Source organism: Lithobates pipiens, unplaced genomic scaffold (genome assembly GCF_037356315.1).
Source record: "Lithobates pipiens isolate NorthernLeopardFrog02 unplaced genomic scaffold, aLitPip1_a1.2 Scaffold_25, whole genome shotgun sequence".
NCBI lineage: Eukaryota > Metazoa > Chordata > Amphibia > Anura > Ranidae > Lithobates > Lithobates pipiens.
In genome coordinates, this window is record NW_027507787.1 from 44670351 (window position 1) to 44914143 (window position 243793).

Here is a 243793-nt window from a genome sequence, read left to right on the forward strand (position 1 = left end):
TGAGTGATCGTGGGCACTTGCATCCGCTCGGGGAGCAAGCAGGGGGCGCACGCACATGCAAGCGCCCCCTAGTGGCCGTTTATGCTCCCGACGTAGCATAACGTTGATTCGCACAGCCGAGCCATGCTACCACAATACAGCTGCTAGCCAACCAACCCCTTTCACACCAAGGGCGTTTTGCAGGCGCTATAGCGTTAGAAATAGCACCTGCAATCCGCCCTAAAAAAGCTGCACCATTGTCTGTAGTGCGAAAGCCCGAGGGCTTTCACACTACAGCGGTGCGCTGGCAGGACGTCAGGAAAAGTCCTGCCAGCAGCTTCTTTGGAGCGGTGTGTTTACCGCTCCTCCACCGCTGCTCCCCATTGAAATCAATGGGGCAGCGCTGTAATACCGCCGGCAAAACGCTGTTACTGGAGCCAGAAGACGTCACTCTGACGAAACGCGCAGGGCGTGGCCATACGACGTGCACCTTCCATACAGACAGCGGTGGCTGGCGGCAATTTTAAAACAATAGTGATTTTAATTCAGCTACATGTGAGTAGTTTTTTATTCTAATAAAGCACATTACAATTGCGTACTACACCATGGAAATGTCCTTTTTTTCATCATATTCATAACCGAGGACACAACACCATTGGATGAACAAGCATCTCCCAGGATAACACCAGCTAACGCCAGAGAGCAGCACAGTGGCTCATACTGTGGAGGCTTATCCACCCCAACTGGGGTAAGATTTCTGGTGAGGGCAATCATATTACTAAGCACTGAGAAGCGCACCGGGAGAACTTTGTTCTACTGAGAAAAATTAAGGATTTCTGCACTAGTCACTTTTCTTCATTTCCTTTTTCTATGTGGGACTTTTATCAATTGCCACTTTTTATTAATTGCCACTTTTTATATATATATATTTATTTGTTTATTTAGGCATCTGCACTGGATTATAATTTTGGTTATATATTTTCACATGGATTTTTTGTATGAACTTTATATACACTGGTGTTTTAGACATGTCACTGCTGTCCCCTGTAGTCCGGAGCATCCATCTTCTTCTGGGTATCGCTGCTCCGGCCACTCACAGCGCCGGAGCAGCGATGACGTTGCTCCCGCGCATGCGCATGGGAGCCGCCACTAACGGCATATCGTACTGCATGCACCGGAGACAGCTGTCACTGTCTTTTAGTAAATATCTCCTAAACCGTTGTAGGGGATCAGGGGGTGAAGAGCTGGCTCAGAGGCAGTAAAATAAAATTGGCTTTTATTCAGCAAAGCAGCAAAACAAAACATAAGATCAGACACAGTTCGTCAGCCCACAGGCTTAGAGGTAACAATTCATAGCTCCAAACCCAGCTAAAGTCTTTTTTTGTGGTTTAAGCTCACCCAGCAGGTCCACCTTCCAGCAATGCTGCTGTATCTCTCTCTCCTAGTCAACAACTCCCCACTAACACTTTCAGCACACCTGATCAGTGGAGGCCCGTCCATAGGGGGCGCCCGGGCGCGGCCCCCCGCCCCATGGAGTAAAAAAAAATAAAAAAAAAAATTTTTTTTTTTAAACATGTCCCTTTAAGAATTTTTTTTTCTTTCAAATTCCCCTTCCTATGTGCACTGGCGTCGGGCGCAGTGCAATATAGGAAGCATCACGTCTATGCAATCACAAGATCGCAGACGAGGCGCTTCATTTGCCAAAAAAAAGCGCTCTGTGGCGCAGCCAGTCACGCCACAGCTTCCGGCGCGATCGACTGGCCGAGCTTGCACTTGAGTGAGACGTGGGTGGTGCTTCCGACGTCACTCAAGGAAGTGACGTTGGCACGGCACTTCTCTATTCTGCCCACCTGAGAGGATCAGGTAAGGGGCTGCTGCATGGCAGCTTAAACAATCTTGATCGTTTATTCCACCCAGCCACCGGTACCCCCTCCACATCGATCTATCTTATGGTGGTCGCACTCGGCAGCATACCCTAACCCCCCCACCCCCTGCTAAACAAGATTTAAAGAAATAGTGTTATCAGTGACCGGCAGCATACACCCCACCCCAAGAAGCTTTAAAAAAAAGGGTTATTAATAATAGGGGGGGGTATGCTGCCGACCACCGATAATAACCCTTTTTTTAAATCTTGTTTAGGGGGGCAGGTATGGAGGTTAATGCTGCCGACCACCGATAATAACCCTTTTTTTTAAATTTTGTTTGGGGGGTATGCTGCCGACCACCGCAGCATACCCCCCCCAAACAAGATAAAAAAAAGGGTTATTATCGGTGGTCGGCAGCATTAACCTCCATACCTGCCCCCTAAACAAGATTTACAGGTTGTAGATATGTGTGATTTGCATGTTGTAGATATGTGCAATTTACAGGTGTAGATATGTGCGATTTACAGGTTGTTGATATGTGCGATTTACAGGTTGTAGATATGTGCGATTTGCATGTTGTAGATATGTGCAATTTACAGATTGTAGATATGTGCGATTTGCAGGTTGTAGATATGTGCGATTTACAGGTTGTAGATATGTGCAATTTACAGGTTGTAGATATGGGCAATTTGCATGTTGTAGATATGGGCAATTTGCATGTTGTAGATATGTGCGATTTACAGGTTGTAGATATGGGCAATTTACAGGTTGTAGATATGTGCGATTTACAGGTTGTAGATATGGGCAATTTACAGGTTGTAGATATGGGCAATTTGCATCTTGTAGATATGTGCGATTTACAGGTTGTAGATATGTGCGATTTGCATGTTGTAGATATGTGTGATTTACATGTTGTAGATATGCGCTATTCACAGGTTGTAGATATGTGCGATTTGCAGGTTGTAGATATGTGCGATTTATAGGTTGTAGATATGTGCAATTTACAGGTTGTAGATATGTGTGATTTGCAGGTTGTAGATATGTATGATTTACAGGTTGTAGATATGTGCAATTTACAGAATGCGATTTACAGAATGCAGATATGTGCTATTTACAGGTTGTAGATATATGCGATTTGCATGTTGTAGATATGTGCAATTTGCATGTTGTAGATACGTGCAATTTACAGAATGCAGATGTGTGATTTACAGAATGCAGATATGTGTGATTTGCATGTTGTAGATATGTGCAATTTACAGAATGCAGATGTGCGATTTACAGAATGCAGATGTGTGATTTACAGAATGCAGATGTGTGCGATTTACATGTTGCAGAATGCAGATATGGGCAATTTACAGGTTGCAGAATGCAGATATGTGCTATTTACAGGTTGTAGATATGTGCTATTTACAGAATGCAGATATGTGCGATTTACAGAATGTGATTTACAGAATGCAAATATGTGCAATTTACAGGTTGCAGAATGCAGTTATGTGCGATTTACAGAATGCAGATATGTGTGATTTACAGGTTGCAGAATGCAAATATGTGCAATTTACAGGTTGCAGAAAAGGTGCCTGATGTGGTTATACACAAGATAAGCATGATTCATCTGCTTGAGTAGAGCCCTGTGTATAATGTGTAGCCTGGTATATGATGTTGATTCGATAAGGGGCGTGGCTTGTGAGAAGTAGGAGGGGGCAAATCGGAGGGGGCGTGGTCTTGCGCCCCCCCATCCTAAAACTTCACCAGCCGCCACTGCACCTGATAATAAGCAGGCCTGAAGGGGAAGTACTTGCCTTCTTCAATTAACCCCCTCTTAACCCTGCCTCAGGCTGACCCTCTACATATCCCCCTCCTCTGTTCCAGGCCAGGGGTCTGGTCACCACGACTCCAGTGGCAGTAGACCCGGGAAAGGGCATCTGCTTTCTGATGTACCTTTCCCGGTCTATGTACCACTACAAACCTGAAGTCCTGAGCAAGGAACCACCGGGTGATTCTGGAGTTTTTATCTTTATTTTGGGCCATCTACTTAAGGGGCGCATGATCTGAAACTAACTTGAAGGGTCAGCCCAACAAGTAGTAGCGGAGTGTCTCCAAAGCCCATTTTATTGTGAGACACTCCCTTTCTACAATGGAATAGTTCCTCTCAGCTGGTGTGAGCTTCCGGCTCAAGTACACAACAAGGTGCTCATCGCCCCCAATCATCTGGGACAGTACTGCACCCAGACTCAATTTTGAGGCATCTGTTTGTACCAGGAATTCTTTTTGGAAGTCAGGAGCTACCAACACTGGTTCCTGGCACAAAGCTTGCTTCAATCGGCAGAACGCTGCTTCTGCACTCCACTGAACAACAGTTGCATTCTTTCCCTTGGTGAGATCAGTCAGAGGTGCTGCTAGACTGGCAAAGTTGGGGACAAACCTCCTGTAATAGCCCACAATGCCAAGGAAAGAATGCACTTGTTTCTTTGTGAGTAGATGGGGCCATTTCTGAATAGCCTCCACCTTGTTTAGTTGGGGCTTAATCACACCCCTGCCTACAACATACCCCAGGTAGCGGGCCTCCTCCAACCCAACCTTACTCTTTTCCGGGTTCACTGTGAACCCCGCCTTTCGGAGGGCATCCAAGACCAACTGGACCTTCGGTAAGTGACTCTCCCAGTCCTTACTAAAGATGACAATGTCATCAAGATAGGCTCCTGAGAAATCCTTATGAGGTCTCAGGACCAAGTCCATGGCCCTCTGGAAAGTGGCTGGGGCCCCATGTAACCCAAATGGCATTCGGGCATACTGCCATAAGCCCTCAGGTGTGGCAAATGCAGTTTTTTCTTTAGCCTCTGGGGACAGTGGGATCTGCCAGTATCCCTTGGTCAAGTCAAGAGTGGTGATGTACCAGGCTGGTCCCAATCTTTCGATTAATTCATCGACCCGGGGCATGGGATACGCGTCTGTCTTGGAGACTTCATTTAACTCACGAAAGTCATTGCAGAACCGCCAGGTTGCATTCGGCTTGGGTACAAGGACTAAAGGGCTAGAAAGGCTACTTTAGTCCTCAAGGTCCAACATGCTTTTAAGCTCTGCCGATACAATATTCTGGCACGCTTCGGGTATGCGGTAGGGTTTGAGGTTTACTCGAACGCCAGGGTCTGTAATGACATTATGTTCAATTAGGTTAGGCCAGGTAGGTTTGAAACAATATCTCGATTCTTCTGCAAAAATTCCCAGGACTCCTGTTTTTGAGAAGGGGAGAGAGCCTCTGCAATCCCTACCTTCCTTATTTGAGCATCAGGGTCTTCCGGGACTTTCAGACTGACTGTCTAAACCTGTCTATCTTTCCATGGTTTGATCAAGTTTACGTGGTAAATCTGGTAGGGTTTACGTTTGGTGGGCTGATGGACTTTATAGTTGACCTTGTCCACCCTCTCAACTATCTCAAAGGGTCCTTGCCACTTGGCGAGAAACTTACTCTCGACGGTAGGCACTAAGACCAGCACCCGATCCCCAGGTTTAAACTCTCTAATCTTGGCAGATCGGTTGTATACCCGACTCTGGGCGTTTTGCGCAGCCTGCAAATGTTCCCGTACTATGGGCATAACTTTTGTTATTCGGTCCTGCATTTGAGACACATGTTAGACCACACTCCGATACGGGGAAGCTTCTTGCTCCCACGTCTCTTTCATTATATCCAGTAGTCCACCCTGTGGAGGCCTGGGGTACCTCTCTTATGGCAAACAACAAGGGAGGCAACAAACAATCCCAATCCCGACCATCCTCCTCAACTACTTTCTTTAGCATTCCCTTTAAGGTTTTGTTGAACTGCTCAACTAACCCATCAGTTTGTAGGTGATACACTGAAGTCCGCAAGTGTTTAATTTTAAACTAGACATGGGCGCCGTCAATAAATTAGTTTTGTTCTGTTCCGTTTCGATTCGTAATAAAATTAATTCGTACTTCGTATTACGTGTCCGAAATTCCGTTCTGTTTCGTACGAAATACGAATTGTCCTTAGGTTCCTTTATTATGGCTTGCAAAAGACTTCTGTAATAGAAGTCAATGTAAGTTGCCTGAAGACTTCAGTGAAGCACTTTCCTCCTCTCTGGGTAGGCTGCCAAGAAAAGATCAAAGTGATACAATGTTTCTTCTTCAATGGGCTGAACTCCATGTGTAGAAGTTCTCAGTTTAACCGTTTAACGACTAAATCTTTTCTGACACTTGTTGCTTACAAGTAAAAATCCAGTATTTTCTGCTAGAAAATCACTCAGAAGCCCCAAAAATTATATATATTTTTTTTAGCAGAGACCCTAGGAAATAAAATAGCGGTTGTTGCAATATTTTATGTGACGCGGTATTTGCGCAGAGGTCTTTCAAACACAAGTTAGCCCTTTTTTTCGGTCGACCTCTAGAGAGCACTGACATTAGCAGCGTGCCATACAGCAATGACACCTGCACCGTGATAGAGTGATCTGACACCAGCACCATGATAGAGAGCACTGACATCAGCAGCGTGACATACAGCAATGACACCAGCACCGTGATAGATAGGCAAAGAAGAGGGTGCAGGAGATGATCACCAGCACCAGCACCGTGATATAGAGCACTGACACCTGCACTGTGATCATGCTCCTTATGAGGGGCTCCCACCATCCCTGTGCTGTGCTGGCATCCTCCTGGGGCTGCTTATTATGAGGGGCTCCCACCATCCCTGTTCTATGCTGACTTCCTCCTGGGGCTGCTTACGGTGCAGGTGTCAGTGCTGTATATCACGCTGCTGATGTCAGTGCTCTCTATCACGGTGCTGGTGTCAGATCACTCTATCACGGTGCAGGTATCAGTGCTCTATATAACGGTGCTGGTGATCATCTCCTGCACCCTCTTCTTTGCCTACCCTGACCTTCCCTTGCCTCCATTATCTCAAGATTCCTGAATTTTCAGAATTTCACATATAAAAAAAGAATGCTTGTAGTTGTCGATCCCAGATTCACCTCATACATGTGTTATGTCACGGTGCTGGTGTCAGATCACTCTATCACGGTGCAGGTGTCAGTGCTCTATATCACGGTGCTGGTGCTGGTGATCATCTCCTGCACCCTCTTCTTTGCCTACCCTGACCTTCCCTCGCCTTCATTGTTTCAAGATTCCTGAATTTTCAGAATTTCACACATAAAAAAAGAATGCTTGTAGTTGTCGATCCCAGATTCAACTCATACATGTGTTATGTCACGGTGCTGGTGTCAGATCACTCTATCACGGTGCAGGTGTCAGTGCTCTATATCATGGTGCTGGTGCTGGTGATCATCTCCTGCACCCTCTTCTTTGCCTACCCTGACCTTCCCTCGCCTTCATTGTTTCAAGATTCCTGAATTTTCAGAATTTCACATATAAAAAAGAATGCTTGTAGTTGTCGATCCCAGATTCACCTCATACATGTGTTATGTCACGGTGCTGGTGTCAGATCACTCTATCACGGTGCAGGTGTCAGTGCTCTATATCACGGTGCTGGTGCTGGTGATCATCTCCTGCACCCTCTTCTTTGCCTACCCTGACCTTCCCTCGCCTCCATTATCTCAAGATTCCTGAATTTTCAGAATTTCACATATATAAAAAGAATTCTTGTAGTTGTCGATTCCCAGATTCACCTCATACATGTGTTATGTCACGGTGCTGGTGTCAGATCACTCTATCACGGTGCAGGTGTCAGTGATCTATATCACGGTGCTGGTGATCATCTCCTGTACCCTCTTCTTTGCCTACCCTGACCTTCCCTCGCCTCCATTATCTCAAGATTCCTGAATTTTCAGAATTTCACATATAAAAAAGAATGCTTGTAGTTGTCGATCCCAGATTCACCTCATACATGTGTTATGTTAGGGTGCTGGTGTCAGATCACTCTATCACGGTGCAGGTGTCAGTGCTCTATATCACGGTGCTGGTGATCATCTCCTGCACCCTCTTCTTTGCCTTCCCTGACCTTCCCTCGCCTCCATTATCTCAAGATTCCGGAATTCTCAGAATTTCACATATAAAAAAAGAATGCTTGTAGTTGTCGATCCCAGATTCACCTCATACATGTGTTATGTCACGGTGCTGGTGTCAGATCACTCTATCACGGTGCAGGTGTCAGTGATCTATATCACGGTGCTGGTGCTGGTGATCATCTCCTGCACCCTCTTCTTTGCCTACCCTGACCTTCCCTCGCCTCCATTATCTCAAGATTCCTGAATTTTCAGAATTTCACATATAAAAAAGAATGCTTGTAGTTGTCGATCCCAGATTCACCTCATACATGTGTTATGTTAGGGTGCTGGTGTCAGATCACTCTATCACGGTGCAGGTGTCAGTGCTCTATATCACGGTGCTGGTGATCATCTCCTGCACCCTCTTCTTTGCCTTCCCTGACCTTCCCTCGCCTCCATTATCTCAAGATTCCGGAATTCTCAGAATTTCACATATAAAAAAAGAATGCTTGTAGTTGTCGATCCCAGATTCACCTCATACATGTGTTATGTCACGGTGCTGGTGTCAGATCACTCTATCATGGTGCAGGTGTCAGTGCTCTATATCACGGTGCTGGTGCTGGTGATCATCTCCTGCACCCTCTTCTTTGCCTACCCTGACCTTCCCTCGCCTCCATTGTCTCAAGATTCCGGAATTTTCAGAATTTCACATATAAAAAAAGAATTCTTGTAGTTGTCGATCCCAGATTCACCTCATACATGTGTTATGTCATTGGCCATGTGGTGGGACTATGTGTGCACAGCTAGTAATTATTTTGTGGCTGCAAATATGACCTGTAGGTTTGTAAAGTTCACCATCCCTGTGCTGTGCTGACTTCCTCCTGGGGCTGCTTATTATGAGGGGCTCCCACCATCCCTGTGCTATGCTGACTTCCTTCTGGGGCTGCTTACGGTGCAGGTGTCAGTGCTGTATATCACGGTGCAGGTGTCATTGCTTTATGTCACGCTGCTGATGTCAGTGCTCTCTATCACGGTGCTGGTGTCAGATCACTCTATCATGGTGCAGGTGTCATTGCTGTATGTCACGCTGCTGATGTCAGTGCTCTCTATCACAGTGCTGGTGTCAGATCACTCTATCACGGTGCAGGTGTCATTGCTGTATGTCAGTGCTCTCTAGAGGTCGACCGTAAAAAAAGGGCTAACTTGCGTTTGAAAGACCTCTGCGCAAATACCGCGTCACATAAAATATTGCAACAACTATTTTATTCCCTAGGGTCTCTGCTAAAAAAATATATAATTTTTGGGGCTTCTGAGTGATTTTCTAGCAGAAAATACTGGATTTTTACTTGTAAGCAACAAGTGTCAGAAAAGATTTAGTCTTTAAATGGTTAAACTGAGAACTTCTACACACGGAGTTCAGCCCATTGAAGAAGAAACATTGTATCACTTTGATCTTTTCTTGGCAGCCTACCCAGAGAGGAGGAAAGTGCTTCACTGATGTTTTCAGGCAACTTACATTGACTTCTATCACAGAAGTCTTTTACAAGTCATAATAAGCATAATGACTGAGTCGTCGTCCGAAATCGCACGGCAATTCGTATTTCTGATCTTCCCGAATGTACGAATTTTTGGAAATTCGGATGAATTTGAGATTCGTACGAAACGAATCGCACATGTCTACGCGTCACCACATCAGGGGACTGCCCCTCATTCTGCCTCCCTCAGCGGCACTTGACGGGGGCTTTTGCCACCAAAACAACCATCGCCATCCCTGCCACATGCTTGGCCCCTAGCAGTGGTGTATAATCCATGCACAGGCCGCCGAGGGGGGGCCCACTGTGACCTACCTGCACCCATGGGTTATTGTCCCTTGACAGTCAGGGATGATCTGTGCGGCAGGGGGGACAGCTGCTAGTACTGATCTCCCTATATAGCTTTTCAGCTGACAGCAGCTTCACCTCCTCTCCCCCCCACAGCTATAGTTATAGTTATAGTAGATGAGGTTGAAAAAAGACACAAGTCCATCAAGTCCAACCTATGTATGTGATTATATGTCAGTATTATATCGTGTATCCCTGTTTGTTGTGGTCGTTCATGTGCTTATCTAATAGTTTTTTTAAACTATCGATGCTCCTGCTGAGGCCACTGCCTGTGGAAGGGAATTCCACATCCTTGCTGCTTTTACAGTAAAGAACCTTCTACGTAGTTAAACCTCTTTTCTTCTAATTTTAATGAGTGGCCACATGTCTTGTTAAACGCCCTTCCTCAAAAAAGTTTTATCCCTATTGTGGGGTCACCAGTACGGTATTTATAATTTGAAATCATATCCCCTCTCAAGAGTCTCTTCTCCAGAGAGAATAAGTTCAGTGCTCGCAACCTTTCATCATAACTGATATCCTCCAGACCCTTTATTAACTTTGTTGCCCTTCTTTGTACTCGCTCCATTTCCAGCACATTCTTCCGGAGCACTGGTGCCCAGAACTGGACAGCATACTCCAGGTGCGGCCGGACCAGAGTCTTGTAGAGTGGGAGAATTATCGTTTTATCTCTGGAGTTAATCCCCTTACTAATGCATGCCAATATTCTGCTTTGTTAGCAACAGCTTGGCATTGCATGCCATTGCAGAGTTTATCATCTATCAGGTCCTTTTCCAGCCTAGATTCTCCCAGAGGTTCTCCCCCCGGTGTATAGATTTCATTCATATTTTTGCCACTCAAATGCATTATTTTACATTTTTCTACATTCAGCTGAAAAGCGATACAGGGAGATCGGATGCTAACAACTGTCCCCCCCGCAGCACTGATCATCCCCGACTGTTCCCCGTGTCCTCCTCCCATGTTCTCTTCTGCCCCCGTGTTCTCCTCCAGCCCGCTGTTTGCTCCTTCTCTGCCCCCATCGCCCCCTCACCCCCCTTGTAGACGGCTTCACTCCTTCTCCCACCAGCTGCTGTGGGGGATGTCAGGATGGACAGCAGAAGAAGGGGTCGGTAAATATATAATTTACCAGCCCCTTCCTTGTCTGAATTGGACACAGTGGATGATCGCTACAATCACTCCTGTGTCCCTTGATAACTGGGCAGAGTAAACTGGGGGTTTATGCTGCTTCAGTTTATGAATGAACAGGAGCCACTGTCTCCTGTTCATTCATTTTCAATGCTGAGGCTGCTCAGAAAGGGGCTTGGGAATTTTTGTCCTCAGTCCCTTTCTCTACCTCAAAAGGGAGATGTCAGGGGTTTGTTTACAAAATAAAATTGTAAATAATAAATAAAATAGAAAACTTCTACTGACACCACCACTATACCGACACTGTCCACAACCCCAAGCCTCTCCCCCCAAAAAGCACTGTAAAAAAAAGAAAAACAAATGAAATTGTAAAAAAATAAATACATAAAAAAAAAAAAAAACTATTGACACCATCCACTGCTCTACTGACACTGCCCACTATATATACACACACACACACACACACACACACACACACACACACACACACACACACACACACACACACACACACACACACACACGTATGTGTTTGAGCTTTGGAGTGCACACCCTAATGCAATAGGCTGCGCACATCTATGGGGGTTACAGAGATCTTAGCCAGGGGTGCACACATTGCCCATAGTTGGTAGTATAATGTGTGTGTGGGGGGGGAGGGGTATAGTGGTTCTGGTGTTTTGCAAGAGTGGGGGGTATAGGGGGGTCCATTGTTACCTAATTCTGGGAGGTATAATGGTTCTGTTGTTATCTAGGAGTAGGGGGTACAGCACGGCTCCCAACTGTCCCTGATTTGGAGCAATGTCCCTCTGTCCCTCTTTTCTCCTCATTTGTCCCTCATTTTGGTCTGATGTATATAGTTGTATATAAAATGCCATTTTAATCTTTCAAAAAGTGTTTCCCGGCGCTAAACCTTTCATCTGATTTCTAAATTGCTGCGTTTGTAATTTTCAAAAGCCAATATAAAGGAATAGTAGTGGTAAAAAAAGCACTTGTGGGTTTAACCAATCTTGTTTTTTTGTACAATTCTCCTTTAAGGGGGCGTTGTAATGGGTGTGTCTTATCCCTACATACTTTTGCTGATAGGTGTCCCTCACTCCCATCTCAAAAAGTTGGGAGATATGGATACAGTCATAGCTCCTAACTGTCCCTGATTTTGAGGGACTGTCCCTGATTTGGAGCAATGTCCCTCTTTCCTCCTCATTTATCCCTCATTTTGGTCTGATCTATATAGTTGTATATAAAATGTACTTTTTATCTTTCAAAAAGTGTTTCTCAGTGCTAAACCTTCCATCCAAATTATAAATTGCTGCATTTATAATGTTTAAAAGCCAATATAAAGGAATAATAGTGGTAAAAAAAACCCTTGAGGATTTAATTAAACTTTTTTTGGTTAATTCTCCTTTAAAGCGGAGTTCCGCCCAAAAGTGAAACTTCCGCTCATCTGATTCCCCCCCCCCTCCGGTGCCACAGTTGGCACCTTTCAGGGGGGAAGGGGGTGCAGCTACCTGTATAATACAGGTAGCTGCACCCACTTCCGGGAATAGACTCCCGCAGGAGTCACGCCCCTTCCCGCACCCCCGCTGTCTCCTGGGAAACACACAGGTCCCAGGAGATAGCGGGACCATTTAGGATGCGCAGCTCGACTCGCACATGTGCAGTAGGGAACTGGGAAGTGAAAACGTAATGTAGCGCTTCACTTCCTGATTCCCTCACCGAGAATGGCGGTGGAAGCAGCCGAGTGGTTGATCGGCTTCGGCTGCTGACTTCACTGGACTCCAGGAAAGCTAAGTGTTCATTTATTAAAAGTCAGCAGCTGCAGTATTTGTAGCTGCTGGCTTTTAATATTTTTTTTTTAGGTTCACTCCTGCTTTAAAGAGGTATGACAGGGGGGGCGTGGCCTGGACGGCGATGGAGTAGGTCGCACATGAGTTGAGCTCTGCTCCTGGTATATATCCTGTGTACCTATGCTGTATATCGGTGACAGCTAAAACTGCCGTGAACCGACGGATTAAGACCCTGACATTCTTCCCGTCATGTCTCCTACAAAGAAAAGCAGCGCGGCGGTGTCCTCCCTTGACAAGTACTGGAGGCAGGATAAGGACGATGCTCAAGATGGCGCCTCCTCGCCCTCATCGGCCCAACAAGCGGCAAATGATACCGTGAAAGTACTGGAGGCTATTTCCACCTGCCAATCCTCCCTTACCACGAAAATAGAGGAGGTTAGAGTGGACATATCCCTTATTAGACAGGATATGTCTAAACTTAAAGATCGCGTGAAGGAGACGGAGGATAGGATCAGCCAGGCGGAGGATGTGCTGCACCCGCTGCAGCACTCCCACGAGGAGGTGAGGCGCCAACTTCATCTCCTGGCCCAGAAGCAAGATGATCTTGAAAATAGATCCCGGAGGTCGAATCTCCGTTTCATAGGCCTGCCGGAGGGTTCAGAAGGCCCTGATCCACCTACTTTCCTTGAAAACCTACTGAGCAAGACCTATGGTAGGGAGGCTTTCTCTACTACATTTATTGTGGAGCTTGCACATCATATGCCCGCGAGGCGTCCGCCGGAAGGCGCGCCGCCCCGCACACTCATCGCCAAGCTGTTGAACTATCGGGACCGGGACACCGTTTTGCGTCTGAGCAGAGAGAAGGGCAATATCCCGTACCAGGCGGGTCATGTCTTGGTTTTCCCGGACTTCTCTGCGGAAGTCCAGAAACAACGGGCGCGGTTTGTGGAGATTAAGAGAAGACTGCGGATCAACAACCTCAAATATGCCATGATGTACCCAGCGAAACTTCGGGTCCTGGGAGAGGATTGCGCACACTTTTTTGATGACCCGGTGCAGGCAGTGGAGTGGCTGGATCGGAGGGAAGCTGACAGGAATCGTCGGGCCTAGCGGGAGGATCTGTTTGAACGCCCTGTAGTGGTAAGACGATTTACTTTATGTCCCCGCTGTTGGGGCTGCCCCTTCCCCACGTGCGTGCCTACCACCCGGGGAGTGTTTACATCGGTTGTTGACTGCGGGACCTTGTGCTTGCCCACTGTCGGACGGTGTCTGCTGACCCATTACACTGGAAAGCCCTTTCTGCGAGTATATCCTGTGGGAACTGTCGCTACCCTGCACCGACTCAGTGGCGATTGGCAGGCCACTGTCTGAATTTATCCCTCTGCAGACTCATGACTTGGATCCCGGCTGCTCTTTTCCTTTTGTGACTGTCTGAGTTGCCCCACTGATTGCTATGTTGTTAATTCAGGCCTCTACATAGCTTGTGGATCTCACATTATGGGTATACCTTGCTCAGATGCCTGTTCCTCCTATATTTCTCCATTTTTGTTTTCTTTTCCTTGTCCCCTTCTTTTATTTAACACTATAACTTTAATTCTGATGCTAAGCATTTTTTTTTTTATATATAGCAAAATTGACTATTGTTGTTGCTGTCAACCTTTTCTCCTTTATGATTATAATATTGCCTCTACTGTTCACCGGGGGCGGAGGCTGCGCCTCTTATGCGTGACCTTGCCCGGAGGGCTACTCTCTGGGCCTAAAGCAGCGAGTGACCGCCCCGTGTACAGTTCACTGCCTTGTCGGCCCCCCTGTGGAGTTGGATGGTTTGAGCGGCGGGGGGAGGCCGCTCTGGCCGCCTTCCTTACAGGGGGTGCAGGCAATAGTTCAGCCAGTTGGGGATGAATGCTCCAGCCCTGTTGGGGTGGCTGAGAGCTGGGTAGGGGGAGGGGGGTGCAGGTTGGGGTTCGGGTTTTTATTTGTTTTATTGTTATTAGTTTCCGGGTTTATGGTACATCGAATTAGATCCCTACTTCTTATGTCGAGATTGCGATTGGTGGTTGGGGGGTGGAGGGTAGATATCACAATGGGGATCGGTACGCTCCTATGGGTGCTTGGCATGTCTACTACTGACCTATGGCTGCTTTTAAATTTTTGACGTGGAACGTCAGGGGCATCAGAAATAAGCTCAAGCGCACGGCAATCTTCACTTGCCTTAAGTCATATAAGGCGGATATTATAGTGCTGGTAGAGACGCATGTTACGGGCCAGCTTCAGTTAGCACTTAGACGGCCATGGGTTGGTTGGGCTTATCACGCAACCCACACCCCTTACTCTCGGGGTGTGTCTCTGCTGATAGCCAAAACTCTGCAATTTCACCTACTTACCTTGCGGACGGATCCCCAGGGCCGATTTATTTTTATGCACTGCACTATCCATGGTAGACGCTACCTTATCTTGGCTCTGTACATACCGCCCCCATACTCTGCTGGCCTTGTATCTGAGGAGCTTTCTTTTATGACTCAACACCCTGGAACCCCTGCCATATGGCTTGGGGATTTTAACCACTTGCCGCCCGCCCTATTACAAATAGACGGCGGCAAAGTGGTTTGATAATCCTGAGCGGACGTCATATGACGTCCTCAGGATTATGAGCCGCTGCGCGCCCCGGGGGGCGCGCATCACGGCGATCGTTGTTGCGGGGTGTCAGTCTGACACCCGGCAACTACAATCTCGGTAAAGAGTCTCCGACGGAGACTCTTTACCACGTGATCAGCCGTGTCCAATCACGGCTGATCACAGTGTAAATGGGAAGAGCCGCTGATCGGCTTTTCCTCACTCGCGTCTGTCAGACGCGAGTAGAGGAGAGCGATCGGCTGCTCCTCTGACGGGGGGGTCTGTGCTGATCGATTATCAGCACAGCCCCCCCCGAGGATGCCCACACTGGACCACCAGGGACACCACCAGGGAAAAGGTAATCCTCCCTAGACCACCAGGGATGCCCATGGTCAGCACAATGGATGCCAATCAGTGCCCATAATGGATGCCAATCAGTGCCCACAATGGGCATCACTGATTGGCATGCATTATTGTTTGGCACTGATTGGCACCCATTAGTACAGTATAAAACCAATGCCGCCTATGAGTGCCCACCCGTGCCGCCTATGAGTGCCCACCTGTTATGAGTGCCCACCTGTGCCGCCTATGAGTGCCCACCTGTGCCGCCTATGAGTGCCCACCTGTGCCGCCTATCAGTGCCCACCCATGCCCATCTGTGCCGCCTATCCATGCCCATCTGTGCCGCCTATCCATGCCAATCCGTGCCAGCTATCAGTGCCAATTTGTGCCACCTATCAGTGTCCATCCGTGTCGCCCATCCGTGTCGCCCATCCGTGTCGCCCATCCGTGCCGCCTATCAGTGCCGCCTATCAGTGTCCATCAATGCCACCTCATGAGTGCCACTTCATTGGTGCCCATCAGTGCCGCCTTATCAGTGCCCATCAGTGTAGCCCCATCAGTGCCCATCAGTGAAGGAGAAAACATACTTATTTACAAAGTTTTGAAACTGAAACAAAAAAAAAAAACTTTTTTTCAAAATTTTCGGTATTTTTTTATTTGTAGCGCAAAAAATAAAAACCGTAGAGGTGATCAAATACCACCAAAAGAAAGCTCTATTTGTGGGAAAAAAATGGTAAAAATTTCATTTGGGTACAGTGTAGCATGACCGCGCAATTGTCATTCAAAGTGCGACAGCGCTGAAAGCTCAAAATTGGTCTGGGCAGGAAGGTGTTTAAGTGCCCTGTATTGAAGTGGTTAACATTGCCCTCAATCCCAGTATAGATAGGCTCTGTGGTGGCTCCAACTCAGCGACTCAGACGGGAACTAGACTGTGTCGTACCCTTAGGGACTTTTCATTGACTGACGTGTGGCGTTACAAGTATCCCACCACCTAGGCTTTTTCATGTTTCTCGGCCACACACTCTACCATGTCCCGCATAGACTATATTTTGGCGTCGGGTGTCCTCCTCCCCCAGCTGGTGGATGCGGGGTTCCATGCGAGGTCCCTGTCAGATCACGCTCCCTGCTGGGCTACATTCAGGTTGGCACAGCAGGCAGGACCCCGTGTCTGGCGCCTTAACCCCTTTTGGCTGAGGGCGCTGGGGGAGCAGGATGACCTGTCGGAGGAGTGGCGGCATTTTTTCGAGGTTAATAAGGGGACAGCTACGGGTGGCAGTGTGTGGGAGGCGTTTAAAATTCATGCACGTTCCATTTTAGTGCGGCGGATCAATAGACTGAAAAGTTCCTCTCGACTGCTAGCCAGTCAGGCGGTGGAGCAGCTGGAGGCTGTCACCCGCGAGTTTGTATTAAGCCCCACGGCGGCGAACGCCTCGGCTCTCAGGCTCCAAACCCGTGTCCTAGACCAATTTCAATTTGAACAAGCCAGGCGCAAACATTTTTTTACGCAGCAGTGGATTTTTGAACAAGGCGAGAGGGCGGGTAAACTGCTGGCGTACCTCGCTCATCAGGATGCGAGGCCACCTGTAGTGGTGTCCCTGGCGGACGGGAGCGGGGCTCTTATCTCAGACCCGGCGACAGTTGCCGAGATGTTCCGATCCTACTATGAAGACCTTTACGCCTCTCGCGTGGAAGTCACGCCTCAGGAAACCCGGACATTCCTGCAGGATGTTACATTCCCACAACTCTCCATGGCCCAGATGGCCGAATTGGAGGTACCGATCAAACTAGAGGAGATTGAGCTAGCGCTCTCGTTCTTAGCCGCATCCAAGGCACCTGGGCAGGATGGTTTGCCACTAGATTTCTACGCCGCATATCCTGACGTGCTAGCCCCCGAGCTGCTAAATTTGTATACTTACCTTTTTGAATCTGACTCCCTTCCTCCCACTTTACGTCAAGCAACGATTATAGTAATTCCGAAACCAAATAAAGACCCACACCGCCCCGACTTGTATCGCCCCATTTCATTGCTGCAGGTGGATATCAAAATATTGGCCAAAATACTTGTGTCCCGACTGAACCCCCATATTTTGTCCATTATCCACCCCGATCAAACGGGTTTCATGCCTGGTAAGAACACAGCGATGAACATCCGTGGACTTCATATGAATCTTCAGGCTTCCCATGAGAATGTGGGTACTAGGGCTGTGATAGCGTTGGATGCGGCTAAGGCGTTTGACTCGGTGGAATGGGAGTATTTGTGGGAGTGCCTTAGACGATTTGGGTTCGGGCCTAACTTCATAAAGTGGGTCAAAATGTTATACTTCTCTCCAGAGGCGCGCGTGGCGGTGAACGGTTGGCTGTCTGGGCCCCTACCTCTACGGCGAGGGACTAGACAGGGATGTCCGTTATCCCCGATCCTATACGCCCTGGTGGTGGAGCCTCTGGCCATCTCTCTCAGATCCAATCCACACATAAGAGGCCTTAGGGTGGGACCCTTAGTAGAGACCGTGAGCATGTACGCAGACGACATGCTCCTATATCTTGAGGATGAGGGGCCCTCCTTGCGGGCTGCTCTCTGTACTATCGAGGATTTTGGTAAACACTCGGGACTCAGTATTAACTGGGCGAAGTCACAAATTATTCCCATTGATATGTCCCTGCCAGCGATTGATGCGGCCTCCCTCCCGCTATGTAGGGTATCTTCTATTTAGTATCTGGGAATCCAGATCACTAGAGAACCCCTTGACTTTATATTGCATAATATTGAACCCCTGATCTCATACTTAAAATGCAAAACTCAATCCTGGGCTAGACTCCCCCTTGGCGTAATGGGAAGGATAAACTTGGTTAAAATGATTCTGCTACCCAAGTTCCTTTATAAATTCTGGCATGCCTCAATTCTTATCCCCCTTAAATATTTTAAAACTATAGATACTATCCTCAACTCCTTTATCTGGGGCTCTGGGCGTCACAAATTGGCATGGAATACGCTCAAGAATCCTACTAACCTGGGGGGGCGGCGCTTCCTGACTTTCACGCTTATTACATTGCCGCCCAGCTCTCTCACTTCTTTCACCTACATAAAACGGATGCCCTCAGGTACCAAGCATTAATATGCAGAGCACCACACAGCTCCGCTTACTCTCTCCTTCAGGTTTTGTTTAGGGGGAAGGAAACTAGCAGGAGTGAGAAGGGTCGCCCCCCATTGCTGTCTCAACATAGGCGGGTGTGGGGGATTGCCCAAAAGATGGTGGGGGCGGACTGGGTGCACTCCCACACGCCCTTGTGGTACAACTCCCAGCTGGGGAGCTTCGGGAGCTGCCGGGCGCGGGCCTCTGGGCCTCCAGGGGGGTGGTATACCTGTACCAGGTCGTCACCCCCCTGGGGGTGCGCAGCTTCCGGGCGCTGCAGGGGGAGTTTGACATCCCCTCGCATATGATTTTCCGCTATGTGCAGTTATCCCATGCCCTCCAAGCTCAATTTGGGGAGGGATTTCCTGATCCTCAAGAACTGTCACTGATGGGGGTTGTGGTTGGTGAGGAGCCCTCGAAACTGATATCCACTATCTATAGCTCCCTCAGACGGCGCTCTGAAGCCAGGATTGCTGAGGTGGCCAGGCATAGATGGGAGGAAGAGGTGGGCCCGCTGGAGAATGAGGACTGGGAGGAGATCCTAGATAACGTTAAACTGGTTTCCCCTAGGCTAACCGACAGGCTGACGCAATTGTACATCTTGCATAAATCTTATCTCACTCCCGCAAGAATTTGCAGATACAAGCCCTCCCAGGAGCCGGGGTGCCCACGTTGTAGGGGTCTTCCGTGCTCCTTCTACCATTTGATCTGGTCCTGTCCGGACATCCAGACTTTCTGGATACAGATTGTTCGCTTCCTACATGACCGCATGGGCTCCCCCCTTCAGGTGGATCCCAAGACCTGCATACTAGGACTAGTGCTAAATGCTCCGACGGACCCCTCACAGGCCGTCTTCATGCAGGAGGCGCTATTTAGTGCTAGGAAACTGATTGCCAGGCTATGGATGCGTTCTGAAACCCAGACATTCAGAGCCTTGGTGGCTGAGGTGAACCTAACTTTGCCAATGAAGAAAGTTATATATGCACACAGGGGCTGCCCAAATAAATTTAACAAGATCTGGGACCATTGGCTCAATAACCCGGACACTTGTGCGGACTAGTTTTGTTGGTCCGCTTCAGGTTCCCCGGATGGGCAAGCGGGGAGGGCCACTTTGTATTTGCTTCCTGTTGGGGGAACCAGGGGGGGGTGACTATGTGGTAACCAAGGGAAGGGAATGTACAGGCGGCTAAGGGTTGGGGTGGATTGTAATACTTTCCATACACTAAACATATGGGAGGTTTGGTAGTCTCCTTCCTACACTACCAAGGATGGGCGAGCGCTGTTGACATGCTTTCCTGGCATTATGTTTTTTCCTTCTTTTTTTTATCTGCTTCTTATGTTTTGCATTGTAAAGTACTGTTATGAGTATGATGTCAGTATCCCAATGCATTTGGCCTGTGTTCTTCTATGATACGGAGCTGTTTGTGCTTGTTATTTCCCTCCACTGTTCGATGTGCCCAAACTGTAATTCTTTATTGTGTCAATTATCAATAAACTCGTTGTTGTTTAAAAAAAAAAAGAATGAAGCAGACAGCTAGTCCTTCCTCCTAGGTTAGATATCTCTATTATAAAATGATATAAGAACTGTAAAATACAAAACTGTAAAAAACTAAAATAAAACCGGTCACTGACAAAAAAAAGAGGTATGACAGGGGGCGTGTTCTCTGCCTTCATACCTTTGCTAGTAGGTGTACCTCATTCCCATCTCAAAATGTTGGGAGGTATGGGTATAGTGGTTATGATGTTATCTAGGAGTAGGGGGTATAGAGGGATCTGGTGTTTCTTAAGAGTGTGGGGGGGGGGGGGGGGGCATAGAAATCACAGGGACCTGCATGACAGGGCCTCCATCCACCGAGTTCAAATTTTTGCTCCCCAGTCCTGTTGCCAAAATCTCATCCCACCCCAATTCCCCCTCCTAGCAAAAATCTACTTCCTCAAATTTCTCATCACAGCACAAATCCCCCTAGTGCCTCCTCCCAGCACATATCCTTCCCCATTTCTCCTTTTATGAAATACACCCCCCCATCCAAATCACACTTCTCAGCACAGATAGCTGCCCATCCCCCTTCTCCAAAAACATCCAAAGCACATACTACAATAATCCCCCCGCCCCCCATTGTGTACAATTTCCCTGTAGCCTTACAACCTTTACCCTCTCCTGTCACTACAGCGCTCCACCAGCACATGAGACAGGATCGCTCTTAGATTGCATCGTGTGATTACCGCCCCCAATCAACATTTCCTGCTGGCCGGAGATGAGCAGCCCTTGGAGGAGATGGGGGCGCTAATCAAACTGTGTGTGTGTGTATGTGTACAGTCCGATGCCATCTCTCCACTCTGCCACTTCTCTCACTGCTCCAGCTCTGAGTGCGGGCGATGGTGGGGGGAGATCAACAGCCAATCAAGCATCACATCAAAGGGAGGGCTGGTGTGGAGAGGGGGGACCACTAAAATCTGGGTGGAAATCAGCCCCCACCCCTGGATTCAGCCATGTCTGTGTCTCTCCCTCCAGCAGCTGAAATCTGGTGGCTAGGAGAGGAAAGAAACCGGCTTTAAAGTGGTTGTAAACCCTTACAGACCACTTTTACCTACAGGTAAGCCTAGATTAAGGCTTACCTGTAGGTGCAAGAAATATCTCCTAAACCTACACGGGTTAGGAGATATTTGCAAAAGACAGGCACCGATGTCTGAACTGAGCGTGCCGTTTCTAATGGCGATCGTGCCATTAGTGGTGGCTCCCGCACGCATGCAATGTGACATCATTGCGGCTCCGGCCAGTCACAGAGCCACGATACCTGGAAGTCACTCCAGGAGATATGGCGGTGACGGAGGAGGAGAACGAGGACCGCTGCGGGGGCTTCAATCTCAGGTAAGTAATTTATGAGCTAGTATGCTATGCGTACTAGCTCATTATGCCTTTGTCTTGCAGAGTGTTTATTTTTTCCAGAGGGTTTACTTCCTCTTTAAGTACTTAAGACCGGGCCTATTGTTTGGACTTGGTGTTTAGAAGTTAAAATTATTATTTTTTGCTGGAAAATTACTTAGTTCCCCCAGAGAACGCCCTAGACACCCTAGAGAACAAAATGGCGGTAGTTGCAATCCTTTATAACACATCGTATTTGCGCAGAGGTCTAACAATTTATTTGTAAAAAATACACTTTTTTGAATAAAAAAAAGTAAAAGTAAAGTTAGCCCAATTTCTTTATGATCTGAAAGATAATGTTATGCTGACTAAATTGATACCCAACATGTCACTGTTCAAAATTGCGCCCGCTTGTGGAACGACGACAAACTTTAACCCTTAAAAATCTCCATAGGCGACATTTAAACATTTCTACAGGTTACCAGTTTTGAGTTAGAGGAGGTCTACTTCTAGAACTGTTGCTCTCGCCTTAACGATCGTAGCGATACCTCACATGTGTGGTTTAAACACCTATTTCATATGCGGTTGCGACTTACGTTTTTAGGTGAGCTTGGCGAGGCAGGGCACTTAAAAAAAATGTTCTTATCTATTTTTTTTTTTTTTACACTGTCCTTTTAAAAAGAAATTTTGGGTTACTTTTATTTCTATTACAAGGAATGTAAACATCCCTTGTAATAGAAAAAAGCATAACAGGACCTCTTAAATGTGAGATGGGCTGAAGTCCACTCTCTGCTAATGTCACAGAAGTCGGAGCCTGAGTTGGCCGCTCCGCCCCCTCCACAGCACAGCGCTCCAGTGAGTGAGGAGGGGGCGGAGCAGAGAGCTGTGACTGACAGTCTTCAGCTCTCTGCTCACGGATCGGCAGTGTTTGGTCGATTGGTTCTCAGTGTAGAGGTGCCGAGGGGCAGCATCCACCTAGGTAAGTATGATACTGAAAAAAACACCCAGCATACAGGACAAGAGAAGTGGTACTGTGGAGAGTCCATGCATACAGAATAAGAACAGATACTGAGAATTATGACCAGTATACCCAGTCACTAAAATGACAATAGTATCGTTTAATTAAATATAAAATCTATCAGTTTCCAAGCCTGAAATGTGGAGGCTGGAATGAGGTGTGTGATGTCACAATGAGCTGCAAATCGGTTCAAACCGGACTTCAGTTGGTTGAAAACATTACTGTATTGGGAGCTGACCGAGTGACATTGTCAGATTGTGGGTCCTGCGAATATCAGTGTTTTTTATTAAAATATTTTGCTATCATACTATTATTGTTTATATTGCTATTATTATTATCTCTATTAAACATTTTTATTTTTTTCAGGTACACCAACATCAGTCACCACCACCATGCCATCATGACGTCGGTCCCGTGGAAGACAATCCCGTCAGGAAGGCGGTGAGGCTCAAATTGCTCACAGAACAACTTCGGAGGAGACAGGAGGAGGCAGAAAACCGGAGCCGCTCTCCCCCGAAGACAGGTATGCTGGACAACACCCACCATAGTGTAACACCCTTCTTTCCAGGTGCTCTGAAAACATCATGGGGTATGCATACCAGTATCTATATTTTTTGTTATTTTCTGCTAAAAGTAGAAAATGCTGAGAAAAAAATATACTTCAGACCATTACTACTGAAAAGGAGTCGCTTCATCCTGATTGAGCCACCACCTCTCAGGTGAGCGCTCCAGACCATTACTACCCTAAAGGAGTTGCTTTATCCTGATTGAACCACCACCTCTCAGGTGAGCACTCAAGACCACTACTACCGAAAAGGAGTCGCTTCATCCTGATTGGACCACCACCTCTCAGGTGAGCACTCCAGACCATTACTACCGAAAAGGAGTCGCTTTATCCTGATTGAGCCACCATCTCTCAGGTGAGCACTCCAGAGCATTGCTCCAGAAAAGGAGTCGCTGAGTGATCGGCAGTGTTTGATCGATTGGTTCTCAGTGTAGAGGCGCCGAGGAGCAGATACAACATCCACCTAGGTATTTATGGTACTGAAAAAAACACCCAGCATACAGGACAAGAGAAGTGGTACTGTGGAGAGTCCATGCATACAGAATAAGAACAGATACTGAGAATTATGCCCAGTATACCCAGTCACTAAAATGACCATAGTATCGTTTAATTAAATATAAAATCTATCAGTTTCCAAGCCTGAAATGTGGCGGCTGGTATGAGGTGTGTGATGTCACAGTGAGCTGCAAATCGGTTCAAACCGGACTTCAGTTGTTTGAAAACATTACTGTATTGGGAGCTGACCGAATCACATTGTCAGATTGTGTCTCCTGTGATTATCACGTTTTTTTATTCAAATATTTTGCTATCGTACTATTATTGTATATATTGCTATTATTATTATCTCTATTAAACATTTTTATTTTTTTCAGGTACACTGGCATCAATCACCACCACCATGCCATCATGACATCGGTCCCGTGGAAGACAATCCCGTCAGGAAGGCGGTGAGGCTCAAATTGCTCACAGAACAACTTCGGAGGAGACAGGAGGAGGCAGAAAACTGGAGCCGCTCTCCCCCGAAGACAGGTATGCTGGACAACACCCACCATAGTGTAACACCCTTCTTTCCAGGTGCCCTGAAAACATCATGGGGTATGCATACCAGTATCTATATTTTTTGTTATTTTCTGCTAAAAGTAGAAAATGCTTAGAAAAAAATATACTTCAGACCATTACTACTGAAAAGGAGTCGCTTCATCCTGATTGAGCCACCACCTCTCAGGTGAGCACTCCAGACCATTACTACCCTAAAGGAGTTGCTTTATCCTGATTGAACCACCACCTCTCAGGTGAGCACTCCAGACCACTACTACCGAAAAGGAGTCGCTTCATCCTAAATTGGACCACCACCTCTAAGGTGAGCACTCCAGACCATCACTACTGAAAAGGAGTCGCTTCATCCTGATTGAGCCACCACCTCTCAGGTGAGCGCTCCAGACCATTGCTACCCTAAAGGAGTTGCTTTATCCTGATTGAACCACACCTCTCAGGTGAGCACTCCAGACCACTACTACCGAAAAGGAGTCGCTTCATCCTGACTGAATCACCACCTCTCAGGTGAGCACTCTTGACCACTACTTCCGAAAAGGAGTCGTTTTATCCTGATTGAACCACCACCTCTGAGGTGAGCACTCCAGAGCATTACTCCAGAAAAGGAGTCGCTGAGCGATCGGCAGTGTTTGATCGGTTGGTTCTCAGTGTAGAGGCGCCGAGGGGCAGATACAACATCCAACTAAGTAAGTATGGTACTGAAAAAAACGCCCAGCATACAGGACAAGAGAAGCGGTACTGTGGAGAGTCCATGCATACAGAATAAGAACAGATACTGAGAATTATGCCCAGTATACCCAGTCACTAAAATGACCATAGTATCGTTTAATTAAATATAAAATCTATCAGTTTCCAAGCCTGAAATGTGGCGGCTGGTATGAGGTGTGTGATGTCACAGTGAGCTGCAAATCGGTTCAAACCGGACTTCAGTTGTTTGAAAACATTACTGTATTGGGAGCTGACCGAATCACACTGTCAGATTGTGTCTCCTGTGATTATCACGTTTTTTATTCAAATATTTTGCTATCGTACTATTATTGTATATATTGCTATTATTATTATCTCTATTAAACATTTTTATTTTTTTCAGGTACACCGGCATCAGTCACCACCACCATGCCATCATGACGTCGGTCCCGTGGAAGACAATCCAGTCAGGAAGGCGTTGAGGCTCAAATTGCTCACAGAACAACTTCGGAGAAGACAGGAGGAGGCAGAAAACTGGAGCCGCTCTCCCCCGAAGACAGGTATGCTGAACAACACCCACCATAGTGTAACACCCTTCTTTCCAGGTGCCCTGAAAACATCATGGGGTATGCATACCAGTATCTATATTTTTTGTTATTTTCTGCTAAAAGTAGAAAATGCTTAGAAAAAAATATACTTCAGACCATTACCACTGAAAAGGAGTCGCTTCATCCTGATTGAGCCACCACCTCTCAGATGAGCGCTCCAGACCATTACTACCCTAAAGGAGTTGCTTTATCCTGATTGAACCACCACCTCTTAGGTGAGCACTCCAGACCACTACTACCGAAAAGGAGTCGCTTCATCCTGATTGAACCACCACCTCTCAGGTGAGCACTCCAGACCACTACTACCGAAAAGGAGTCGCTTCATCCTGATTGAATCACCACCTCTCAGGTGAGCACTCCAGACCACTACTTCCGAAAAGGAGTCGCTTTATCCTGATTGAACCACCACCTCTCAGGTGAGCACTCCAGACCATTACTACCGAAAAGGAGTCGCTTTATCCTGATTGAACCACCATCTCTCAGGTGAGCACTCCAGAGCATTACTCCAGAAAAGGAGTCGCTGAGCGATCGGCAGTGTTTGATCCATTGGTTCTCAGTGTAGAGGCGCCGAGGGGCAGATACAACATCCACCTAGGTAAGTATGGTACTGAAAAAAACACCCAGTATACAGGTCAAGAGAAGTGGTACTGTGGAGAGTACATGCATACAGAATAAGAACAGATACTGAGAATTATGCCCAGTATACCCAGTCACTAAAATGACCATAGTATCGTTTAAATATAAATCTATCAGTTTCCAAGCCTGAAATGTGGCAGCTGGTATGAGGTGTGTGATGTCACAGTGAGCTGCAAATCGGTTCAAACCGGACTTCAGTTGTTTGAAAACATTACTGTATTGGGAGCTGACCGAATCACACTGTCAGATTGTGTCTCCTGTGATTATCACGTTTTATATTCAAATATTTTGCTATCGTACTATTATTGTATATATTGCTATTATTATTATCTCTATTAAACATTTTTATTTTTTTCAGGTACACCGGCATCAGTCACCACCACCATGCCATCATGACGTCGGTCCTGTGGAAGACAATCCCGTCAGGAAGGCGGTGAGGCTCAAATTGCTCACAGAACAACTTCGGAGAAGACAGGAGGAGGCAGAAAACTGGAGCCGCTCTCCCCCGAAGACAGGTATGCTGCACAACACCCACCATAGTGTAACACCCTTCTTTCCAGGTGCCCTGAAAACATCATGGGGTATGCATACCAGTATCTATATTTTTTGTTATTTTCTGCTAAAAGTAGAAAATGCTTAGAAAAAAATATACTTCAAACCATTACCACTGAAAAGGAGTCGCTTCATCCTGATTGAGCCACCACCTTTCAGATGAGCGCTCCAGACCATTACTACCCTAAAGGAGTTGCTTTATCCTGATTGAACCACCACCTCTTAGGTGAGCACTCTAGACCACTACTACCGAAAAGGAGTCGCTTCATCCTGATTGAACCACCACCTCTCAGGTGAGCACTCCAGACCACTACTACCGAAAAGGAGTCGCTTCATCCTGATTGAATCACCACCTCTAAGGTGAGCACTCCAGACCACTACTTCCGAAAAGGAGTCGCTTCATCCTGATTGAACCACCACCTCTTAGGTGAGCACTCTAGATCACTACTACCGAAAAGGAGTCGCTTCATCCTGATTGAACCACCACCTCTCAGGTGAGCACTCCAGACCACTACTACGGAAAAGGAGTCGCTTCATCCTGATTGAATCACCACCTCTCAGGTGAGCACTCCAGACCACTACTTCCGAAAAGGAGTCGCTTCATCCTGATTGAACCACCACCTCTCAGGTGAGCACTCCAGACCACTACTACCGAAAAGGAGTCGTTTCATCCTGATTGAATCACCACCTCTCAGGTGAGCACTCCAGACCACTACTTCTGAAAAGGAGTTGCTTTATCCTGATTGAACCACCATCTCTCAGGTGAGCACTCCAGAGCATTACTCCAGAAAAGGAGTCGCTGAGCGATCGGCAGTGTTTGATCGATTGGTTCTCAGTGTAGAGGCGCAGAGGGGCAGATACAACATCCACCTAGGTAAGTATGGTACTGAAAAAAACACCCAGCATACAGGTCAAGAGAAGTGGTACTGTGGAGAGTCCATGCATACAGAATAGGAACAGATACTGAGAATAATGCTTGGTATACCCAGTCACTAAAATGACCATAGTATCGTTTAATTAAATATAAAATCTATCAGTTTCCAAGCCTGAAATGTGGCAGCTGGTATGAGGTGTGTGATGTCACAGTGAGCTGCAAATCGGTTCAAACCGGACTTCAGTTGTTTGAAAACATTACTGTATTGGGAGCTGACCGAATCACACTGTCAGATTGTGTCTCCTGTGATTATCACGTTTTATATTCAAATATTTTGCTATCGTACTATTATTGTATATATTGCTATTATTATTATCTCTATTAAACATTTTTATTTTTTTCAGGTACACCGGCATCAGTCACCACCACCATGCCATCATGACGTCGGTCCCGTGGAAGACAATCCCGTCAGGAAGGCGGTGAGGCTCAAATTGCTCACAGAACAACTTCGGAGAAGACAGGAGGAGGCAGAAAACTGGAGCCGCTCTCCCCCAAAGACAGGTATGCTGCACAACACCCACCATAGTGCAACACCCTTCTTTCCAGGTGCCCTGAAAACATCATGGGGTATGCATACCAGTATCTATATTTTTTGTTATTTTCTGCTAAAAGTAGAAAATGCTTAGAAAAAAATATACTTCAAACCATTACCACTGAAAAGGAGTCGCTTCATCCTGATTGAGCCACCACCTTTCAGATGAGCGCTCAGGACCATTACTACCCTAAAGGAGTTGCTTTATCCTGATTGAACCACCACCTCTTAGGTGAGCACTCTAGACCACTACTACCGAAAAGGAGTCGCTTCATCCTGATTGAACCACCACCTCTCAGGTGAGCACTCCAGACCACTACTACCGAAAAGGAGTCGCTTCATCCTGATTGAATCACCACCTCTCAGGTGAGCACTCCAGACCACTACTTCCGAAAAGGAGTCGCTTCATCCTGATTGAACCACCACCTCTTAGGTGAGCACTCTAGATCACTACTACCGAAAAGGAGTCGCTTCATCCTGATTGAACCACCACCTCTCAGGTGAGCACTCCAGACCACTACTACGGAAAAGGAGTCGCTTCATCCTGATTGAATCACCACCTCTCAGGTGAGCACTCCAGACCACTACTTCCGAAAAGGAGTCGCTTCATCCTGATTGAACCACCACCTCTCAGGTGAGCACTCCAGACCACTACTACCGAAAAGGAGTCGCTTCATCCTGATTGAATCACCACCTCTCAGGTGAGCACTCCAGACCACTACTTCCGAAAAGGAGTTGCTTTATCCTGATTGAACCACCATCTCTCAGGTGAGCACTCCAGAGCATTACTCCAGAAAAGGAGTCGCTGAGCGATCGGCAGTGTTTGATCGATTGGTTCTCAGTGTAGAGGCGCAGAGGGGCAGATACAACATCCACCTAGGTAAGTATGGTACTGAAAAAAACACCCAGCATACAGGTCAAGAGAAGTGGTACTGTGGAGAGTCCATGCATACAGAATAGGAACAGATACTGAGAATAATGCTCGGTATACCCAGTCACTAAAATGACCATAGTATCGTTTAATTAAATATAAAATCTATCAGTTTCCAAGCCTGAAATGTGGCAGCTGGTATGAGGTGTGTGATGTCACAGTGAGCTGCAAATCGGTTCAAACCGGACTTCAGTTGTTTGAAAACATTACTGTATTGGGAGCTGACCGAATCACACTGTCAGATTGTGTCTCCTGTGATTATCACGTTTTATATTCAAATATTTTGCTATCGTACTATTATTGTATATATTGCTATTATTATTATCTCTATTAAACATTTTTATTTTTTTCAGGTACACCGGCATCAGTCACCACCACCATGCCATCATGACGTCGGTCCCGTGGAAGACAATCCAGTCAGGAAGGCGTTGAGGCTCAAATTGCTCACAGAACAACTTCGGAGGAGACAGGAGGAGGCAGAATACCGGAGCCGCTCTCCCCCGAAGACAGGTATGCTGAACAACACCCACCATAGTGTAACACCCTTCTTTCCAGGTGCCCTGAAAACATCATGGGGTATGCATACCAGTATCTATATTTTTTGTTATTTTCTGCTAAAAGTAGAAAATGCTTAGAAAAAAATATACTTCAGACCACTACCACTGAAAAGGAGTCGCTTCATCCTGATTGAGCCACCACCTCTCAGATGAGCGCTCCAGACCATTACTACCCTAAAGGAGTTGCTTTATCCTGATTGAACCACCACCTCTCAGGTGAGCACTCCAGACCACTACTACCGAAAAGGAGTCGCTTTATCCTGATTGAACCACCACCTCTCAGGTGAGCACTCCAGACCATTACTACCCTAAAGGAGTCGCTTCATCCTGATTGAATCACCACCTCTCAGGTGAGCACTCTTGACCACTACTTCCAAAAAGGAGTCGCTTTATCCTGATTGAACCACCACCTCTCAGGTGAGCACTCCAGACCATTACTACCGAAAAGGAGTCGCTTTATCCTCATTGAACCACCATCTCTCAGGTGAGCACTCCAGACCATTACTACCCTAAACGAGTTGCTTTATCCTGATTGAACCACCACCTCTCAGGTGAGCACTCCACACCACTACTACCGAAAAGGAGTCGCTTCATCCTGATTGAATCACCACCTCTCAGGTGAGCACTCCAGACCACTACTTCCGAAAAGGAGTCGCTTTATCCTGATTGAACCACCATCTCTCAGGTGAGCACTCCAGAGCATTACTCCAGAAAAGGAGTCGCTGAGTGATCGGCTGTGTTTGATCGTTTGGTTCTCAGTGTAGAGGCGCCGAGGGGCAGATACAACATCCACCTAGGTATTTATGGTACTGAAAAAAACACCCAGCATACAGGACAAGAGAAGTGGTACTGTGGAGAGTCCATGCATACAGAATAAGAACAGATTCTTAGAATTATGCCCAGTATTCCCCGTCACTAAAATGACCATAGTATCGTTTAATTAAATATAAAATCTATCAGTTTCCAAGCCTGAAAAGGGGCGGCTGGTATGAGGTGTGTGATGTCACAGTGAGCTGCAAATCGGTTCAAACCGGACTTCAGTTGTTTGAAAACATTACTATATTGGGAGCTGACCGAATCACATTGTCAGATTGTGTCTCCTGTGATTATCAGGTTTTTTATTCAAATATTTTGCTATCGTACTATTATTGTATATATTGCTATTATTATTATCTCTATTAAACATTTTTATTTTTTTCAGTTACACCGGCATCAGTCAACACCACCATGCCATCATGACGTCGGTCCCGTGGAAGACAATCCAGTCAGGAAGGCGTTGAGGCTCAAATTGCTCACAGAACAACTTCGGAGGAGACAGGAGGAGGCAGAAAACCGGAGCCTCTCTCCCCCGAAGACAGGTATGCTGAACAACACCCACCATAGTGTAACACCCTTCTTTCCAGGTGCCCTGAAAACATCATGGGGTATGCATACCAGTATCTATATTTTTTGTTATTTTCTGCTCAAAGTAGAAAATGCTTAGAAAAAAATATACTTCAGACCATTACCACTGAAAAGGAGTCGCTTCATCCTGATTGAGCCACCACCTCTCAGATGAGCGCTCCAGACCATTACTACCCTAAAGGAGTTGCTTTATCCTGATTGAACCACCACCTCTCAGGTGAGCACTCCAGACCACTACTACCGAAAAGGAGTCGCTTTATCCTGATTGAACCACCACCTCTCAGGTGAGCACTCCAGACCATTACTACCCTAAAGGAGTCGCTTCATCCTGATTGAATCACCACCTCTCAGGTGAGCACTCTTGACCACTACTTCCAAAAAGGAGTCGCTTTATCCTGATTGAACCACCACCTCTCAGGTGAGCACTCCAGACCATTACTACCGAAAAGGAGTCGCTTTATCCTCATTGAACCACCATCTCTCAGGTGAGCACTCCAGACGATTACTACCCTAAACGAGTTGCTTTATCCTGATTGAACCACCACCTCTCAGGTGAGCACTCCACACCACTACTACCGAAAAGGAGTCGCTTCATCCTGATTGAATCACCACCTCTCAGGTGAGCACTCTTGACCACTACTTCCGAAAAGGAGTCGCTTTATCCTGATTGAACCACCATCTCTCAGGTGAGCACTCCAGAGCATTACTCCAGAAAAGGAGTCGCTGAGTGATCGGCTGTGTTTGATCATTTGGTTCTCAGTGTAGAGGCGCCGAGGGGCAGATACAACATCCACCTAGGTATTTATGGTACTGAAAAAAACACCCAGCATACAGGACAAGAGAAGTGGTACTGTGGAGAGTCCATGCATACAGAATAAGAACAGATTCTGAGAATTATGCCCAGTATACCCCGTCACTAAAATGACCATAGTATTGTTTAATTAAATATAAAATCTATCAGTTTCCAAGCCTGAAAAGGGGAGGCTGGTATGAGGTGTGTGATGTCACAGTGAGCTGCAAATCGGTTCAAACCGGACTTCAGTTGTTTGAAAACATTACTATATTGGGAGCTGACCGAATCACATTGTCAGATTGTGTCTCCTGTGATTATCAGGTTTTTTATTCAAATATTTTGCTATCGTACTATTATTGTATATATTGCTATTATTATTATCTCTATTAAACATTTTTATTTTTTTCAGGTACACCGGCATCAATCACCACCACCATGCCATCATGACGTCGGTCCCGTGGAAGACAATCCCGTCAGGAAGGCGGTGAGGCTCAAATTCCTCACAGAGCAACTTCGGAGGAGACAGGAGGAGGCAGAATACCGGAGCCGCTCTCCTCCGGAGACAGGTATGCTGGACAACACCCACCATAGTGTAACACCCTTCTTTCCAGGTGCCCTGAAAACATCATGGGGTATGCATACCAGTATCTATATTTTTTGTTATTTTCTGCTAAATGTAGAAAATGCTTAGAAAAAAATATACTTCAGACCATTACTACTGAAAAGGAGTCGCTTCATCCTGATTGAGCCACCACCTCTCAGGTGAGCACTCCAGACCATTACTACCCTAAAGGAGTTGCTTTATCCTGATTGAACCACCACCTCTCAGGTGAGCACTCCAGACCACTACTACCGAAAAGGAGTCGCTTCATCCTGATTGAATCACCACCACTCAGGTGAGCACTCCAGACCACTACTTCCGAAAACGAGTCGCTTTATCCTGATTGAACCACCACCTCTCAGGTGAGCACTCCAGACCATTACTACCGAAAAGGAGTCACTTTATCCTGATTGAACCATCATCTCTCAGGTGAGCACTCCAGAGCATTACTCCAGAAAAGGAGTCGCTGAGCGATCGGCAGTGTTTGATCGATTGGTTCTCAGTGTAGAGGCGCCGAGGGGCAGATACAACATCCACCTAGGTAAGTATGGTACTGAAAAAAACACCCAGCATACAGGTCAAGAGAAGTGGTACTGTGGAGAGTCCATGCATACAGAATAAGAACAGATACTGAGAATTATGTCCAGTATACCCAGTCACTAAAATGACCATAGTATCGTTTAATTAAATATAAAATCTATCAGTTTCCAAGCCTGAAATGTGGCAGCTGGTATGAGGTGTGTGATGTCACAGTGAGCTGCAAATAGGTTCCAACCGGACTTCAGTTGTTTGAAAACATTACTGTATTGGGAGCTGATCGAATCACATTGGCAGACTGTGTCTCCTGCGATTATCAGTGTTTTTTATTCAAATATTTTGCTATCGTTCTATTATTGTATATATTGCTGTTATTATTATTATCTCTATTATTCATTTTTATTTTTTTCAGGTACACCGGCATCAGTCACCACCACCATGCCATCATGACGTCGGTCCCGTGGAAGACAATCCCATCAGGAAGGCGGTTAGGCTCAAATTGCTCACAGAACAACTTCAGAGGAGACAGGAGGAGGCAGAAAACCGGAGCCGCTCTCCCCCGAAGACAGGTATGCTGGACAACACCCACGATAGTGTAACACCCTTCTTTCCAGGTTCCCTGAAAACATCATGGGGTATGCATACCAGTATCTATATTTTTTGTTATTTTCTGCTAAAAGTAGAAAATGCTTAGAAAAAAATATACTTCAGACCATTACTACTGAAAAGGAGTCGCTTCATCCTGATTGAGACACCACCTCTCAGGTGAGCGCTCCAGACCATTACTACCCTAAAGGAGTTGCTTTATCCTGATTGAACCACCAGCTCTCAGGTGAGCACTCCAGGCCACTACTACCGAAAAGGAGTCGCTTCATTCTGATTGAATCACCACCTCTCAGGTGAGCACTCTTGACCACTACTTCCGAAAAGGAGTCGCTTTATCCTGATTGAACCACCACCTCTCAGGTGAGCACTGCAGACCAATACTACCGAAAAGGAGTCGCTTTATCCTGATTGAACCACCACCTCTCAGGTGAGCACTCCAGACCATTACTACCGAAAAGGAGTCGCTTTATCCTGATTGAACCACCACCTCTCAGGTGAGCACTCCAGACCACTACTACCGAAAAGGAGTCGCTTCATCCTGATTGAATCACCACTTCTCAGGTGAGCACTCCAGACCACTACTTCCGAAAAGGAGTCGCTTTATCCTGATTGAACCACCACCTCTCAGGTGAGCACTCCAGACCATTACTACCGAAAAGGAGTCGCTTTATCCTGATTGAACCACCATCTCTCAGGTGAGCACTCCAGAGCATTACTCCAGAAAAGGAGTCGCTGAGCGATCGGCAGTGTTTGATCGGTTGGTTCTCAGTGTAGAGGCGCCGAGGGGCAGATACAACATCCACCTAGGTAAGTATGGTACTGAAAAAAACACCCAGCGTACAGGACAAGAGAAGTGGTACTGTGGAGAGTCCATGCATACAGAATAGGAACAGATACTGAGAATTATGCTCAGTATACCCAGTCACTAAAATGACCATAGTATCGTTTAATTAAATATAAAATCTATCAGTTTCCAAGCCTGAAATGTGGCGGCTGGTATGAGGTGTGTGATGTCACAGTGAGCTGCAAATCGGTTCAAACCGGACTTCAGTTGTTTGAAAACATTACTGTATTGGGAGCTAACCGAATCACATTGTCAGACTGTGTCTCCTGCGATCATCAGTGTTTTTTATTAAAATATTTTGCTATCGTGCTATTATTGTATATATTGCTATTATTATTATCTCTATTAAACATTTTTATTTTTTTCAGGTACACCGGCATCAGTCACCACCACCATGCCATCATGACGTCGGTCCCGTGGAAGACAATCCCGTCAGGAAGGCGGTGAGGCTCAAATTGCTCACAGAACAACTTCGGAGGAGACAGGAGGAGGCAGAAAACTGGAGCCGCTCTCCCCGAAGACAGGTATGCTGAACAACACCCACCATAGTGTAACACCATTCTTTCGATGTGCCCTGAAAACATCATGGGGTATGCATACCAGTATCTATATTTTTTGTTATTTTCTGCTAAAAGTAGAAAATGCTTAGAAAAAAATATACTTCAGACCATTACTACTGAAAAGGAGTCGCTTCATCCTGATTGAGCCACCACCTCTCAGGTGAGCACTCCAGACCATTACTACCCTAAAGGAGTTGCTTTATCCTGATTGAACCACCACCTCTCAGGTGAGCACTCCAGACCACTACTACCGAAAAGGAGTCGCTTCATCCTGATTGAATCACCACCTCTCAGGTGAGCACTCCAGACCACTACTTCCGAAAAGGAGTCGCTTTATCCTGATTGAACCATCATCTCTCAGGTGAGCACTCCAGAGCATTACTCCAGAAAAGGAGTCGCTGAGCGATCGGCAGTGTTTGATCGATTGGTTCTCAGTGTAGAGGCGCCGAGGGGCAGATACAACATGCACCTAGGTAAGTATGGTACTGAAAAAAACACCCAGCATACAGGTCAAGAGAAGTGGTACTGTGGAGAGTCCATGCATACAGAATAAGAACAGATACTGAGAATTATGCCCAGTATACCCAGTCACTAAAATGACCATAGTATCGTTTAATTAAATATAAAATCTATCAGTTTCCAAGCCTGAACTGTGGCAGCTGGTATGAGGTGTGTGATGTCACAGTGAGCTGCAAATCGGTTCAAACCGGACTTCAGTTGTTTGAAAACATTACTGTATTGGGAGCTGACCGAATCACATTGTCAGATTGTGTCTCCTGTGATTATCACGTTTTTTATTCAAATATTTTGCTATCGTACTATTATTGTATATATTGCTATTATTATTATCTCTATTAAACATTTTTATTTTTTTCAGGTACACCGGCATCAGTCACCACCACCATGCCATCATAACATAGGTCCCGTCGAAAACAATCCCATCAGGAAGGCAGTGAGGCTCAAATTGCTCACAGAACAACTTCAGAGGAGACAGGAGGAGGTAGAAAACCGGAGCCGCTCTCTCCCGGAGACAGGTATGCTGGACAACACCCACCATAATGTAACACCCTTCTTTCCAGGTGCCCTGAAAACATCATGGGGTATGCATACCAGTATCTATATTTTTTATTATTTTCTGCTAAAAGTAGAAAAAGCTTAGAAAAAAATATACTTCAGACCATTACTACTGAAAAGGAGTCGCTTCATTCTGATTGAGCCACCACCTCTCAGGTGAGCACTCCAGACCATTACTACCCTAAAGGAGTTGCTTTATCCTGATTGAACCACCACCTCTTAGGTGAGCGCTCCAGACCATTACTACCCTAAAGGAGTTGCTTCATCCTGATTGAACCACCAACTCTCAGGTGAGCACTCCAGACCACTACTACCGAAAAGGAGTTGCTTCATCCTGATTTAATCACCACCTCTCAGGTGAGCACTCCAGACCACTACTTCCGAAAAGGAGTCGCTTTATCCTGATTGAACCACCACCTCTCAGGTGAGCACTCCAGACCATTACTACCGAAAAGGAGTCGCTTTATCCTGATTGAACCACCATCTCTCAGGTGAGCACTCCAGAGCATTACTCCAGAAAAGGAGTCGCTGAGCGATCGGCAGTGTTTGATCGGTTGGTTCTCAGTGTAGAAGCGCCGAGGGGCAGATACAACATCCACCTAGGTAAGTATGGTACTGAAAAAAACACCCAGCGTACAGGACAAGAGAAGTGGTACTGTGGAGAGTCCATGCATACAGAATAGGAACAGATACTGAGAATTATGCTCAGTATACCCAGTCACTAAAATGACCATAGTATTGTTTAATTAAATATAAAATCTATCAGTTTCCAAGCCTGAAATGTGGTGGCTGGTATGAGGTGTGTGATGTCACAGTGAGCTGCAAATCGGGTCAAACCGGACTTCAGTTGTTTGAAAACATTACTGTATTGGGAGCTGACCGAGTGACATTGTCAGATTGTGTCTCCTGCTAATATAAGTGTTTTTTATTAAAATATTTTGCTGTCGTATTATTATTGTATATATTGCTGTTATTATTATTATCTCTATTAAACATTTTTATTTTTTTCAGGTACACCGGCATCAGTCACCACCACCATGCCATCATGACGTCGGTACCGTGGAAGACAATCCCATCAGGAAGGCGGTGAGGCTCAGATTGCTCACAGAACAACTTCGGAGGAGACAGGAGGAGGCAGAAAACAGGAGCCGCTCCCCCCCGAAGACAGGTATGCTGGACAACACCCACCATAGTGTAACACCCTTCTTTCCAGGTGCCCTGAAAACATCATGGGGTATGCATACCAGTATCTATATTTTTTGTTATTTTCTGCTAAAAGTAGAAAATGCTTAGAAAAAAATATACTTCAGACCATTACTACTGTAAAGGAGTCGCTTCATCCTGATTGAGCCACCACCTCTCAGGTGAGCACTCCAGACCATTACTACCCTAAAGGAGTCGCTTCATCCTGATTGAATCACCACCTCTCAGGTGAGCACTCTTGACCACTACTTCCAAAAAGGAGTCGCTTTATCCTGATTGAACCACCACCTCTCAGGTGAGCACTCCAGACCATTACTACCCTAAAGGAGTCGCTTCATCCTGATTGAATCACCACCTCTCAGGTGAGCACTCTTGACCACTACTTCCAAAAAGGAGTCGCTTTATCCTGATTGAACCACCACCTCTCAGGTGAGCACTCCAGACCACTACTACCGAAAAGGAGTTGCTTCATCCTGATTGAATCACCACCTCTCAGGTGAGCACTCTTGACCACTACTTCCGAAAAGGAGTCGCTTTATCCTGATTGAACCACCACCTCTCAGGTGAGCACTCCAGACGATTACTACCGAAAAGGAGTCGCTTTATCCTGATTGAACCACCATCTCTCAGGTGAGCACTCCAGAGCATTACTCCAGAAAAGGAGTCGCTGAGCGATCGGCAGTGTTTGATCGGTTGGTTCTCAGTGTAGAGGCGCTGAGGGGCAGATACAACATCCACCTAGGTAAGTATGGTACTGAAAAAAACACCCAGCGTACAGGACAAGAGAAGTGGTACTGTGGAGAGTCCATGCATACAGAATAGGAACAGATACTGAGAATTATGCTCAGTATACCCAGTCACTAAAATGACCATAGTATCGTTTAATTAAATATAAAATCTATCAGTTTCCAAGCCTGAAATGTGGCGGCTGGTATGAGGTGTGTGATGTCACAGTGAGCTGCAAATCGGTTCAAACTGGACTTCAGTTGTTTGAAAACATTACTGTATTGGGAGCTGATCGAATCACATTGTCAGACTGTGTCTCCTGCGATTATCAGTGTTTTTTATTAAAATATTTTGCTATCGTTCTATTATTGTATATATTGCTATTATTATTATCTCTATTAAACATTTTTATTTTTTTCAGGTACACCGGCATCAGTCACCACCACCATGCCATCATGACGTTGGTCCCGTGGAAGACAATGCCGTCAGGAAGGCGGAGAGGCTCAAATTGCTCACAGAACAACTTCGGAGGAGACAGGAGGAGGCAGAAAACCGGAGCCGCTCTCCCCCGGAGACAGGTATGCTGGACAACACCCACCATAGTGTAACACCCTTCTTTCCAGGTGCCCTGAAAACATCATGGGGTATGCATACCAGTATCTATATTTTTTGTTATTTTCTGCTAAAAGTAGAAAATGCTTAGAAAAAAATATACTTCAGACCATTACTACTGAAAAGGAGTTGCTTCATCCTGATTGAGCCACCACCTCTTAGGCCGCGTACACACGCGCGGACTGTTCGCCCAACCTTGTCCGCTGAACAGTGTTTGGGCGGACAGTCCGCTCGTGTGTGGGGCTTCAGCGGACAGTTTCAGCGGACAGTTGGCTGAACAAGGTCTTACGGAAATTCCGAAAAACTGTCCGCTGAAACAAGGTTTCAGCGGACTGTTCGCTCGTGTGTAGGCTTGTTCGGCCAACTAAGTCTCGCGCATGCTCAGAAAGGATTTCCACGTCGGAAGGTTGCATTGCAGTGTATAGGACGTCGTATTTTTCATCCCGTCGTACGTGCCGTTCACGTCATCGCGCACGGTTTCAGCAAACTGTTCGTCCGTCGTGTGTGGCCATGTCCGTCCATGCTAAGTTTGAGCGGACTGTTCGCTCAAACTGTTGGACGGACAAAGTTGGGCCAACAGTCCGCGCGTGTGTACGCGGCCTCAGGTGAGCGCTCCTGACCATTACTACCCTAAAGGAGTTGCTTTATCCTGATTGAACCACCACCTCTCAGGTGAGCACTCCAGACCACTACTACCGAAAAGAAGTCGCTTCATCCTGATTGGACCACCACCTCTCAGATGAGCACTCCAGAGCATTACTCCAGAAAAGGAGTCGCTTTATCCTGATTGAACCACCATCTCTCAGATGAGCACTCCAGAGCATTACTCCAGAAAAGGAGTCGCTGAGCGATCGGCAGTGTTTGATCGATTGGTTCTCAGTGTAGAGGCGCCGAAGGGCAGATACAACATCCACTTAGGTAAGTATGGTACTGAAAAAAACACCCAGCATACAGGTCAAGAGAAGTGGTACTGTGGAGAGTCCATGCATACAGAATAAGAACAGATACTGAGAATTATGCCCAGTATACCCAGTCACTAAAATGACCATAGTATCGTTTAATTAAATATAAAATCTATCAGTTTCCAAGCCTGAAATGTGGCAGCTGGTATAGTTACATAGTTACATAGTTAGTCAGGTTGAAAAAAGACACAAGTCCATCCAGTTCAACCAAAAAAAATAAAATAAAAATAAATAAAATAAAATATACTATACATACATATACACATATACATACACACATATATACATATATATATATATACACACATACATACACACATACATATACCAGCCCATATACCCAATTCTATACCCACAGTTGATCCAGAGGAAGGCAAAAAACCCCAGCAGAGCATGATCCAATTTGCTAAAGCAGGGGAAAAAATTCCTTCCTGATCCCCCGAGAGGCAATCGGATTTTCCCCGGATCAACTTTACCTATAAATTTTAGTACCCAGTTATATTACGTACACTTAGGAAATAATCCAGGCCTTTCTTAAAGCAATCCACTGAGCTGGCCATAACCACCTCTGCAGGGAGTCTATTCCACATTTTCACAGCTCTTACTGTGAAGAAACCTTTCCGTATTTGGAGATGAAATCTCTTCTCCTCTAGACGTAAAGAGTGCCCCCTTGTCCTCTTTGTTGACTTTAAAGTGAATAACTCGACACCAAGTTCCCTATATGGACCCCTTATATATTTGTACATGTTGATCAAATCCCCCCTTAATCTCCTCTTATCAAGAGTGAATAAATTCAGTTCCTCTAATCTTTCCTCATAGCTGAGTTGCTCCATGCCTCTTATCAGTTTGGTTGCCCTTCTCTGCACTTTCTCCAGTTCCCCGATATCCTTTTTGAGAACTGGTGCCCAAAACTGAACGGCATATTCCAGATGAGGTCTTACTAATGATTTGAACAGGGGCAAAATGATATCTCTCTCTCTGGAGTACATACCTCTCTTAATACAGGAAAGGACTTTGCTCGCTTTGGAAACCGCAGCTTGGCATTGCATGCTATTATTGAGCTTATGATCTACCAAATCCCCCAGATCCTTCTCCACTATGGATTCCCCCAGTTGTACTCCCCCTAGCGTGTATGATGCATGCATATTCTTATGAGGTGTGTGATGTCACAGTGAGCTGCAAATCGGGTCAAACCGGACTTCAGTTGTTTGAAAACATTACTGTATTGGGAGCTGACCGAGTGACATTGTCAGATTGTGTCTCCTGCTAATATAAGTGTTTTTTATTAAAATATTTTGCCGTCGTATTATTATTGTATATATTGCTGTTATTATTATTATCTCTATTAAACATTTTTATTTTTTTCAGGTACACCGGCATCAGTCACCACCACCATACCATCATGACGTCGGTACCGTGGAAGACAATCCCGTCAGGAAGGCGGTGAGGCTCAGATTGCTCACAGAACAACTTCGGAGGAGACAGGAGGAGGCAGAAAACAGGAGCCGCTCTCCCCCGAAGACAGGTATGCTGGACAACACCCACCATAGTGTAACACCCTTCTTTCCAGGTGCCCTGAAAACATCATGGGGTATGCATACCAGTATCTATATTTTTTGTTATTTTCTGCTAAAAGTAGAAAATGCTTAGAAAAAAATATACTTCAGACCATTACTACTGTAAAGGAGTCGCTTCATCCTGATTGAGCCACCACCTCTCAGGTGAGTGCTCCAGACCATTACTACCCTAAAGGAGTTGCTTCATCCTGATTGAACCACCACCTCTCAGGTGAGCACTCCAGACCACTACTACCGAAAAGGAGTTGCTTCATCCTGATTGAATCACCACCTCTCAGGTGAGCACTCTTGACCACTACTTCCGAAAAGGAGTTGCTTCATCCTGATTGAACCACCACCTCTCAGGTGAGCACTCCAGACCACTACTACCGAAAAGGAGTCGCTTTATCCTGATTGAACCACCACCTCTCAGGTGAGCACTCCAGACCATTACTACCCTAAAGGAGTCGCTTCATCCTGATTGAATCACCACCTCTCAGGTGAGCACTCTTGACCTCTACTTCCAAAAAGGAGTCGCTTTATCCTGATTGAACCACCACCTCTCAGGTGAGCACTCCGGACCATTACTACCGAAAAGGAGTCGCTTTATCCTCATTGAACCACCATCTCTCAGGTGAGCACTCCAGACCATTACTACCCTAAAGGAGTTGCTTTATCCTGATTGAACCACCACCTCTCAGGTGAGCACTCCAGACCACTACTACCGAAAAGGAGTCGCTTCATCCTGATTGAATCACCACTTCTCAGGTGAGCACTCCAGACCACTACTTCCGAAAAGGAGTCGCTTTATCCTGATTGAACCACCACCTCTCAGGTGAGCACTCCAGACCATTACTACCGAAAAGGAGTCGCTTTATCCTGATTGAACCACCATCTCTCAGGTGAGCACTCCAGAGCATTACTCCAGAAAAGGAGTCGCTGAGCGATCGGCAGTGTTTGATCGGTTGGTTCTCAGTGTAGAGGCGCCGAGGGGCAGATACAACATCCACCTAGGTAAGTATGGTACTGAAAAAAACACCCAGCATACAGGTCAAGAGAAGTGGTACTGTGGAGAGTCCATGCATACAGAATAAGAACAGATATTGAGAATTATGCCCAGTATACCCCGTTACTAAAATGACCATAGTATCGTTTAATTAAATATAAAATCTATCAGTTTCCAAGCCTGAACTGTGGCAGCTGGTATGAGGTGTGTGATGTCACAGTAAGCTGCAAATCGGTTCAAACCGGACTTCAGTTGTTTGAAAACATTACTGTATTGGGAGCTGACCGAATCACATTGTCAGATTGTGTCTCCTGTGATTATCACGTTTTTTATTCAAATATTTTGCTATCGTACTATTATTGTATATATTGCTATTATTATTATCTCTATTAAACATTTTTATTTTTTTCAGGTACACCGGCATCAGTCACCACCACCATGCCATCATAACATAGGTCCCGTCGAAAACAATCCCGTCAGGAAGGCAGTGAGGCTCAAATTGCTCACAGAACAACTTCAGAGGAGACAGGAGGAGGCAGAAAACCGGAGCCGCTCTCTCCCGGAGACAGGTATGCTGGACAACACCCACCATAATGTAACACCCTTCTTTCCAGGTGCCCTGAAAACATCATGGGGTATGCATACCAGTATCTATATTTTTTATTATTTTCTGCTAAAAGTAGAAAAAGCTTAGAAAAAAATATACTTCAGACCATTACTACTGAAAAGGAGTCGCTTCATCCTGATTGAGCCACCACCTCTCAGGTGAGCGCTCCATACCATAACTACCCTAAAGGAGTTGCTTTATCCTGATTGAACCACCACCTCTCAGGTGAGCACTCCAGACCACTACTACCGTAAAGGAGTCGCTTTCTCCTGATTGAACCACCACCTCTCAGGTGAGCACTCCAGACCATTACTACCGAAAAGGAGTCGCTTTATCCTGATTGAACCACCATCTCTCAGGTGAGCACTCCAGAGCATTACTCCAGAAAAGGAGTCGCTGAGCGATCGGCAGTGTTTGATCGGTTGGTTCTCAGTGTAGAGGCGCCGAGGGGCAGATACAACATCCACCTAGGTAAGTATGGTACTGAAAAAAACACCCAGCGTACAGGACAAAAGAAATGGTACTGTGGAGAGTCCATGCATACAGAATAGGAACAGATACTGAGAATTATGCTCAGTATACCCAGTCACTAAAATGACCATAGTATTGTTTAATTAAATATAAAATCTATCAGTTTCCAAGCCTGAAATGTGGTGGCTGGTATGAGGTGTGTGATGTCACAGTGCGCTGCAAATCGGTTTAAACCGGACTTCAGTTGTTTGAAAACATTACTGTATTGGGAGCTGACCGAGTGACATTGTCAGATTGTGTCTCCTGCTAATATAAGTGTTTTTTATTAAAATATTTTGCTGTCGTATTATTATTGTATATATTGCTGTTATTATTATTATCTCTATTAAACATTTTTATTTTTTTCAGGTACACCGGCATCAGTCACCACCACCATGCCATCATGACGTCGGTACCGTGGAAGACAATCCCGTATGGAAGGCGGTGAGGCTCAAATTGCTCACAGAACAACTTCGGAGGAGACAGGAGGAGGCAGAAAACAGGAGCCGCTCTCCCCCGAAGACAGGTATGCTGTACAACACCCACCATAGTGTAACACCCTTCTTTCCAGGTGCCCTGAAAACATCATGGGGTATGCATACCAGTATCTATATTTTTTGTTATTTTCTGCTAAAAGTAGAAAATGCTTAGAAAAAAATATACTTCAGACCATTACTACTGTAAAGGAGTCGCTTCATCCTGATTGAGCCACCACCTCTCAGGTGAGCGCTCCAGACCATTACTACCCTAAAGGAGTTGCTTCATCCTGATTGAACCACCACCTCTCAGGTGAGCACTCCAGACCACTACTACCGAAAAGGAGTCGCTTCATCCTGATTGGACCACCACCTCTCAGGTGAGCACTCCAGACCATTACTACCGAAAAGGAGTCGCTTTATCCTGATTGAACCACCATCTCTCAGGTGAGCACTCCAGAGCATTACTCCAGAAAAGGAGTCGCTGAGTGATCGGCAGTGTTTGATCGATTGGTTCTCAGTGTAGAGGCGCCGAGGGGCAGATACAACATCCACCTAGGTATTTATGGTACTGAAAAAAACACCCAGCATACAGGACAAGAGAAGTGGTACTGTGGAGAGTCCATGCATACAGAATAAGAATAGATACTGAGAATTATGCCCAGTATACCCAGTCACTAAAATGACCATACAAAAAAAAGGAAAACACTGCGCTATAGTTTGTAAAAAGATGGCCACAACGGCCACAACAGCAGCCAACACCAAAAACAAACGAAGTTCAACAGATAAAATAATAAAAACAGTGTAGCGCTTCGATAATAATAAATGTAAACAACATAAATTATAAAAATAAATATAACAAAAATCACATAGATGTAAGTGCCTGAAAATGAAAGTCCAACATTAGGCGTTCAATCCACTATGTTGATGGCATAAGAGTGACCAAACTGTCACAGAGAAGAGAAATGATGTACTAGACGAATGTATTCATGCTGGTATACTTGATTGTAAAACATCAGAGAAAAGTAGATAAATACTTCTTACCGGAACAGTTGGACTCACACAGTCATATGACGGTTGAGTCTAGAAGGCTTAAGGTCACAATCTGGGACCAAAGAGTGTAAGGAGAGAGGTCAGTTGAGCTGATGGAGGAGCTCCGGGCGGTTGTAGGCTCAATGATGGATCCCTCCAGATGGAACTTCAAGGTGTTCAAGCTCAAACGCAGCCCGCTGTACCAGTACTCCAACCTCCCCCAAATGAGAAGGGGGGGTGTTTGTGAGGTTTTAAACCAAAGCAATGAAAGAAAAGAAAAAGAGGCTCCACATGGTGCGGGTCAAAAATAAAATTAGAAGCAATGTGGGGTGCCAACAGCTCGCCCACTTTTGGGCGAGCTGTTGGCACCCCACATTGCTTCTAATTTTATTTTTGCTTTTTTATGTGATCACCAAGTCATTTATTAACTTTTGACTTCAATAAATCAACGTCTTTTTATCGTTTGACCCGCACCATGTGGAGCCTCTTTTTCTTTTCTTTCATTGCTTTGGTTTAAAACCTCACAAACACCCCCCCTTCTCATTTGGGGGAGGTTGGAGTACTGGTACAGCGGGCTGCGTTTGAGCTTGAACACCTTGAAGTTCCATCTGGAGGGATCCATCATTGAGCCTACAACCGCCCGGAGCTCCTCCATCAGCTCAACTGACCTCTCTCCTTACACTCTTTGGTCCCAGATTGTGACCTTAAGCCTTCTAGACTCAACCGTCATATGACTGTGTGAGTCCAACTGTTCCGGTAAGAAGTATTTATCTACTTTTCTCTGATGTTTTACAATCAAGTATACCAGCATGAATACATTCGTCTAGTACATCATTTCTCTTCTCTGTGACAGTTTGGTCACTCTTATGCCATCAACATAGTGGATTGAACGCCTAATGTTGGACTTTCATTTTCAGGCACTTACATCTATGTGATTTTTGTTATATTTATTTTTATAATTTATGTTGTTTACATTTATTATTATCGAAGCGCTACACTGTTTTTATTATTTTAACTAAAATGACCATAGTTTCGTTTAATTAAATATAAAATCTATCAGTTTCCAAGTCTGAAATGTGGCCGCTGGTATGAGGTGTGTGATGTCACAGTGAGCTGCAAATCGGTTCAAACCAGACTTAAGTTGTTTGAAAACATTACTGTATTGGGAGCTGACCGAATCACATTGTCAGATTGTGTCTCCTGTGATTATCATGTTTTTTATTCAAATATTTTGCTATCGTACTATTATTGTATATATTGCTATTATTATTATCTCTATTAAACATTTTTATTTTTTTCAGGTACACCGGCATCAGTCACCACCACCATGCCATCATGACATCGGTCCCGTGGAAAACAATCCCGTCAGGAAGGCAGTGAGGCTCAAATTGCTCACAGAACAACTTCAGAGGAGACAGGAGGAGGCACAAAACAGGAGCCGCTCTCCCCCGGAGACAGGTATGCTGGACAAAACCCACCATAGTGTAACACCCTTCTTTCCAGGTGCCCTGAAAACATCATGGGGTATCTATATTTTTTATTATTTTCTGCTAAAAGTAGAAAATGCTTAGAAATAAATATACTTCAGACCATTACTACTGAAAAGGAGTCGCTTCATCCTGATTGAGCCACCACCTCTCAGGTGAGCACTCCAGACCATTACTACCCTAAAGGAGTCGCTTCATCCTGATTGAATCACCACCTCTCAGGTGAGCACTCCAGACCACTACTTCCGAAAAGGAGTCGATTTATCCTGATTGAACCACCACCTCTCAGGTGAGCACTCCAGACCATTACTACCGAAAAGGAGTCGCTTTATCCTGATTGAACCACCATCTCTCAGTTAAGCACTCCAGAGCATTACTCCAACAAAGGAGTCGCTGAGCGATCGGCAGTGTTTGATCGATTGGTTCTCAGTGTAGAGGGGCAGATACAACATCCACTTAGGTAAGTATGGTACTGAAAAAAACACCCAGCGTACAGGACAAGAGAAGTGGTACTGTGGAGAGTCCATGCATACAGAATAAGAACAGATACTGAGAATTATGCTCAGTATACCCAGTCACTAAAATGACCATAGTATCGTTTAATTAAATATAAAATCTATCAGTTTCCAAGCCTGAACTGTGGCAGCTGGTATGAGGTGTGTGATGTCACAGTGAGCTGCAAATCGGTTAAAACCGGACTTCAGTTGTTTGAAAACATTACTGTATTGGGAGCTGACCGAGTGACATTGTCAGATTGTGTCTCCTGTGATTATCACGTTTTTTATTCAAATATTTTGCTATCGTACTATTATTGTATATATTGCTATTATTATTATCTCTATTAAACATTTTTTTTTTTAAGGTACACCGGCATCAGTCACCACCACCATGCCATCATGACATCGGTCCCGTGGAAAACAATCCCGTCAGGAAGGCGGTGAGGCTCAAATTGCTCACAGAACCACTTCAGAGGAGACAGGAGGAGGCAGAAAACCGGAGCCGCTCTCCCCCGGAGACAGGTATGCTGGACAACACCCACCATAGTGTAACACCCTTCTTTCCAGGTGCCCTGAAAACATCATGGGGTATGCATACCAGTATCTATATTTTTTATTATTTTCTGCTAAAAGTAGAAAATGCTTAGAAAAAAAATATACTTCAGACCATTACTTCTGAAAAGGAGTCGCTTCATCCTGATTGAGCCACCACCTCTCAGGTGAGCGCTCCAGACCATTACTACCCTAAAGGAGTTGCTTTATCTTGATTGAACCACCACCTCTCAGGTGAGCACTCCAGACCACTACTACCGAAAAGGAGTCGCTTCATCCTGATTGAATCACCACCTCTCAGGTGAGCACTCCAGACCACTACTTCCGAAAAGGAGTCGCTTTATCCTGATTGAACCACCACCTCTCAGGTGAGCACTCCAGACCATTACTACCGAAAAGGAGTCGCTTTATCCTGATTGAACCACCATCTCTCAGGTGAGCACTCCAGAGCATTACTCCAGAAAAGGGGTCGCTGAGCGATCGGCAGTGGTTGATCGATTGGTTCTCAGTGTAGAGGGGCAGATACAACATCCACTTAGGTAAGTATGGTACTGAAAAAAACACCCAGCATACAGGTCAAGAGAAGTGGTACTGTGGAGAGTCCATGCATACAGAATAAGAACAGGTACTGAGAATTATGGCCAGTATACCCAGTCACTAAAATGACCATAGTATTGTTTAATTAAATATAAAATCTATCAGTTTCCAAGCCTGAAATGTGGCAGCTAGTATGAGGTCTGTGATGTCACAGTGAGCTGCAAATCGGTTCAAACCGGACTTCAGTTGTTTGAAAACATTACTGTATTGGGAGCTGACCGAGTGACATTGTCAGATTGTGTCTCTTGTGATTATCACGTTTTTTATTCAAATATTTTGCTATCGTACTATTATTGTATATATTGCTATTATTATTATCTCTATTAAACATTTTTATTTTTTTCAGGTACACCGGCATCAGTCACCACCACCATGCCATCATGACATCGGTCCAGTGAAAGACAATCCCATCAGGAAAGCGGTGAGGCTCAAATTGCTCACAGAACAACTTCAGAGGAGACAGGAGGAGGCAGAACACCGGCGCCGCTCTCCCCCGGAGACAGGTATGCTGGACAACACCCACCATAGTGTAACACCCTTCTTTCCAGGTGCCCTGAAAACATCATGTGGTATGCATACCAGTATCTATATTTTTTATTATTTTCTGCTAAAAGTAGAAAATGCTTAGAAAAAAATATACTTCAGACCATTACTACTGAAAAGGAGTCGCTTCATCCTGATTGAGCCACCACCTCTCAGGTGAGCACTCCAGACCATTACTACCCTAAAGGAGTTGGTTTATCCTGATTGAACCACCACCTCTCAGGTGAGCACTCCAGACCACTACTACCGAAAAGGAGTCGCTTCATCCGGATTGAATCACCACCTCTCAGGTGAACACTCCAGACCACTACTTCCGAAAAGGAGTCGCTTTATCCTGATTGAACCACCACCTCTCAGGTGAGCACTCCAGACCATTACTACCGAAAAGGAGTCGCTTTATCCTGATTGAACCACCATCTCTCAGGTGAGCACTCCAGAGCATTACTCCAGAAAAGGAGTCGCTGAGCGATCGGCAGTGTTTGATCGATTGGATCTCAGTGTAGAGGGGCAGATACAACATCCACTTAGGTAAGTATGGTACTGAAAAAAACACCCAGCATACAGGTCAAGAGAAGTGGTACTGTGGAGAGTCCATACATACAGAATAAGAACAGATACTGAGAATTATGCCCAGTATACCCAGTCACTAAAATTACCATAGTATCGTTTAATTAAATATAAAATCTATCAGTTTCCAAGCCTGAACTGTGGCAGCTGGTATGAGGTGTGTGATGTCACAGTGAGCTGCAAATCGGTTCAAACCGGACTTCAGTTGTTTGAAAACATTACTGTATTGGGAGCTGACCGAGTGGCATTGTCAGATTGTGTCTCCTGTGATTATCACGTTTTTTATCCAAATATTTTGCTATCGTACTATTATTGTATATATTGCTATTATTATTATTTCTATTAAACATTTTTATTTTTTTCAGGTACACCGGCATCAGTCACCACCACCATGCCATCATATCATCGGTCCCGTGGAAGACAATCCCGTCAGGAAGGCAGTGAGGCTCAAATTGCTCACAGAAAAACTTCAGAGGAGACAGGAGGAGGCAGAAAACCGGAGCCGCTCTCCCCCGGAGACAGGTATGCTGGACAACACCCACCATAGTGTAACACCCTTCTTTCCAGGTGCCCTGAAAACATCATGGGGTATGCATACCAGTATCTATATTTTTTGTTATTTTCTGCTAAAAGTAGAAAATGCTTAGAAAAAATATACTTCAGACCATTACTACTGAAAAGGAGTCGCTTCATCCTGATTGAGCCAACACCTCTCAGGTGAACGCTCCAGACCATTACTACCCTAAAGGAGTTGCTTCATCCTGATTGAACCACCACCTCTCAGGTGAGCACTCCAGACCACTACTACCGAAAAGGAGTCGATTCATCCTGATTGGACCACCACCTCTCAGGTGAGCACTCCAGACCATTACTACCGAAAAGGAGTCGCTTTATCATGATTGAACCACCATCTCTCAGGTGAGCACTCCAGAGCATTACTCCAGAAAAGGAGTCGCTGAGTGATCGGCAGTGTTTGATCGATTGGTTCTCAGTGTAGAGGCGCCGAGGGGCAGATACAACATCCACCTAGGTATTTATGGTACTGAAAAAAACACCCAGCATACAGGACAAGAGAAGTGGTACTGTGGAGAGTCCATGCATACAGAATAAGAACAGACACTGAGAATTATGCCCAGTATACCCAGTCACTAAAATGACCATAGTATCGTTTAATTAAATATAAAATCTATCAGTTTCCAAGCCTGAAATGTGGCGGCTGGTATGAGGTGTGTGATGTCACAGTGAGCTGCAAATCGGTTCAAACCAGACTTCAGTTGTTTGAAAACATTACTGTATTAGGAGCTGACCGAAACACATTGTCAGATTGTGTCTCCTGTGATTATCACGTTTTTTATTCAAATATTTTGCTATCGTACTATTATTGTATATATTGCTATTATTATTATCTCTATTAAACATTTTTATTTTTTTAAGGTACACCGGCATCAGTCACCACCACCATGCCATCATGACATCGGTCCCGAGGAAAACAATCCCGTCAGGAAGGCGGTGAGGCTCAAATTGCTCACAGAACAACTTCAGAGGAGACAGGAGGAGGCAGAAAACCGGAGCCGCTCTCCCCCGGAGACAGGTATGCTGGACAACACCCACCATAGTGTAACACCCTTCTTTCCAGGTGCCCTGAAAACATCATGGGGTATGCATACCAGTATCTATATTTTTTATTATTTTCTGCTAAAAGTAGAAAATGCTTAGAAAAAAATATACTTCAGACCATTACTACTGAAAAGGAGGCGCTTCATCCTGATTGAGCTACCACCTCTCAGGTGAGCGCTCCAGACCATTACTACCCTAAAGGAGTTGCTTCATCCTGATTGAACCACCACCTCTCAGGTGAGCACTCCAGACCACTACTACCGAAAAGGAGTCGCTTCATCCTGATTGAATCACCACCTCTCAGGTGAGCACTCTTGACCACTACTTCCGAAAAGGAGTCGCTTTATCCTGTTTGAACCACCACCTCTCAGGTGAGCACTCCAGACCATTACTACCGAAAAGGAGTCCCTTTATCCTGATTGAACCACCATCTCTCAGGTGAGCACTCCAGAGCATTACTCCAGAAAAGGAGTCGCTGAGCGATCGGCAGTGTTTGATCGATTGATTCTCAGTGTAGAGGCGCCGAGGGGCAGATACAACATCCACCTAGGTAAGTATGGTACTGAAAAAAACACCCAGCATACAGGTCAAGAGAAGTGGTACTTTGGAGAGTCCATGCATACAGAATAAGAACAGATACTGAGAATTATGCCCAGTATACCCAGTCACTAAAATTACCATAGTATCGTTTAATTAAATATAACATCTATCAGTTTCCAAGCCTGAAATGTGGCGGCTGGTATGAGGTGTGTGATGTCACAGTGAGCTGCAAATCGGTTCAAACCGGACTTCAGTTGTTTGAAAACATTCCTTTATTGGGAGCTGACCGAGTGACATTGTCAGATTGTGTCTCCTGTGATTATCACGTTTTTTATTCAAATATTTTGCTATCGTACTATTATTGTATATATTGCTATTATTATTATCTCTATTAAACATTTTTATTTTTTTCATGTACACCGGCATCAGTCACCACCACCATGCCATCATGACATCGGTCCCGTGGAAAGCAATCCCGTCAGGAAGGCGGTGAGGCTCAAATTGCTCACAGAACAACTTCAGAGGAGACAGGAGGAGGCAGAAAACCGGAGCCGCTCTCCCCCGGAGACAGGTATGCTGGACAACACCCACCATAGTGTAACACCCTTCTTTCCAGGTGCCCTGAAAACATCATGGGGTATGCATACCAGTATCTATATTTTTTATTATTTTCTGCTAAAAGTAGAAAATGCTTAGAAAAAAATATACTTCAGACCATTACTACTGAAAAGGAGTCGCTTCATCCTGATTGAGCCACCACCTCTCAGGTGAGCGCTCCAGACCATTACTACCCTAAAGGAGTTGCTTTATCCTGATTGAACCACGACCTCTCAGGTGAGCACTCCAGACCACTACTACCGAAAAGGAGTCGCTTCATCCTGATTGGACCACCACCTCTCAGGTGAGCACTCCAGAGCATTACTCCAGAAAAGGAGTCGCTGAGTGATCGGCAGTGTTTGATCGATTGGTTCTCAGTGTAGAGGCGCCGAAGAGCAGATACAACATCCACCTAGGTATTTATGGTACTGAAAAAAACACCCAGCATACAGGACAAGAGAAGTGGTACTGTGGAGAGTCCATGCATACAGAATAAGAACAGATACTGAGAATTATGCCCAGTATACCCAGTCACTAAAATGACCATAGTATCGTTTAATTAAATATAAAATCTATCAGTTTCCAAGCCTGAAATGTGGCGGCTGGTATGAGGTGTGTGATGTCACAGTTAGCTGCAAATCGGTTCAAACCAGACTTCAGTTGTTTGAAAACATTACTGTATTGGGAGCTGACCGAATCACATTGTCAGATTGTGTCTCCTGTGATTATCATGTTTTTTATTCAAATATTTTACTATCGTACTATTATTGTATATATTGCTATTTTTATTATCTCTATTAAACATTTTTATTTTTTTCAGGTACACCGGCATCAGTCACCACCACCATGCCATCATGACATCGGTCCCGTGGAAAACAATCCCGTCAGGAAGGCGGTGAGGCTCAAATTGCTCACAGAACAACTTCAGAGGAGACAGGAGGAGGCAGAAAACCGGAGCCGCTCTCCCCCGGAGACAGGTATGCTGGACAACACCCACCATAGTGTAACACCCTTCTTTCCAGGTGCCCTGAAAACATCATGGGGTATGCATACCAGTATCTATATTTTTTATTATTTTCTGCTAAAAGTAGAAAATGCTTAGAAAAAAATATACTTCAGACCATTACTACTGAAAAGGAGTCGCTTCATCCTGATTGAGCCACCACCTCTCAGGTGAGCGCTCCAGACCATTACTACCCTAAAGGAGTTGCTTCATCCTGATTGAACCACCACCTCTCAGGTGAGCACTCCAGACCACTAATACCGAAAAGGAGTCGCTTCATCCTGATTGAATCACCACCTCTCAGGTGAGCACTCTTGACCACTACTTTTCGAAAAGGAGTCGCTTCATCCTGATTGAACCACCACCTCTCAGGTGAGCACTCCAGACCACTACTACCGAAAAGGAGTCGCTTCATCCTGATTGGACCACCACCTCTCAGGTGAGCACTCCAGAGCATTACTCCAGAAAAGGAGTCGCTGAGTGATCGGCAGTGTTTGATCGATTGGTTCTCAGTGTAGAGGCGCCGAAGGGCAGATACAACATCCACCTAGGTATTTATGGTACTGAAAAAAACACCCAGCATACAGGACAAGAGAAGTGGTACTGTGGAGAGTCCATACATACAGAATAAGAACAGATACTGAGAATTATGCCCAGTATACCCAGTCACTAAAATGACCATAGTATCGTTTAATTAAATATAAAATCTATCAATTTCCAAGCCTGAAATGTGGCGGCTGGTATGAGGTGTGTGATGTCACAGTTAGCTGCAAATCGGTTCAAACCAGACTTCAGTTGTTTGAAAACATTACTGTATTGGGAGCTGACCGAATCACATTGTCAGATTGTGTCTCCTGTGATTATCATGTTTTTTATTCAAATATTTTACTATCGTACTATTATTGTATATATTGCTATTATTATTATCTCTATTAAACATTTTTATTTTTTTCAGGTACACCGGCATCAGTCACCACCACCATGCCATCATGACATCGGTCCCGTGGAAAACAATCCCGTCAGGAAGGCGGTGAGGCTCAAATTGCTCACAGAACAACTTCAGAGGAGACAAGAGGAGGCAGAAAACCGGAGCCGCTCTCCCCCGGAGACAGGTATGCTGGACAACACCCACCATAGTGTAACACCCTTCTTTCCAGGTGCCCTGAAAACATCATGGGGTATGCATACCAGTATCTATATTTTTTTTATTATTTTCTGCTAAAAGTAGAAAATGCTTAGAAAAAAATATACTTCAGACCATTACTACTGAAAAGGAGTCGCTTCATCCTGATTGAGCCACCACCTCTCAGGTGAGCACTCCAGACCATTACTACCCTAAAGGAGTTGCTTTATCCTGATTGAACCACCACCTCTCAGGTGAGCACTCCAGACCACTACTACCGAAAAGGAGTCGCTTCATCCTGATTGAATCACCACCTCTCAGGTGAGCACTCCAGACCACTACTTCCGAAAAGGAGTCGCTTTATCCTGATTGAACCACCACCTCTCAGGTGAGCACTCCAGACCATTACTACCGAAAAGGAGTCGCTTTATCCTGATTGAACCACCATCTCTCAGGTGAGCACTCCAGAGCATTACTCCAGAAAAGGGGTCGCTGAGCGATCGGCAGTGTTTGATCGATTGGTTCTCAGTGTAGAGGGGCAGATACAACATCCACTTAGGTAAGTATGGTACTGAAAAAAACACCCAGCATACAGGTCAAGAGAAGTGGTACTGTGGAGAGTCCATGCATACAGAATAAGAACAGATACTGAGAATTATGCCCAGTATACCCAGTCACTAAAATGACCATAGTATCTTTTAATTAAATATAAAATCTATCAGTTTCCAAGCCTGAAATGTGGCAGCTGGTATGAGGTGTGTGATGTCACAGTGAGCTGCAAATCGGTTCAAACCGGACTTCAGTTGTTTGAAAACATTACTGTGTTGGGAGCTGACCGAGTGACATTGTCAGATTGTGTCTCTTGTGATTATCACGTTTTTTATTCAAATATTTTGCTATCGTACTATTATTGTATATATTGCTATTATTATTATCTCTATTACACATTTTTATTTTTTTAAGGTACACCGGCATCAGTCACCACCACCATGCCATCATGACATCGGTCCCGTGGAAAACAATCCCATCAGGAAGGCGGTGAGGCTCAAATTGCTCACAGAACAACTTCAGAGGAGACAGGAGGAGGCAGAAAACCTGAGCCGCTCTCCTCCGGAGACAGGTATGCTGGACAACACCCACCATAGTGTAACACCCGTCTTTCCAGGTGCCCTGAAAACATCATGGGGTATGCATACCAGTATCTATATTTTTTATTATTTTCTGCTAAAAGTAGAAAATGCTTAGAAAAAAATATACTTCATACCATTACTACTGAAAAGGAGTTGCTTCATCCTGATTGAGCCACCACCTCTCAGGTGAGCACTCCAGACCACTACTACGGAAAAGGAGTCGCTTCATCCTGATTGAATCACCACCTCTCAGGTGAGCACTCTTGACCACTACTTCCGAAAAGGAGTCGCTTTATCCTGATTGAACCACCACCTCTCAGGTGAGCACTCCAGACCATTACTACCGAAAAGGAGTCGCTTTATCCTGATTGAACCACCATCTCTCAGGTGAGCACTCCAGAGCATTACTCCAGAAAAGGGGTCGCTGAGCGATCGGCAGTGTTTGATCGATTGGTTCTCAGTGTAGAGGGGCAGATACAACATCCACCTAGGTAAGTATGGTACTGAAAAAAACACCCAGCATACAGGTCAAGAGAAGTGGTACTGTGGAGAGTCCATGCATACAGAATAAGAACAGATACTGAGAATTATGCCCAGTATACCCAGTCACTAAAATGATCATAGTATCTTTTAATTAAATATAAAATCTATCAGTTTCCAAGCCTGAAATGTGGCAGCTGGTATGAGGTGTGTGATGTCACAGTGAGCTGCAAATCGGTTCAAACCGGACTTCAGTTGTTTGAAAACATTACTGTGTTGGGAGCTGACCGAGTGACATTGTCAGATTGTGTCTCCTGTGATTATCACGTTTTTTATTCAAATATTTTGCTATCGTACTATTATTGTATATATTGCTATTATTATTATCTCTATTAAACATTTTTATTTTTTTCAGGTACACCGGCATCAGTCACCACCACCATGCCATCATGACATCGGTCCCGTGGAAAACAATCCCGTCAGGAAGGCGGTGAGGCTCAAATTGCTCACAGAACAACTTCAGAGGAGACAGGAGGAGGCAGAAAACCGGAGCCGCTCTCCCCCGGAGACAGGTATGCTGGACAACACCCACCATAGTGTAACACCCTTCTTTCCAGGTGCCCTGAAAACATCATTGGGTATGCATACCAGTATCTATATTTTTTATTATTTTCTGCTAAAAGTAGAAAATGCTTAGAAAAAAATATACTTCAGACCATTACTACTGAAAAGGAGTCGCTTCATCCTGATTGAGCCACCACCTCTCAGGTGAGCACTCCAGACCATTACTACCCTAAAGGAGTTGCTTTATCCTGATTGAACCACCACCTCTCAGGTGAGCACTCCAGACCACTACTACCGAAAAGGAGTCGCTTCATCCTGATTGAATCACCACCTCTCAGGTGAGCACTCCAGACCACTACTTCCGAAAAGGAGTCGCTTTATCCTGATTGAACCACCACCTCTCAGGTGAGCACTCCAGACCATTACTACCGAAAAGGAGTCGCTTTATCCTGATTGAACCACCATCTCTCAGGTGAGCACTCCAGAGCATTACTCCAGAAAAGGGGTCGCTGAGCGATCGGCAGTGTTTGATCGATTGGTTCTCAGTGTAGAGGGGCAGATACAACATCCACTTAGGTAAGTATGGTACTGAAAAAAACACCCAGCATACAGGTCAAGAGAAGTGGTACTGTGGAGAGTCCATGCATACAGAATAAGAACAGATACTGAGAATTATGCCCAGTATACCCAGTCACTAAAATGACCATAGTATCTTTTAATTAAATATAAAATCTATCAGTTTCCAAGCCTGAAATGTGGCAGCTGGTATGAGGTGTGTGATGTCACAGTGAGCTGCAAATCGGTTCAAACCGGACTTCAGTTGTTTGAAAACATTACTGTGTTGGGAGCTGACCGAGTGACATTGTCAGATTGTGTCTCCTGTGATTATCACGTTTTTTATTCAAATATTTTGCTATCGTACTATTATTGTATATATTGCTATTATTATTATCTCTATTACACATTTTTATTTTTTTAAGGTACACCGGCATCAGTCACCACCACCATGCCATCATGACATCGGTCCCGTGGAAAACAATCCCATCAGGAAGGCGGTGAGGCTCAAATTGCTCACAGAACAACTTCAGAGGAGACAGGAGGAGGCAGAAAACCTGAGCCGCTCTCCTCCGGAGACAGGTATGCTGGACAACACCCACCATAGTGTAACACCTGTCTTTCCAGGTTCCCTGAAAACATCATGGGGTATGCATACCAGTATCTATATTTTTTATTATTTTCTGCTAAAAGTAGAAAATGCTTAGAAAAAAATATACTTCAGACCATTACTACTGAAAAGGAGTTGCTTCATCCTGATTGAGCCACCACCTCTCAGGTGAGCACTCCAGACCACTACTACGGAAAAGGAGTCGCTTCATCCTGATTGAATCACCACCTCTCAGGTGAGCACTCTTGACCACTACTTCCGAAAAGGAGTCGCTTTATCCTGATTGAACCACCACCTCTCAGGTGAGCACTCCAGACCATTACTACCGAAAAGGAGTCGCTTTATCCTGATTGAACCACCATCTCTCAGGTGAGCACTCCAGAGCATTACTCCAGAAAAGGAGTCGCTGAGCGATCGGCAGCATTTGATCAATTGGTTCTCAGTGTAGAGGCGCCGAGGGGCAGATACAACATCCACCTAGGTAAGAATGGTACTGAAAAAAACACCCAGCATACAGGTCAAGAGAAGTGGTACTGTGGAGAGTCCATGCATACAGAATAAGAACAGATACTGAGAATTATGCCCAGTATACCCAGTCACTAAAATGACCATAGTATCGTTTAATTAAATATAACATCTATCAGTTTCCAAGCCTGAAATGTGGCGGCTGGTATGAGGTGTGTGATGTCACAGTGAGCTGCAAATCGGTTCAAACCGGACTTCAGTTGTTTGAAAACATTACTGTATTGGGAGCTGACCGAATCACATTGTCAGATTGTGTCTCTTGTGATTATCACGTTTTTTATTCAAATATTTTGCTATCGTACTATTATTGTATATATTGCTATTATTATTATCTCTATTAAACATTTTTATTTTTTTCAGGTACACCGACATCAGTCACCACCACCATGCCATCATGACATCGGTCCCGTGGAAGACAATCCCGTCAGGAAAGCGGTGAGGCTCAAATTGCTCACAGAACAACTTCAGAGGAGACAGGAGGAGGCAGAACACCGGAGCCGCTCTCCCCCGGAGACAGGTATGTTGGACAACACCCACCATAGTGTAACACCCTTCTTTCCAGGTGCCCTGAAAACATCATGGGGTAAGCATACCAGTATCTATATTTTTTGTTATTTTCTGCTAAAAGTAGAAAATGCTTAGAAAAAATATACTTCAGACCATTACTACTGAAAAGGAGTCGCTTCATCCTGATTGAGCCACCACCTCTCAGGTGAACGCTCCAGACCATTACTACCCTAAAGGAGTTGCTTCATCCTGATTGAACCACCACCTCTCAGGTGAGCACTCCAGACCACTACTACCGAAAAGGAGTCGCTTCATTCTGATTGAATCACCACCTCTCAGGTGAGCACTCTTGACCACTACTTTTCGAAAAGGAGTAGCTTTATCCTGTTTGAACCACCACCTCTCAGGTGAGCACTCCAGACCATTACTAGCGAAAAGGAGTCCCTTTATCCTGATTGAACCACCATCTCTCAGGTGAGCACTCCAGAGCATTACTCCAGAAAAGGAGTCGCTGAGCGATCGGCAGTGTTTGATCGATTGGTTCTCAGTGTAGAGGCGCCGAGGGGCAGATACAACATCCACCTATGTAAGTATGGTACTGAAAAAAACACCCAACATACAGGTCAAGAGAAGTGGTACTTTGGAGAGTCCATGCATACAGAATAAGAACAGATACTGAGAATTATGCCCAGTATACCCAGTCACTAAAATTACCATAGTATCGTTTAATTAAATATAACATCTATCAGTTTCCAAGCCTGAAATGTGGCGGCTGGTATGAGGTGTGTGATGTCACAGTGAGCTGCAAATCGGTTCAAACTGGACTTCAGTTGTTTGAAAACATTCCTTTATTGGGAGCTGACCGAGTGACATTGTCAGATTGTGTCTCCTGTGATTATCACGTTTTTTATTCAAATATTTTGCTATCGTACTATTATTGTATATATTGCTATTATTATTATCTCTATTAAACATTTTTATTTTTTTCAGGTACACCGGCATCAGTCACCACCACCATGCCATCATGACATCGGTCCAGTGGAAAACAATCCCGTCAGGAAGGCGGTGAGGCTCAAATTGCTCACAGAACAACTTCAGAGGAGACAGGAGGAGGCAGAAAACCGGAGCCGCTCTCCCCCGGAGACAGGTATGCTGGACAACACCCACCATAGTGTAACACCCTTCTTTCCAGGTGCCCTGAAAACATCATGGGGTATGCATACCAGTATCTATATTTTTTATTATTTTCTGCTAAAAGTAGAAAATGCTTAGAAAAAAATATACTTCAGACCATTACTACTGAAAAGGAGTCGCTTCATCCTGATTGAGCCACCACCTCTCAGGTGAGCGCTCCAGACCATTACTACCCTAAAGGAGTTGCTTTATCCTGATTGAACCACCACCTCTCAGGTGAGCACTCCAGACCACTACTACCGAAAAGGAGTCGCTTCATCCTGATTGGACCACCACCTCTCAGGTGAGCACTCCAGAGCATTACTCCAGAAAAGGAGTCGCTGAGTGATCGGCAGTGTTTGATCGATTGGTTCTCAGTGTAGAGGCGCCGAAGGGCAGATACAACATCCACCTAGGTATTTATGGTACTGAAAAAAACACCCAGCATACAGGACAAGAGAAGTGGTACTGTGGAGAGTCCATGCATACAGAATAAGAACAGATACTGAGAATTATGCCCAGTATACCCAGTCACTAAAATGACCATAGTATTGTTTAATTAAATATAAAATCTATCAGTTTCCAAGCCTGAAATGTGGCGGCTGGTATGAGGTGTGTGATGTCACAGTTAGCTGCAAATCGGTTCAAACCAGACTTCAGTTGTTTGAAAACATTACTGTATTGGGAGCTGACCGAATCACATTGTCAGATTGTGTCTCCTGTGATTATCATGTTTTTTATTCAAATATTTTACTATCGTACTATTATTGTATATATTGCTATTATTATTATCTCTATTAAACATTTTTATTTTTTTCAGGTACACCGGCATCAGTCACCACCACCATGCCATCATGACATCGGTCCCGTGGAAAACAATCCCGTCAGGAAGGCGGTGAGGCTCAAATTGCTCACAGAACAACTTCAGAGGAGACAAGAGGAGGCAGAAAACCGGAGCCGCTCTCCCCCGGAGACAGGTATGCTGGACAACACCCACCATAGTGTAACACCCTTCTTTCCAGGTGCCCTGAAAACATCATGGGGTATGCATACCAGTATCTATATTTTTTTTATTATTTTCTGCTAAAAGTAGAAAATGCTTAGAAAAAAATATACTTCAGACCATTACTACTGAAAAGGAGTCGCTTCATCCTGATTGAGCCACCACCTCTCAGGTGAGCACTCCAGACCATTACTACCCTAAAGGAGTTGCTTTATCCTGATTGAACCACCACCTCTCAGGTGAGCACTCCAGACCACTACTACCGAAAAGGAGTCGCTTCATCCTGATTGAATCACCACCTCTCAGATGAGCACTCCAGACCACTACTTCCGAAAAGGAGTCGCTTTATCCTGATTGAACCACCACCTCTCAGGTGAGCACTCCAGACCATTACTACCGAAAAGGAGTCGCTTTATCCTGATTGAACCACCATCTCTCAGGTGAGCACTCCAGAGCATTACTCCAGAAAAGGGGTCGCTGAGCGATCGGCAGTGTTTGATCGATTGGTTCTCAGTGTAGAGGGGCAGATACAACATCCACTTAGGTAAGTATGGTACTGAAAAAAACACCCAGCATACAGGTCAAGAGAAGTGGTACTGTGGAGAGTCCATGCATACAGAATAAGAACAGATACTGAGAATTATGCCCAGTATACCCAGTCACTAAAATGACCATAGTATCTTTTAATTAAATATAAAATCTATCAGTTTCCAAGCCTGAAATGTGGCAGCTGGTATGAGGTGTGTGATGTCACAGTGAGCTGCAAATCGGTTCAAACCGGACTTCAGTTGTTTGAAAACATTACTGTGTTGGGAGCTGACCGAGTGACATTGTCAGATTGTGTCTCCTGTGATTATCACGTTTTTTATTCAAATATTTTGCTATCGTACTATTATTGTATATATTGCTATTATTATTATCTCTATTACACATTTTTATTTTTTTAAGGTACACCGGCATCAGTCACCACCACCATGCCATCATGACATCGGTCCCGTGGAAAACAATCCCATCAGGAAGGCGGTGAGGCTCAAATTGCTCACAGAACAACTTCAGAGGAGACAGGAGGAGGCAGAAAACCTGAGCCGCTCTCCTACGGAGACAGGTATGCTGGACAACACCCACCATAGTGTAACACCCGTCTTTCCAGGTTCCCTGAAAACATCATGGGGTATGCATACCAGTATCTATATTTTTTATTATTTTCTGCTAAAAGTAGAAAATGCTTAGAAAAAAATATATTCAGACCATTACTACTGAAAAGGAGTTGCTTCATCCTGATTGAGCCACCACCTCTCAGGTGAGCACTCCAGACCACTACTACGGAAAAGGAGTCGCTTCATCCTGATTGAATCACCACCTCTCAGGTGAGCACTCTTGACCACTACTACGGAAAAGGAGTCGCTTTATCCTGATTAAACCACCACCTCTCAGGTGAGCACTCCAGACCATTACTACCGAAAAGGAGTCGCTTTATCCTGATTGAACCACCATCTCTCAGGTGAGCACTCCAGAGCATTACTCCAGAAAAGGAGTCGCTGAGTGATCGGCAGTGTTTGATCGATTGGTTCTCAGTGTAGAGGCGCCGAAGGGCAGATACAACATCCACCTAGGTATTTATGGTACTGAAAAAAACACCCAGCATACAGGACAAGAGAAGTGGTACTGTGGAGAGTCATTGCATACAGAATAAGAACAGATACTGAGAATTATGCCCAGTATACCCAGTCACTAAAATGACCATAGTATCGTTTAATTAAATATAAAATCTATCAGTTTCCAAGCCTGAAATGTGGCGGCTGGTATGAGGTGTGTGATGCCACAGTTAGCTGCAAATTGGTTCAAACCAGACTTCAGTTGTTTGAAAACATTACTGTATTGGGAGCTGACCGAATCACATTGTCAGATTGTGTCTCCTGTGATTATCATGTTTTTTATTCAAATATTTTACTATCGTACTATTATTGTATATATTGCTATTATTATTATCTCTATTAAACATTTTTATTTTTTTCAGGTACACCGGCATCAGTCACCACCACCATGCCATCATGACATCGGTCCCGTGGAAAACAATCCCGTCAGGAAGGCGGTGAGGCTCAAATTGCTCACAGAACAACTTCAGAGGAGACAAGAGGAGGCAGAAAACCGGAGCCGCTCTCCCCCGGAGACAGGTATGCTGGACAACACCCACCATAGTGTAACACCCTTCTTTCCAGGTGCCCTGAAAACATCATGGGGTATGCATACCAGTATCTATATTTTTTTTATTATTTTCTGCTAAAAGTAGAAAATGCTTAGAAAAAAATATACTTCAGACCATTACTACTGAAAAGGAGTCGCTTCATCCTGATTGAGCCACCACCTCTCAGGTGAGCACTCCAGACCATTACTACCCTAAAGGAGTTGCTTTATCCTGATTGAACCACCAACTCTCAGGTGAGCACTCCAGACCACTACTACCGAAAAGGAGTCGCTTCATCCTGATTGAATCACCACCTCTCAGATGAGCACTCCAGACCACTACTTCCGAAAAGGAGTCGCTTTATCCTGATTGAACCACCACCTCTCAGGTGAGCACTCCAGACCATTACTACCGAAAAGGAGTCGCTTTATCCTGATTGAACCACCATCTCTCAGGTGAGCACTCCAGAGCATTACTCCAGAAAAGGGGTCGCTGAGCGATCGGCAGTGTTTGATCGATTGGTTCTCAGTGTAGAGGGGCAGATACAACATCCACTTAGGTAAGTATGGTACTGAAAAAAACACCCAGCATACAGGTCAAGAGAAGTGGTACTGTGGAGAGTCCATGCATACAGAATAAGAACAGATACTGAGAATTATGCCCAGTATACCCAGTCACTAAAATGACCATAGTATCTTTTAATTAAATATAAAATCTATCAGTTTCCAAGCCTGAAATGTGGCAGCTGGTATGAGGTGTGTGATGTCACAGTGAGCTGCAAATCGGTTCAAACCGGACTTCAGTTGTTTGAAAACATTACTGTGTTGGGAGCTGACCGAGTGACATTGTCAGATTGTGTCTCCTGTGATTATCACGTTTTTTATTCAAATATTTTGCTATCGTACTATTATTGTATATATTGCTATTATTATTATCTCTATTACACATTTTTATTTTTTTAAGGTACACCGGCATCAGTCACCACCACCATGCCATCATGACATCGGTCCCGTGGAAAACAATCCCATCAGGAAGGCGGTGAGGCTCAAATTGCTCACAGAACAACTTCAGAGGAGACAGGAGGAGGCAGAAAACCTGAGCCGCTCTCCTCCGGAGACAGGTATGCTGGACAACACCCACCATAGTGTAACACCCGTCTTTCCAGGTGCCCTGAAAACATCATGGGGTATGCATACCAGTATCTATATTTTTTATTATTTTCTGCTAAAAGTAGAAAATGCTTAGAAAAAAATATACTTCAGACCATTACTACTGAAAAGGAGTTGCTTCATCCTGATTGAGCCACCACCTCTCAGGTGAGCACTCCAGACCACTACTACGGAAAAGGAGTCGCTTCATCCTGATTGAATCACCACCTCTCAGGTGAGCACTCTTGACCACTACTACGGAAAAGGAGTCGCTTTATCCTGATTGAACCACCACCTCTCAGGTGAGCACTCCAGACCATTACTACCGAAAAGGAGTCGCTTTATCCTGATTGAACCACCATCTCTCAGGTGAGCACTCCAGAGCATTACTCCAGAAAAGGAGTCGCTGAGCGATCGGCAGTGTTTGATCAATTGGTTCTCAGTGTAGAGGCACCGAGGGGCAGATACAACATCCACCTAGGTAAGTATGGTACTGAAAAAAACACCCAGCATACAGGTCAAGAGAAGTGGTACTGTGGAGAGTCCATGCATACAGAATAAGAACAGATACTGAGAATTATGCCCAGTATACCCAGTCACTAAAATGACCATAGTATCGTTTAATTAAATATAACATCTATCAGTTTCCAAGCCTGAAATGTGGCGGCTGGTATGAGGTGTGTGATGTCACAGTGAGCTGCAAATCGGTTCAAACCGGACTTCAGTTGTTTGAAAACATTACTGTATTGGGAGCTGACCGAATCACATTGTCAGATTGTGTCTCTTGTGATTATCACGTTTTTTATTCAAATATTTTGCTATCGTACTATTATTGTATATATTGCTATTATTATTATCTCTATTAAACATTTTTATTTTTTTCAGGTACACCGACATCAGTCACCACCACCATGCCATCATGACATCGGTCCCGTGGAAGACAATCCCGTCAGGAAAGCGGTGAGGCTCAAATTGCTCAGAACAACTTCAGAGGAGACAGGAGGAGGCAGAACACCGGAGCCGCTCTCCCCCGGAGACAGGTATGCTGGACAACACCCACCATAGTGTAACACCCTTCTTTCCAGGTGCCCTGAAAACATCATGGGGTAAGCATACCAGTATCTATATTTTTTGTTATTTTCTGCTAAAAGTAGAAAATGCTTAGAAAAAATATACTTCAGACCATTACTACTGAAAAGGAGTCGCTTCATCCTGATTGAGCCACCACCTCTCAGGTGAACGCTCCAGACCATTACTACCCTAAAGGAGTTGTTTCATCCTGATTGAACCACCACCTCTCAGGTGAGCACTCCAGACCACTACTACCGAAAAGGAGTCGCTTCATCCTGATTGGACCACCACCTCTCAGGTGAGCACTCCATAGCATTACTCCAGAAAAGGAGTCGCTGAGTGATCGGCAGTGTTTGATCGATTGGTTCTCAGTGTAGAGGCGCCGAAGGGCAGATACAACATCCACCTAGGTATTTATGGTACTGAAAAAAACACCCAGCATACAGGACAAGAGAAGTGGTACTGTGGAGAGTCCATGCATACAGAATAAGAACAGATACTGAGAATTATGCCCAGTATACCCAGTCACTAAAAGGACCATAGTATCGTTTAATTAAATATAAAATCTATCAGTTTCCAAGCCTGAAATGTGGCGGCTGGTATGAGGTGTGTGATGTCACAGTTAGCTGCAAATCGGTTCAAACCAGACTTCAGTTGTTTGAAAACATTACTGTATTGGGAGCTGACCGAATCTTATTGTCAGATTGTGTCTCCTGTGATTATCATGTTTTTTATTTAAATATTTTACTATCGTACTATTATTGTATATATTGCTATTATTATTATCTCTATTAAACATTTTTATTTTTTTCAGGTACACCGGCATCAGTCACCACCACCATGCCATCATGACATCGGTCCCGTGGAAAACAATCCCGTCAGGAAGGCGGTGAGGCTCAAATTGCTCACAGAACAACTTCAGAGGAGACAGGAGGAGGCAGAAAACCGGAGCCGCTCTCCCCCGGAGATAGGTATGCTGGACAACACCCACCATAGTGTAACACCCTTCTTTCCAGGTGCCCTGAAAACATCATGGGGTATGCATACCAGTATCTATATTTTTTATTATTTTCTGCTAAAAGTAGAAAATGCTTAGAAAAAAATATACTTCAGACCATTACTACTGAAAAGGAGTCGCTTCATCCTGATTGAGCCACCACCTCTCAGGTGAGCGCTCCAGACCATTACTACCCTAAAGGAGTTGCTTCATCCTGATTGAACCACCACCTCTCAGGTGAGCACTCCAGACCACTAATACCGAAAAGGAGTTGCTTCATCCTGATTGAATCACCACCTCTCAGGTGAGCACTCTTGACCACTACTTCCGAAAAGGAGTCGCTTTATCCTGATTGAACCACCACCTCTCAGGTGAGCACTCCAGAGCATTTCTCCAGAAAAGGAGTCGCTGAGCGATCGGCAGTGTTTGATCGATTGGTTCTCAGTGTAGAGGGGCAGATACAACATCCACTTAGGTAAGTATGGTACTGAAAAAAACACCCAGAGTACAGGACAAGAGAAGTGGTACTGTGGAGAGTCCATGCATACAGAATAAGAACAGATACTGAGAATTATGCTCAGTATACCCAGTCACTAAAATGACCATAGTATCGTTTAATTAAATATAAAATCTATCAGTTTCCAAGCCTGAAATGTGGCGGCTGGTATGAGGTGTGTGATGTCACAGTGAGCTGCAAATCTGTTCAATCCGGACTTCAGTTGTTTGAAAACATTACTGTATTGGGAGCTGACCGAATCACATTGTCAGATTGTGTCTCTTGTGATTATCACGTTTTTTATTCAAATATTTTGCTATCGTACTATTATTGTATATATTGCTATTATTATTATCTCTATTAAACATTTTTATTTTTTTCAGGTACACCGACATCAGTCACCACCACCATGCCATCATGACATCGGTCCCGTGGAAGACAATCCCGTCAGGAAAGCGGTGAGGCTCAAATTGCTCACAGAACAACTTCAGAGGAGACAGGAGGAGGCAGAACACCGGAGCCGCTCTCCCCCAGAGACAGGTATGCTGGACAACACCCACCATAGTGTAACACCCTTCTTTCCAGGTGCCCTGAAAACATCATGGGGTAAGCATACCAGTATCTATATTTTTTGTTATTTTCTGCTAAAAGTAGAAAATGCTTAGAAAAAATATACTTCAGACCATTACTACTGAAAAGGAGTCGCTTCATCCTGATTGAGCCACCACCTCTCAGGTGAACGCTCCAGACCATTACTACCCTTAAGGAGTTGCTTCATCCTGATTGAACCACCACCTCTCAGGTGAGCACTCCAGACCACTACTACGGAAAAGGAGTCGCTTCATCCTGATTGAATCACCACCTCTCAGGTGAGCACTCTTGACCACTACTTCGGAAAAGGAGTCGCTTTATCCTGATTGAACCACCACCTCTCAGGTGAGCACTCCAGACCATTACTACCGAAAAGGAGTCGCTTTATCCTGATTGAACCACCATCTCTCAGGTGAGCCCTCCAGAGCATTACTCCAGAAAAGGAGTCGCTGAGTGATCGGCAGTGTTTGATCGATTGGTTCTCAGTGTAGAGGCGCCGAGGGGCAGATACAACATCCACCTAGGTATTTATGGTACTGAAAAAAACACCCAGCATACAAGACAAGAGAAGTGGTACTGTGGAGAGTCCATGCATACAGAATAAGAACAGATACTGAGAATTATGCCCAGTATACCCAGTCACTAAAATGACCATAGTATCGTTTAATTAAATATAAAATCTATCAGTTTCCAAGCCTGAAATGTGGCGGCTGGTATGAGGTGTGTGATGTCACAGTGAGCTGCAAATCGGTTCAAACCGGACTTCAGTTGTTTGAAAACATTACTGTATTGGGAGCTGACCGCATAACATTGTCAGATTGTGTCTCCTGTGATAATCATGTTTTTTATTCAAATATTTTGCTATCGTACTATTATTGTATATATTGCTATTATTATTATCTCTATTAAACATTTTTATTTTTTTCAGGTAGACCGGCATCAGTCACCACCACCATGCCATCATGACGTCGGTCCCGTGGAAAACAATCCCGTCAGGAAGGCGGTGAGGCTCAAATTGCTCACAGAACAACTTCAGAGGAGACAGGAGGAGGCAGAAAACCGGAGCCGCTCTCCCCCGGAGACAGGTATGCTGGACAACACCCACCATAGTGTAACACCCTTCTTTCCAGGTGCCCTGAAAACATCATGGGGTATGCATACCAGTATCTATATTTTTTATTATTTTCTGCTAAAAGTAGAAAATGCTTAGAAAAAAATATACTTCAGACCATTACTACTGAAAAGGAGTCGCTTAATCCTGATTGAGCCACCACCTCTCAGGTGAGCACTCCAGACCACTACTACCGAAAAGGAGTCGCTTCATCCTGATTGGACCACCACCTCTCAGGTGAGCACTCCAGACCATTACTACCGAAAAGGAGTCGCTTTATCATGATTGAACCACCATCTCTCAGGTGAGCACTCCAGAGCATTACTCCAGAAAAGGAGTCGCTGAGTGATCGGCAGTGTTTGATCGATTGGTTCTCAGTGTAGAGGCGCCGAGGGGCAGATACAACATCCACCTAGGTATTTATGGTACTGAAAAAAACACCCAGCATACAGGACAAGAGAAGTAGTACTGTGGAGAGTCCATGCATACAGAATAAGAACAGATACTGAGAATTATGCCCAGTATACCCAGTCACTAAAATGACCATAGTATTGTTTAATTAAATATAAAATCTATCAGTTTCCAAGCCTGAAATGGGGCGGCTGGAATGAGGTGTGTGATGTCACAGTGAGCTGCAAACCGGTTCAAACCGGACTTCAGTTGTTTGAAAACATTACTGTATTGGGAGCTGACCGAATCACATTGTCAGATTGTGTCTCTTGTGATTATCACGTTTTTTATTCAAATATTTTGCTATCGTACTATTATTGTATATATTGCTATTATTATTATCTCTATTAAACATTTTTATTTTTTTCAGGTACACCGACATCAGTCACCACCACCATGCCATCATGACATCGGTCCCGTGGAAGACAATCCCGTCAGGAAAGCGGTGAGGCTCAAATTGCTCAGAACAACTTCAGAGGAGACAGGAGGAGGCAGAACACCGGAGCCGCTCTCCCCCGGAGACAGGTATGCTGGACAACACCCACCATAGTGTAACACCCTTCTTTCCAGGTGCCCTGAAAACATCATGGGGTAAGCATACCAGTATCTATATTTTTTGTTATTTTCTGCTAAAAGTAGAAAATGCTTAGAAAAAATATACTTCAGACCATTACTACTGAAAAGGAGTCGCTTCATCCTGATTGAGCCACCACCTCTCAGGTGAACGCTCCAGACCATTACTACCCTAAAGGAGTTGTTTCATCCTGATTGAACCACCACCTCTCAGGTGAGCACTCCAGACCACTACTACCGAAAAGGAGTCGCTTCATCCTGATTGGACCACCACCTCTCAGGTGAGCACTCCATAGCATTACTCCAGAAAAGGAGTCGCTGAGTGATCGGCAGTGTTTGATCGATTGGTTCTCAGTGTAGAGGCGCCGAAGGGCAGATACAACATCCACCTAGGTATTTATGGTACTGAAAAAAACACCCAGCATACAGGACAAGAGAAGTGGTACTGTGGAGAGTCCATGCATACAGAATAAGAACAGATACTGAGAATTATGCCCAGTATACCCAGTCACTAAAAGGACCATAGTATCGTTTAATTAAATATAAAATCTATCAGTTTCCAAGCCTGAAATGTGGCGGCTGGTATGAGGTGTGTGATGTCACAGTTAGCTGCAAATCGGTTCAAACCAGACTTCAGTTGTTTGAAAACATTACTGTATTGGGAGCTGACCGAATCTTATTGTCAGATTGTGTCTCCTGTGATTATCATGTTTTTTATTTAAATATTTTACTATCGTACTATTATTGTATATATTGCTATTATTATTATCTCTATTAAACATTTTTATTTTTTTCAGGTACACCGGCATCAGTCACCACCACCATGCCATCATGACATCGGTCCCGTGGAAAACAATCCCGTCAGGAAGGCGGTGAGGCTCAAATTGCTCACAGAACAACTTCAGAGGAGACAGGAGGAGGCAGAAAACCGGAGCCGCTCTCCCCCGGAGATAGGTATGCTGGACAACACCCACCATAGTGTAACACCCTTCTTTCCAGGTGCCCTGAAAACATCATGGGGTATGCATACCAGTATCTATATTTTTTATTATTTTCTGCTAAAAGTAGAAAATGCTTAGAAAAAAATATACTTCAGACCATTACTACTGAAAAGGAGTCGCTTCATCCTGATTGAGCCACCACCTCTCAGGTGAGCGCTCCAGACCATTACTACCCTAAAGGAGTTGCTTCATCCTGATTGAACCACCACCTCTCAGGTGAGCACTCCAGACCACTAATACCGAAAAGGAGTTGCTTCATCCTGATTGAATCACCACCTCTCAGGTGAGCACTCTTGACCACTACTTCCGAAAAGGAGTCGCTTTATCCTGATTGAACCACCACCTCTCAGGTGAGCACTCCAGAGCATTTCTCCAGAAAAGGAGTCGCTGAGCGATCGGCAGTGTTTGATCGATTGGTTCTCAGTGTAGAGGGGCAGATACAACATCCACTTAGGTAAGTATGGTACTGAAAAAAACACCCAGAGTACAGGACAAGAGAAGTGGTACTGTGGAGAGTCCATGCATACAGAATAAGAACAGATACTGAGAATTATGCTCAGTATACCCAGTCACTAAAATGACCATAGTATCGTTTAATTAAATATAAAATCTATCAGTTTCCAAGCCTGAAATGTGGCGGCTGGTATGAGGTGTGTGATGTCACAGTGAGCTGCAAATCTGTTCAATCCGGACTTCAGTTGTTTGAAAACATTACTGTATTGGGAGCTGACCGAATCACATTGTCAGATTGTGTCTCTTGTGATTATCACGTTTTTTATTCAAATATTTTGCTATCGTACTATTATTGTATATATTGCTATTATTATTATCTCTATTAAACATTTTTATTTTTTTCAGGTACACCGACATCAGTCACCACCACCATGCCATCATGACATCGGTCCCGTGGAAGACAATCCCGTCAGGAAAGCGGTGAGGCTCAAATTGCTCACAGAACAACTTCAGAGGAGACAGGAGGAGGCAGAACACCGGAGCCGCTCTCCCCCAGAGACAGGTATGCTGGACAACACCCACCATAGTGTAACACCCTTCTTTCCAGGTGCCCTGAAAACATCATGGGGTAAGCATACCAGTATCTATATTTTTTGTTATTTTCTGCTAAAAGTAGAAAATGCTTAGAAAAAATATACTTCAGACCATTACTACTGAAAAGGAGTCGCTTCATCCTGATTGAGCCACCACCTCTCAGGTGAACGCTCCAGACCATTACTACCCTTAAGGAGTTGCTTCATCCTGATTGAACCACCACCTCTCAGGTGAGCACTCCAGACCACTACTACGGAAAAGGAGTCGCTTCATCCTGATTGAATCACCACCTCTCAGGTGAGCACTCTTGACCACTACTTCGGAAAAGGAGTCGCTTTATCCTGATTGAACCACCACCTCTCAGGTGAGCACTCCAGACCATTACTACCGAAAAGGAGTCGCTTTATCCTGATTGAACCACCATCTCTCAGGTGAGCCCTCCAGAGCATTACTCCAGAAAAGGAGTCGCTGAGTGATCGGCAGTGTTTGATCGATTGGTTCTCAGTGTAGAGGCGCCGAGGGGCAGATACAACATCCACCTAGGTATTTATGGTACTGAAAAAAACACCCAGCATACAAGACAAGAGAAGTGGTACTGTGGAGAGTCCATGCATACAGAATAAGAACAGATACTGAGAATTATGCCCAGTATACCCAGTCACTAAAATGACCATAGTATCGTTTAATTAAATATAAAATCTATCAGTTTCCAAGCCTGAAATGTGGCGGCTGGTATGAGGTGTGTGATGTCACAGTGAGCTGCAAATCGGTTCAAACCGGACTTCAGTTGTTTGAAAACATTACTGTATTGGGAGCTGACCGCATAACATTGTCAGATTGTGTCTCCTGTGATAATCATGTTTTTTATTCAAATATTTTGCTATCGTACTATTATTGTATATATTGCTATTATTATTATCTCTATTAAACATTTTTATTTTTTTCAGGTAGACCGGCATCAGTCACCACCACCATGCCATCATGACGTCGGTCCCGTGGAAAACAATCCCGTCAGGAAGGCGGTGAGGCTCAAATTGCTCACAGAACAACTTCAGAGGAGACAGGAGGAGGCAGAAAACCGGAGCCGCTCTCCCCCGGAGACAGGTATGCTGGACAACACCCACCATAGTGTAACACCCTTCTTTCCAGGTGCCCTGAAAATATCATGGGGTATGCATACCAGTATCTATATTTTTTATTATTTTCTGCTAAAAGTAGAAAATGCTTAGAAAAAAATATACTTCAGACCATTACTACTGAAAAGGAGTCGCTTAATCCTGATTGAGCCACCACCTCTCAGGTGAGCACTCCAGACCACTACTACCGAAAAGGAGTCGCTTCATCCTGATTGGACCACCACCTCTCAGGTGAGCACTCCAGACCATTACTACCGAAAAGGAGTCGCTTTATCATGATTGAACCACCATCTCTCAGGTGAGCACTCCAGAGCATTACTCCAGAAAAGGAGTCGCTGAGTGATCGGCAGTGTTTGATCGATTGGTTCTCAGTGTAGAGGCGCCGAGGGGCAGATACAACATCCACCTAGGTATTTATGGTACTGAAAAAAACACCCAGCATACAGGACAAGAGAAGTAGTACTGTGGAGAGTCCATGCATACAGAATAAGAACAGATACTGAGAATTATGCCCAGTATACCCAGTCACTAAAATGACCATAGTATTGTTTAATTAAATATAAAATCTATCAGTTTCCAAGCCTGAAATGGGGCGGCTGGAATGAGGTGTGTGATGTCACAGTGAGCTGCAAACCGGTTCAAACCAGACTTCAGTTGTTTGAAAACATTACTGTATTGGGAGCTGACCGAATCACATTGTCAGATTGTGTCTCCTGTGATTATCATGTTTTTTATTCAAATATTTTGCTATCGTACTATTATTTTATATATTGCTATTATTATTATCTCTATTAAACATTTTTATTTTTATCAGGTACACCGGCATCAGTCACCACCACCATGCCATCATGACATCGGTCCCGTGGAAAACAATCCCGTCAGGAAGGCGGTGAGGCTCAAATTGCTCACAGAACAACTTCAGAGGAGACAGGAGGAGGCAGAAAACCGGAGCCGCTCTCCCCCGGAGATAGGTATGCTGGACAACACCCACCATAGTGTAACACCCTTCTTTCCAGGTGCCCTGAAAACATCATGGGGTATGCATACCAGTATCTATATTTTTTATTATTTTCTGCTAAAAGTAGAAAATGCTTAGAAAAAAATATACTTCAGACCATTACTACTGAAAAGGAGTCGCTTCATCCTGATTGAGCCACCACCTCTCAGATGAGCACTCCAGACCATTACTACCCTAAAGGAGTTGCTTTATCCTGATTGAACCACCACCTCTCAGGTGAGCACTCCAGACCACTACTACCGAAAAGGAGTCGCTTCATCCTGATTGAATCACCACCTCTCAGGTGAGCACTCCAGACCACTACTTCCGAAAAGCAGTCGCTTTATCCTGATTGAACCACCACCTCTCAGGTGAGCACTCCAGAGCATTACTCCAGAAAAGGAGTCGCTGAGCGATCGGCAGTGTTTGATCGATTGGTTCTCAGTGTAGAGGGGCAGATACAACATCCACTTAGGTAAGTATGGTACTGAAAAAAACACCCAGCATACAGGTCAAGAGAAGTGGTACTGTGGAGAGTCCATGCATACAGAATAAGAACAGATACTGAGAATTATGCCCAGTATACCCAGTCACTAAAATGACCATAGTATCGTTTAATTAAATATAAAATCTATCAGTTTCCAAGCCTGAACTGTGGCAGCTGGAATGAGGTGTGTGATGTCACAGTGAGCTGCAAATCGGTTTAAACCGGACTTCAGTTGTTTGAAAACATTACTGTATTGGGAGCTGACCGAGTGGCATTGTCAGATTATGTCTCCTGTGATTATCACGTTTTTTATTCAAATATTTTGCTATCGTACTATTATTGCATATATTGCTATTATTATTATCTCTATTAAACATTTTTATTTTTTTAAGGTACACCGGCATCAGTCACCACCACCATGCCATCATGACATCGGTCCCGTGGAAAACAATCCCGTCAGGAAGGCGGTGAGGCTCAAATTGCTCACAGAACAACTTCAGAGGAGACAGGAGGAGGCAGAAAACCGGAGCCGCTCTCCCCCGGAGACAGGTATGCTGGACAACACCCACCATAGTGTAACACCCTTCTTTCCAGGTGCCCTGAAAACATCATGGGGTATGCATACCAGTATCTATATTTTTTATTATTTTCTGCTAAAAGTAGAAAATGCTTAGAAAAAAATATACTTCAGACCATTACTACTGAAAAGGAGTCGCTTCATCCTGATTGAGCCACCACCTCTCAGGTGAGCGCTCCAGACCATTACTACCCTAAAGGAGTTGCTTCATCCTGATTGAACCACCACCTCTCAGGTGAGCACTCCAGACCACTAATACCGAAAAGGAGTCGCTTCATCCTGATTGAATCACCACCTCTCAGGTGAGCACTCTTGACCACTACTTCCGAAAAGGAGTCGCTTTATCCTGATTGAACCACCACCTCTAAGGTGAGCACTCCAGACCATTACTACCGAAAAGGAGTCGCTTCATCCTGATTGAGCCACCACCTCTCAGATGAGCACTCCAGACCATTACTACCCTAAAGGAGTTGCTTTATCCTGATTGAACCACCACCTCTCAGGTGAGCACTCCAGACCACTACTACCGAAAAGGAGTCGCTTCATCCTGATTGAATCACCACCTCTCAGGTGAGCACTCCAGACCACTACTTCCGAAAAGCAGTCGCTTTATCCTGATTGAACCACCACCTCTCAGGTGAGCACTCCAGAGCATTACTCCAGAAAAGGAGTCGCTGAGCGATCGGCAGTGTTTGATCGATTGGTTCTCAGTGTAGAGGGGCAGATACAACATCCACTTAGGTAAGTATGGTACTGAAAAAAACACCCAGCATACAGGTCAAGAGAAGTGGTACTGTGGAGAGTCCATGCATACAGAATAAGAACAGATACTGAGAATTATGCCCAGTATACCCAGTCACTAAAATGACCATAGTATCGTTTAATTAAATATAAAATCTATCAGTTTCCAAGCCTGAACTGTGGCAGCTGGAATGAGGTGTGTGATGTCACAGTGAGCTGCAAATCGGTTTAAACCGGACTTCAGTTGTTTGAAAACATTACTGTATTGGGAGCTGACCGAGTGGCATTGTCAGATTATGTCTCCTGTGATTATCACGTTTTTTATTCAAATATTTTGCTATCGTACTATTATTGTATATATTGCTATTATTATTATCTCTATTAAACATTTTTATTTTTTTAAGGTACACCGGCATCAGTCACCACCACCATGCCATCATGACATCGGTCCCGTGGAAAACAATCCCGTCAGGAAGGCGGTGAGGCTCAAATTGCTCACAGAACAACTTCAGAGGAGACAGGAGGAGGCAGAAAACCGGAGCCGCTCTCCCCCGGAGACAGGTATGCTGGACAACACCCACCATAGTGTAACACCCTTCTTTCCAGGTGCCCTGAAAACATCATGGGGTATGCATACCAGTATCTATATTTTTTATTATTTTCTGCTAAAAGTAGAAAATGCTTAGAAAAAAATATACTTCAGACCATTACTACTGAAAAGGAGTCGCTTCATCCTGATTGAGCCACCACCTCTCAGGTGAGCGCTCCAGACCATTACTACCCTAAAGGAGTTGCTTCATCCTGATTGAACCACCACCTCTCAGGTGAGCACTCCAGACCACTAATACCGAAAAGGAGTCGCTTCATCCTGATTGAATCACCACCTCTCAGGTGAGCACTCTTGACCACTACTTCCGAAAAGGAGTCGCTTTATCCTGATTGAACCACCACCTCTAAGGTGAGCACTCCAGACCATTACTACCGAAAAGGAGTCCCTTTATCCTGATTGAACCACCATCTCTCAGGTGAGCACTCCAGAGCATTACTCCAGAAAAGGAGTCGCTGAGCGATCGGCAGTGTTTGATCGATTGGTTCTCAGTGTAGAGGCGCCGAGGGGCAGATACAACATCCACCTAGGTAAGTATGGTACTGAAAAAAACACCCAGCATACAGGTCAAGAGAAGTGGTACTGTGGAGAGTCCATGCATACAGAAAAAGAACAGATACTGAGAATTATGCCCAGTATACCCAGTCACTAAAATGACCATAGTATCTTTTAATTAAATATAACATCTATCAGTTTCCAAGCCTGAAATGTGGCGGCTGGTATGAGGTGTGTGATGTCACAGTGAGCTGCAAATCGGTTCAAACCGGACTTCAGTTGTTTGAAAACATTCCTTTATTGGGAGCTGACCGAGTGACATTGTCAGATTGTGTCTCCTGTGATTATCACGTTTTTTATTCAAATATTTTGCTATCGTACTATTATTGTATATATTGCTATTATTATTATCTCTATTAAACTTTTTTATTTTTTTCAGGTACACCGGCATCAGTCACCACCACCATGCCATCATGACATCGGTCCCGTGGAAAACAATCCCATCAGGAAGGCGGTGAGGCTCAAACTGCTCACAGAACAACTTCAGAGGAGACAGGAGGAGGCAGAAAACCGGAGCCGCTCTCCCCCGGAGACAGGTATGCTGGACAACACCCACCATAGTGTAACACCCTTCTTTCCAGGTGCCCTGAAAACATCATGGGGTATGCATACCAGTATCCATATTTTTTTATTATTTTCTGCTAAAAGTAGAAAATGCTTAGAAAAAAATATACTTCAGACCATTACTACTGAAAAGGAGTCGCTTCATCCTGATTGAGCCACCACCTCTCAGGTGAGCACTCCAGACCATTACTACCCTAAAGGAGTTGCTTTATCCTGATTGAACCACCACCTCTCAGGTGAGCAATCCAGACCACTACTACCGAAAAGGAGTCGCTTCATCCTGATTGAATCACCACCTCTCAGGTGAGCACTCCAGACCACTACTTCCGAAAAGGAGTCGCTTTATCCTGATTGAACCACCACCTCTCAGGTGAGCACTCCAGACCATTACTACCGAAAAGGAGTCGCTTTATCCTGATTGAACCACCATCTCTCAGGTGAGCACTCCAGAGCCTTACTCCAGAAAAGGGGTCGCTGAGCGATCGGCAGTGTTTGATCGATTGGTTCTCAGTGTAGAGGGGCAGATACAACATCCACTTAGGTAAGTATGGTACTGAAAAAAACACCCAGCATACAGGTCAAGAGAAGTGGTACTGTGGAGAGTCCATGCATAAAGAATAAGAACAGATACTGAGAATTATGCCCAGTATACCCAGTCACTAAAATGACCATAGTATCTTTTAATTAAATATAAAATCTATCAGTTTCCAAGCCTGAAATGTGGCAGCTGGTATGAGGTGTGTGATGTCACAGTGAGCTGCAAATCGGTTCAAACCGGACTTCAGTTCTTTGAAAACATTACTGTGTTGGGAGCTGACCGAGTGACATTGTCAGATTGTGTTTCCTGTGATTATCACGTTTTTTATTCAAATATTTTGCTATCGTACTATTATTGTATATATTGCTATTATTATTATCTCTATTAAACATTTTTATTTTTTTAAGGTACAGCGGCATCAGTCACCACCACCATGCCATCATGACATCGGTCCCGTGGAAAACCATCCCATCAGGAAGGCGGTGAGGCTCAAATTGCTCACAGAACAACTTCAGAGGAGACAGGAGGAGGCAGAAAACCGGAGCCGCTCTCCCCCGGAGACAGGTATGCTGGACAACACCCACCATAGTGTAACACCCTTCTTTCCAGGTGCCCTGAAAACATCATGGGGTATGCATACCAGTATCTATATTTTTTATTATTTTCTGCTAAAAGTAGAAAATGCTTAGAAAAAAATATACTTCAGACCATTACTACTGAAAAGGAGTCGCTTCATCCTGATTGAGCCACCACCTCTCAGGTGAGCGCTCCAGACCATTACTACCCTAAAGGAGTTGCTTCATCCTGATTGAACCACCACCTCTCAGGTGAGCACTCCAGACCACTATTACCGAAAAGGAGTCGCTTCATCCTGATTGAATCACCACCTCTCAGGTGAGCACTCTTGACCACTACTTCCGAAAAGGAGTCACTTTATCCTGATTGAACCACCACCTCTAAGTTGAGCACTCCAGACCATTACTACCGAAAAGGAGTCCCTTTATCCTGATTGAACCACCATCTCTCAGGTGAGCACTCCAGAGCATTACTCCAGAAAAGGAGTCGCTGAGCGATCGGCAGTGTTTGATCGATTGGTTCTCAGTGTAGAGGCGCCGAGGGGCAGATACAACATCCACCTAGGTAAGTATGGTACTGAAAAAAACACCCAGCATACAGGTCAAGAGAAGTGGTACTGTGGAGAGTCCATGCATACAGAATAAGAACAGATACTGAGAATTATGCCCAGTATACCCAGTCACTAAAATGACCATAGTATCGTTTAATTAAATATAACATCTATCAGTTTCCAAGCCTGAAATGTGGCGGCTGGTATGAGGTGTGTGATGTCACAGTGAGCTGCAAATCGGTTCAAACCGGACTTCAGTTGTTTGAAAACATTCCTTTATTGGGAGCTGACCGAGTGACATTGTCAGATTGTGTCTCCTGTGATTATCACGTTTTTTATTCAAATATTTTGCTATCGTACTATTATTGTATATATTGCTATTATTATTATCTCTATTAAACATTTTTATTTTTTTCAGGTACACCGGCATCAGTCACCACCACCATGCCATCATGACATCGGTCCCGTGGAAAACAATCCCGTCAGGAAAGCGGTGAGGCTCAAATTGCTCACAGAACAACTTCAGAGGAGACAGGAGGAGGCAGAAAACCGGAGCCGCTCTCCCCCGGAGACAGGTATGCTGGACAACACCCACCATAGTGTAACACCCTTCTTTCCAGGTGCCCTGAAAACATCATGGGGTATGCATACCAGTATCCATATTTTTTTATTATTTTCTGCTAAAAGTAGAAAATGCTTAGAAAAAAATATACTTCAGACCATTACTACTGAAAAGGAGTCGCTTCATCCTGATTGAGCCACCACCTCTCAGGTGAGCACTCCAGACCATTACTACCCTAAAGGAGTTGCTTTATCCTGATTGAACCACCACCTCTCAGGTGAGCAATCCAGACCACTACTACCGAAAAGGAGTCGCTTCATCCTGATTGAATCACCACCTCTCAGGTGAGCACTCCAGACCACTACTTCCGAAAAGGAGTCGCTTTATCCTGATTGAACCACCACCTCTCAGTTGAGCACTCCAGACCATTACTACCGAAAAGGAGTCGCTTTATCCTGATTGAACCACCATCTCTCAGGTGAGCACTCCAGAGCCTTACTCCAGAAAAGGGGTCGCTGAGCGATCGGCAGTGTTTGATCGATTGGTTCTCAGTGTAGAGGGGCAGATACAACATCCACTTAGGTAAGTATGGTACTGAAAAAAACACCCAGCATACAGGTCAAGAGAAGTGGTACTGTGGAGAGTCCATGCATACAGAATAAGAACAGATACTGAGAATTATGCCCAGTATACCCAGTCACTAAAATGACCATAGTATCTTTTAATTAAATATAAAATCTATCAGTTTCCAAGCCTGAAATGTGGCAGCTGGTATGAGGTGTGTGATGTCACAGTGAGCTGCAAATCGGTTCAAACCGGACTTCAGTTGTTTGAAAACATTACTGTGTTGGGAGCTGACCGAGTGACATTGTCAGATTGTGTTTCCTGTGATTATCACGTTTTTTATTCAAATATTTTGCTATCGTACTATTATTGTATATATTGCTATTATTATTATCTCTATTAAACATTTTTTTTTTTTTTTAGGGTACAGCGGCATCAGTCACCACCACCATGCCATCATGACATCGGTCCCGTGGAAAACAATCCCATCAGGAAGGCGGTGAGGCTCAAATTGCTCACAGAACAACTTCAGAGGAGACAGGAGGAGGCAGAAAACCGGAGCCGCTCTCCTCCGGAGACAGGTATGCTGGACAACACCCACCATAGTGTAACACCCGTCTTTCCAGGTGCCCTGAAAACATCATGGGGTATGCATACCAGTATCTATATTTTTTATTATTTTCTGCTAAAAGTAGAAAATGCTTAGAAAAAAATATACTTCAGACCATTACTACTGAAAAGGAGTTGCTTCATCCTGATTGAGCCACCACCTCTCAGGTGAGCGCTCCAGACCATTACTACCCTAAAGGAGTTGCTTCATCCTGATTGAACCACCACCTCTTAGGTGAGCACTCCAGACCACTACTACGGAAAAGGAGTCGCTTCATCCTGATTGAATCACCACCTCTCAGGTGAGCACTCTTGACCACTACTTCCGAAAAGGAGTCGCTTTATCCTGATTGAACCACCACCTCTCAGGTGAGCACTCCAGACCATTACTACCGAAAAGGAGTCGCTTTATCCTGATTGAACCACCATCTCTCAGGTGAGCACTCCAGAGCATTACTCCAGAAAAGGAGTCACTGAGCGATCAGCAGTGTTTGATCGATTGGTTCTCAGTGTAGAGGCGCCGAGGGGCAGATACAACATCCACCTAGGTAAGTATGGTACTGAAAAAAACACCCAGCATACAGGTCAAGAGAAGTGGTACTGTGGAGAGTCCATGCATACAGAATAAGAACAGATACTGAGAATTATGCCCAGTATACCCAGTCACTAAAATGACCATAGTATCGTTTAATTAAATATAACATCTATCAGTTTCCAAGCCTGAAATGTGGCGGCTGGTATGAGGTGTGTGATGTCACAGTGAGCTGCAAATCGGTTCAAACCGGACTTCAGTTGTTTGAAAACATTACTGTATTGGGAGCTGACCGAATCACATTGTCAGATTGTGTCTCTTGTGATTATCACGTTTTTTATTCAAATATTTTGCTATCGTACTATTATTGTATATATTGCTATTATTATTATCTCTATTAAACATTTTTATTTTTTTCAGGTACACCGACATCAGTCACCACCACCATGCCATCTGTCCCGTGGAAAACAATCCCGTCAGGAAAGCGGTGAGGCTCAAATTGCTCACAGAACAACTTCAGAGGAGACAGGAGGAGGCAGAACACCGGAGCCGCTCTCCCCCAGAGACAGGTATGCTGGACAACACCCACCATAGTGTAACACCCTTCTTTCCAGGTGCCCTGAAAACATCATGGGGTAAGCATACCAGTATCTATATTTTTTGTTATTTTCTGCTAAAAGTAGAAAATGCTTAGAAAAAATATACTTCAGACCATTACTACTGAAAAGGAGTCGCTTCATCCTGATTGAGCCACCACCTCTCAGGTGAACGCTCCAGACCATTACTACCCTTAAGGAGTTGCTTCATCCTGATTGAACCACCACCTCTCAGGTGAGCACTCCCGACCACTACTACGGAAAAGGAGTCGCTTCATCCTGATTGAATCACCACCTCTCAGGTGAGCACTCTTGACCACTACTTCGGGAAAAGGAGTCGCTTTATCCTGATTGAACCACCACCTCTCAGGTGAGCACTCCAGACCATTACTACCGAAAAGGAGTCGCTTTATCCTGATTGAACCACCATCTCTCAGGTGAGCACTCCAGAGCATTACTCCAGAAAAGGAGTCGCTGAGTGATCGGCAGTGTTTGATCGATTGGTTCTCAGTGTAGAGGCGCCGAGGGGCAGATACAACATCCACCTAGGTATTTATGGTACTGAAAAAAACACCCAGCATACAGGACAAGAGAAGTGGTACTGTGGAGAGTCCATGCATACAGAATAAGAACAGATACTGAGAATTATGCCCAGTATACCCAGTCACTAAAATGACCATAGTATCGTTTAATTAAATATAAAATCTATCAGTTTCCAAGCCTGAAATGTGGCGGCTGGTATGAGGTGTGTGATGTCACAGTGAGCTGCAAATCGGTTCAAACCAGACTTCAGTTGTTTGAAAACATTACTGTATTGGGAGCTGACCGAATAACATTGTCAGATTGTGTCTCCTGTGATAATCATGTTTTTTATTCAAATATTTTGCTATCGTACTATTATTGTATATATTGCTATTATTATTATCTCTATTAAACATTTTTATTTTTTTCAGGTAGACCGGCATCAGTCACCACCACCATGCCATCATGACGTCGGTCCCGTGGAAAACAATCCCGTCAGGAAGGCGGTGAGGCTCAAATTGCTCACAGAACAACTTCAGAGGAGACAGGAGGAGGCAGAAAACCGGAGCCGCTCTCCCCCGGAGACAGGTATGCTGGACAACACCCACCATAGTGTAACACCCTTCTTTCCAGGTGCCCTGAAAACATCATGGGGTATGCATACCAGTATCAATATTTTTTATTATTTTCTGCTAAAAGTAGAAAATGCTTAGAAAAAAATATACTTCAGACCATTACTACTGAAAAGGAGTCGCTTCATCCTGATTGAGCCACCACCTCTCAGGTGAGCGCTCCAGACCATTACTACGCTAAAGGAGTTGCTTTATCCTGATTGAACCACCACCTCTCAGGTGAGCACTTCAGACCACTACTACCGAAAAGGAGTCGCTTCATCCTGATTGGACCACCACCTCTCAGGTGAGCACTCCAGACCATTACTACCGAAAAGGAGTCGCTTTATCATGATTGAACCACCATCTCTCAGGTGAGCACTCCAGAGCATTACTCCAGAAAAGGAGTCGCTGAGTGATCGGCAGTGTTTGATCGATTGGTTCTCAGTGTAGAGGCGCCGAGGGGCAGATACAACATCCACCTAGGTAAGTATGGTACTGAAAAAAACACCCAGCATACAGGTCAAGAGAAGTGGTACTGTGGAGAGTCCATGCATACAGAATAAGAACAGATACTGAGAATTATGCCCAGTATACCCAGTCACTAAAATGACCATAGTATCGTTTAATTAAATATAAAATCTATCAGTTTCCAAGCCTGAACTGTGGCAGCTGGAATGAGGTGTGTGATGTCACAGTGAGCTGCAAATAGGTTTAAACCGGACTTCAGTTGTTTGAAAACATTACTGTATTGGGAGCTGACCGAGTGGCATTGTCAGATTATGTCTCCTGTGATTATCACGTTTTTTATTCAAATATTTTGCTATCGTACTATTATTGTATATATTGCTATTATTATTCTCTATTAAACATTTTTATTTTTTTAAGGTACACCGGCATCAGTCACCACCACCATGCCATCATGACATCGGTCCCGTGGAAAACAATCCCGTCAGGAAGGCGGTGAGGCTCAAATTGCTCACAGAACAACTTCAGAGGAGACAGGAGGAGGCCGAAAACCGGAGCCGCTCTCCCCCGGAGACAGGTATGCTGGACAACACCCACCATAGTGTAACACCCTTCTTTCCAGGTGCCCTGAAACACATCATGGGGTATGCATACCAGTATCTATATTTTTTATTATTTTCTGCTAAAAGTAGAAAATGCTTAGAAAAATATATACTTCAGACCATTACTACTGAAAAGGAGTCGCTTCATCCTGATTGAGCCACCACCTCTCAGGTGAGCGCTCCAGACCATTACTACCCTAAAGGAGTTGCTTCATCCTGATTGAACCACCACCTCTGAGGTGAGCACTCCAGACCACTACTACCGAAAAGGAGTCGCTTCATCCTGATTGAATCACCACCACTCAGGTGAGCACTCTTGACCACTACTTCTGAAAAGGAGTCGCTTTATCCTGATTGAACCACCACCTCTCAGGTGAGCACTCCAGACCATTACTACCGAAAAGGAGTCCCTTTATCCTGATTGAACCACCATCTCTCAGATGAGCACTCCAGAGCATTACTCCAGAAAAGGAGTCGCTGAGTGATCGGCAGTGTTTGATCGATTGGTTCTCAGTGTAGAGGCGCCGAGGGGCAGATACAACATCCACCTAGGTAAGTATGGTACTGAAAAAAACACCCAGCATACAGGTCAAGAGAAGTGGTACTGTGGAGAGTCCATGCATACAGAATAAGAACAGATACTGAGAATTATGCCCAGTATACCCAGTCACTAAAATGACCATAGTATCGTTTAATTAAATATAACATCTATCAGTTTCCAAGCCTGAAATGTGGCGGCTGGTATGAGGTGTGTGATGTCACAGTGAGCTGCAAATCAGTTCAAACCGGACTTCAGTTGTTTGAAAACATTCCTTTATTGGGAGCTGACCGAGTGACATTGTCAGATTGTGTCTCCTGTGATTATCAAATTTTTTATTCAAATATTTTGCTATCGTACTATTATTGTATATATTGCTATTATTATTATCTCTATTAAACATTTTTATTTTTTTCAGGTACACCGGCATCAGTCACCACCACCATGCCATCATGACATCGGTCCCGTGGAAGACAATCCCGTCAGGAAGGCAGTGAGGCTCAAATTGCTCACAGAAAAACTTCAGAGGAGACAGGAGGAGGCAGAAAACCGGAGCCGCTCTCCCCCGGAGACAGGTATGCTGGACAACACCCACCATAGTGTAACACCCTTCTTTCCAGGTGCCCTGAAAACATCATGGGGTATGCATACCAGTATCTATATTTTTTGTTATTTTCTGCTAAAAGTAGAAAATGCTTAGAAAAAATATACTTCAGACCATTACTACTGAAAAGGAGTCGCTTCATCCTGATTGAGCCACCACCTCTCAGGTGAACGCTCCAGACCATTACTACCCTAAAGGAGTTGCTTCATCCTGATTGAACCACCACCTCTCAGGTGAGCACTCCAGACCACTACTACGGAAAAGGAGTCGCTTCATCCTGATTGAATCACCACCTCTCAGGTGAGCACTCTTGACCACTACTTCCGAAAAGGAGTCGCTTTATCCTGATTGAACCACCATCTCTCAGGTGAGCACTCCAGAGCATTACTCCAGAAAAGGAGTCGCTGAGCGATCGGCAGTGTTTGATCGGTTGGTTCTCAGTGTAGAGGCGCTGAGGGGCAGATACAACATCCACCTAGGTAAGTATGGTACTGAAAAAAACACCCACCGTACAGGACAAGAGAAGTGGTACTGTGGAGAGTCCATGCATACAGAATAAGAACAGATACTGAGAATTATGCTCAGTATACCCAGTCACTAAAATGACCATAGTATCGTTTAATTAAATATAAAATCTATCAGTTTCCAAGCCTGAAATGTGGCGGCTGGTATGAGGTGTGTGATGTCACAGTGAGCTGCAAATCGGTTCAAACCGGACTTCAGTTGTTTGAAAACATTACTGTATTGGGAGCTGACCGAGTGGCATTGTCAGATTGTGTCTCCTGTGATTATCACGTTTATCCAAATATTTTGCTATCGTACTATTACTGTATATATTGCTATTATTATTATCTCTATTAAACATTTTTATTTTTTTAAGGTACACCGGCATCAGTCACCACCACCATGCCATCATGACATCGGTCCCGTGGAAAACAATCCCGTCAGGAAGGCGGTGAGGCTCAAATTGCTCACAGAACAACTTCAGAGGAGACAGGAGGAGGCCGAAAACCGGAGCCGCTCTCCCCCGGAGACAGGTATGCTGGACAACACCCACCATAGTGTAACACCCTTCTTTCCAGGTGCCCTGAAACACATCATGGGGTATGCATACCAGTATCTATATTTTTTATTATTTTCTGCTAAAAGTAGAAAATGCTTAGAAAAATATATACTTCAGACCATTACTACTGAAAAGGAGTCGCTTCATCCTGATTGAGCCACCACCTCTCAGGTGAGCGCTCCAGACCATTACTACCCTAAAGGAGTTGCTTCATCCTGATTGAACCACCACCTCTCAGGTGAGCACTCCAGACCACTACTACCGAAAAGGAGTCGCTTCATCCTGATTGAATCACCACCTCTCAGGTGAGCACTCTTGACCACTACTTCTGAAAAGGAGTCGCTTTATCCTGATTGAACCACCACCTCTCAGGTGAGCACTCCAGACCATTACTACCGAAAAGGAGTCCCTTTATCCTGATTGAACCACCATCTCTCAGGTGAGCACTCCAGAGCATTACTCCAGAAAAGGAGTCGCTGAGCGATCGGCAGTGTTTGATCGATTGGTTCTCAGTGTAGAGGCGCCGAGGGGCAGATACAACATCCACCTAGGTAAGTATGGTACTGAAAAAAACACCCAGCATACAGGTCAAGAGAAGTGGTACTGTGGAGAGTCCATGCATACAGAATAAGAACAGATACTGAGAATTATGCCCAGTATACCCAGTCACTAAAATGACCATAGTATCGTTTAATTAAATATAACATCTATCAGTTTCCAAGCCTGAAATGTGGCGGCTGGTATGAGGTGTGTGATGTCACAGTGAGCTGCAAATCGGTTCAAACCGGACTTCAGTTGTTTGAAAACATTCCTTTATTGGGAGCTGACCGAGTGACATTGTCAGATTGTGTCTCCTGTGATTATCACATTTTTTATTCAAATATTTTGCTATCGTACTATTATTGTATATATTGCTATTATTATTATCTCTATTAAACATTTTTATTTTTTTCAGGTACACCGGCATCAGTCACCACCACCATGCCATCATGACATCGGTCCCGTGGAAGACAATCCCGTCAGGAAGGCAGTGAGGCTCAAATTGCTCACAGAAAAACTTCAGAGGAGACAGGAGGAGGCAGAAAACCGGAGCCGCTCTCCCCCGGAGACAGGTATGCTGGACAACACCCACCATAGTGTAACACCCTTCTTTCCAGGTGCCCTGAAAACATCATGGGGTATGCATACCAGTATCTATATTTTTTGTTATTTTCTGCTAAAAGTAGAAAATGCTTAGAAAAAATATACTTCAGACCATTACTACTGAAAAGGAGTCGCTTCATCCTGATTGAGCCACCACCTCTCAGGTGAACGCTCCAGACCATTACTACCCTAAAGGAGTTGCTTCATCCTGATTGAACCACCACCTCTCAGGTGAGCACTCCAGACCACTACTATGGAAAAGGAGTCGCTTCATCCTGATTGAATCACCACCTCTCAGGTGAGCACTCTTGACCACTACTTCCGAAAAGGAGTCGCTTTATCCTGATTGAACCACCACCTCTCAGGTGAGCACTCCAGACCATTACTACCGAAAAGGAGTCGCTTTATCCTGATTGAACCACCATCTCTCAGGTGAACACTCCAGAGCATTACTCCAGAAAAGGAGTCGCTGAGCGATCGGCAGTGTTTGATCGGTTGGTTCTCAGTGTAGAGGCGCTGAGGGGCAGATACAACATCCACCTAGGTAAGTATGGTACTGAAAAAAACACCCAGCGTACAGGACAAGAGAAGTGGTACTGTGGAGAGTCCATGCATACAGAATAAGAACAGATACTGAGAATTATGCTCAGTATACCCAGTCACTAAAATGACCATAGTATCGTTTAATTAAATATAAAATCTATCAGTTTCCAAGCCTGAAATGTGGCGGCTGGTATGAGGTGTGTGATGTCACAGTGAGCTGCAAATCGAGTCAAACCGGACTTCAGTTGTTTGAAAACATTACTGTATTGGGAGCTGATCGAATCACATTGTCAGACTGTGTCTCCTGCGATTATCAGTGTTTTTTATTAAAATATGTTGCTATCGTTCTATTATTGTATATATTGCTATTATTATTGTCTCTATTAAACAATTTTATTTTTTTCAGGTACACCGGCATCAGTCACCACCACCATGCCATCATGACATCGGTCCTGTGGAAGACAATCACGTCAGGAAGGCAGTGAGGCTCAAATTGCTCACAGAAAAACTTCATAGGAGACAGGAGGAGGCAGAAAACCGGAGCCGCTCTCCCCCGGAGACAGGTATGCTGGACAACACCCACCATAGTGTAACACCCTTCTTTCCAGGTGCCCTGAAAACATCATGGGGTATGCATACCAGTATCTATTTTTTTTGTTATTTTCTGCTAAAAGTAGAAAATGTTTAGAAAAAATATACTTCAGACCATTACTACTGAAAAGGAGTCGCTTCATCCTGATTGAGCCACCACCTCTCAGGTGAGCGCTCCAGACCATTACTACCCTAAAGGAGTTGCTTCATCCTGATTGAACCACCACCTCTCAGGTGAGCACTCCAGACCACTACTACCGAAAAGGAGTCGCTTCATCCTGATTGAATCACCACCTCTCAGGTGAGCACTCTTGACCACTACTTCCGAAAAGGAGTCGCTTTATCCTGATTGAACCACCACCTCTCAGGTGAGCACTCCAGACCATTACTACCGAAAAAGAGTCGCTTTATCCTGATTGAACCACCATCTCTCAGGTGAACACTCCAGAGCATTACTCCAGAAAAAGAGTCGCTGAGCGATCGGCAGTGTTTGATCGGTTGGTTCTCAGTGTAGAGGCGCTGAGGGGCAGATACAACATCCACCTAGGTAAGTATGGTACTGAAAAAAACACCCAGCGTACAGGACAAGAGAAGTGGTACTGTGGAGAGTCCATGCATACAGAATAAGAACAGATACTGAGAATTATGCTCAGTATACCCAGTCACTAAATTGACCATAGTATTGTTTAATTAAATATAAAATCTATCAGTTTCCAAGCCTGAAATGTGGCGGCTGGTATGAGGTGTGTGATGTCACAGTGAGCTGCAAATCGGTTCAAACCGGACTTCAGTTGTTTGAAAACATTACTGTATTGGGAGCTGATCGAATCACATTGTCACACTGTGTCTCCTGCGATTATCAGTGTTTTTTTTTTAAATATTTTGCTATCGTTCTATTATTGTATATATTGCTATTATTATTATCTCTATTAAACATTTTTATTTTTTTCAGGTACACCGGCATCAGTGACCACCACCATGCCATCATGACGTCGGTCCCGTGGAAGAAAATCCCGTCAGGAAGGCGGAGATGCTCAAATTGCTCACAGAACAACTTCGGAGGAGACAGGAGGAGGCAGAAAACCGGAGCCGCTCTCCCCCGGAGACAGGTATGCTGGACAACACCCACCATAGTGTAACACCCTTCTTTCCAGGTGCCCTGAAAACATCATGGGGTATGCATACCAGTATCTATATTTTTTGTTATTTTCTGCTAAAAGTAGAAAATGCTTAGAAAAAAATATACTTCAGACCATTACTACTGAAAAGGAGTCGCTTCATCCTGATTGAGCCACCACCTCTCAGGTGAGCGCTCCAGACCATTACTACCCTAAAGGAGTTGCTTTATCCTGATTGAACCACCACCTCTCAGGTGAGCACTCCAGACCACTACTACCAAAAAGGAGTCGCTTCATCCTGATTGGACCACCACCTCTCAGGTGAGCACTCCAGACCATTACTACCGAAAAGGAGTCGCTTTATCCTGATTGAACCACCATCTCTCAGGTGAGCACTCCAGAGCATTACTCCAGAAAAGGAGTCGCTGAGTGATCGGCAGTGTTTGATCGATTGGTTCTCAGTGTAGAGGCGCCGAGGGGCAGATACAACATCCACCTAGGTATTTATGGTACTGAAAAAAACACCCAGCATACAGGTCAAGAGAAGTGGTACTGTGGAGAGTCCATGCATACAGAATAAGAACAGATACTGAGAATTATGCCCAGTATACCCAGTCACTAAAATGACCATAGTATCGTTTAATTAAATATAAAATCTATCAGTTTCCAAGCCTGAAATGTGGCGGCTGGTATGAGGTGTGTGATGTCACAGTGAGCTGCAAATCGGTTCAAACCGGACTTCAGTTGTTTGAAAACATTACTGTATTGGGAGCTGACCGAGTGGCATTGTCAGATTGTGTCTCCTGTGATTATCACGTTTATCCAAATATTTTGCTATCGTACTATTACTGTATATATTGCTATTATTATTATCTCTATTAAACATTTTTATTTTTTTAAGGTACACCGGCATCAGTAACCACCACCATGCCATCATGACATCGGTCCCGTGGAAAACAATCCCGTCAGGAAGGCGGTGAGGCTCAAATTGCTCACAGAACAACTTCAGAGGAGACAGGAGGAGGCCGAAAACCGGAGCCGCTCTCCCCCGGAGACAGGTATGCTGGACAACACCCACCATAGTGTAACACCCTTCTTTCCAGGTGCCCTGAAACACATCATGGGGTATGCATACCAGTATCTATATTTTTTATTATTTTCTGCTAAAAGTAGAAAATGCTTAGAAAAATATATACTTCAGACCATTACTACTGAAAAGGAGTCGCTTTATCCTGATTGAGCCACCATCTCTCAGGTGAGCGCTCCAGACCATTACTACCCTAAAGGAGTTGCTTCATCCTGATTGAACCACCACCTCTCAGGTGAGCACTCCAGACCACTACTACCGAAAAGGAGTCGGTTCATCCTGATTGGACCACCACCTCTCAGGTGAGCACTCCAGAGCATTTCTCCAGAAAAGGAGTCGCTGAGTGATCGGCAGTGTTTGATCGATTGGTTCTCAGTGTAGAGGCGCCGAGGGGCAGATACAACATCCACCTAGGTATTTATGGTACTGAAAAAAACACCCAGCATACAGGACAAGAGAAGTGGTACTGTGGAGAGTCCATGCATACAGAATAAGAAAAGATACTGAGAATTATGCCCAGTATACCCAGTCACTAAAATGACCATAGTATTGTTTAATTAAATATAAAATCTATCAGTTTCCAAGCCTGAAATGTGGCGGCTGGTATGAGGTGTGTGATGTCACAGTGAGCTGCAAATCGATTCAAACCAGACTTCAGTTGTTTGAAAACATTACTGTATTGGGAGCTGACCGAATCACATTGTCAGATTGTGTCTCCTGTGATTATCATGTTTTTTATTCAAATATTTTGCTATCGTACTATTATTGTATATATTGCTATTATTATTATCTCTATTAAACATTTTTATTTTTATCAGGTACACCGGCATCAGTCACCACCACCATGCCATCATGACATCGGTCCTGTGGAAAACAATCCCGTCAGGAAGGCGGTGAGGCTCAAATTGCTCACAGAACAACTTCAGAGGAGACAGGAGGAGGCAGAAAACCGGAGTCGCTCTCTCCCGGAGACAGGTATGCTGGACAACACCCACCATAGTGTAACACCCTTCTTTCCAGGTGCCCTGAAAACATCATGGGGTATGCATACCAGTATCTATATTTTTTATTATTTTCTGCTAAAAGTAGAAAATGCTTAGAAAAAAATATACTTCAGACCATTACTACTGAAAAGGAGTCGCTTCATCCTGATTGAGCCACCACCTCTCAGGTGAGCACTCCAGACCATTACTACCCTAAAGGAGTTGCTTTATCCTGATTGAACCACCACCTCTCAGGTGAGCACTCCAGACCACTACTACCGAAAAGGAGTCGCTTCATCCTGATTGAATCACCACCTCTCAGGTGAGCACTCCAGACCACTACTTCCGAAAAGGAGTCGCTTTATCCTGATTAAACCACCACCTCTCAGGTGAGCACTCCAGACCATTACTACCGAAAAGGAGTCGCTTTATGCTGATTGAACCACCATCTCTCAGGTGAGCACTCTAGAGCATTACTCCAGAAAATGAATCGCTGAGCGATCGGCAGTGTATGATCGATTGGTTCTCAGTGTAGAGGGGCAGATACAACATCCACTTAGGTAAGTATGGTACTGAAAAAAACACCCAGCATACAGGTCAAGAGAAATGGTACTGTGGAGAGTCCATGCATACAGAATAAGAACAGATACTGAGAATTATGCCCAGTATACCCAGTCACTAAAATGACCATAGTATTGTTTAATTTAATATAAAATCTATCAGTTTCCAAGCCTGAAATGTGGCAGCTGGTATGAGGTGTGTGATGTCACAGTGAGCTTCAAATCGGTTCAAACTGGACTTCAGTTGTTTGAAAACATTACTGTATTGGGAGCTGATCGAATCACATTGTCAGACTGTGTCTCCTGCGATTATCAGTGTTTTTTATTAAAATATTTGGCTATCGTTCTATTATTGTATATATTGCTATTATTATTATCTCTATTAAACATTTTTATTTTTTTCAGGTACACCGGCATCAGTCACCACCACCATGCCATCATGACGTCGGTCCCGAGAAAGACAATCCCGTCAGGAAGGCGGTGATGCTCAAATTGCTCACAGAACAACTTCGGAGGAGACAGGAGGAGGCAGAAAACCGGAGCCGCTCTCCCCCGAAGACAGGTATGCTGGACAACACCCTCCATAGTGTAAAACCCTTCTTTCCAGGTGCCCTGAAAACATCATGGGGTATGCATACCAGTATCTATATTTTTTGTTATTTTCTGCTAAAAGTAGAAAATGCTTAGAAAAAAATATACTTCAGACCATTACTACTGAAAAGGAGTCGCTTCATCCTGATTGAGCCACCACCTCTCAGGTGAGCGTTCCAGACCATTACTACCCTAAAGGAGTTGCTTTACCCTGATTGAACCACCACCTCTCAGGTGAGCACTCCAGACCACTACTACCGAAAAGGAGTCGCTTCATCCTGATTGAATCACCACCTCTCAGGTGAGCACTCTTGACCACTACTTCCGAAAACGAGTCGCTTTATCCTGATTGAACCACCACCTCTCAGGTGAGCACTCCAGACCAATACTACCGAAAAAGAGTCGCTGAGCGATCGGCAGTGTTTGATCGGTTGGTTCTCAGTGTAGAGGCGCTGAGGGGCAGATACAACATCCACCTAGGTAAGTATGGTACTGAAAAAAACACCCAGCGTACAGGACAAGAGAAGTGGTACTGTGGAGAGTCCATGCATACAGAATAAGAACAGATACTGAGAATTATGCTCAGTATACCCAGTCACTAAAATGACCATAGTATTGTTTAATTAAATATAAAATCTATCAGTTTCCAAGCCTGAAATGTGGCGGCTGGTATGAGGTGTGTGATGTCACAGTGAGCTGCAAATCGGTTCAAACCGGACTTCAGTTGTTTGAAAACATTACTGTATTGGGAGCTGATCGAATCACATTGTCAGACTGTGTCTCCTGCGATTATCAGTGTTTTTTATTAAAATATTTTGCTATCGTTCTATTATTGTATATATTGCTATTATTATTATCTCTATTAAACATTTTTATTTTTTTCAGGTACACCGGCATCAGTCACCACCACCATGCCATCATGACGTCGGTCCCGTGTAAGAAAATCCCGTCAGGAAGGCGGAGATGCTCAAATTGCTCACAGAACAACTTCGGAGGAGACAGGAGGAGGCAGAAAACCGGAGCCGCTCTCCCCCGGAGACAGGTATGCTGGACAACACCCACCATAGTGTAACACCCTTCTTTCCAGGTGCCCTGAAAACATCATGGGGTATGCATACCAGTATCTATATTTTTTGTTATTTTCTGCTAAAAGTAGAAAATGCTTAGAAAAAAATATACTTCAGACCATTACTACTGAAAAGGAGTCGCTTCATCCTGATTGAGCCACCACCTCTCAGGTGAGCGCTCCAGACCATTACTACCCTAAAGGAGTTGCTTTATCCTGATTGAACCACCACCTCTCAGGTGAGCACTCCAGACCACTACTATCAAAAAGGAGTCGCTTCATCCTGATTGGACCACCACCTCTCAGGTGAGCACTCCAGACCATTACTACCGAAAAGGAGTCGCTTTATCCTGATTGAACCACCATCTCTCAGGTGAGCACTCCAGAGCATTACTCCAGAAAAGGAGTCGCTGAGTGATCGGCAGTGTTTGATCGATTGGTTCTCAGTGTAGAGGCGCCGAGGGGCAGATACAACATCCACCTAGGTATTTATGGTACTGAAAAAAACACCCAGCATACAGGACAAGAGAAGTGGTACTGTGGAGAGTCCATGCATACAGAATAAGAACAGATACTGAGAATTATGCCCAGTATACCCAGTCACTAAAATGACCATAGTATCGTTTAATTAAATATAAAATCTATCAGTTTCCAAGCCTGAAATGTGGCGGCTGGTATGAGGTGTGTGATGTCACAGTGAGCTGCAAATCGGTTCAAACCGGACTTCAGTTGTTTGAAAACATTACTGTATTGGGAGCTGACCGAGTGGCATTGTCAGATTGTGTCTCCTGTGATTATCACGTTTATCCAAATATTTTGCTATCGTACTATTACTGTATATATTGCTATTATTATTATCTCTATTAAACATTTTTATTTTTTTAAGGTACACCGGCATCAGTAACCACCACCATGCCATCATGACATCGGTCCCGTGGAAAACAATCCCGTCAGGAAGGCGGTGAGGCTCAAATTGCTCACAGAACAACTTCAGAGGAGACAGGAGGAGGCCGAAAACCGGAGCCGCTCTCCCCCGGAGACAGGTATGCTGGACAACACCCACCATAGTGTAACACCCTTCTTTCCAGGTGCCCTGAAACACATCATGGGGTATGCATACCAGTATCTATATTTTTTATTATTTTCTGCTAAAAGTAGAAAATGCTTAGAAAAATATATACTTCAGACCATTACTACTGAAAAGGAGTCGCTTTATCCTGATTGAGCCACCATCTCTCAGGTGAGCGCTCCAGACCATTACTACCCTAAAGGAGTTGCTTCATCCTGATTGAACCACCACCTCTCAGGTGAGCACTCCAGACCACTACTACCGAAAAGGAGTCGCTTCATCCTGATTGGACCACCACCTCTCAGGTGAGCACTCCAGAGCATTTCTCCAGAAAAGGAGTCGCTGAGTGATCGGCAGTGTTTGATCGATTGGTTCTCAGTGTAGAGGCGCCGAGGGGCAGATACAACATCCACCTAGGTATTTATGGTACTGAAAAAAACACCCAGCATACAGGACAAGAGAAGTGGTACTGTGGAGAGTCCATGCATACAGAATAAGAACAGATACTGAGAATTATGCCCAGTATACCCAGTCACTAAAATGACCATAGTATTGTTTAATTAAATATAAAATCTATCAGTTTCCAAGCCTGAAATGTGGCGGCTGGTATGAGGTGTGTGATGTCACAGTGAGCTGCAAATCGATTCAAACCAGACTTCAGTTGTTTGAAAACATTACTGTATTGGGAGCTGACCGAATCACATTGTCAGATTGTGTCTCCTGTGATTATCATGTTTTTTATTCAAATATTTTGCTATCGTACTATTATTGTATATATTGCTATTATTATTATCTCTATTAAACATTTTTATTTTTATCAGGTACACCGGCATCAGTCACCACCACCATGCCATCATGACATCGGTCCTGTGGAAAACAATCCCGTCAGGAAGGCGGTGAGGCTCAAATTGCTCACAGAACAACTTCAGAGGAGACAGGAGGAGGCAGAAAACCGGAGCCGCTATCTCCCGGAGACAGGTATGCTGGACAACACCCACCATAGTGTAACACCCTTCTTTCCAGGTGCCCTGAAAACATCATGGGGTATGCATACCAGTATCTATATTTTTTATTATTTTCTGCTAAAAGTAGAAAATGCTTAGAAAAAAATATACTTCAGACCATTACTACTGAAAAGGAGTCGCTTCATCCTGATTGAGCCACCACCTCTCAGGTGAGCACTCCAGACCATTACTACCCTAAAGGAGTTGCTTTATCCTGATTGAACCACCACCTCTCAGGTGAGCACTCCAGACCACTACTACCGAAAAGGAGTCGCTTCATCCTGATTGAATCACCACCTCTCAGGTGAGCACTCCAGACCACTACTTCCGAAAAGGAGTCGCTTTATCCTGATTAAACCACCACCTCTCAGGTGAGCACTCCAGACCATTACTACCGAAAAGGAGTCGCTTTATGCTGATTGAACCACCATCTCTCAGGTGAGCACTCTAGAGCATTACTCCAGAAAATGAATCGCTGAGCGATCGGCAGTGTATGATCGATTGGTTCTCAGTGTAGAGGGGCAGATACAACATCCACTTAGGTAAGTATGGTACTGAAAAAAACACCCAGCATACAGGTCAAGAGAAGTGGTACTGTGGAGAGTCCATGCATACAGAATAAGAACAGATACTGAGAATTATGCCCAGTATACCCAGTCACTAAAATGACCATAGTATTGTTTAATTTAATATAAAATCTATCAGTTTCCAAGCCTGAAATGTGGCAGCTGGTATGAGGTGTGTGATGTCACAGTGAGCTTCAAATCGGTTCAAACTGGACTTCAGTTGTTTGAAAACATTACTGTATTGGGAGCTGATCGAATCACATTGTCAGACTGTGTCTCCTGCGATTATCAGTGTTTTTTATTAAAATATTTGGCTATCGTTCTATTATTGTATATATTGCTATTATTATTATCTCTATTAAACATTTTTATTTTTTTCAGGTACACCGGCATCAGTCACCACCACCATGCCATCATGACGTCGGTCCCGAGAAAGACAATCCCGTCAGGAAGGCGGTGATGCTCAAATTGCTCACAGAACAACTTCGGAGGAGACAGGAGGAGGCAGAAAACCGGAGCCGCTCTCCCCCGAAGACAGGTATGCTGGACAACACCCTCCATAGTGTAAAACCCTTCTTTCCAGGTGCCCTGAAAACATCATGGGGTATGCATAACAGTATCTATATTTTTTGTTATTTTCTGCTAAAAGTAGAAAATGCTTAGAAAAAAATATACTTCAGACCATTACTACTGAAAAGGAGTCGCTTCATCCTGATTGAGCCACCACCTCTCAGGTGAGCGTTCCAGACCATTACTACCCTAAAGGAGTTGCTTTACCCTGATTGAACCACCACCTCTCAGGTGAGCACTCCAGACCACTACTACCGAAAAGGAGTCGCTTCATCCTGATTGAATCACCACCTCTCAGGTGAGCACTCTTGACCACTACTTCCGAAAACGAGTCGCTTTATCCTGATTGAACCACCACCTCTCAGGTGAGCACTCCAGACCAATACTACCGAAAAAGAGTCGCTGAGCGATCGGCAGTGTTTGATCGGTTGGTTCTCAGTGTAGAGGCGCCGAGGGGCAGATACAACATCCACCTAGGTAAGTATGGTACTGAAAAAAACACCCAGCGTACAGGACAAGAGAAGTGGTACTGTGGAGAGTCCATGCATACAGAATAGGAACAGATACTGAGAATTATGCTCAGTATACCCAGTCACTAAAATGACCATAGTATCGTTTAATTAAATATAAAATCTATCAGTTTCCAAGTCTGAAATGTGGCGGCTGGTATGAGGTGTGTGATGTCACAGTGAGCTTCAAATCGGTTCAAACCGGACTTCAGTTGTTTGAAAACATTACTGTATTGGGAGCTAACCGAATCACATTGTCAGACTGTGTCTCCTGCGATTATCAGTGTTTTTTATTAAAATATTTTGCTATAGTACTATTATTGTATATATTGCTATTATTATTATCTCTATTAAACATTTTTATTTTTTTCAGGTACACCGGCATCAGTCACCACCACCATGCCATCATGACGTCGGTCCCGTGGAAGACAATCCTGTCAGGAAGGCGGTGAGGCTCAAATTGCTCACAGAACAACTTCGAAGGAGACAGGAGGAGGCAGAATACCGGAGCCGCTCTCCCCGAAGACAGGTATGCTGAACAACACCCACCATAGTGTAACACCCTTCTTTCCAGGTGCCCTGAAAACATCATGGGGTATGCATACCAGTATCTATGTTTTTTGTTATTTTCTGCTAAAAGTAGAAAATGCTTAGAAAAAAATATACTTCAGACCATTACTACTGAAAAGGAGTCGCTTCATCCTGATTGAGCCACCACCTCTCAGGTGAGCGCTCCAGACCATTACTACCCTAAAGGAGTTGCTTAATCCTGATTGAACCACCACCTCTCAGGTGAGCACTCCAGACCACTACTACCGAAAAGGAGTCGCTTCATCCTGATTGGACCACCACCTCTCAGGTGAGCACTCCAGACCATTACTACCGAAAAGGAGTCGCTTTATCCTGATTGAACCACCATCTCTCAGGTGAGCACTCCAGAGCATTACTCCAGAAAAGGAGTCGCTGAGTGATCGGCAGTGTTTGATCGATTGGTTCTCAGTGTAGAGGCGCCGAAGGGCAGATACAACATCCACCTAGGTATTTATGGTACTGAAAAAAACACCCAGCATACAGGACAAGAGAAGTGGTACTGTGGAGAGTCCATGCATACAGAATAAGAACAGATACTGAGAATTATGCCCAGTATACCCAGTCACTAAAATGACCATAGTATCGTTTAATTAAATATAAAATCTATCAGTTTCCAAGCCTGAATCGTGGCAGCTGGTATGAGGTGTGTGATGTCACAGTGAGCTGCAAATCGGTTCAAACCGGACTTCATTTGTTTGAAAACATTACTGTATTGGGAGCTGACCGAGTGACATTGTCAGATTGTGTCTCCTGTGATTATCAAGTTTTTTATTCAAATATTTTGCTATCGTACTATTATTGTATATATTGCTATTATTATTATCTCTATTAAACATTTTTATTTTTTTAAGGTACACCGGCATCAGTCACCACCACCATGCCATCATGACATTGGTCCCGTGGAAAACAATCCCATCAGGAAGGCGGTGAGGCTCAAATTGCTCACAGAACAACTTCAGAGGAGACAGGAGGAGGCAGAAAACCGGAGCCACTCTCCCCCGGAGACAGGTATGCTGGACAACACCCACCATAGTGTAACACCCGTCTTTCCAGGTGCCCCGAAAACATCATGGGGTATGCATACCAGTATCTATATTTTTTATTATTTTCTGCTAAAAGTAGAAAATGCTTAGAAAAAAATATACTTCAGACCATTACTACTGAAAAGGAGTCGCTTCATCCTGATTGAGCCACCACCTCTCAGGTGAGCGCTCCAGACCATTACTACCCTAAAGGAGTTGCTTCATCCTGATTGAACCACCACCTCTCAGGTGAGCACTCCAGACCACTACTACAGAAAAGGAATCGCTTCATCCTGATTGAATCACCACCTCTCAGATGAGCACTTCAGACCACTACTTCCGAAAAGGAGTCGCTTTATCCTGATTGAACCACCACCTCTCAGGTGAGCACTCCAGACCATTACTACCGAAAAGGAGTCGCTTTATCCTGATTGAACCACCATCTCTCAGGTGAGCACTTCAGAGCATTACTCTAGAAAAGGAGTCGCTGAGCGATCGGCAGTGTTTGATCGATTGGTTCTCAGTGTAGAGGCGCCGAGGGGCAGATACAACATCCACCTAGGTAAGTATGGTACTAAAAAAAACACCCAGCATACAGGTCAAGAGAAGTGGTACTGTGGAGAGTCCATGCATACAGAATAAGAACAGATACTGAGAATTATGCCCAGTATACCCAGTCACTAAAATGACCATAATATCGTTTAATTAAATATAACATCTATCAGTTTCCAAGCCTGAAATGTGGCGGCTGGTATGAGGTGTGTGATGTCACAGTGAGCTGCAAATCGGTTCAAACCGGACTTCAGTTGTTTGAAAACATTACTGTATTGGGAGCTGACCGAATCAGATTGTCAGATTGTGTCTCTTGTGATTATCACGTTTTTTATTCAAATATTTTGCTATCGTACTATTATTGTATATATTGCTATTATTATTATCTCTATTAAACATTTTTATTTTTTTCAGGTACACCGGCATCAGTCACCACCACCATGCCATCATGACATCGGTCCCGTGGAAGACAATCCCGTCAGGAAAGCGGTGAGGCTCAATTTGCTCACAGAACAACTTCAGAGGAGACAGGAGGAGGCAGAACACCGGAGCCGCTCTCCCCCGGAGACAGGTGTGCTGGACAACACCCACCATAGTGTAACACCCTTCTTTCCAGGTGCCCTGAAAACATCATGGGGTATGCATACCAGTATCTATATTTTATGTTATTTTCTGCTAAAAGTAGAAAATGCTTAGAAAAAATATACTTCAGACCATTACTACTGAAAAGGAGTCGCTTCATCCTGATTGAGCCACCACCTCTCAGGTGAACGCTCCAGACCATTACTACCCTAAAGGAGTTGCTTCATCCTGATTGAACCACCACCTCTCAGGTGAACACTATAGACCACTACTACGGAAAAGGAGTCGCTTCATCCTGATTGAATCACCACCTCTCAGGTGAGCACTCTTGACCACTACTTCCGAAAAGGAGTCGCTTTATCCTGATTGAAGCACCACCTCTCAGGTGAGCACTCCAGACCATTACTACCGAAAAGGAGTCGCTTTATCCTGATTGAACCACCATCTCTCAGGTGAGCACTCCAGAGCATTACTCCAGAAAAAGAGTCGCTGAGCGATCGGCAGTGTTTGACCGGTTGGTTCTCAGTGTAGAGGCGCTGAGGGGCAGATACAACATCCACCTAGGTAAGTATGGTACTGAAAAAAACACCCAGCGTACAGGACAAGAGAAGTGGTACTGTGGAGAGTCCATGCATACAGAATAGGAACAGATACTGAGAATTATGCTCAGTATACCCAGTCACTAAAATGACCATAGTATCGTTTAATTAAATATAAAATCTATCAGTTTCCAGCCGGAAATGTGGCGGCTGGTATGAGGTGTGTGATGTCACAGTGAGCTGCAAATCGGTTCAAACCGGACTTCAGTTGTTTGAAAACATTACTGTATTGGGAGCTGATCGAATCACATTGTCAGACTGTGTCTCCTGCGATTATCAGTGTTTTTTATTAAAATATTTTGCTATCGTACTATTATTGTATATATTGCTATTATTATTATCTCTATTAAACATTTTTATTTTTTTCAGGTACACCGGCATCAGTCACCACCACCATGCCATCATGACGTCGGTCCCGTGGAAGACAATCCCGTCAGGAAGGCGGAGAGGCTCAAATTGCTCACAGAACAACTTCGGAGGAGACAGGAGGAGGCAGAATACCGGAGCCGCTCTCCCCCAAAGACAGGTATGCTGGACAACACCTACCATAGTGTAACACCCTTCTTTCCAGGTGCCCTGAAAACATCATGGGGTATGCATACCAGTATCTATATTTTTTGTTATTTTCTGCTAAAAGTAGAAAATGCTTAGAAAAAATATACTTCAGACCATTACTACTGAAAAGGAGTCGCTTCATCCTGATTGAGCCACCACCTCTCAGGTGAACGCTCCAGACCATTACTACCCTAAAGGAGTTGCTTCATCCTGATTGAACCACCACCTCTCAGGTGAGCACTCCAGACCACTACTACGGAAAAGGAGTCGCTTCATCCTGATTGAATCACCACCTCTCAGGTGAGCACTCTTGACCACTACTTCCGAAAAGGAGTCGCTTTATCCTGATTGAACCACCACCTCTCAGGTGAGCACTCCAGACCATTACTACCGAAAAGGAGTCGCTTTATCCTGATTGAACCACCATCTCTCAGGTGAGAACTCCAGAGCATTACTCCAGAAAAAGAGTCGCTGAGCGATCGGCAGTGTTTCACCGGTTGGTTCTCAGTGTAGAGGCGCTGAGGGGCAGATACAACATCCACCTAGGTAAGTATGGTACTGAAAAAAACACCCAGCGTACAGGACAAGAGAAGTGGTACTGTGGTGAGTCCATGCATACAGAATAGGAACAGATACTGAGAATTATGCTCAGTATACCCAGTCACTAAAATGACCATAGTATCGTTTAATTAAATATAAAATCTATCAGTTTCCAAGCCTGAAATGTGGCGGCTGGTATGAGGTGTGTGATGTCACAGTGAGCTGCAAATCGGTTCAAACCGGACTTCAGTTGTTTGAAAACATTACTGTATTGGGAGCTGATCGAATCACATTGTCAGACTGTGTCTCCTGCGATTATCAGTGTTTTTTATTAAAATATTTTGCTATCGTTCTATTTTTGTATATATTGCTATTATTATTATCTCTATTAAACATTTTTATTTTTTCAGGTAGACCGGCATCAGTCACCACCACCATGCCATCATGACGTCGGTCCCGTGGAAAACAATCCCGTCAGGAAGGCGGTGAGGCTCAAATTGCTCACAGAACAACTTCAGAGGAGACAGGAGGAGGCAGAAAACCGGAGCCGCTCTCCCCCGGAGACAGGTATGCTGGACAACACCCACCATAGTGTAACACACTTCTTTCCAGGTGCCCTGAAAACATCATGGGGTATGCATACCAGTATCTATATTTTTTATTATTTTCTGCTAAAAGTAGAAAATGCTTAGAAAAAAATATACTTCAGACCATTACTACTGAAAAGGAGTCGCTTCATCCTGATTGAGCCACCACCTCTCAGGTGAGCACTCCAGACCATTACTACCCTAAAGGAGTTGCTTTATCCTGATTGAACCACCACCTCTCAGGTGAGCACTCCAGACCACTACTACCGAAAAGGAGTCGCTTCATCCTGATTGGACCACCACCTCTCAGGTGAGCACTCCAGACCATTACTACTGAAAAGGAGTCGCTTTATCCTGATTGAACCACCATCTCTCAGGTGAGCACTCCAGAGCATTACTCCAGAAAAGGAGTCGCTGAGTGATCGGCAGTGTTTGATCGATTGGTTCTCAGTGTAGAGGCGCCAAGGGGCAGATACAACATCCACCTAGGTATTTATGGTACTGAAAAAAACACCCAGCATACAGGACAAGAGAAGTGGTACTGTGGAGAGTCCATGCATACAGAATAAGAACAGATACTGAGAATTATGCCCAGTATACCCAGTCACTAAAATGACCATAGTATCGTTTAATTAAATATAAAATCTATCAGTTTCCAAGCCTGAAATGTGGCGGCTGGTATGAGGTGTGTGATGTCACAGTGAGCTGCAAATCGGTTCAAACCGGACTTCAGTTGTTTGAAAGCATTACTGTATTGGGAGCTGACCGAATCACATTGTCAGATTGTGTCTCCTGTGATTATCATGTTTTTTATTCAAATATTTAGCTGTCGTACTATTATTGTATATATTGCTATTATTATTATCTCTAATAAACATTTTTATTTTTTTCAGGTACACCGGCATCAGTCACCACCACCATGCCATCATGACATCGGACCCATGGAAAACAATCCCGTCAGGAAGGCGGTGAGGCTCAAATTGCTCACAGAACAACTTCAGAGGAGACAGGAGGAGGCAGAAAACCGGAGCCGCTCTCCCCCAAAGACAGGTATGCTGGACAACACCCACCATAGTGTAACACCCTTCTTTCCAGGTGCCCTGAAAACATCATGGGGTATGCATACCAGTATCTTTATTTTTTGTTATTTTCTGCTAAAAGTAGAAAATGCTTAGAAAAAAATATACTTCAGACCATTACTACTGAAAAGGAGTCGCTTCATCCTGATTGAGCCACCACCTCTCAGGTGAGCGCTCCAGACCATTACTACCCTAAAGGAGTTGCTTTATCCTGATTGAACCACCACCTCTCAGGTGAGCACTCCAGACCACTACTACCGAAAAGGAGTCGCTTCATCCTGATTGGACCACCACCTCTCAGGTGAGCACTCCAGACCATTACTACTGAAAAGGAGTCGCTTTATCCTGATTGAACCACCATCTCTCAGGTAAGCACTCCAGAGCATTACTCCAGAAAAGGAGTCGCTGAGTGATCGGCAGTGTTTGATCGATTGGTTCTCAGTGTAGAGGCGCCAAGGGGCAGATACAACATCCACCTAGGTATTTATGGTACTGAAAAAAACACCCAGCATACAGGACAAGAGAAGTGGTACTGTGGAGAGTCCATGCATACAGAATAAGAACAGATACTGAGAATTATGCCCAGTATACCCAGTCACTAAAATGACCATAGTATCGTTTAATTAAATATAAAATCTATCAGTTTCCAAGCCTGAAATGTGGCGGCTGGTATGAGGTGTGTGATGTCACAGTGAGCTGCAAATCGGTTCAAACCGGACTTCAGTTGTTTGAAAGCATTACTGTATTGGGAGCTGACCGAATCACATTGTCAGATTGTGTCTCCTGTGATTATCATGTTTTTTATTCAAATATTTAGCTGTCGTACTATTATTGTATATATTGCTATTATTATTATCTCTAATAAACATTTTTATTTTTTTCAGGTACACCGGCATCAGTCACCACCACCATGCCATCATGACATCGGTCCCATGGAAAACAATCCCGTCAGGAAGGCGGTGAGGCTCAAATTGCTCACAGAACAACTTCAGAGGAGACAGGAGGAGGCAGAAAACCGGAGCCGCTCTCCCCCGGAGACAGGTATGCTGGACAACACCCACCATAGTGTAACACCCTTCTTTCCAGATGCCCTGAAAACATCATGGGGTATGCATACCAGTATCTATATTTTTTATTATTTTCTGCTAAAAGTAGAAAATGCTTAGAAAAAAATATACTTCAGACCATTACTACTGAAAAGGAGTGGCTTCATCCTAATTGAGCCACCACCTCTCAGGTGAGCGCTCCAGACCATTACTACCCTAAAGGAGTTGCTTTATCCTGATTGAACCACCACCTCTCAGGTGAGCACTCCAGACCACTACTACCGAAAAGGAGTCGCTTCATCCTGATTGGACCACCACCTCTCAGGTGAGCACTCCAGACCATTACTACCGAAAAGGAGTCGCTTTATCCTGATTGAACCACCATCTCTCAGGTGAGCACTCCAGAGCATTACTCCAGAAAAGGAGTCGCTGAGTGATCGGCAGTGTTTGATCGATTGGTTCTCAGTGTAGAGGGGCAGATACAACATACACTTAGGTAAGTATGGTACTGAAAAAAACACCCAGCATACAGGTCAAGAGAAGTGGTACTGTGGAGAGTCAATGCATACAGAATAAGAACAGATACTGAGAATTATGCCCAGTATACCCAGTCACTAAAATGACCATAGTATCGTTTAATTAAATATAAAATCTATCAGTTTCCAAGCCTGAAATGTGGCAGCTGGTATGAGGTGTGTGATGTCACAGTGAGCTGCAAATCGGTTCAAACCGGACTTCAGTTGTTTGAAAACATTACTGTATTGGGAGCTGACCGAGTGACATTGTCAGATTGTGTCTCCTGTGATTATCACGTTTTTTATTCAAATATTTTGCTATCGTACTATTATTGTATATATTGCTATTATTATTATCTCTATTAAACATTTTTATTTTTTTAAGGTACACCGGCATCAGTCACCACCACCATGCCATCATGACATCGGTCCCGTGGAAAACAATCCCGTCAGGAAGGCGGTGAGGCTCAAATTGCTCACAGAACAACTTCGGAGGAGACAGGAGGAGGCAGAAAGCCGCTCTCCCCCGAAGACAGGTATGCTGGACAACACCCACCATAGTGTAACACCCTTCTTTCCAGGTGCCCTGAAAACATCTTGGTGTTATGCATACCAGTATCTATATTTTTTGTTATTTTCTGCTAAAAGTAGAAAATGCTTAGAAAAAAATATACTTCAGACCATTACTACTGAAAAGGAGTCGCTTCATCCTGATTGAGCCACCACCTCTCAGGTGAGCGCTCAATACCATTACTACCCTAAAGGAGTTGCTTTATCCTGATTGAACCACCACCTCTCAGGTGAGCACTCCAGACCACTACTACCGAAAAGGAGTCGATTCGTAGGGCGGCACAGTGGTGTAGTGGTTAGCACTCTCACCTAGCAGTAAGAAGGGTCGCTGGTTCAAATCCCAACCACAACACTACCTGCCTGGAGTTTGCATGTTCTTCCTGTGCCTGCGTGGGTTTCCTCTGGGTACTCCAGTTTCCTCCCACACTCCAAAAACATGCAGGTAGGTTAATTGGCTTCTGTCCAAAATTGGCCCTAGTATATGAATATGAACCTTAGATTGTGGGCTCCTTGAGGGTAGGGACCAATGTGAGTGTGCAATGTACAGGGATAGGGGTAGACACTCACTCAGGTTGAACTGGATGGACTGGTGTCTTTATTCAACCTTACTAACTATGAAACTATGATTCATCCTGATTGAATCAACACCTCTCAGGTGAGAACTCCAGACCATTACTACCGAAAAGGAGTCGCTTTATCCTGATTGAACCACCATCTCTCAGGTGAGCACTCCAGAGCATTACTCCAGAAAAGGAGTCGCTGAGCGATCGGCAGTGTTTGATTGGTTGGTTCTCAGTGTAGAGGCGCAGAGGGGCCGATACAACATCCACCTAGGTAAGTATGGTACTGAAAAAAACACCCAGCGTACAGGACAAGAGAAGTGGTACTGTGGAGAGTCCATGCATACAGAATAGGAACAGATACTGAGAATTATGCTCAGTATACCCAGTCACTAAAATGACCATAGTATTGTTTAATTAAATATAAAATCTATCAGTTTCCAAGCCAGAAATGTGGCGGCTGGTATGAGGTGTGTGATGTCACAGTGAGCTGCAAATCGGTTCAAAACGGACTTCAGTTGTTTGAAAACATTACTGTATTGGGAGCTGATCGAATCACATTGTCAGACTGTCTCCTGCGATTATCAGTGTTTTTTATTAAAATATTTTGCTATCGTACTATTATTGTATATATTGCTATTATTATTATCTCTATTAAACATTTTTATTTTTTTCAGGTACACCGGCATCAGTCACCACCACCATGCCATCATGACGTCGGTCCCGTGGAAGACAATCCCGTCAGGAAGGCGGTGAGGCTCAAATTGCTCACAGAACAACTTCGGAGGAGACAGGAGGAGGCAGAAAACCGGAGCCGCTCTCCCCCGAAGACAGGTATGCTGGACAACACCCACCATAGTGTAACACCCTTCTTTCCAGGTGCCCTGAAAACATCATGGGGTATCCATACCAGTATCTATATTTTTTGTTATTTTCTGCTAAAAGTAGAAAATGCTTAGAAAAAAATATACTTCAGACCATTACTACTGAAAAGGAGTCGCTTCATCCTGATTGAGCCACCACCTCTCAGGTGAGCGCTCCAGACCATTACTACCCTAAAGGAGTCGCTTCATCCTGATTGAATCACCACCTCTCAGATGAGCACTCTTGACCACTACTTCTGAAAAGGAGTCGCTTTATCCTGATTGAACCACCACCTCTCAGGTGAGCACTCCAGACCATTACTACCGAAAAGGAGTCGCTTTATCCTGATTGAACCACCATCCCTCAGGTTAGCACTCCAAAGCATTACTCCAGAAAAGAAGTCGCTGAGCGATCGGCAGTGTTTGATCGGTTGGTTCTCAGTGTAGAGGTGCCGAGGGGCAGATACAACATCCACCTAGGTAAGTATGGTACTGAAAAAAACACCCAGCGTACAGGACAAGAGAAGTGGTACTGTGGAGAGTCCATGCATACAGAATAGGAACAGATACTGAGAATTGTGCTCAGTATATCCAGTCACTAAAATGACCAAAGTATCGTTTAATTAAATATAAAATCTATCAATTTCAAAGCCTGAAATGTGGCAGCTAGTATGAGGTGTCTGATGTCACAGTGAGCTGCAAATCGGTTCAAACGGATTCAGTTGTTTGAAAACATTATTGTATTGGGAGCTGACCGAATCACATTGTCAGACTGTGTCTCCTGCGATTATCAGTGTTTTTTATTAAAAATTTTTGCTATCGTATTATTATTGTATATATTGCTATTATTATTATCTCTATTAAACATTTTTATTTTTTTCAGGTACACCGGGATCAGTCACCACCACCATGCCATCATGACGTCGGTCCCGTGGAAGACAATCCCGTCAGGAAGGCGGTGAGGCTCAAATTGCTCACAGAACAACTTCGGAGGAGACAGGAGGAGGCAGAAAACCGGAGCCGCTCTCCCCCAAAGACAGGTATGCCGGACAACACCCACCATAGTGTAACACCCTTCTTTCCAGGTGCCCTGAAAACATCATGGGGTATGCATACCAGTATCTAAATTTTTTGTTATTTTCTGCTAAAAGTAGAAAATGCTTAGAAAAAAATATACTTCAGACCATTACTACTGAGAAGGAGTCGCTTCATCCTGATTGAGCCACCACCTCTCAGGTGAGCACTCCAGACCATTACTACCCTAAAGGAGTTGCTTTATCCTGATTGAACCACCACCTCTTAGGTGAGCACTCCACACCACTACTACCGAAATGGAGTCGCTTCATCCTGATTGAATCACCACCTCTCAGGTGAGCACTTCAGACCACTACTTCCAAAAAGGAGTCGCTTTATCCTGATTGAACCACCACCTCTCAGGTGAGCACTCCAGACCATTACTACCGAAAAGGAGTCGCTTTACCCTGATTGAACCACCATCTCTCAGGTGAGCACTCCAGAGCATTACTCCAGAAAAGGAGTCGCTGAGCGATCGGCAATGTTTGATCAATTGGTTCTCAGTGTCGAGGTGCCCAGGGGCAGATACAACATCCACCTAGGTAAGTATGGTACTGAAAAAAACACCCAGCATATAGGTCAAGAGAAGTGGTACTGTGGAGAGTCCATGCATACAGAATAAGAACAGATACTGAGAATTATGCCCAGTATACCCAGTCACTAAAATGACCATAGTATCGTTTAATTAAATATAAAATCTATCAGTTTCCAAGCCTGAAATGTGGCAGCTGGTATGAGGTGTCTGATGTCACAGTGAGCTGCAAATCGGTTCAAACGGATTCAGTTGTTTGAAAACATTATTGTATTGGGAGCTGACCGAATCACATTGTCAGACTGTGTCTCCTGCGATTATCAGTGTTTTTTATTAAACATTTTTGCTATTGTATTATTATTGTATATATTGCTATTATTATTATCTCTATTAAACATTTTTATTTTTTTCAGGTACACCGGCATCAGTCACCACCACCATGCCATCATGACGTCGGTCCCGTGGAAGACAATCCCGTCAGGAAGGCGGTGAGGCTCAAATTGCTCACAGAACAACTTCGGAGGAGACAGGAGGAGGCAGAAAACCGGAGCCGCTCTCCCCCGAAGACAGGTATGCTGAACAACACCCACCATAGTGTAACACCCTTCTTTCCAGGTGCCCTGAAAACATCATGGGGTATGCATACCAGTATCTATATTTTTTGTTATTTTCTGCTAAAAGTAGAAAATGCTTAGAAAAAAATATACTTCAGACCATTACTACTGAGAAGGAGTCGCTTCATCCTGATTGAGCCACCACCTCTCAGGTGAGCACTCCAGATCATTACTACCCTAAAGGAGTTGCTTTATCCTGATTGAACCACCACCTCTTAGGTGAGCACTCCACACCACTACTACCGAAAAGGAGTTGCTTCATCACGATTGAATTACCACCTCCCAGGTGAGCACTCCAGACCACTACTTCTGAAAAGGAGTCGCTTTATCCTGATTGAACCACCACCTCTCAGATGAGCACTCCAGACCATTACTACCGAAAAGGAGTCGCTTTATCCTGATTGAACCACCATCTCTCAGGTGAGCACTCCAGAGCATTACTCCGGAAAAGGAGTCGCTGAGCGATCGGCAGTGTTTCATCGATTGGTTCTCAGTGTAGAGGCGCCGAGGGGCAGATACAACATCCACCTAGGTAAGTATGGTACTGAAAAAAACACCCAGCATACAGGACAAGAGAAGTGGTACTGTGGAGAGTCCATGCATACAGAATAGGAACAGACACTGAGAATTATGCCCAGTATACCCAGTCACTAAAAATGACCATAGTATCTTTTAATTAGATATAAAATCTTCAGTTTCCAAGCCTGAAATGTGGCAGCTGGTATGAGGTGTGTGATGTCACAGTGAGCTGCAAATCAGTTCAAACCGGACTTCAGTTGTTTGAAAACATTACTGTATTGGGAGCTGACCGAATTACATTGTCAGACTGTGTCTCCTGCGATTATCAGTGTTTTTTATTAAAATATTTTGCTATCGTACTATTATTGTATATATTGCTATTATTATTATCTCTATTAAATATTTTTATTTTTTTCAGGTACACCGGCATCAGTCACCACCACCATGCCATCATGACGTCGGTCCCGTGGAAGACAATCCCGTCAGGAAGGCGGTGAGGCTCAAATTGCTCACAGAACAACTTCGGAGGAGACAGGAGGAGGCAGAAAACCGGAGCCGCTCTCCCCCAAAGACAGGTATGCTGGACAACACCCACCATAGTGTAACACCCTTCTTTCCAGGTGCCCTGAAAACATTGTGGGGTATGCATACCAGTATCTACATTTTTTGTTATTTTCTGCTAAAAGTAGAAAATGCTTAGAAAAAAATATACTTCAGACCATTACTACTGAGAAGGAGTCGCTTCATCCTGATTGAGCCACCACCTCTCAGGTGAGCACTCCAGACCATTACTACCCTAAAGGAGTTGCTTTATCCTGATTGAACCACCACCTCTCAGGTGAGCACTCCAGACCACTACTACCGAAAAGGAGTCGCTTCATCCTGATTGAATCACCACCTCTCAGATGAGCACTCTTGACCACTACTTCCGAACAGGAGTCGCTTTATCCTGATTGAACCACCACCTCTCAGGGGAGCACTCCAGACCATTACTACCGAAAAGGAGTCGCTTTATCCTGATTGAACCACCATCTCTCAGGTGAGCACTCCAGAGCATTACTCCAGAAAAGAAGTCGCTGAGTGATCGGCAGTGTTTGATCGATTGGTTCTCAGTGTAGAGGCGCCGAGGGGCAGATACAACATCCACCTAGGTAAGTATGGTACTGAAAAAAACACCCAGCATATAGGTCAAGAGAAGTGGTACTGTGGAGAGTCCATGCATACAGAATAAGAACAGATACTGAGAATTATGCCCAGTATACCCAGTCACTAAAATGACCATAGTATCGTTTAATTAAATATAAAATCTATCAGTTTCCAAGCCTGAAATGTGGCGGCTGGTATGAGGTGTGTGATGTCACAGTGAGCTGCAAATCGGTTCAAACCGGACTTCAGTTGTTTGAAAACATTACTGTATTGGGAGCTGACCGAATCACATTGTCAGACTGTGTCTCCTGCGATTATCAGTGTTTTTTATTAAAATATTTTGCTATCGTACTATTATTGTATATATTGCTATTATTATTATCTCTATTAAACATTTTTATTTTTTTCAGGTACACCGGCATCAGTCACCACCACCATGCCATCATGACATCGGTCCCGTGGAAGACAATCCCGTCAGGAAGGCGGTGAGGCTCAAATTGCTCACAGAACAACTTCGGAGGAGACAGGAGGAGGCAGAAAACCGGAGCCGCTCTCCCCCGAAGACAGGTATGCTGGACAACACCCACCATAGTGTAACACCCTTCTTTCCAGATGCCCTGAAAACATCATGGGGTATGCATACCAGTATCTATATTTTTTGTTATTTTCTGCTAAAAGTAGAAAATGCTTAGAAAAAAATATACTTCAGACCATTACTAGTGAAAAGGAGTCGCTTCATCCTGATTGAGCCACCACCTCTCAGGTGAGCGCTCCAGACCATTACTACCCTAAAGGAGTTGCTTTATCCTGATTGAACCACCACCTCTCAGGTGAGCACTCCAGACCACTACTACCGAAAAGGAGTCGCTTCATCCTGATTGGACCACCACCTCTCAGGTGAGCACTCCAGACCATTACTACCGAAAAGGAGTCGCTTTATCCTGATTGAACCACCATCTCTCAGGTGAGCACTCCAGAGCATTACTCCAGAAAAGGAGTCGCTGAGTGATCGGCAGTGTTTGATCGATTGGTTCTCAGTGTAGAGGGGCAGATACAACATACACTTAGGTAAGTATGGTACTGAAAAAAACACCCAGCATACAGGTCAAGAGAAGTGGTACTGTGGAGAGTCAATGCATACAGAATAAGAACAGATACTGAGAATTATGCCCAGTATACCCAGTCACTAAAATGACCATAGTATCGTTTAATTAAATATAAAATCTATCAGTTTCCAAGCCTGAAATGTGGCAGCTGGTATGAGGTGTGTGATGTCACAGTGAGCTGCAAATCGGTTCAAACCGGACTTCAGTTGTTTGAAAACATTACTGTATTGGGAGCTGACCGAGTGACATTGTCAGATTGTGTCTCCTGTGATTATCACGTTTTTTATTCAAATATTTTGCTATCGTACTATTATTGTATATATTGCTATTATTATTATCTCTATTAAATATTTTTATTTTTTTAAGGTACACCGGCATCAGTCACCACCACCATGCCATCATGACATCGGTCCCGTGGAAAACAATCCCGTCAGGAAGGCGGTGAGGCTCAAATTGCTCACAGAACAACTTCGGAGGAGACAGGAGGAGGCAGAAAGCCGCTCTCCCCCGAAGACAGGTATGCTGGACAACACCCACCATAGTGTAACACCCTTCTTTCCAGGTGCCCTGAAAACATCATGGGGTATGCATACCAGTATCTATATTTTTTGTTATTTTCTGCTAAAAGTAGAAAATGCTTAGAAAAAAATATACTTCAGACCATTACTACTGAAAAGGAGTCGCTTCATCCTGATTGAGCCACCACCTCTCAGTTGAGCGCTCAATACCATTACTACCCTAAAGGAGTTGCTTTATCCTGATTGAACCACCACCTCTCAGGTGAGCACTCCAGACCACTACTACCGAAAAAGGAGTCGATTCATCCTGATTGAATCACCACCTCTCAGGTGAGCACTCCAGACCACTACTTCCGAAAAGGAGTCGCTTTATCCTGATTGAACCACCACCTCTCAGGTGAGCACTCCAGACCATTACTACCGAAAAGGAGTCGCTTTATCCTGATTGAACCACCATCCCTCAGGTGAGCACTCCAGAGCATTACTCCAGAAAAGGAGTCACTGAGCGATCGGCAGTGTTTGATTGGTTGGTTCTCAGTGTAGAGGCGCCGAGGGGCCGATACAACATCCACCTAGGTAAGTATGGTACTGAAAAAAACACCCAGCGTACAGGACAAGAGAAGTGGTACTGTGGAGAGTCCATGCATACAGAATAGGAACAGATACTGAGAATTATGCTCAGTATACCCAGTCACTAAAATGACCATAGTATTGTTTAATTAAATATAAAATCTATCAGTTTCCAAGCCAGAAATATGGCGGCTGGTATGAGGTGTGTGATGTCACAGTGAGCTGCAAATCGGTTCAAAACGGACTTCAGTTGTTTGAAAACATTACTGTATTGGGAGCTGATCGAATCACATTGTCAGACTGTGTCTCCTGCGATTATCAGTGTTTTTTATTAAAAATTTTTGCTATCGTATTATTATTGTATATATTGCTATTATTATTATCTCTATTAAACATTTTTATTTTTTTCAGGTACACCGGGATCAGTCACCACCACCATGCCATCATGACGTCGGTCCCGTGGAAGACAATCCCGTCAGGAAGGCGGTGAGGCTCAAATTGCTCACAGAACAACTTCGGAGGAGACAGGAGGAGGCAGAAAACCGGAGCCGCTCTCCCCCAAAGACAGGTATGCCGGACAACACCCACCATAGTGTAACACCCTTCTTTCCAGGTGCCCTGAAAACATCATGGGGTATGCATACCAGTATCTAAATTTTTTGTTATTTTCTGCTAAAAGTAGAAAATGCTTAGAAAAAAATATACTTCAGACCATTACTACTGAGAAGGAGTCGCTTCATCCTGATTGAGCCACCACCTCTCAGGTGAGCACTCCAGACCATTACTACCCTAAAGGAGTTGCTTTATCCTGATTGAACCACCACCTCTTAGGTGAGCACTCCACACCACTACTACCGAAATGGAGTCGCTTCATCCTGATTGAATCACCACCTCTCAGGTGAGCACTTCAGACCACTACTTCCAAAAAGGAGTCGCTTTATCCTGATTGAACCACCACCTCTCAGGTGAGCACTCCAGACCATTACTACCGAAAAGGAGTCGCTTTATCCTGATTGAACCACCATCTCTCAGGTGAGCACTCCAGAGCATTACTCCAGAAAAGGAGTCGCTGAGCGATCGGCAATGTTTGATCAATTGGTTCTCAGTGTCGAGGTGCCCAGGGGCAGATACAACATCCACCTAGGTAAGTATGGTACTGAAAAAAACACCCAGCATATAGGTCAAGAGAAGTGGTACTGTGGAGAGTCCATGCATACAGAATAAGAACAGATACTGAGAATTATGCCCAGTATACCCAGTCACTAAAATGACCATAGTATCGTTTAATTAAATATAAAATCTATCAGTTTCCAAGCCTGAAATGTGGCAGCTGGTATGAGGTGTCTGATGTCACAGTGAGCTGCAAATCGGTTCAAACGGATTCAGTTGTTTGAAAACATTATTGTATTGGGAGCTGACCGAATCACATTGTCAGACTGTGTCTCCTGCGATTATCAGTGTTTTTTATTAAACATTTTTGCTATTGTATTATTATTGTATATATTGCTATTATTATTATCTCTATTAAACATTTTTATTTTTTTCAGGTACACCGGCATCAGTCACCACCACCATGCCATCATGACGTCGGTCCCGTGGAAGACAATCCCGTCAGGAAGGCGGTGAGGCTCAAATTGCTCACAGAACAACTTCGGAGGAGACAGGAGGAGGCAGAAAACCGGAGCCGCTCTCCCCCGAAGACAGGTATGCTGAACAACACCCACCATAGTGTAACACCCTTCTTTCCAGGTGCCCTGAAAACATCATGGGGTATGCATACCAGTATCTATATTTTTTGTTATTTTCTGCTAAAAGTAGAAAATGCTTAGAAAAAAATATACTTCAGACCATTACTACTGAGAAGGAGTCGCTTCATCCTGATTGAGCCACCACCTCTCAGGTGAGCACTCCAGATCATTACTACCCTAAAGGAGTTGCTTTATCCTGATTGAACCACCACCTCTTAGGTGAGCACTCCACACCACTACTACCGAAAAGGAGTTGCTTCATCACGATTGAATTACCACCTCTCAGGTGAGCACTCCAGACCACTACTTCTGAAAAGGAGTCGCTTTATCCTGATTGAACCACCACCTCTCAGATGAGCACTCCAGACCATTACTACCGAAAAGGAGTCGCTTTATCCTGATTGAACCACCATCTCTCAGGTGAGCACTCCAGAGCATTACTCCGGAAAAGGAGTCGCTGAGCGATCGGCAGTGTTTCATCGATTGGTTCTCAGTGTAGAGGCGCCGAGGGGCAGATACAACATCCACCTAGGTAAGTATGGTACTGAAAAAAACACCCAGCATACAGGACAAGAGAAGTGGTACTGTGGAGAGTCCATGCATACAGAATAGGAACAGACACTGAGAATTATGCCCAGTATACCCAGTCACTAAAAATGACCATAGTATCTTTTAATTAGATATAAAATCTTCAGTTTCCAAGCCTGAAATGTGGCAGCTGGTATGAGGTGTGTGATGTCACAGTGAGCTGCAAATCAGTTCAAACCGGACTTCAGTTGTTTGAAAACATTACTGTATTGGGAGCTGACCGAATTACATTGTCAGACTGTGTCTCCTGCGATTATCAGTGTTTTTTATTAAAATATTTTGCTATCGTACTATTATTGTATATATTGCTATTATTATTATCTCTATTAAATATTTTTATTTTTTTCAGGTACACCGGCATCAGTCACCACCACCATGCCATCATGACGTCGGTCCCGTGGAAGACAATCCCGTCAGGAAGGCGGTGAGGCTCAAATTGCTCACAGAACAACTTCGGAGGAGACAGGAGGAGGCAGAAAACTGGAGCCGCTCTCCCCCAAAGACAGGTATGCTGGACAACACCCACCATAGTGTAACACCCTTCTTTCCAGGTGCCCTGAAAACATTGTGGGGTATGCATACCAGTATCTACATTTTTTGTTATTTTCTGCTAAAAGTAGAAAATGCTTAGAAAAAAATATACTTCAGACCATTACTACTGAGAAGGAGTCGCTTCATCCTGATTGAGCCACCACCTCTCAGGTGAGCACTCCAGACCATTACTACCCTAAAGGAGTTGCTTTATCCTGATTGAACCACCACCTCTCAGGTGAGCACTCCACACCACTACTACCGAAAAGGAGTCGCTTCATCCTGATTGAATCACCACCTCTCAGATGAGCACTCTTGACCACTACTTCCGAACAGGAGTCGCTTTATCCTGATTGAACCACCACCTCTCAGGGGAGCACTCCAGACCATTACTACCGAAAAGGAGTCGCTTTATCCTGATTGAACCACCATCTCTCAGGTGAGCACTCCAGAGCATTACTCCAGAAAAGAAGTCGCTGAGTGATCGGCAGTGTTTGATCGATTGGTTCTCAGTGTAGAGGCGCCGAGGGGCAGATACAACATCCACCTAGGTAAGTATGGTACTGAAAAAAACACCCAGCATATAGGTCAAGAGAAGTGGTACTGTGGAGAGTCCATGCATACAGAATAAGAACAGATACTGAGAATTATGCCCAGTATACCCAGTCACTAAAATGACCATAGTATCGTTTAATTAAATATAAAATCTATCAGTTTCCAAGCCTGAAATGTGGCGGCTGGTATGAGGTGTGTGATGTCACAGTGAGCTGCAAATCGGTTCAAACCGGACTTCAGTTGTTTGAAAACATTACTGTATTGGGAGCTGACCGAATCACATTGTCAGACTGTGTCTCCTGCGATTATCAGTGTTTTTTATTAAAATATTTTGCTATCGTACTATTATTGTATATATTGCTATTATTATTATCTCTATTAAACATTTTTATTTTTTTCAGGTACACCGGCATCAGTCACCACCACCATGCCATCATGACATCGGTCCCGTGGAAGACAATCCCGTCAGGAAGGCGGTGAGGCTCAAATTGCTCACAGAACAACTTCGGAGGAGACAGGAGGAGGCAGAAAACCGGAGCCGCTCTCCCCCGAAGACAGGTATGCTGGACAACACCCACCATAGTGTAACACCCTTCTTTCCAGATGCCCTGAAAACATCATGGGGTATGCATACCAGTATCTATATTTTTTGTTATTTTCTGCTAAAAGTAGAAAATGCTTAGAAAAAAATATACTTCAGACCATTACTAGTGAAAAGGAGTCGCTTCATCCTGATTGAGCCACCACCTCTCAGGTGAGCGCTCCAGACCATTACTACCCTAAAGGAGTTGCTTTATCCTGATTGAACCACCACCTCTCAGGTGAGCACTCCAGACCACTACTACCGAAAAGGAGTCACTTCATCCTGATTGGACCACCACCTCTCAGGTGAGCACTCCAGACCATTACTACCGAAAAGGAGTCGCTTTATCCTGATTGAACCACCATCTCTCAGGTGAGCACTCCAGAGCATTACTCCAGAAAAGGAGTCGCTGAGTGATCGGCAGTGTTTGATCGATTGGTTCTCAGTGTAGAGGGGCAGATACAACATACACTTAGGTAAGTATGGTACTGAAAAAAACACCCAGCATACAGGTCAAGAGAAGTGGTACTGTGGAGAGTCAATGCATACAGAATAAGAACAGATACTGAGAATTATGCCCAGTATACCCAGTCACTAAAATGACCATAGTATCGTTTAATTAAATATAAAATCTATCAGTTTCCAAGCCTGAAATGTGGCAGCTGGTATGAGGTGTGTGATGTCACAGTGAGCTGCAAATCGGTTCAAACCGGACTTCAGTTGTTTGAAAACATTACTGTATTGGGAGCTGACCGAGTGACATTGTCAGATTGTGTCTCCTGTGATTATCACGTTTTTTATTCAAATATTTTGCTATCGTACTATTATTGTATATATTGCTATTATTATTATCTCTATTAAATATTTTTATTTTTTTAAGGTACACCGGCATCAGTCACCACCACCATGCCATCATGACATCGGTCCCGTGGAAAACAATCCCGTCAGGAAGGCGGTGAGGCTCAAATTGCTCACAGAACAACTTCGGAGGAGACAGGAGGAGGCAGAAAGCCGCTCTCCCCCGAAGACAGGTATGCTGGACAACACCCACCATAGTGTAACACCCTTCTTTCCAGGTGCCCTGAAAACATCATGGGGTATGCATACCAGTATCTATATTTTTTGTTATTTTCTGCTAAAAGTAGAAAATGCTTAGAAAAAAATATACTTCAGACCATTACTACTGAAAAGGAGTCGCTTCATCCTGATTGAGCCACCACCTCTCAGTTGAGCGCTCAATACCATTACTACCCTAAAGGAGTTGCTTTATCCTGATTGAACCACCACCTCTCAGGTGAGCACTCCAGACCACTACTACCGAAAAAGGAGTCGATTCATCCTGATTGAATCACCACCTCTCAGGTGAGCACTCCAGACCACTACTTCCGAAAAGGAGTCGCTTTATCCTGATTGAACCACCACCTCTCAGGTGAGCACTCCAGACCATTACTACCGAAAAGGAGTCGCTTTATCCTGATTGAACCACCATCTCTCAGGTGAGCACTCCAGAGCATTACTCCAGAAAAGGAGTCACTGAGCGATCGGCAGTGTTTGATTGGTTGGTTCTCAGTGTAGAGGCGCCGAGGGGCCGATACAACATCCACCTAGGTAAGTATGGTACTGAAAAAAACACCCAGCGTACAGGACAAGAGAAGTGGTACTGTGGAGAGTCCATGCATACAGAATAGGAACAGATACTGAGAATTATGCTCAGTATACCCAGTCACTAAAATGACCATAGTATTGTTTAATTAAATATAAAATCTATCAGTTTCCAAGCCAGAAATATGGCGGCTGGTATGAGGTGTGTGATGTCACAGTGAGCTGCAAATCGGTTCAAAACGGACTTCAGTTGTTTGAAAACATTACTGTATTGGGAGCTGATCGAATCACATTGTCAGACTGTGTCTCCTGCGATTATCAGTGTTTTTTATTAAAATATTTTGCTATCGTACTATTATTGTATATATTGCTATTATTATTATCTCTATTAAACATTTTTATTTTTTTCAGGTACACCGGCATCAGTCACCACCACCATGCCATCATGACGTCGGTCCCGTGGAAGACAATCCCGTCAGGAAGGCGGTGAGGCTCAAATTGCTCACAGAACAACTTCGGAGGAGACAGGAGGAGGCAGAAAACCGGAGCCGCTCTCCCCCGAAGACAGGTATGCTGAACAAGACCCACCATAGTGTAACACCCTTCTTTCCAGGTGCCCTGAAAACATCATGGGGTATGCATACCAGTATCTATATTTTTTGTTATTTTCTGCTAAAAGTAGAAAATGCTTAGAAAAAAATATACTTCAGACCATTACTACTGAGAAGGAGTCGCTTCATCCTGATTGAGCCACCACCTCTCAGGTGAGCACTCCAGACCATTACTACCCTAAAGGAGTTGCTTTATCCTGATTGAACCACCACCTCTTAGGTGAGCACTCCACACCACTACTACCGAAAAGGAGTCGCTTCATCATGATTGAATTACCACCTCTCAGGTGAGCACTCCAGACCACTACTTCCGAAAAGGAGTCGCTTTATCCTGATTGAACCACCACCTCTCAGGTGAGCACTCCAGACCATTACTACCGAAAAGGAGTCGCTTTATCCTGATTGAACCACCATCTCTCAGGTGAGCACTCCAGAGCATTACTCCGGAAAAGGAGTCGCTGAGCGATCGGCAGTGTTTCATCGATTGGTTCTCAGTGTAGAGGCGCCGAGGGGCAGATACAACATCCACCTAGGTAAGTATGGTACTGAAAAAAACACCCAGCATACAGGACAAGAGAAGTGGTACTGTGGAGAGTCCATGCATACAGAATAGGAACAGATACTGAGAATTATGCCCAGTATACCCAGTCACTAAAATTACCATAGTATCTTTTAATTAACTATAAAATTTTCAGTTTCCAAGCCTGAAATGTGGCAGCTGGTATGAGGTGTGTGATGTCACAGTGAGCTGCAAATCGGTTCAAACCGGACTTCAGTTGTTTGAAAACATTACTGTATTGGGAGCTGACCTAGTGACATTGTCAGATTGTGTCTCCTGCTAATATAAATGTTTTTTAATCAAATATTTGCTGTCGTATTATTATTGTATATATTGCTGCTGTTATTATTATTATCTCTCTTAAACATTTGTATTTTTTTCAGGTACACCGGCATCAGTCACCACCACCATGCCATCATGACGTCGGTCCCGTGGAAGACAATCCCATCAGGAAGGCAGTGAGGCTCAAATTGCTCACAGAACAACTTCGGAGGAGACAGGAGGAGGCAGAAAACCGGAGCCGCTCTCCCCCAAAGACAGGTATGCTGGACAACACCCACCATAGTGTAACACCCTTCTTTCCAGGTGCCCTGAAAACATCATGGGGTATGCATACCAGTATCTAAATTTTTTGTTATTTTCTGCTAAAAGTAGAAAATGCTTAGAAAAAAATATACTTCAGACCATTACTACTGAGAAGGAGTCGCTTCATCCTGATTGAGCCACCACCTCTCAGGTGAGCACTCCAGACCATTACTACCCTAAAGGAGTTGCTTTATCCTGATTGAACCACCACCTCTCAGGTGAGCACTCCACACCACTACTACCGAAAAGGAGTCGCTTCATCCTGATTGAATCACCACCTCTCAGATGAGCACTCTTGACCACTACTTCCGAACAGGAGTCGCTTTATCCTGATTGAACCACCACCTCTCAGGTGAGCACTCCAGACCATTACTACCGAAAAGGAGTCGCTTTATCCTGATTGAACCACCATCTCTCAGGTGAGCACTCCAGAGCATTACTCCAGAAAAGAAGTCGCTGAGTGATCGGCAGTGTTTGATCGATTGGTTCTCAGTGTAGAGGCGCCGAGGGGCAGATACAACATCCACCTAGGTAAGTATGGTACTGAAAAAAACACCCAGCATACAGGACAAGAGAAGTGGTACTGTGGAGAGTCCATGCATACAGAATAAGAACAGATACTGAGAATTATGCCCAGTATACCCAGTCACTAAAATGACCATAGTATCGTTTAATTAAATATAAAATCTATCAGTTTCCAAGCCTGAAATGTGGCGGCTGGTATGAGGTGTGTGATGTCACAGTGAGCTGCAAATCGGTTCAAACCGGACTTCAGTTGTTTGAAAACATTACTGTATTGGGAGCTGACCGAATCACATTGTCAGACTGTGTCTCCTGCGATTATCAGTGTTTTTTATTAAAATATTTTGCTATCGTACTATTATTGTATATATTGCTATTATTATTGAGTCGCTTCATCCTGATCCATCACAGCATACCTCTCAACCATTTCCACTAGTTCATCTGCTGTCTTGGGGTCCCCGTGACTCACCCAGCGCCGAAGGTCATTTGGCAGTGAGCTTAGGGACGGTCTAACACGACCTGCTCCACTATCTGAGGACCCGTTAACTTCTCGGGCTGCAGCCATTTTTTTACCAGCTGACTTAGGTCATGCATCTGAGCCCATGGCGTACGGTCCAGGCGGTACCTCCAATGGTGTACCCTTTGGGCCTGCATAGCAGTAGTAACTCCAAGGCGGGCCAAGATTTCAGCCTTCAGCCGTTGGTAATCCTTGGCATCAGCAGCTGGCAAATCAAAATATGCCTTCTGGGGATCTCCAGTGAGAAAAGAAGCAACAATACCAGCCCACTGATCTGTAGGCCACCCATCTCTTTCTGCTGTTCTCTCAAAAGTATCCATGAATGCCTCTACATCATCACTAAGCGTTAACTTTTGCACGTAGTGACTGGCCCTTATGGCTGCCTGGTTGCAAGCGTCACCCACACTTTGTTCTTGTCCTTGTACAAGACGCTGCATTGCTTCCTGTAAAGCAGTTACCTGTGCTTGAGTAGTTTCTTGCTGGACTGTGAACTGGGCGACCAGCAAGGGAGTGGTTTCCTATTGCTTGGCCATTGCCTCCTCATGGCGACAGTTGGCTTCTGCGGCGGCCTGCTGCTGGCCTATCATGCGTTGAGCTAGGGCTTTTATCACCTCCTCCATGTCGCCTTGTGAGGTTTTCAGAGCTTGTGCTGTCCTAACCCAGAACATGAAAATGTGGTACTGTCCTTTTAAACGCTTTCAAATGGCTTTTGTGGCTATGCTCTGCTCCACCAAATGTAACCTGGGGTAGCCAGCCAGTTTATTGAAAGAAAAGAGTTCATTTATTTCAATCAAAACTAAACAAAACAACAGCTTACTTCAGCCATAGTAAATAACAGTCCAAAATCCTGGTATTGGTAATTTAAGCAGGCTCATCGCTAGTTTTTCTTTGGTCCCATACAGGGGTTAGGCTTCTCCAGAGCATGGGTGCCAGGTAGGTCAGCCAGAGGGGGTCAGCAGCCTCTGTCTCCGTAGGTCAAGAAGCTCACACTGGCTGCACAGCTTGTGTGACACTCTCTCTCTTTCACTTCCTTGACACAGGTGCATATTTCCCTCTGCTGCCTTTCAAGCCTCCCTCCCTTGGGACTTAAAGTGGTTGTAAACCCTTACAAACCACTTTGACCTACAGGTAAGCCTAGATTAAGGCTTACCTGTAGGTCCAAGAAATATCTCCTAAACCTGCACGGTTTAGGAGATATTTACTAAAATACAGCGACAGCTGTCTATGGCGCATGCACTGTAGACAGCGGCGCGCAGGCACACTATCGCCGTTAGCAGCATGCCGCTGCTTACTGCGATATGCCGTTAGTGGTGGCTCCCATGCGCATGCGTGGGAGTGATCTCATCGCCGCTCCGCCGCTGTGAGTGGCCGGAGTAGCGATACCCGGAAGAAGATGGATGCTCTGGACTATGCGATGCATAGTAGCCCATTATGCTTTACCTTTGCAGGGAGACAAAGAGGAAGTAAACCCATCAGGGTTTTTCTTCCTCTTTAACTTCTTCAGTACCAAAGTCCTAGTGATCAGGGTTTGAAGACTCTGCAACTGTCCCCCTTAAAGGGACCATGACTCAAATTTTGAGGGAATGTACCTGCCATCCAGGACACATTCTCAATGTCCTGTACAACAGCAATGCATAGGCACAAAAATCCTGCAGCCAGCTCCCAACAATACAAGGAAGCTGCTTAGATTTTTCACCCTCAGTATTAACATCAATATCTTTCTATATCTCAACTGTCTGTGTATCAAAAAGCACCAGCGTCAGCACATCATTGAACTCAAAGTGCCATTTTTAAAATGTATTTATTTAATCCCCTGTTCTACATGCAAATCAATGAGGAAGATCGATTATAGAGGGCCACCCAGGTGAGACCTAGACCCTGGGGATAGGGTGGGTGCCACAGCTGGCGTGACAGCCAATACAGTAAGCTTAAAAATTGATTGGACTGTTGCACAAATGCATCCGTGGCCCTAAAACAGCTACACTTGACTTATCCCAGACCAACCCCCAATCATACTTACCCAAAGGACGTAGAGTAGGAGGACTAATGACTGCTTGCAGAAAGAGCTGGAAGGAGAGTCTGGAGTCCAAGAGTTGACCCTGTGTGTCAGAGGTTTTGCCAGGACAAGCAGGGCAATAAGAAGGAGCCTCCTGCCTCAAGTGACACAGAAGCCCTGTCAGGGAATCTGAGGCATGTCACTTGGGGAGGCTGTCTCTGACAGAATCCAGGGAGTGAGATGCTGTAGATGTCCAAGGTATGAGGCAATGGCGGCTGTGGCGGCTACTGCGCCAAAAAAACCCATCAATTGCAGCCACTGTGCCCATCAAATGCTCCCCCACTGTGCCATAAAATGCTCCCAGTGTGCCCATCGAATGCTGCTACTGTGCCCCACCCCCCCACTCGCTGTCTGCCCGGCAGTTACCCTGTCTCGGTGTCTTGATGTCTTCTCCCGTCCATTCCTCCCATCCTCTCCTATGATTGGACACCTGATAGGTGTCCAATAAAAGCACCTGCTGTTTCAGCTAGTCAGGTGATGGATAACAGATCCGAGCTCTAATCAGGTGCTTCAAAAAATACCTCGCCGCTGTAATTCAGGCGCCCGAAAAGGGGCCGGGCGCCTGAATAGGGAGTGGCATCGACGCCCATAGGTGGATTCATGCAATGCACAAATCTATCTATTGGTGATAGAGGAGTAGCTGGGGAGAGGGGGCGGGGCCCGCATTCTCTTATGGATGCACTGCCACTGGTATGAGGTCCAGTCACAGTCGCAGTGCCCTGGGAAATCCTAGGTTGGGGAAGGCGGTGTCCATTAACAGGCAGATGCTGTATAAGAAGTCTTCACAGGTTGTGGTTCATAGGATTGAGTGGTGAAAGTAGGAGAGGAATCAGCACCAGTAGCTTTGAAGGGCCCCACTCCTTGCAGGAATGAGCATAGGAAGAAAGCCGCAAGGTGTAGAGGAGAGAAAACTTCTGTTCAAAGCAGCAGTTTTCAGGGGATGTGATGGTGTAGAGACACACTCTGGTGTGGGTAGCAACAAGGGTCCATGAATTATAGGAGAGATCAGAGCTATGTGAATGATCCTACAGAGCTGAGGGTACAGTGGGGATTGTAGGAGTGGAGCCAGCAAATTCATTGCCAGTGGCTCCAGTACTAATCCAATGTCTGACTGAAGTACTGAGAACCCTGTAGGGGCTGGGAATCAGTCAGTATGGTGGATCAGAGCACCTGTGAGATTTTTGTAGTGAGGGGCCTGGGAACAGATTTTTATCGAGACTGCGACATTATGGCAGACACATTGGAAAATTTTGACACATTTTTGGGACCATTAGCATTAATACAGTGACCAATGCTAAAAAATTGCATTGATTACTGTAAAAATGTCACTGGCAGTGAAGGGGGTTAACCACTAAGTGGTGCTGTAGGGGTTAAGTGTGCCCTAGGGAGTGATTATAACTGTGGGAGGCTGTGTGTGACACATCAGTGATCACTGCACCCAATTACAGGGAGCATGATCAGTGTCATTAGCATCTCTCCGTTTGTTTTTTGCTGAAAGTAATGGCTTTCTTCTGGCCACTCTGCCATAAAGACCAACTCTATGGAGCATACAGCTTATTGTCGTTCTATATACAGATACTCCAGTCTCTGCTGTGGAACTCTGCAGCTCCTCCAGGGTTACCTTAGGTCTCTGTGCTGCCCTCCTTGCCCAGTCCGTGAGTTTTGGTGTGCAGCCATCTCTTGGTAGGTTTGCTGTTGTGCCATGTTCTTTCCATTTGGTTATGGTAGATTTGATGGTGCTCCTAGGGATCATCAAAGATTTGGATATTTTTTTTTTATAACCTAACCCTGACTTGTACTTCTCAATAACATTGTCCCTACTTGTTTGGACAGTTCCTTGGTCTTCATAACAGTGTTTGGTTAGTGGTGCCTCTTGCTTAGGTGTTGCAGCCTCTGGGGCCTTTCAAAAAGGTGAGTATATGTAATGACAGATCATGTGACACTTAGATTGCACACAGGTGGACATCGTTTCACTAATTATGTGACTTCTGAAGATAATTGGTTGCACCCGAGCTTTTTTTGGGCTTCATGACAAAGGGGATGAATATATACGCACATGCCAATTATCAGTTTTTATTTCTGAAAAATAGTTTTATGTATATATTTTTCTAATTTTACTTCACTAACTTAGACTATTGTGTTCTGATCCATCACATATAATTCAGATTAAAATTTTTTTTACTAAAAGCTGTAATGGAACAAAATAGGTAAAAAGCCAAGGGGGGGTGAAGACTTTAGCAAGGCACTGTACTTATTAATTTAAAGCTATATGTTTATAACCGCTAATTCAATCTCTAATCCAGGGATGAATATGATTATTACAGCACTATGCAAGTGACTTTGAGAGAAAACTCTAGGTCACTGTGAGACAAAGCAAGAGCTCCCAGCAGCCACCTTTTCTTGTGCCCTGGCCAAGGTGGTGTAGAACTACCTTACCCAGTCAAAAGATCTGAGTGGTGTGTTGTAAGCATGCTGGAGTGTTTTTTTTTTATGTCCAGTTGAAACACCCTTAATTCCAGCTATCCTGGGTAAGTCTGTATTTTCATGGAACAACAGTTCACAGCCCAAAAACCAGCACTTCATTTATCGAGAAAAAATGATAAATTGATAGAGATCAAATATGATATACATCTGACTTATGCTTCTTCTAGAAAGTCTAATGTGTGTAGAATTCTGTATCTTGTAATATAGTCATGTTTGGTAACTGAGTTGTATCTTCTTCTTCATTAAAGTAACCACTTAGGGGGAGACTCTATTACAGTGGGGATTTAGAAATATATACGAAGCTTGAAGAGGAACTGCAGTCTGCTCACATAATTTGTAATAAAAACATTCTTTGCCATTCTAAAATCACTTTGTATATTATTTTATATAAACTGTGATTCTGTACTTGCCAAATATGCTGCAGAAATCTCCCTTCACTAAGTCTGGCTGCAGCCATTGTAACTGTGGGCAGCTGAAGCTGCTGCCTGTTCACTTCCTGGATTTACACATACACACAGAGGCATACTTCCAGCTCTGCAGCTCTTATTGGCCCTCTTATGACTCACCCCCCTCCCTTCTTGGCAAACTCTAATGAAAGTGAGAGAGAGAGCTGTGCGTGATGTCATAAGTCTAGGCGTTTTACCAGACAAGAAAGAGGAAGTGGGCTGTATAAGGTATCCAAAGATAAAACAACAAGGGCAGAAGATTTAATAGATGAAAAGTTGAAAAAATGACTGAAGAGCAGGGCTCAAGTCCTGTGGGAATGCATGGGAATGGAGTTCCTGTACTTTTTACACAACAGGAACTCAGTTCCCGTTAGCAGCCTTGTCCTGCAAGCTTTGTGGCAGGTGCTACACCAGCAGCTGCCGACACAGCTCGCAATAGTAAGTGCTGCACATTCAGGCATTGCCAGTAGGGGGCCCCATGACAGCTTCCGCTTCGATCTACCTGTCAATCACAGCTAGCTGACGGGTAGATCAGGTCTAGGTCTAGCTGACGGGTAGATCAGCTATTCTGCTCACAGGACATGCAGGGAGGGAGGAACATCAGTTTGGGGTGGTAAGCTGAGCACAATACCTGGGAAAGTTTAATGCCAGGAGGGAAGTTTATGTGGAAATATGTGAAGGGTTGGAATAGCAGCGAGTGTGTGTTGGAGCCCTGCAGAGTTTGCAGCCCCCCAAGCTAACATACATCTCCTAAGCAGGAACACATCACTATCTCCCCAAGCATTCTGTCCAGATAGTGTGCAGTTAATTTATGACCTTTCCGTTTAACCCTGTGTTATCCAAACTCTATTCAATGAAAAGTGTAAACTCACCACAAACACTCTATATAAAAAATAACATTCCCAATAAAGATCAGAACATGATGTTCACATTTGCATGGAAGCACAATTGAATGATTGCTGATTATTCAGAGAATTACTGTATTTATGTTTATTGAGGATTGTTTTTTTTATGTACTAACAGTTAAACTTTATACACACAATACGGAAATTGGATGAAAAATACCACTTTGGAAGCGTTTGTGCATATGAGCGTATCATTTTTTTATTTTTTTTTGGTGGGGGGAGTGGATCTTGGGTGGGAGTTCCCACACTTTTTCCCCCAGGACTTGACCCCTGCTGAAGAGCAACTTTAAAAATTCAGCTGTGGGTCAGTGTAGGTCAATACCCCAACCTTAAAGATGTATATTCCTAAACTGCAAATCAGATCATTTATGCGGTGACTATGGCGGGACATCATCAGATTTGAAGAATGTAGGTAATTATGGCTAATGATATCTCAGCATTATTTTTAACTTAAAGCGGAGGTCCACCCTAAAGTGGACCTTCCGCTCATTGGAACCCTCCCCCCCTCCGGCGCCACAATTGGCACCTTTCAGGGGGGAGGGGGGGTGCAGATACCTGTACAGTACAGGTATTCTGCACCCACTTCCGGGATAGCTCTCTTCGGAAAGGGGAGTAGATTACGCCCCTTTCCGCAAGTGCCCGTCCCTTTCCGCAAGTGCCCCGCTGCCTGCTGGGAAACACACAGATCCCAGAGGCAGCGGGGACCATCCTTATTGCGCAGCGCGGCTCGCGCATGCGCAGTAGGGAACCGGGAAATGAAGCCGAAAGGCTCCATTTCCTGATTCCCATACCCAAGATGGCGGCGGCAGGACCCGACAGACGATCTAGAGATCGGCTTTGGGTGCCGACATCGCGGGCGCGCTGGACAGGTAAGTGTCACTATTTTAAAAGTCAGCAGCTGCAGTATTTGTAGCTGCTGGCTTTAAAAAAAAAAAAAAAATGCGGAGTCCCGGCGGACTCCCGCTTTAAATTTGTTGACTATATGATTCCTGAAACACAGACATTTTTAAATTTTCTTAAAAATAAAGGTGGCATTGCATTCAGCTTAAATTTCCCATACCAGCCTTTTTGAGGTTTATTAGACCTTAATCCCAAGACACACCCCTCCCCATAAATGCATGCTAACTTTACCTCCATTCCCCTGCTGTTACTTGGTAATATATGTCATAGTCTATTACACATGTTTTTCTGCACACAGCATACCTTGATGAAGAACTATATTAAAGTGTTGTTCTGCCTGGGGAAAAAAAAAAGAGAAGTCATCAGATACAAATACTGTAGCTGCAGACTTTTAATATATGGATCTGTCCAGGGAGCCTGCGATGAAGGCACCCCAGCCAATTTTTGGATCAGCTGTTGGGTGCTGCCACCGCCATTCATCATAAGGAAACCAGTAGTAAAGCCTTTCGGCTTCACAAGCCGGTTCCCTATTGCGCATGTGCGAAGTGTGCTGCGCTTTCTAACTGGCCCGGTGGTGGAAGGAGGTGGGGGGCTGAACTTTGAGGGATGGCGCTGCTGCGATGTCTCCTGGAAGTGGGAAAGGGTGCCTGTCAAAAACATATACCCATTCTCCCATCCCCTTTAAAAGTTGCCAAATGTGACACCGGAGGGTGGGGTAGCCGATAAAGCGGAGTTACACCCAAAAGTGGAACCTCTGCTTAACTATAACTTTACTTTGCAACCAGCAACTGTTTTACAATGTAAAGAGTGCAGTGTTCAGGAGTATATCATATACAGCCCAGTATACAAAGTGTAGTGGACAGGACTCAGGAGTGCAAAATACACAGTATAGTTTATATAGTGCAAGGGTCAGGAGTGAGTAAAGCACAGGACTCAGGGGTGTGTAGTGCACAAAGTGCAGGAGTCAAGCATATCACAGAGCATAGGGGTCAGGAATATGTTATGCACAGGGTGCAGGGGTTATGAGTGCATGGAACACAGAGAGAAGGGGTCAAGAGTGCTTGACATACAGAGATCCGGGGTCAGGGGTAAGTGATGCATAGTGTGTTTGGGGTTGGGAGTGCATAGTACACACAGTGCAGAGGTCAGCAGCAGTATGTATTGCACAGAGTTCAGGGGTTAGGAGTGCATCACAAACTGAGTTAAGGGATCAAGATTGCTTGATCCACAGGGGTCAGGGGGACATGATTCAGCGTGCAGGGGTCAACAGATTGTAATGCACAGATTGGAGTGCAAGTTGAATAGGTGCTGCAGTGCCACCAAAAAAAAAAATGTCATGTGGTCGCAACCTCTCGACCTGGGGCACCCTGCAAGAGATTTTGGAAGTGGTTTGGGTGCCCAGTGGCTATCAGTGATAGCTGCACACCCAGAAATACCAGGTATTTTCTTCCTTCCCATCAGCAGAATGAAGCTCAAGGAGAGCAAAGAAAGGGTTAGTATATTCTGCTGCAGAGGGGGGCATTAAAGCAAGTCAGTTGTTTTTTAGCCCTGCATGGGCAGAGCAGAAGCTGGCAATATGAGAGTGTATTTTAAGATATCGAGGTTTCTATAGCACAGAATTTAGATAAACATTCTAGTGTGCTCATGATTATTCATGTGCCATTTCACTGTCTATGTGGAAAAAAACATTGAGCGGGTTTCAAGGATTTTGTTATATACTTTCACGAGCCTGTGGGGCTGATTTATTAAAACCAGACCAAAGTAACCTGGTGCGGTAGTGAAGCTGTTACCCAGTGCAAGGAAACGGCTTTATTCTGTCACTTTATTTGAGAAAGGAAAGAGAAATTAACATATTGCTTTGAACAATTGTTTACTTTTTTTCATCTGGCTTATCTCAGGATCAGCAAAAATCCCTTGTGCTTTATACACATGCGCACTAACACACACTGCGGTGTTGCTTTTCAGTCATTTGACAGGCAGTAAAGAGGCTATATATTGCCTCCTCAATGTCGGATTTAACCCTTTAATGCCCCACTACTATCCTGCAATGGTGTGCATTGCACGCAGTTGCAGAGTGGCCTCAATGGGCGAATTTGACAAACGGTGCCACTTGTTACACTCTGCACCCTGAGTTAAAAATTCTGCAGCCACTAAGCAAAGCATAATGGCCATGGCCAGGGCAGGACTTAGGGTGATGGGAGCCCCTCGGCTTGACTCACTTTCGGGCCCTACCTTCTATACATTACTGTATTTATCGGCGTATAACACACACCCCAAGCCTTCTTCAGTGTCATTGCAGCCTTGTCAGTGTCATTTGCAGCCTTGTCAGTGTAGAAACCTTGCCCAGTGTCATTTGCAGCCTTGTCATTTGTAGCCTTGAAGTTTACAAATGGCGCCGCCGAGATACAGAGTCCTGTGTATCTCAGCAGCTTTCGGGTCCTCTCGCAGTCCCGAGCGGAGCTGAGAGTAGCCGAGTGTACTTGGCTCGGCTCACAGTCACTCCCAGTCCCTGTGTTATGTCCATCGCAGGGCAGAACTGGGCGTGACTGTGAGTGGAGCCGAACCGGGCTATGCATCTCGGCAGGGCCCCCTATTGGGACGGGGCCCATGGGCTTGAGCCCAGTCAAGCCCAATGGTAAGTCCAGCCCTGGCCATGACACATACCTCCCAACTTTTTGAGATGGGAATGAGGGACACCTAGTTGCAAAAGTATGCAAGCTTAAGACATACCCCTTGCTACACCCCCTTAAAGGAGAATTGTACAAAAGAACAAGATTGGTTAATCCCAAAAGTGCTTTATATTGGCTTTTGGAATTTACAAATGCAGCAATTTAGAAATCAGATGAAAGGTTTAGCACTGGAAAACACTTTTTGATAGATAAAAAGTGCATTTTATATACAACTATATAGATTAGACCAAAATGAGGGACAAATGAGGAGGAAAGCGGGACATTGCTCAAAATCAAGGACAGTCCCTCGAAATCAGGGACAGTTGGGAGCTATGCATGGCATGTGAACAGCCCTGTCTGGCTGAAAGAGACCTTGGTGAGTTTCAATCATCTTTCAAGTGTAAAGCCGCGTACACACGGGCGGACTGTCTGGCAACTTAGTCCGTCGAAACACATTTCAGCGTGCAGTCTGGCGGACTAAGTATTTCGGAATTTCCGTAATATTGTCCGTCGTACTTTTTTTTCAGCGGACAATCCACTCGTGAGTAGGCTAGTTCGACGGACTAAGTATGGCGCATGCTCAGAAAGGATTTACACGGCGAAAGGTTGCATTGCTGTGTATTGGACTTCCTATTTCTAGTCCCGTCGTACGTGCTGTACACGTCATCGCGCAAACTTTCGACGGACTGTTTTGCATCCGTATGTGGTCAAGTCCGTTTATTCGAAAGTAGGACGGACTGTCCGTCGGATTGTCTGACGGACTAAGTTGGCCATACAGTCCGCCCGTGTGTACGCGGCTTAAGGATGACAAAATAGATGAGTATGACCTACTATCATGGAACTAGAGTACCACTACCTAGTTTATTTGGCACGCCTCCTTATTTTCAGTGTTTACTTTTCTGATCTACTAGAGTCTGGTTGCCATGATAACCTTTCAATTCCCTTGTAGTTAGAATGGATTAGCCCATTAGCCCATTCTTCTGGAACAGGGAGAAAATAACTAATGAATTTAGACAGGGAGAATGGGCTAATCCATTCTCCCTGTCTAAATTCATTAGTTAGTTTTTCCCTGTTCCATTTCCTGGGTAGGCCAGACCCCTGATCTTTCTTTTTACTCATAGAAGGCTCTTTAAGTACATCCTGACAAGTCTTGCAATAAGCATTCTGTTTTTTAACTTCTTCCTGAATAAGCATTCCACATAGAGAAGCTCTCTCTCTCTCTCAACACCCTACAACAACTACAAACTCTGTACTCTTATTTTACAAATAAAGTTAAAATAGTTAAAGGACTTTGTTGTGCTTTGATAGGAAGGCAAGTTGAGCTATCTAGCCATATTCATATCCTCGCAAACAGCACAGAAAGCTCCAGCTTCTCACAGTCCTCCTGCTAGGAACAAGCAACCATTCTGTCTTTTTGGAATCCTCCCTCTGCATAGCGTTACAGTGAGGTGAAGCCATCTTACCTACCCCTGGGCACGCCACCTTACAGCTGCCAGGATAAGGGTCAGGCCCTAGGATACCTGTGAGTTCAGCTACCTCTATGCTGACCACTGCAGGACACTGACCGGCAACATTTAAGACTGTCCACCCTCGCTGACTAGGTAACAGACCGCACGCCACACTCGCTTGGCTAAAGGCCTACATACAGCGGCAGCATGAGAGAACGCAGACCCTCACTAGACACCACATCGGAGAGTGATAACTCAGACACTGAGACCACTACACAACTGCGAGCAATGCAAGAAGGCGCAAAGCTTAGACGAACAATCAAAAAAGGCCCGCAAAGACACAATACTTGAAATGTGTAATGCCACAGGTGTTAGCAGTCAAGTAGGACAGATTATACAAGCTATAACTCAGATTAAAGCGTTTGTTAATCACCCAAAAAAATTTATTTACTGGTCCCTTAAAGCAGATTAAACAGCACAGTTGTCAGGTCACCTTGAGGCGAGGTGACAGGTGCACACCGTAGGGATCAGGAGTGCACCGCAAGGTTGTGGACCCTAAGGCTGACTGCTTCAGACAGGGGACAGATCCCACTGGGGTTAGAGCGTAAGATTCCCTGGGGCGCGGAGTCTAAGAGCCAGCAGGTGTTCACCAGCGCCTCTAGTGGTGAGGATGGACTTGGCTGCAACTGGCTCCAGGTTGCGACCCCCAGGGTCTCCCAGCTCACACCCACAGTAGGCAACAGGAGGATAGGGATGGTGAGGGACAAAGCCAAGGTCGGGGCCACAAGCAGACAAGAATAGTCGGGGACACGCCAAAAGGTCAGGATCACAGGCAATCAGGGATAGTCAAAGACACGCCAAAATCGGTAACGGAAAACAGTAGCAGAGCACACGGCAGGAAACAGGAAGCTAACACACAAAGGTTGATCAGCAGGATTGGCTAGCAGTGCACAGGTTAATATAGAGTTGTCTGATAGGAGCTAGGGTGGAGCCATGCCAGAGGATGGATTATAAAAGCAGTCAAGTGAGGCTCAAATGGTCTCTAGAAATGAACACATGGAGACAGGTAAGCAGATGAACTCTATTGCATAACCATGACAACAGTGCTTGTGCTGTGTGATCTGCCCCCCTCTAAACTGTAATAAAACCTGCCACTTTCTGTATCCCCCTCTCTGTACTGACCACCGTGGTCAGAGTGCATCCCTCCGTCATACACAGCCCTGTTCTCAGCTCTCCTGTCTCCCCCTCAGCCACTCCTTTCTGCCTGTCAGCTCTTTGTGTGTCTCTCCGTCCCACCCCCCACCGCTATTAGTAAAATAAAAAAATTGAAATGGTCCCTGCCAGCCCCTCTATTATGCCCCGTTATTATAGCCTGGCATAGCACGCTGCATTAGTCTTTTATAAAAAGGAGCGTTGTAAATACTGATTTAGCGCAATCTTCAGGCTGGTCACGTGACTCTCGGCTGGTTTCCAGGGCTACTGCAGGAGAGGCTGAGTGGCCATGTGATCTCCCCAGCTGACATCAGAGGGAGATGTTGGCCCCTACTGCAGAAGCCATATATTGGCTGTATACAGCGGCTGCGAGTCATGTGATGGGCCTGAAGATTGTTCTAAATCAGTATTTACAACACTCGTTTTTATAAAAGACTAATGTAGTGTGCTATGCCAGGCTCTAATATTTGGTGGGAATGTCCTTCAGTTTATAATTTTTGGGATATGATAGCTTTATGCCCGGGTAACGGGGGGAAACTATTCCCAACATACCACAAATGACTTTGTTATCCATTCTCCCTGGCTCGTATAAAAGTATTAAAAAAGGCCTTCTGAGACATTGGTTGACAGCGGTCGGCACATGTTCCATCGTTGACTGAGTGGATATCAGAGATGGACTGCAGTGTGAGGATGGAGTCTCTCTTGTCGCAGGAGATGGACACTTATGAACAATGTTGTCAAATATGGCAGCCGTGGAAGATGTTAAGGGAATCCCATGAATTATGGAATCTGATTGGCGGTTGTAGATAGGATATGAAATCAGTGCAGAGTGCGGGCGAGCGAGGTGACGTTGGTTTGAGTAGTCATTTCGGGTAGCTCTAAATGTTTCTTTTTCTTCTTTCTTTTTCTTTTTTTTTCTCTTTCTTCCCCTTTCTGCCTCTTGATAGGGTTTGGCAGGGTGTGGGTATATGTTTTATATTTTATTATAATGTGGTATGTTCTTTATTATTATTTATAGGATGTGGATTATGTGTGTTTTTTCATTTTTTTTTTTTTTCCTTTCCTTTTTTTTGTTATGTTTAGTTGTTTGTTGGTTATGTAAATTTCTTAAAAATTGTCAATAAAATTTGAATTAGAAACAAAAAAAGGGAAAAAAAAAGCTGATTACACAGCACCTGTTCTATGTAATCTGCCCACTCTAAACTGTAAAAAAAAAAAAAATTAATTTGCCACTTCCTGTATGCCCTCTCTAAACAGACCACAAAAATCAGGGCTGCTCTTCCCTGATCACCGTGGTCTGATTGCGTCCCTGCATCATACCTATCTGTCCCCTCAGCTCTCTTCTCTCCCCCCTCACCCCCTCCTCCTGGCATAGAACACTTTGTCAGTAGTTTCAAAAACGAGTGTTCTAAATACCCAATTTAAGCTGTCTTCAGGTGACTCGTGGGTGCTTTGCAGCTCCGATACACAGCTTCTGCGGAGGAGTGGCTACGTGATCTCCCAGGCTGACGTCAGAGGGGGATCACGGTATCTCCCACAGAAACAATCCGTCGGAGCTGTAAAGCGGATGCAAGTAATGTGACCGACCTGAAGACAGCTCAAATTAGGTATTTAGAACACTAGTTTTTTAAAACTAATGACATAGTGTGCTATGCCAGCCTCTAATAGGGGGGCTGGCATAGTTTTATATATATATGGGTTAACAAACCTTTTAAAGGACATTGTTGTGCTTTGATAGGTAGGCAAGTTAAGCTATCTGGCTTTATTCATATCCTTGCATATGAGACTGGTGTTACAGAATACCTACCATCAACATTTTTGTTGAAAGTGGTTGAACCTGCCAATTGTTGCATTTGGTTACGATTTTTAAAAGAATGTAAGCCTTCTCTGACATGGTGCACCATGGCCTCAGAAACACATTCTTTTTCTTGTCTACTGTCTACTGTATAGCAGAGCTCAGACAGAGAAAAGCAGCACAAGCAGCCAGTCAGGTGTGCTGTAGTGTAAGGGGTATGCTTATATGTATGTGGAGAGAGAAGAGTAACAGAAAGATGAGCTCATCAGTGTGCATCAGTGTGTTCTTTCACTGCCCAGTCAAAAAAACAGGGGTTAGGATGAGACCTGTAAATAGGGTTACCACCTGTCCGGTTTTGACCCGGACAGTCCGGGTTTGGACACATGTGCCCGGTTTTCAAGCCACCTGAAACCCAGGCACATATAGCTGAAGTTCAACCTAGAGCAGTGAATCCTGATTCATCAGTGTTACACATATATTACTGCCTGTGCGCTCCATCTCCGAGCCGCGCTCAGCGATGGACAGCTGGCATACCTATTCAGCCTGTGATTGGCTGATAGTGTCACGTACGGGCGGCGGACACGAGGGTCTGTGATTGGCTCGGTGGACATGGTCACATGTGGAGGCGGGGCTGGACTGTGGGTGATCGCGGCCGCCCGAAGTCCCGCCTCCTTGCTTGGCGTGTTCTCTGCTGTGTGTCCTCGAGTCCTCACTGAGGTATCTTTCACATCTGCCCTCTCACCCCCCTCTGTCAGCCACTCCCCCTCTGTCAGCCACTCCCCCCCTGTCAGCCACTCCCCCCTCTGTCAGTTCCCCCCCCTGTCAGCCACTCCCCCCCTGTCAGCCCCCCCCCCTGTCAGTTACCCCCCTCTGTCAGCTCCACTCCCCTGCCAGTTACCCTCCCTTGTCAGCTACCCCTTTCTGTCAGCTACATCCCCTCTGTCAGCTACCCCCTCTGTCAGCTCCATTCCCCTGTCAGCTACCCCCCTCTGTCAGCTACCCCCCCTTTGTTAGCTACCCCCCCTCTGTTAGTTACCCCCTCCCCCTCTGTCAGCTTTCCCCCCCTTTGTCAGCTTCCCCCCTCTGTCAGTTACGCCCCTCTGTCAGCTCCACTCTTCTGTCAGCTACCCCCTCTGTCAGCTCCATTCCCCTGTCAGCTACCCCCCTCTGTCAGCTCCACTCCACTGTCAGGTACCCCCCTGTCAGCTCCCCTTCCCTGTCAGCTACCCCCCTCCTATCAGTTAGCCCCCCTCCTGTCAGTTACCCCCCCTCTGTCAGCTCCACTCCCCTGTCAGCTACTCCCCCCTCTGTCAGCTACTCCCTCTCTGTAAGCCACCCACTCTTTCTGTCAGGCCACCCCTCTCTTACCACCTTTCTCCCTCACCCCTCCTCTCAGCCCCCTTCTCTCTCCCACCCTCTGTCAGCTACTCCCCCCCTCTGTCAGCTACTCCCTCCTCCTCTGTCCCCTCTGTCAGCTACTCCCACCTCCTCTGTCCCCTCTGTCAGCTACTCCCTCCCCCTCTGTCAGCTACTCCCTCCCCCTCTGTCCCCTCTGTCCGCTACTCCCTCCCCCTCTGTCAGCTACTCCCTCCCCCTCTGTCAGCTACTCCTCCCCCCCTCTGTCAGCTTCCCCTCCCCCCCTCTGTCAGCTTCCCCCCCTCTGTCAGCTACTACCCCCCTCTGTCAGCTACTACCCCCCCCTCTGTCAGCTACTACCCCCCCTCTGTCAGCTACTACCCCCCCTCTGTCAGCTACTCTCCCCTCTCTGTCAGCTACTTCCCTCTCTGTCAGCTACTCTCCCACCCTCTGTCAGCTACTCTCCCACCCTCTGTCAGCTACTCCCCCCCTCTGTCAGCTACTCCTCCCCCCTCTGTCAGCTACCCCCCCCTCTGTCAGCTACTCCCCCCTCTGTCAGCTACTCCCCCCCCTGTCAGCTACCCCCTCTCTCTGTCAGGCCGCCCGTCTCTTACCACCTTTCTCTCTCACCCCTCCTCCCTCTCAGGCCGCCCTGTCTCTTACCACCTTTCTCTCTCACCCCTCCTCCCTCTCAGCCTGCTTCTCTCTCCCACCCCTCTTCTCTCACCCAACTCCCCCTCACACCCCCAATCCCCTCCCCATCTCTCTTTCCCCCCTCTCTCTTCTGCCTCCTCAACCCCTTACCTCCTCCTCTCACCCTTTCTCACCTCCCGCCCCCACCTCTTCTCCCCCCTCAGGGGGTGAGGGCCCCATGATTCCTAACAGTGGCCCTGTGAGTGAGTGCACAAGTTTGAATGTGTTTTGATTCCTGTGTCCTGCAGACACTGGGCACAGTGATGCAGCACCTGCCTCTACTTTGCTTACTCTCCAAGCCCCCCCACACAATGGAACGAAAGAAGGAAAATAGCACTACAGCAGAGCAGCTTCGCTCCGCCCCCAAACTCCAGCTCCCACACTTCCTGGCTTGAAACGGCTCTTGGTAAGGCAGTCTAATGTGGGCCTTTAGGGGCAGGGGACACTGATGGGGAGGGGGGGGGGGGTTCCCTGATCTAATAGAGGTCTCTAAGGGGAGTTCTGATATAAGGGGACCTAATGGGGGTCCTCTATGGAAGACCCCTAAATTATGGATGGGGTAACACTGACCCTTATTTTATGAAGGGGGGTGACAGTGACCCCTGAGGTAACCCTGTCCAATAAAGCGTGCCGCATTATTCTCTCCTTAGTGCACCCAAAGGTGTCCCAGGTCTTTACAATCCTATAGTGTACACTACGAAAAAATTTGCGATGCACCGCTAAAGTGTTCAGGTTTGGCTTGAAGAAAAGGTGGCAACCCTACCTGTAAATGAAAGTGAAACTTAAAAAAAAAAGACTGGTCCCTTCCCCTGTCAAACTGTGCTATGTGGCAAGCTGTATAAGGACTTTTGTTCTCGTCAGATGGATTTTCCAATTCCATAGAAGTGCACAGAATACACATCAGAAGGAGGTCAACTGCAGGTTGATGAATTCCGAATGTCATAATGTTAAACTGAAGCTATGAACACTATATTGTGAAAAGTATTGTGACACCTGCCTTAACATGTCCTTTAACCCTTTCGCTGCCAGGCCTTGTGCTAAATTTTGTACACTCAGGTGGCCAGACCATTTTTGCAATTCCTTTGCTTTTTTATTTTTCACTTATAGCTTTTAGAGTTTGTAAATACCCCCCAAATCACATTTTTTCTGAAAGCACATGATCAGTATAATAAAAAGAAGGTGTTATCAGATTTTTTAAACTCTGCGGTATTTGCGCAAATGTTTATCAAACCAATATATTTGCAAAAAATAAATTAAAACCATTATTAGCAGATAAAAACACAGCACATTTTACAAAATTCCTGCTAAATATAAAAGATGAACCTGAATTGAGTTAGAAAATAACAAATATTTGTAACTTTTAAATTGCGCCTTTTTGCGAAATGGTGAAAATATATAAACACTAAAACCATTTTTAGCAGATAAAAACACAGCTAATTTTACAAAATTCCTGGTAAATCCCTACTAAATATAAAAGCCTAAGATGTATGAACTTAAAAAATAACAAAAAATAAAATTTTTTACATTGCGCCCTTTTGCAAAATGGTGCAAACCGAACGTACGCAAAAATGTAACTATCCAAATTTCTCAAAAAATCTGAAGGTTTTAATTTTTCCCTTACAGCTTTCAGAATTTGTGAAAAACCCCCAAAACCATATATTTTCTGAAAGCATATGACCTCTAGAATAAAAAGAAGGTGCTACTAATTTTTTACACCCCGTGATATTTGCACAAATGTTTATCAAACCAATATATTCGAAAAAAATACACTAAAACCATTATTAGCAGATAAAAACACAGCTAATTTTACAAAATTCCAGGTGGCATGGCCAGTAACCGGAATGTGAGGATGTGTTCAGCCTGAGCTCTGTCCGTGCCGCACACATCCTGCAATGATCCTGCTAAACCAGCCGCCATCCAGGGGTCCCACTTACCCCCACAGCATCCAGGGAGCATTGTGCCCATCGAGAGATGGTCAAATATGGACCACCGATGGAGGAAGCCCCGGGATTTGTGCCGCCATTGCCGCCATGCTGACCGGAGCAAGATGGCGCCGGCCAGCCTGCTGCACACACACAGCTCCAGCCAGCCTCCACATACACACCATGGAAGCAACTCACAGGGAAGGGTGAGTCACAAAGATCTCTGAGCCCGGAGGACCCTCTCTTATTTTCCCCTGCTCCGGACACTGATCCTGATACCCCTAAAACATCCATTGCTGATGCAGGCCCTGCAGAGCCATCGCTAGCTCAGATCATGGAAGCCATCCAGCATAGACATGCTTCTCTCACTTCACAAATGGACGCTATTAAAACAGAGCTATCCTTCTTAAAGCATGATGTCCATACCATCCGCCACAGAGTGACTAATGCTGAACAACGCATTGGTGCACTGGAGGATGAGACACGTCCCTTGCAGGGATCGGTCAGGGAGCTGCGGCAGGCCCATGATTATACTACTGATAAGCTTACTGACATGGAGGACCATTTAAGGAAAAATAATTTCCCAGAGGGGGCTGAGTGCAAAACGCCGAAGGTATTCTTGGAAAAATGGCTGACCAACATGTTTGGCGCCGCTACCCTCTCACCAGTATTCGCCATTGAGCAGGCACATAGAATCCCCCTGCGACCCCTACCACCTGGGACCCCGCCACGTGCCATGATCATTATATTGCTCCACTTCAGGGACAGGGAAGCTGTTCTCAGAGCTGCTCAGAAGAAGAGCAAAGTCTCCTTTAATGGTAATGGAATCACTGTCTTCCCGGATTTCTCGGTAGCAACACAAAAGCAGAGTCACTTTTCTAGCCATAAAACACAGGCTGCAAGAGCTCCATCTACCATACAGCATGATGTATCCTGCACATTTACGAATCATTTACCAGGGCAAGGCCTATTTTTTTACAAATCCCAAGGAGGCGTCTCACTGGGTGGACACCCTGGGGCATTCGGATCGTAGGAACCAAAACAGGAGATCTCCTCGCTGTTAATGTTCTCCTTTCTATATGGCTAGTTGGGACACCTCTGCTATGTGCCATCCTCTCCTGGCAAAAGGCAAAGGGGGGTGAAGGAAAACAAAGATGCCTCAATTATTTTGATCCCCTCATTCCCCCCCCCCCCCATCTCTTCACAGGTACTATGGGATACTAAGCCTGGAATCCTTTGATGCAGAATGTACACCCATTACTGATCCTGGATGACAGTTATCACCATGCTATTTTTCCTTTTTGATTATTTTTTCTTCTCCTGTCTCCTGTTATTTCTGACATTGTGATTTTTCAGACTCAGGGTTACCACACATACTTATATCGCGTGGACATGCGCGGATGGAAGCCCAGGGCTGTGGACCTTTACACACTCCTCAGGGTTTGTTGGTTGAGGGTTTGTGCCATGGCCCTCCTGCCTGGCAATTTTGGTTATGGGAACAAAGCTCTCATATGTTGGGGTGTGGGAACCAGGAGGGTTAGGGGGGTGGGAATGTTGGGAGACCTTGTGTTATTTATTTTTTTTACTGTTGCTGCTTTCCATATGCAATTCACTATTATGTATACATTTGACTATCAGTCTGCCAGACTTAAATGATATACAATCGCTAGCTCTGTTTAATGTGCTGATGTTTCAAGTGCCTGGTTTGATCGCATTCTGGTGCACTTCTCGTGGCGCGCTGGACCCCAGGATGTGGAGGCTTCTAGCGGACCCTGAGAAGTGGGCTCCACCAGTTATACTTTCTCCATACACATTGTCTAGATTACGTTTAGTCTTGTGGAATGTTCGGGGGCTTAACCCTAAGGTGAAATGATCATTGATGTTTGAATATTTGGCAAGACATAATCCGCATGTGATCTTCCTCCAGAACGGTGGACCTTGCCTTGGGCCCCCCACCTCCTATCGGATGTGGCGACTAAGCCCTTTCTGGCTGGCTGATCAGGCAGTTGTGGACCAAAGTGTAGCTGAAATTAAATTATACTGGATAACTAACCAGCAGAGCGCCTCCGTCCCGATGATCTGGGATGATTTTAAGGCCACCACACGCGGCGCTTTTGCTGCAATTTGGCATCCCGGTCCAGATTGATGGACGCGGAAGGGGATCTTAGGGAGGCAGAGGCCACCTATTCCGCAGCCCCCACCCCTGAGACACATGCTATCTGGAAACATAAGTCCAGGGAACAGGGCCGTCTTTACTATTGATTGGGCCCTGGGCAAAAAAAATTCTTAGGCCCCGCCATGCACATTGTCTCTCCACCCCAACATTCGAAAAAACAAAACACACGTAAACTTATGTATTGAATTGTAACTGTACTGTCTGTCCTCATGTTGTAAAGCACTTCACAAACTGTTGGCGCTATATAAATCACTAATAATAATAAGAATGATGGGGGAAGAGATAGAGAAGTTCTGGATGATGGGTGGGTGGGTAGGGGGGGAGATGGCGAAGTCCAAGATGATGGGGGGATAGAGGAGTCCAGGATGATTGGGGGGGATGGGGGAGTTCAAGATGATCGGGGGAAGGGGAGAAACAGGAGTCCAGGATGACACACAGGGATTGGGGGTGTGTACTTTGAGGTGTTTGTATCATACAGGGCACAGAAAAAAATCAGCACAAGGGGCAGTACATGCATATCCTCCCCCCTCCTCCAAAGTAACCATCTATTGGTCCCCTCTGCACATCAATTTGCTTACCTCTGCTCCCTCATCTACAGCTCACCTCTGTACCCCCCTCCACCCACAGATCACCTCTGTGCCCCCCTCCACTCACAGCTCACCTCTGTACCCCCCTCCATCCACAGATCACCTCTGTACCCCCCTCCACCCACAGATCACCTCTGTACTCCCCTCCACCCACAGCTCACCTCTGTACCCCCCTCCACCCACAGCTCACTTCTGTACCCCCCTCCCCCCACAGTTCACCTCTGTACCCCCCTCCACCCACATCTCACCTCTGTACCCCCTCCTTCTACAGCTCACTTCTGTATTCCCTGTCTACCTCTGTAGCCCCCCCCCCATCCACAGCTCCCCTCTGTACCCCTCCATCCACCTCAATATCTTTCCGTCCACCTTTGTACCACCCCTCCACCTCTGCACCCCCATCCATGTTCATCTCTATATCTTTCCGTCTACCTCTGTACCCCCCATTTCCACCTTTGTTTTCCCCATCCACCTCTGTATTTTGCCCCCATCCATGTTCACCTCCGCATCCCCCCATCCACAGATCACCTCTGTATCCCCCCCATCCACATTCATCTCTTTATCCTTCCGTCCACCTCTGTACCCCCCCATGTCAAACTTTGTACCCCCGTCCACCTCTGGGTTCATCTCTGTAACCCCCTCCACCTCTGTACCCCCATGTCCATCTCTGTACCTCCCATGTCCATCTCTGTACCTCCTCCACCTATGTACCCCCCCATGTCCACCTCTGTACCTCCCATGTCCCCCTCTGTATCCCCCTCGTCCACCTCTGTACCTCGTCCACCTCTGTACCCCCCCCCCATGTCCACCTCTGTACCTCCTCCACCTCTGTACCTCCCATGCCCACCTCTGTACCCCCCCATGTCCACCTCTGTACCTCCTCCACCTCTATACCCCCCCATGTCTATCTCTGTACCCCATAATGTCCACCTCTGTACCTCCTCCACCTCTGCCCCATGTCCATCTCTGTATCCCCCATGTCCATATCTGTACCCCCCCATGTCCACCTCTGTATGTCCTCCACCTCTGTACCCCCATGTCCATCTCTGTACCCCCCATGTCCATCTCTGTACCCCCCCCATGTCCACCTCTCACTTCTGTACCCCCCTCCCCCATGTCCAACATTGTTCTTTCTTACCTGATCACACGGCGGTGCAACACAGTCTCCGGAGTCTGCCTATCAGACCCAGCACACAGCCAGAAAACTTCCCTCGGCTGTGTGCTACACAGGTCTGCCAGGCGGGGATGGGGGCAGGAGGAACACAGAGCACCGCTCTCGCTCTGTCATTGACTGTGGTCCGCAGCTCCTGACAGAGGGAGAAGCAGGACACGCGGGCTCAAACACATGAAGCCCGCAGCTGTCCCACTATCCTGTATAATAAACATGGCCAGCACTTGGGAGAGCACGCGGGGGGGAGGGGGTTGAAATCGGCTGCACGCACTACTCTGGGAAAACTGCAGGGAACACAGGGCTTAAGTGGCAGCTGCCTTGGGCCCCCCAGAAATGACAGGGCCCAGGGCAGCTGCCCCTTTTGTCCTGCGTTAAAGACAGCCCTGCCGGTCACATGCAAATACAGGAAGTGCCAGTAATCGGCTCTCATCGCCTCATACTGACAGAGTGTGTGGCGAGGAGAGCTGATCAGCGGCATATCCTTGCAGGGGAGAACAGGGCATGTAATCAGGGCACTGATCATCAGTACCCTGATTACAGTAAAGCACCAGTATTGCTACCAATCAATGCCCATGAAAGCCCAGTGACACAAATCAGTGCCCATTACTGGTGCCAGTCAGTGCTGCCTTTTAGTGCCCATCATAATAGTACCTCCTCATTAGTGCCCATAAGTGCCACCTCATCAGTGTCCATCAGTGCAGCCTATCAGTGCTGCCTCCTCAGCACACATCAGTGAAAGAGAAACGTTACTTATTTATAAAATGTACTGACAGAAACTAAGAAAAACTTTTTTTCATCAAAATTTTCTTTTTTTTTGTAAGAAATAAAAAACCCAGCAGTGATTAAATACCACGAAAAGAAAGAAAATGATTAACCACTCAAGGACTGAGATTTTTTTAACTTAAACAGATTTTTTTTTGGCTAGAAAATTACTAAGAACCCCCAAACATTATAAAAAAAAAATTCTAACACCCTAGAGAATAAAATGGCGGTCGTTGCAATACTTTTTGTCACACCGTATTTGGTCAGCGGTCTTACAAGCGCACTTTTTTTTGGAAAAAAACACACTTTTTTCAATTAAAAATAAGACAACAATAAAGTTAGCCCATTTTTTTTTTATATTGTGAAAGAGAATGTTACGCTGAGTAAATTGCCGAGTAATACCCAACATGTCACGCTTCAAAATTCTACAGGTTGCATGTTTAGAGTTACAGAGGAGGTCTAGGGCTAGAACTATTTCTCTTGCTCTACCAACCGGGGCGATAACTCACGTGTGTGGTTTGATCACAGTTTTCATATGCGGGTGCTACTCACGTATGCTTTCGCTTGTTCACGTGAGCTCGGCTGGACAGGGCGCATTTAAAAAAAAAAAAAAAAAATCTTATTAATTTTACCTTTTATTTTTACACTGTTCTTTAAAAAAAATTTAAAAATGGTGTCACTTTTACTCCTATTAAAAAGAATGCAAACATCCCATGTAATAGAAAAAAAAAGCATGACAGGACCTCGTAAATATGAGATCTGGGGTCAAAAAGACCTCAGATCTCATATTTACACTAAAATGCAATAAAAAAAAATTATCATTTGAAAAAAAAAAATTGCTACAGCCTGCAGATCAGTCTTCATACCTCCCAACTTTCTGAGATGGGAACCAGGGACACCTATTAGCAAAAGTATGCAGGGGCATAGGACACACCCCATCACACCCTTTGAAAGGTGAAGTATACAAAAATAAAATAAAAATTATATATAGTTAAACCCACAAGTGTTTTTTTTTATATTGGCGAAATATCGAAATTTACAAATGTAGCAATTTAGAAATCAGATGAAAGGTTTAACTCTGGGAAACACTTTTTGAAAGATAAAAAGTGCATTTTATATACAACTATATAGATCAGACCAAAATGTAGAGGAAAGAGGGACAGAGGGACATTTGTCCAAATCAGGGACAGTTGGGAGGTATGCAGTCTTCTCTCTGCCTCCGCCCACCCCCTTCATTCTCTGCTGAATCGGCTGGACTGATCCCAAAAAAAGTACCCATGCAGCAGGCCGGGGACAGCAGTATGGGCTGTCACCCCCTCTGCCTCACCCCACCCCCTTCCTTCTGGGTTATTCTCTGACTGGGATGGCCACCAGCCCCATTGCAGCCAGACCCCTGGCCCAAGCAGCCGGCCTCAGCATTCCAGGACCAGTAGCCGGCCCTAGCAGCCAGACTCCAGGGTCAGTAGCCCAGCTCCAGCAGCTGTGTGATCAGGTTGCATTTCATTGGGCACTGTTATAGCAGCATTTTATTGGGGGAGGAGAGGGGGTCGGCGCCGGCATGAAGCGTCACCTCCCTGAAATGAGTTTGAAATCTCCCTGAAATTAGTTTTTGCAGGTGGGGATGTCTGCATATACACACTATATATAGATAGAGATATAGGTGTCCATTTATCAAACAGAGATAATTTATCTCATTTAATTTCATTTCTCAGAGAAAAGTCTTCTCCTCTGGCACCCGGTTTATGAAGCGGAGAACATTTGTTCTCAGAAGGAGATGAGGAGAAGTTTTTCCTCTGAGATGTGAGTAGAAGGGGGAGGGGCGGCCTGTGATCTCCTGACACACCTGTGTCATTACAGAGCAGCTGAGTTTTAAAAGTGAAACTAAAGTTAACCTCTTCAGCCCCGGACCAATTGTCAGCCTAAGGACCAGAGGACTTTTTACAATTTGGCACTGCGCTGCTTTAACTGGTAATTGCGCGGTCATGTGATGTTGTACCCAAACAAAATTTGCGTCCTTTTTTTCCCACAAATAGAACTTTCTTTTAATGGTATTTGATTGCCTCTGCGTTTTTTATTTTTTTGCGATATAAACAGAAAAAGACCGAAAATTTTGAAAAAAAATATATTTTCTACTTTTTGCTATAAGAAAAATCGAATAAACTCAATTTTAGTCATACATTTAGGCCAAAATGTATTCAGTCACATGTCTTTGGTAAAAAAAATGTCAATAAGCGTATATTTTGTTGGTTTGCGCAAAAGTTAGCGTCTACAAACTAGGGTACATTTTCTGGAATTTACACAGCTTTTAATTCATGACTGCCTATCTCATTTCTAGAGGTGCTAAAATGGCAGGGCAGTACAAACCCCCCCCCAAATGACCCCATTTTGGAAAGTAGACACCACAAGCTATTTGCTGGGAGGCATGTTGAATTTTTTTTGATTGAATAATGACAAAAAAATTACTTTTTACAAAAACTTGTCACTAAATGATCTATTGCTCACACATGGCATGGTTATATGTGGGATTCCCCCCCCAAAATACATTGTGCTACTTCTCCTGAGTACGGGGACACCACATATGTGGGACATTTTGGGAGCCTAGCCGCATACGGCACCCCGAAAACCAATCACTGCCTTCAGGATTTCTAAGGGTGCAAATTTTTGATTTCACTCCTCACTACCTATCACGATTTTGAAGACCGTAAAATGCCAAAATAGAACAAAACAAACCCAAATGACCCCATTTTGGAAAGTAGACACCCCAAGCTATTTGCTGAGAGTCATGGGGAGCATTTTACAGATCTCATTTGTTTTAGAAAATGAAGAAAGAAAAAAGAAGAAAACATTTTTTCTTCTTTTTTACTTTTTCAAAACTTTGGTGTCCTTTTATAAAAATGAGATGAGCTGCGATCGCAAGTCTCACAGCTGATCTCAGGTCATTAGCAGTTTATGAAACTGAGGTAATCAGCAGAGAACATGTTCCCCACTATTATCTCAGCACAGGGAGAATCTGGAACTGATTGTCACAGAAAGGGGCGGTGTATGAAGGTGCGATCTCCACACCTCACTGGTGATCTGTGACAGAATTCTCACTTTCTCATTCACCATCTCAGAGGTGGAGAATCAGAGAGAGAAGCCTGAAGCTGGCTGAGTATTCTGGAGAAAGAAGGAAGTCTTTTCATTTGCTTCTTTCATCCAGTGGCTGAACAGTCAGAGCAAATCTTCCCACCATTACACACTCCAAAACAAGCAGCTTAGGAATATATAGTGTGTGTATATATATTTATATCTGTATATATATATATATATATATATATATATATATATATGGATATAGCTACCCCTCACATTTTTGTAAACATTTTCTTCTATCTTTTCATGTGACAACACTGAAGAAATGACACTTTGCTACAATGTAAAGTAGTGAGTGTACAGCTTGTATAACAGTGTAAATTTGCTGTCCCCTCAAAATAACTCAACACACAGCCATTAACGTCTAAACCGCTGTCAACAAAAGTGAGTACACCCCTAAGTGAAAATGTCCAAATTGGGCCCAATTAGCCATTTTCCCTCCCGATGTCATGTGACTTGTTGGTGTTACAAGGTCTCAGGTATAAATAGGGAGCAGGTGTGTTAAATTTGGTGTTATTTCTCTCACTCTCTCATACTGGTCACTGGAAGTTCAACAAGGCACCTCATGGCAACAAACTCTCTGAGGATATGAAAAAAAGGAGTGCACATGCTCACCATCATATCCAGAGGTTGTCTTTGGGAAATAGATGTATGAGTGCTGCCAGCATTGCTGCAAAGGTTGAAGGGGTGGGGGGTCAGCCTGTCAGTGCTCAGACCATACGTGGCACACTGCATCAAATTGGTCTGCATGGCTGTTGTCCCAGAAGGAAGACTCTTCTAAAGATGATGCACAAGAAAGCTCACAAACAGTTTGCTGAAGACAAACAGACTAAGGACATGGATTACTGGAACCATGTCCTGTGGTCTGATGAGACCAAGATAAACTTATTTGGTTCAGATGGTGTCAAGCATGTGTGGTGGCAACCAGGTGAGGAGTACAAAGACAAGTGTGTCTTGCCTACAGTTAAGCATGGTGGTGGGAGTATCATGGTCTGGGGCTGCATGAGTGCTGCCGGCACTGGGGAGCTACAGTTCATTGAGGGAACCATGAATGCCAACATGTACTGTGACATACTGAAGCAGAGTATGATCCCCTCCCTTCAGAAACTGGGCCACAGGGCAGTATTCCAACATAACGACCCCAAACACACCTCCAAGACGACCACTGCATTGCTAAAGAAGCTGAGGGTAAAGGTGATGGACTGGCCAAGCATTTCTCCAGACCTAAACCCTATTGAGCATCTCTGGGGCATCCTCCAACGGAAGGTGGAGGAGCGCAAGGTCTCTAACATCCACCAGCTCTGTGATGTCATCATGGAGGAGTGGAAGAGGACTCCAGTGGCAGCCTGTGAAGTTCTGGTGATCTCCATGCCCAAGAGGGTTAAGGCAGTGCTGGAAAATAATGGTGACCACACAAAATATTGACACTTTGGGCCCAATTTGGACATTTTCAATTAGGGGTGTACTCACTTTAGTTTTCAGCAGTTTAGACATTATTGGCTGTGTTGAGTTATTTTTAGGGGGCAGCAAATTTACACTGTTATACAAGCTGTACACTACACTACTTTATATTGTAGCAAAGTGTAATTTGTTCAGTGTTGTCACATGAAAAGATAGAATAAAATATTTACAAAAATGTGAGGTATTGTAAATAACTGTTAATGATTCTTTATATATATATATATATATATATATATATATATATATATATATATATATATATATATATTATTCTACCTGCATTTAAATGCTATTATTATCATTTTTATATCATTTTTAATTTATTAGTAAATTAAATTTTGTAAACACTGAAGTATGGTTTTACCCATGGCATGATCTATTACAGTTATACGGGGGTTTATCAATTATGAAATATATTTTATTTTAATTTATTAATAAATATTTATACTTGTATACTTTATTAAAATTATTTTTTAATGATTATAAATGTATTTTACATTTATATGAATGGTGTATAGCTGCATTACATATGTGGATTACATTCATTTACTATACACCATTCACATTTTAATATATAAGTATATTGTGCAAGGCCGTCTTTAATATTGATTGGACCCTGGGCAAATGTTTTCTTGGGCCCCCCCCCCCCCCCCAAATAGAATTTTGCTCTCCACCTGCTCTAAGACATACAATAAATAGCAGCTAGACTTAGAAATAGGTTTCCTGTATCAGATCAGGCAGCGACTGCGATTGGTTGCCAAAGGTTACAGTGTATCATTACCGCTTACAGACTGGTTCCTAGAGGTTACAGCGCACATTACGGCTCACTGATTAGTTGCTAGAGATTACAGCACACCATCTCCTCACTGTAGGGGGCATGATATACATATGAATGCTGCCTTTATTTACATATCTATGCCGCCGGATGCCGCTATTTACATATGATTGCCGGTTATTTACATGTAAACACATGGTCTGCAGGTGAGTCATTTGTACAAAACAATAGGGCAGAGCTGGGCAGCATTAGTAGCAGCACTTCACACTGAGATATCAGGACACAGTACGGGACTAAAACATAAAGGGGCAAGGGAATTTAAACTGGGATTTTTGGCAAGTATGAGGCAGCTGCTTTGGGCTGCCCCTTTTGCCCTTCCTTAACCACTTCCCACCCGGCCAATGTATATATACGGCGGGTGGGAGCCGCCTGCTCCTGATAGGACGTTCAGGAACGTCATTCAGGAGCAGCGGGATCGCGCGCGCGCGCGCCCGCGCAGCGGCGCGATCCCGATGTGCTCGTGTCACCCGGACACGGCACATCTCAGATCGGCAGGAGGGCTCTGTGATTGGCCCTCCTGATCACATGACGGCCGTGTCCAATCACGGCCGTCATGTGATGTAAACAAACAGCCGGTTGCTAGGCAATCGGCTCTCCTCTCCTCACACGGAAGTCACCGCTGAGAAGAGGAGAGCAGAACGCTGCAGCCGGCTGATGATCAGTGAGTATGGGCTGCTTTTCACAGCTTTTTACTCACTGATCATCAGTGTAGTGTAAACACACAACACACCACACAGTGAAAACACAGTCCCCACATATGTCCCCAAAACACACATGTCCCCAAAACATACATGTCCCCAAATAATAAAAACACATGTCCCTAATAATAAAAACATGTCCCCCACATATGTCCCACTAAAATCACATGTCCCAATGATTATCTGCACACATATGTACGTGATCACCTGCACACATATGTACATGATCATTTGCGTACATATGTCCGTGATCACACAAACCAATTATTATACACTTAACGGAATTTTTTTTACCAAAAACATGTAGCAGAATACATTTTGGCTTAAATTTATGACAAAATTTGATTTTATTGGATTTCTTTTCAAATAGAAAAAAGAAAATATTGTTTTTTTCCCAAATTTCCGCTTTTTTTGCGCTTATATCGCAAAAAAAAAAAAACGGAGTCGTGAATAAATAACACCAAAATAAAGCTCTATTTGTGCGAACAAAATGATAACAATTTCATTTGGGTACAGTGTAGCATGACCGCGCAATTGTCACTGAAAGCGCTAGAGCGCTGAAAGCTGAAAATTGGGCTGGGAAGGAAGGGGGTGAAAGTGCCCTGTATTGAAGTGGTTAAAAACGGCCCTGCCAGGGAACTGGACCTGGTTCTTTTGGAACGCACCCAGAAGAAGTTGCTGTATCGGAACCAGTGACTATAGTTGATTACTGGCTTATCTACCTAGACCTGACTATCAGCCATGCAGCATCCCAAGAATTAAAAACTTAGAGGGAGTAGTAGTGGAACAAATCAAGGAGATAATGGACACGTTTTTCACGTTTTATTCCTCATTATATGCTACTAGAGCTCATTATACAATTGTGGAATTGGATAACTATTTAGCTAAAATTTCGCTACCAAAGCTTCAGGACAAACAGGCCTCATTCTTGGACGATCGCCCGACAGCTGAAGAGATTGGGGAAGCCATACAATCCTTTGCTAGGAACAAAACGCCAGGATTGGATGGATTCCCTATCGAATGGTATATGCAATTTAGAGACATACTAATACCTCATCTACTTAAATTATACACTTTTGCTATGAAAACAGGACAGTTACCACCCTCTATGTCAGAGATCTGATTTTCCTTATTCCCAAACCCCATAGGGATCACCTACTTTGCAAATCGTATAGACCAATATTGCTCATTAATTCGGATGTCAAGATTCTAGCCAAGGTGCTCATCTGGAGATTGAATACAGTCATCACTACTATTATTGGAGTGGATCAGACTGGGTTCATCTGGGGCAATCAACCTCTATTAACTTACGAAGACGGTTTACGAATCTGCAAGCTACTCATGATACTATAGGATCTAGGGCCGTGTTGGCCTTAGATGCACACAAGGCATTTGACTCAGTCGAATGGCCATATCTGCTGGAAGTCTTGGCGAAATTCGGGTTCGACAGAACCTTTATTAGATGGGTTCAACTGCTCTCTCTGAAGCTCACCACTAGATTGAAAGTAAATGCATCTGTGTCTGGTCCCTTCCTGATAAAGAGGGGTACCAGACAGGGATGCCTCCTATCACCGCTACTATATGTGTTAGCGATAGAACCTCTGGCGGCGCTGATAAGGTCCTTTGGGGAGGTGGTGGGACTGACGATTGGGGGTCTAGAGGAGAAAGCAGGCCCGGACTGGGACAAAAATTAGGCCCAGGCATTTTACATTGAGCAGCCAACTTTTCCAGAGGGACTGGGTGGGGGGTGGGGTCGTCAGTAGACATTCGCGGGGTGTCTGGTATCGTTCCTCCACCTGTAATGTGCAGGAACACTGTGATATAAAGGGGACTGCATTGTAAAGGGGCATTGCAATGATTACAGTGCAGTCCCCTTTTATATTACGATGTCCCAATCCTATTGTGGCCATACAATGCTTGTACTGTCTGTCTCCTATTGTGCCCACACTGCCCAGTGACACTGACCTTCCTTCTCTCTGGTGGTGCTGGACAGCATGGCACTCTCTCTCTGGTGGTGCTGGAGAGCATGGCTCTCTCTGGTGGTGCGGGTACAGCGTGGCTCTCTCTCTGGTGGTGTGGGTACAGCGTGGCTCTCTCTGGTGGTGTGGGTACAGCGTGGCTCTCACTGGTGGTGCCGGTATAGCGCGGCTCTCACTGGTGGTGCCGGTACAGCGTGGCTCTCACTGGTGGTGCCGGTACAGCGTGGCTCTCACTGGTTGTGCCGGTACAGCATGGCTCTCTCTGGTGGTGCGGATACAGCGTGGCTCTCTCTGGTGGTGCGAGTACAGCGTGTCTCTCTGGTGGTGCAGGTACAGTGTGGCTCTCTCTGGTGGTGCAGGTACAGTGTGGCTCTCTCTGGTGGTTCGGGTATAGTGTGGCTCTCTCTCTGGTGGTGCAGGTACAGCGTGGCTCTCTTTCTGGTGGTGCGGGTAGAGCGTGGCTCTCTCTGGTGGTGCGGGTACAGTGTGGCTCTCTCTGGTGGTGCAGGTACAGCGTGGCTCTCTTTCTGGTGGTGCAGGTACAGTGTGGCTCTCTCTCTGGTGGTGCGGGTACAGCGTGGCTCTCTCTCTGGTGGTGCGGGTACAGCGTGGCTCTCTCTGGTGGTGCGGGTACAGCGTGGCTCTCTATGGCGGTGCGGGTACAGTGTGGCTCTCTCTGGTGGTGCGGGTACAGCATGGCTTTCTCTGGTGGTGTGGGTACAGTGTGGCTCTCTCTGGTGGTGCGGGTACAGTGTGGCTCTCTCTGGTGGTGCAGGTACAGCATGGCTCTCTCTCTCTGGAAGTGTGGGTACAGCATGGTGGTGGCGCTCTCTCTCTCTGGTGGTGTGGATACAGCATGGCTCTCTCTCTGGTGGTGTGGCTACAGCATGGCTCTCTCTCTGGCTTCCCCCGGCACAGTCCTCTCTTAGTAGAATGCCTCCACTCCTCCCACCACCTGCGGCCAGCCTTGCATGTCCCTGCATGCAGCGCAGAACATTAGCGTCCGACCCTGCCTTTCGGAACCCACGGCGGCGACCGGCCCTGCATGTCACAGACAGACATGCGGCCCGGAGACCCACGGCCCAATGGCCAGTCCGGGCCTGGGAGAAAGTATCTCTATACGCGGATGACATGTCGATATACTTGTCGGACCCCAATAATTTCTCCCAGCCATGCTGGAGACTATCCGGAGGTTTGGCCACTTCTCTGGGTTCCAGGTTAACTGGGACAAATCCCTCCTATTTATGATAGATCAGGAGACGATGATAATGCTACCTCCCTCTTGCCCACTATAAATAGTTAGCTCCTTCTGGTACTTAGGGGTTATGATTCAACATCCACTCTCGCTTATATCAAAATCAAGCTAGACCCTCTCATTAGTAGAATGAAAACCACATTAAAGACATGGACTAACCTCCCTCTGACACTGTTAGGTAGGATAAACATTTTTAAAATGATCTTCTTGCCATGATTCTTATATATCCTGAGTAATTCACCGGTATATATCACAAAAGTCAAATTGAAGGAAATAGATTCGATCCTTACCACGTTTATTTGGAAGAGGGGAGCAGTTAGGATTGCTAAAAACACCCTACAATTACCAGTAGTGGAGGGAGGGTTGACATAACCATGCCTTCAAACCTACTATATCACCTCACAGCTGACCCACACACATTGGTGGTTTTATCCCGAGGCCAACAACACAGCTACAGCAATGGAGGCAGCAATACTCACCTCCTATGAGTCCCTCCAATACTTGATTCACCACATGTCCCATGAGCACAATACATACTCAACAAACACTCCATTATGGGGAACCCAAATTTACAGGAATTCTCCTGCTATACTGACGGGGGATTCTGGTCGAAAAGAGGGGTGAAAACAATAATGCATTTATTTTCAAACAATATGTTCCGTCCCTTCGAGGAATTTCACCAGGACTATCAGCTACCGCGCAGGGCCTATTTCCTTTACTTGCAGATATGCCACACAGCAACTACGCAGTTTGGTCTGCATAACATAACTGTTCAACTCTCTCCGCTAGAGCAATTACTGACGGATCCTTCTCATACTAAACTAGTCTCAACATATTATAGGTCCCTACTACACTCTACAACTCATAGGCTTAGCAATACGGCCAATAAATGGAGAACTGACATCCCTGACCTGATGGAGGACATCTGACAGGAAGTACTTCCCCTCCAGGTTCCCTCTGTCTTCCCAGGATAAGGTCATACAGACCAAACTGCTATGCAGATCTTACTTCACACCATCTTTATTGTTTAAACTCAATAAGTTACCCTCGGCATTATGCTCTAGGTGCAGCATGGCTGATGGCACATTCTTCCATTTGATGTGAGAATGCTGTCCGATTAGGAAGTTCTGGTCGGAGGTCATTGCCTTTATTAGCTCCTTGACCCAACTACCTAATATCTGTAATCCCCTGAGGTGTTTACTAGGATATGTTGATGATGAGGGTATATCTAAAAATATAAAAACTTGTATGCGGATACTATTGTTCTATGCTAAAAAATCGATTACCATCCATTGGAAATCACAGTCCTCACCTCACACTAGTTGCGGAAACTATCGACCGATCTCCTTGGCAAATGTTGACCTTCAAATTTATTCAAAGATCATAGCTAATAGACTTACCACATACTTCCAACATACATACATTTAGATCAAGTAGGATTTATAAAAGGAAGAAAGGCAAGAGATAACACCTTAACCACTTCAGGACCGCCGTATTGCCAATGTACGTCAACACAATGGCACAGGCAGGCACAATCACGTACATCTACGTGATTGCCTTCCAGCGGGTGGGGGGTCTGATCGGACCCCCTCCCGCTGGTTACGGCGGTCCGGTTCGCTCCAGGAGCGCTCCGTGATGAGGGGATGGCCGTTGGTTTTCGGCCACCCCCTCTGGATCGCTCCTGGCCAATGAGAAGCTTCCTCCCCTGTGTATTGTTTACACAGGAAGGAGGAAGTGATGTCATTCTCCTCGGGGCGGTCTTTTTGACCGGACTACGAGGAGAAGACTAATAGTAAGTGTGCACCAACACTACACTGACATGTAGGTACACACAGGCACACAAACCCCCCCCCGATCCCCCCCCCCGATCGCCCCCCCCCCCCCTCCCCCCCCAGTCACAGTGTCACTGATTGCATTGATCATTTCTTTACTGATCAATGCATTCAGTGTCAGTTGTGACAGTAAAAACTGTCAGGACAGTTAGTGTTAGGTCTAGGGTAGCCCCCTATCACCCCCCAATAAAGATTTAACACCCCGATTGCCCCTAGAGTTAACCCTTTCACCCCCTTTTGCCAGTGTCACTAAGCGATCATTTTTCTGATCGCTGCATGTGTCGCTAGGTAGCTAGTTATTTTTTTAGGTTCACCGCCAGGTTTTTATATCGCTAGGTACCCCCATATACTACCCAATAATGGTTTTAACCCCCTGATTTCCGCTAGTTAACCCTTTCACCCCCTTTTGCCAGTGTCACTAAGCGATCGTTTTTCTGATCGCTGCATTAGTGTCGCTACAGTCGCTAGGTAGCTAGTTATTTTTTTAGGTTCACCGCCAGGTTTTTATAGCGCTAGGTACCCCGATATACTACCCAATAATGGTTTTAACCCCCTGATTGCCGCTAGTTAACCCTTTCACCCCCTTTTGCCAGTGTCACTAAGCGATCATTTTTCTGATCGCTGCATGTGTCGCTAGGTAGCTAGTTATTTTTTTAGGTTCACCGCCAGGTTTTTATATCGCTAGGTACCCCGATATACTACCCAATAATGGTTTTAACCCCCTGATTGCCGCTAGTTAACCCTTTCACCCCCTTTTGCCAGTGTCACTAAGCGATCGTTTTTCTGATCGCTGCATTAGTGTCGCTACAGTCGCTAGGTAGCTAGTTATTTTTTTAGGTTCACCGCCAGGTTTTTATAGCGCTAGGTACCCCGATATACTACCCAATAATGGTTTTAACCCCCTGATTTCCGCTAGTTAACCCTTTCACCCCCTTTTGCCAGTGTCACTAAGCGATAATTTTTCTGAACGCTGCATCAGTGTCGCTAGTGTCGCTAGGTAGCTAGTTATTTTTTTAGGTTCACCGCCAGGTTTTTATAGCGCTAGGTACCCCGATATACTACCCAATAATGGTTTTAACCCCCTGATTGCTGCTAGTTAACCCTTTCACCCCCTTTCACCAGCGATCACAGTATAAGTGTCACTGGTGACGCTGGTTAGCCAGTTAGTTATTTAGGTTCCCCGTCAGGTTTTTATATAGCGCCAGGGACCCCCATATACTACCTAATAAAAATTTGAACCCCCTGATTGCCCCTAGTTAACCCTTTCACCACTGATCACCGTATAAGTGTTACGGGTGACTCTGGTTAGTTTGTTTTTTATAGCATCAGGGCACCCACCATTTATTACCCAATAAAGGTTTAACCCCCTGATCACCCGGCGGGTGATATCAATTAGGTTTTAGGGTCAGGGTCTGCGTCGCCCCAGGCAGCGCTAGGTTAGTGCCAGTACCGCTAACACCCACACGCAAAGCATACACCTCCCGTAGTGGTATAGAATCTGAACAGATCAATATCTGATCTGATCAGATCTATACTAGCGTCCCCAGCAGTTTAGGGTTCCAAAAAAACGCATTGTTAGCGGGATCAGCCCAAATACCTGCTAGCACCTGCGTTTTGCCCCTCTGCCCAGCCCACCCAAGTGCAGTATCGATCGATCACTGTCACTTACAAAACACTAAACACATAACTGCAGCGATCGCAGAGCCAGGCCTGATCCCTGCCATCGCTAACAGGTTTTTTGGTAGCATTTTATATTCAAATCCGGAAGGCAGTGCTTGGTTTTCAGGGTCCCGTACGTGGCTAGGCTCCCAAAAAGTCCCCCACATGTGGTATCCCCGTACTCGGGAGAAGCAGCAGAATTTATTTTGGGGTGTAATTTGACTTCTGCCCATAGCATGTGTGAGCAATATATCATTTAGTGACAACTTTGTGCAAAAAAAAAAAAGTTTGTAATATTCCCGCAACTTTTGGCAAAATATAAAATATTCCATGGACTCAACATGCCTCTCAGTAAATAGCTTGGGGTGTCTACTTTCCAAAATGGGGTCATTTGGGGGGGTTTTGTGCTAATTTGGCATTTTATGGCCTTCGAAACTGTGATAGGTAGTGAGGTGTTAAATCAAAAATTTGCACCCTTAGAAATCCTGAAGGTGGTGATTGGTTTTCGGGGTGCCGTGCGCGACTAGACTCCCAAAAAGTCCCACACATGTGGTATCCCCGTACTCAGGAGAAGCAGCAGAATGTATTTTGGGGTGTCATTTCACATATGCCCATAGCATGTGTGAGCAATATATCATTTAGTGACAACTTGGTGCAAAAAAAAAAAAGTTTGTAATATTCCCGCAACTTGTGGCAAAATATAAAATATTCCATGGACTCAACATGCCTCTCAGTAAATAGCTTAGGGTGTCTACTTTCCAAAATGGGGTCATTTTGGGGGGTTTTGTGCTATTTTGGCATTTTATGGCCTTCGAAACTGTGATAGGTAGTGAGGAGTTAAATCAAAAATTTGCACCCTTAGAAATCCTGAAGGTGGTGATTGGTTTTCGGGGTGCCGTGCGCGACTAGACTCCCAAAAAGTCCCACACATGTGGTATCCCCATACTCGGGAGAAGTAGCGGAATATATTTTGGGGTGCAATTCCACATATAACCATGGCATGTGTGAGCAATATATCATTTAGTGACAACTTTTTTTTTTTTTTTTTTGTCATTATTCAATCCCTTAGGACAAAAAAAAAAAATATTCAATGGGCTCAACATACCCATCAGCAATTTCCTTGGGGTGTCTACTTTCCAAAATGGGGTCATTTGGGGGGGATTTGTACTGCCCTGCCATTTTTGCACCTCAAGAAATGAGATCGGCAGTCATAAATTAAAAGCTGTGTAAATTCCAGAAAATGTACTCTAGTTTGTAGACGCTATAACTTTTGCGCAAACCAAAAAATATACGCTTATTGACATTTTTTTTTACTAAAGACATGTGGCTGAATAAATTTTGCCCTCAATGTATGACTAAAATTTAGTTTATTCGATTTTTCTTATAACAAAAAGAAGAAAATATCTTTTTTTTTCAAAATTTTCGCTCTTTTTCCATTTATATCGCAAAAAAAAAAATCGCAGAGGCAATAAAAAACCATCAAAAGAAAACTCTATTTGTGGGAAGAAAAGGACGCAAATTTCGTTTGGGTGCAATATTGCATGACCGCGCAATTACCAGTTAAAGCAGCGCAGTGCGAAATTGCAAAAAGACCTCTGGTCCTTAAGGTGTTTATTGGTCCGGAGCTGAAGTGGTTAAAGACACTGACACTTGTGGAGTATGTCCGGAAATACACCATCCCATGCTGTTTGCTGGTAATTGATGCCGAGAAAGCTTTTGACAGGGTGGGATGGTGTTTTCTTAAGGAAACACTAAAACAATGGGGATTGGGCCAGTGCTTCTGGAAAAAATAATGGTTCTGTATCATAATCCCACTGCCAGGATACGAGCAAATGGAGACATATCTGAGTCAATTACCATAGCTAACGGAACCCGTCAGGGATGTCCTCTCTCTCCACTGCTATATGTATTAGCAATGGAACAGCTAGTGACAGCCATTCGAAACAATAGAGATAAACAAGGAATAAAAGTGGGGGAGGAGGAATATAAATTATCCATATATGTGGACGATTTGTTGGTATATATTACAAATCCACTGGTGACATTACCAAATTTAATACAGGAATTTAAGAGTTTTGCTAAAGTGAGTAGCTTTAAAGTAAATTATAACAAATCAGAGGCACTGAATATCACATTACCAAATAATACAGTGGAACTTCTGAAGAATAATTTCTCCCTCAAATGGCAGACTAATGCAATTAAATACCTGGGTACATACATCCCTAGAGAAATGGAAAAGCTTCAGGAATTTAATTACCTCCCGCTAATGCAAAAAATAATAAAGACACTCCAACGATACGATAGGGGGATTTTTTCATGGATGGGTAGGATAAATATTATAAAATTTATATATTTCCCAAGATCTTATATATATATATATATATATATATATATATATATATATATATATATATATATATATATATATATTATATATATTGCAGACCATTCCAATATTCCAGTCAACAAACATCCTGAACCAATTACGAAAGGCTATAGGGAGCTTTATCTGGGTGGGTAAGCGTAAGCCTGCTAAAATTATTAGAGACACATTGCCCAAAAAAGGAAGGAGGCCCTCCCAGATATATTGGTGTATCTTAAAGCAGTGTTTATAACAAGGATAGTGGACTAGTTTCAGAATGCAGACTTCAAACAGTGGGTGAAACTTGAGGAGGAGGTCATAACCATTAAACTAAAATCAACACCATGGATAAAGAGAGAAAAACGCCGCCCCAATTGGGAGATGCCCTTTCTGGTGGTATCAACATTTAAAGCAGGGCTCGACAAACCTCGGGCGCCAGGTCGCATTTGCGACTATAATTAGCGACCTGGCGCAGCACAGCTGTAAGTATCCTGTCTGCCTGCACCCCCCCCCCGGCGTGATCGCGTCGGGCCGCGCCGCCGCCGCCGGCCGGTAATTGAGGCCGTGGCTTTGAGGCCTTATGCGGTCCTATGTTTCCTTCTGGAATCTGGCGCCATCTAGTGGTGGCTGTTGGTATGACAGCCAGCAATGCTAATGGAGCTTTCACTGCCCACCCATCTCCTCCCCTTTACTTAGAACTCCTAAACATTATATATATATGTTTTATTCTAACAGCCTAGAGAATAAAATGGTGGTCATTGCAATACTGTCTGTCACACCGTATTTGTGCAGCGGACTTACAAGTGCACTTTTTTGGGGGAAAATTTTTTATTTAATTAAAAAAATAAGACAACAGTAAAGTTAGCCCAATTTTTTTATATTGTGAAAAATAATGTTACGCCGAGTAAATTGATACCCAACATGTCACGCTTCAAATTATTGCTCTCGCTCTACCGATTGCGGCGATACCTCACGTGTGGTTTGAACACTGCTTTCCTATGCGGGCACTACTCACGTATGCGTTCGCTTCTGCACGCAAGCTTGGCGGGACAGGGCGCATTTAAAAATAAAAAAATTTCTTATTTTAACTTTATATTTTTAATTTTTTCACTGTTCTTTAAAAAAAAATTGTCACTTTTATTCCTATTACAAGGAATGTAAAAATCCCTTGTAATAGAAAAAAGCATGACAGGTCCTCTTAAATATGAGATCTGGGGTCAGAGAGACCTCAGATCTCATATTTACACTAAAATGCAATTTAAAAAAACAAAAAAAAACAATTGTCATTTGAAAAAAATAAATGTCCCTCTAAGAGCTATGGGCAATGACTTGGAGACAGGTGGGGGGGGTGGGGGGGTGGGGGGGGGCGCGTTATCTTCCCCTCACTCGTCTTCATGTCAGGCCAGGGACAGGTCCGGATTGCCGTTACGGACCTGGCTCCTAACTTTTTTAGCTGGCTCCTAGATTCCAAGCAAATTTGTCAAGCCCTGATTTAAAGTATGGAATGGCTTGCTGAGACAGAGGATAGGGTAACGGCAACCCAGAATTAGTACAGGCAATGGAGGCAGGGACTTTCTTGAAATGGCAAAGAAGAGAAGATGCTAGGTTGGTAGAGATAATGGAGCATAATAGACTTCTCCCACTCGATTCCCTGGGTATGGAATACAAGGCTAAATGGATGCAATATTGGCAGCTCCAGAGACCGGGCCGCAGGGCAGTATTCCAACATAACGACTGCAAACACATCTCCAAGACGAACACTGTTTTGTTAAAGAAGGTGAGGGTAAAGCTGATGAACTGGGAAAGCATGTCTCTTGACCTTAACTCTATTGAGCATCTGTGGGGCATCCACAAACAGAAGGTGAAGGAGCACAAGGTCTCTAACATCCACCAGCTCTGTGATGTCAACATGGAGGAGTGGAAGAGGACTCCAGGGGCAACCTGTGAAGCTCTGGTGAACTCCATGCTCAAGAGGGTTAAGAAAGCGCTGTAAAATAATGATGGCCACACAAAATATTGACACTTTGGGCCCAATTTGGATATTTTCACTTAAAGGTTTCTCCACTTTTGTTGCCAGTGGTTTAGACATCAATGGCTGCATGTTGAGTTATTTTGAGGGGACAGCTAATTTATACTGTTATACAAGCTGTACACTCACTACTTTACATTGTAGCAAAGTGTAATTTCTTCAGTGTTGTCACATAAAAAGAAATAATAAAGGGGGGCGCATGTACGGAGGAATCCAAGATGGCCACTTAAGCCTGGAGTTCGCACCAACCCGGCCTAACGGCACACAGAGCACCCGACAGCGACCAGCAGGATGGCGGCGGACCACGCCATAAGCTGGGGGAATCCCCCAGGAGTCCCTGCACAAAATGACATTAAACAGAAATAACATCATTGAAAACTGCTTGCGGTTTTAATGTTATATCTGGTTCCTGCAATATGGTTGAAAACTATTGAGAAAAATGGCATGGGTAGCCCTCCCTGCCCATTACCAGCCCCTTTGGGTCTTGTACGCATATCAAGGGGAACCCTGTACCCATATTAAAAAAAGGAAATGCGTGTGGCCCCCAGGCCCTAAATACTCAGAACAGCAGTATACAGGCGGTGCAAACAAGACAGGGACTGTGTAGGTTTGTTGTGTTAAGTTGAATCTGTTTGTAATTTTCAACTGGTACATTTTTAAAGTGTAGCTCCAGTCAAAAAAACTATTTTTAAGCTTTTTGGAAAACATAGGGAAGGGTTATCCCCCCTGTATAATTTGTTTTGTCGTACATCTTTTTTCATCTCACTTGCTGTTGTCTCCTTCCGTTTGCAAGTAGGAGATGTTTGTAAGTTGGATGTTTGAAAGTAGGGGCCTGCCATATATGCTCTGCAGAAATGGCGGAACAAGGTGTTGGTTTTGCCACAACATTGTAAGCCCTCAAAGTGACTCTTGCTGGGAGCTGGAGCACCCTGCTGTGAACCATTATATCAAGAATTGTAATTACATGCCATTGTTGAACAGTGGTAGAAAAATTGACCTTTGGTGGTTGTGGTGCTGGTGCCACAACACTATAAGTCCTCACAGTTACTCTGGGTGGGCACAGGAATGGGCCCTCCTGTGAAATATTATATCAAGAATTGTAATTACATGTCCCTGTTAAACAGGGGCAGAAAAATTGGGCCTTAGGCACTGGTGCTGGTGCCACGACACTGCAACCTCTCCCATATACTCTAGTTTTATTGCAGGAATTAGCCCTGCTGCAAAGCATTGCATCAAAAATTGTACTTAACCACTTCCCGACCAGCGCACGACGATGTACGTCGACAGAATGGCACGGGCAGGCATATTGGCGTACAGGTACGTCCAATATTCGATGCCGCCCTGCCATCGGGAGCGCGCCGCCGGCGGCGCGCTCCCGCGCTGTTCGGGACCCCCGTGAGTCCGGTCGCGGGACCCGCGGACTCGATCGCCGCGGGCATCCCCGCGATCGTCTCACGGAGCGGCCGAATGGAGGAAATGCTGTATAAACAACATTTCTCCATTCTGCCTAGCAACTAGTGACACTGATCTCTGCTCCATGTGATTGGAGCAGAGATCAGTGTACACTAAATGAAAGCCCAACCCCCCCACAGTTAGTAACACACCCCTAGGAACACTTAACCCCTACACTGCCACCCACTGGTTAACCCTTTCACTGCCAGTGTCATTTACACAGGAATCACTGCATTTATATAGCAGTGATTACTGTATAAATGACAATGGTCCCAAAAATGTGTCAAAAATGTCCGATGGGTCCCCCACAATGTCGCAGTCACAATAAAAATCGCAGATCGCCGCCATTACTAGTAAAAAAAAAAATAATAAAAAATTATTAATAAAAATGCTATAAAACTATCCCTATTTTGTAAACGCTACCAATTAATAATCGCTTATTGCGATTTTTTTTACCAAAAATATGTAGAAGAATACGTATCGGCCTAAACTGAGGGAAAAAAATTTTTTTATATATATTTTTGGGGGATATTTATTATAACAAAAAGTAAAAAATAATGCGTTTTTTTCAAAATTGTCGCTCTATTTTTGTTTATAGCGCAAAAAATAAAAATCGCAGAGGTCATCAAATACCACCAAAAGAAAGCTCTATTTATGGGAAAAAAAGGACGTCAATTTTGTTTGGGAGCCACGTCGCACGACCGCGCAATTGTCAGTTAAAGCGACGCAGTGCCGAATCGCAAAAAGTGGTCTGGTCTTTGACCAGCAAAATGGTCCGGTCTGCAAGTGGTTAAACGCCCCTGTTAAACAGGGACAGAAAAATTGGGCCTTAGGCACTGGTGCTGGTGCCACCACACTGCAACCTCTCCCATATACTCTAGATTTATTGCAGGAATTAGCCCTGCTGCAAAGCATTGCATCAAAAATTGCACTTAAACGCCCCTGTTAAACAGGGGCAGAAAAATTGGGCCTTAGGCACTGGTGCTGGTGCCACCACACTGCAACCTCTCCCATATACTCTAGTTTTATTGCAGGAATTAGCCCTGCTGCAAAGCATTGCATCAAAAATTGTAATTAAACGCCCCTGTTAAACAGGGGCAGAAAAATTGGGCCTTAGGCACTGGTGATGGTGCCACCACACTGCAACCTCTCCCATATACTCTAGTTTTATTGCAGGAATTAGCCCTGCTGCAAAGCATTGCATCAAAAATTGTACGTAAACGCCCCTGTTAAACAGGGGCAGAAAAATTGGGCCTTAGGCACTGGTGCTGGTGCCACCACACTGCAACCTCTCCCATATACTCTAGTTTTATTGCAGGAATTAGCCCTGCTGCAAAGCATTGCATCAAAAATTGTAATTAAACGCCCCTGTTAAACAGGGGCAGAAAAATTGGGCCTTAGGCACTGGTGCTGGTGCCACCACACTGCAACCTTTCCCATATACTCTAGTTTTATTGCAGGAATTAGCCCTGCTGCAAAGCATTGCATCAAAAATTGTACTTAAACGCCCCTGTTAAACAGGGGTAGAAAAATTGGGCTGATGGCATCACCCAGAACCAGAAATGTTCTTCCAACATATCAGCGGAGGAGGAAGAGGATAGACAATCAACATAACAGGATAGTCACTCAGCATCAGCATAGGCAGTCTTGAAGGGATGTGATATTTCAAAAAAAATTATTCGGTTACATCAGCTTCAGGTGCTTGGTAGCTGTGGGTGATCCAAGACTGATTCATCTTGATGAAGGTCAGTCGATCAACTGATTCGGTGGACAGGCGCACCCTGTGATCGGTAACAAATCCACCAGCAGCACTGAAGGTGCGTTCCGAAAGAACGCTGGATGCAGGACAGGCCAGTAGCTCAATTGCATAGTGTGCAAGCTCTGGCCAGTGATCCATCCTCAAGACCCAGTAAGCCAGAGGATTTTCGGTGGGAAAGGTGTCCAAGTCTGACCTTGCCCTTAGGTATTCCTGCACCATGTAAATCAGACGCTGGCGATGGTTGCTGGAACCGATCATACCTTGGGGCTGCGGACTAAAAAATTGTCTGAAAGCATCAGTCAGACGGCCACCTTCTCCACCGCTCCTTCTGACCGATGCCTCAGCAACACGTTGTCCAGGACCAGGAGTTTGTAACCTCCCAGTCTCTGGGAACGCGTTGCACAGACCTTTCTGCAAGGCCTCCCGGAGATGTCTCATCCTCTGCTCCCTCTGCGATGGCAAGATAAGGTCGGCAACCTTACCCTTGTACCGTGGATCAAGGAGAGTGGCCAGCCAGTAATGGTCCCTCTCCTTGATCCGAAGAATACGAGGATCCTTCCGCAGGCTTTGCAGGATCAGGGAGGCCATGCAGCGTAGGTTAGCTGAGGCATTCGGTCCGGAGTCCTCTGGGTCACTAAGGGCAACATGATCCGCAGCTACCTCCTCCCAGCCACGTACAAGTCCACGTGTTTCTTGGGACTGTAAATCATCCCTACAAGACTGCTGCTGCTGATGCTGAGTGCCAGCCTCCACCTCCATGCTGACACAATCATCCTCCTCCTCCTCTTCCTCCTCCTCATCCTCTTCCTGTGTGATGGGTGGAACAGCAGGAACACTGTCTGGATAAAGGGGGCCTTGAGAGGCAAGGAAGTCCTCCTCTTCCTGCCTCTGTTCTGCCTCAAGTGCCCTGTCCATTATTCCACGCAGCGTATGCTCCAAGAGGTGGACAAGAGGTACAGTGTCACTGATGCATGCACTGTCACTGCTCACCATCCTTGCGGCCTCCTCAAACGGTGACAGGACAGTGCATGCATCCCTGATCATGCCCCACTGGCGTGGTGAGAAAAAACCGAGCTCCCCTAACCCTGTCCTGGTGCAGTAGTCGCACAGGTACTCATTGATGGCCCTCTGCTGCATGTGCAGCCGCTGCAGCATGGCCAATGTTGAGTTCCACCTGGTGGGCATGTCACATATAAGGCGGTTCTTGGGCAGGTTCAACTCCTTTTGGAGCTCAGCCAGCCGAGCACAGCCATTAAATGATCGGCGGAAATGCACACAGACTTTCCTGGCCTGCTTCAGGACATCCTGTAAGCCGGGGTACCTGCCCAAGAACCGCTGCACCACCAGGTTAAGGACGTGAGCTACACAGGGCACATGGGTCAGTTGTCTCTGTCGGAGGGCGGAGAGGAGGTTGGTGCCATTGTCACAAACCACCATTCCTGGCTTAAGCTGGCGTGGCGTCAACCACCTCTCGGCCTGCCCCTGCAGAGCTGACAAAACATCTGCCCCAGTGTGGCTCCTGTCCCCCAAACAAACCAGCGCAAGCACGGCATGGCATTGTTTTGCCTGCTTACTTGCGTAGCCCCTGGAACGCCTACGGAGCACCGCTGGTTCTGAGGACAGAGCACTGGAAGAAGCCATGGAGGAAGAAGAAGAGGAGGGGGTGGAGGAGAGAGGTGTGTCACAACCAATAGTAGCATTTTGGAGGCGTGGTGGCGGAACAACCTCCAACACTACTGCACCTTGTCCTGCATCCTTCCCAGCTGCCAGAAGAGTGACCCAATGGGCCGTGAAAGACAGGTAACGTCCCTGTCCATGCCTGCTGGACCATGAGTCAGCGGTAATATGCACCTTACCGCTGACCGCTCTGTCCAGCGAGGCAAGGACATTGCCTTCCACATGCCGGTAGAGAGCCGGAATCGCCTTCCGGTAGAAAAAGTGGCGTTTGGGGACCTGCCACTGAGGAACCGCACATTGTACAAACTCACGGAAGGGGGCCGAATCTACCAACTGAAAAGGCAGCAGTTGAAGTGCTAGCAATTTAGCCAAGCTAGCATTCAACCGCTGTGCATGTGGATGGCTGGGAGTGAACTTCTTTCGCCGGTCCAGCAGCTGGGGCAGGGACATTTGCCTGCTATAATCGGACGTGGGTGTACTGCTAGCAGAGTGCCCGGAAGCACTTGGCTGTGACACACCTAATTCTACACCTTCATTCCTCTCAGAGCAGGTTTCAGAGAGGACTGAAGGTCTAGTGGGGTTGGAGATGCCAGCTGATGAGGAGCAAGGAGAGGTCCGCTTTGTTCTTTGGTGTGGGTCTTTGAGGTACGCTTGCCAACGAGCTGCATGGCAGGTCAACATATGTCTGGTCAAGCATGTGGTGCCCAAGCGGCTGATGTTTTGGCCACGCGAGATACGCTTGAGACATATGTTGTAAATAGCAGCGGTGCGATCTGATGCACTCGTCTCAAAAAAGGCCCACACCAAAGAACTTTTAGAATAACGCGCAGAGGCAGCGCCCTGCACAGGCGGAGCTCTGCGGTGTGATTCAGTCGGTGTGCTGCCCCTAAGCTGGCCCCCGGAGGGCATCCTGCCTCGTTGGACATGTGCCTCCTCCTCCTCCTCTCTCCTACCAGGCACCCACGTGGTGTCAGTGCCCTCATCATCCCCTCCCTATTCATCGCTGTAGCAAACCTGGCAGTATGTTGCAGCTTGTGGAACATGACTGCCAGATTGCTGTCCTTCTTGAGCATCCCCTCTCTCTGCGCTCACGCTACTGCCTTCCTCTAGCTGAGTGTCATCATCAGAGCCTACAAAACACTGGGCATCCTCCTGGAGCATGTACCCAACACTGTGCTCAAAGAGTTCAGGAGACTCCTCAGGAGGACGTGGTGGGTCTAGGGAAGGAGTCACTGATGATGACATTGAGAGGAGGGAAGACGATGCGTTGGCAGCTGCTTTGCTAGTACCCTGAGACTGGGTGAGAGAGGATGAGGAGGATGAAGAGGGCTTGGTCATCCACTCTACCAAGTCGTTGGCATGTTGCGGTTCAACATGTCCAGCTGCCGAAAAGAAGGACAAGCGTGTCCCATGGCCACGTGCTGATGACAATGCACCGCGTCCACGACCAACACTGTGGTCTCTAGACACAGAGCCTGCTTGCCCTCTTTTATCGGCTTGCGCCTGTCTGCCTCTCCTTGCTGGCCTTCCAGACATGGTAATGGCCTGAAGGGAGTTGGGTAAAACAGAAGTGTAATGGAGTCACACAACACCCACTAAGCCCTGCAGATGGCTCTATTAGAGAACAGCAATAAACGGTAGATACAGGTGTATATTGTGCTGGAGTCACACAACACCCACTAACTCCTGCAGATGCCTTTATTATAGAACACCAGAGATAAAGGGGTATACTGTAATTGAGTCACACAACACCCACTAAGCCCTGCAGATGCCTCTATTAGAGAACAGCAATAAAGGGTAGATACAGGTGTATATTGTGCTGGAGGCACAAAAAACCCACTAACTCCTGCAGATGCCTTTATTATAGAACACCAGAGATAAAGGGGTATATACAGATGTATACTGTGCTGTGCTGGAGGCACACACAACTTCCAATAACTCCTGCAGATGGCAAGTGGGCTCAAATAGAGAAGAGCTATGTAGATGGATATAGCGGTGTGTACTGGGTACAGAGCACGCAGACAGCACGCACAAGCTCCTAACACTACTGACTGCAAGCTCTATTATAAAAGATAGATCACTAGCTATATAGGTGAGGTGAATATAGCGGTGTATACTGCGGTCAGGGCAAGCAGACAACAACCACTACAGAAGAGCAAGATCGAAAATCGGCCGATAACGATCGGTGTGTACTGTGTTGAAGGTACACAGAACACCCACTAACTGCTTCAGACGCCAACACACTACACTAGGCCGCCACGCCGGCGGCCTTATATAGTGTGGGGCGTGTACTACACAGCCTGAGCTATGATTGGCCACAGGCATCCTGCCTGTGGCCAATCATGGCTCTCCTCGCTGCTGGCGCTGTGATTGGCCAAGCATGCGGGGTCACAGTGCATGCTTGGCCAATCATGAGCCAGCAATGCACTGCGATGACGCAGTGCATTGTGGCCCGTGAGCGCCACGCGAATTTGGCGCGAATGGCCCATAACGTTCGGAATTCGCCGAACGGGCGAACAGCCGATGTTCGAGTCGAACATATGTTCAACTCGAACACGAAGCTCATCCCTAGCTAGGACCATATCTAAAGCCATTCGGTTCTGTTAGGCCATTAGAGATGTGGGGGCTAACTGTTCTGCTAGGCCCTTCACAGCATCCCTAGTATAGTTTACAAATCGTTGTTGGTTATAATATATATAATTAATCCAATCAACATTTTTATTTATAGTCACCCACCAGAGAAGAGACTCAAACCCAGCTGTCACCTGATTCCTGGCTTTAAACTCATCCGGCACCCTGTAAAGAACCCCAATCTCATCTATGTAGATCTGAAAGTCAAGGGAGAGGTGTCCCTCCGATACTGTCGGTGACTCTTAGTCCACGGGTTTTCTGACAGGATTCTTAGGGGCATAGCCAGCTGGACCATAGCGCAATCCCCTCGGACATTGGCCGGTAGTCTAGCTCGCAGTTTCTTATCCCCACACATCCACCAGACATCAGCTCTCTGAATGTCATGTTCAACCCAGTCACCATTGTCCGTGTTAATCCTCTCCACACAGTAGTCATCGGGTAGTGACCCAAGATCCACCGCGCTACGGTTCCCTGGGAGTGCAAAACAAGTAAAGTTGCCCGGATAAGCGGTAACTGCTGGAGGTATCTGAGGTCTCTGTACTGGGGGAAACAACAAACTCAATGTGTGACAAGTAGAATTTGTTTCAGGTTTATAGCTCTTATTATACAATTGCAACATACATTTTAAACCTTCTGGATCTGTATTGTGATCTAGAGGAAAAGGAACTGAGTTTTAACCTTAACCATTCTAACCACAAATTTTTTTCTTGGTAGCCCGTCTCCAAAGCTATGGCATCTTCTATTGTTACGTTAGTGAATCTTATAGTTTTACTCAGAACTTCTATTTTAGTATGGCCTTCTTCTTTCCCGTCTGAGTCTACCTTTTCCTGTTGTCTAGTTTTATTAGGTGGTAATACCTCAAGGAAAAATGCTCCCATGGAATACAACCGCTGATCTTCCTTCCTCGGCTTCTTTAATGTTATTAATAGTTGGTTACAGTTCTTACTATGTGTGCAGGGGGAGTTGGCCGCTTTTGTGATTATGAGTCTCTCCTTTATTCCACTCTTTTTAGCCCCTGGTTGATTATACCCCCAATCTTCATGCGCTGTAGTCCACAGGGCCTGATCCCATGCTTGACATCCTGCTCTATTCCAGAGCCAGCAGATATATTTATCTGCCCATAGAAGTCCTCTAGCCCCAATAGTATCCCCACAATCTGCAATCTGACAGAAGTCTACCAGTATAGTGCTAGTTATTCCCTCTATAAAGTTTTAGATTTAATGCTTTTCCTGTTCTTTCCTAATTCAAAGGTTCCTCTACTCTTCCATAACGTATAACCCCTCTTATGGATGCCTCTCCTAGCGTCACCAGTAACCCAAGGATAATTACTGTCCCTTTCATCCTAACCAGCTACAGAGTTCCAGCGGATAGGATAGGGGAATTGGAAGGGGAGGGAGACTTCACCGGTTTGAGACATCCCTTTGTAGCCGGATTTTCTGAACCTCTTGTAGCCATCTGGCCCTATTCTGCCTGTAAAACCTTTTTGTAATGGGACTGGTGAATCCAGGTAGACCTCTCTGCAAGCCTTATCGCAGTAGGGGTAGTTAAGAGGACTTTGAAAGGACCATCCCACATTGGGGAGAACCACTGCTTTCTTCTTATTACTTTTTATTGAGACCCAATCTCCCACATGCACCTTTTCATCTTCTTAAATTGGACCTTCTAGACCAGAACCAAAATCATTATTATGTCTTTGTATTAACAACCTAGACATGTATTCTGCTGGTGTGTGCTCAGACTGCTCAGTAGGTGTTTCATTTGATTGTAAGGGTATCTTATATGGCCTTATCATTCCAAATGGGCTTAAAGCTTCTTTTGGGGGTGTGATATACATACTGGTCACAGCTACTAGTAGGCAGTACATTCAATTATTTTTACCTATTTCTTCCATAGCTTTTCTCAGTTTGCTTTTTAGAATGCCATTATGTCTTTCTACCAATCCAGCTGATTGGGGATGATAGGCACAATGGTATTTCCCTTTAATTCTCATCACTTCTGTCAAATGTTGTATATTTTTAATTACAAAATGAGGTCCATTATAATTGTCTGTGCATCTGCACTTCCTGTCGGGAATATCTCCACCCATTTGGTCAGGGTGCCTGGTTACCAAACAATATTTCTTCCTTTCACATTTGTCTAATTCAATAAAATCCATGCAAATGTGTTGGAATGGATATTGCGGTGTAGAGAACTTCCCTTTATGTGGTTTTATACCTCCCTGAGCATTGTATCTTACAGATATAAGACATTGACAGCAAAAAAGTTTTTTTTAGTAGTTAGTGAAGCTATAGACTGTACATACCTTAAATAAACATCTCAGTCATCCCCCTGTTTGACACATGAGTTACTCCATGTGTCAATACTGCTGCATATCAGTAAGGACTGTATGATCTATCTCTATGGATTTCTCGTTCTGTCATTATTTTATGTGTTTCTTGTGCCGCTATTTTGGCAGCTTCATCTGCCTTTTTATTTCCCTTTGAGATGGGGTCTGTATATATTGTGTGTGCTTGACATTTGCAGATTGGAAGGTTGTTTTTTTTTTGGTAACTCTATTGCATCTAGGAGTTCTAAAATGAAGTCCGTGTGTGAAATTGGTTTACCACTGGAGGTGACCATCCCCCTGTTTTTCCATTGTTGTGCAAAAACATGTACTGTTGAAAAGGCATATTGACTGTCAGTGTATATGGTTACGAATTTTCCTTCTGACAGTATGCATGCTCTTGTCAGTGCTACAAGTTCTGCAACTTGTGCTAAATAATATTTTGGTAGTGGTCCAGCTTCCAAAATCTCATCCTGTGTCACTACTACATATCCAGCTGCATTTGTGCCATCTGGATTTTTCTTACTAAAACCATCAACAAAAAGTGTCATGTCAGGGTTAGATAACGGTATATCTTTCAGATCACTTTGTGGCAGTACCTTTTCAGTGATGGCAGCAGCGCAGTCATGTTTTATGACCATCAGTAGGAAGTGGTAGTAGTGTGGATGGGTTTAATGTAGTACACCTCTGTATTGTTAAGTGAGGTTGTGTCAAGAGTATTGTCATACAGGAAAGGTGTCGTGCTGGGCTCAAATGTGATATCTTTTGTTGTAACAGGATAACAGACACTGCATGTGGTACCTTTCATAGTTAGTAAAGTTGAATAAAGACACCAGTCCATCCGGTTCAGCCTGGGTGAGTGTCTAGCCCCTACCCCTGTACATTGCACACTCACATTGGTCTCTACCCTCAAGGATCCAACGTCCCCATTCATATACCAGGGCCAACCCGGGACAGAAGCCAATCAACCCACCTGCATGTCCCCGGAGTGCGGGAGGAAACCAGAGCACCCGGAGGAAATCCGCACAGGCACAGGGAGTACATGCAAACTCCAGGCAGGTAGTGTCATGATTGGGATTCGAACCAGCGACCCTTTTTACTGTTAGGTGAGAGTGCTAACCACTACACCGCTGCTGCTACCAGTGCTTGTACACAGGGTGGAAGTGCTCTAGTTGCCCTAATTTTGTAGAGTAATCCTTCCTCTAAAACCACCTGTGCCTCTTCCTCTATGAGACCCCTCTGGTTCTGCCTCAGCAGTGTACTCTTCTGCATCCTCCTCTCCTTCATCACCTTGCACAAAAACCTTTACTTTCACATTCTTTTTTGCCTTTGTTTTCAAATACTTCTCAGAATGCTTAGCATATTGTAAAACATCTACAACTGATGCAGTTTGGTAAGTAACCATGTTTTTAACAATGTAATACTTATGAGCCTGTTTCAATCCATTTAAAAAAAAACAATCTTTAGCTGTTGTTGATATGCACTATTCACATCCTCAGCTTCGGGGAGCCCGGAGAACACTCTAAAAATCTCTCGTAATTTATTTAGGTAGTCACTGACACTTTCCTTGTCTTCTTGTACTGTCATATTTATTTTTTTGCTAATCAGTCCGTTGTACCCATCTAAGCTGGCATCTGTTCAGTAAGGTAGTCAACCTGTTTCCTAAGTCTGGGCTTTCTGGAGGCAATGGATCCCCCCGTCCCTGTGCATTTTCTGGGGCGCAGGGGTCCCAGTCCCCCTTTACCGAGGCCCAATCTGATCCTAATACTCTCCTCAGGGCTCTCTCTACTTCCACCCCATTCAATTTATAACTGTTGTGTAATCCCTCTATGTTTTCAATGAATTCAGCTGGACCTAATTTTGGATGTTTTATGTGTTCTGTAGCCTTTTGTATATCACTGTCAGTCCATGGTCGAAAAACAGTCATAGTCAAGGCATATGGCTGGCCCAGTGCATCATTCTGTCCTCCCCTTGGGTTTGGGACCTCTATCAAGGGGTATTCCTCACCGTCCTCCACACCATACCTAATAGGAGGTTTACTTAGTCTCTTGGCTCCTGCTGGGGCACCTAGTGCATGAGTTATAGCATCAGTTAATGTTTCAAGGATCGATCTGTTCATCTCCAGGACTGAACTACTGTCTGGAGAGATTGAGGAAGTGGAGTTGGGGTTTTGTTCAGAGGCGGTTCCTTTGACAGGGGTGGATGTCACAGGGAAGGTGTTACTCTGGGCAGTTACTTGCACCTGAGGGGGGGGACCATTATAAGGAGGTTGTCTCTGGGTATAGCAGATGAGATCATCCTCTTTGTCCACTAGGGACAATTGGGCTTGGCATTTTTCCTTTGTTCTCCTTCCTTCTACTCTAATTCTAGCATGCTGAAGCCAATACTCCACCATTTCCAACCCATACCTTTTTTTGAATTTTGGGTCCTAACAATTTAAGCTTATCCACAGGGCCCCAAAATAGAACTTTCTTTCTTTTTAATCAATATTTAGTATTCTGATTCAGAACTTAGCCTTTTGACTTTATAAATGTACCCAAATATAAACAGCATTGCATCATTAACACTTCACAGTTGAAAGTCTGTGAATTCTAAAAATAACTCATCCAATATAAATATTTACTTTAAGACTATTATTCAGACTTTCCTTCCCACCAAAAGTCCTAATATTTTCACAGATGCACAAATTGACCTCTGTCAGGCAATCTGCATTTTCTTGTTTCCGAGAAACAGCTTCTTGACCATCATAGTAATGAAAACATCCTCAGCCTTTTTTTTTCTTTTCTTTTCACATTCATCAAGCCACCTGATAATAATTCTACAACATTCTATTCACTCCACAGTGCAATCCACCTTCACGTTTTCCCAGCTACCCAAACTATAAACAATTTCTTCCACTTGCTTTCTGTAACACCATGGCATGCTAAAATAATAAAGCAACCTGGTGTTATCAGTGTACCTTTTTTTTCTTTTATGCTAAGTTTCAATATTTACAATATAACCCTTCTGTATTGTCATAGCTAGTCAAGGGTTAACTTTTACAACTTCTTTAAGACAGGAATAAGCACTGCATACATGAGGGAAGGGGGAGGGGGAGAGTGAGTTCAGTGTGTTCCTTTTTTTTTTTTTTTTTTTTACAGACACACAGATCATGAGAACGTGAAGAATGACTCCTTATCTCCTAAAGGCACATTAGGAATACGCAGCACAAAACATGTAAACGAACAAAGACTGTTGTACCGTGGGGTAACAATACAAGACTAAAAATATCAGCACTCCCCACACTATCGAGAGAATCAAAAAAGGTTAAACATGAGCAAAGATAAAGTAAACACACACAGAAGAAAGTTAGCCTTTTTAGATCAATTAACTAAACAGCGCTTAAATAGTCGGGCATTCAACCTCCGACAGCATCAGGCAATCAACCTCTGACGTTCGGTATACCTCAAATCTTTTTGTTATCTGTCCGGACAGCGGGCGACGTAATTTTTTACCTTAGACAATGTCCCCAAGTGTCTCTACGAGCACTGGGAAATCTAGATATTATACGATCAATACCAATGTCGGAAATTACAACACATTAAACCAGAATCAAAGAGAAAGAGAAGAAAAGACTCTTAGAAAGAATTAAGAATAATTTAAATTATCTTACCTCTCAAACACCTGGACTGGATCACACTAAGTTCGGAAACAGACAGTGGAATTCAGATCTTAGGCCCCCGCCCCTTTTTCACCAAATAACATGGAATGGGGGGACTATTATTTTCAGTGAGCTCCAAAGTCCAATACTCACCGAAGTTTTGTCGGGGCCGTCTGATGTGAAAACCAGCGTGTTGTTCCCGGCTGTGAAGGACCAAAAATGTTAGGAATCTTCTCTTGTGATCAGTCAAAACTCCAGATGTATTGAGAAGCAGACAATTTATTTCTGATGTGGCCCACAACAGGGAGACATGCTTACAGGACAGAAGCTGAAGAAAAATGTCTCCCAAAAGAATATGTCTCCCCCCCCCCTTATTCCTAAAAGAATACCACCTCCATGCTTCTATTGGCTGAGGAAACATAAATAACATTGTCATGGTACAGGATAGAGGTCGACCAATATATCGGCCGGCCGATATATCGGCCGATATTTGACGTTTTTTAATTAATCGGCATCGGCCGATTGAGCTGATAAAAAGGCCGATTTAGAACAGCGGGACTTGGAAATGACTTCTGTAATAGAAGTCAGTGTAAGTTGCCTGAGTCGTCATAGAAACGGCTTTCCTCCTCTCTGGGCAGCCTGCCAAGAAAAGAACAAAATGATACAATGTTTACACTTGAATGAATGAAGTCATCTCCATGTGTAGAAGTTCTCAGTTTAAAGAAGAGCTGCACCTAAAAAAAAAATATTAAAAGCCAGCAGCTACTAATATTGCAGCTGCTGACTTTTAATAAAATCACACTTACCTGTCCCAGGTTCCAGCGATGTCGGCGGCAGATGACGAGCGATCGCTCGTCTCTCTGCTGCCACCGCCGCCATCCTCTGTCAGGGAATCGGGAAGTGAAGCATGAAGGCTTCACTGCCCGGTTCCCTACTGCGCATGCTCGAGTCACGCTGCGCGTCTCTTATGGTCCCCCGCTGTGTCTCTGGGAACTGTGTGTTTCCCAGAACACAACGGGGGGGGCGGAGCGTCTGCGGGGGTCTGCGGCGGTCTGGCCGGAAGTGGGTGCAGTTACCTGGATTATCCAGGTAACTGCACCCCCCTCCCCCCTGAAAGGTGCCGATTGTGGCACCGGAGGGGGGGAGGGATAAGATTAGCGGAACTTCCCCTTTAGGGTGAAGAACTGCTTTAACCATTTAAAGACTAAATCTTTTCTGACACTTGTTGCTTACAAGTAAAAGTCCTGTATTTTCTGCCAGAAAATCACTTAGACCCCCCAAAAAGTATATATATATTTTTTAGCAGAGATCCTAGGGAATAAAATAGCGGTTGTTGCAACATTTTATGTCACACAGCATTTGCGCAGAGGTCTTTCAAATGCATTTCTTGGGGGGGGGGGAAAAATACACTAAATGATTTAAATAGTTAGTCCATTTTTTTTTTCGTCCAAAAGTTTTGAGTACTTTTTATTATTGTTTTTATTTTATAGGCTGCTTGCACACTGGAGCGGGCAGGCGTTGATGGTAAAATGTTGCTAGTTTTAGCAGCGCTTTACCATCATTTTAGCTGTGCTATTTGGCTGCTAGTGGCGCGCATGTAATCCAGCTAGCGGTCGAAGAAGAGGTTAAATGCGCCCGTGAAGCACCGCTGCCAAATCGCATTGCATGCACTTGGGCAGTGGTGCCCATTAATATCAATGGGCAGGAGTGGTGGAGAAGCGGTATACACCACTCCAAACTTGCTGTTTGCAGGACTTTTTTTTTAACATCCTGCCAGCGCATCGCCTCAGTGTGAAAGCACTCTGTCTTTCACACAGACTGCAGGGGAGCCGTTTTGCAGGCACTTTACAGGCGCTATTTTTAGCCCAAAAGCGCCTAAAAAAACGCCCCAGTGGGAGAGGTGTCTGTTAGGTTTTATGAGATGAAGGGGGATAAAAAAATAAAAAAAAAATAAAAAAAAATCGGCCTAACATATCGGCCCAAAAAAATCGGCATCATATATCGGCCATCGGCCGCCATGATTTCTAAATATCGGCATCGGCCAGAGAAAAACCCATATCGGTCGACCTCTAGTACAGGATGGTACTTTATTTTGATATTCATGTTCCCCGTACATTCTTAGGCTATCATATTTAGTTAAATCTAATCATCCTACAACTTACTATGGAGTTAATTAAGACAAAACAATACAACAAGTTAATACAATAATGTGCTCAGAAGTAAGTTTTTAAAAATCTGTCTCAGGAATATTGTTTTTCTTATAGTCACACAATAAACATTTAAAACTTTTCTAACAGTTACTCTGGAACAAAGACAGATATCTAGACCCCAGTTATTACTCCATAGTCCCAGGACCGTACTGCACTAGATAAACTTTCACTCCGTGTGTGCTTCATCCACACCATAAAGTGACCAAAATTGGGATCTTCCCCCTAACCCCCTCTGACCACCCTACCTCACCCCTTTCCTATCCAACCTATTTTGCTTCCCCACTCCCCCCCCCCCTCCCTATCCCTTCCTTTAACCTATTCAATGTTGGTTACATATGGATAATGGTTACATATGGATTAATTACTACATTAGATGAGTTGTCGTCAGATTTTACAGTTTCAATTTTCATCTGTTTACAAGTTTTGAGTGGTATGTTTATGCACCTCCCCTAGCCAGTGGTTATGGTTTTTCCATGCCCATTTGGTGAGACTTTAGCCTCTCAGGAGGAAGCTGAATTGACTGTACATTGTGTGGACAGAGAGATCGTCTGCTTCTCCTGTCCGCTGGAGTTCCTAGAGGGCTCCCATCTCCTCTTCTTTCTTTTTCTTTGCTGATACTCACCTCTTCTTTTTTGCCGATCTCCAGGATCCCCTTGTTGATGCCGTGCCTGCCTGGGAACTCAAACAAATGTGCTCTGTTTGCGGACGATCTATTGCTTTTCGGCACATCGCCAACAACCTCTCTCCCAAACATCTGCAAACTGCTGGATAACTTTACTAGGGCCTTGGGCTTAAAAGTTAATCTTACTAAATCCCAAATTTTTAATGTGAATGTCCCGTCCTCCATAGCAGAAAACCTTAAAATTTCCTTCCAGTTTGAGTGGCATGACTCTACCATTCGATATTTAGGAGTGGAACTCCCCCCAAACAACTCTACTCGGTTAACTTCCCCCTATGTATAATAAACTCGGTACGGATCTTAAGAATTGGGCACTCCATGACTTATCCTGGCTAGGGAGGATGAATGTGGTTAAAATGACACTACTCTCCAAATTACTATATATTTTTCAATCCCTTCTGATCCCACTCAGAAAAGACCAATTGAGAATGTTTCAAAGCAAAATGATAAAATTCATTTGGGGTGCCTCAGGTCACCGCCTATCAAAATCGGCGTGGGGGTCTCCCCCAAGTCCACAACAGACCCTTGTCCGAGCACGCTACCCGGCCGGCCAGGAAAGGGGGGGCGAGCGAGCGCCCCCCCTCCTGAGCCGTACCAGGCCGCGTGCCCTCAACATGGGGGGTGCCTTGGGGAAGGGGGGGCCGCGCGGCCCGCCCACCCCAAAGCACCTTGTCCCCATGTTGATGAGGACAAGGGCCTCTTCCCGACAACCCTGGCCGTTGGTTGTCGGGGTCTGCGCCCACAGACCCCGACAACCAACGGCCAGGGTTGTCGGGAAGAGGCCCTTGTCCTCATCAACATGGGGACAAGGTGCTTTGGGGTGGGGGGGCCGCGCGGCCCCCCCTTCCCCAAGGCACCCCCCATGTTAAGGGCACGCGGCCTGGTACGGCTCAGGAGGGGGGGCGCTCGCTCGCCCCCCTTTCCTGGCCGGCCGGGTAGCGTGCTCGGACAAGGGTCTGTTGTGGACTTGGGGGGGACCCCCACGCCGATTTTTTTCAGCGTTGGGGTTCCCCTTTAAGTCCATACCAGGCAGCGGGGCCAGCGACGTCTCCTTCGCGGGTCCCGCCTACCTGGAGACGTGCTCGAAATGAGCGGACTTTCCTCTGCGTGTGTGGGCAAGTCCGTTCATTTCAAAAGTAGGGCGGATAGTACGGCGGACTTAGTACGCCGTATTAGTCCGCTGAAAAAGTGCCGTGTGTGGGCAAGTAGCCCGTTCGGAAAGTCCGACGGACAGTCTGGCGGGAAGTCCGCCAGACTAAGTACGTCGGACATATCGCTACGTGTGTACGCGGCTTAAGGCTTGCCTTTCACTAAAAAGATGCATACACTGCAACTTTTTCATTAACACACAATGAAAACCATCAGAGCTTTTTCCGACGAGAATTCCGATCGTGTGTACGTGGCATTTGTGTCAAAGTCAAAATGTTGAAGAACTTGCTTAATTTGACTGCATCCAGAGAATAGCCATTCGCAACTGGATGATGATAAAGAACAACTCAAGCACAACTCAAGCACCCAACCAGACCATAGTTCCACGCCCGACAGAAGAGACAAAACATCTCACAGTCCAGCCAGATTGACACTGAAGTCCAATCCAGACAACTGTACCCAAACCAAACTTCAGTTTAGGCAAAACTCCAACTTTGAAAAACCCCATAGCACGTGCTCTTCAGGAGCCACTGCTACACATCAATCTGGAAAGGACATGGTCAAACAAACAGCTATTTTTTCAGAACACAAAAATGTATGAACCTGCACAACAGTTTGCTAAAACTCTTGCAATATATAGACAACCTAGAAGGCATTGTGATTTTCCAACAAAACCAGAGCTGCAGTTTTTAGCATAACTGTTGTGTGGCCAAAGGCAGGCAGCTCCTGCTATTATGTGCAAGTGCGTATAGCGTGCATGGCCATTATGGCAGACTCATCTCTGTGTTTGCCCCTCTCTAGCACTGGCAGTTCAGAGCTATCCCTCCCTGTATTTTGTAATTTTGTCAATCCATCTGCCATCACTTTAATCTTCTCCTCTGTTTCTACTGGGTTTGTTCCTTTTCTTTGCCCATTGGCTGGCCACTGATGATTTAACCTCTGTAAATGCGCTCTGAAGATGCATCTTCCTGGCAACTACCTCTTCTTTGCATATTCTCGATGCCAGACATAGGCCAGCATGTGCATAGACAGTGTATGCTTAAAAAAAAATGCTAGGAGACAGAATAAGTGTGTTCCTTAGCAGAAAAAAACATGCAAAGATTTTTTTGGCTGAAAAACGTCAGCTCCTAGCAAGACTAAAGATTAATACCTACTAGGCTATTTGTGTTATTCATGCCAACCATGGACTTATAGACATTGGCTAACAAATCTGTGCAGTTCTCTTATAACCCTGTATAGCCCATTCCGCACTTGCTGCTTTAAACTACTCCTAATTCTGCCAATAGTGATTCATAGTGAAGAACTGCACCTGAATATTGACAAATTTTACCAGTTATAAACTGTGATTTTCTGCAAATGTGTGCGGTACAGACATGTGTATTAATGCAATACTGGCATACATAATGACACTGAAACCTAAGCCATAAAAAGAGCGATTAGGCGTGGCTGACAATCCCAAAGCAATTAGTTGTCCTGAACACAACAATGAACAATTGTCGTTATGGCAGCACACTCCAAATAAATGTGCTCATACCATGTGAAGTTAAAGTCTACCTAAATTTTATTATAATATGCAGTATAAATCTTTGGGCTTATATAATGATCCAGTGTAAGGGGCAAAGCACCAAGGCTTTGTTCATAATGGCACCAGATATAGTGCTCATTTGCAGACACTGCTCAACCTGACCAATGATAAAGCCAAGCAAAGTTTGGGTTACTAGCAGTTCCTATGTCCTTAATAATGTAAGAGTCCAGGGGAATTTGATGAGAAGATAGGGACATGGATGAGAAATGGACCTGGGGTTTGGAGCCAGCTAACCATAAAGACACAAACAGGACATATCTGCCTCCCCAGAGAGAAGGCCCATGCCAGAAGGTGTAGTTTTAGATTTGGTAGAGCTGGCATTTCTCCGAAAGTTAAGTATTTTAGAGTAACCCAAGTTCATACCAGTGTGAAATGTAGGGTTGGAAATTTAAAGCAGAAGATTGGTGTTTTTTTTTTTTTTGCAAATATAAATTTTATTGAATTTTCAACGTGGGCAGACGCCCAACAAGTAAACAACAGAGATAGACAATAGAGGTCGCAGTCTCCAAACAACATGTTCCAGCAACATCAATCAAAAGTCAATATACAGTGCCTTGCGAAAGTATTCGGCCCCCTTGAACTTTTCAACCTTTTGCCACATTTCAGGCTTCAAACATGAAGATATAACATTTTTATTTTTTGTGAAGAATCACCAACAAGTGGGACACAATTGTGAAGTGGAACGAAATCTATTGGATTTTTGAAACTTTTTTAACTAATAAAAAAATGAAAAGTGGGGCTTGCAAAATTATTCGGCCCCCTTGCGTTAATACTTTGTAGAGCCACCTTTTGCTGCGATTACAGCTGCAAGTCGCTTGGGGTATGTCTCTATCAGTTTTGCACATCGAGAGACTGAAATTCTTGCCCATTCTTCCTTGCAAAACAGCTCGAGCTCAGTGAGGTTGGATGGAGAGCGTTTGTGAACAGCAGTTTTCAGCTCTTTCCACAGATTCTCGATTGGATTCAGGTCTGGACTTTGACTTGGCCATTCTAACACATGGATACGTTTATTTGTGAACCATTCCTTTGTAGATTTTGCTGTATGTTTGGGATCATTGTCTTGTTGGAAGATAAATCTCCATCCCAGTTTCAGGTCTTTTGCAGACTCCAACAGGTTTTCATCCAGAATGGTCCTGTATTTGGCTGCATCCATCTTCCCCTCAATTTTAACCATCTTCCCTGTCCCTGCTGAAGAAAAGCAGGCCCAAACCATGATGCTGCTACCACCATGTTTGACAGTGGGGATGGTGTGTTGGGAGTGATGAGCTGTGTTGCTTTTACGCCAAACATATCGTTTTGCATTGTGGGCAAAAAGTTCGATTTTGGTTTCATCTGACCAGAGCACCTTCTTCCACATGTTTGGTGTGTCTCCCAGGTGGCTTGTGGCAAACTTTAGACGAGACTTTTTATGGGTATCTTTGAGAAATGGCTTTCTTCTTGCCACTCTTCCATAAAGGCCAGATATGTGCAGTGTACGACTGATTGTTGTCCTATGGACAGACTCTCCCACCTCAGCTGTAGTTCTCTGCAGTTCATCCAAAGTGATCATGGGCCTCTTGGCTGCATCTTTGATCAGTCTTCTCCTTGTCTGAGCTGAAAGTTTAGAGGGACGGCCAGGTCTTGGTAGATTTGCAGTGGTCTGATACTCCTTCCATTTCAAAATGATCGCTTGCACAGTGCTCCTTGGGATGTTTAAAGCTTGGGAAATCTTTTTGTATCCAAATCTGGCTTTAAACTTCTCCACAACAGTATTACGGACCTGCCTGGTGTGTTCCTTGGTCTTCATGATGCTCTCTGCGCTTTCAACAGAACCCTGAGACTATCACAGAGCAGGTGCATTTATACAGAGACTTGATTACACACAGGTGGATTCTATTTATCACCATCAGTCATTTAGGACAACATTGGATCATTCAGAGATCCTCGCTGAACTTCTGGAGTGAGTTTGCTGCACTGAAAGTAAAGGGGCCGAATAATTTTTGCACACACCACTTTTCAGTTTTTTATTTGCTAAAAAAGTTTAAAATATCCAATAGATTTCGTTCCACTTCGCAATTGTGTCCCACTTGTTGGTGATTCTTCACAAAAAATAAAAATTTTATATCTTTATGTTTGAAGCCTGAAATGTGGCAAAAGGTTGAAAAGTTCAAGGGGGCCGAATACTTTCGCAAGGCACTGTATGTGGTATACGTCTGGGAGTAGCCCTGCAAAATGCCCATTACTCTCGCCTGATGTCTGCAGCTCAGTGTCCCCAGCAGCCCAGAGGAGGTAAAGTTATCAACTACCCTGAGCCACCAAGGAGATGTCCGCCAGTCAAAACGGGGTCACTCCCGGATAGGTCCGGAGGCCTGCACCAGTGAAAAGAAGTAGAAAGAAGGAAAGGAAATCAGAAAGCAAGAGGAGAAAGAAAAAAGGGGGGGAGATGGGAGGGTGGGAGGGCGAAGGGTGGGACTGACAGATGCTCCACCCTTGTCTAGTGTCACCACCGTAGAGTTAGACTGCTCCCCCCGGGCTGTGATGGGTTATAATCATTTAGGTCCTAATAAGGGATTTTCGTTTTCCTATATGTCTCGTGTCTATTTTGGGATGTCCGGATCAAATCCTCCATTTTGTTTATTTCCTCTACCTTTTTCAACCACATTGCAGCAGTTGGAGGGCGTTGCTGTTTCCATAGACTAGGGATGCAGGATTTAGCTGCATTGGTCAAATGGCGCAATATGGATTTTTTATAGCGTTTCGCGGGTAAAGTGGATACGTGAAGCAGGAAGAAGGCCGGATTATCGGGCACCTGAAAGTCGGTAAATTTCTGGGACACTTCTCGCACTACTGTCTGTAAGGAGATTCCATAATACATTGCATTATTGGTTATTGATTTTGATTATTGATTTCACCCTGAAGATATAAGTTCAGGATTGCTTATCTGCTTAGTGATTGAAAGAGACTTTCTTGGTACATTTTAGAGAATCTATCTCATGACAGTATTGCTTAATAACTGAATTATCTCATTGCCATGTCTATCTATTTCTGTTAAATGTCTTCATCTTAGGAAACATCTGTTTGTGGTTTTTATCTCTGTACACTGTTACTGGGTATGAAAAGGCTAGAATTGGTTTTTAGGAAGTTGTGGCTGGGCACATCATGGTCAGCAGACGTTAACAGAAAGTAAGGAATCATTGAACTGTAATAGCTTGAAATACAGAGGTTAAGATTAAGGTCACAAGACATTAACGAATAATATGCTAATGAACATTTATGTGTATCATTTTGATTGGCCCCCAAATTGGGGCAGAGTCTTGTAAAGACAGCATAAAACAGCAATCCTGTAATAAAGAGTTGTAACCATTTCAGCATACCTATTGTGTGTGTGTATGCGTCATTGGTTAACCGCCGGCGTGGACCTCCACTGAGCCATCTCTAAGAGCCTAGGCCACAAGGAGAAGACGGGCAACCTAACAGTTTTGGTACCAGAAGTGGGGTGTGGCGTTTGTTTGAACAGGTAAGACACATTCTGCTCCTTTTTACCTATTTTTGGTAACTGGTGTTGGTGCTTGCCCTGTTCAAATAACCTTGTATATCCACCCACTTACATAACTGTGCCTTCGCAACGGGCTAGGCTGGCCCCTTGGAAGGTTAGAGGGGCTCGCAGGTATTTTGGTTTTTTGAGTAGTCTGACTAGGCTGGTCTGACTGTATTGAGTAGAGGTATATATATATATGTGTGTTTAAAACTCGGGAAGTATAGGATACGCCCGTAGTATAAGGAGTGGCTGAGTGGACGCCCAATCTTTTTGGGGAAATATTGGAAAGTGCACTTATAATAACATGTTGATATAATGTAACTTTATTTGGCCATTGTATATATATATATATAAGATTTTGCTTGTTTTTCTTTTAGGTACCACCGTAAGTATTTAGGGTGTATAGAGAATTAGAGATAAGTGTATGATATATATATGTATGACAACTGAATGTAAAGTACTGTATTGATTTGAAAGGTTTTATTAAGGCATTACACATATATGCACTAAATGAACAACATATATCAGGAACCCAATTGTAGTGAGATAGCGCCCGCCTGCCCACATTGCACCTTTGGTTTACTGTTCCTTAGTGTTGACAGGACGTGGATCCTGCTTACCACTAGACCAACTGGGTTCTCATACCGACTTGGTGCAAGGGGAGTATATCCAACCACGAGGAGGGGTTTCCTATACCGAGTACTGAGGGTTAACCTTCATAGCTATATCAGCCCCACAGCAATAACAGACGAGGGGACTTATTCCCAAGTCAGGGAACAGATTATAGCACAAACAGGTTGCTTTCATCTCTGTCCCTGTACTAGACACACCCTACCAAGGTTATTGGATGGGGAATTCTGCAGCAACCCAGACCACGGCCAACCCATCCCCCTATGAGTATGTTAAAAACACACTACCGGGGCCACAGGTAGAACCTTTTTGGACACAGGTCAGAGAACGGTGCCAACAGCTAGGAATACATGACCCAGGACCACTAGGTCCCTGTTCAGAGGATGATTGGAAAGAGGTGAGCAAGGTGTGTCAGGTGCACAAGCACTCTTATCCACCTGGGAAATGGGAAGACACCCAGTACATGAAAGATTGTTACAAAACATGGAATAAATGCTTAGCCAAGTATAAAACAAAGTATGTAACTAAAGTCCCCACAGTAAAGCATGTAAACTCACCCGCCCTATCTCAGCAACCTGAGGCACCACCACCCCCCCCTTATGTGATGGTTAAACAGGAAGATGGAACATTGGGTCCACGTCTTCAGCTGTATCCATCTTTGGACCCAGCAGTGTTGGCCACCATAGTGTATGGGGCAGCTGATCAGGCACAAGTTACACGATGGGAAAACGAAAGTAGAAGCAGGGAAGAGGAAGTCCGGGCAGAAGGTATACAAAGAAGGGAAGAAGAGAGGATTAGAAAAATGGAACCAAAGGAAAGGGAATTAGAAGAGAAGTTAAAAGAGCTTAGAGAAAGAAAGGAGGAATTAGAGGAGAAAATGTCTAGGAGGGAGGAAGAGCTAGAAGAGTACAAAAGAGAGCTGGATAAGAGGGAAGGTGAGATGAGAGAATATTCTGCGATAACTAAGGGAGAAAGGGATGGAAAGACCCTGAAAGAGGGGGAAGAGGAAGAAGTCAGGAAGTTAAGCCCCAGGGAAAAGGAATGGGAGGAGAAACAGAAAGAATTTAATAAGAGACAGCAGGAAGAGGAAGAAAGGATACAAAGGAAAAGGGAAGATTTAGAGGCATACGAGAGGAAACTAGAGAAAGAGGCAAGAAGGATTGAGGAGGCCAAGGGAAAGATAATTTCACAGCCATCCACCACACTCAGAAGCCAAACGAAACCGGCCATAAGCCAGAAACCCCCACAGGAGGAAAGGGAGCAGGGTGAAAGAGAAATAGACATGGAACAGGAAAGTCTAGGTGCCACCTTTAAAGCACCACTTATGCATATAGGGGAGACGGAAGTCCATATTCCCCTACCTTTAGGCACACTGTCAAAAATAAAGGAATTATGCCCCAGCCCAAAGAAAAGCCCTAGGGAGGCTGGCGCTTTCCTTGCAAAATACAGTGCAGGGACAAGCTTGGATAAGGAAGATATAAAAGGGATCCTTAGTATAATTGACCCTGACAGTCCAGAAGGGCATCCCGTAGAGGCCTTATGGACAGCCCACATAAAGGAAGATAAAGATTGGGTATCTTTTTGGAAAGGCATGGGGAATCACTGGTCTACTATATACAAGGGTTCATCCGCACTCCAGGAACTTATCCTAGCAAAACAGGGACCAAAGGAAAAATTCTATGAATTTTGTACCCGGGTATATGGCTTGTGGAAAGCAGTAGATAGCGCTACCCCCCAATTGTTCACCACCACCATTATGGCTGGTGGCGATACGAAGGTGACACAGCTGCTTAAATTCACTAATCCAAAGTGGGCAGAACAAGCCCCAGATGAATTTATGAAGGATACTAGGTCACGAGAAACATCAGGGGTATTTGAGCAGAAGGGTGGCATTTTTCCCTCCCTGACACCAACCCAGACTCCGCCCACCCACATAATGACAATGCAACCTTATCCACCAATGCAATCTTATCCCCCAGATCAGGCTTACCCACCAGACCAGGGATGCTTTAACTGTGGGGAATTGGGACACTGGAAGTCCCAATGTCCCTACAGAATTAGAACAAACGCTCAGAGAGGAAGAGGTAGGAATCTAAACACCACCCCACATCGCCTTCAGGATATCAGGTATCCTCACCCACCACAACCCCAATACCAGCCTCAGCCTCATAGACCACCCCCACGCATCCCGATGCAGTGGCCATCCGCTCGGCGGACCCCACAATAGGGATGCCAAGAGTATGTCCCGTCCCTCAGCCTTGTGTGTTACAATCCATCGTGGAAAAGTCTTCCGCAGGTACTATTGCGGGTAGACAATCACCTGATATGTCTATTATTAGATTCAGGGGCTACATTCAGTAGTTTGAATGATGCCATATATGACACACCGCACTGTACTGAGGGAAACTCTATTGGTATAAATGGGACATCAATTACCCACCCCATCACTCCACCATTGCCCGTGGCTACTCCAGAAGGGCAGGAACTATGTACCCAGAGTTTTGCTGTCCTTGTGGATTGTCCAGTATCTTTAATGGGGAGGGACCTACTCTCAAAACTGAATATCACCATTAAATTTGACAGAGGGGGCTCCCTCACTGCCAGCTCACCATTTTGCGATTTACATGCTCCAAAAAGACACACTTACAGGGGACTCTTTGCATCATTACCACCCACTCTAGAAACACATGCCATATGGGCAGAAAACAAAGGGAGTGTGGGTTTTATTAACTGTACACCTTACACACCACAAATGCGTCCAGACGCCAAAGTACAATATCACAAGCAATACCCCCTGCCACTCGAAAAAATTGAAGGCATCACACCATTAATCGATGATTACATAGCAAAAGGGATTCTGAAACACATTATAAGCCCCTGGAATACACCAATCTACCCTGTAAAAAAGGCGAATGGGGAGTGGAGGCTTGTACAGGACCTAAGGGCCGTCAACAAGCAGGTTATACCTCTGCCACCTTTGGTAGCAGATATTCCTTTCATCTTTTTGAAAATACCTGCTGATTCCCTTTACTACACAGTAGTGGACCTGGCAAATGCATTTTTTAGCATCCCGATCGATGAAAGGGTATTGCCCATGTTTTCATTTTCATGGGGATGGGGGAAAAAGCAGTTGACCTGGTCAAGATTACCGCAGGGGTATGTGGACAGTCCGGCAGCCTTCTCCATGGTCCTTAATGAGACAATTAAGTCATGGACTGCTGAGCGCGGGTCGGTACTAATACAGTATGTGGACGACTTGCTCCTGTGCAGTCGATCTGCTGAAGATTGTGCGGTCGATTCCACATCTCTGTTACATCACCTGGCCAGGTCTGGCCACCTAGCATCGCGGAAGAAGATACAATGGTGTCAAAGTCAGGTAGAATACCTGGGATGCATTCTGAAGGAGGGAACCAGGCTAGTATCCCCCAAACGTGCCGCAGCCCTGCAGGCTCTCAGTCCTCCGAGAGACAAAGCAACCTTGCTGTCATTCTTGGGCGCAATCGTATATTGCCGCCAATGGATCCCAGATTGTTCATATTATGATGGCATTCTGAGGGAGGCTACCTTGTCCACCGCCCCAAAGACAATAGATTGGACAACAGAAAGGCTCCATGCTTTTCAGGCCTTGTTAAAAAGTCTGACTCAGGCCCCCGCCCTGGGATTGGTGGAATATGGCAAACCTTTTCAATTATACTGTGTGGTGTCGGGAAATTCTTTTGCTGCAGTTTTAACACAGCAACATGGAACCGGGTACCGACCAGTCTCCTATCTCTCAAAAAAGTTGCCTACCCAAGTACAAGGGATGCCATCTTGTTTACAAAACCTTGCTGCTTGTGCAATGGCAGTTCAAGAAGCTAACAAATCAGTATTAGGCCATGAGCTGACTCTCTACACTACTCATTCAGTGACTCACCTCCTGCAAAACATGAACACGCAGCATATGACAGCACAAAGGCTTAGTGGGTATGAGATCACACTTCTGAATACTGATAACCTCACCCTCAAACACGCACCACCCAGTAATCCCACTGTCCGCCTTTTGCATGCTTTGCTCAGGCTGCCACGAGACCCTGATCAGAAACACAATTGTGTTGAACAGGTTGCAGCAATAACCAGCCCTCGCCCAGATCTCACTGATATTCCCCTACCAGGAGTACAGGACGTCTTCGTAGACGGCAGCTGCTCCCGCCCCTCTGATGCAACATTCCTGACAGGGTACGCCATTGTCCAACTCCCTGATATGGTGTTGGAAGCAAAAGCTTTACCACCCTCCTCGGCACAGGTAGCAGAATTGGAGGCGCTCACAAGAGCTTGCATACTTTTCTCAGATCAGGAGGTAAACATCTACACAGATAGTAGGTACGCTTTTGGGGTCACGCATGACTATGGCGTAATATGGGCAAATAGAGGATTTAAAACTGCTGACAACAAGCCAATTGCTAACTCTACGCAAATTAAAGCACTCTTGTAAGCGATTCTTCTCCCAAAGCGGATAGCGGTCATCAAGGTAAAGGCACATTCATCAAATAACAGCAGAATTTCCAAAGGAAACGCGCTGGCAGACAGAGAAGCAAAAAAGGCCGCTGCCCTATACATTGGTCAGCCAGCCCCCACAACAATGTTCTTCAAAGAACATTTTACATCACCCAACTTTAAAACCATTGTGGCACAAATACAGGGATTAGCTACAAAGGAGGATGTTTCTTTTTGGGTCAAGGATGGCTTGACCAAGGACCAAGAAGGTCTTTGGTCAAAAGAGGGGAAGATATTGGGCATACCAGAATCAAGCAGTGTTCTCATACTTTCCTATCTCCATGGTCCAGGACATATAGGTACCACCGCCCTAACGAACATATACACAAAGTCTTTCTGTACAAACAACTTAAATAAACAGGCAAAACTCCTCACCAGCAGTTGTATGACCTGTGCACAAAACAATGTCCAAGGGAAAAATCATGGATTACATGGCCACCTGCCCCCACCCCTAGGTCCCCTAACAGATTTACAAATAGACTTTACACACATGCCCAAACAAAAAGGCAATTTGAAATACCTTTGCGTGATCGTATGCAAATGGTCAGGCTGGGTTGAAGGTATTCCGTGTACAGGTGAGACTGCTAAAATTGCTGCCAAATGCATACTGAACCATTGGGTTTGTAGGTTTGGAATACCAACGGCCATATGGTCAGACAGAGGACCTGCCTTCAGCTCCTCTGTTACACAGACTTTAGCTAAGCTACTAGGCTTACAGTGGAAACTGCACATCCCTTACCACCCACAAAGTGCAGGGGTAGTGGAAAGAATGAACAGGAACATTAAAGACAAGTTAAAAAAGGCTACGGGGGGCACCATGAAAGGATGGTTGGATTACCTTCCTTCAGTCCTATTTCAGATCAGAACAACACCACATGCCAGAACAAAACTCTCGCCCTTTGAGATTTTGATGGGAGTTCCTGCAAACATAGAGCTGCCCCTCTTAGATCAAAACACTGACATTAACATCTATTCCCAACAGGAAATGTACGTGAAAAATCTGGTAAGTATGCTACAGGAAATGAACGAACAAGTCTCTGTCACCTTTTCTCCTATTTCCACAGAGCCGACACACCCCTTCATCCCAGGAGATCAAGTGCTAGTCAAGCAACTGGCCCACAAAAAGAGGATCGGACCAATCTACTCTGGACCTTGGAAGATAGAGAAGGTTTCCAGAACTGCTGTACTGACCGATCTAGGAAACACCTGGATCCACGCCAGCCGGTTAAAGAAGTGTCCACAGCAACCCCAGACCCCAGACCCACCTCCAGCACCCCAGGACTCCTCTGACCAGGAACAGCAACCAGATTTGAAGGACGTTCAAGAAGGCATAAAGCAAATCTCTCTGAACGACAAGACAAATCCCTCACCCACAGGAAGAAACGAGTAACAGAACTTTGTACACAGTACCTGACAAAAATGATTTCCACTTCTGTGTCAGGAAGAACATTATGCTTCTGGACATGTCTGATTCTGATAGTATTCATACCTGTTTGGTTAATAGCAAATTGTGTGTACCATCCAGAAGATTTAGGGCTACTAGAAGGCATATGTGGGAAAGCACAGACAGCCAATGCACCTAGTTTAAAATATAAAAGAAGTATACACCCCACTGAACCCCCTTCAGGTTTAACCGACAAAATGTTGTTGTTAAAGTTTAAGTACAGTTATGCACAAAAGTCTGGTTTTGAGAAATGTTGGATATGCAGCAAACTCCACCCTAGTACAGCCAGAATCCCATTAATGGCCATTCCCTTAAACATCACTCCTTTCCTGAATGGAATACCCCCTATTGTTCTTGCCAATGTCATAAGAAAAAGTCCCAACAAGCCCCTCAGTTTTCAAATCGTGGGTAGAAGCCATGCTCCAGATTGGTGTTTCATAATGGGAAGCATTTCCAGGGGAGCTGAGGTGTGCAAATGGTCGAAACTTAATGTCTCCATGGCTTCCCTTACCGATAACTCATTTTTTCGCACCACAGACCCTGTGATAAATGCTACCATCTATGACCTTTTTAATTCTAGCTCCCACTCCCCGGTCACACAGTTATTAGCTCTGCTGATGGCATCTGGACATTCAAAAGGCGCAAGGACCATTGTTAGTCAACGACCCTTAGCATTAGGCAACACAACCTACATCTGTTGTGGCAAGCTCTGTTACCCATGGATTCCTGAGGAACCCCAAGGGTGGTGTTATCTTGCTAAAATAGTCCCTATAATGGGAGTAGTGGGGGATAATGGACAAGGACACCTACTTAAAGCTAGTACCCACCCAAGATACCCTCTAAAACACCTTGTGAAAAGAGAAATGTTCCTAGAAAAAGATATGACCTGGGCCTGGTTTCCTTCCTGGACAGGATGGGGAATAGATTTGATGAAGAAACTAAACAACTACACTTCAATCATAGATGAGATCTTGGAAAAGGACTCTGATGACATCACAAAACTAAACCTAGAAACCAGAGCAATTAGAAAACAACTAGAGCTACATGACCTGGCTATAGAAAGCATGAGTGCAGCCCTCACTGGCCTCTGTGAAATTACTGAGGACTATGAATGCTGCACCTGGATACATAACACGAGTATCGAGATCCCTGATTACTATGACATAATTGCACAACACAGAAAAGAGGTAAACAAGCTACAACAGGATGCAAGGGATATTGGGAAAACATGGGACCCTTTCTCTACAGGGTTCAGTTTAGGAGGTCTCACTTCATGGTTGAAGAACACTGCAATGACTATTTTCACCATACTGCTTTTCATATTGTTCTTGTATGCATGCTTCATGTTACTCAAATGCCTCTGCAGGAAGGGTAGCAAAGCACATTCCGAAACCATGAAGCTGACTTCCATTTCCAGAGATCCCACGGTATGGTACGAGAACCAGGAACATGAGGCCGGAGGATATGAATCCTTGAGGCTTGACGGAAAGGTAGAAAATGACCATTTCGATGATATCGAATGGTCAAAGGGAGGATTGTAAGGAGATTCCATAATACATTGCATTATTGGTTATTGATTTTGATTATTGATTTCACCCTGAAGATATAAGTTCAGGATTGCTTATCTGCTTAGTGATTGAAAGAGACTTTCTTGGTACATTTTAGAGAATCTATCTCATGACAGTATTGCTTAATAACTGAATTATCTCATTGCCATGTCTATCTATTTCTGTTAAATGTCTTCATCTTAGGAAACATCTGTTTGTGGTTTTTATCTCTGTACACTGTTACTGGGTATGAAAAGGCTAGAATTGGTTTTTAGGAAGTTGTGGCTGGGCACATCATGGTCAGCAGACGTTAACAGAAAGTAAGGAATCATTGAACTGTAATAGCTTGAAATACAGAGGTTAAGATTAAGGTCACAAGACATTAACGAATAATATGCTAATGAACATTTATGTGTATCATTTTGATTGGCCCCCAAATTGGGGCAGAGTCTTGTAAAGACAGCATAAAACAGCAATCCTGTAATAAAGAGTTGTAACCATTTCAGCATACCTATTGTGTGTGTGTATGCGTCATTGGTTAACCGCCGGCGTGGACCTCCACTGAGCCATCTCTAAGAGCCTAGGCCACAAGGAGAAGACGGGCAACCTAACACTGTCCAGAATGTTGTCAACTGGGAACAAGCCCAAAACATGTGCAGCATCGTACCCCTTTCCTCACGGCATCTCCAGCAAACTGCCGACGCGTCAGGGAAAATCTTGTGTAGACGACTAGGTGTTAAATACCACCTTGTCAGAATCTTATAATTAGTCTCCTGAAGCGTAGACGGCGAGGAAGCCGAGCAGGATGTTTAAACACACAGCAATACAAAACGTGTTTTTAACTTACTAAATGTGAGTAGTTTTATGTTGATTGAAATAAATTCATATTTTAAACATACTACACCATGGATAGTCCTCTTTCCTGTCATATGTAAACGAGGTACAATATACCCACGGAGGAACGAGGGACCCCCCCAGCACCACAACAGAGGCAGGCCAGGAAGCGACACAGTGGCTCATACTGTGAAGGCTGATCCACCCCGGATGGGGTCATACCTCTGGTGAGAGCAAAATTCATAAGTGGTCACCGGGCACTGGGAACAGAAATTGAAGTCACCCCCTCCACTCCTCCCTCATACATAGAAGATTTTTTCACCACTTGATTCTATTTATATTTATATTTATATTCATATCTTTATCACTGCCTTTTTTTATCATCATATTTTTTCACTTTTTACTATTAATTTTTAGCAACATTTTTCACCTTTTTTTTTGTACACAATTTCCATAAATTTTTATAGTTTTTATATTTTTATATTTTTTCACCAGTTTTCACTTGTTTCACCATTTTTTCATTTTGCCAATTTATGGTTGGACACTTCATGATTGGACATTTGTTCTGGTTTTGTGTATTTAAACAAAGACACCTGTTTTTGTCACAGTCACTAGCACTTTAGCATCTGCATGTAAAGGAATAGCATACTTGTTTATATATATATTTTTTGTATTTACTATTAAGATTGATTGATTAATATCATTTTAGAGTATTACACCCCTACTCTTTTACCTTTAATTTTTATCTTTTATTTTTACAAATTTTTAAATCTCTACTCTAAATTATCTGCCAGCATGCTGGAAAATTTATACCTTTTTTCCATTCTTTTTTATTTGGTTTGAATGGTATAGCGCCAAATCTATTTCCTTCCCTTATCTATGTTCTGTTTCTGGACCCCAGTAAAAGTGCGTTGAAGCTTCGCTTCCCACTTCGCTATACACGGCAAAGATGTTGTCTGGACAGGAGTGTTCAAGAGGGCGTACATCTGGGATAGGATCCGTGGCAACGGTTTCTTCCCTGTCGCAAGGTCTTCGAAGGGGGTCCGGGGCCTAGAATATGTACGGGGGCTCGGGATACTTCTCAGAAAATGATGCAGCTGCAGTGCATTCCAGAATGGGAGTCTGAATGTGCCCGTAGGATCCGATAATTCTGTCAAAGTGGGCCAGCCCGTAGGTCGCGCGAAGTGTGCCGCCGTCACGCAATTTGATTCCCGCAGTGTCTGAATTGTGTGATTGGTGTTTTTTTGACTGATCTGATTACATCATCAGTCCTTCCTCTTCTCCTCCATCAAAAGCGGGGGTGGTCTGAGTTGAGCATTGCTCACATAAGCATGTAAGCACCCTGAAGTGCTGTAATATTCTGAGCCCAGACTGTGTTATAATAACCCCCCCAGGGCGAGTGAATGACAGCATTGGCGATGGCAGTCATTCAATCTGGAAGACTGAGGATATCTTCTGGTAGAAAAGAAGTACTGGTGAGCCTGACGTGTAGAGGAAGGCCTCCCGTACAACTCTGGTCCAAGAGCCACTGGAAGTGGGACAGCTGGCGCTGGGGCACGGTGGAGTAAGAGTGCCTGGAATAAGTCTGATGTCTGTGCAGGTAGGAGCCAGGAACACACAGGTGAGAAGCCGGACTTGGCTGCTAGTGGGCTGGAATGCAGCCGGATCACGGGCAGGTCTTGGCAGCAGACGAGCAGACCGGGTACAACAGCAGGCAGGAGTGGGGTCAGGTCTCAGGCAGGCTCGGCAACAAGTAGGCAGACCAGGTATGTCAGCAGGCAGGTTTGGCAACGGGTAGGCAGATCAGGTATACAGCAGGCAGTAGCGTATTCAGGTCACAGGCAGGTACGGCAATAGGTAGGCAGATCAGGTTACAGCAGGCAGAAGCGTAGTCAGGTCACAGGCAGATTCAGCAACAGGTAGGCAGATCAGATATAACAGCAGGCAGAAGCGTGGTCAAGTCACAGGCAGGTTTGGCAACAGGTAGGCAGATCAGGTATAACAGCAGGCAGGAGCGTAGTCAGGTAACAAGCAGGAAACAACACAGGGTAACAGGTGACGCTGTAGATCAAGCAGCAACCAGACAGTGCTGAGTTCTGTGTTTAAATAGGCCATCTGGTGCCAGTTCTGGTAACAGGCGCGCGCCCACTGATGCACCCGTGGCAGATCTGGGTAAACTTTGTTGGCACCTGTGCACAGGTGTGTGCCTGAGGATGTCAGCTGTATTGCGTGGGTGACTTCCCTGACACCTATAGTTAGTAACTAGTGTCGTGCCCTTCTCCTCTTTTGGTATAACTGTAATGTGTGCTTCAAGAAGTCTGTGGAAGGGGAGCATGTAGGAAGGGGCCAGTAAGTACCTCTGTGAAGGTTTTAAAATAAGCGGCTGTGAATCCGTCTGGGCCGGGGCTTTTTCCTTTCCTTTTCCTTTTAGTTGTTTGATCGCATTTTTTAGTCTTCCGATATGGGATTTTCTAATTGATGGCCATCCTCTCTGTCAATGGGTTTAGGGCAGTGTTCTTTTAAAAAGTTCTTGATAAGGGAGTGTCTAGTGTTGTTTTTAGTGGGGCCATCTGATTGCGTATTGAGGTTGTATATGGTGGAATAGTATGCCTCAAATTGGGAAGCTATATCTGGAGCCGTGACTTTAGACCTACCTTGGGAGTCTTTGATAGTATGGATGTTGGTGCGAGCTTTGTTAATTTAAATGGCTTTGACTAGGTATTTACCGCTTTTGTTCCCAAATTCATAAAATAATTTCTGTTGTAGAATAAATTTACGTTTTGTTTTGTGGGATAACTCTGAAAGAGTTCTTTGGTTTGTGTGAGATCCTGGTATGTCTGTTGAGCTTGAGTTTGTTTGTGAGCTAGCTCTAGAGTTTTAATCTTTTGAATCAGATTTGTGATTCTGGCTTGGTGGGCCTTTTTCCACGAAGTCTTTAGGGCAATGAATTTTCCCCTTAGGACACATTTGTGGGCCTCCCATTGTGTCAGCGGGGTTGTTTCTCATCTGTCATTGTCTAGAAAGAAATTGTGTATGGCTTGTCTAATGTCTTTGCTGTCCCCTTCCGAGGTCAATAGAGCTGAGTTTAAGCGCCAAATCTTCAAAACGGTTTGATGGTCTGGAAAGGTTAACATCATTGTAATTGAGTGATGGTCAGATAGGAACATTGGTTCAATTGTTGCATGGGAAAGGAAAGGAAGGTCCATCTGAGAAAGGAAGAGGTATGGAGAGTGTGCCATGTGTCGTGTATGAGTAGCTCTTGAAATTACATTTTTAGTATCTAGGTTCACTGTACATACACTTTGAATCACAAACTGACAAATAATATATAGCTACTGTGTTTGTTACCTCAAAACTTTATATTCCTGATATATACCTGCTGTACCATGTACTTGTATGAGGAGGTATCCTGTTCTCTTTTTATTGCTTCTTTTGTGTGAAATCCTTGGTGTTCCTGCCAGTCCCTTTGTGTTCCCATTAAAAACTGACCACACTAAGCAGGAGAGCACATCATGGTCAGTTCTCTAGCTATGCTGGAAACTCAGTGTACTCTCCTCCAATGATCCGACTTGTCCTGACACTCCTCCACTGCACAGCCATTCACTGGCAAGCTCAGTGTGCTCCTGCTTCTCCTCCCCAGCTCTTATGCAGATGAGAACAGAGATAATGTGATTATATATAATGCATATCCCAGATGAGGTCTTACTAATGATTTATCCAGGGACAATATTATATCTCTCTCATTAAAGGATGCAGTAGTGATAAGGGGCTCAACATGGTTGCACAATGAGACTGTGTAAATTTATAAAAGATTAAAGAAATAGACCATGAGGCCCTTTGCAGTATCAGAGGATTTATTAAAAGTAAAGGCACAAAGTGAAGAAACAAATGCTTTATTAAAATAACCACCTATACACAGGGCCAGACTGGGAATAAAAACCAGCCCCGGAAAAAATATCATACCAGCCCCATAGCATTATTATACCAGCCCAACATCATAACGTCATTATTTCCTTGGTTCATCAAAGGGAAAACCATGCATTTTAAAGCACATTTGAGTATATTATATATATACATAGAAGGCAGATATGAAAGCACACAGGGCTATATATATATATATATATATATATATATATATATATATATATATATATATATATATATATATATATATATATATATATATATATATATTGTACAGGACGCCGTGGCTGGGTCCTGGAAGGACGCTATATTTCCCCTCTGTTTGGGTTGTGGTCTTTTTAAATGAATAAAATTGATTAACCCACCTGTTAAGGCAGTGCCTTTAAAAAACAAGACAGGAAGTGGTAGATGGGTGTGGAGGAGTGGAGAACACATGGTGGATGGTGTTTGGTGTTTGGTGTTTGGTGTTTGGTGTTTGTTTTGGGTTGCAGCAACTGAAGTGGACAGCAGTGTCCTGTTTGGAAGGCTCCTGGCAGGGGAAGCTACCTGCCATCAAGATCAAGCTCTGTTTCTGATAAAGACAGCTATTCTGGACTTTGCAAGTCGGTGAGACTACAAACCTTTTTCCTTTTGTTTTTGGCTGCTGTAAGCTATTTAATTTTAATAAACCCTTTGTTGTGTGCAAAGCCTGTGTCCTGCGATCTACCTGGTCCCCCGAACATTACAAGTGGTGCTCGAATGCGGGCAGGACAAAGTAACAGGCGTTTTCTTGCTATTTTTTTTTTTTTTTTTTTGCATTGGATCTGAACTGACATTTAAAGGGACAGTACAGTGAATTTATGTCCTGGGTTAAAGCTGCACAACTGTTGAAAGCTGAAACAATGGAGGAGCTAATTAAACAGCTGTCCATAGCTAATATACAAGCGCAGACTCGCCATGAGGAAGCTAATCAGCGCTTAGCAACCCAGCTGGAGGTACAAAAAACGCACCACAACGAGTTGGTGGCCCAGTTAGCAGCCCAGCTAGCGACCCAACAAGAGGTTATGCAGGCTCAGATGGCGGCCTTAAAAGAAGCAGTGCAGCAGCTTTCTCAGGGCCGTGAACAAGTGGCCGTTGCCCCTGGCAACCAGGTGACCATAAGGGCAAGCCATTTTTTGCAGAAGTTGTCCCTGAGTGATGACGTATAGGCGTTTCTGGCAACATTTGAGAGGACGGCAGAGAGAGAAGGGTGGCCCCAGGACCAGTGGGCCGGCTTAATTGCTCCTTTCCTCACCGGAGATTCTCAAAAAGCCTATTTTGACCTACCACCAGAAGATGCTAAAAATTATCAAAAACTAAAGGCGGAAATACTGGCTCGGTTGGGGGTGACTACGGCCGTTCGGGCCCAACGAGTGCACCAATGGAAGTATCGTTCAAACCGGCCACCGCGATCTCAAATGCATGACCTGGTGCAACTAGTAAAAAAATGGCTGCAGCCCGAAGTGTTGTCTGGCCCCCAAATTGTGGAGCGGGTCGTGCTGGACCGATACTTAAGGTCACTGCCAGATGACCTTCAACGGTGGGTCAGCCATGGAGACCCCAAAACCGCGAACTGCCTTGTTGAGATGGTGGAACGATATACGGTGGTGGAGGATCTGCTTGGCCCCACCAAGCGTCAAGGGCCCAGTCTGCCACGGCCCTTTCGACCAACTGCCGCCCTTCGAAAGGATGTCCCCAGGAGCCCTGGAATCAACACCCCGGAAGGCCAAGAGTCACACCCGTTACCCCCTCAGCGACCTGTTCCTGATCGGAGAGGAGGGGATGTACAATGTTGGCGATGTTATGCCTGGGGCCATACCCGGGCCCACTGCCCATTGCAGGAAGAACCCATGGAATGCGGGGTTCTTCGAAGGGAGTCTTTTTATGCCCATAAAGCGTGTACAACACATCTTGACCTTGGAGAGGGGAAGTTTGAGTGTGAAGTCCAAGTGAACCACCACCCTGCACAGGCTTTGCTGGACTCTGGAAGCATGGTAACCCTGGTTCACCCTAGAGTAATTGGGAAGATCGGTCCGGTAAGCAAAATTTTGCGGTTTGTGTGCATTCATGGGGACACTAGAGAGTACCCTCTCATCTCAGTGTCCATCTCCACAGCATGTGGCACTAGTACTCAAGAGGTGGGGGTGGTAAAAAACTTGGTACATGACGTTATCATAGGACGTGACTGTCCGTTATTTGCAAAACTTTGGAGACAAGGAGAACTATCTGAAAGGTCCAGAGACTGGGAAGAAACTAGTCCCTCTGTTCCTGTTGTTGAGGGTAATAACCCTGAGATGCCACATGTTCGTAATATGGACCCAGTTGATAAAAACGCCAAGACTTTGGTTAATAATGAGGAAAATAGTGCTGATACTGTTAAGGATGTCAATATGTGGAGGTCTCAGACCTACCTGAACACTGAGGGGGGGGAACCTTCCCCGCTCCAGGTAATGCTGGGGGAAGAGGATGAGGAAATGGCCTCTACCCCTGACTTGCCAGATTTGGGTGTTCCCCAGGGGGCATTTGGTACTGCCCAGATGCAGGACCCCACTTTGGCCAGGGCACGGGAACAGGTTGTAGTAATAAATGGGGGGCCCCAAGAGCCAGGTGCTAATGAGCGGTGGCCACATTTTTCAATATGTAATGAATTGCTTTATCGGGTTACTAAAGTGAGAGAAAATGTGGTAGAACAATTATTGGTACCCCAACAGTATAGACGCAAGGTCCTGGACCTGGCCCATGATGATGTGTTAGGGGGACACCTGGGAGTTGAAAAGACGGAGGCACGGATTGCCGACCGGTTTTACTGGCCAGGCTTGAAAGCAGAGGTAAGGAGATACTGTACCTCTTGTCCCACCTGTCAGTTGACCGCTCCAGAGACCCATTTCAGGAGCCCGTTGGTCCCTCTGCCCATAATTGAGGTCCCATTCGAGAGGATAGCCATGGATATAGTGGGTCCCTTGGTAAAGTCGGCTCGAGGTCATTCTTACATACTGGTGATCCTCGACTATGCCACTCGATATCCTGAGGCGCTACCCCTACGGAATATCTCCTCTAAGGCTATTGCACGGGAGTTATTCCAGTTGTTTACACGGACAGGTTTTCCCATGGAAATTCTCACAGACCAGGGCACCCCGTTTATGTCGAAGGTTATGGCTGATGTATGCAAACTGTTCCGGATTAAACAGCTGCGCACATCGGTCTACCATCCCCAAACAGATGGATTAGTAGAACGTTTTAATAAGACCCTTAAGTCTATGCTCAAGAGAGTGGTACAAAGGGATGGGAAAGACTGGGACTGCCTGTTACCAGCTCTCCTATTTGCTATCCGAGAAGTGCCCCAGGCCTCCACTGGGTTTTCGCCCTTTGAGTTGGTATATGGGCGGAGACCTCGTGGATTACTGGACTTTGTTAAAGAAGAATGGGAAAGTGAACCAATTCAGCATAAAAGTGTTCTTGAATATGTCTCTCAAATGCAGGAGAGGATCTGAACGGTGATGCCGCTAGTTAAGGAACACTTACAAAAAGCCCAGGAGGTTCAACGACGGGTCTATAATAGGGCAGCCAAAATTAGGAACTTCCAAGTGGGGGATCGAGTAGCAGTGTTGATTCCCACTGTGGAAAGTAAGTTCTTGGCCAGATGGCAAGGCCCTTTCGAGGTTGTAGAAAAAGTGGGAGAGGTAAATTATAGAGTCCACCAGCCAGGCAAGAGGAAACCCTTCCAGATATATCATGTAAACTTGTTAAAGCCCTGGACAGACAGGGAACCAGTGACCTCCCTGGCTAGTACAAAACTTGAGCCTCGGGTTGGGGTGGAGAGTGTCCAAGTAGCAAATACCCTGTCTAAAACCCAAAGTCAGCAGGCAAAGGAGTTCTTGCAGAGAAATAAAGAAACATTTTCAGACTTGCCAGGGCTCACTAGTGTCATAGAGCATGATATTGTCACAGAACCAGGAGTCAAAGTTTTTGTCCGGCCCTACCGCATCCCAGAGGCTCAAAGGAAGGCCGTTTCAGAGGAAGTAAAAAAGATGTTAGACCTAGGGATTATTGAGGAATCGCAGAGTGAGTGGTCGAGCCCGATTGTGTTGGTACCGAAGCCCAACGGGACTCTGCGATTTTGCAATGATTTCCGGAAACTTAATGAAGTTTCCCGGTTTGATGCCTACCCCATGCCCCGGGTAGATGAGCTTATCGAGAGACTAGGTCCAGCCAGGTATATCACTACGTTAGACCTTACCAAGGGGTATTGGCAAATACCGTTGACTAAGGCCGCTAGAGAGAAAACAGCTTTTTCTACCCCAGAGGGAAGTTTTCAGTACAAAAGGATGCCTTTTGGATTGCAAACTGCTCCAGCCACGTTCCAGAGAGCAATGGATAGGATTTTACGACCTCACCAGAAGTATGCCTCAGTATACTTGGACGATATAGTCATTTTTAGCAAAGACTGGGAATCACATTTGCCCAAAGTGCAGGCAGTGCTGGACTCTCTTTGGAAGGAGGGGTTTACAATAAACCCTGAAAAATGTGCTTTGGGAATGGAGGGGGTGAAATACCTGGGTTATATCGTGGGTAGAGGGGTAGTGAAACCTCAGGTCAACAAGATAGAGGCTATACAGAATTGGCCCCGCCCCCTCACAAAAAAGCAAGTACGTGCATTCCTGGGCATGGTGGGATACTACAGGAGGTTTGTACCCAACTTTGCCACGTTGGCGGCTCCGTTGACCGATCTGACTAAGGGTCGGAAATCGGTCATGGTGGAGTGGAATGCAGACGCTGAGAAGGCTTTTTTGGAGCTCAAGTCGGCGCTGTGCCAACACCCTGTCCTTGTAGCACCCAATTTTTCAAAAGAATTTGTTGTCCAGACTGATGCTTCCGATGTAGGATTGGGAGCGGTGTTGTCATAGGTTATTCATGGTGAGGAACACCCGATAGTCTTCCTCAGCAGGAAGTTAACACCAGCGGAGAAAAACTATGCCATAATTGAACGAGAGTGTCTGGCCATTAAGTGGGCTCTGGAATCCCTCAGATATTACCTTTTGGGAAGGAAGTTTAGGTTGATTTCTGACCAGGCCCCTTTAACATGTCTGAGACAGGGAAAAGGGACTAATGCCAGGGTTACCCGGTGGTTCCTGGCACTCCAGGAATTTAAATTTGGAGTGGAGCATAGGCCCGGGAGACTGCATCAAAATGCAGATGCCCTCTCCCGAGTCCATTGTTTAAGCTCCACTGTTGCCTCCACCTCCTTGGCGTTGGGGCACAGGGGGGGGATATGTACAGGACGCCGTGGCTGGGTCCTGGAAGGACGCTATATTTCCCCTCTGTTTGGGTTGTGGTCTTTTTAAATGAATAAAATTGATTAACCCACCTGTTAAGGGAGTGCCTTTAAAAAACAAGACAGGAAGTGGTAGATGGGTGTGGAGGAGTGGAGAACACATGGTGGATGGTGTTTGGTGTTTGTTTTGGGTTGCAGCAACTGAAGTGGACAGCAGTGTCCTGTTTGGAAGGCTCCTGGCAGGGGAAGCTACCTGCCATCAAGATCAAGCTCTGTTTCTGATAAAGACAGCTATTCTGGACTTTGCAAGTCGGTGAGACTACAAACCTTTTTCCTTTTGTTTTTGGCTGCTGTAAGCTATTTAAGTTTAATAAACCCTTTGTTGTGTGCAAAGCCTGTGTCCTGCGATCTACCTGGTCCCCCGAACATTACAATATATATATATATATATATATATATATATATATATATATATATATATATATATATATATATATATATATATACAGTGCCTTGCAAAAGTATTCGGCCCCCTTGAACTTTTCAACCTTTTGCCACATTTCAGGCTTCAAACATAAAGATATAAAATTTAAATTTTTGGTGAAGAATCACCACCAAGTGGGACACAATTGTGAAGTGGAACGCAATCTATTGGATAATTTAAACTTTTTTAGCAAATAAAAAACTGAAAAGTGGTGCGTGCAAAATTATTTGGCCCCTTTACTTTCAGTGCAGCAAACTCACTCCAGAAGTTCAGCGAGGATCTCTGAATGATCCAATGTTGTCCTAAATGACTGATGGTGATAAATAGAATCCACCTGTGTGTAATCAAGTCTCTGTATAAATGCACCTGCTCTGTGATAGTCTCAGGGTTCTGTTGAAAGCGCAGAGAGCATCATGAAGACCAAGGAACACACCAGGCAGGTCCGTAATACTGTTGTGGAGAAGTTTAAAGCCGGATTTGGATACAAAAAGATTTCCCAAGCTTTAAACATCCCAAGGAGTACTGTGCAAGTGATCATTTTGAAATGGAAGGAGTATCAGACCACTGCAAATCTACCAAGACCTGGCCGTCCCTCTAAACTTTCAGCTCAGACAAGGAGAAGACTGATCAGAGATGCAGCCAAGAGGCCCATGATCACTCTGGATGAACTGCAGAGAACTACAGCTGAGGTGGGAGAGTCTGTCCATAGGACAACAATCAGTCGTACACTGCACAAATCTGGCCTTTATGGAAGAGTGGCAAGAAGAAAGCCATTTCTCAAAGATATCCATAAAAAGTCTCGTCTAAAGTTTGCCACAAGCCACCTGGGAGACACACCAAACATGTGGAAGAAGGTGCTCTGGTCAGATGAAACCAAAATCCAACTTTTTGCCCACAATGCAAAGCTATATGTTTGGCGTAAAAGCAACACAGCTCATCACCCTCAACACACCACCCCCACTGTCAAACATGGTGGTGGCAGCATCATGGTTTGGGCCTGCTTTTCTTCAGCAGGGACAGGGAAGATGGTTAAAATTGAGGGGAAGATGGATGCAGCCAAATACAGGACCATTCTGGATGAAAACCTGTTGGAGTCTGCAAAAGACCTGAAACTGGGACAGAGATTTATCTTCCAACAAGACAATGATCCCAAACATACAGCAAAATCTACAAAGGAATGGTTCACAAATAAACATATCCAGGTGTTAGAATGGCCAAGTCAAAGTCCAGACCTGAATCCAATCGAGAATCTGTGGAAAGAGCTGAAAACTGCTGTTCACAAACGCTCTCCATCCAACCTCACTGAGCTCGAGCTGTTTTGCAAGGAAGAACGGGCAACAATTTCAGTCTCTCGATGTGCAAAACTAGACATACCCCAAGCGACTTGCAGCTGTAATCGCAGCAAAAGGTGGCTCTACAAAGTATTAACGCAAGGGGGCCCAATAATTTTGCCCGCCCCACTTTTCATTTTTTTATTAGTTTAAAAAAGTTTCAAAAATCCAATAGATTTCATTCCACTTCACAATTGTGTCCCACTTGTTGGTGATTCTTCACAAAAAATTAAAATTTTATATCTTTATGTTTGAAGCCTGAAATGTGGCAAAAGGTTGAAAAGTTCAAGGGGGCCGAATACTTTCGCAAGGCACTGTATATATATATATATATATATATATATATATATATATATATATATATATAAGCAAATTCCAGTTAAAAGTGGTAAAATTGGTCCATCATCAAGGATCACCCCAGGAACGTGGGTAAGGACTGACTCTGTTTTCCAGAGACTACCTTCCGCAGAAAGAATGGGCGGGGTGGTAACTGATATAAGGGGGAAACCTTTATATCAGTGCCCCCTTATATTATTGTATTCACTCCCCCCTTACATCAGTGACCCCCCCTCAGACTTGCCTGGCAGCACTGCCTCTCAGGTGCACTGTGTAGGGCTCAGTTAGATGGCTCCAGTTTGGTGGCTCTGGTTTTATCCTATAGTCTCCTCTCCACAGTCCACACACATCTGACTTCTCCCATGACCCCCATCCTGTCGGCACTCCCACTCTTAACTCCTCTCCAGAGACTGCAGACATGATATAAGACAAGAGATGGTCAGAGGTTGCGGACATGACACAAGTGATGTTTAGAGACTGAGGACAGAATACAAGAATACAAGAAATGGCTAGAGACTGAGAACATGATACAAGAGATGGTTAGGAACTGAGGACAGAATACAAGAGATGGCTAGAGACTGAGGACATGACACAAGAGATGGTTAGAGACTGAGGATATGATACAAGAGATGGCTAGAGACTGAGGACATGATACAAGAGATGGCTAGAGACTGAGGACATGATACAAGAAATGGCTAGAGACTGAGGACAGGAAACAAGAGATGGCTAGAGACTGAGGACAGGATACAAGAGATGGCTAGAAACTGAGAACATGATACAAGAGATGGGTAGAGATTGAATGTAGACATGATATAAGACAAGAGATGGTCAGAGGTTGCGGACATGACACAAGTGATGTTTAGAGACTGAGGACAGAATACAAGAAATACAAGAATACAAGAAATGGCTAGAGACTGAGAACATGATACAAGAGATGGTTAGGAACTGAGGACAGAATACAAGAGATGGCTAGAGACTGAGGACATGACACAAGAGATGGTTAGAGACTGAGGATATGATACAAGAGATGGCTAGAGACTGAGGACATGATACAAGAGATGGCTAGAGACTGAGGACATGATACAAGAAATGGCTAGAGACTGAGGACAGGAAACAAGAGATGGCTAGAAACTGAGAACATGATACAAGAGATGGGTAGAGATTGAATGCAGACATGATATAAGACAAGAGATGGTCAGAGGTTGCGGACATGACACAAGTGATGTTTAGAGACTGAGGACAGGATACAAGAGATGGCTAGAGACTGAGAACAGGATACAAGAGATGGCTAGAGACTGTGAACATGATACAAGAGATGGTCAGAGGCTGTGTACATAATACAAGAGATGCTCAGAGGCTGAAGGCATGATACAGTAGATGTCAGAGGCTACGGACATCATACTAAAGATGGTCATAGATTGCAGACATAGTACAAGAGATGGCCAGAGACTGCAGACTCTATACAAGAGATCAATGCAGCCTCATCAGTGCCCATCAAATGCAGACTCACTGTCCCCATCAATGCAGCTTTGCCGTGCCCATCAATGCAGTCTCGCTGTGCCCATCAATGCAGCCTTACTGTGTCCATCAATACAGCCTCACTGTACCCACCAATGCAGCCTCACTGTGCCCATCATTGCAGCCTCACTGTGCCCATCATTGCAGCCTCACTGTGCCCATCAAATGCAGCTTTACTGTGCCCATGAATGCAGTCTCCCTGTGCCCACCAATGCAGCCTCCCTGTGCCCATCAATGCAGCCTACCTTTACACATCAATGCAGCCACCCTGTGCCCATCAATTCAGCCTTACTGTGCCCATCATTTCAGCCTCACTGTGCCCATCATTGTAGCTTCATGGTGCCCATAAATGCAGCCTCCCTGTGCCCATCAATGCAGCCTCACTGTGCCCATCAATGCAGCCTGATTATTAAATTAAATAAATGTGGGGGCATGGCCTGATGGCGTATGGAGTATGACGCTTCCTGGGGAGCTCCGTCCTTTTATCCTGCTTTCCGCATTATCCTGGGACCCACAGTAGTAATCTATACCCCCTACTTACCTCACCAGATACCCCAAACTCTGGCCATCATGTCCCCACCTAAATCTCAAAAAAACGCTGCTGCAAAACTGGCCCAATACCGCTGTTAAGAAGGAGAGGAGTCTGAAGAAGATGGCGGTGCGGCTAAGGCAGGGGAGGAGCGGTCAGCGAAAGACACAGACAAGCTCCTGGAAGCTATTACATTCTGCCGCACGTCGCTTACTTCTCAAATAGAAGAAGTAAAGGTGGACATCTCCTTGATTAGATAAGATCTACACAAACTTCGAGATCGAGTCAAATCCACAGAGACCCGCATCAGTGGTGTAGAAGATGCCATCCCGCCGCTGCAAATGGGGCAGATCGCATGCAGCAACAAATCCAAAAGCCTATTCTCCAAGCAAGATGAAATGGAGAATAGGCTTAGGAGATGCAACCTGCGCTTGATCGGCCTTCCGGAGGGGGCAGAAGGTAAAGACCCTACCGCTTTTCTTGAACACTTTCTTGTTACAACATATGGTAGGCCTTCTCCCCCATGCTGGCGGTAGAAAGAACACACCCCATGCCGGCTAGACCACCCCTCAGGGTGCTCCCCCCCCCCGCACATTCATAGCCAAGATGCTCAACTACAAGGATAGAGATGCCGCACTGAGATTGGTCAGAGAAAAGGGTAATATCCCTGTTGATACTGTTAAAGTGGCATAATTTCCAGACTTCTCAGCGGAATTTCAGCACCGCCGCCAGGGATTCATGGAAGCTAAACGCAAGCTCAGAGATAACCACTTCAAATATGTCATGCTCTTCCCAGCCAGACTCAGGGTTTAGCATGATGGAAGAGCATCATTCTTTGAGAACTCTGAGGAGCTGATTACCTGGATTGAACGCAGAACAGCCCAGAAGATTGAGAAGATTGACCATGCCCTGAATACACCAGATTGACCATGCCCAGATTGACCATGCCCTGAATACACTGTGCTTTAACTTCTTAGTACACACAATGGCCCACAACATACATGTAAGACACTATGGTCAGCCTTTTTCGGTCTACCGTGGGTCAGGAAGTCTGATTGTTCCCCTGTTCTTGTTGCAGAACCTGACAGTCCTCCTACTCCAGCTGGCCACTTTGTAATATCCTTTAACTAAAGCCGGGACATATACACAGCAGAAACTGTGGGTCACTAACTTTAACCTACTATATAAAACTGTGCTGTTAACTGACAGCCCCATCTGGGGTACGTCATATTTCCCCTGTGTTGCTTATGTGACAGGAGCCTTGGGAAGACAAAAATTCTACTGACTTCATGTAAGGTGCAGTGTTTGACTTTGCCCCACGCACCTCCAAGAAAAGTAGTCCACGTGCCTGGAACCATAGCGGGGAAGTACACGTGATTTTTCATCCACATGCCTGGGTTTGCATCACTATGTTTTATGCGTTCTTGTTTTCCTTCCGGATACCCAGCTATGTTCTAATGCCCCAATGGTTCCATTAGTTTTCTTTCCTACTCAAGATCAAACTGACTATTTTTTGCTGGACTTTAGTTCAAGTTATGTTTGGGGTTTGTGCCCGGACCAGTTGGGGACAGTGCAGGGCAGGGAGGGGGAGGGGGGAATGTTACTAGGGTTTGCTCTAAAAGTGTTTGTTACAATTTGGGTGAAGGTTTTCAAACAATGCTTAAATTTGAACAGGCTCGGTAGTGCTATATTATCCTTGTGCTTGGTAACAATATATATGAAACGATAAGGTTTCCAGAGACAAGCCGATGGTTGTGCTAGACTTAAACATAACTGGGACATTTCATGCCACAAATAATCTAATATGGCATCTATAAAGTTTCTTACTTGAAACATGAGGGGTCTACATGGGCCAATCAAATGGGCAGCAGCCTTCACGTTCCTTAAGAAACAAAGGACCGATATAGTAGCGCTGGTAGAAACATACGTGGAGGGCAGACTTCAGATGGCCCTCCGCCGCCCTTGGATTGGATGGGCATTCCACTCGGGGGAAACATGTCCCATTCTAGAGGGGTATCAGTATTAATTGCAAAATCAGTATATTTTGAGCTCGGGGAGGCGTGCACTAATCCACAGGGTAGACATGTGTTCCTGTCCACTAAATTGTATGGTGAACCATTTCTTATTATGGCCTTTTATGACACCCCCCCCCCCCCCATTCACCATGGCTTTAATCATGGAGGGAATCTCCTTTATGGCCAGATACCCTACGGTACAGGCAGTCTGGATGGGGGACTTCAACACCACATTAAACACAACCCTAGACAGACTTAAGCCACCATCACTAGTTGCAGGGCAGACTGGGGAAACCAAATTCTGCTAACTTATCTCCTTCATTCACCTAATAGATATGCTTCTCCTCCACACACAACTCTTTGTCCCAAATTGACTTTATTCTTATTTCTCAACGACTTACACCGAGACTACTAACAGTGACCTATGGCCCCAGACTGTTGTCAGGCCATAGCTCCTACTCAATAACAATCAGCCTACCCCTAAACAGACCACCACAGGCCTAGCGTCTGAATCCATTCTGTCTGTCCCTACTGCCAGAAGAGGATACACTTGCAAAAGAGTGTAGCCAGTTCTTTAATGAAAATGACCACACTGCCTCTGTTGCAGCAGTGTGGGACTCATTCAAACTTCATGCCCGTGCGATCATGGCTTCACACATAAAAAGAATCAAAGCAGACTCTACAGAAGCCTTAGACAGGGCGGTAACGGAGCTCTCCACATTAGAACGGATATATGAGATCGACCCTGCACTGTCGAACGCCAATAAACTTAAAGCGGAGGTCCACCCTAAAGTGGACCTCCGCTCATTGGAACCCTCCCCCCCTCCGGTGCCACAATTGGCACCTTTCAGGGGGGAGGGGGGTGCAGAACAGTACAGTACAGTACAGTACAGTACAGGTATTCTGCACCCACTTCCGGGATAGCTCTCTGCGGAAAGGGGCGTAGATTACGCCCCTTTCCGCAAGTGCCCGCCCCTTTCCGCAAGTGCCCCACTGCCTGCTGGGAAACACACAGATCCCAGAGGCAGCGGGGACCATCCTTATTGCGCAGCGCGATTTGCGCATGCGCAGTAGGGAACCGGGAAATGAAGCCGAAAGGCTCCATTTCCTGATTCCCATACCCAAGATGGCGGCGGCAGCACCTTACAGACGATCTAGAGATCGGTTTCGGGTGCCGACATCGCGGGCGCGCTGGACAGGTAGGTGTCACTATTTTAAAAGTCAGCAGCTGCAGTATTTGTAGCTGCTGGCTTTTAAAAAAAAAAAAAAAACGCGGAGTCCCGGTGGACTCCCGCTTTAAAATGCAAACAAGAGTGGTATCTCAACTGCAATATGCGAAAGCCAGGCAAAAAAGGTTTTTTACTAAACAGAAGCGATTTGAACATGGAGAGAAGGCAGGTAAACTTCTTGCATATCTAGTCCACAGCGAGGATAGGCCTCCAATTGTTATAACCCTGCATAACCAAGGTGGACCACCAGTCTCTGACCCATCTACGGTAACCGCCAGGTTTCGGGATTTTTTTAAAGAATTATACACATCAATGGTCGCTGAGGATACGGTATCTATGGACCAATTCCTTGAAAATATTTCACTTCCCCAACTCTCGGAATCCCAGAAAGAACTCCTCGAGGCTCCCCTTACCAAGGAAGAAATAGCCACAGCCATTGCAGAGTTTGCTAAATCCAGATCCCCAGGCTCGGACGGCCTACCCATAGAATTTTATTCTCACTTTTCAGAGGTATTAACACCCAAATTACTTGCTCTATACAATAATCTGTTCGAAACCCTAACACTACCATCTTCGATGAGGGAGGCCATAATAGTCCTTATACCCAAGCCAGGTAAAGACCTAGGTTACCCAGAGTCGTATCGCCCCATCTCCTTATTACAAGTAGACGTAAAAATACTGGCCATGATCTTATCCATGCGATTAAATCAAGTAATACTTTCCCTAATACACACAGACCAGGCAGGGTTTATGCCAGGCTGAAACACCTCCTTCAATCTTAGGAAACTTTTCATCAATCTACAGGCCACACACTACAATGTTGGAACTAGAGTAGTGGTAACTTTAGACACTGCCAAAGCGTTTGATTCAGTAGAGTGGAGATACCTCTGGAGAAGTCTGGAGGGATACGGCTTTGGGCCCAAATATATCAGATGGGTTCAGCTATTGTACCAACACCCAACAGCTAGGGTAGTGGTGAATGGGTGGCCGTCTCAACAGTTCGACCTCAGTAGAGGCACGAGACAAGGCTGCCCACTTTCTACACTTCTGTATGCACTGGCTGCAGAACCCCTTGCCGTGTCCATCTGCACAAACCCAAAGATCAAAGGGTTAACACTCGGACCTCTGACCGAAAAAATCAGCCTATACGCTGACGACACTTTGCTTTATCTAGCCGATTGTGGCCCTTCCCTACACAATGCCCTTCAGGTGATCGAGAGGTTTGGGACTTTCTCCGGCCTGAAGATTAACTGGGGAAAGTCTCAAATATTACCAATTGATAGCTTCCCACCCTCAGAATCTCAGACTAACTTGCCACTCCAGAGGGTAGACATAATTAAATATCTTGGCATATACATATCAAGGACCCCAGTAGATTATATTGCTCTAAATATCAAACCGCTATTCTCCCTAATCAGGTCTAAAATAAACACATGGGCCCGGCTGCCTCTTGGGGTATGGGGACGTATAAACCTAATAAAGATGGTATTGTTTCCTAAAGTACTTTATCTTCTCTGGCACACTCCAGTCTATTTATCACAAAAATATTTTAAATCCCTTGAAGCTCTCCTCAAACCGTTCGTGTGGGGGAATAACAGACACAAGCTTGCTTGGCAGACACTTAAAAACCCAACTGACATGGGCGGAACAGCTCTCCCAGACTTTAACTATTATTATATCGCATCGCAACTGTCCCAACTTTTCCACATTGACAAGACTGACAAAGAGCGTTTCCTTACTCTAATATGTCCTCGCTGGGCACAATGTACGGGTGATCCAAATAATGCCATCTCAGTGGGCGCAGGGAACACAGAGCCAAGGGAGCACAGACTGTCACTACTCTATCATTATAGACGCATATGGAACCTGGCATCTACCAAACTAGGAATACCACCACACAATGACTACACACCACTATGGCACAACAATTGCCTACAGGAATATTTTCACATACAAAACTCAGAGCTATGGGCTTCACGTGGCATATACTAATTGCATCACCTAATCACTGATGGATCTCTTAAGACCTTTGATGCACTTAAAGAGGAGTTTACACTCCACAAGCAAATGTTTTTCCGCTATCTCCAGGTCTGTCATGTGACCCAAATGCAGTTTCCACAGTCCCTCCCACAACCCGCTTACAGTCCCCTCATGGCTATAATCAAGGGCACAGACCCCAAAAAACGTACCTCATGTTTTTACAATATGCTCTCCGCTCCTCCCTCTGCAAAACTGGCATATGTGTTGAAACCACGGTGGGAGAGAAAGGTGGGGGCAATGAAGGATGAGGAATGGGAGGAAGCTCTGGAAACCCGCAAGACAGTGTCCCCCAAGCTCACAGATAGGCTCTCCCAAATTTATATACTTCACCGAGCTTATCTTACCCCTATTAGGGTGGCCAGATACAAAAGGAACCAGCCCACCACATGTCCAATGTGTGGTCTTGAAACATTCACCTTTTTCCACCTCTTATGGGCCTGTCCCAAACTACAGGAATTTTGGAAGCAGGTAGTGACCTTTCTTCACGATGTCATGGGATCTCCCCAGATGCTTGATCCAAAGCAGTGTCTGCTTGGGATATTCCCTGCCGTCCTTGATAAGTTCACTCAAATATTCTTACAAGAAACCATATTTTCTGCTAGGAAAACCATTGCTAGGAAATGGATGAGGTCAGAACCCCCAAATATACTAGACTGGAAGAGGGAAGTGAACACGAATCTACCAGTTCTTATACATTAATAGAGGCTGCCCAGCCAAGTACAACAGAATCTGGGACCGCTGGCTACAGGAATCAGACACCTGTACATAAAGGATGTAAACCACAAGACATTAATGTTTCTGTATACATAAATATTGTTTGTCATGCATGTATCATTAATGAGACACAAACTCTTATAAGTGCCTACCAAATACGATGTTTTCAATATATATTGCAGCCAAATTACATGCTGTACCCTCTTTAATATGAAAACGATTGTATCACCCCTGCACTTATGTCATGTGCACTTTTTCCCAATAAAAATCTTTTGTTCAATAATAAAAAAAATTTAATAAATGTGATTTCTCATGTGCCCTGTATATCCTGCTTCCAATGCTGTAATTTACCTGGTTGATCCTGCCTGTTCTTCTTCTCCTACAAGTAAACTGACCACAGTAGCATGCCAGCCGATCCAACCAACCGTGGTCAGTTTACGTCTTGTGTCATAATGCCGAAGATACAGATGTGCTATGCAAGAGCACATCACGCCTATATCTTCTGTGGTCAGTGAGAAGCCCGAACAATCCCTACTCTCAGATGAGGAAAGGTGAGGGGAGAGATATTTTCTGCCGAGCCTGATTGTGTTCCATTGCCATAGAAACACAGAAGCTTGGGGGCAATGTCAATTCTGGCTCTGGCGTACTGCCCCGACGCTGGACATGCCATCGGAAGTTCCACGCATCTCTGTGAAACTGACAGCGATCACGTGACCTGCAGTTTTAAGCTGCAGAACACAGCAGAGGCAAGTTTTTTCTATTACAAAATAAACTTTCAGCACAGAAAACCATGATTTAATCAGTGGGCATACAAAGGTGTTTTGAGCTAGGCTAACAACCACTTTAAGTAGCACTCACAGATCTTGACCCTCCCCCAGCATTTAACTGAACAGCAATAAGGAGAAGCAGCAGATGGATGAGCTAATTTCTCTACCACTCTTCTCTTTTTCCACCAGTATTGCAGCACAACTGATTATTTTGCTTCTTCTCTCTATCCCAGTTTGAGCTCTGCTGTACACTGTAGGACTGCAATATGCTGGAACCAATTTAATTTTACTCCACGTTAATAGACAATGCTTGTGTTTAAAAATACCTTTCATTGTGTGTTAATGTATGAGGTGCTGCATTAATGTGTGTCACTAATGAAATAATAACACTATGATCCTGTTGATATGCTACAGTTGCTCTAAGATTTCTCATGGAACAGGTACCCAAACCATAATATTTGGCAATGTGGGAACATATAATTAAGAAAAATTGCTTGGAGATCAAGAAGAAACAATAATACCATTAAAAAAAAAGGTATTCAATGCAAATTAGGATATCAATTTAAAAAATGCAATTTGCAAAGAACTCATTGTTATCACCTGCACTAATGAGTCATGTTAGAAAATGAAGCATCCAGTTATTGTTTTAGAACAATGACTCAGTGTTAACCCAGATTTGGCCGGTTCAGCCGGAACTGGCATTTTTGTTGATCCTTCTATGGGGAAGCTGGTTGTACTGATGTTGGTCCATTGATTAACTTCAGTACAACCAGCTTGTCAGGTTTTCCTAGCCTGATCACTGCCGGAGGCTATAGCTGCCAGCAGTGATCATTGTATTCTGCCAGTGGGGAAGACTCCCTGCGCTCCACACTGGCAGAATGAAATAGGGCTGCAGGAGGGTTTGCCACATCAATGCTGACTGTGTTGATGGGGAATTCAGCATGTTTCTATCCTTCAACCCAAGCTTTTCCTGGTGTAGTAGAATTTCATATTAACCAATATATTTTATGTTATTCATATTAATTTGCATATGTTTTATTGATAATAAAATTATTGTTTATATTATTATTATTATTTTATAGTAGTGGTCTTATCAATATTATTATTCAATAGTAAAGCAATAGTTATTAATATGTATTAATGTATACTATGTTATTCCATAGATATAACTCCTATAAGACTAAACCCTGCCTTCCTCCCTGGTATGTCTGCACAATTACTAACACACCAATGCAACACCTAGACATATTAGCACATCAGTTTTTCCGTGATGGCTCTCTCCTAGATCGTCTTGCGCTAATGCCCACTTTCACCAATCACCCTCTGCCATTCTGGACCTACTTTCAAATTCGCCACTTCTTAAAGGTGATTAACCGAGACTCCTCCATTACACAACCATTTACTCCATTTGAACACCTTTCCTCCCAATCTAACCCCCAACAACACTTAATCTCCTGTATCTATACCATGCTATTTACAGATATCTCCCCTAAAGAAGGGAAAGCATTCAGGACATGGGAAAGAGAAACACAATCAGAGTTCTCCAAAGACCAATGGGAACGTATATTCACGATTGCCCACAAAGGCTCTCTAAACGTATCCATTCAGGAAAACAACTACAAAACTCTAACACACTGGTACAGAACCCCAGCTATCTTAAACAAGGTCAACCCTTCATATCCCAACAAATCCTGGAGATGTGACGGGGAACCGGGCACATTGTTTCACATTATGTGGTCATGCTCGATAATCCAACTATTTTGGATGCAAGTCAGAGAACTCAGAAAAACAATATCCACTTATACATTAGATCATACCCAATGCCTCTTCCACCACTCAGATCTATCAGCTCAATACTACCGTAAGACACTGATCTTACCCCTAATCAATGCAGCAAAAATGTGCATTCCAAGACTTTGGGGCTCTCCTCAAATACCGACCATTCCAGAATGGTTCAAACAAATTAACAAAATAGCTGAAATGGAAGAACTCATTTCCATCTCCCGAGACTCCCCAGCCAAATTCTTGAGGACATGGTCATGCTGGATTAATTTCCGAACAACCGACAGATATCTGACATTGATAAACTAAATTTTGACCATGACTTACTCACTTGTGACAAACACCTACTGACTACACTGCATAGTCCCCCCAATGACCCCCCCCCTTATTTCCTCTCCTATCTCAGCTGACATGGACCTCCCACCCCTAACCAAGGGACAAGTTTGGGAGACCACATGTTAACATTTTCCCTTCATAGCTCCCTGAAACTAAGTGTCCTACATACATAATCCTGTCCACCCTAAAGCGATATCACACCGCAATCACACAACAAGTGGCAGAGACTGAGGAGACAACCACTAACCCACAAGTCACTTCAACCTTTTTCCTTCATCCCCACCCTTCCCTCTCGCCCTCAATACCTCCTTGACCCTACCCATCATCCCTTTGTTTTTCACTACCCATCAAGACCCCGTCTTAATGCCTGTTGCTGTTCAGGCCCTCGTAAGAGAGCACCTGGCCAGCAACTTCACACCCCATAAGTATTGAATTATCATGCAAACCCCCGCACCATCACTCTACAAATCGGAAACCTCCCCTCAAGAGTCGTGCCACAAGATTGAGATTTTTTGTAATAGCCAAATCTTTGACACACTTTTCCTAATTACAACAGATGCTGTTCCATGATTCCTAAACGTTTGTATGATGATACTGTCATTTTGATATAATATATTTTCAACAAAAATTTCTTTTAGAAAAAAATTTTAAACAGCTTCTTGTTTCTGTTGAAAATGTAGTAATGGATGTCTTTTTATATTGGTGTGAGTAAATGTTTCATAAATGAACTGCAAAAAAACACACAGGAGGGGGCAAACACCTTGTGCATTACCTTGGACAAATTTTTTTAATTTGAATTTTTTTCACAAGTGGATAACAACAGCAAGCTTAAAACTGGTGTACTTCAATGACTTTGGGGACGTCAGCCATCATATTGTTTGGTTTTAGGACAGGTTATACTGCGTCCGGTTGAAGTACACCAGTTTTGTGCTTGCTGTTGTGAGTATCTGTTTGTCTGGGTGGATTCAATAAATTTGTCTATGATAATGCATGAGGTGTTTGCGTCCTCCTGTGTTTATTTTTTATTTTTTTTTGCAGTTCATTGAAGATTTCCCAGTCTGAGGAGGGTAGCACCCCTAAGGCCGCGTACACACGCGGGGACTGTTCGCCCAACTTTGTCCGTCAAACAGTTTCAGCAAACAGTCCGCTCAAAATTAGCATGGACGGACATGGCCACACACGACGAACGAACAGTTTGCTGAAACCGTGCGCGATGACGTGAACGGCACGTACGACGGGACGGAAAATACAACGTCCTATACACTGCATTACAACTTTCGGCGTGTAAATCCTTTCTGAGCATGCGCGGAACTTAGTTTGACGAACAAGCCTACACACGAGGGGACTGTTCGCTGAAACCAAGTTTCAGCGGACAGTTTTTCGGAAATTCCGAAAAACCTTGTTCAGTAAACTGTTCGCTGAAACTGTCCGCTGAAAGCCCACACACGGGCGGACTGTCCGCCGAAACACTGTTCAGCGGACAAAGTTGGGCAAACAGTCCCCGCGTGTGTACGCGGCCTAAGAGGCAGTGTGAAGCGAAGCATTTTTAACTACTTGTAGCTGTCAATTGGCTATAGCATGGTCGGCCAGTTCTGGGAGGAAGACATCTATAGACATCAAAAAATAAAAAACAAAGTGGTGATTAAAGTGGATGTAAACACTCACATATACCCAGTGAAGTGTATAGTCTTAGATGATACACAGAGATAAAACAAATCTCCCTACATTAGTTTTACATTCATATCTGCTATCATCAGCTTGCTATATTCTTTAGAATTCTTTCGCTGTGTTACAATTCTTACTTCCTCATTCAGCTGTGGGAGTGGATTCTTGGCTTACACTGTGTGACAGCTGATTGGAGGAAAGGCACACACCCCCACTCCACATAGGCAGAGGAACAAAGATACTTTCAGAGCTGTGCTGTGACAAGACAAGCTCTCTGCTAACCTATTTATAGCACCCACCCCAACACAAATTTTGAGCTGCTTTTATCTCCTGTCTCAGAGAAATTTTCAGAAGTTATAATGCTGATAATAGAAGAACGAAACAGCAGAAAGACATGGGGCTTTGGAGAGAGATAAGTAAACACTACAGATATATGTGCATTGGTCATATTTCATTAATTGAGTTTACATCCACTTTAAATATCACCAGAAGAAAACTCTATTGTGTGAAAGACATGATAAAAATTTAATTTGGGCACAGTGCTGCATGGCCGTACAATTCAGTCATTCAAGATGTGACAGCGCCGAAAGCTGAAAATTGTCCTGGGTAGGAAGGAGGTGAAAGTGCCCAGTAGGCAATTAGGGAAACCCCTGGATTAAGCACTGGAGTGTTTTGGTTGAATGTAAACTTTTCATAAATACCTGTTGATCCTACCAGTTTCTGCTCTCTCTCTCTCTCTCTCTCTGAGACCTAATTTAATGGGGTGACCAACAGTTCTCAGTTAACGTTGTAGAAAATGCTCTTCTGAAAAAACCCACTCACAGGCAGGGTTTTTATAACAGAAGAGACCCTAACTGTCCCCCCTTTCTGTCAGTGGGTAATGTGATCTGAGCCATGCATGCACAGCTCACACCATGTTTACGTCCTGCTCTGCATTCTGTGGCAAAGTGACTCCCAGGTGCATGTGTAGGAGTGACGTCACCACAGCCCAGTCATTCAAGCAGGCAAACATTAAGAACCAGGAAGAGAGACCGGGTTAAGATGGAAGCGCTAGGGACCAGGGGGAGCCATGACAGCCCAGTGTGGAAGGGCTCTGTTTGTAGGTAAGTCTCTCATTCAGAATTAAACTACTAGGGAGCCCTTTTTTTACTTTCGTAAAATGTTTGTTAAGGTAAAAAAATGTTTTCTATAGTTCCCTATGATATATCACAGTAAGCTTCGCAGTGCATGTCATTTATAAAAATATGCTGTATAATAGCTTACTTCAGAGCGCTGTTCGGCACTCAGCTGACTGCCCGCTGGTCTCCTCTTCCAATGTGATAGCTGCAGGGGGAAGGTGCTGGGAAACGGCCGCTGACATCAGCTGAGGAGAGGAGGGGAGAAGATCTTACTGTGATATATAATAGGACCTATAGAAAATGAAATCTGTTTTTTAGAGCAGGAGTGGAGGATCGGGGAGCTGAGCCTCAGAGAGGGGAGGGGGGAGAGGACAGAGGGAGACACAGGCACAGTAGGGCAGGCTGTGGATGACGGAGACACGTACGCTGACTCCGGGGTCAGGGCTCAGCAGCCCTGATAGATCGGAGTCAGCGCACAGAGGGGAGGGTAGAAACTGGCAGGATTAGCTAGGTATTCAGGTGTTACAGGGGGCCAAATGACACAGCACAAGCACTGTGCTGTATAACATGCATTAAGGGAACAGGATTACATTTTTTTTTTTGGGGTTAACAAACACTTTAAGGCGACTACTGCTTTAAGCAGAATGGTGGCCTTTTTGTGTTTGCACCCAACCTACTAAAAACAATGCCCTCTGCTGGTTGATTGACCATTGCTGCTGATTGTTCTGACCATTTAGAAGCAAAAAGAGAGCCTTTTGTAAATATAAATATTCTTTTTGCTGGACAGCTTGGCCACTTACAGCAATGGTAAATAATAAATCTACTGGTAGGATCAGCTGGTAATAAAACTATGTTAAGGGGGAATATAAACAGTAGTGTGTTCATTCTCGTAACAGCCTGCATCATGTATGTCATCTTTTCATTTTGCCTGTGGTTTATGACTGACTGCCTTACCATTCTGAGAATTATAACAAAAAAGGAAAAGGTTGATGATGATTATTCAAATAACATTTACATAACTGCTCAAAATTAGAGTCTGCACACTCACTACATTTGGCATAATTCTATCACGTGTACTTTAGCTGTTCATGTGTTCTTTTATGAAGGCTTTGCAAATAAAATATTACAGCGCTACTAAAAATAGCTTTTCCATTAGTAATTCATAAAAATTCCACCTTCCTTGGTAAAGTATGGGAGTGTCATTTCTAATAATGTGTCTTGTAGCCACACCTTTCCTTTGTTCATAAAGCCACACTTCACCTTCAGCAGTCATCTTCCAAAGGACCCGTCTTCTGTTTGTGGACTACTCTTCTCTTCAGAAATTATGCATCGCTCATACAATTCACGAACCTCTCCAATGGTAAGTGAACTGTGCCTTCAGGCAAAATTATAGCCTTAATAACATGTTTAGAGGAAATTCTATGTGGTAAACCGCTGTTCCTCCAAGTATTTGCCTCTTTAAGTATATCTAAAGCCCAAACGTTTTATTTTAAATAGAAGACAAATCTTATAACAAAGAATCTTGAAAATATTGCTGTTTTAGTTCTTTGAAAGACAAAGAGGGGAAAAGGTTCTCACTGGCCTACTATCAGAATGGCAATTTTTTAGATGTTCGATGAATTGCTTATTAAGGGTCCATGCATACTGGCTTAAAAATCTGCTGCTCCTAGAGGAGTTTAGCGTTTTGCCTGTAAAAGCAACTAATGTTATCCTATGTGTCCTTACACATTAGTTTGTTTAGAGCAGGGGTCAGTAATCTTTTTCCACTTAAGGGCTGGATTCAATGTATGTGAATGCATTGAGGGCCACATTCACCTGCTAATAAATGAAGATAATAATAAGATACCTAACATGTCATGCTTTAAATTTACACACACTAGTGGAATGGTGACAAACTATGGTACGTAAAAATCTCCATAGGCGATGCTTTAAACATTTCTACAGGTTACCAGTTTAGAGTTACAGTGGAGGTCTAGTACTAGAATTATGGCTCTCGCTCTATCGATCGTGGTGATAACTCACATGTGTGGTTTGAACACTGTTTACATTTTCTGGCCCGACTTACATATGCGCTCGCTCCTGGGGCACTTTAAATTTAAATATTTTTTCTTATTAATTTTATTGTTTTTGTTTTTTTACACTGCCCCGTTTTTTTATGATCACTTTTTTTGCTGTCACAAGGAATGTAAACAACCCTTGTAACAGTAATAGGCAGTGAGAGGTACTCTTTATGGCGAGATCTGGGGTCTATAAGACCCCAAATCCCTCCACTGCACTTAAACGCATTCAAAACGCCAAGTTTGGCTGCTTTGAATACTGTCTTTTTTTTTAATCTGGCACCTTTAAGTCTTCTGTAAACCAGAAGTGATGTCATGACATCGCTTCCAGATTACTAGATCCGAGACCCGATTGGTGCCATGCCGGCTGGTCACTCGGGCCTCCCGGTGGGACGAAGTGGGCCTGGGCGATCTGCAGAAGGCGGCGGGAGGGGGAGATGACTGTTAACCTAAATGCATCTTTTCACGAATCTAGGTTGGGAATTCTTATCGAAATCTAATTAGAGAACAGAATACAAAAAATCTCAATAAACACCTTGCTCCTTCTATGATCTAAAGGCCAGTCTGCCCTTCCGTGAACAGAAATGACAGAAGCCACTGTCAATCATACAATCCTGCCTGCCATGTCAGCATCCCAACTGCCTATGTCACCAGCAGAACTGCGTGACAGGGCAAGTAAGAGTGTTTAATTAACAGTAACCCGCTCTTGTCACTGCAATTCATGGCAGGGAGACCATTCCTCCCACTGGCCTTTTAGATCAGGGAGAAAAGTAATGCCACGTACACACGACCGGACTTTGACAGCAAAGGTCTAACAGAGCGAATCCGTTGGACAATTCAATCGTGTGTGGGCTCCAGCGGACCTTTGTTGTCCAAAAATCTGACGGACTTTAGAAATAGAACATGTTTCAAATTTTTTCACCGGAACTCCGCCGGACCTAGTTCCTATCGAGAAATCCGCTCATGTGTATGCTAGTCCGACGGATGAAAACCGACGCTAGGGCAGCTATTGGCTACTGGCTATGAACTTCCTTATTCTAGTCTGGTCGTAGGTCATCACGTTTGAATCCGTCGGACTTTGGTGTGATTGTGTGGGGCCAAGTCTGTTTATTCGGAAAGTCAGTTGGAACTCCGCCAAAAGTCCCTCGAAAAGACCTGTCGGACCTAGTCCGTCGAAAAGTCCGCTCGTGTGTATGCGGCATAAGCCATAGACATGGCCTTTTTTTATTATTCAAAGCATGTGCACAGGCTGTGGCAACACTGCAGAAGATAGAACATTGCCATTGCTAACAAGCAAGAGGTAGTCCCTGGCAGGATCAATAGGTGCTTTCATATAAATTTAACATATTAATAATAAATGGTTCACAATGTTATGCACATTCATTGTGGAGACTAGTCTATTTTTTGGGGGGGGGGGTGGGGGATTTGGGTTTACTGACATTTTAAGGTAAAAGAGTTCAACAAGTTGTAAAACACCTTTAATTTTCTCCCTGCTTCAGACAATAATTAACAATTAAATTATTGCACCATTCTGTTGAAAGCTTAGCCCAGACAGTCACAGCTCAGTTCTAGGCAGAGTTAGTGAGTCACTCTATAATTTTATTATAACTTTTGGGAGTCAAGCAACAATCTTTTAGGTGTGTTTTTTAACAATCTTGAAGTCTCAAGCATCCAGCCCAAACAGTGGTGATGCCATAGCTTTCTCCATATTATGACATCTGTAAGAACTTCAACTGGGGGAGGAAGGAAGGGAGTGAAGTACTGCTGATTCGCTCTCTCCCCCAAACTGTAAGGCCGCGTACACACGGGCGGACTGTCTGACGGACTTGGTTTCAGCGGACAATCCGCTCGTGTGTGGGCTTCAGCGGACTTTTTTTAGCGGACAGTCTGGCGGACTAAGTCTTTCGGAATTTCCGTAATATTGTCCGTCCAAACTTGGTTTCAGCGGACAGTCCGCTCGTGAGTAGGCTAGTTCGACGGACTAAGTATGGCGCATGCTCAGAAAGGATTTACACGGCCGAAGGTTGCATTGCAGTGTATTGGACGTCATATTTCTAGTCCCGTCGTACGTGCCGTACACGTCATCGCGCAAGCTTTCAGCGGACTGTCTGTTCGTCGTGTGTGGTCAAGTCCGTTCATTCAAAAGTAGGACGGACTGTCTGTCGGATTGTCTGACGGACTTAGTTGGACGGATAGTCCGCCCGTGTGTACGCGGTCTAACTGTTTTTTTTTTGGGGGGGGGTTGATAATTGATTTTTTTATTGGTACCCACTCCCACTTCCGCAATCCTCGTCTAGGTGAGGATGCGGCCCCTCTCTTTCCCCTCCCACAGCCTCCTGGGACATGTGATGTGCTGCAGGACCATTCACAAAGTTCATGCATGCACAGTAGAAGTCAGCTGTGGTTCCTTGGGAAACCATAGCCAGCTCCTGTATCTAAGATGGCGGTGCCAGAAACCCACAACGGTAAGAAGAATCGGTTGTGGGAAGACAGTGCTAGACCCTGGCACTGGTAAGTATCCCATTTTTAAAAGTCAACAGCTAAAATATTTGTAGCTACTAACATTTCAAAACTGAAAAGAAGTATAAGTGTATACATGTTCAACCAAGACCAAATATGAATATTCAAACAACTAAATATATATTTTTTAATTATTAAGATAGTATAGCAGTATAGTATACAGTATAGTGTAATAGTTAATAGTATTATGCCTTTTCGTGTGATTTTCTGCAGGTTCATGTGGTCTGTTTAATACTGGCTTCTGGTTTCCTAATAATGCTATGTAATGCAACATGTACTGAAACTGAACCAAGACGTTTAAGCAGAGGCCAAATACTCCCTGGTAAGAATGTCTTTATTCAAGTTTTCTCACAATGTGATATGAATGCATTCTATCTCTCAACAATTTTGGTTAAAAGTAAATACCAATAGTCGAGATAAGTGAAATGATTTGGAGAAAATTGATTTTGGTGTAAAATTACTAATTAGGCATCAACAATATTTCACAGAAGCAGAAGCCCTCAATTTCACTTGTTCTGGGTCAACGGGCAATAAAAATGTAAACAAGCGTGCCAATGGTCACAAATTAATGATGATAGATATCCGGTTTATTTCTAATCATGTGTTTGTTTTTTAACTTAACTTACAACCTTTTCATAATTTTTTGGTAAAATGGAAATATAAAATGTATATATGAATATTTTAGATATGTTGGCCTCAACTTAAACATGTCTACATTTTTAAAAGACTTTTACTATATACCGAGTCTTCCTTGTACCTTCTTCTTTACATCATTTTAGACCCTCCCTAGTAGACTTTATAGAAAACAATACACAATATACAGTAATTTATAATACAAAAAAGTAGAAACGAATCAATAATTATATAATTATATAAAGCAGAATTTAGCATTTTTGCTCTCTTATAAAGGTTACAAAAGTCTTATAGATTATTATACGTTAGCTTTTTCTTTAATTTATATATATATATATTTTTTTTTATCTTTTTTCAAGAGTTCTTACTTTAGTTATAATGATGCATTGGCTCACTTCCTCAGCAGATGATTAAATAAATCAATGCAGATTGACAGATACTAAAATGGAGACACTGCAACAGCTATGCATACCTACTAAGTTACAACCTTCGCCCACCAAATAGGCAAACTCTGTCTATCTCAGGCAAAATCACATCCACATATGACACCATAATCAAAGGAACAACTTGGACCAAATCAATGGCTTTGGCACTTGTGCCAGCATGTTTAAATCTAGCATACTAAAAAAAATAGGTAATTTTAATTCTAGCCGTAAAATATTTCTGTTCTTCCTCTGATATTTTACAGGCTGTATGGATGGAGAAATCATGAGAAAATTTAATTCAACGTGGTTCACAAAGGATTGTAAGAAGTGCAATTGTCACCCGGGTGGTATGATTGACTGCTGTACAGAGTAAGTATTCACAAGGCTATACAGTTACATTTTTACTAATCACATGATTGCCCTGGCTAGTGCTCATTTCAGAGTAAAGCAGCCCATAGATAGGTCATTTTTTCATTCAACATGAATGCAGAACGAAAAAAAAAATGACTTAATTCCACCATTCACACACTTGAAGTGAATAGGGAAATCCTCCCCGCTGCTTCATTGTATTCTGACAGCGGGGAGACTCCCCCGCCGTCAAAATGCACTGATCAGTACTGCTGGCATGGGCGTCCGCAGATAGGGGCAAGGGGGGTCAACTGCCCCCCTCTGGCATTGTTGCCAACCATCCGTGTTTTTACAGGCAATACAAAATCTGACAGTCCCGGCTCGGAACTGCGCATGTGCAGTTCCGAAGCATGCCGAGAGTCTCCGATGCATTCCAATGATCTTTCTGACACTGCTGCGCCTGGTACTAGTCTTGTTCCCTCCCACCCCTTCCACGCGCGCCTTATTTGATTTCTGCACAGGAGATGCTGGAAGAGTGAGGGGAGGAGTCAGCCTGCAGTGGAGCCGGATGGACTGTATTCAGCCTAGCAGAGGAGGGTAAGCAATGATTAGTTAAATGTCCCTCATTGCCTTGTCTTAGTGGGCAGGAGGAGGGGGGCAGAGAATGGGTTGTGTAGCAGGCTTGTTGTGTACAGTCAGTACATCGTTTTTTTGTGTGTCAGATTTGCATTGCTATTTGCTTCTAAACTGACTAGGGAGGACGTTTTCTGAGGTCTCCCACAATCTCTAACTATTGCCTGTAGTGCTCACCAGTCCAGTGCAGGCACAGCCTCCTGAGTCCTCTCCAGAGTTACCACCTCATGTGTCTGGGGCACTCCAAATCCCAGCATGCCAGGAGAGGGGAGGCAGCAGCAATATGATTTGGCTGATTTTCTGATGAAAAGTGCTGCTGTATATTGTGTCCTTATAGTTTGTGTGAACTGTTTGCTCATAATATAATTGATCATGTGTTGTGCTTGTTGGTCTTGAGGTGTTTATTCATATATTTTTATCTGAATAAGTAGTAGTGAACACATTTTGGCCTCCTGTATCATGTTTGCACTCTCCTACCGTCTCCTGTAGCATATCTGCAGTCTCTGACCGTCTCCTGTAGCATATCCGCAGCCTCTGACCGTCTCCTGTAGCATATCCGCAGCCTCTGACCGTCTCCTGTAGCATATCCACAGCCTCTGACCGTCTCCTCTAGCATATCTGCAGTCTCTGACCGTCTCCTGTAGCATATCCACAGTCTCTGACCATCTCCTGTAGCATATCTGCAGTCTCTGACCGTCTCCTCTAGCATATCCACAGTCTCTGACCATCTCCTCTAGCATATCCACAGTCTCTGACCGTCTCCTCTAGCATATCCGCAGTCTCTGACCATCTACTCTAGCATAACCGCAGTCTCTGACCATCTCCTGTAGCATATCTGCAGTCTCTGACCGTCTCCTCTAGCATATCTGCAGTCTCTGACCGTCTCCTCTAGCATATCTGCAGTCTCTGACCGTCTCCTCTAGCATATCTGCAGTCTCTGACCGTCTCCTCTAGCATATCCGCAGCGTCTGACCGTCTCCTGTATCATATATTCGCAGCCTCTGACCGTCTCCTGTAGCATATCCGCAGCCTCTGACTGTCTCCTGTAGGATAAAACCCAGAGCCACCAAGCTGGAGCCATTTGACTGAGCCTTGCACGGTGCACCTGAGAGGAGTTCAGTGACAGTGCCGCCAGGCCAATCTGAGGGGGAGTCACTGATGTAAGGGGGCACTGATATAAAGGTTTCCCCCCTATATTAGTAACCCCCCTTACTTTAGTGTATTCACTGTATGGAAGGTGGTCTCTAGTCACCAGAGTGCCCCCCACATCAGAGTTCCTGGTGTTCCCCTTTACATCAGAGTCTGCAGGATTCCCCCTTACAGTGCAAGGGGGAACTCAATCTGTGGACCCTGATGCAGTTGGGATCTCTGATGTAAAGGGAACACAGTGGACTCTGATATAAGTTGGTCTCTGGTCACCAGAGCCCCCCTCTACATCAGAGTCCCCCCTTAGATCATGATTTGCAGCATTCCCGTTTACATAAGTTTCGTGCAGACTCTGATATAGGGGGGAACTCTGTGCTAGTTGGGTTATAGTAACCTGACCTTCATGTCAATGCATAAATATATGTTTTTTTACTTTTGTTAAACTTAAACACATTGCTAATAGAACTAGATATATGTTTATAGTTTAAATTGATATTTGCACTGTTTAGCACGAAAACTGTAATTTTAGGTACTTTTTTGCAGTGCCAGTAAAAAAAATGGTGCCGTTTGTAAATTTTTGGCATCCTGCCAGTAAATTTTGCCTCAAAGGGTTGGCAACTCTGCCCCCTGGAATCAGGGAGCCGATCAGCACTGTTAAATTCAGCACAGTGGCGTCGCTATATGGGTCTGGGCAGCCCGCACACGGGTGCCCCCTGCCAGTCAGGTGACACCATCAAGGTGCTGTCAAGCCCCCGATCAGTGTAATGTGACTGCAGGCTCTTTTCCCTGCTCAGTCCAGCAGAGAACTCAGCGGTGCTGTGACAGGAGAAAGGTGAGCTGCAGGCTATCAGAGGTTTTCCCTGGTCACCCCCCTTTCTCCAGTTAAGGAGAAGAGACAGTGGCTCTCACTAGGTTCCCCGTCCAGCTTCCTGCCCCCTCCGTTCCTTCCCCATTGGCCATAACTGAGGGCCAATCAAAGGAGACAAGGAGAGGACAGCATCATGGGACATGTAATCCCAAAGATTTGTGGCCCCATTTTCCACAAGGAGGAGGCTACCGCTTGATCAAGAGAGCGACTGAGAGATTGTCTGGGAAAAAAGCTGAGGGAGAGAGTGCTACAGGACAAAGAACGAGGAGTGTGCTTGGCGGAAGCCAGAGAGAGAGAGTCACGCTGCCCAGCACCACCAGAGAAACACACTGTTCAGTGCCATCAGAGAGAGAGCCACCCTGCCCAGCTCCACCAGAGAGTGAGCCACTCTGCCCAGCTCCACCAGAGAGTGAGCCACTCTGCCCAGCTCCACCAGAGAGTGAGCCACGCTGCCCAGCTCCACCAGAGAGTGAGCCACGCTGCCCAGCTCCACCAGAGAGTGAGCCACGCTGCCCAGCTCCACCAGAGAGTGAGCCACGCTGCCCAGCTCCACCAGAGAGTGAGCCACGCTGCCCAGCTCCACCAGAGAGTGAGCCACGCTGCCCAGCTCCACCAGAGAGTGATCCACGCTGCCCAGCTCCACCAGAGAGTGAGCCACGCTGCCCAGCACCACCAGAGAGTGAGCCACGCTGCCCAGTACCACCAGAGAGTGAGCCACGCTGCCCAGCACCACCAGAGAGTGAGCCACGCTGCCCAGCACCACCAGAGAGTGAGCCACGCTGCCCAGCACCACCAGAGAGAGTGCCACGCTACCAAGCACCACCAGAGAGGGAGACACGCTGCCCAGCGCCACCAGAGAGAGAAAGGCTAAGCCACTGGCAGGGTACAGACATGCTACACTACTGACCAGAGTCGCCCCAGGGAAACCCAGAGTGAGTGATCATCCAGCCAGAGGGATCACTGCTGTAGTCTCGCTGGGTCTGGTAATAGGGCCTGTCAGCCATTATCCATTACTTATCCAGGGACTGTACTACGTCTGCAGTTTCTGACCATGATAATGTGATAATGACACTGTCAAAAAGGGGCGGCTCATGGGTAGCCCTAAGATGATGCCCCCCCCCCCCCCCCTGAAAAAAGTTCTGCGGACGCCCATGACTGCTGGCTATAGTATGCAGCATTGATGGAGCAGAGAAATCTGACAAGCTGGTTGTACAGAAGTTGAATGGTAGATTGACTTCTGTGCAACCAGTCTGCCCATACGTGGATCGGTATTCAGCCAGTACCTGCTGAACCAATTGAATTCTGATCCATGTATGGCTGGATTAATATAAAGATGGGAACACTGCCATTAAGTGGGTGTTACTGCAACAGAGTACTTCTCAGTAATACTGATCTATGGGCTCATAGACAGCTGATGGTTTAAAACTTGATTGCTAGAAATAGAAAACAAGGAAAGAATGTATTTTAGTAAAAGTATAACAAAAAGCATAGTGGGGAGGGATTAGAACCCTATCAGATTGTATTGCAGTCTCCCCATTTTACCCTCTCTATTTGGTCTGTTTACCATTATCATTGAAAGTGATAGTAAAAAAAAATCCCAAATTTTGAGTTGTCCCCAGAAACATAATAGAGGGGAATCTTCCAATGGCGACCTGGGGGTCTCAATAGATTCCTTTCATTTGCATGGATTTCCTCTCACTTCCTGTTTGACTATGGGACCAGACGTGAAGGGAAATCTCTGCAATCCGAAAGAGATGGCAAAAAATATCTGACAGGGGTTATAACCCTCCCTTGCTCTATCTGAAATAAAAAAAAAGGTTTTGCCTACAGTTCTACTCCCTATTCAGCCCCGGGCCTTGTTTTGAGATTTGCTGTTTACAAGTTAAAATAATTTTTTGTGCTAGAAAATTACTTAGAACCCCCAAACATTATATTTTATTTTTTCAGACACCCTAGAGAATAAAATGGCGGTCATTGCAATACTTTATGTCACACCGTATTTGCGCAGCTGTCTTACTAGCGCAATTTTTTTGGAATAAATACACTTTTTTGAGTTAAAAAATAAGGCAACAGTAAAACTAGTCCAATTTTTTTCTATATTGTGAAAGATAATGTTACGCCGAGTAAATTGATACCCAACATGTCATGCTTCAAAATTGCGCCCGCTCGTAGAATGGCGACAAACTTTCGCACTTAAAAATCTCCATTGGCGACGTTTAAAAATTTCTATAGGTTACCAGTTTTGAGTTACAGAGAAAATCTAGTGCTAGAATTATTGCTCTCACTCGATCGTGACGATACCTCACATGTGTGGTTTGAACACAGTTTTCACGCCGTTCCTGCAAAAAAAACAGGGTTATGGCTGCTAGCTGCTGTCATAACAACGGAATTTAGCGTCAAAGTACCGACATACAGGTACGCCGATTTGCGTGAAGTGGTTAACTATAATGCTGTTTAATTCAAGCAATTACCATATTTTTACCAAAACAGCCTTCCCCTTTTTTTATTCTTTTGTTTAAAACAACACTGCTGATCGCCAAAATCTCTTTGCATCCATTTCACTGACTGCATGACATTTCTCAGGGTAGCTTTTCTTATAGTGACAACAGTGAAACATGCCTGTGCATAGTACATTGGCATGGCTGTTTGTAGTCTCTATTGGGAGAGCATGTGATATAGAGTGAAAGTGCAGGGGAACAGTTAGGAGTCCAGGACAGAGTGTTGCCACCCTTCAACAGGCAGTGCCTAAACAAAACAGTTATTGGCAGGATCACCAGGTATTATTTTAATGAAGGATGCAGATTTAAAAATATTGAAAATTACTTTTGGAGCTACTTTAACATAAAGCTTATATGAGATTTTAGTGACTGAACTTACATATGGTTAAGGAATCCCACACATTCTTATGCCCTGTACACACGGTCGGACTTTCCAATGGAAAATGTGTGATCAGAGCTTGTTGTCAGAAATTCCGAACGTGTGTGGCCTCCATCGGCATTTCCGACACACAAAGTTTGAGAGCTAGATCTAAAATTTTCCGACAACAAAATCCGTTTGTGTAAATTCCGATCGTGTGTAGACAATTCTGACGCACAAAGTGCCATGCATGCTCATAATCAAGCAGAAGAGCTGCATTGGCTATTGAGCTTAATTTTTCTCAGCTCATCATACGTGTTGTACGATAGTTGTGTTTAGGTGCTTATCTATATAAAATATATATCAAATGTTAGGGGTAGGTATCCTCATCCTTATTATGCGTAAAATTTGTAAAAGAAAAGGCATACGCACAGGATGTGATATGTGTTGTACGTCACCGCGTTCTTGAATACGTTTGGAATTTTCGACCAACTTTGTGTGACCGTGTGTATGCAAGACAAGTTTGAGCCAACATCTGTCAGAAAAAATCAGATGAATTTTGTTGTCGGAATGTCCGATCATGTGTACAAGGCATTAGGAGAGTGGTGAAGAGTTAAATTATCTTACAAGTAAAAAAGTAACGCTGTTATACCCTGACATAGCAGATATAACAGAGAAAGAAAGGAGCAGTCTCTGGATTGAGGACACAGGCAGCAAAAAGTAACTGACACAGCTTCTAATTTTGCTAATGCCTTTTTCTGTTCCAGTAACAAAAGGACAGTAAAAGACTAATAGGGTTTCCTATCCCTATGCCAAAATTTTTTTTTTGGAAAAAGATTTTCAAATTTCTGTAAATCTTCAGGAACTAAGATACTACTGTATTTTAGAATCTCGTGGTGAAATGCAACCAAGACTTGATTATGATTGCCTTCCCAGAATAAATTATATGTCCAAACAATTGTGGTCACCTGACCATCATACCTATATGTGCTTGTTGGACATCCCATTCCAAACCATAGGCATTAATATGGTGTTTGCCAACAGGTTTTCCAAAACAATATGAAGAGTTGCTGTAGGAATTTGTGCCCCTTTAGCAAAAATACCATTTGTAAGGTCAAATACTGATGTTGGATAAGATCTGGTTTTCTATGAGCATGCCCATGTATCCCATAGTTGTTTATCAGGGTTAAGGCCATTGTTCTTTGCAGGCCACTTGCGTTTCTCTACACCAAACTCTCTAAACTATGTCTTTATGAATTAAACTCTGAACAACAGGCTGCACATCAATGTTCTCGCTGGTTCATAAAAATAAAAAAATATTCAACAGGCAGAAGTGGCCTTATGGTGGAAGGATGCAATGTGTGTTGCCTGTCAAATAAACTTTTTGATCCAGTAATCTCAATGGTGTGTGGCACATTGTTTGTTGATAAGTGTAATACAGAGCCGGAATGGGCTGCCGGGCTTGGCTCTGGGCCAGCCCACAGGGGATAAGAAAATATCCAGCAGCTTGGAATGGGTGTCTTTATGAAGTTGGCTTTTGGAAAAGGACACTGTCAGAAACCATGAATAAGACCGAGACAGAAGTACAGTTAAATCACACTTGTGTAATAATAAAAGTAAATAGAACAAACGTAGTCATAACATAGCCAAAGTTTGGTAACCGAAACGGATAGATCAGAGAACAACATGCAGGATCTGGAGCCAGAAGGAATGTCAGACAAGCCAGTCTTCAACAGGAGCGCAGAAGAAAGTCTCTGTGATGTTGACCAAGGCAAAGGCAGAGATCATCTGGGCTGGACGGCTTAAGTAAGCAGGACTGATGAACAGGATATCATCAACAGGTGAGTCACTGTGGAGAGATAGGAGATGGCAATTAGCTGACAGCTGAGCGGCCAGCACAGAGAAGGAAGGGCTGAGTCCAGCCCTGACAGGCACATACATGCTTCAATAAAAACAAACTGTTTTCACAAGGTTCGAAGGTTGTCTAGAATGTATGACTGTAGCATTAGCAGTACCCTTCAATGGAAAAAGCACTTGAGGGGGACACATACTTTTGTCCATACCAGGGAGCATGTTAGTTTCTATCACACTGCAAGGCACTGCTAAATAGGAGCAATGAGACTGTCATGGTTATGCAGTGATCTTCCTGTTTGCTTACCTCCCCTCATGTGTTCAGGCTAAGAGGCCAGCCACTTCCACCTGGTGGTTTTTATAACCTCTCCTCTAAGCATGGCTCCACCCCAGGCCCTATCAGGGAACCTTACATTAACCTTTGCACTGCAAGCCAACAGTGCTGATCAACCATTGTGTATTCCTTTGTGTGTTTAGCTTCCTGTTACCTGCCGTGTGCTCTTCTGTTGTTCCGTTACCGACTTTGGCGTGTCTTTGACTATCCCTGCTTGCCTGTGATCCTGACCTTTTGGCATGTCCCTGACTATTCCTGTCTGCTTGTGGCCCCAACCTTGGCTTCGTCCCTCACCATCCCTATCCTCCAGTTGCCTACTGTGGGTGTGAGCTGGGGGACCCTGGGGGTCGCGACCTGGAGCCAGTTGCAGTCAAGTCCATCCTCACCACTCGAGGCTCTGGTGAACACCTGCTGGCTCTAAGGCCGCGTACACACGCGGGGACTGTTCGCCCAACTTTGTCCGTCAAACAGTTTCAGCAAACAGTCCGCTCAAAATTAGCATGGACGGACATGGCCACACACGACGAACGAACAGTTTGCTGAAACCGTGCGCGATGACGTGAACGGCACGTACGACGGGACGAAAAATACGACGTCCTATACACTGCATTATAACTTTCGGCGTATAAATCCTTTCTGAGCATGCGCGGAACTTAGTTTGACGAACAAGCCTACACACGAGGGGACTGTTCGCTGAAACAAAGTTTCAGCGGACAGTTTTTCGGAATTTCCGAAAAACCTTGTTCAGCGGACTGTTCGCTGAAACTGTCCGCTGAAAGCCCACACACGAGCGGACTGTTTGCCGAAACACTGTTCAGCGGACAAAGTTGGGCGAACAGTCCCCGCGTGTGTACGCGGCCTTAGACTCCGTGCCCCAGGGAATCTTACGCTCTAACCCCGGTGGGATCCATCTTGGTGTTCTGGCGGCCCTGCCTTCCTATCACCTTGACCCCCGTCCGCAGCAGTCAGCCGTAGGGTCCACAACCTTGCGGTGCACTCCTAATCCCTACGGGGTGCATCTGTCACCTGGCCTCAAGGTGACCTGACAGAGACCGATAATGAGACAGATTTATAACATTGCGGTCGCTTAATTTATACATTTTTTCCTTGGCTTCTCTAAAGTAACATTGCAACAGAATAAATCCTGCTCCTTACCACTTCTTATTTGTGTGTCAGTTTAGAATAAAAATCACTCATTCCCAGGTATACTAGTATTCACATCAGAAGACTCAGGCCAGACCTAAAAGGCCTTTTGCACCCTGCTCTCGACTCAGAAAACTGCAAAAAGAGTAAGAGGGGGAATACAGCCGTTCCTATGGCTGAGTTCTAAACCACCTTGCCTTGGGTTTCAACTCTGTTAAGGGTCCTTGGACAGCAGCCGACTAAATCTGTAAAGCTCTGGGATGTTTGGGTCCCATGTCACTCCAAGGCCCCTCCCATACTGGTATTTATATGGGAACTACCTGCACCCATTATATCACTAGAGGGAGGTTTTCGCTAAAAGGGGCCTGTGACGAATCCTATCCCACACTTCTCTGAGTGCTTCCGTCAGTAATACCGCTTTCTCCAGTCTGACCATCAGAGAGATATATTATTATAGCTGCATTGAATACAAGTCTAACTGAAAATAGCTTGTAGAATCTTGAATCATTTATTGGGCAGAATACGCCTTTTTATACCAGGGGTCTCAAACAGGCGGCCCTCCAGCTGTTGCTAAACTACAAGTCCCATGAGGCATTGCAAGGCTGGCAGTTACAAACATGACTCCCATAGGCAGAAGCATGATGGGAATTGTAGTTTCGCAACAGCTGGAGGGCCGCCAGTTTGAGACCCCTGGGTTAGATACTGAGGTGGGGCTGGGTCATGGATACTTCCCCCTCCCCCCACCTACAACTTAGCAGACAATTATATAATTAGCATGTTAATTAACACAGCATTTAAGGAAGCCTAGGTGACCAGACAGTCCCTCTCCGCAGGTCAATGTGATCAGCTCTTTCAAGGGTCATGTATTGTTCAGAATAAACAACCAAAAATAGACTTTGGGCAAGTCCAAGAAAACAGTCTCTCAAAAATGTCAAAAAAAAGATTAATATAGCAATACCAAATAACAGGGTGAATGTGGACAGAAAAGGTCCCTGCAGCCAGTGTCTGAGACAGGGCCTAACACCCAACTACCACTTTCCCGATAGTACAACCCAAATTCCAAAAAAGTTGAGACACTGTTTAAAATCTACATCAAAAACAGAAATCTCATAAACCCATATTTTATTCACAACAGAAAATAGAAAACATATCAAAAGGTAATTTTAAAATAGATAGCAAGAACACATCTCAAAAAAGGTTGGGACATGGCAACAAAAAGCTGGTAAAGTAAGTGCTACTAGCAAGGACGAGCTGGAAGAACATTTCGTAACTAATTACGTTTATTCGCAACAGCTCAGTAACATGATTGGGTATAAACGGGAGATCTTGGAGAGTCAGTGTCTCTGGCCAACGCTAATTTAAAATGTTTGGTTGCATAGTGGAAAACTGTTCTGTGGTCAGACGTATTGAAATTTGACATTCTCTTTGGCAATCATGGGCACTGTGTCCTCTGGACCTAAGAGGAGAGGGACCTTCCGGCTTGTTATCAGTGCTCGATTCAAACACCTGCACACTAATGGGGGTGCATTAGGCCCCTTTCACACTGGGGCGGTTTTAAGGCGTTACAGTGCTAAAAATAGCGCCTGTGTAGCGCCTGAAAAAACCGGCCCCTTTCACTCCAGTGTGAAAGCCGGAAGGGCTTTCACACTGAAGCGGTGCGCTGGCAGGACGGTGAAAAAAGTCCTGCTAGCCGCATCTTTGGAGCGGTAAAGGAGCGGTGTATTCACCGTTCCTAAGCCGCTCCTACCCATTGAAATCAATGGGACAGCGCGGCAATACGCTTTGCGGGTGGTTTTAACCCTTTTTCGGCCGCTAGCGGGGGTTAAAACCACCCCGCTAGCGCCTGTAGACTGCCGCTAAAACGACGGTAAAGCGCCACTAAAAATAGCGGCGCTTTACCGCCGACGGCCGCACCGCCCCAGTGTGAAAGGGGCCTAAGTGAGTATGGAATGGGCAGATTGCAAATCTGGAAAGGCACCATCAATACTGAAAGATATATCCAGGTTTTAGAGCAGCATATGCTCCCATCCAGGCAATGTCTTTTTTCAGGGAAGGCCTTGCATATTTCAGCAGGAGAGTGCTAAACCGCATATTGCATTTATGACAACAGATTGGGCTTCATAGTAGAAGAATTCAGGCCTGCAGCCCAGACCTTATAACAACTGAAAATGTTTGGCGCATATTGAAATGAAAATAACAACAAAGATGACACAGGACTGTTGAGCAGTTAGAATCCTATATCGGGCAAGAATGGGACAACATTCCTCTTCCAAAACTCCAGCAACCAGTCTCCATAATTCACTGCACAGCAGGGGAGCTGATGCAATCGCTCCACAGAGAGCCAGAACCGGGATCTATCAATGTAAACAAACAGATCCCCGTTCTGTCAGGGGAGTACTGATTGAACGTCTGTTCCCAGCGATCAGGGACAGAAATCTCTCTGTACTCCCAGTCAGTCCACTTAACCCCTTCCCTGCCAGTGTCATTTATACAGTAATCAGTTCATTTTTTAAAGCACTGATCGTTGTATAAATGTCACTGATCCGCCACAATGTTGCAGTCCCGCAAAAAATTGCTGATAACTGCAATTACTAGTAAAAAAAATTCAATTTTTTTGGGGGGGGGGGGATATTTATTAGAGCAAAAAGTAAACAATATTGTTTTTTTTTTTTTTCAAAATTGCTGGTCTTTATTTGTTTATAGTGAAAAAAATAAAAACCGCAGAGGTGATCAAATACCACCAAAAGAAAGCTCTATTTGTGGGAATAAATTACATCAATCTTGTTTGGGTACAGGGTCGCATGATCAAGCAATTGTCAGTTAAAGTGACGCAGTTCCATATCGTAAAAAAAATAGCCTGGTCATTAAGGGGGTAAATCTTCTGGGGCTGAAGTAGTTAAAAATTTGATATGTTTTCTACTTTCTATTGTGACTAAAATGTGGGTTTCTGAGATTTGCAAATCATTGGGGGTTATTTACTAAAGGAAAATCCACTTTGCACTGCAAGTGCACTTGGAAGTAAAGTCGCTGTAGATCCAAGGGGGACATGCAAGGAAAATAAAAAACAGCATTTTAGCTTGCACATGATTGGATGATAAAATCAGCAGAGCCTCCCCTCATTTCAGAGCTACCCCTTTGCCTTTCGTAAATAACCCCCATTGCATTCTGTTTTTATGTCGATTTTACACAGCTTCTAAACTTTTTTGGAATTAGGGTTGTATACTGGGAACAGAGCCATCTAGTGGCAAGCAAGCAAACTGCACCTGCTAACATACCCGTTTCTTTCTTGCCATATCAGTTTTCCTGTATTTAAAAACTACTTTCCTGGTCCTGTATGATACATGACATTCTTTCATATAGGGTCTGTACAATTTGCCTCTAACCATGCTAGATAAAACCAGAATGTAATATTAGAAGTACTAGAACCTGACACGAAGGTGTAGGAGGTCCTACCTGTTGCAACCTTCTGTTACTGGTTCACTACTCAAATCTTCTCATTTATAAAATGTTCTGAAGACTGCCATGAAAACAAAATAAACTAATCTTTTCTTGCAGCATTAATAAACCTGTCTTGTTCGACCCGGAATGTGAAGCGGTATTAAATCAAACTTCATGTAAATACGAAATTAAGAGAAAAGACAACTCTTCCACTGCTTGTATTGTAAAGGGCGTAATGTGACCAGTGTTAACAGTGCCATAAAGACTCAGATGAAAAATCAAGAAAAGTCAGCTGTGCAAGACCGAAAAGAGAAAATCAATGCATTTTTTTTTTAAATTTAAAGAAATTATAATTTTTTTATGGGTTAATTAATAAATGTTTGTGTAAATAAATGAGGAGAGACATGTTTTATTTAGTAGTTTACCTGAAGAGGCTCCCTTCCTGTAGAATAAGACTTTCAAAAACTTAAGAAAAGAAGACTTTATCTGCAACACCGAGGACTCATCCTATCAATAATAAAATAATAATAAAAAAAAAACTTTATTGTGTGCAAAAATAAAAAAAATCATTCCACACTTTAGTTTCAAAAACACAAATACATATGGATATGTTACAGTGAGCACAGATCTCATGAATATTAGACCCTAGAATAGTCACACATATATCAGATTAGTTAGACCCCTGTCAATGTATTTCACGGCTAGCTTCACTTCTTCAGGACAGAGCCAGTACGTAGCAAAATGTGCTTGGCTGGTCCTAATTCAAATCTGAAGACCTCTGCCCCCATCCCTCCATACCCCTGCAGCTATAGTCTTCTGGTGCGGCAGGGTTTAACAAAATTGACTGGACCTGTCTTAAGCACTCATCAAGAGTGGAAACTATGCCCACCCTTTCTGCCACCCTCCTCCATTTACAAAAGCTGTACTTAAGCTCTCATCATGGAAAAGCAATCTATAAATTCAGAATCAGAATACTTTATTAATCTCAAAGGGAAATTATTAAGATCCAGTTACATTCAATGAAGACAACACAAAATAATAATAACAAACATAATCAAGACACAATAAGAACAATAAAATTACCAGTGTAGCAACCTCTAGTGCTAGAAGTAGACATTTTTTTTTTGTTTGTTTTTTTAGCACAGGTAAATGAATGTCTGTCTTTGTTTCCTGGGTTGGGCAGAGATCCTGGGAGAGATGGATGACTAGAATGTACTAGAACCTTTTGGAAAGGGGGGGGGGGGTAAGGTGGAACTGCTTGGAGTATTTTGAGTGCCCTGACCAATACCCAACTTGGATTGGCAGGGGACAGGCCTCCTTAAATACTTAGGGTCAGCTCAGCTGGGGAGGAGTTGTTCAGGGTGGAAGCTGGAGATGGAGTGTTAGGTAGTGATGGACGAACTTCCGATGGGACGTTTCGCGAACACGGACCGCGAACGCGGCCGATAGTTCACGAACCGTAACGTTCACGGCGGGCCCCATTGACTTCAATGGCAGGCAAACTTTACAAACCTACAGGTCAAATTTGCAGCCACAAAATAATTACTAGCTGTGCAAACATAGTCCCACCACATGGCCAATGACATAACACATGTATGAGGTGAATCTAGGATCGACAACTACAAGCATTCTTTTTTTATATGTGAAATTGTTGTGACAATTCAGGACTGTGGAGCGCATGAAGGCAATGGAGGAGAGGGAAGGTCAGGGTAGGCAAAGAAGAGGGTGCAGGAGATGATCACCAGCAGCGTGACATACAGCAATGACACCTGCACCGTGATAGAGAGCACTGACATCAGCAGCGTGACATACAGCAATGACATCTGCACCGTGATAAAGTGATCTGACACCAGCACCGTGATAGAGAGCACTGACATCAGCAGCGTGACATAAAGCACTAACACCAGCACCGTGATATACAGCACTGACAGCAGCACCGTGATAGAGAGCACTGACATCAGCAGCGTGACATACAGCAATGACACCTGCACCGTGATAGAGTCATCTGACACCAGCACCGTGATAGAGAGCACTGACATCAGCAGCGTGACATAAAGCACTAACACCAGCACCGTGATATACAGCACTGACAGCAGCACCGTGATAGAGAGCACTGACATCAGCAGCGTGACATACAGCAATGACACCTGCACCGTGATAGAGTGATTTGACACCAGCACTGTGATAGAGAGCACTGACATCAGCAGCGTGACATAAAGCACTAACACCAGCACCGTGATATACAGCACTGACAGCAGCACCGTGATAGAGAGCACTGACATCAGCAGCGTGACATACAGCAATGACACCTGCACCGTGATAGAGTCATCTGACACCAGCACCGTGATAGAGAGCACTGACATCAGCAGCGTGACATAAAGCACTAACACCAGCACCGTGATATACAGCACTGACAGCAGCACCGTGATAGAGAGCACTGACATCAGCAGCGTGACATACAGCAATGACACCTGCACCGTGATAGAGTGATTTGACACCAGCACCGTGATAGAGAGCACTGACATCAGCAGCGTGACATAAAGCACTAACACCAGCACCGTGATATACAGCACTGACAGCAGCACCGTGATAGAGAGCACTGACATCAGCAGCGTGACATACAGCAATGACACCTGCAGCGTGATAGAGTGATCTGACACCAGCACCGTGATAGAGAGCACTGACATCAGCAGCGTGACATAAAGCACTAACACCAGCACTGTGATATACAGCACTGACAGCAGCACCGTAATAGAGAGCACTGACATCAGCAGCGTGACATAAAGCACCCACACCAGCACCGTGATATACAGCACTGACACCTGCACCGTAAGCAGCCCCAGGAGGAAGTCAGCATAGCACAGGGATGGTGGGAGCCCCTCATAATGAGCATAGCACAGGGATGGTGGGAGCCTCTCATAATGAGCATAGCACAGGGATGGTGGAAGCCCCTCATAATATGCACAGCAGAGGTACAGCCCCAGGAGGAAGTCAGCACAGCACAGGGATGGTGGGAGCCCCTCATAATAAGCAGCCCCAGGAGGATGTCAGCATAGCACAGGAATGGTGGGAGCCCCTCATAATAAGCAGCCCCAGGAGGAAGTCAGCACAGCACAGGGATGGTGGGAGCCCCTCATAATAAGCAGCCCCATGAGGGTGTCAGCATAGCACAGGGATGGTGGGAGCCCCTCATAATAAGCAGCCCCAGGAGGAAGTCAGCACAGCACAGGGATGGTGGGAGCCCCTCATAATGAGCATGGAGTGTTAGGTAGTGATGGACGAACTTCCGATGGGACGTTTCGCGAACACGGACCGCGAACGCGGCCGATAGTTCACGAACCGTAACGTTCGCGGCGGGCCCCATTGACTTCAATGGCAGGCAAACTTTACAAACCTACAGGTCAAATTTGCAGCCACAAAATAATTACTAGCTGTGCAAACATAGTCCCACCACATGGCCAATGACATAACACATGTATGAGGTGAATCTAGGATCGACAACTACAAGCATTCTTTTTTTATATGTGAAATTGTTGTGACAATTCAGGACTGTGGAGCGCATGAAGGCAATGGAGGAGAGGGAAGGTCAGGGTAGGCAAAGAAGAGGGTGCAGGAGATGATCACCAGCAGCGTGACATACAGCAATGACACCTGCACCGTGATAGAGAGCACTGACATCAGCAGCGTGACATACAGCAATGACATCTGCACCGTGATAAAGTGATCTGACACCAGCACCGTGATAGAGAGCACTGACATCAGCAGCGTGACATAAAGCACTAACACCAGCACCGTGATATACAGCACTGACAGCAGCACCGTGATAGAGAGCACTGACATCAGCAGCGTGACATACAGCAATGACACCTGCAGCGTGATAGAGTGATCTGACACCAGCACCGTGATAGAGAGCACTGACATCAGCAGCGTGACATAAAGCACTAACACCAGCACCGTGATATACAGCACTGACAGCAGCACCGTGATAGAGAGCACTGACATCAGCAGCGTGACATACAGCAATGACACCTGCACCGTGATAGAGTGATTTGACACCAGCACCGTGATAGAGAGCACTGACATCAGCAGCGTGACATAAAGCACTAACACCAGCACCGTGATATACAGCACTGACAGCAGCACCGTGATAGAGAGCACTGACATCAGCAGCGTGACATACAGCAATGACACCTGCACCGTGATAGAGTCATCTGACACCAGCACCGTGATAGAGAGCACTGACATCAGCAGCGTGACATAAAGCACTAACACCAGCACCGTGATATACAGCACTGACAGCAGCACCGTGATAGAGAGCACTGACATCAGCAGCGTGACATACAGCAATGACACCTGCACCGTGATAGAGTGATTTGACACCAGCACCGTGATAGAGAGCACTGACATCAGCAGCGTGACATAAAGCACTAACACCAGCACCGTGATATACAGCACTGACAGCAGCACCGTGATAGAGAGCACTGACATCAGCAGCGTGACATACAGCAATGACACCTGCAGCGTGATAGAGTGATCTGACACCAGCACCGTGATAGAGAGCACTGACATCAGCAGCGTGACATAAAGCACTAACACCAGCACCGTGATATACAGCACTGACAGCAGCACTGTGATAGAGAGCACTGACATCAGCAGCGTGACATACAGCAATGACACCTGCAGCGTGATAGAGTGATCTGACACCAGCACCGTGATAGAGAGCACTGACATCAGCAGCGTGACATAAAGCACTAACACCAGCACTGTGATATACAGCACTGACAGCAGCACCGTAATAGAGAGCACTGACATCAGCAGCGTGACATAAAGCACCCACACCAGCACCGTGATATACAGCACTGACACCTGCACCGTAAGCAGCCCCAGGAGGAAGTCAGCATAGCACAGGGATGGTGGGAGCCCCTCATAATGAGCATAGCACAGGGATGGTGGGAGCCTCTCATAATAAGAATAGCACAGGGATGGTGGAAGCCCCTCATAATATGCACAGCAGAGGTACAGCCCCAGGAGGAAGTCAGCACAGCACAGGGATGGTGGGAGCCCCTCATAATAAGCAGCCCCAGGAGGATGTCAGCATAGCACAGGGATGGTGGGAGCCCCTCATAATAAGCAGCCCCAGGAGGAAGTCAGCACAGCACAGGGATAGTGGGAGCCCCTCATAATAAGCAGCCCCATGAGGGTGTCAGCATAGCACAGGGATGGTGGGAGCCCCTCATAATAAGCAGCCCCAGGAGGAAGTCAGCACAGCACAGGGATGGTGGGAGCCCCTCATAATGAGCATAGCACAGGGATGGTGGGAGCCCCTCATAATATGCACAGCAGAGGGTACAGCCCCAGGAGGAAGTCAGCACAGCACAGGGATGGTGGGAGCCCCTCATAATAAGAAGCCCCAGGAGGAAGTCAGCACAGCACAGGGATGGTGGGAGCCCCTCATAATAAGCAGCCCCAGTAGAAATATGACACCGCTCAACCTCTTCAAACAGGAGGGTACGGGCATATAGTACGGTGTGCTTTTTTTGGACAAGGAAGTGAGCCAAATGAAGAAAGAAGGTCTGTGTGCTCGATTAAAAAAATCTTTATAGACATATACATGGTCTACTGGTCACATGTGTTGAATTCCTCCGAGATTCATGCTTCATTCATTTTTAGAAATGTGAGTGAGGTAGTTAACACTGTCGTGAGCTAGGCGAGTACGCTTATCGGTCACGACCCCCCCTGCTGCGCTGAACGTCCTTTCGGACAGGACACTGGATGAGGGGCAAGCCAACAATTCGATTGCAAATTGGGCAAGCTCTGGCCAGAGGTCAAGCCTGCCCACCCAGTAGTCCAGGGGTTCATCACTCCTCAGAGCATCTACATCGGCCGTTAACCCAATGTAGTCGGACACCTGGCGGTCTAGGCGTTCCCTGATGCTTGGGTCGGATGACACCTGTCGATGGGTCGGCTGAAAGAATGACCTCATATCCGAAGTCACCAACACATCTTCAAACCGGCCTCTTCTTGCAGGCGCTGTTGGATTGGTACCCGCAACTCTTTCTCTGGGAGTGGGAATTGCTCCTCTGCCAGCGCACGCAAAGGCAGAATGCAGCATTTCTCGAAGCAAGGCCTGGAAGTGCTCCATTCTGACAGCCCTCTGTGACGGCGGTAACATTTCCGCCATTTTGTGTTTGTACCGGGGGTCTAAGTACGTTGCCACCCAGTACTGGTCCTTGACCCTTATGCTTTTTATACGGGGGTCCCTATTAAAACACTGGAGCATGAAGGCCCCCATTTGCACTAAAGTGGAAGCGGTGTGGTGGCCTGGCTCCTGCTCATCATCCAGGATAATGTCGTCCCCTTCATTCTCCTCTCCCCATCCACGCACAACAACAGGGATCCCAGAAAGGTTTAAAGTATGCTCTTCTTGCTCCTCCTCATCCGACCCGGCACCATCCTCCTCTGACTCCTCTTCAGACTCCTGTTGTTGACTTTTCTCAGATAGAGTAGCCCCCCCCCCCAGGGAATTCATCCAGCATTGCGACTTCCTCATCTTCCCACTCCTGCTCCTCCACAGCTTGATCAATGACACGACGCAATGCACGCTCCATAAAGAAGGCATAAGGTACCATGTCACTGATGGCGCCATGGCTGCGACTGACCAGTTTGGTGATCTCCTCAAATGTCAGAAGTCTTGAGCAGCCACTGGCGCGGTGAAAAAAAACCCAGCTCCCCAGAACCTGTTCTGCCGCAGAGTTCATACAGGTAGACGTTAACTGCACGTTTCTGCTGGAGCAGCCTATCAAGCATATAGAAGGTTGAGTTCCATCGCGTCGGGCAATCGCAAATAAGACGTCTGACCGGCAGATTGTGCCGCCGCTGAATGTCAGCAAGGCGAGCCATGGCCGTGTAAGATCTTCTGAAATGGCCGAGATTTTCCTTGCCTGCCGCAAGATGTCCTGGACCCCAGGGTATTTGACAACGAATCGCTGCACGACCAAGTTTAAGACGTGTGCCATGCATGGCACGTGCGTCATTTTGCCCTGTTTCAATGCGCTAAGCAGATTGGCACCGTTGTCACACACCACTTTACCAACTGTCAAATTGAGCAGTGTTAGCCACTGATCTGCCTGTGAACGCAAAGCTGAAAGGAGTGCCGGGCCAGTGTGGCTCTTGGCTTCCAGGCACAACAGACGCAGCACGGCATGGCAACGTCTCACCTAGCATGTCGAATCGGTTCTGGGGAGCTTGGGCGGCGCAGCGGAAGAGACGCTAGCAGCGGAAAAGGAGGAGTCAGCCGAGGAGGAGAGGGAGGAGGATGGAGTAGGAGGAGGAGAAGAAGAGCCAGGCCTGCATGCAATCCGTGGCGGTAAAACCAAATCTACACGGGTGCCACGGGTTACATGCTTGACGGCCGTCACAAGGTTCACCCAGTGGGCAGTAAAAGTGATATACCTTCCCTGCCCGTGTTTGCTAGACCACGTGACTGTGGTCAGATGTATCTTGGCACCAACACTGTGTGCCAGAGATACATTCACTTGCCGCTGAACATGGCCATATAGCTCTGAGATGCCCTTCTGTGAGAAATACTTCCTTCCTGGGACCTTCCATTGTGGTGTTCCAATGGCCACAAATTTTCGAAAGGCCTCCAAGTCCACCAGTTTATATGGCAGTAGTTGGCGGGCTATCAGTTCTGACAAGCCAGCTGTCAACCGTTGGGCAAGAGGGTTATCCGGCGTCATCATTTTTTTTATGCTCGAACATTAGGCCCACGGAAGCCTGCCTTTTTGCAGAAAAACGTGAGCTTGGCGTGATGGAAGGTGGAGTGGAGGACAATTGT

At 45.0% G+C, this 243793-nt stretch overlaps 1 protein-coding gene across 3 annotated transcripts; it reads left to right on the top strand.

Moving 5' to 3' along the window:
- The first annotated feature begins 105111 nt into the window (after window positions 1-105111).
- On the top strand, window positions 105112-236349 carry LOC143930246 (beta-microseminoprotein-like). Of its 3 annotated transcripts, XM_077454390.1 has the most exons (10): window positions 105112-105258; window positions 112073-112223; window positions 117680-117830; window positions 118813-118969; window positions 119955-120111; window positions 213967-214005; window positions 218929-219064; window positions 222495-222603; window positions 223603-223708; window positions 236074-236349. In XM_077454390.1, exons 7-10 carry the CDS (start codon window positions 219029-219031, stop codon window positions 236195-236197), a joined length of 375 nt encoding a protein of 124 aa, XP_077310516.1. In that variant the 5' UTR covers window positions 105112-105258; window positions 112073-112223; window positions 117680-117830; window positions 118813-118969; window positions 119955-120111; window positions 213967-214005; window positions 218929-219028; the 3' UTR covers window positions 236198-236349. The 3 variants fall into 3 exon arrangements, with proteins under 3 accessions (XP_077310516.1, XP_077310518.1, XP_077310517.1); XM_077454392.1 differs by lacking the exon at window positions 213967-214005; XM_077454391.1 differs by lacking the exons at window positions 105112-105258; window positions 112073-112223; window positions 117680-117830 and adding an exon at window positions 116621-116774.
- Window positions 236350-243793: the final 7444 nt, after the last annotated feature.

Excerpts from the sequence above, each read along its gene's own strand:
- LOC143930246 (XM_077454390.1), top strand. The coding sequence starts at position 219,029 with ATGCATCGCTCATACAATTCACGAACCTCTCCAATG. Across the intron at positions 219,065-222,494 it reads ATTCACGAACCTCTCCAATG|GTTCATGTGGTCTGTTTAAT; the intron begins GTAAGTGAACTG and ends GATTTTCTGCAG. Across the intron at positions 223,709-236,073 it reads ATGATTGACTGCTGTACAGA|CATTAATAAACCTGTCTTGT; the intron begins GTAAGTATTCAC and ends CTTTTCTTGCAG.